General features: G+C 44.4%; 1 protein-coding gene across 1 annotated transcript; it reads right to left on the bottom strand.

The window, feature by feature from the left end:
* Positions 1-397: 397 nt before the first annotated feature.
* SOCS7 (suppressor of cytokine signaling 7) lies at positions 398-99,877 on the bottom strand. The gene is made up of 10 exons (XM_082272330.1): positions 99,197-99,877; positions 62,816-62,880; positions 62,622-62,726; positions 62,329-62,430; positions 56,735-56,865; positions 56,482-56,650; positions 55,186-55,314; positions 47,912-48,047; positions 29,672-29,825; positions 398-961 (listed from the first exon to the last, which is right to left on the bottom strand). Exons 1-9 carry the CDS (start codon positions 99,769-99,771, stop codon positions 29,705-29,707), a joined length of 1,533 nt encoding a protein of 510 aa, XP_082128456.1. The 5' UTR covers positions 99,772-99,877; the 3' UTR covers positions 398-961; positions 29,672-29,704.
* Positions 99,878-243,793: the final 143,916 nt, after the last annotated feature.

Raw genomic sequence — 243,793 nt, 5'->3', positions numbered from 1 at the left:
TTTTCTCCAAGAAATACCATTTACATTGTTGTCCCTTTAAGGGCAGCATGTTTTCCGAGAGGCCTCCCAACCCTCCACTGCAAGAAAACCCCCCCCCAAAAAAAAAAAACTGTTTCAAAGACCAATTTCCTGAATGTATAATAAGGGGTAGCTTCAGCAATTGGGGGCATACTTATCCTCATACAGAGTGTACATCCACTCCTTTGCCATATGGTTATGTCATTATAAACACTTTTATCATTAAGATTTGTCTCGCAGTGGACAGGAGGAAGTCATATTCCAGTGTTAGAAAGGTATGGTTTCAAGTTCAAGACAGCAAAATATGGGATATCACATTACATCACAGGACAGTGACCTTCCCCAAAAAAAAAAAAAAAAAAAAAAAGGATATTTACGTAGTAGTGCTGCCACACTTCAGCCAATTGGCAGACTGTAAGCAAAATAGTCAGTAGTATAGTCTGTTTGTGGAATTTGACCTAAACAAAAGTCATTGGTTCATTAGATGTATAAACCCAGTAGAACATTGACTGCAGCAGATAACAGTCATTTCTGCAGGAGGACTTGAGCCCATCCAATATAAAAAGGGACTTTCAAGTGTTTCCAATACACACATAGAAAGGCTTGAAAAAACAACAGCATGAGATGACCACCGGTTCAGTAGTTGGAACATGGATGGGTGCAGTATCCATGTCTTGTTTCTTCACAGAAAATATAAAGAAAAACACAACAGTAAGACACCATGGACGCTGGAATAAGGGATCAAGAAGCTCCTTGTAACCCTCAGTGGGATTTCTTGGGAATCATGGAAACGGATGATACTAGCTGTTACAACACATCTTGCACATTCTCCCTCTTCGGATTTAACAGAGCAGTAAGGAGGGTTTGGAAGGATATCCACTGAAACTTTTCCCTTAATTTCCTCCATTCACTGGGTTGTTCAGTGTTCTGATGTCAGCAGTTCCTTTAAAAAAAAAAAAAAAAAAAAAAGGCAAAATCAATTACAAGTCAATACTATTAAAGGAGTTGTAAAGTCAGGTATTTTTTATCCTAAAGCATTAAGATAAGAAGCCTTCTGGGTGTAGCAGCCTGCCCAACACTCCCCTAATCCTTACCTGAGCCCATTCTCTGTTCAGCGATGTCCGTGAGTCCCTTGGCCGTTCAGTACTCTCTCTCCTGATTGGATGAGACACAGCCGCGGCACCATTGGCGCCTGCGGCTGTCAAAGTCAGTTAGCCAATCAGGAGAGAGAGGAGGCGGGGCCGAACGGCAGCTCCGTGTCAGAATGGACACACAGAGCTGCAGCCTGGTTCGGATAGTCCCATAGCAAGCTGCTTGCTGTGGGAGCACACGACAGGAGAGAGGGGCTAAGAGCAGCAAAGAGGGACCTGAGAAGAGGAGGATCTGGGCTGCCCTGTGCAAAACCAACTACACAGAGGAGGTAAGTATAAATTTTTTTTTTTTTATGTGATTTTTGGCTTACCGTAAAATCAATTTCTCTGATGTTTATTGACGGACATAGCTCCTCATTTTCATGACCATTGGGTTATACTGACACCTACAGAAGTAGGACACTAAGCGGACAAAAAAAAAAAAACTTGACCACGCCTATGGGGCAGTCCCTGGGGGTATAATGCCACACTCTTTGCTATAGGTATTCAGTTTTGTAACAAGCAGTGTCAAAAGAAATAATCTCAACTCCAAAGAGGGGCGGGTGCTGTGTCAGTCAAAGAACATCAGAGAAATGGATTTTACGGTAAGTGAAAATTCCCATTCTCTCTTTCGTTCATTGATTGACACAGCTCCTCATCTTCATGACCATTGGGACGTCCTAAAGCAGTGTCAAACATGAGGGGTGGGAACAGCAGAAAAAAACTTCCCCAAGGGTAAACATAGCCAACCAGGTAACTTAGATTAGAGCTCAACTAACAACTGAAGTTCACCTGAAAAAAAAAAAAAAAAAAAAATAGAAAAACACCCTCAAAGAGGACAAGTCCTCTTAACAGCAGCCGGCAAAACCTTGCGGCCGAAAGAAGCATCCGCAGATGCCAACACATTCACTTTATAAAACTTTGTCAATGTGTGTACAGACCACCAGGTAACCACCTTGCAAACCTGCATTACTGACGCCTGATGACAGAAGGCTTAGGAGGCACTAAGCGCCTGAGTGCGCCTTAACAGGAAAAGGAGCAACTTGACCCTTAATGGAATAAGCCTGAACCAGAGTCTGTCTGATCCATCTGGAAATGGTCGCAGCAGAAGCAGCCAACCCTTTGCGAGGTCCATCCATGAGGACAAATAGGGAGTCTGACTTTCTAAAAAGACTCCGGAGCTGCCAGGTACACCCTTATTGCCTGAACCACATCCAGGGAATGCAAAGCAACTTCCTTAGGATGCTTAGGCTTGGGATACAGGGAGGGCAACACAATGTCTTCATTCAGATGAAAATCAGAGACAACCTTCGGAAGGAATGACGGACATGGACGAAGAACCACCTTATCCCTGTGAACCACCAGGTAAGGTGAATGACAAGACAGCCGCCAGTTCAGACACTGTGCACGCAGAGGTAATAGCCACCTAAAAGGCCCCCTTTTGGATCAACAGAAGCAGGGGAATCTCCCGAATATTTTCAAAGGGAGGCTTCTAAAGGACTAACACCAAATTGAGGTCCCACGGTGGCAATGGAGACCACACTGTGGGTGCGTACCTTTATACAGTGCCGAACGCCCTGTATAAAAGGTGTGCACCAAGGAGAGTGTGGCCAACGGGCATTGAAAGTAAACTGGAACCAAGACAAGACTAGCGCAAATTCCTATAAACCCAAATCCAGCTGAAATAGACTAATTCAACTCTTTAGATGGACAAATGGGGAAAATCAAAAAAATATTTTTAAAAAATATTTTAAAGTGCCAGTGCAAAATTGTAGTTCCCTCTTCTATAACTATAAGTATATTGTTTGATATAGAGAATATATTCTATAACTATAAGAAGTATATTACATAGTTACATAGTTAATGAGGTTGAAAAAAGACATAAGTCCATCCAGTTCAACCTATGATGTGTGTGTGTGTGTGTTTGCTTTTAACCGTACATTGTATACCCCTGTATGTTGTGGTCTTTAAGGTGTCCATCCAATAGTTTTTTGAAACTATCAATGCTCCCCGCTGATACGACTGCTTGTGGAAGAGAATTCCACATCCTTACCGCTCTTACAGTGAAGAACCGCTTACGCACTTTAAGGTTAAACCGCCTTTCCTCAAGTTTTAGTGAGTGGCCACGTGTCTTATTGTATCTCCTTTCTCTGAATAGTTTGTTCCTTATGCTAGGGTCGCCAGTACAGTATTTGTACATTGATATCATATCCCCCTCAATCGTCTTTTCTCCAGAGAGAAAAGGTTCAGTGCTTGTAGTCTTTCCTCATAGCTGATGTCCTCCATTCCCTAATTATTTTTGTTGCCCTTCTCTGGACTTTCTCCAGTTCCAGCACATCCTTCCTGAGGACCGGTGCCCAGAACTGGACAGCATACTCCAGATGTGGCCGGACCAGAGTCTTGTAGAGTGGAAGAATAATCTCTTTATTTCTGGAGTGAATCCCCTTTTTTATACAACCCAGTATTCTGTTGGCTTTGCTTGCGGCGGCTTGGCATTGCATGCCACTGCCAAGCCTGTTGTCTACCAGTACCCCCAGGTCCCTTTCCATCCTAGACTCACCCAGAGGTTCCCCCCCTAGTGAGTAGCTTGCTTTCTGGTTCCTGGCCCCCAAGTGCATTACTTTACATTTTTCTACATTAAACCTCATCTGCCATGTAGTTGCCCACCCCGTTATTTTGTTCAGGTCTGCTTGCAAGATTTCCACATCCTGCATAGAAGATATTGGCATGCCTAATTTAGTATCATCTGCAAATACTGAGATTGTACTAGATATCCCCTCCTCTAGATCATTTATGAACAAATTAAACAGGATTGGTCCCAGGACAGAACCCTGGGGGACCCCACTTTCCGCACCCACCCAATCCGAGTACTCCCCATTAATCACCACCCTCTGTACTCTCCCCTGGAGCCAGTTCTCTATCCAGGTACTCACCTTACGGTCCATACCTACCTTCCTTAGTTTGTACAGTAAGCGTTTGTGGGGAACGGTGTCAAAGGCCTTTGCAAAGTCCAGATACACCACATCCACCGGCTTACCTTTATCTAGGTGGCAGCTCACTTCATCGTAGAAGGTTAATAGATTGGTTTGGCACGAACGATTTTTCATGAATCCATGCTGATTACTACTTATAATACCGTTTTCATTACTAAAGTCTTGTATGTGGTCCCTTATCATCCCCTCCAAAATTTTGCAGACTACTGATGTTAGGCTGACCGGCCTATAGTTACCCGGGATATATCTCGGCCCCTTTTTAAATATTGGTACCGCGTTGGCTTTTTTCCAATCAGCTGGCACCATACCCGTCTGTAAACTATCCTTAAAGATCAAGAATAATGGTCTGGCAATCACCTGGCTGAGCTCATTAAGAACCCTTGGGTGCAAGCCATCCGGTCCCGGGGATTTATTGATGTTAAGTTTCTCTAGTTCAGCTCTAAGTCTATCCTCTGTTAGCCATGGCGGCACTTCCTGAGGTGTATTATTTAGTTCGGCCTTACAAGCGGGGTTCGTGTAGCCCCCCGATTCCTTTGTGAAGACTGAAGAAAAGAAATTATTTAACACTTCCGCCTTTTCTCTGTCCTCTGTGGCCATTTTTCCTTTATCATCTTTTATGGGGCCAATGTGCTCTGGCCTCGCTTTCTTACTGTTTATATACTTAAAGAACTTCTTGGGGTTCTTTTTACTCTCCTCCGCTATATGTCTCTCGTGTTCTATTTTAGCCGCCCTGATTTCATCTTTACATTTCTTATTACACTCTTTGTAGTGCTTAAATGCTGCCAATGACCCCTCAGTCTTGTATTTTTTGAAGGCCTTTTCTTTAGCTCTAATATACATTTTTATGTTGGAGTTTAGCCACCCAGGGTTTAGCTTTGCTCTTTTAAATTTATTTCCCTGTGGAATGCACTGGCCCACCCCCTTGTTAAGTATGCTCTTGAAGCACTCCCATTTTTCCTCCGTGTTCTTTGTTCCCAGGGTTCTATCCCATTTGATATTTTCTAGCAGCGAGCGCAGTTTAGGGAAATTGGCTCTTTTGAAATTCAGTGTCCTTATATTACCCTTGTGTTTCCTATTACTGTAATACTGAAACCAATTGACCTATGGTCACTGTTCCCTAAGTTGTCCCGTATTTCTATATCCGTGAGCAGGTCTGTATTGTTAGTAATCAGTAGGTCAAGTACCGCATTGTTTCTTGTCGGTGCATTCACCATCTGACCCATGAAATTGTCCTGCAAAACATTTAGGAACTGCCGAGCCTTGGCTGAATGCACGGTTCCTTCTGCCCAGTCTATATCAGGATAATTAAAGTCCCCCATTATAATGACATTTCCCATCCTTGCTGCCAATCCTATCTGTAACATGAGGTCCGCCTCACCCTCCTCCCTCTGGTTGGGGGGCCTATAGCATACGCCCAATATTACCTTCCCCACCGTGCCTTTCCTTTGAAGCTCTACCCATAGGGATTCTGCCTCATCCATAGCTCCATTATTATCATCCCTCATATTTACCTGTATACTGTTCTTAATATACAAACATACCCCTCCCCCTTTTTTACCCTCTCTATCTCTGCGATAAAGGGAATACCCCTGAATGGTCGCCATCCAGTCATGAGAGCTGTCAAACCAAGTCTCAGTTATCCCCACAAAATCTAAGTCCTCCTCAAACATCAGCAGCTCCAGCTCTCCCATCTTGTTGGCCAGGCTTCTGGCATTGGTATACAAGCCTCGTAATTTTGATGTTTTTAGGCTGCTCTCTTGATTTTTCCCCGTACCCACCCTGGGTATAGGAGCTCCGAACACCCTACCGCTAATGCCCCCAGTTCTGCCCTCTGAAACTTGCTTTCCACTGGCTAATTCTACATCTGTACCCTCCCCCCCCATTCCCTAGTTTAAAACCCCCTCTAACTTTTTGGCCATCCTCTCACCCAGTACGGCTGCACCCACCCCATTTAGGTGCAATCCGTCCCTACCAAAGAGCCGGTGACCGACTGAGAAGTCGGCCCAGTTCTCCAGGAACCCGAAACCCTCCTTACTACACCAGCTCCTCAGCCACTCGTTAACTTCCCTAATCTCCCGCTGCCTCTCTGGTGTGGCTCGAGGTACAGGTAGCATTTCGGAAAATACTACCTTGGAGGTCCTTTTCCTCAACTTAGCGCCTAAGTCCCTGAAATCGTTTAGGACTCTCCGTCTTCCTCTGCCTATGTCATTGGTACCCACGTGTACCATGACAGCTGGGTCTTCCCCAGCCCCACCCAGTAATCTGTCCACCCGATCCGCGATGTGCCGAACCCGAGCGCCCGGCAAACAACAGACTGTTCGGCGCACACGGTCTTTGTCACAGATTACACTATCTGTCCTTCTAATAATCGATTCCCCTACCACCAGCACCTGTCTTTCCTTTCCCTTTCTCCCGGCCTCACTGGAGGAGTTCTTCCCCTGGCAGCTAGGGGCATCCCTCTGCTCCAGCAATGCTGGTCCCTGACTGGTTTCCCCAACATCACACAACGGGGCGTATCTATTGGGGTGCTCCAGCCCAGGATCAGCCTCCTTGCCTTGACCCCTTCTACCCCTCCTAACTGTCACCCCTCTACTCCTCTCTGATGCCTGCACCTCCAATACTCCGCCCACCTCTGTGCAGACCCCTGTCTGCACCTGACTGGTACGATCCTGGCTCTCCTCCGGTATGGACATTCGTCTTGGTGTTGCCAGCTGCTTCCCTAGATTCAGGACCTGAGCTTCCAGGGAAGCAACGTGCTTACATTTAGCGCATTTGTATTCGCCCTCGATCGCATGACCGAGGAACGCATACATATCACAAGATGTACACCGAGTCGCATCTCCACACCCGCCGGGCATTGTACCTACTAATCTAATGGGGATACAGCGATTTAAGTCTATCCTATGTGGCTATTTCCTGGCTTCCTAACGCTACCTTCTCACCCTCTGGTATTCCGCTCCACTCACTTGACACCGGTCAGTCACACAACACTCACAATCTCACAGCCTGATCAGACGCACAACGCTGAGTCGCACAGCCCGGTCAGACGCACAACACTCAGTCGCACAGCCCGGTCAGACCCACAACACTCAGTCGCACAGCCCAGTCAGACCCACAACACTCAGTCGCACAGCCCAGTCAGACCCACAACACTCAGTCGCGCAGCCCGGTCAGACCCACAACACTCAGTCGCACAGCCCGGTCAGACCCACAACACTCAGTCACACCGCCCGGTCAGACCCACAACACTCAGTCGCACCGCCCGGTCAGACGCACAACACTCAGTCGCACAGCCTGGTCAGACGCACAACACTCAGTCGCACAGCCCGGTCAGACCCACAACACTCAGTCGCACAGCCTGGTCAGACGCACAACACTCAGGTAGTGATAGGTACTCCCAGACAGTACCTATCACTACCTATATATAGATAGATAGATATATCTTATATATAAGGGCTCGACAATCCCCGGGCGCCAGGTCGCATTTGCGACTAGAATTAGCGACCTGGCGCCTGGGGGTGCCCTGCAGAAGGTGTCCTGTCATTTTTGCCCGGACTTCCACGCACGGTGTGCACGGACTTCCGGGCCGTCCGAAAATTGAGGCCCCGGCTTTTCGGCCTACTTGAGATGACAGGCTTCCAATGGGGAACTGGCGCCCTCTTGTGGAGGCCGGGAGTAATGACTGTTGTAATGACTGTTTCCACTGCCTTTTTGTTCTCAATTCATTCATTACCATCTCCCTGTCCAGTTAGTTAACTTTGACAGGGAGTGTGGTTATTATTTAATTTATTTTTTAAATGTAAAAAAATAAATAAATAATATTTTTGTTCTTTTTTTTTTTAATTATTAAAAAAAAAAAAAATTATATATATTATATATATATATATATATATATATATATATATATATATATATATATATATATATATATATATATACACTTTTTTTTTTCCTCATCGCCATGCCACAGCCGAAGGCCCCTTTCACACGGGCTGTCTGATCAGGTCCGCCTGTCAGTTTTTCAGGCAGACCTGATCGGACCCTTGATTCTCCTCTATGAAGCAGTAATCTGCCGCCATCTGATCCTGTCCACCAAAAGCAGACGGATGGTGGTTCCATTTTCTATCCATCCCGTGGATCGGATCAGATGGCATCGGATGGAAAGAGACAGACAGTCTGTTTTCATCCAATTGTGCTATAGAGGAGAGTGGGGTTCTAGTCATATGTGTAAATTTAGTATCCGTTTTATTAAATAAAGCTTGGTTGTTAGTTTAAAAAAAAAAAACAAACTGGCTCCTAACTTTTTTAGCTGGCTCCTAGATTTCAGGAAAATTTGTCAAGCCCTGTTATATATTAATCATTTTTCATAGATTTTTGCACTTTAGTCACCACATTATTGGTCTTCTTTCTTCCGTTATCATACTGCCATCTTGTGGACAGTTCTCAAATAACACAATTTATATATTTATTCACTTTTTGCACATTATTCCCAGTTTGCGGTATATTTTTACATATTTTCTATATTATAATATATTTAAATTTGCACACTACACGCTAGTGGGAGTCAGCTATATATGTGTATATATATATATATATATATATATATATATTATATATGGTATAAGTCTACATTTATATATTCATATTTTTTTCACTGATTGCACTTTACCACACATTTTCCAGTGCGCAGGCTCATTCACATGTTTTGCACTTTACCAGGCTGGGTGAACTAGCTGGTAGATCTTCATTTCATATAGTTACATAGTTACATAGTACATTACATTTCAGTACATAATATATTCGCTATATCAAACAATATACTTATAATTATAGAAGAGGGAACTACAACTTTGCACTGGCACTTTAAAATATTTTTTAAAATTTTTTTTTGATTTTTCCCATTTGTCCATCTAAAGAGTTTAGTCTATTTCAGCTGGATTTGGGGATATAGGTATTTGCGCTAGTCTTGGTTCCATATATGCGTAGTATATCTACAGTCAACCAGCAGCATTTTCCGTTGACCCTTATTATACAATTTATATTTTCCTATACAAAAGATGACACCCAGGGCGCTCGATTATATATTTTCTTGTTGAATGAAACCTGCTAAGGCCGAGACCTGGCCCTTGATGGCACTCAAGGCTAGGCACTACTCAACCCCTCATTGGAGGAAAGCCAAGATCCGAGTCACTGAAAAAGAGCAGGGGGGAACCCTGAGGGATTCACACCACGCAATGTAAGTCTTCCACGTATGATGGTAAATCTTCCTAGAAGCAGATTTTCTAGCTTTTAAAAGAGTCAGATAATCCTCTATCCTTCAGCACCTGGCTTTCAACAGCCAAGCCATCAAAGCTGGCGACTGTAAAGCAGGATGGAGCACTGGCCATTGGGACAGCAGATCTTCCCTGAGAGGAAGTCTCCAAGGAGCATCGGCAACCAGCCGTACCAGATCGGTGAGGGCAGTCTGGCGTCACTAGGATGACTGGAATCCTTTCTGCCTCGATCCTGCGCAGGAGTCTCGGCAGAAGTTTGAGAGGAGAAATGCGTAAATCGGACGATACTGACTCCAAGTAGCCACTAAAGCGTCTGTGGTGTCGGCTAGAAGATCCCGAGACCGTGACAAAAACCTCTGCACTTACCTGTTGAGGCGAGAGGCCAACAGATCCACCTTGGTTTAACACCTGTTGACTGAGGAAGTCCGCCTGCCAATTTTCCTCTCCTGGAATGTGCGGCTGGAACGATTCCTTCTGCCCACCTTAGAATGTCAGCTACTTCCCAAGCCACCAGGACACTTCTTGTGCCCCCTTGGTGGTTGACACAGACCACGGCTGCGGCATTGTCTGATTGAATCTGTACCGGACACCCCTGGAGATGACTTGTCCAGAAAGTCTGATCACTCGGAGCTCCAGGACATTGATCTGTATAGCCTGGACTCTTCCAGAGACCAGACCCCCTGAGCACACTCTGCCGAGGACGCCTGCCCACCCAGATAAGCTGGCATCAGTGGTGGCGACCATACAGTACAGGGGAAGAAATTGTTTTTCCTGACGAAGTGCCGGAGAATGAAGCAACCAAACCAGGGTCCCTCCCTCTGATCCCAGAGCACAAAAAATGATCCTGACAGGAAGGGGGGCCCTGGCAGGCACCCCCATCAGGCCCATCCCCCTTCAGAGGAATGATCGTTCGGTCACCGGCGGTGTAGATGGGGTGGGGGGGGGGGCACAGGCCTGCACTAGACAACCGAGAAGGGGGGACGAGGACTGGGAGGGAGGAGAGCCATCCCAGGAGGGGCCTACGTCGATCCCCAAAACCCTCCAGGGGTAGTGGGGGGACAGATACCACACCAGGAACGGGGTGGGCACCGCTCCGGACAGGACACCGCTCCATCGCAATGTGGGTGCTGTCCGTGTTATATTCTCCGTGTTGTGAGAGACACAGGACTCTGGTCTGGAACAACGGTTGTTTATTCAGGACTCACTGTACAGCATTACAGGACAGCTCTGCATATCAATACATCTCTACATGTGTCTAAAGATGGCCACTCTGCCCCTTGTCATCACTCCTGGGTGGAGCCAGCCTTAAAGTGACAGTACATGTGAAACCCTTCAGGTATAACACCTTCCATCCATACCTAAAAAAAAAAAACAAAACAAAAAAAAAACAACAAAACGAGAACAGGCATAAAACAGTAACTCATAATTGTCCAATACAGTCCTCCAACTCAGGAGATTTACATGGTTTCTTCCATGTCCGGATGTGAGAACAACTTCCAGGGAAGCTCCGGGGAGAAAATGGCAGCGGATCACTTTCGGCGGGCCCGTCGAAAGTCTCGTAACCGGTCTTGCATTTGAAACCGGTCAGGAGGGCGACAGTGTCGTTGAGGACGGGCACCCAGCGACTCGGGGCTGGAGGAAGCAGGGCTGGCCGGAATGGACACCGGCGGGGCCAAGAGGGGATTCCCTAGCTCAGAGGGTGAGCAGACCTCTGGACCAGGGCTGGAGGGCTCTGTTGGAGCTGAGTTCAAAAGTTCAGAGTCTCCCCAAGCATCAGTCTCAATGCCTCCTGATCCGGTAGGAGCAGATCCTTGAGACACTGGAGGTGCAGCCGATGTCAGGGATTCGGGCAGCTGAGAACGAGGACGCAATTGGTCCGCATGCCTTCTGCAAATGGAACCATCTTCCAGGCAGACCCTATACATTTTGGGTCCCAAAGTCTCTGCGACGATAGCAGGAAGCCAACGAGTGTTGGAAGCGCCATAAGATCGGGCCCATACCTTTTGCTGGGCTGTAAACCGGGGAATCTCGTCGTGTTCGACCCTCTTGTCTTGGGACTGCCGTACATGTTCCTGGACCGTTTGAGGGCGGAGCATATCCAAAACAGTCCATGGCTGCCGACCCAAAAGAAGTTCAGCTGGAGTTTTCCCAGTGGTTGCATGTGGTGTGGTTCTGTAAGCAGAAAGGAAGGAGTCCAGCTGCTGGGGTGACAGGGACTGTTGTTTACTTGTAGCCACAGTAGCTTTGAAATAGCGTTTGAAGGTCTGTACAAACCTTTCTGCTTGACCATTTGTAGCCGGGTGGTAAGGTGCGGTCAACTTGTGTTTGATGTTGTGGACAGTCAGGAAACCCTGAAACTCCTGGCTTGTGAATTGTGCACCGTTGTCTGTGACAATTTCTCTGGGGTATCCAAACGTAGCAGCGAGATGTAACAGTATGGAAATCGTCGCCTTAGTCGTTGGCTGAGTAACAGGAACGACCTCAGGCCACTTTGAATGGGCATCAATAATGATCAAAAAGGTGTGTCCTCTGATCGGGCCTGCAAAGTCCAAGTGTAGGCGAAACCAGGGAACGGTGGGCCAAGTCCAGGGCTGGACGCACCCTCGAGGAGGGTCTCTCGCAGTTTGTGCACATCCAGCACACGCATTCACATATGTCGTGATATCGGAGTCGAGGTTCGGCCACCACACATAGCCTCGGGCCTTTTGTTTCATACGTGTGCCCCCGGGATGACCAGTATGTAGCAATTCCAGAATGTGTCTCCGGAGGGTCTGTGGAACGATCACTCGGTCTCCCCATAAAACACAGTTGCCAGACACAGTTAATTCCAGACGCCTACGGAAGTAAGGCTCATAATCCTGTGTGACAGTTGCAGGCCAACCGTACCGTACCCAGGAGAGTATTGTCTTAAGGAAGGTATCCTTGGCTGTATGGGCTGCTACTTCCCCGGAAGACAGAAAGGACAGGCTGGTGTAACGACAACTCTTGACAGGTGGAGAAGAGTCTGTTAATGTCCTTGTCAGACGGGACATGGCGTCTGCATTAGCGTTGGCATCATGGCTGCGATACTGGATTTTGTAGTTATATGCTCCCAAGAATAGGGCATAGCGTTGAAGACGGGCTGCAGTCGTCTGGGAGATGCCTTTGTCAGGGCTAAAGATCTGAAGGAGTGGTTTATGATCAGTCAGTATGGTGAATTCCCTACCATACAGGTAAAGATGAAACTTCTTAATTGCCCATATGAGCGCCAGAGCCTCTTTGTCAATGTGAGAGTAATTGCTTTCTGCTTTTGTCAAGGACCTGGAGGCGAATGCCACAGGTTTCTCTGACCCATCTGGTAAAACGTGAGATAGTACAGCCCCTAGACCATAGGGTGAGGCATCACAAGCCAAGGTGAGAGGCCTTTGGAGGTCATAGTGCACGAGCATGCGTGACGCCAACAGCTTTCGCTTAGAAACTTCAAAAGCACGTTGGCATGCAGCCGACCAGTTCCATCTGGAGTGTGTCTCCAAAAGCTTGTTTAATGGAAACAAAGTGTGTGCTAGATCCGGCAGGAATTTGTGGTAATAGTTCAGCAAGCCCAGGTATGATCGCAGCTGCTGGACGTTGGTCGGGGCTGGAGCTTTTACTAAAGCATCAACTTTGGCTTCCGTGGTGTGTATACCCTCTGCATCCACAAGGTGGCCACAAAACTCCAATTTAGGTACCATGAATTGGCATTTCGCCAAGTTCACTTTTAGACCCTGTTCTTGCAGTCTCGCGAACACAAGCTCCACGTTATGCTTGTGTTCCTGGTCCGTCAGGCCCGTGATGAGCATGTCATCTAACAGGCACTGTGTGAAAGGAATGTCCGCCAAAATCTCATCCATTTTGCGTTGCCAAATGGCTGGGGCGGAGGCTACCCCAAACACCATCCGATTGTATTCATACAGTCCCTTGTGAGTGTTGATTGTTAGAAACTTGCGGGACGAAGGGTGGACCTCAAACTGTAAATAAGCTTGCCTGAGATCAAGCTTGGTGAACTTTTGACCTCCTGCAAGAGAGGCAAAAATGTCATCTACTCTGGGTAGGGGATACTGGTCTATCTCCAGTTGAGAATTTAGTGCCATGCGGAAATCGCCACAAATGCGTAAGTCCCCATTCGCTTTCTTTACTGGTACAACTGGTGATGCCCACTCGCTGTGCTCTACCTTTGAGATGACACCTTGTTCCTCCAGCCGGCTTAGTTCAGCTTCCACACCTGCTCGGAGTGCGAAAGGTACCGTCCGAGCTTTGAAGAACCTAGGCTGGGCATTGGGTTTCAGCCTGAGTCTCACACAGTCATGCTTTATTTTTCCCAAATGGTTATCAAAGACTTGCGGGAATCGCTGTTTCAGGGACTTCACCCATCCCTCTTCATCCCCTGATGGGATGGTCACGCTGTTGCAGGGGTTAATGGCGATGTCTGGCATGCCAAAGTGAGCAATCCAGTCTCTCCCAAAAAGAGGGGGTCCCCCATGTTCTAGGATATATAATGGCATTCTCTTTGTCTGACCCTTGTAGGATACCTGTACTTTCACGTACCCCAGTGGGTGGAGTATCTGCTTTGAGTATGTCTGCAGTTTGATTGGTGTTGGACGGACAGTTGTTCGGATCAGAAGTTTTCTCCATTGTTTCTGGGTGATAACAAACTGCTGCTCCTGTGTCTACATCCATCTTGAGTTTCTTTCCTTCCACGGTTACCTCTACAGTCATTGCTGAGGGTGCTGAATGCATATGATGCATGTCCAATCTGTGGAGCACTTCCTCATCCTCTGATTCCGATGACGATGTATATCTTCCCACCATATATGCCTTTGTCCTGGGGTTCAGAGGTTGTTTATTTCGCACCTTCTTACTACGGCAGACTCGTTTCAGATGGCCTGCCTTTCCACAATTATGACAGAGCTGATCCTTAAACCGGCAGACTTTGTGATCATGGTCTGTATTCCCACAACGGTAGCAAGCTGACGTCCTGGTTGGTGAGGTTCTATATTTACAGTTAGCTGCAGTTTGCTTGACTGCTGTTCTGAAAACTTCCTCTTTAACCTCTCCCCTTCTGCTCTGGGGGTTCAAAGCTTCTGTATCTTTCACAGCCATTTCCATCACTGAAGCTATCTCAATTGCCTTTGTAAGGGTAAGGTCTTTCTCTGTTAACAGTCTCTTTTGGCTAGACTCACTATTCAGTCCCATGACAAACTTATCCCTCAGTGCAGTTGGTAAATACTCCCCAAAAGAACAAGTTGAGGCTAGTCTGCGAAGGGCGAGCACATAAGCCTTAATATCTTCACCCGGCTGCTGCTGCCGCTGATAGAACCGGAATCTTTCTGCAATCTCTAGTGGTTTAGGCTGGAAGTGATTCCCTAACAGTGTCAGGAGCTCTGCCAAAGTCTTAGTTGCTGGTTTTTCAGGGGAAAGGAGATCCCTAAGAGTGTCATATGTCCTAGCACCAACCAGTGTCAGAAAAACTGCTACTTGTCTGTCGCCTGGGATGGCATTTGCACAGAAATATTGTTCTAATCTTTCAATCCAAGAAATCCACGTTGTCTGTTCGCCATCAAATTCACTTAATGTCCCGATCAATGACATTTTCCTGCTGGGCTCTGTGGGTTTTGTATTCCTGACAATCCAGAGTTTTTTTTCTTCCTTTCCTTTCTCACACGGATAGTAACCTTGTAAATCCCATCCTAGTCGCCACTGTTATATTCTCAGTGTTGTGAGAGACACAGGACTCTGGTCTGGAACAACGGTTGTTTATTCAGGACTCACTGTACAGCATTACAGGACAGCTCTGCATATCAATACAGTCCGCCAGGAAGAAACGCTGTGACTCAGGCCAAAGCCAGTTCGTAAGCGCCCTCACGAGAAGTTTAACTCGCAGGCCAGGCCCGTCCAGTGAGGCTATGTCGCGGCCGACCTAGCGTGGAGCTGCAGTCTGCACGTGTTCGCTGGCTGGACTGGGGGGGGGGGGGTCCCTAAGGATCTAGATCTAAGGATCTAGATTATCCAGTTCGTCACCCAGGCTGGCACTTGAAAAAAGATCCATTTAAAAAGAAAAAATTGCCAGGACCAGAGATCCCAGCAAGGGACTAGGTCCTTCCTCCTGACTAGAAGGAAAAAAACTGAATACCTATAGCAGAGAGTGGGAGTATACCCCCAGGGACTGCCCCATAGGCATGGTCATGTTTTGCCTGCCTAATGTCTTACTCCTATAGGGGGCAGTATAACCCAATGGTCATGAAGATGAAGAGCTGTGTCTGTCAATGAACGAAAGAGAAAAGAGACTTTACAATCACTTTAATGCAATATTCTGCACTACCTTAAAAACGACAAAGCTGCTAGCGTTTTATTATTAATTGTATCAAAAGAAACGAACACTTGCAATGCCACAATTAACAGATAACCTAAAGTATATAAGTTTTAAATATTGGCTTAACCTAAATAACATAAAAAATTAAACAATAGCATAGGAAAGTAAAACCTTTGAGAAGGCTCAGTTTTAATTGGTTTTCAAGTGCCAGCCCCAATTGGATAATATCAGTGGGTTACTGGCCCATATCTAAATGCACTTTTACACTGCGTGTTTGCATAATTTTTACTGTTAATAAAGCCCATCATTTTTACTGCACAAGGATGCAAAAACAAAAAACAAGTGCAACTCTAGCACAATAAAAACTGGATTTTTCATACATTCTTAGGCTCCATGTACACGGGACGCTGGAAATGGCCGTTTAGGAGCAGTTGGGCGTTTTTTTCAGAAGCCCCTGAACCCATCTACATTTTATCTTATCTGTCCATGTACACAGGGTCGTTTACAGTCATTTGCAGGCAGTTGAGTTCAGGGACTGTTTTTAGAACGCAATTATTTGCGTTCGAACGTGTGTTTCCCGACGTTTCAAACGCACAAACGCGTCTGAACGCGTCCGAACGCGATGACCCGCGTTTAGCGTTCGCGTTTTTCCATTTTAAAGGGGAATAATTTTTTTGACCTCTAGGAACGCTTCTAAACGCAAACGCCGCTAAACGCGGGTACAAACGCGACCGAACGGACGTTTCAAACGTCCTAAAAATTCCAGCATTCAAAGGGACTTTTAACAACGTCCCGTGTACATGGAGCCTTACCTGTAAAATATATTTCTTGGAGTACATTACATCACGGGACACAGAGCAGCCATAATAACTACTATCTAGATTATACGCCACCTATAGGCGAATGGACACTGGCAAACCAAAAGACAGGAAGTCCCCCTCTGTATTACTCCTCCCATACAGAAAGTACCTCAGTTTTGTAGCAAACATTAAAAATCCCAGACAAAAGAGGATTGACCTCTGTGACCCGTGATGTACTCCAAGAAATTATTTTACAGGTAAGAATGTAGGAAAAATCCACTTTTCTTTATCAAACATCATGGGACACCGAACAGCCATAATAATTATTAATTACTATCTGGGACGTCCCAAAGCAATACCCTTGAGGGGAGGGAGACCGTAATTACGATGACAGCCATCAGACTAAAGGAACTACATCGCTGCTTGCAGCATGCTGTGATCAAACGCAGTGCTCTCTTGAGCTTTAAGATTCACCTAATAAAACTTAGTGGATGTATGCACTGAAGACCAACTAGCGGCCTTGCACATCTGAGCCATAGACGCTTGATGATGAACCGCCCATGAGGCACCTACTCCCCTGGTAGAGTGTGCCTTTACTCGAAAGGGTGGGGCTTTTCCATTCAAATCATAAGCTTGAACAATGATCTGGTGGATCCAATGGGAAATAGTTGATCTTGATGCTGCCTGCCCCTTCCTGGGCCCTTCTGGCAGTACAAAGAATTGGTTTTCCGAATCTGAGCTGACATCTTCAGCTAGACTGACAGCTCGCACTACAGCGAGAGAACGCAACAATTTTTCTTCTGCCGAACGAGGATTTGAAAAAAAAAAAAAAGGCAGAGTGATATCTTGATTCAAATAAAAACTGGACACCACCTTGGGCAACACCACACTGTCTTGGTGTAGAATCAAAAATGGTTCCTTACAGGAAAGAGCCACCAGCACCCTCCTAGCCGAGGTTACAGCAACCATAATTACAAATTTTCTTGTTAAAAGAACCAGAGGAGTACGCCGAATGGCCTCCAAAAGGTTTCTTTTGTTGGACAGCCAGAACCAGATTCAAATCCAAAAGGGCACAAGGGTGGCCTGACTGGCGGAACAATTTGAATCACTCCTTGTATAAAGGCTCGAACTAAAGAATGTGAAGCAATCGGCCTTTGAAAGAAGACCGATAAGGCCAAAATCTGCCCCTAATTGTTTCTAAAGCCAGCTTCATTTCTACCCTCATTTGTAAAAAAGGCAAGAATCCTCCCAATGACATATTTATGGGGATGCCACTTTCTGGCCTCATACTAGGAAATTAAAAGATTTCCAGACCCTGTAGTAAATGTTCATAGAGTCTGGCTTCCTGGCATTTATATTAGAATCCACTGGTCCAGAGACCCCGTCGATCCTTCAAAATCCAGGCTTCAATAGCCTAACCGTCAAATTTAGTGACTGTAAAGCAAGATGGAATACTGGACCCTGAAAGCGCAGGGCCGGACACAGTGAAAGGGACCATGGCTTTCCTACCATCAACTTTACTATTCTGCATATCAAGTCCTTCTAGGCTAAGTTGAGGCTACCAGTATTACTCGTTTTCCCTCTTACGCAGAAGCCGGGGCAGGAGTTGAACCAGAGGAAATGCATAGATCAGGGAAAACTGATCCCAAGGAGTCACCAAAGCATCTGCCCTGATTGCGAGCAGATCCCTGGTTCTGGAGACAAATCTGTCCAGCTTGTTGTTGAACCTAGATGCCCACAGATCTCTGTCCAGGTACCCCATCATTCGCAAATGAAAGAAAAAAATCCCCCCCCCCCCCCCCGGAATGAATACGGCCGAGAGGAATGGCACATATTCCTCTGCCCATGTCAGAATGTTGCCCACCTCCTTCTGGGCTGTCCTACTCCTGGTGCCCCCTTGGTGGTTAATATAGGCCACAGACATGGCACTATCAGAGTGCATCCCGACGGGGCATCCCTGTTATCTGGCAGTCAAAAAAACTAGAGCCCAGATCTCCAAGATATTGATGGGAAAGCTCTTTTCCATTCCAGACTATTCCACCTGGACAGCGGCTTCCTCCAGAACCGCTCCCCTAGCCCGATAGACTGGCATCCATGGTCACCACCTTCCAGACTACTGGCAGAAAGGAATTCCCTTTTTCCAAATTCCTGGCTACTAGCCACCAACTGATACTCACACTTGGGAACAAACATGTGACAATCCAAAACACTGAATCTATTTGTTCCAAGCAGACAGAATATTGTTCTGCAACGGTCTGGGATGGAATTGTGTGTAAGAAACTGCTTCGAAGACACCATCTTTCCCAGCAACTTCATGCAAAGGTGTATAGAGGGGCACTTCTTCCTACCCTTACAACCTGAACGAGATTCTTCACGGCATTGAACTTCACCTGAAGAAAAAACACCCTTGTCTGAGCAGTGTCCACAATTATACCCAAATACGCCAGGCTTTTTACTGGCTGTAGGGCTGACGTCTTTAAGTTAAGAACCCAACCCAGGCGTTTTAAGTACTGAACTGCCAGGGCCACATTCTGCCCTAGACCTGAAACTGATTGATTCATGAGTAAAAGATCGTCCAGGTATCCTATTACCAATATGCCCTGAGATCTTAGCTTTGCCAATACTGGAGCCAGAATGTTTGTGAATTCCCAAGGAGCCTTGGCTAACCTGAAGGGCAATGCAACTGAAAATGAAGCTCCTCCACCGCAGAATTGCTGAAACCTTTGAGGAGGTTGGAAAATCGTCACATGCAGGTGTGCGTCTTTGTTGTCTTAGGATGCAAAAAATTCCCCTCCTCGCAGAGGCAATAGAACCAATTGGCTCCATGTGAAAGGAACGAATACTTAGAAACAGATTCAGAGCTTTGAGAACCAAAATGGGTCCCATGTCTCCATTCGGTTTTGGAACTGTGACGAGATTTGAGTAGAAGCCCTTGAACTTCTCATTGGCTGGAACTTCTACAATTACTCCTAATAGATTTGCAAATGGTCTAGCGCCTGGAAGAAAGACCTTTTCTTTAACAGATCTGTGGGTACAATGGATCTTAAAAACCGAGAGGGGGGGGGGGGCACACGCAGGATTATAGTTTGTATCCCTGTGACACTGGAAATGACCCACCTGTCCTAAATCACCTCTTTCCAGGCACCTGAGAACTGTAGAAGCTATCCCCCCACCCATAGGAATAAGGACACCCCTTCATAAAGGTGGACTTGGCAGGCGCTCTGGACCCAGGACCCTTTCTGCCCTTGAGGCTTACCTCTAAATTCAAAGGGCGGAGGCCATCTAAACTGCCTGGAAGTTGAGGTACTAGGCACCGGAGCGCTAGAAATCTTAAAAGATGGTTGTTTATTTCTTCTCCTAACGGGCTAGAGCGCACTCCCTGAAATATTTTGGATATACTTATCCAGGTTGTCACCAAATAGGCGCTCCCCATGAAATAGGAAACGAGTCAGTAACTTTTTGCAAGACAACTCCGCAGACCAATTTTTTTAACCACAATAATTTGCGCACGTGAACAGATAAAAGAGCCAAACGTGAAACTTGCTGTATAGGGTTTTTAAGAGCATCCACTGCGACGCACAAGGCGCAAGATAAATCCGGCAATTCTTCAGCAGATTACCCCGGAGCAGGAATACTGGTTTGAACCAGTCCTTTAACCACTTCCCCCAAATGGACGTACCTGTATGTCCTTTGGGTTCACTGGTAATATCCAGGATGTTGATTGGCAAACTGGACTCCTCCCGAGTCCAAACACCCTGGGCCAACTTTGTGCCCAATGCACCTGCCCATCCGGACAAGCTGGTGTCTGTGGAGATCACCGTCCAGTACAGGGGAAGAAAAAAATTTCCCTGCTGAAGTGCAGGAGACCAAAGCCACCACAGCAAGGCACTCCTCGTACTCCGGTTCAAATGGATCAGATTGTCCAAGGACCGAGGATTCTTGTCCCATTTGGCCAGAATCTCCCTCTGCAGTGGTCTGGCGTAAAACTGAGCAAACTGAACCGCCTCGAAGGTGGAGACCATCAAACCCAACACTGGCATGCAAGTCCTGAGAGATGACCGGCGGTTGGACAACAGGAGCTGAATAGCATGCTGCAATTTTTGCAGTTTTGGCTCCAGAAGAGACACCCAAACCGTGGCTAAATCCAAAGTCAGACCCAGGCAATCAAATCTGTTGGATGATTTCTGAAAATTTAGCGTCCAGCCGAACTCTTGTAGAGTTTGCACAGTGATGTCCAAATCGTCTTGTAGGACAGATCGAGACTCTGCTCGCAGAAGGAGATCGTCCAGGTACCCCAGTACCGCAACCCCCCCCCACCGTCTGAACAAGGCAAGTGAAGTGGCCAACACTTTAGTGAACATCTGAGGGGCTGAAGCAAGACCAAAGAGTAACGCCACAAATTGATAGTGTGAAGCAAAGAAAACGCTGATGCCTGACAGATTGGGATATGAAGGTAAGTGTCCTTGAAAGACAGAGGCCAGAAAATCCCCTTGATGAAGGGAAGCCACTACGGTGCGAATGACAAACAGGTGGGTATTGGTGCAAGACAGATTAATAATTATCAGGCAGTCTGTGGTAAATAAATTAGAAGGGGGGAATGGAAAGGGCAAGAAAGTTTCCAATGGGGAATCTGTACACTGACGGCTGCTGGTGGTGAAGAGAGAAGCGGCTCTGTCATCAAAAAAAGAGAACCACAAGCTCCAATCTAAGTGTAGTAATAAGACACTTTTGTGCAGGATAAAAACAAAAATAAAAGCTTACTCACAAGAGTAGCGCAAATTGAGCGTGGGATAATGTTAATCAAATGGTCCTGAGCATCAGGCTTCAAGGGGTCCCTCTGGTAGCAGACACAGCTATGCTTAGGAATGGAGGTCTCCTGTGTGCTGGCAGGAGGCTTCCCTGGTCCATAGGCTGCTGAGGCTCCTTTCTTCCGAGGGACGTGACATCACTTCCTGGATGCCGAGCTGCAGACTAATGGCACAAATGGACTCCAATCTGAATTTCTGAACCTGCACAAAACGGTTCAGGGCCTTAAGATCCACAATTGGACCTTATCCTCCTTCCTGGGAACAGTAAATAGGTTTGAAAATGGAAAATGTTTGGAACTGGTACAATGACCCCCTGTGAGAGCAAGTCCTGCACCGCCCCAAGAAGGCCCTGCAGACGATCCGGGGACAGGTGCAGGTTGGAAGGAAAGTACCTTATAGGGGGCAAAGACCGAAACTCGATCTTGTAACCGTACCGGATCAACTTGTGGACCCATTTGTCTTACATGAAAGAAGTCCACGGGTCCGGAAAGAAGCAAAGATGTCCCTCCACCCCATGTACGGGTGAGGGCGCCCCTTCAGGCAGAGGAGGATTTGTCTGCGGGACCTGCTTTTGACTTACCAACCCAGTGTCTCTTGGAACCTCCCGAGAAGGCACGGGAAGGGGTTTGAACCCTTATTCTGCGCCCCCCGTGGTGTGAAAGGACCACTTGTGGGCTGAGAAGACAGGACCACGTTTGCAGCGAGGCTCTCTGCTTTTATTGACCTGCGGAAGCAGGGTGCTCTTACCTCCTGTGAGACCTTTAACGATCTCTTCCATCGAAGCTCCGGACAGACGATTCCCCCACGAAGGGAAGATCCGTCAGCACCTTTTTGGAAGCCTGGTCTGCAGACCAGCATTTCAGCCAAATCATGCGGCAAAGGGTCACCGCAGTCAGACGTCCTTCAGGCTAACGCGTCTAGAGTAGGGTGACTAGACGTCCCGGTTACAGTCCCCGGAATGAGGACATGGTCCCCGGACGGTGTCTGTCCCCACTTTTCAGACCTGGGGGGGGGGGGGGGGGCAGTTTCCTAGTGGGCGGGGGTTCCGTCAGTCTCACAGTGTAAGACACACTCCTTCTCTGCATCTGTCAGCGTGATCCCGCCCTGTGACATGTCCTTGCCCTCTCTCTCAGCATCTTGCCGCTCTCCTTATACCTACACAAACATGGCCACCGAGCTCCCATGCATTCAGCTATGGGAAAATGGCGGGGGCGCGCTGCTCACTGGACCCTAGGAACCTGTCGGGTACCTCATCCAGCAAGGGGGCCTAGCTAGGGACCCACTACCAGGGCAATATGGCACATAGTAATAGCAAATTGAGCTGCCGCAGTGCGCTCCCATCCCCTCTCCAGCCAAAGCTCCCACACACCGCACACCCATCAGTACCACCACCTCAGCCAGGGGGGCTATGGGGACTAGTGGGGGGTAGCTAGCACAGGTGACCCCACAAATGAGGGGGTGCCATTAGGGTAGGCAGGGCACAGGAGGGACTGACTGGGGAGGGGCCGACACTGCTCACCATACCTTTGGACCAGGCCAGGCGCCACTTCAGGCAGACCCCCTCCCCATCTTGGAATGGGGGTGTTGCAGGGCCAGATATTCGCTGCGACTCAGTCGTGTGCGTCCTCGCGAGGTGTTTCACTCACCGGCCAGCCCCTATCCTGTAGGGCTATGTTGTTGCCGACCTAGAGCAGAGCTGCGGTCTGCACATGCTCGCTGGCCAGACTGGGGAAACCATAAGTATCTAGGATATCCAGTGTGTCACCCAGTCCGACAGTTGATCGTAGTTCTCACTGGAACAGACTTGATTGAAGGAAAAACAAAAAACAAAAAGGAAAAAAGTTCTGCTTAAAAAAAGGAAAAAAGTTCCGCTTAAAAAAGGAAAAATGCTAGGACCAAAGATCCCAGCAAGGAGCTAGGTCCTTACTCCTGACTAGGCAGAAAAAAATGGAGATTCTATAGCAGAAAGTGGGAGTATACCCTCTGGGACTACCCCAGGGGCGTAGTCAAGCTTTTTAAACTCTTTTCCGCCTAGTGTCCTACTCCTAAGGACAGCAGCATAACCCAACGGCCAATTAAGATATGAAGCTGTGTCCGTCAATGAACGAAAGAGAAAAGGAGATTTTTACATGTAGGCGCGACGTGTCAGAATAGGCTTGAGAAGGTGGTTAAAGATTGCAAAATTCCTATAGCTGCCACAGCTGGTTGCGTTGCAGACCCGGCAATAGCAAATGAAGCCCTTTGTAAAGATTTTACCCTTTTATCCACTGGATCCTTAAAAACCTGGGCATTGTCTACAGGACAGGTTCAAATTCTATTCACTGAAGAAATAGCAGCATCAACCGTTGGTATATGCTATTTCCTTGTAAATCCACAGGTTTTAAAAGAAAACTGTTTGGGAGGAACAAAAACCCTATCAGGGTGATCCCAATCAGCAAACACTATCTGCTCCAATAGTGGGTGCAAAGGGAAGGCTTGAGCGACGGCTGCAACAAACCTAAGGAGAAGGAAGCTTCAGAAACCTCTAATGTAGGTAACAAACTCAAACCAGACCATCTCTATAAGAGACTGGATCAACAATCTCTGGGACTGAGACAGTGAAAATACCTCCTCAGACACTGACTCTTCAGAAGAGGAATCCTCAGCCTGACTTTCCCTCAGGTCATTTAAAGCCACTTCTTCCACATTCCCTGCCCATTCCTGCTCCAATACAGGGGGTTCAGGAGAGGGAGATCTTTCACGCTTTTTTTCCCCCCTTGGGAAATAGAGGCAATCATGCTGGCTATTTTACCTTCCAGACCAGCTAAAGCTGATGCCAAATCGTCCTTTGTGAGGCAGAAGCAATAGAAGTAGCTACAATGCTTGATAAACGTAATGGCTCAGATTGGCCAGTCGCCTCTGGCCTTTCAGGGGAAGGTAACAGCGGAAACACGACTAGGATCCTCCACTCCGGATAACTGAGCTCCTTCCAACTGTTCTCTTCCCCCCCCCCACTCCTTTTTCAGGAAGACATTGCCCCAGACAAAAAAAAAAAAAGTGTACAAACCTGTGCACTCAGTCCCAAATGCTAAACTGTAATCCAGCTATAGCAGCCATCACAGCTCAGCTTACAACCCAGTGCCAGTCGATGCCTGTGTCCATACACCATAGTGACTCGCATGCCCAGCAGTAGTCTGCTCTGTGTCCCATCCAGCTGCCTCACAGGAGCCCAGGTGCAGAGAACACCTCCTAAACCCCTTCCTGCCCGTCATATAGCAAAATGACGGCCGTAAAGTGGTTAAGTTATCCTGACTGGGCGTCATATGACGTCCAGCAGGAGAAGCCGCGGGGGCGTGCAGAGCGGCGATCGGGGGTGCGGTGTGTCACTGACACAATGCATCTCCGATCCCAGTAAAGAGCCTATGAAGTAGGCTCTTTACTATGTGACCAGCTGTGTCCAATCACAGCTGGTCCCATAGTAAATAGGAATTGCCGTTGATCGGCTTTCCTCAGTTTGGCGGCTCTCCTGACGGGGGGGGGGGGTTACTGTGCTGGTAATCAGAGCATTGATTACCAGTGCAGACCCTTGGGGGATTCCCGTGGCCACCAGGGATACCCACCCATCGTCACCAGGGATACCAATCAGTGCTCAGGGAGAGTGTCAGTGCCCTCCGATCAGTGCTGCCTATAATTGCCATCTATCAGTGCAGCCCACCTGTGCCCATCATCGCTGCCCACCAGTTTTGCATATCAGTGCCACCCCATCAGTGCAGGAAAAAACGTATTTATTTACAATCGTTTATAAAAATGTTTTTTTTTTTTCAAACTTTGCGTTTTTTTTTTTTTATTTGTTTAGCAAAAAAGAAAAAAACCTTGCGGTGCTCAAATACCACCAAAGAAGCTATTTGTGGGGAAAAAAATGACAAATTTGGTTTAGGTACAGTGTTGCATGACCGTGCAATTGTCCTTCAAAATGCAACTGAGCTAAAAGCTGAAAATTGGCCTGGGCAGGAAGGGGGTGAAAGTGTCCTGTATTGAAGTGGTTAAATAACATTGCTTACGTGTGCGCGCCCTGGCCGTTGCGGCCGCATATACAGAGGAGAGATGCCGCCAAAGACACAAGGCATAAGACTATGTGTGCAGGCTGGTAGCCTGAGCCCCGCCAGCCTCCGGGCTTCACAGAGCGGCCAGAAACCTCAAGTATGTGAGGAATGAGAGGATGTCAGGAATACATAACACAACCTGGACATTTGACACCACTGCCTTCTAGTGGGGAAAACAAATCAAGGCATCCTGGTTACTAGCTACTGGTTAATAGTGCACAAATGTGTTGTAAAGGTCACTGGGACCTAATAAACTTACTAATCCCACCGCAGGACTCTGCTTATAGCAAGAATCCAACCTTCATGCATCACTGCGGGTCCCGTCTCTTATGGAGCTTCAAGGACTGGGTTCCCCCTGCAAACTTGGGGTCCACTCTCTTGGACCTGCAGCACCCCTTGCCGGAATACATATGGAATCTTTCTTTACCAAGGGTCCGGTATTAAGGGTCAGGGCCCAAAGGGTCGCATTACAGGCAACACCTCACCGTTTCAATCTACCAAGGCTTCGGTACCAACCATTTTAGCCTTCCGTCATCCGGACAGATCCGATCGCATAGTCCTTTGAATCCTGGCAGGACTACTACCGGGACCATATTGTAAGCATAGATCATGAAGAACTTAACCACCATGACCATCTCCTTTAAGACACTGGCGAAAAAAAAACTAAGGCCCTTCCTGTATGGGAGGGGTTATATAGAGGGGGGACTTCCTCTCTTTTGTTTTGCCAGTGTTCATTTACCAATAGATGGTGTATAACCTAGATAGTAATAATGGCTGCTCTGAGACCCATGATGTACATTCAAATGGAAATCAGAGACTACTTTAGGAAGGAATGATGGACATGGGCGAAGAACCACCTTATCTTCGTGGACCACCAAATAAGGGGTATGACCATATAATGCCGCCAGTTCTGACACCCTGCAAGCAGAGGTGATAGCCATGAAAAAGTTCACCTTCTAGGACAGCGTAAGCAGGGGAATCTCCCGAATATTTTCAAAGGGAGGTTTCTGGAGAACTGAAAGCACCAAGTTCAGATCCAGGGTGGTAAAGGAGACTGTACCGGTGTAGTCAGATGTCAAATCACTTGAATAAAAAGGTACGCACCAGGGAATGGGTGGCCAGGGGTCGTTGAAAGTAGACTGTCAAGGCCAACACCTGGCCCTTGATGGTATTTACCGAAAGAGGGTGAACACCAATCGACTCACATCACAAAATGTACGCTTTCCACATACAATGGTAGATCTTCTTAGAGGTAGACTTCCTAGCTTTCAGCAGCATCGGAATCACCTACCCAGGCAAACCTCTATCCTTCAGCACCTGGCTTTCAACAACCAAGCCGTCAAAGCCAGTGACTGTAAAGCAGGATGGAAGATTGGCCCTTGGTACAGCAGATCCTTCCTGAGAGGCAGTCTCCAAGGGACATCGGCGACCAGCCACACCAGGTCACCATTACCAAGACTGGCGAGGCCAGTCCGGGGCCACTACAATGACAAATACCGTCTGCCTCGATTCTGCACAAGAAGGCAGAAGCTTGAGAGAAGGGCAAGCACAGATCAGACCATACTGGCCCCACGGGGCCACCAGAGCACCTATGGCGTCCGCCAGAGGATCCTGTGACCGTGCCACAAATCCCTTAACTTATCTGTTGAGCCAGGACTGCAACAGATCCACCTCAGGGGTGCGCCACTGGAGACCTATCTGATGAAACACGTCCGGGTGAAGGGACCTCTCCCCTTGGTCCAATGACTGCTGTCCGAGAATCCTCCAGACAGTTTTCCATTTACTGGAATGTATACGGCAGAGAGGGCCTGAACGAAGCGGTCTGCCCACCGTAGAATGACAGCTACCTCCAGAGCTGCCAATACACTTCCTGTTCCGCCCTGGTGATTGACAAAAGACACCCCCGTGGCACTGTCCGACTGAATCCGCACTGGAAGCCCCCAGAGACTATCCGTCCAGTGATACAGGCACAGCCTGTTTACCCGGAGCTCCAGGACATTTATCGGTAGTCTGGACTTTTCCTGTGTCCAAACACCCTGAGCAGAGCTCTGGCCCAGGACACCCCCCCCAACCAGACAGACTGGCATCCATGATGACCACTGTCCAATACAAGGGGAGAAACAATTTTCCTTGTCAAAGAGCCGGAGGGCGAAGCCACCAGACCAGAGACCCTTTGGTTTCCAGGCTTAGCCAAATCTGATGGTCCAGAGGCTTCGGACACTTGTCCCATTCGACCAAGATCTCCCTTTACAGGGATCTTGTATAGAACTGTGCAAATGGAACCGCCTCGAAGGTGCACGATTAAGGAGATATTCGCCCTGCATGCAGCCGCTGACACCAGCGGCGCATGGGCTCTGAAGGTCCGGCACCGGCTCCTTGCCGAAAAGTGAACCTCCATGCCCGGGATTGGCGTCATCGCAGCTCTGGCCACTCACAGCGCCAGAGCCATCAAACTCGGAGGAGACGCCGAGGGACGGTGTCAGCTGCCTCAGCAGTGCCTGGGCGACCGTGTCGGGGCTTCGTTCTAAGGTATTTCATAATGAGCTAGTATGCGATGCATACTAGCTCATTATGCCTTTGTCCTGCAGGGTTTGATTTTTGAGGATACAACCGCTTTAATGTTTGATACAGACAGACAGTACCTGAGGAGGGGAGTCCAGGAGGAAGAGGTCTGGCTTGTAACTGATTGTTACAGGTAAACTGTGCATGAGCAGTAACAGAATATTTATAGGATTGAGGTGGTAAGACTTGCTAGCTACTACTGGGAAGAAACAAGGGGATTTAGGAGCTCTGTCATCTCTGTGTTTGGTAGTACCTTGGTACCTATAGTTACAAACTGCAGCAAAACGCTGGATCTATAATTGGCTATAAGAGACATTGTAGGTCAGTCTGAGTACCCACCTTGTAAAGGTTATGTGACAAACACAAACAAAAGGCCCACACAGACCATGGTAGTCATGTGGCAATAACTATGTGTAAAGTGGGGCAACCTATAGCAGCCAAGTTTTAGCTTTTTTTCACTAGTGTTTCCTGAGATCTCATTAGCTGCTATGGGTCAATGATTTTAATATCTTCTTAAAGTGTACAACTATTTACATAACATTACCCAAAATGGTAGCAGGATTTAAAAATAAGCACAAAGAGCCTACGTGATCTTTTAGATTTCTTTCTTTCTGAGCATGTCTGGGACTTCAGCAATGCAAATCTGAAGCTTGAACCTGAGGTCACCCTCTGGCCTTCTTCCTCATGCACCTGGCCATTGCTCATGAAGCCACACATCCTATTTAGGGGTAAGTAGTGACGTACAGGTAGTACTTCACCATTTGTCCCTAGTGAGTGGACCAGAGCTTGACGTTCGAGATTTAGAGGTTTCACTCAGGAAGGAATCTAAACCTTTGCACAGGCACTTGCGGTGCTTCCGTTTCAGTTTAAAAACGTTCATATAAGCACAGCCAGCCCATAGGTGTCAGTCTCACTGAATTCAACAGGGAATGTACCGACAACCCACCATGCACAGAAAAAAAAAAAAAAAGATGGTCAACTGAACATCACAGGAACATCCTTCACAGCATGGTTTTATAAGTAATTTTAAACAAATAAAGTGGTTCTAAAGGCAAAGCATGTTTTTCCCTTAATCACTTGCTGCCAAATCAGGTACCTGGTATGTCATTTGACTTAAAGTGGTTGTACCGGGACAATGCAGCTGCAGGCATCACTCCAGTACTGTTTTTTTTAGCGCCGACGGTCAGTTCTCTTGTAATAAAACTGAATTTTAAAAACCGCTGCACAAATACCGTGACCTAAAAAAACTGCAAAACCAACCAATTTATTCTCTAGGACTTCTGCTTTAAAAGAAATATATGTTTGGGGGCTATAAGCAGTTTTCTAGCAAACTAAAGAAAAAAAAAAGGATTTTCACATAGAAACAAAGTGCCAGAAAATGCCTGGTCTTCAAGTGGCTAATACAATCCATTAATGCAAAAAATGCCTCTTTCACAGGCAGCAGCAGGAGTCAGGCAATTTAGGGAGTAGAAACGGGGGGTGTAGCAGAGCTATGGAGCAAGCCTACAGGTGCGCCGCCACCACCACCAGAGGAGCAGGCAAAAACAAATTAAATAAAATTTTACAACCACTAACACACCATATTAAAAATTCCATGAGATTTTTCAAACTGTGAAGGGAAAACATAGGCCTAATTGTATACAGTGTTCAACTAGACTTAACTGAGTGTACAATTACCTGCATCCAACACAAATAAACTCAAGAGCTTTGCTACGTGGAATTCTCAGTACCAGATTCCATTTTGGGAACATGTCGTGCCTCCTTTAAACAAAGGTAAATTTCCTCCTGTGGATCATAGTAATAAAACTTGCGCAGGTATGAGATGAGAGGCCTGGAAAAGTGAAAGGAGAATTATGAATCATTAGTGGAACAGTTCTATGCCACTGCAATATGTCCTAAGAGTATGCCAAATGACAAAATGGAAAAGGCAAGGACAGGCATCAGAAGTGAATATGTGTTAGGAGCACTAAAAGCACACTTTAAAGTACACATTAAGCACCCATTCTACCTATACATGTTACACAAGGGTAAGTTTGGCCCAGGCAAAATAAAAAATAACACCCCTGTACTTCATCAAGTGAAAATCCGATGCTTGTCCTTTGCTTACCATTCAGAAGTGAAGGTACAGACCTCAACCTAAAGCAAAAGTGTGCACAAACCATGGTAAGTGCTAAAAGGTAAAAAACCTCTATGTATCAGCCCCTCCAGCCAACATCCCCCCCCCCCAATACTTTGCTGGATTGAGAGGGAGCTCAGCTATGTGCTACGCTTACACTCCCTCCTCATAGGCTGAGAAAGCAGTGGGAGCCATGGGCCACAGCTGCTGTCAATCACAGCCAGTGAGCCAATAAGAAGAGAGAGGAGGCAAGGCTCTGTCTAAATCAGCGGTTCTCAAACTGGGGGTCGCCAAAGACCATTGAAAAACACATATTTCCGATGGTCTTAGGCAGGGAACGCACCGCGGCACCAGCGCCTGGAAAAAAAAAAAAGTCTGCGGCCGGCCCGACAGGTACACTGCCCATGTGCCTCCGCCACTCTGGAAAGCCCGTACACGCTTGGCTATTCTCAGGCAGACAGCGCATGAGTGGTGACGTGTTGGCGCCGGTGCTGCGGCCCCTGCACCTCTGGCACCCTGCACCTTGCCCGCCCGTGGCCCCTGCACCTCCAGCACCCTGCCCGCGGCCCCTGCATCACCCGCACCATGCCCACAGCCCCTGCATCAATTTGAAACAATGAAAATACATCCTGCATATCAGATATTTACATTACAATTTATAACAGTAGCAAAATGACAGTTATAAAGTAGCAACGAAAAAAAATTCTTGGTTGGGGGCCACCACAATATGAGGAACTGTATTAAAGGGTTGCGGCATTAGGAAGGTTGAGAACCACTGGTCTAAATGGACATGCAGAGCAGCAGATTGGGAGCATGCCTGCTTGGGTGTCCCCATGAAGAGCTGCTTACTCTGGGGGCACTCAAACGGAGGAAAGGGCCAGCAGCACCAGCAGGGGATCCAAGAAGTAGGAGGACCGGGGCTGCTCTGTGCAAGATCAGGCAAGTATGAAAATAAAAAATAAATTCTGCCTTTTAATATCCCTTTAAGATATTCTGAACAAGTAGTAAAAACACTTTAAAACTCTGTATTTGCAAGATTTGGAGAAATGAAACTTCAAATGTAACAGAGGCTTTGAAATCACAGCTCCTTTCTGTTATACTTTCTTTGGAGAACAGAATCTTGGCAGCCTTCGCAGAACGGGGATGTTCACTTGACTGGTTTGTCCTATGCATAACAAATATGTCAAAGAAGCTCATGTACCAAATTTTGGCACTGAGCCAAGCACGTTTGGTGACATTTTCTCATGACGGACAACAATGCATTGTTTTGGGAGCCATTAGGTAGAAATATGGTCAGAAACGTTCGTATTTAAAAGATGATCACGTGTGAATGCAGCCTAAAGAATAGTACACACGCAACGAATTTCCGCCGACCGGTCGTCCATCTTTTGTCCAGAGTGGTGTTTTGTTGGTTGGAATGTGCCTAGACTGCACACGAATTTTCCCGCACGACAAAATTCTACTTCAGAAGTGATGTCATGTGTTGGTTTGCTTTCTTTGTGTTCTTTCTTCTCTGAGCATGCCCAGTCTTGCTCATAAGATTTTTCCCTGTCGAAATCTGTACTGACTGCACGAAAATCGGACGTGTTTTGACGGAGGACAAAAATTTTATATCCTGCACACCAGATTTTTTTCGGCCGAAAAGTCGGAGTCGGTTGTCGGAAGCATCATACTAACAAGCCGAAAATCGGCAGATCGGTTGTCGGACGAAAATTCCCGTCCGAATTTCGACTCGTGTGTACGGGCCTTAAGGGACACTGGTTGAAGTATTCAGGTAATTTAGGTTAAATTATAGTTTTGCAGTGCCATCATAAGAGCCTTATAGGCCTCTGGGCAATGCAGTGCCCTGAGGCCCCGCCTACACAATCACCCACCAGAATAAAAATTATCGATAAGTCGATATTTATTGGTACCTCCAACAAAATCAGTGTTTAAACATTAACACAACGTTTGGACAATATAACATGAGTTTGAAACACAAAGGATGTACAAAGCAGGTATAGGATGGCACAGACAGAGGATGTGCATGGCAGGTATAGGACGGCACAGACAGAGGATGTACATGGCAAGTATAGGATGGCAGACAGAGGATGTACATGGCAAGTATAGGATGGCAGGTATAGGATGGCACACAGAGGATATACATGGCAGGTATAGGATGGGACAGACAGAGGATGTACATGGCAGGTATAGGATGGCACAGACAGAGGATGTACATGGCAGGTATAGGATGGCACAGACAGAGGATGTACATGGCAGGTATAGGATGGCACAGACAGAGGATGTACATGGCAGGTATAGGATGGCACAGACAGAGGATGTACATGGTAGGTATAGGATGGCACAGACAGAGGATGTACATGGCAGGTATAGGATGGCACAGACAGAGGATGTACATGGCAGGTATAGGATGGCACACAGAGGATGTACATGGCAGGTATAGGATGGCACACAGAGAATGGAGAGAGAGAGAGAAAAAAATCAAGCAGCCTGTAGCAGTCTAATTACCTTCCACAGTGGCCGCACAGCACATGAAGGGAGGAGGTGGGTGGAGCCAATCTAGGCGCCGAGGAGGATCCTCTTCCTGTTGTGCATGCTGGGTCCCCTCTCCTCAGGACATCACTGGTTGCTAGATGCCAGTCGGCCAGCCTTCCTAGCAACCAGTACAGCGCAGACTCAGAGCCACACCAAAGCAGCCGGCGCCCGCTCCCGGTGGACAAACTGGTCTTGGGGCGGGGGGCCTAGACCACCAGGTAAACTAATCTGGCCGGGGGGGGGGGGGGGGGGACAGATCATTGCCACCCTGTGTGTGGGGCCCCTTGGCAAGTGGGGCCCCTGGGCGTGCCCATTCGGAAAGACGGCCCTGTAGTTTTGTAGGAAGCAATAGTAGAAGTTGGTCATAAGAACAGGGGGAGGGACCAGTGTTCCTTTTTGTTCTCTGAGAAACAGATTTTTACAGTAGAAAAAAAAAAGTTATTTTTGTACTTATGGTAAAATCCATTTCTCTGAGTTTGACGGACACAGCACTCCATAACTCATAAATAGTGGGTTGAATTGCCTCCTCCAGGAGTAGGACTAGGCAGAACAAAAACACCTGGCTAAGCCCATGGGCCATCCTAAGCTGGTATATTATAACCCCTGTCTCTAACCCAGGTAATCAGTTTAGTAGCAATCAGTATTAGAAGTATCAGAACTCCATAGAGGGATGGGTGCTGTGTCCGTCAAACTCGGAGAAATGGATTTTTACAGCAATTAAGAAAATCACATTTTTCGCTCATCGACAGACACTGCGCTCCATAAATCATGACTAGTGGAACGTCCAAAAGCAGTGCCAAAAGGAAAATGAGGGGTGGGGAAAATAACCCAAGGTTAACATAAGAGCCCTTAAATAAGACACAAGAGCCTTAACTGTGTCACAGGAGCCTTGTCTGAAAAATAAAGGATTAAAGAAAAAGCACCCCTCAAGAGGGAACAGCCCCTCCTGAACAGCGGGCCTGCAAAACTTTGCGGCCAAAAAAAAGCATCTGCAGATGCTAAAATATCTACCTTATAGAATTTTGTAAAGGTATGGCATGGACGACCAAGTGGCCGCCTTGCAAACTTGCGATATTGAAGCCTGATGATGGAAGACTCAAGAAGCACTCAGCGCCCAAATAGAATACGCCGTGACAGGGAAAGGTGGAACCTGACATTTAACGGAATAGGCCAGAGTCACAGTCTGAGCCATCTGGAGATGGCAGCTAAAGAAGCTGCCAGCTCTTTTTTTGGTCCGTCCGTAACCACAAAAAGCGAGTCTGACCTCTGAAAAGACTCAATAACTGCCAGATACACCCGAATCGCATGAACCACATCTAAGGTATGCAAGTCAAATACCTTGGAATGAGCCGGCTTGTGACACAAGGAAGGCAACACATTTTCATTCAAATGGAAGTCAGAGACAACTTTGGACAGGACTAAGAGTTGGCGCTCAGTAACCAGGCTGTCAGTTGAAAGAATTCTGGATTCTGACATAGAACTGGTCCCTGAGACAGTAGGTCTGGGGAAATCAGGAGTTTCCAAGGGCAAGCTATTGACATGGCTTTCAGCATGGCAAACCAAGGTCTCTTGGGCCACCAAGGGGCAATCAGGATCAATTTCAGGTTCTGAGATTGGCTCAACTTCTGTAGGACTCTGGAGATTAGCATCAGAGGAGGGAAGGCATAGGCTAGCTCGAACTGCCACGGCTGGGCTAGAGCATCCAGGCCCGTCATCCATTTGGACCGTGAGAGGGTGAAGAAACTTCCCACCTTTTTGTTCTGAACAGTGGCAAATAGGTCTATATCTAGCTGTCCGAACCTTTCTACTAGTGAGAAGAAGATATTAGGATTTAGTTCCCATTATTCTTCTTTTACAAGGTGGCGACTGAGGAAGTCTGCCTGCAAATTGTTCTCTCCCTTGATGTGAATGGCCAAGACAATTATTCTCCCTTCGGCCCAATTTAGGATACTTTGTGTAAGGGCAAGGAGTGGGCTTGACCTGGTCCCTACTTGTCGATTCAGATAGGCCACCGTTGTGGTGTTGTCTGATAGAATCAGGACTTCTCTGTTCAGGATGAACTTTTGGAAGGCTTTTAAAGGGTTTCCCTACTGCCTCCAACTCTCTGAAGTTGGATGAGGCCTGTGCTGTTCTTTTGCTCCAGACTCCCTGAGACTGAGCTCCTAATTGGCTCCCCAACCCTTGGTGCTTGCATCTGTGGTAATCCGTATGGGATTCCATTGACCCCAAGGTCTGCCTTCTCCCAGGTTGTTTGGATTTGTCCACCATACCAAGGACGACTGTACTTGTGTGGTGAGATTGACCCTTTCTTTTAGAGATTCTGTCTTTCTGTCCCAAGAGGACAGATGGAAGAAGAGACGCTCTCTTGCGTGAAGTTGTGCCCACACAACTGCTGGGATGCTGGCTGACATAAGTCCTAGAACTCTTAAGATTTCTCTCCTGGAACAGGTTTGCGCATTCTTTAAGGCTAGCACTGCAGAAACTATCTTTTCCCTTTTTTCTTTGGGTAAAAATAGTCTGAGACACTGAATCCACCTGGAAACCCAGAAAGGTTTGCCTTTGGGTTGGGACCAGGGATGACTTCTCCAGGTTTATGAGCCACCCTAACTTCTGTAGGAACCCCATAACCTGTTGTGTCCCTGTTTACTTGAGCTGCTGATTTGCCAAAAATCAGCAGATCGTCCAAGTAAGGGATGATGTCTATCCCCTGCGTGTGTAGGTGGGCTACCACCTCTGCTAGAACTTTTGTGAAGATTCTTGGACTGGCTGCTAGTCCAAAGGGTAATGCTCTGAACTGCCAATGAGTTGTCTCTTCTTTTGTCCATATCGCAAACCTCAGGAAGGCCTGATGTTCCTTGTGAATGGGAATATGCAGGTATGCATCTCTGAGGTCTAAAGTAGTCATGAAAACGTATTTCAGTAAGTTCTTTCTCACTGAGTAGATGGTTTCCATTGTAAACCTCCTGTAACGTAGAAACTTGTTGAGGTTTTTCAAGTTTATTATAAGGCTTTATTTTCCCGAGGGTTTTGGAACCATAAAACACATGGGAGTAAAACCCCTGGAAGATTTGATCTTTTGGGACCGGAATTATCATCAACTGTTCTGCCAGTTCCTGAATCCCTAGCAGAAGGGCTTCTTTTTTCTGAATGTCCTTGGGAAGCTGTGTAAGGGTTACTGTCATAGGGGGTATCAATGCAAATTGTAGTCGGTATCCTTTTATGAGGGAATAAATATATGGGGAGACTGCAATTTCTTTCCAACTGGATAGAAATTGGTTCAGTCTGCCCCCTACTCTGACTTTGACGTCATTTATTATCCCTTGCGCCAGAAGAGGAAGAGAAAAGCAAGCTGTTTCTCTATCTTCCCTTCCGAAAATTCCAATTATTTGCAGGTTCTCTTTTGTTCCTTTGTCTTTGGTGACGGGGGCCACGAAAAAAACTTCGTTACCCTCTTTTTTGGGTTTTGCAGGAAATGTTTTCCCCTTTTCTGAGGATCGGGTCAGTACATCATCTAACCCAGAGCCAAACAAAAGGGATCCTTCAAAAGGTAACCCACAAAGATTTGTTTTAGAAGTGACATCACCTTCCCATTCCTTTAGCCAGATGGCTCTCCTGGCAGAATTTAGGAGAGCCCCTGATTTAGCCGAGGCTATAACTGATTCTACCGCAGCATCCGCTAAATAGGCCACAGCTTTTCCTATTACTGAAAGTGAATCCTGAATGTCTAAGGTTTTGGTTTGAGACAAGTTTTTACTCAGTCTTTCAACCCAACAGAAGGCATTTCTTGCCACACAAGAAGCAGCCAAGGCTGGGGCCATAGCAGATGCATTGGCAACACAGGACTTCCCTAGTAGGGACTCTGCTTTACGGTTTATGACATCCTTGATGCTACCTGCATCTACAAAAGGAGAGGTCTGTCCTTTTTGTTACCTGTGCCAAAGGGGCATCTAATTTAGGCTTTTTAAGAAATTTCCATATTTCTTCCTCCTTAAAAGGAAATCTCCTTTTCCAGGATCCGGCTTTGTTTAACCCGTTTTCAGGTAGTTGCCATTGTTGAAGGATTAAATCCTTAAGGGAATGGTGTATAGGTATAACTCTAGAAGGGCTTTTGCCAAGACCCCTGTAGAATTTATCCTGAGCTGAGGTTTCCTTAGGTAGATCAGGTATCTCCTCTGAGGTATAGATAGCTTGAAGGAGTCCCTGCATGTTTTCTAGACCCAACAAACTTCTTGATGGGTCTACCACCTCAGGAACATCTGAGTCCCAGTCCTTCACCTTCCGAGCAGGTTTGGGAATCTGAGCGGCTCTCCTGTGGTGACAACCCAGCTTCCTCCCTAACTTGTGCTGAGGAAAGACCTTGGGAGGATGGAATGCGACCTGAGGATTCTATCCTGGGTAAAGAGCTCTCTTGAGAAGAAATCCCTTCCAATTTAGAGAGTCCTTTAGGATCTGCAAAACTTGCAGAACCTACAGTTTTAACAGTAGTCAGCATTTCTTCTAATAATTCTTTGATTAACCCTGAAGTTTCTCTCCCTGCTAACTTGTAGATACATTTGTAGCAGAAAGGTTTGGTGTGGGAACTGGATAGCCTATCCCCGCAATTACCGCACTCCTTAGAAGCAACAGGGCCTACTAGTGCTGGGGTAGTAGTAGTAGAGGTTTCTTGTGAACCGCTCAGGGACTCTGGAAGACCGGATACAAAAACAAAAGTATCACTCTTCCCAAAACATTAAATGTAAAACAACCATAGAAAGGACACTACACGTCCGACTAAGGTCAGGGAAATGGGAAAATTTAGTCCAGGCATATTTAAAGTCTGTACCAGCAGACTTGAAAGCACAACCCAAATCAAGGATAAATGGATTTTTGTAAAATCTTACCGTAAAATCCTTTTCTCTTAGCTCATTGACAGACGTAGTCCTCGGTGATACAGCACCTTCGGGTTATGTTGCCTCCACAGGAGTAGGACTAGACAGGAAATGAAAAATGCTCTGGCCACACCCCAGGGGCAGTCCCCGAGGGTATATCCTCTCTCTCTCCGCCACAGCAAATCAGTTATGTCACAAAAGCAGTGCTTAGAGAATTTAACCCAACCCAACTCAAAAACAGAGGGGCGGGTACTACGTCTGTCAATGAGCTAAGAGAAAAGGATTTTACGGTAAGATTTTACAAAAATCCATTTTTCTCTATCGCTCATTGACAGACGTAGTCCTCGGTGATACAGCACCTTCGGGAAGTCCCAGAGCAGTATCACAAATGAGGGGTGGGAAAATGGAAATCAAATCCAAATCTAGAAGGCCCAACCGGTGCCAACTAGAAGTTTACAATGCTCATCCTTAATGATGAGACTCAACAAAAAAATTTTCAAACAGAAAAAAACCCTCGAGGTAGACCACCGGTCTCCTCAAATTGCGGCCTGCAAAACCTTGCGGCCAAATGAGGCATCCGCCGATGCCATCACATCAATTTTATAAAATTTTGTAAAGGTATGTACCGACGACCAGGTGGCCGCCTTACATACCTGGACCACTGACGCCTGATGGCGATAGGCCCAGGAAGTACTGAGCGCTCGAGTGAAGTGCGCCCTAACAGGGAACGGAGGATTCCGACCCTTAATAGAATAAGCCTGTACCACCGTCTGACTGATCCATGTAGATATGGTCGCGGCAGACACAGGCAACCCCCTTCAAGGGCTATCCGTGATCACAAAAAGTGAGTCCGTCTTACGAAAACCACTTTAGGAAGGAAGGATGGATTTGGAAGAAGAACCACCTTATCCCTATGAACCACCAGATCTGGGGAACGACAGGATAATGTGACCAGTTCTGACACCCTGCGTACAGAAGTAATGGCCACCAAGAAGGCCACCTTCTGGGAATGTAAGCAAGGGAATCTCCCTAATATCTTCAAAGAGAAGTTTCTGAAGAACCGACCACACTAAATGAAGATACCAGGCGGTAAGGGTGCGCACACTGGCGGAGCCAGATGTCGCACCCCCTGGATGAAATTCCGCACCAAGGAATGATTAGCCAAAGGTTTCTTGAAAGAAGATTGCTAACGCCGAAAACCTGACCCTTGATCGTGCTCAAGGATAGTTTCTGCTCAACCCCTTGTTGCAGACAGACCAAAATTCGGGTCACCGAATAGGTCTGTGGGGGAAATCCAATAGATTCACACCATGCAATAAGACTTCCATGTGCTGGAAGTCGCTTTCCTTGCTTTAACTGGAGGTAGGAATAACTGAAGCTGACACTCCCTTGTCCTTCAGTACCTGGGTCTCAATGGCCAGGCCATTAAGCCAGCGACTGTAAAGCAAGATGGAAGATCGGTCCCTGAGACCGCAAATCCTCCCTGAGAGGAAGTCTCCAAGGAGCGTCTGCGACTAGCCTCGCCAAGTCGGCGTACCAGGCTCGACGAGGTCAATCCGGAATTTCCAGAATAACTGGAATTCCCTCCACCTCTATCCTGCGAAGAAGTTCCCGCAGCAACTTGAGAGGATGGAAGGCATGCCGTAGCTGATACTGCCCCCACGGGGCGATCAGCGTTTCTGCTGCGTCCGCTAGAGGATCGTGGCGCGAGCTACAAACCTCCGCACCTTCCTGTTAGGCCAAGGTGCCAACAGATCCACATCCGGGATGTCCCAATGAAGGGACAGCTAGGGAAAAACCTCTGGATGAAGAGGCCATATACGATTGGATCCGAATCGGGCTGCTCTAGAGCTGCTCGATCCAGTAAATCAGACAAAATCTGATCGCTCTCAGTTCCGATACCCTTATTGGTAATCTGGATACTATCGGAAGAAATTACTTCCCCTGGTTGAGCATCGGAGACTTCCTGGTCCGCTCGCTCAACCGGATCCGATTGTCCAGGGAATCGGAATTCTGATTCCATTAAAAAAGAATCTCCTTCAGGAGAATTCGGGTATGAGACTGGGTATACGGTACTGCCTCTAAGAAGGCCACCATCAGTCCCAGTCAATTGACGGACAGCAACATCCGAATCGTTGACTGAACCTTCTGGAGTTTCCCAGCAAGGAGAAACTCTCTTGCCCAGGATGTATCCAACCTTAGGCCCAGATAGTTCAGTCTCCTGGTGGGAACCAGGGATGATCTTTGGGAAAGCGAAAAAACACTGATGTCCTGCGATGATGGGGATATAAAGATAGGCATCCTATATGTCTATGGACGCCAGGAAATCTCTTTGATGCAGGGAGGCCAACACTGTACGGATGGACTCTATTTCTTCCCAAGTCCAGATTTGGACGCACCTTGCCCTCTTTCCTGGGCATTGTGAATAGGTTCGAATAGAACCCCTGAAACCGTTCAATGTTAGAAGGGAAGAATCGCACCGGTGGAAGTGATCGAAACTCGATCCTGTGTCCTCCAGAAACCGGTGAAGACATCCCCCCCCCCCCACCCCAGAGATGGGTAGGGGCGCATAGGGGCGCATCAGGCTATATTCTTCAGGCTTGGCTGAGCCGGACTCTTTGTTTACCCGACCAGCGCCCTTTGAAACCCCTCTAAAGGGGCTTTGGAGGGTTTCGCCTTATCGCCCGCCCTCGCGGAACGAACAACTCTATATGAGCAGAAAAAGGAAGGTCCTCGTTAGTTACGAGGTCTTTTTATCTTAACAGTCTGTGGCAAGACAGCAGGTGGTACAGTCTATCCTATAAAGAGGAATTCCTCAAACGGATAGCACCTAGCCATGCGTTTGGAAATAACAGGGGTTCGTTTCAAAACGACCCCATTTGGGTAAAGGAAAATCCTTCGCCCTTTTGGTAGGCTAACAAGTACCAAAAAGGAATCTCAGTCTCAGCTACCTCTGCCGGTGTAACCTCAAGACTAAAGGTTTCCCGGACGGACACAACTAGTGCATCCACCACTCTTGTGCTATGGCGGAGGCAGAAACGTGCTCCTCACTGCTGAGGAGATATTACCTGAGACAACAGCCCCCTAAGAGGGACCTGCAACTGCATTGACCAGTTCCGAATCCGTATCTGAAGTATCTGATAAAACAATAGGGGTAGGCGGGGGTCGCTACTTGACCCCCGTCCCTGACAGGCCACCTCCACCCGGGATACCAAAGACTCCAAAACTGCCGATAATGCATTAAAAACAAGTGGGGTACTGGAGGGTCCTGCGGCCACCTTGAGGGGATCAGGTGGGGATACCTATGCGGCAGGGTCAATGATTATACAAGACACTTGCCAGCGACAAAAAATGACAAAGTAAAAAAAAAAAAAAAAACTTTTTTTTTTTTTTTTTTTTTTTGTGTCCCCCAGTTGCAACAGCGCCCCTCAGTGTTACCTGCCTTTTTGGACCCCACAGAGAGAGAGACAGACCCCAAGGCTCATCCCTGATGCACAGAAGTTTTCATCAGCTTGCTCAGTGCTTGTCTTGTTACAGACAGGAAGTCTTTGGCCCTATTTCCTGGGTAAAAGAGGCGGCTCCGCCCCTTAACACACCTGCCGGCTCCTCCCCCTGGCTCCATGAGGTGTTTGAGTCACCTCAAACATGGCCGCCCCCATGCTGGAGACACGAGGCTACACCAAAATGGCGGCCTCGTGCGATCTACCAGACAATGGCGGCGGCCTGCACAGAATAGCGGCATGTCTGCAGAAGGATCTCGGCCTCCCAACCCTTCACCCTCATGGTGGTCAACGTGGTCGGAGGTACCGGACCCTAGCGGGCCGTATGCGGTCCGTGGCCGTCGGGAGGCATCTGCTTAGCTGGAGGAATGATCTGGAATGCAGTATACATGTATAGACATCGCCCTGTGGCTACTGACAGGTAGGATACCTTATACTATCACAGTAAAGTTCTAGTACTGCCACTGACTACAATCATTTACACATTTTCAATTAGATTGTCAGCTCCCAAACCAAGCCTCCTGGCTTCTTGTACACAAAAATCACACTCAATTAGGGGGATCTGTGACATGTTGTAGGATAGAGGGGAACCCATCCTTACCATTACAGAGAGGGGCCCGCGTTCACCACAAGACCCGTCAGGGGGAAAGGGGGAACATACTACTCACCATACCGGAACCAGGCGGGCGCCAACTCCTGACAGTACTCCTCTCCACCGAGGTAGGAGGGCTGTCGATCAATACAGGCGCCGTGACTCATGGTCTTTGGCGTTTCAGCGAGACGTTTAACTCGCAGGGTCAGTCCCCGTCCAGTGGGACTATGTCGCGGCCGACCCAGCGCGGAGCTATGGCCTGCACGCGCTCGTAGGCTGAACTGGGGTGACCACTGGATCTCAACATCCCGCCCGTCGCCCAGTTCAGCTTTCTTGCTTGAAGATCTCACAGGAACACTGGAGAAAAAAAGCTGTCTTAAAAAATTATTTTCTAAGAAAAAAATCCTGCCAGGACCGAAGATCCCAGCAAGGTATCTAGGTCCTTACTCCTGACTAGACAGAAAAAAACTGATTTGCTGTGGCGGAGAGAGAGAGAGGATATACCCTCGGGGACTGCCCCTGGGGTGTGGCCAGAGCATTTTTCATTTCCTGTCTAGTCCTACTCCTGTGGAGGCAACATAACCCGAAGGTGCTGTATCACCGAGGACTACGTCTGTCAATGAGCGATAGAGAAAAGTCTTTTTTCACTTACCTGGTTCCAACCTGTGTTTTGCTACCGACACCTGGACCAGCCTTCTCCTCCTTCTTCCCCGGAGGATGAGTTGTGGAGGGCTTCATTTCCCCAGCAGCTGTCCGAGCTCCGATAGCCTGGGAGTCTGCATCACCGCTAAGAAGTGGTTCCGGCGTCTCCTCCACACTCTTCCGCATGACTGTGCACGTCTGACGTTGCACCGGAAGTTCCGGTCTGAAGGCGAGGCTTGAACCACCCGTCCGGCGGGAAATTCAAAAACCTTCAGTGGAGGAGAGCTGCTGGCACCGGAGACAAGACCTGGACGGACACCACAGTTGACCGGCGGCTTGTATGCCTGGGTGCGACCTGTGAGAAGTCTGAGGAGGCAGCAGGTAGAGCTCAGCCTTCACCTCCTTTGCAGGAGAGGCAGTTTGCTGAACCTGGCCCACAGGGGTACCTTTCGACTCCCAGAGTCTGCAGGTCAGTGAACATAACAAAGGTTTAGTTGTAGGAAGAAACAATCTAAACTGAGGGGCAGAGGGAAGGGTGGGGCCTTTTAACAAACGTTAATTGATTGTGTTTCCTGTGGGGAGGAGCCTATCATCTCTCACGTTGGGCCGTCCTGAAAGGCGGGGAGAGAAATAAACATTTTCCGGATCTCCTTGACGCTCACCAATGAAGTTCAAGGGCCGGAAACCAGCGAAGATGTCCCCCCACCCCAATAATGGGAGAGGGCAAACCTTCATGCTGAAGGAGGTCTGTCTGCTGGACCGGGGAAGCTAACTCTAGGCTTACTGACCAAAGTAGCTGGAACCTCCCGGGGAAGAATTAAAAGATTAATTTCCCTTATTCACCGTCCAGAAGCACAAAATAATTTATGGGCTGAGAAGGAGGGCCCCTGTCTTCGGCGAGGCTTCTTCATTTTCCCTGACAGGAAGGTACCCCCCCCCGTGATGTCCTTAATGATTTCATCCAGGGTAGCCCTAAACAAGCGATCGCCTTTAAAGGGCAGATCAATGAGAGCTTTCTTAGAGGCTTGGTCTGCAGACCAATTCTTAAGCCACAGCATGCGCCTAATAAAGACTAAGGGAAAATGGCCACCATCAGCTACAAACACAAGCATGCTGACAGGAATTCCTGAACCCTCTGCAACGCTGCACCCTCTGCAAGAGGACCCCCCCCCCAAAGATAGGACACACGTTTAGGGAAAACACTGCTGTGCACTCTGCACTGGTCTCTGCACTGTGACCCCCCCTGCACTATACCCACACTGCAAACAGCAGGGCATGCACCTAGGGGTCTCCTACACTGGGACCCCTCCAGACTACCAGGGCGGGACACACACTATCCCAGGACCCTTACAGAGTGGGGATAGCGGGGGGTGGGAGACCCCAGGGGTCTCTGCTCCATTCTCTGTCCTGGGACCCCCACCAGACTCTAGGTCCAGACAGGTGGGAATGGGAGTGGGGGAAGCCCTGCTCAGTGAGGAATTTAAGGATGGTTGGAGGGAACCTGCAGGCAGGTCCGACCGTCCCTGAAGTTTACCTACGTCCACCCCAAAGAAAATGACCAAAAGGAGAAGAGGGGAGGACTGTACTTACCCTTCCATGGGTCTGATAACGCTCCAGACAGAAACTCCCCGCCACCGAAGTAGGGGAGCGGTCGGTCAAGGGACCGCTGTGACTCAGACCCAAGCCTGGTCGTATGCGACCCTGCGAGACATTTAACTCGCGGGCCAGTCTCTGTCCATGAGGTTATGTTGTGGCCGACCTAGCGAGTAGCTGCGGTCTGTGCACGCTCGCTAGCTGGGGGACCACTGGATCTAGATTATCCAGCCCAGCAGTTGATTGTAGATCTCCCGAGAGAAAAAAAAAAAAAAGATCATGTAAAGGAAGGAGAAATTTGCAAGGACCAGAGATCCCAGCCAGGAGCCTAGGTCCTTACTCCTGAGTCCTGACTAAACAGATTAAAACTGATTACCTAGAGCAGAGAGGGGGTTATATGCCAGCTGAGGACTGCCCATGGGCTTAGCCAGGTGTTTTTTTGTTCTGCCTAGTCCTATTCCTGTAGGAGGCACTATAACCCACTAGTTATGATTTAAGGGGTGCTATTGTGTCCGTCGATGACAAAAGAGAAAAAATATTTATATATATTAAAAAGGTACACAGAATGAAGTACGTACATAAAAATGTTCAAAAGCAGAGCAACAGAGGGTTTCACAGAAAATGAAAGGCCAATAAGCCCACAAAAAAACAGGTTAAGAGAGGGAACTCAATTGAGCCTACAGTGTTGCCTTTAGAATTTTTGACTGAAGATAGCATCAGCTGAAGCTGGAAAATCTACCTGGTAAAATTTTGCAAACGTGCAAAAAAAAAAAAGACCAGGTGGCAGCCTGATTTTGCAGGTCAGGCAAATGCAACTGTTGAGGGACTGAGCCACATTTTCCCATGCTGCATTCCCCCATACTTGAACAGAATGATGAAGGTAAAGCAAATAGACATGGCTGCAATGGCAGGTGCTAAGGCAGGGACAGTGAGGAAGAATATCCACAGGGTTAAAAACTGGGATGCCCTCTAAAGGGTTTCTTCATAGTTCAATGGACAGTATGTACAGCATATGTCCAGGCACAAGCATTTGATCCTCATCCTTTACAGTGTGAAATAGGGGTAGTAGCACAGCAATCCACTTTTCCTCTACAAGGAAAAGTAAGTCAGTCTTGTTCGGACATGAAATGGCTGGTTCCACTACCTGGACAGTACACTTAAGAAAACCATCAATAAAATATTGATGTTATTTTACCCAATATGCATCTAGGAACATGGGAATAATAATAACATTAGCAGCGCTGATGTATTGTCTTTAAATACCGTCCTTATTTTTCCCACAACAAAGAAAGGCACCAATAATTGAAATCCATAGAGTCCACACAACAGTTGCTCTTCAAAGGTATTTAAGTTCTTATAAACTCAGATCATTTGCTCCTTCACCACATCGTTTGTGCTCCCCCTCTAAGGTAACGGACACTCACCAGACCATAAAATTGTATATGCCTTTAAATCATCTGCTCCACTCCGATCCACTTCCACTCCTCCAAACACCTTTCACTAGGTTGAAACCAAGTCTCTCCAAACACTTTTCGAGGTGTTCCTCCACAGCTTTAGCTCCTGGCACCTGTGGTTCCACAAGCCTGTGCTCTGCTCTTGCTGCACTGACTTAGCAGCAAGATTGCAAATATTGCTGGACAAAATGCTTAAGAGTAGTAAACAGTGTTAAAGAATTAGGCCAGTCACTATGCAAAACAAACCACAATAGTGAGTTTACAGGACAGATTTAAACAGGCTGGGGACTTTTAACAGAACCTAGACTGGGAACTTCAGGCATGTCTGATGCAGGTTGTTCCACGTCAAGGTACGTATTTACTGAGTCAATAAGGACCAAAATGGTTTTGAAGTTCTGGCAGAAGACCAAGATTCCTTGTGTACCAAGTTAAACACAGATCAGATACATTCCTTTTCATCCTCAGCTAATTGCACTTAAGCAGCTGCAGCCAGGGAAAAATAAGAGATGGAATCTGGAGGAAAAAGGCATAAATGCATGCTTTTGACCCCTGCATTCTGAGTCATCCAACATAGCTGAAAGTTTCCCCAAAAACCCAGACATAGCAGAATATTCCTCTTTGTATAAGGAGGAGAAAGCCACCCCTATATGAGTTTAGGGGGACTTGGAGGAGTCCTGAAACAACAGTCAGGGCTATATGCGTCAGGTCCCTTACACAGTACAATGCAAGCCTCCAAACTGTTAGAAGATAAGAAGCTGTCAAAGCCAACAATACCTTGTGCTTCTAAGCCACCTAAGTACATAAATGAGGGATTCCCACAAGGTGTAATCACAGAACACTGCAAGAGCAAGCCATCTGTGACCCAGTCACTGTAAGGCAGCAGAAAGATATCCTGGACCTTGCAGGGAGCCAGCTGAATCTCCGGCAGAGATGCAAAGAAAGCGTGTGGCAACGCCAAAAAGGTGCGTCACAGTCTTTAGGGACTGTGCTTAAAGTTAAAAAAGCACTGCAGTGTCTAGGAGGGTGCTTAACGCAGAGTCCTGTGCTCACGGAGCAAATTACAGATAAACCTTGCTTCTTCCTTAAATTTGGATCCAGGTAAAGACCTTCAAGGCTATGCTGAAGATAAGCCAATACAGAAAACTGCAAAACTAGTCCCAGTGGCTCTGCAGCATCTAAAGAACCTTGTCAGTAGGAAAAAAAAATCTTGATGGAAAAGCAGAGAGAAGACATCCATTCTTCTAGGACACTATCGTTAGAGAGGGAAGAGTTATACAGAGTTGAAAACTCCTTTCCAGTTAAATACAGAGAAATGGGGAGTACATAAGGAAATGAAGGAGACTGCAAAAAGGGAAGAGGACTGAGGTCAAAAGACCCAGGTGCAGAGTTTTTAGATAAACCCTGAATAACTTCATCATGGCCATCTGCAGTGCGTGCTTGCCTGCCCCCGCATCTAATTTCCCTTCTGTCTGAGATCCATCATGAGAGGGAGGGGATCCTCGGAGGGGTACTCACCACCTTAATCAGTGCAGACACTGTTGCTGTGGAGTAGGAGTACAGTGGAATTGGAAGAGAAAGAAGCTTCCCTCAGTATAGAGAAATCATCCATCACCTAAAACACTAGCAAAACATTGGGGAATGTCAAGAATGGTAGGGGTCATTTGGGCTGTCCTAACATGGTTTGCCAGTGTCCTCTCACCTGAAGGTGGCAGCATATAATCCTATGGTCAAAACTTGAAGGTGCCTGTGTCTTATACAGCACAATTAGAAAATAGCATTTTCAGAGAAAGGGTCCACAATGCCAGCCTCCAGTTCATAAAAAAAAAAAAAAACACAAGTCACACTGTATGCGTCTGCTAAGGCCAGTTACGAACCATGTATTGTGTTGTAATGAGGGATGAGCAAGCTGTGAGACAGAAGACACAGTAAAACCTCCCAGAGCAATTAAAACAGCATTTAACTGGGATTCTGCATGGCTCTGACTAATAAATTAGTGTAGATGCTGGAAATGATAATTATACAGGGGGTATAATTGTATTTACACACACGCCAATCTCCACAGTAGTAGGGAAAGGGGACGACGCTCGAATAAAAGGTCTACCACACACTGCATACAGACTTAAAAAACTGATGAGAGCAAGAACAAACAGTTTGACCTAAGTACTAGGGCTGTGTTCGCAGCTAGCACAAGAACATAAAAAATGCAACATAGGATCAATGGTTTGGGTTCCTTTACAAAACCCAACACAAAGGGATACTGCCAACAAGCACCAGGTTTTACATGGGGTTTTCCCACGGCTTATTATAAAAAAGCAGACAACCCGTGAATGGAGTCACTACCACAGCAGTGTATTTCCTTGGAAAAAAAAAAAAAAATTATATATATATATATATATATATATATATATATATATATATATATATATATATATATATATATATATATATATATATATATATATTAACATTTATATATTGGAGGTGTGGTGAACTTTTAGCACGAACAATTTCTCATGCTGGAGCAAAGACTGAATTGGAATATTACCATTTCAACATTAAAATAGCTGTAAATATTCCATGGATCATCTGTAACTACAGATTATACATATTAACTCACTTGGGCAGAGGGAGTTCTGGGATGTGGTCTATTCGAACCAGTTGCCGAATACGAAAACGGCACAAATGCTGCAGGGACTTCACATTGCTGAATCGAGACACTGGATATAACAGCTGTACTGGGGTAGGAGGGAGTCCTGAAAGAAAAAAAAATACACAGAATGGCTTTCTTGAATTAAACTGCTGCACTAGAAAAAGAGCAACATATTTTACTAGACACTGCTCCAAATGACACACCTTTCATTTAAAGGTTTCATTTTTCCTGCACCAGCAGTTTAGACAAAAGTTCAAATGCATTCCCCAATCAGTAAATGGCCCCCATAGACAAAACTACAGGTGCATCTCATAAAATTAGGATATCAAAAAGTTAATTTATTTCAGTTATTTAATTTAAAAAGTGAAACTAATTTTATATAGATGCGTTACAGAGTGATACATTTCATGCATTTCTTGCTTTTAAAATTATGGCTTACAGCTAGAAAATCCCACAACTCAGTATCTCAGAAAATTAGATTACTACACAAGACCAATTAAAAAAAAAAAAAAAACGGAATTTTTGTAAAATCTTACTGTAAAATTCCTTTCTCTGAGTCCTCTGACAGTCGCCGCCCACTCATTCAGTCTTCACCAATGGGTATTGACCTCTTATCCATAGGAGCAAGCTAGGCATAAGACTTGTTAGAAACAAAGCAATTTACATAGACACACCTATAGGGGGCTGTCCCACTGGTCCAATACCCCTCCGCTATCAGCATTCCCAACTCAGTTTGGTAGCAAGCAGTTAAAGTCCAAAAAAACCCCACTTAGAGGTGGGGGGCGGCTACTGTCAGAGGACTCAGAGAAAGGAATTTTACGGTAAGATTTTACAAAAATTCAGTTTTCTCTTACATCCTCTGACAGTTGCCGCCCACTCATTCAGTCTTCACCAATGGGATGTCCCAAAGCAGTGTAGACATGAAGGGTGGGCAGCGCAACCGTCACAAAGGCACGCAGCACCCAGGTCAAAGAAAGGAACCTTATCTGAGCAGAAAGGTAAAAACTCTGGGTAACAGAAAAGCTCAACTGGAGCAAACAACCCAGGAAAGCAAATAAACCAAAGGGAGAAAACAACTCCAACAGACGGGGACCAGCCAGCGCCAAGGCCCCCTCAAGGCACTGCCACACACAGAACTTTGCGGCCAAAGGAGGCATCAGCTAATGCCAAAACGTCAAGTTTAAAGAATTTGGAAAAGGTGTGCACGGAGGACCAAGTCGCTGCCCTGCACACTTGGGCCACCGAAGCCCGATGGCGGAAAGCCTATGACGCACTCACCGCTCTGGTAGAGTGCGCCTTGATAGGGAAGGGCGGAACCCGTTCCCTAATAGAAAAGGCCTGTACAATCGTCTGCCTGATCCATTTAGAAATGGTTGCTGCAGACGCAGCCATACCCTTCTGAGGGCCCTCGGGAAGGACATAAAGGGAATCAGACTTCCTGAAGGATTCAGTAGACGCCAGGTACACCCTGATTGCCCGGACTACATCCAAGGAATGCAAAGCAAACTCCTTAGGATGCTTGGGATTCGCACACAGCGAAGGCAGGACAATATCCTCGTTAAGGTGAAAATCCGACACCACCTTAGCTGGAAAGATTGGTTAGGTCGCAAGACCACCTTATCCCTATGAACCACCAGGTAAGGGGAGTGGCAAGACAGAGCCGCCAACTCCGACACTATGCGGGCATATGTGATCGCCACCAGAAAGGCAACATTTTGGGACAGCACAGGCAGAGGAATCTCCTAGTTGTACTCAAAGGGAGGTCGTTGCAAAACAGACAGGACCAAATTCAAGTCCCAAGGAGGTAAAGACGCTCTCCTAGGAGGAGCCAAGTGATGCACACCCTGAATAAAGGTGCGTATCAAAGAGTTCGACGCCAAGGGGCGTTTGGAAAAGGATTGCCAGCGCAGACAACTGACCCTTAATCGTGGTCAGCGCAAGACGCTGGTCCACACCAGTTTGCAGGAAGGCCAGCACCCTCGCCACCGAAAAGGAGCGAGGATGAATGCCCCTGGACTCACACCAGGCAAAATAAGCCTTCCAGGTATGGTAATAGATTTTACCGGACGAGGCCTTCCTAGCCTTAAGCAGGGTAGGAATGACCGCCGACGAGAGACCTCGATCTCTCAGGACCTGGCTTTCAACAGCCACGCCGTTAAAGCCAGGGACCGTAAAGCAGGATGGAAGATCGGCCCCTGAGACAGCAGATCGTCCTGTAACGGGAGCCGTCAAGGAGGCTTGACGACCAGTTGCATGATATCCGCGTACCAAGACCGGTAAGGCCAGACCGGTGCGGCCCGTCCGGGGCCACCAGAATTACCAACTTCGGTTCCGAGACCAACCTGCGAAGGAACCTGGACAACAACTGAATCGGGGGGGGAGGCATAAAATCAGGCGATACTGATTCCAAGGCACCACCAGCACATCCGAGGCGTCTGCCAGAGGATCGCGTGTTCTTGCCACGAACCTTCCTACCTTGTTTAGCCGGGATGCGAACAGATCCACATCTGGGGATCCCCACGAAGATCCGACTAACTAAGCGCAGGAACAAATAAAAAGCTAGTAGTGCAAGAAAACACTTTTCATAAAGTAAAAGTAATAAAACACAAAAGAAAGGCTGAGACCATAGCCCCAGCACAGGGATAGCCTATTTTACTCCTAACTAGGCAGAAGACAAACTGAGTTGGGAATGCTGATAGCAGGGGGGTATTGGACCAGTGGGGAAAGCCCCCTATTGGTGTGCCTATGTAAATTGCTTTGTTTCTAACAAGTCTTATGCCTAGCTTGCTCCTATGGATAAGAGGTCAATACCCATTGGTGAAGACTAAATGAGTGGGCGGCGACTGTCAGAGGACGTAAGAGAAATGGGATTTTAAATACAGAAATGTTGGCTTACTGAAAAGCATGTCCATGTACAGTCTAGTAGGCACTCAATGCTTGGTCGGGGCTCCTTTTGCATCAATTACTGCATCAATGCGGCATGGCATGGAGGCGATTAGCCTGTGGCACTGCTGAGGTGTTATGGAAGCCCAGGATTCTTTGATCGTGACTTTCAGCTCAACTGTATTATTGGGTCTAGGGTCTGGTGTCTGTCATCTTGTTCTTGAAAATACCCCACAAATTCTCTATTGGGTTTAGGTAAGGCGAAGTTTGCTGGCCAATTGAGCACAGTGATCCCATGATCATTAAACCAGGTATTGGTACTTATGGCAGTGTGGGCAGGTGTCAAGTCCTGATGGAAAATATATCAGAATCTCCATAAAGCTGGTTAGCAGAGGGAAGCATAAAGTGCTCCAGAATTTCCTGGTAGAGGCCTGCGCTGACTTTGGACTTGATATAACACAGTGGACAAACACCAGCAGATGACATGGCTCCCCAAATCATCGCTGACTGTGGAAACTTCAGTGGACCTCATGCAACTTGGATTCTGTGCCTCTCCACTCTTTCTCCAGACTCTGGGACCTTGATTTCCAGATGAAATGCAACATTTTCCATAGTCCGTGATGATTTGGGGAGCCATGTCATCTACTGGTGTTGGTCCACTGTGTTTTATCAAGTCCAAAGTCAGCGCGCAGCCCTCTACCAGGAAATTCTAGAGCACTTCATGCTTTGCCCTGCTGACCAGCTTTATGGAGATGCGGATTTAATGTTCCAGCAGGACTTGGCACCTGCCCACACTGCCAAAAGTACCAATAACTAGTTCAATGATCAAGGTATCACTGTGCTTAATTGGCCAGCAAACTCGCCTGACCTAAACCCCATAGAGAATTTTAAATTGGTCTTATGCAATATTCAAATTTTCGGAGATACTGACTTTTTTTTTTACTAGATGTAAGCCATAATAACCAAAATAAAAATAAAAGAAACCTTTAAAATAGATCACTCTGTGTAACGCTTCTAAATACAAATTTATGAGTTTCACTTTTTTAATTGAATTACTAAAATTAATATTTTGATATTCTAATTTTATGAGATGCACCTATATATTTAGATTTCAACTACATACTGTCTATCAAAATGCAGTTTCCCTTTATCCCTCTGTACATGTTTAAGGAGACAGGAGAGGCCAGCACTTACATTCTCAATATTAACATGCAGATTTCAACTTGGCCAAAGCTCTAAGCACATACAACAGCATAAGGTAAATATCCAGAAGTATGACTAGTGGACTGATGTAGTCCGCCTACCAATTTTCCACCCCTGAAACGTGCACAGCAGAGAGGGCTGGAACGATTTGTTCTGCCCACCTTAGAATTCCAGCTACTTCCCAAGCCACCAGGACACTTCTTGTGTCCTCTTGGTGATTGACATAGGCCATGCCCTGGCATTGTCTGATTGAATTTGTCCCGGACACCACCCGGATAAGCTGGCATTCATGGGGACGACTGTCCAGTAAAGTGAAAGAAATTATTTTCCCTGACAAAGTGCCGGGGAACTAAGCCACCAAACCAGGGACCACCTCGTACTCCAGCATAACAGTATCAGGTTGTCTAGAGACTGAGGATCCTTGTTCTATTTCACCAGAATCTCCATTTGCAGAGGTCTCGTGTAGAACTGCGAAAATGGAACCGCCTTGAAGATAGACACCATCAGGCCCAGCACCCGCATAAAAAGTCTGAAGAGATGACCGTCTGCTGGGCAGCAGAAATGAATTGCCTCCAGCCACTTCTGAAGTTTTTCCAGAGGAAGAAACACTCTGGCTGAGGCCCGAGTCCAGAGGCAGACCCAGATAGTCCAGGTTTGTAGACGGAACCAGAGTAGACTTCTGAAGATTCAGAATCCAACAGAGCAGTCGAAGACTCTGCTCGCAAAAGCAGGTCGTCCAAGTACCCCAGTACCACAATCCCCCAATGACACAGTAATGCTAGAACCAGGGCCATTACTTTTGTGAAGACCCAAGGAGTGAAAGCGAGACCAAAGGGTAACGCCACAAACTGACAATGCTCCTCGCACACGGCAAAGTGCAAAAAAGCGCTGGTGGGCGACATATACTGGGATGTGAAGGTAGGCATCCTTGATGTCGATGGAGGCGAGAAAACCCCCCGATGTAGGGAACGCCACTACAGTGCAAATGGACTCCATTAAGGGCTTCTATACCCGCACAAAGTAGTTTAGCGCCTTGAGGTCCAGAATTGGACGCACTTTGCCTTCCTTCCTGGGAACTGTAAACAGGTTTGATTAAAAACCTTGAAAACATTCTAATGCCGGAACCGGAACAATCACCCCTTGAAGTAACAAGTAAAGGTTGGAAGGGAAGAACCTTTCCGGAGGATAGGATCGAAACCCGATCTTGTAGCCAGAGGGAATGACTTTGTGTATCAGGGAGGTCCATGGATCCGGAAACCAGCAGAGATGTCCCCCCCCCCACCGCAGATATGGGTGAGGGCACCCCTTTGTGTGAAGGGCTTAGGTCCCTTGTCTTGAGACAGAGAAGAAAAGAAAGGCCCCCTATCTGCGACGGTACTCTTTAACTTGGAAACCTGAGGAAGAAGAGTACTCTTTTCCCCCTGTGAGGCCTTTGATGATGTCATCCAGGGAAGCTCCAAACAGGCGATCCCCCAAAAACGGAAGATCGGATAAGGCCTTCTTAGAAGCCTGGCCCGCAGACCAGCATTTTCAGCTATATAATACGCAGCAGGACCACCCGAGACAGTCTAGAAATCAGTGGAGCGGCATCCAAAGAGGTCTCACAGACAAACTGTACCACTCCGCAAAGGCTAGGGGGAGCGGTCTCTCCACCAGGTCCTGGCGTAGAAGTTTTTCCCACTCTGTCCTAGCTTGCGACATCAGGGCAACAGTAAATACCAGTCTAAGTGCCAAACCAGCCACAGTGAGCATATGGCGGGTCAAGGCCTCCGACCTACCAGCTGGTTCTGTGAAGACCGGGACTCTTCAACCGGGAATACAGTGGCTTTATTCAACCTGGAAACTGGGGAGTCCACTGCAGGAGGAACCGTCCATTTTTTAAGGAGGGACTCATACAGTTGACTCATTGCAAAACGCTTAGGGGTTGTAAGGGTGCATTTTCGGCACCCCCACTGTTTTGTGACAATATTGTCAAAAGGTGGTCGGATCGGATTGGGGGGGGGGGGGGGGGGCACAGACCTACGTCCAACCCAAAACCCTCCAGGGGTAGCGGGGGGGGTTGAGGAGACAGCTACTTTCCACACCAGGAACAGGACACCTGCGAAATGCTGCAACTCAGGCCGAAGCCAGTTCTTATGCGCCCTCGCAAGACGTTTACTCGCAGGCCAGCTCCCGTCCAGTGGGGCTTTGTCGTGGCCAACCTAGCACAGAGCTGGGGTCTGCACGCGCTCACTGTCACTTGATTGTAGTTCTCACAGAAACAAAATGGAGAGGAAAAAATAAAATTCCACTTAAAAAGAAAAAATTGCCAGGACCAGAGATCCCAGCAAGGAACTAGGTCCTGACTAGGCAGAAAAAAACTACTGAATACCTATAGCAGAGAGTGTGAGTATACCCCCAGTGACTGCCCCATAGGTGTGGTGAAGTTTTTTTGTCTGCCTAGTGTCCTACTCCCTCCTGTAGGGGGCAGTATAACACAATAATTATGAAGATGAGGAGCTGTGTCCATCAATGAACGAAAGAGAAAAGTAATTTTTCTTCTTCACTGATGTGATGAAGTCTGCGCTGACGGGCACTGATAGGCTGCACTGATGAGGTAGTACTAATATGCAGCACTGGTGGGCACTGACTGGCAGCACTGATCATCAGTGCCGCGATTGTCAGTGCAGATGTCCCCGCTGAGAAATACCGATTACCGACTCTCCTCTCCACATGCATTGTCAGTGTGAGGAGGAATGCTGATAATCAGCATTTCCTGTTTACTCTGATCAGCTGTGATTGGACACAGCTGATCACATGGTAAAGAGCCTATGGCATAGGCTCTTTACTGTGAATGGTGATGAGCTGTGTCCGAGGGACACAACATACCACCAATTGCCAATGGAGGACGTCACATGATGTCCTCTCAGAACAAGTGTGCTTCGGCCCGTTCACCATTTCACTATACGGCGGGCGGTGAGCAGTTAAACCACATGTGAATATAAAGAGAGAGGTCTGACAAGTCACAGTAGACCTGAACACAAGATGTCATAAAATAAAGAAAAAGACTGAGCTACTTAAAATGAAAACATTAAAACAAACAAAAGCAGATAGCTGACACGTTGCTTGCCTCTAAAGGAGTATTTAAAAAAAAAAAAAGCCTCTAAAGCACTGACCTGGCACTCGTGAGCGTAGAAAATACAGGAACTTTCCATTCTTTGAGTGCATAATTGCTCGTTTAATAAATTCAACTACAGACTGGCAGCGATCTTCAAACTTGGGATGACACCAGAGACTAAAGGTACCTGAGAAGGGAAAAGATGAGATACACATTACTTGGGAAAATGGAGAAAACTAAAAGGCCAACTTCACACTTGCGGTAACACAAATGTCACTGCAATGCATGGGACCAACCCACACACACGATCATGCAATGTGGTGCCATTCATATTGGACAGTGCTCCGATTTACAAAAGCAAAGTACCAACGTTTCAGTACACCACAATACCTATTAACACATGGATTCCCATGCAATGGTGTGTGTGACGTTGGTTGTCCATTCAAAATGAAATAAATGCAATAAGTTATAACGCATGAACTAATGCATGTTAATAAACATGCTTTAAGATACAGCACAGGTGTGAAGCAGGCCAAAGTGATTTTGTAAAACTAGAGCGTACCTCTAAAGATACTGCTAACCTTTTCAAAGTGCTAATGTAGCCCTAAGGGTAAAACATAACACTGTCCACACCACAATGTAGTCCTCAGTGCCCGAGCAACCTATGATCATGCCCAACCACCACCAGAAAATTTATCAATTACCGGCATACAGCAAGAGGCAGGGCTGAAATGTCATTTTAAGTATTACAGTAATATTTGCGTGTTTTTTATTTGCTGTGTAAATGTGAATGGCTTCCATATCATAATCTCTGAAATTCTAATTTGTTGCAGGTTTGAAAAGCAAGAGAATAAATATAATGTTAAAAAAAAAAAAAAAAAAAAAAAAAAAAAAAAGGGATCACCGATTAATATGAGAATAAATATCTAGTGTAATATTCCCTGATTAGGGAATACAGTATTATAAATGTAGAAATTTTGCATAATTTTATTAGTATCTGTAACAGTATTTTATTCAAATGAATGCTATAGGAATGCTCTGAAGGTATAAGATACATTTCACCATGTCTATTTTTCCCTTTTCTACTGGATAAAGAGATAAAAGACTCAGAGGATACCAAGCGATATTAACCTTTCTTTTTTTAAGGCTGTAGGGCTCATTTTGTAAACTTAACATAACAGACATAAAAAAAAGACAATTCTTCTTCTGGCATTAATATACTACACGTATTAGCCTTTTTTTAAATTTTTTACCTATCCTGTTATCAATTGAGCCAAATTTAATGCCATAACATTTTAACTCGTCGTTTTCCTGCTGCTTCTATGAACAGGGGTTTAAAAGTGCATATTCTCACCTCGATAGTGCTCCATGCGTGTGTGGTGAGTGATGCCCTGTGAGCGAAAGCTTAAGCTCAGGATATAGCGGGGATCAGAGCTGTCTCTTACTAGGAATGAGCCATCAGGTTTCCCCTTCAGCTTCATCTCTGCATCCTCCCAGTTCATGGGTCCCCAATACCAGCCACACTGCAGGGAGAGAGAAATTATAATCGTTATAAGTGGCATTTAATGCAAAAGGCATGTTAAAAGCTGTCTAGAAACACTCTTTACCTTCTCCAGTTCTCGTAAACTAGCAGCAAAGCTACTGGGATCCTGGCGTAAGATGGGACACTGTAAGGGTTGCACAAGAGGAACAGGGGTGCATTCAGGTGGCCGAATGGGAACCACATGTGGTAGTGGGTCTGAAATGGAGAAACAATTCAAATCAAACTTGCAACATTTTGTACCCTAATGGAGAAAGGCCATATCCTATCCACTAAGGAGGACAATTCACTGAAAACCCAATCTACCTGGTTTGCTTGTTGCCTAGATTCAGCATTGGCTACTCCCCTTTCTAATCCTCATGAAGCCCAGGCCCTACTGGCCAATCTGAAAACAGGATGAGATCAGTCAACTCCAACTCACCAATTTCTGGGCTGACTGAAGGTGGAAGCGCTAAGCCCTGAGCAATTGTGGTTTCAGAGCTGTCAAAATCAGAGTGGCAACAGCAAAATGTGGCGCAGCTCTGTATAGAAACCAGTCAGCTTCTAGCTTTTTTTTGTCATAGCTTACTTGAACAAGCTGAAATTAGAAGCTGACTGGGTACCACGCACAGCTGAACCAGATGTTGCACTCAAGTTTAAATAAGGCTCTATTCACACTTGTGCGACTTGTCATACAACTTTTGACACAAAACTACATGAAGTCACAGCCCACTGTTTTCAATGGCACGCGTTCAGATCAGTGCAACAACTTTGAAAAAGGTGCCTGCACTACTCTGATGCTATTTTTGATGCAACTCAGTGAAATATATACAATTTTTTTTTTTTTTTTTTATTGCATAGGTAATTTAACCACTTCAGCCCCGGAAGGATTTGCCCCCTTAATGACCAGGCCATTTTTTGCGATTCGGCACTTCGTTACTTTAACAGATAATTGCGCAGTCGTGCGACACTGTACCCAAATAAAATTGATGTCCTTTTTAACCCACAAATAGAGCTTTCTTTTGATGGTATTGGACCACCTCTGTGGTTTTTCGATTTTGCGCTATAAACAAAAGCAGAGCGACGATTTTGAAACAAAAAAAAAAAAATTGCCATATTTTTAACTTTCTGCTATAAAACATTCCCAATAAAAAAAAAAAAATTAAAAAGTAACATTTTTTATCAGTTTAGGCCAATTTGTATTCTGCTACATATTTTTGGTAACAAAAAGCATATTTTAGTTGGTTTGCGCAAAAGTTATAGCGCTTACAAACTACGGGATAGATTTTTGGACTTTTATTTATTTTTTATTAGTAATGGCGGCGATCTGCGATTTTTATCGGGACTGCGACATTGCGGCGGACAGATCGGACCCCTAACTGACATTTTAGATACTTTTTGGGGACCAGTGACATTACTACAGTAATCAGTGCTAAATAATATGCACTGTTACTGTATAAATTACACTGGCAGGGAAGGGGTTAACACTGGGGGTGATCAAAGGGGTTAAATGTATGACTTTGTGCTTACTGACTCTGTGTGTGTGTGTGTGTGTGTGTATATATGTGTATGCGTGTATGCGTGTATAAAAAAATATGGGAGATTTAGAAGTTTTACCTTGAATGCATGCAAAGTCTCTATTGTCAAAATACTTCTTCCCTTGGCTCCTAGCATTCTTTCATTTCTGCACATTAAGCTTATATCAAAGCACTTTCTTGGCATGCCAAGAGTAGAGCCAGGTACAGTAGGTCATCATCAATGACTGAATAGGAGCAATGCAGGACCAAGAAGAATCAGTGGGGAAGATGGCTGCAATTGGGGATGGAGCAGCTACAGAGAGCTTGGACCTTTCATCACTGGAGGCAAAACACTATCTTGTAAGCATGTAAATCTCACACATTGAAAAAGGCCACCCCTATCCAAAAAAGACTTAAAGTATAATTAAAGACAAAACTAGTGTCACACTGATAATTTTTTGATGCGCTTTTGTTTGGCTTTAGGGCCCTTTCACTATGAAACACTTTTGATGTATTCCCAATGACTTACAATGAAAGGTGATTTTGAAAAACTGCACCAAAGATGCAGCATGCAGGACTTTTCAAAGTTTCAAGAGTTCCATAGGATTTTAAGGGATACATTTTTCATGCATTTTTGTTCTTCTTTTGTAAATACGAAAGGTGCATCAAAGCTTATCATTGTGATAAGGTCTTTTGGATTGACATCAGAATACTAACAGAAGGGAAATCTTCCAATGGGGACACTAGTTCTGGTGAACCTGGTGAGTTCCCAGGATTCTGTCATTTTGGAGGGATTTCCTCTCACTTCCTGTTTTGCAGGGAAATCTCCCCAATGGGACACAACTGGCAAAAAAAAAACAAAAAAAACATTACCCTTGATACAATCTCATCTCTTATTTAAAGAGGAAATAAACCCTCATACGAAAAAAAAAAAAAAGAGAAAAAAAAAACCCTGTAAAGACGAAGGCATAATGAGCTAGTATGCATCGCATACTAGCTCATTATGAAATACCTTAAAACGAAGCCCACGCAGTGTCGCCCATTAAGCGACAGGGCGGCCGACATGTTCGGCCGCCCTGCTTCCTTGTTCACGGCCTCCGGCCATCTGATTGGCCGGAGGTGCGAGAACATCACTCCCGAGCATGCGCGCGGGAGCCGCCGTTCACGGCATAGAGCTCTGAAGGAACGGCAGGCACGGGTGGCCTTTCCTTCAGATCGCATGCGCCGATGATGTCATCGGCTGCATGCACTGTGAATATCTCCTAAACGGTGCATGTTTAGGAGATATTTATAGCATCTATAGGTAAGCCTTAATATAGAGACTTTAAAGTGGGTTTACAATCATTTTAAAAGAGAAATCAACTAGGCTTTAATGAATTTTCTCACTAACTCATATCTTACACCCTAAAACTATCAATAGGTGCTACAGGAAATAAAGTGTAAATTTCAAATATTGTAGCGCTATACTATCCACAAATAATCTCTGCTACTGTGCTATACCAATTTATTATGCACCCCATTAAAAAAGTATATCAGAAATAAACCGCGTTTATAATACCAAACATAGAAAAACAGTATTCACAAATATTGTTAATAGCCACAAAAAATATTCTGGGTGATTTAATAAAGCATTAGGGTCACTTTTCCTTTAGAACTGCGCTCAATTCAGGCAAGCAGGTGTGCAAGTTCCAATATCATCACTGCTGTCCACCGAACTCAGGTAGTTCTACTTACCGCTATTTTAATAACCTGTTGCTATTGCAGCGATAGATTCATTAAAAAAAATTACACCAGTGCAGCAAACTGGAGGTAAATGAGACCAGCTCTGAGCCGGCATACAAAATGCATGCCAGTGCTCAGAGAGGAACATTGCAGGCCCCCATTCAGCTGTAAATGTAAACAAAGGGGTTGGGGATACTGGTGATATTACCTAAATATGGCAAAACCCATATTTGGGGAATGACATGAGTCACTGTGTGGGCGAAGCACGAATGGGATCTAAAAGAATAGTTCCTCATTACGTCTGCCATACGTTTGATTGACAGCAGATGTCCATGGGCAAATTCAAAAAAGTCGCTAATGGGCTAAACAGCCGCCACGAATCCCCACACTGCCAATCAACAGCAAGGCGGATCTGATGGGGACCAATTCTTTCAATTCTCCATCTCACACTACCCACTACACTACAAAATTCCTCAGCCACATGCCTGTCAGTGTGAAGGATGCAATGCCTGTGGAGGGAGCATATTAAGAAAGGAATGTATAAGATGGATACACCAACCTCAGTACTGGCTTTCAACAAATTCATATACCTTTTCGGTGTGGCAGCCTAAAGGAATTCTAAGGCTACATGTACAGGGGACGTTGTAAAAAGTCCTTTGAGCGCTGGAATTTAAAGAACGTTTAAAATGTCCGTTGTATTGCGTTTGCAGTCGCGTTTAGCGGGCGTTTGCGCTCAGATCCGTTTCTAGAGGTCAAAAAATCATTCCCCTTTAAAATGGAAAAACCCAAGCGCTAAATGCGGGCGATCACGTTCGGTCCCGTTTTGCGTTTGAAAACGCCGGTAAACACACGTTCTGAACATCCTGAACGCAAATAATTGCTTTCCAAAAAACGACACTGAACTCAACTGCCTCTAAATGACTGTAAACGACTCAGTGTACATGGACAGATAAGATAACAGAGGAGGGTTCAGGGGCTTCTGAAAAAAACGCCCAACTGCTCCAAAACGGTCGTTTACAAGTAGCAGGGTACATGAGGCCTAAATGGTGTCTGGAACGCCCATCAAGAATCCCCCATAGTCCTATTGTCTCCACAGAGTGCTTTTAATTTACAGAATAAAAAAAATGGAGGAGCCAGGTGAAAAATTTTGAAACAGTGCCATCAAACCAGATGCACCACTATATAAATATTTTCAAATGTGCAGCTTTAAATAAAATACAGGCTGGTGATATAGTATGAAACCCTGGTTCTGGAACTTCCAGTTATAAAGGGACAACATTCTGTCCCTGTCTGCCAACTGTGCTCCTGTGTTGCCACCCTGTCACAATCTTTCAACAGAGTTGAACGGTGGTCGGTCCAATGATAGTTTTTATATTTTCTTGCAAGTCATTTTTCATATTCAACATCCAACCTCTGAGTGTAACCCCTGATTGGATGCAATATTAATTATGACATATTTTTTAGAAACCCAAATGTGCCAGCTCCTGATGAAGTGAAATTCCTTTCACGAAACGCGTAGAGCCCAAGAGGCCATTGAACGGTTTTCCAATTTCCAACATGCATCCAACCAGCATTTACAATTTTAACTTATGTCTGTTGGTTTATTCTGTATATGTCTATCATTTATTATGGTTTTACCATTGTATTTTTTTTGTACATTGTATACATCGCCTTTGAACCAATGTAGATCCATACTACTGATGTTTAAGTGCTATAGAACTTGTTAATAAACACGCGATGATTAATCATATGCCTCTTTATGCTTACCAGCAGTTGTATATGTATTAGCATTATATCATTATGTGTACACTGGCCACACCTCATACAAAGTCCCACGTTTTTAGTCTGAACACTGTGTGTTGCCCATGTTCTATGTTTATCATATTAGGGATGGAGACTCTATTGCACGGGTCTCATAAAGTCCCACTCCCCCTTCCTTTCCCCTATTGTCCAATCCCCTTCCCTTCCTATTTTTTCCATATTTCCCCTATATTCAATATAAAGGGATAACATTCTGTCCCTGTCTGCCAACTGTGCTCCTGTGTTGCCACCCTGTCACAATCTTTCAACAGAGTTGAACGGTGGTCGTTCCAATACACATGACACAGGCATAGTCTACTGTTCTCACTATTAGATAGCCTGCCTTGAGAAATACAATGCACCCATGGTTGGAGGGCATGCTTGTGGATGGAGGTGGCTGCAAAGAAGCAGGAGTAGATCAGCAGAATGGAGATGAAAAAACCAGCAGTTGCTTAAGATGCATAGCAATTTAACAAATGGAATGTCATTCAGTTGTGGCTTACATCCACGTTAACAGTAAATGATAGAAATAGCAAGTGGACTGTGTTCTAGTAAAAGTGAGAATGTACAAAATCATTAAAACCATAATGATTTGCTTCATTTTTAGACAATGTTTATTTTCAGAGCATGTTTAAATACTGACCTGGAGCGTGAGGTGGTGGTGGTGGGGGCAGTGGAAAGGACTGCAGAGACGAGGTCATGGGGCCCACTAGAACCGATGCTGGTTGTATGCCTCCAATGTCATCTGGAATTAAGACCCCATTATTTTAAATCGCAAAAACAACATGTCGCAATGTACACAACATGCAGGGTTTATCACTATAATGAACATGGAAGCATGTAGAACTAAATAACTAGGTATATCCTTATTCAGGAATTTTGTTTTCATTATCCCAGTAGATAACTTTCCCTTACAGAGGTGAGGAAATGCATTACCTAAAAGGCTGAGACTCCTGCGAGGAGGTGGAGGTGGAGTTGGCGGGTGGGTAGAGCATGATCCCCGGTGAGAAATGTCTACATCCACAAGTGACACGGTTTCACCTGTAAGAGAGGGATTGCGTGTTTTGTGTAACATTAACACTTGGTCCATGCAAAGTTGTGGCTTTAAGAATTATTAAGTTTCCACTTACCAGTGAAGAGGGGACTGAAAGAAACTGGAGAGAAGGCACTTTGAGTTCTGGTTAAACGGGGTTTCCTGAAAACAAAAGCATACTGCTAAGAAATGTAGACAAAGCCATCTTATCCCATTCAGTATAGAACACTAAACATTTTCAGAGCAGTAAAATCTGAACAACATTTAATCACCATGGCTCAGCTGCAAGGCTGAAAACCCCAAGGCATTAGTGGTATAACTTTTTCAGCAAGCAGAGGGAATGACCAAAAAGGCCTCACTGACTATGCTGATCAATATACATCTACGAAGGATAGAGGGAAAGTTTCTCCGACATCTCTTTATTTAATAACTGTGACCACATGGACATCTTACCATATTCTTAACCATTTCAATATCAGGCAGTTTCACTTCCTTCGTGCCCAGGCCAATTTTCAGCTTTCAGGACTGTCACACTTTGAATGACAATTGCATGGTCATGCAACTCTGTACCATTACGAAATTTGAATCTTTTTAAATAGAGCTTTCTTTTGATGGTATTTAATCCCCTCTTGGTTTTGGCATGTCTTTTTCTTAGTTCTGTTATAACATTTTCCAAACAAATAATCTTTCTTCATAAATTTAGGCCAAACTGCATTCTGCTACATTTCCTTGGTGAAAACAACCGTAATCAGTGTTTTTGGTTAGTCTGTAGGAAAGGTATAGAGTCCACAAACTATGAATCTATCTATCTCATTTCTTGAGGCCCAAAAAAAAGCCAGGACAGTAAAAATATCCCCCAAATGTTCTCTTTTTGATAAGTTTACAGTCCAAGGTATTTAGTAAGATGACATTTATAATTTGGAAGGGCACGGAAGACTCCCTAAAGCAATTTTTACATGATATAAATATGAACAACAATAAAATAAAATTCGCTGGTACATATGACAAACAAGAGGTTAACTTTTTAGACTTGACTATTTATTACAAACATCCTGATTTTTATACAAAAACATCTTTTTAAAAAAACAACTAACCGCAATGGGTATATTCCCACTCATAGCTGTCACCACCCCAGGTGGATCAAGAGATCCCCAAGGGGCAGCTATTGAGGATTCGGAGAAACTGCAAAGACGACGATGATTACAACTAGGGCTGAACGATAGTTGATGTGATATCGACTATCGTTCTGCAGGCACGGGCGATATTCATATCGCCGAAGCCACGATATTTCAGGCATTAGGCAGGGCGGGAGAAGTCCGGACTCGGGGGGGGGGGGGGCCCATTGTCTCTCCTGGCTGCATCGGGGGCGGGATCAGACTGTAATGTTTTTCAATGGAGAGACAATGGGCGCAGCAGGGCGGAGTAATGGTCGGCTGTTGACTAAGAGGGAGAGCTGGGAGGGCTGGAGTACGGGGCGGATTGTATGGCAGTAGGAGAGGCTACGTGCAGCAGGAGAGGGGGGAGAGACGTCCGGAGCAATGCCGGAGGAGCACCGCGGGACAAAGGCAGGCTGCTACCGACACTCTGGCTCCGACACAAGGCTCGGGCGGGAGAACTACGAGTGTGTGTGAGCTCTGCTAACTGATCCTGATCTGGAGAAATATCGCGATATATATCGTTAAAAACGAAATATCGCAATATACTTTTTTCCCCAATATCGTGCAGCCCTAATTACAACCAACAGGCAGATTTACTAATAAACAGGTTCATAGACAAGGGATAAGACCACAAACAAATGGTAACACTTCGGGACCAGATCCACAACATTGATAGAAAAGCCCTATTGGAAGATAAAAATAAAAATAATACCAATGCCTACCCCAATGTTGCCTTTTTCACACAATACAGTAGAAACTTTAGGCAATTTGAAAAAATTGTGAAACAACATTGGCACATCTTGAGGGACAATATTCTCAAAACCATCCTTCCATCAAGGCCAAAATTTGTCTACCGCAAAGTACCTAACTTAAAGGATAGATTGGTACACAATGTTCTAGACCCTCCCAAAAAGATGACTTCCTTCCTAGACTTTAAAGGTTTTTACTCATGTGGCAAATGTAAACCTTGTAAGACAGTAAAACATAGAACGAGAAAGTTGACCACATTTAAATCTAATAACACCAATAAGGAATACCTGATAAGAAAACTGATAACGTGTGCTAGCACACACGTTATTTATTATCCTGTCCGTGCGGCCTACAGTATGTAGGCTGGACTACAAGAAAACTGTCCACAAGAGTAGGGGGAACACCTAAATAATATAAGGAAAGGATATAAAAAACATAGTGTCTCTATGCACTTTAGAATACACCACAACAGAAACCCCACATTACTAACATTCAGTGGGATAGACCAAATAGGCACCCACTGGCGAGGTAGAGACATGCGGACAGCACTATCAAAAAATGAGACATATTGGATCTATGAACTAGGAACTCTGCAGCCCGGGGGTATGAACATAGACCTGGACCTTAATTGTTTCATTTCTAATTTTTAAAAGTACAAAATAGATTGGAATTGTTAATGTATATTTTTAGAATATTTATTATTAATTTTAATATAATATTGATTGGATGTTACTGGCTATTGTGAATAATATATTGTGAACGGACACATCTCACGATGATCCCATTCCACACAAACCAATGTAATATGGAATAATACTTGATTCACACCTAGGGTATGTCACAGACAGTAATACACTATATTATATATTTATATACACACACATTAGTTTTATTCCTGTATAAATCACATCACCTTATAGTTCATAAACACATAGGATAGGTTTCACAATTTAATATATTTATATTTAATTATCAATTTATTGTATTATCACCACTTAATATTTTTTTCAGATGGGTATATACACACAATATATTTGCCGTTAGAACACGCAGAGTAATCTTGCACTATGCATAAAGAACGCAATTCAAATTTCCTTGATATCCAACAAAGTTCCAAAAGAAATAATCCTGGACATTTGATACTTGTATAATAAAAACATCACCAAACAACATCAAAATAGGATAACGGACATCGTGAGATGTATCCGGTTTGGTTACAAAATTGTAAACAAGGGGGAGGATCAAACAGCGGATATGACTTCCGCATTCCCCATTTAACCCGACTTATGCAGCGCACGTACAACTTCCGAAGAAGTCATATCTCTGACGAAACGCATCAAGTTGGTACGCACGCTGCCTTGCTCTGAGCCCGCTGGTGAACCGCACGCTGAGATCCCAGTTCCGGGTACGGCGAACTCTTCACATACAGACACGGTATAGTAGCCGCAAGGCTGATAGGTGTCTAGCAAAGGGCATGAGCGGTTATTTTTACATCGTTTTAGCTTGTCCACGCATTGGAGTGATTTTTTAAACACAAGAGTGCACATTTTTCTTGGAGTGTTAATAACAATTATTTGGAGTGCTTTTAAACGTTACTGATGTTCGTGAGATGATATTTTAAAATAAAAGGAGTTTTTTTTAATACTCTGCACGATGAGGAGCTCTCTGCTTTTTATATCCTGAGCTATAAGCCATATCCAGAGGAGGAGCTCCCTGCCTTTTATACCTTGGGCTACAAGCCATATCCAGAGGATCCTTGCCATATCTACAGGAACCTGGAGTATAAAAGATCAAGCGCAGATTGATTCTTGCTGGCGTACGCCAACAGGAATCCACGGCATCTGGTAAGTGAGCTATCTTCCCATTCAGCACTCGAGGTGAACAGTGGAGGGTCACACCACTTCTACTTCAGCACGGCATTGCACTGAAAGGACTTTTTGCACTATTGCACTTTATTCTTTCCAGCACAGTATTATTATGAACTTTATATAAACCATTGAGTCAATCTCGGGTTCTTGCAACTATCTTTTTATGGACTAAGTTTTATTGGCATAAGGTTTTGTATACAGTATGAATTTTATGGTCAATATTTATATAGTAGTTTGATGGGTACTTTTTATACCAACTTTTATAGTATTTATGGTCACAGTTGATACAACGCACATACAAAATATCTGAGCACAATATGCACCTTATGGGTGCTATATAGTTAAGAATCATATTCATACGGTAAAACCTATATTGAAGCAGACCAATTTAGTAGTGGGGTTACACAACCCCCACTCATCAGAGGTTAGCGCAGTTATTCACTCTTCTCATTTAGTAAGAGGCATGGTCAAGTTGTAATTTTTTGGGAAAATTAAATTAAAAGATAGTATATAAAAATTGTGAAAAAAAAAACTGTCAACAGTGCGGTACAGCGTCATCATATAACTCATGTGACTCTGATCAGGGACACTGAATGATGACAATATGCAAAGAAAAAAAAATTACTACATTAATTATTTTACTGTTATAATCAAATATTTTTACTGAGTGAAATTGATTAATTTAGTGATTACTATTGTTAGCTGTGATTGGCCACAGCTAATCACTTGGTACAGATGGGCTGTGATTGGCCCTGTCTGTACCATGTGATCACTATGACCAATCAGAGATCAACACAATTGTACACAATGAATGGCATGAGTCAAAGTCATTCATGGTGTACAATTGTCATGTGATCCGCTGTGATTGGTCTCAGCAGTGGCGGTACACTGATCAGTCATCCACTGTGTCCGGTGGAAACAGCGGGTGACAGATCGCGCTTCAGCGTGGTCTTTGGGGCGCACGTGAGGAGTATTCCAGGAGAAAAGTCATGCGACGTTCACCCGGAAATGGTGAATTCCCCCGCCATCATTTGTCTATGGTCCCAGTTTTAAAAAACATCACTATCACTAGTGTAAAAAAAAAAAAAAGAAATACAATACAGGTAGAGAAGTAGTAGCCCCCAGCAGCGGACTAGGTTTTTGACACACTAGGAAATGATAGGATAGGAGGGGGGAGGAAGAGCGGCCACCTGAGGAGAGGACGTCAGCCCCCTCTCCTCCCATGTCACTCACAGCCGGACATCAGACTACTGCATGCCTCTGGGGAAAACACGAAGACCAAGCAGGGGAGAGAGAGAGAGAGAAGGATCAGCTGCCGGGCATTCTGAGCTGCCTGTCCGGGGCTTCAGAGTTGGAGTGGGTTAGCGGCAGCCCAGGCACCAGGTCACAGTTTATGGTCGCCATGGCGACCTGGTGTTTGTCAAGCCCTGGCCTAAGCTAATTACCAGACAAGAAAGAGTAAGTGGGCTTTATAAGGTGTCTACTAGCAGAAAAAAATATTTCCCTATCCAAAGTTAAAGAGCAGAAGATTTAATAGATGGAAAGAAACGTTTCTTCTTCAAGCAACAGTATTTTGAGGAGGGAGAGAACACAGAACACCTACTAGCTATGCTTATTAAAACCCAACAAACTACCTCCTGTATTCAAGCTATTACAGATCCCCAAGGTATATCCTATTGCATTACCCCATAAATAATTCAAGTTTTCTGTGAATTTCTCATATCTATCTATTCTTCCAAAGGTAAAGCCCACAAAGTCCGCTTTTGAGGTGTTTTTGGATAAGTATCCCAAGCCCATACTTTCGCCCTCAGAATCTGGTTAACTGAATTCACCATTATCTGAGGAAGAAATTCTAACGGCCCTGACACAAACACAATGTGGGAAGGCACCTGGTTCAGACGGCTTGCCAGCCGAGGTCTATAAAACAAAATGCTCCTCAGCTAGTGCCGACACTTTTAAAGGTGTACAATGAGGCTTTACAAAGGGGTAGACTGCCCCCCTCCATAAACAAAATGATCATTGTAGTTTTGCTGAAACCAGGGAAAAATGCCTCATCACCTGACACTTATTGACCCATCCCCCTCTTGATGTGAAACACCTGGCTTGAGTATTAGCGAATAGACTAGCTAAAATACTCCATAAATTTACAGAGATAAGTTGGGGGTCTATCCCAACAGCACAAAATATACGCAGGTGGTTTTTAAATATGCAAATAATAGCAGATAACACAGGGAATAGAGCCATATTCTTGCTAGACGCTGCAAATGCATTTAATAGCAGGTAGCTGCTATACTTATGGGAGGTACTCTCACATTTTGGTTTAGGCCCTGTCTATATTAGATGGATCAAACTTTTATATACAGCTCCATTAGCTAAACTTCAGATAAATGGGGAGCTTGTCAGAGTCCTTCCCATTGCATAGAGGCACACGGCAGGGGGGCCTGTTGTCGAGCTTGCCGTTTGCTCTAGTGTTAAAAACCACTGGCCATACATGTCCGTGCTTCCACATTAATCACCGGGTTTTTGCATCGGCCTAGGGAAGATGCTATATCTTTGTATGTGGTTGATACCCTGACACTCAGTCTTTACAGAAGGATATGTCAATCACTAATTTTGGAGCGCTATCAGGATTTTCCATAAACAGGAGCAAATCAGTTCTAATGCTCTTAAGACTCAATATTTGTCCCTTTACCTGACTGTGCATCCTCTATATACAAAGTCTCCTCATTTCGTTACCTTGGCATAGAAATCACACATTACTATGCAGTACATTGAATTAAATTTAAGGCCGTTACTACATAAATTCAGATCCAAGAGTGCAGTATGGTCCAGGCTTCCACTATCAGTGGTGAGTAGAGTAAACTTCATCAAAATGGTGTGGGCCCCTCAGCTGCTTTATATATTCCACAATTCTCCTATAAGGATACCGCATAAATGGTTTGCCCATATTGAATCCTAATTTAGGGCTTTGATATGGCGTAATAAAGCAGCCAGAATCAGCCTAACCACTCTACAACTCGGGAAAGATCAAGGTGGTCTGGCTGTCTGGCATTCAAGACCCGACTTTATAACCTCTCAAATCCAACACCTGGGAGCCTGGGGTCTTAGACCATTTAGACAAACACACCAATACCGCGGAGGTCCCCTAGTCTGGCATTGACCTTTTTAGAAGCGAGCTTTGCTCATTATCACACCTACCAAATCTTACTTAATACCCTATGGACCCATATCAGACGCACTTTGAATGTAAGGGGATATTATCCATATACACCTATATACAGCAATGCAAATTACATTAAATTATACAATTAGAAAGGATTTTGGACTTGGGAAAAGGCTGGCACAATTTACTTATCACAATTATACAATGGCTCAGTGCTCAAATCCGTTTTGAGATATCCAGGCAGAGTTTGATCTACCCAGGACTCCGTTCTATAAGTGTTTGCAATTGAGGCACGCCATTCAGGCTCAGACTGATAGAATTGCCTTGACCAATACTGAACATCCACTAATGCAAGGGATTCTACTAGAAAAGGACAAAAAAAGGGATGATATCAAGAGGATATTCTATTCTCCTTCAATCTACCCATGACGCTTCCACTTTCAGCGCGCAGGGTCCGCCAGGCTGTGTCGCTTCCGCGTTCCACCAGTCTGAACCAATCCTTGTCGGACTCCAGTCTGTGGCTGTGGCGAGGAGACAGACTGGAGTCCGACAAGGATTGGTTCAGACTGGCGGACCCTGCATGCTGAAAGTGAACTCCTACTATGTGAGTGGATATTACACCTGCTTTCATCTCACACATGATATACTACGCAATGGAGGCTATTTTCTATTACAGCAAATGAGGAGAATCGAGCCACCCATCACAAGAGTGCGGTAAGCAATTACACCCAGTGGGGATCCACGGGTTGCCATTTTCTCATTGTACAAGTATCTTACTGAGCACTTGATGCACTGGCTCACAGCAAGCACTAAAGCACTTTGTATTAACCAAGTGGTGACACTATATGGTTTCATCTAACGCACTATATGCACTTTTTAATGATGGTATGATTTTAGTGCTAAAAACGCATTGGTTTTAAGACGGATTGCTTTTAGAACGGATTGTTTTAAAAACGCACAGCACACGGTTTTAAAACACGTTTTTAAAATGCACAGCACATAATTTATCTTTACGTTTAAAAACGCACAGTACACATTTTTGTGGTAGCGCCTGGCACCAACAACTTTGCACTTTCCCATTTACATACTGCCTCAGTGGCAGGTTGGCGGCAGCTCACACCACCATTGTATAGATTATTAAATACACTGAAAACTCCTTAGCGCTGGCATTTAACCTCACCCCCCATAACAAGGATCGCAACTCGATCTTGTAACCGAACCAACTCATGGACCCATTTGTCCTGAATGAGCAAGGTCCACGGATCCGGAAAAAGACAAAGATGTCCCCCCACCCCAGATGCGGGTGGGGGCGTCCCTTCAGGCTGGTGAAGGCTTGTCTGCAGAACCAGAAGTGTCCACTTTGGACTTACCATTCCAGAGTCTCTTGGAGCCTCCAGCAAAATAACGGGTGGATCTCAAACCCTTTTCTTGCGATCCAGACGGACAAAAGGCTATCTTGTGAGCCAAGAAGAATGGACCGCATTTACGACGAGGTTCTTTGCCCTAGCAACCTGGGGAAGTAAGGTACTCTTACCTCCCATAAGACCCTGAACGCATGCTTCCATAGAGGCACCGAAACAACCAAAGGAAGATCAGTTGGTACCTTTTTAGAAACCTGGTCGGCCGACCAGTACTTCATCCATATCAAACAGCGAAGGATCACCACAGACACCCTGCCGGCCAAGGGGGGCGCATCAAAGGATGCATCACAAATATAATGTAAGCCCAGGATCAACTGATCCACCAGCTGTTGACCCCCGTCAAGATCCTGGCGTAAAATCTTTGCCCATTCCATTAAGGTCTGAAATACTAAGGTGATAGCAAACACCAGTCTCAAAATTGAACCAGCCATGGTGAAAAGGTACCGAACCAGAGCCTCAGCTCTCTTGTCCACAGAGTACTTAAAGGACAGAGAATCCTCCACCAGAAAAAGTGTGGCCCTATTTAGCCCGGAAACCTGAGAGTCCAACCGACGGTGGAACTGTTAGTTTCCTCAGAAGAGACTCCTCCAAAGGGATATCTCCTAGCGAAACGCTTCGAGAACCCCACTAACTAGTGACAATCTCGTCAAAATAAGCAGGAAAGGGAAACACCTTAGTAGATTTGCAGGTGCCAAAGTGCACCGGCGTCGCTGACTTAGCATCAGCCGAGTCCTCCAACTTTAAAGTTTCCCGCATTGACACAATTAGGGCCTCCACCAGAACTTTTTCATGCATGGCTGCAGAGAACGACTCACTATTAGAGCACTCAGCATGTGTGGACACAGACCCAGTGGGCTGACTTACGTCTGTGGCGGTCAGGTCCAACTCAGAATCTGAGGAAGCAGAGAATACAGGTGAAGGCAGGGGCCGCTTCTTGCTAGGTCTCCTTTGCAGGGCTATATCTACTTTGGATACTAATGACTGTAGGGCTGCCGTCATGGTCGCCAGGGCAGAGGGTCCCGCAGCTTTCAAGAGTGGATCAGGTGGTGATACGCACTCCAGAGGCTCCATGTCAATAAAGGGTTCATTTGACCCACGCCATGCACAAAAACAGGGGACCCCCCCCCGCGCACCGCTGGGGAACCACAAGAATCAGCGCACACGCAGCACAGAATATAGCAGAGGAAAGATCGTGTACACCCAGAGACTCACTACCCAAGCTGGAGAGCGTCAAACCATCTGCCACACTGCTATGGAAAGAGGAAGCGCCCGCAGCACATCACTGCACATAGACTACAAGAAAAAAGCAGCCGTTAATCCCTATGGGGAAACCAAAAATATGGCCGCTGGACTACACAAACATGGCCACCGAAACTGGGAATACGGAATCTACGGCAAAATGGTGGCACAACGCAGCACTGCACAGGACCCGGGACCCCAGTGAGTAAAACAGGCCCCAGGAGGGGATCCCACAGAAACCCCCTCCGCAGCACCCAGGTACGGACACCCACAAAAGGGGGACCGACAGTGGCACCCACTACTCTCCGGTCAAACACTAGAGAAGCCCCCCTACCCAAATAAACCCATGCCCCCCCCCAAGAGGGGCCAAAGGGGGGGCAGGGGACAGGTGAGGGCACCTACCCAGGGGGAACCCCGCTGTGGAGAAGGGGGAAAGGCATGAGGGGGGCCTACCATCCCCAGCAATTCCGTAAGAAAATAGGGGGGACACTACTCACCATACCACGGCACCACCGGTTTTCGCCTAGTCCTACTCCTGAAGAGATAGCAGCATAAAGTCCAATGGTCTGAAGACATGGAGCTGTGTCCGTCAGTGAACTAAAGAGAAATTGTTTTTTTTTTCCAGAATTGTCGCTGTTTTTTTGTTTATAGCGCAAAAAAAAAAAAAAAACACAGAGGTAATCAATTACCACCAAAAGAAATCTCTATTTGTAGGGAAAAAAAAGGACATCAATTTTATTTGGGTACAGCGTCACAGGACCACGCAATTGTCAGTTAACCACTAAGACTGGAAGGATTTGCCCTCTTCCTGACCAGGCCCTATTTTGCGATTCGGCACTGCGTTATTTTTAAGGACAATTGCGTGGTCGTGCGACGCTGTACCCAAATAAAGTCGATGTCCTTTTTTTCCCCACAAATAGAGCTTTCTTTTGGTGATATTTGATCACCTGTGTGATTTTTTTTTTTTGCATTTTTCACATTCTGCTATATGACATTCTCAAAAAAAAAAAAAAAAAATTAAAAATCAAAATTTAACAGTTTAGGCCAATTTGTTTTCTGCTACATATTTTTGGTAAAAAACAAAAAAACAAAAAAAAAAACGCAATAAGCGTATTTTGATTGGTTTGCGCAAAAGTTATTGCATCTATTAACTACGGGAAAGATTTAATTTTCATAGTTTTTTTTCTTTTTACTAGTAATGGCGGCGACTTGCGCCATTTTGCGGTCCTGCGACATAGCGGTGGACAGATCGGACCCCTGACGGACCTTTGACGCGTGACATTGCTACAGTAATCAGTGCTAAAAATATGCACCGTTACTGTAATAATGACACTGGCAGGAAAGGGGTTAACATTATGGGTGAACAAGGGGTTAAATGTGAGCCTAGGGGAGGGATTATACCTGTGGGGGGGGGGGGGGGGGGCTTGTGAAATGACCATAGAGACATGTTATCCTATATAGAAGGATCACATGGGCTCTATGATCATTCAGGGAGAAGAACGGTTAGCTGTTCTCTCTCAGTGGGGGAACGAATGCGGGTGTCAGGCGGCCACTGCATTGGCTTCACCGCTGCCGGCGAAACGCGCTTGCCCCCTAGACACCCGAGAGCGAGCGACGTACAACTACCGCGATTCGCCTGGGAGCGCTGCCTGCCGCCGTATAACTACAGCGGGCGGTCAGCAACAGGTTAAAGTAACGCAGTGCCGCATCACAAAAAATGGCCTGGTCATTAGGGGATAAAACCTTCAGGTCCAGGAGTGATTAAAGTGCATGCATAGCAAAACCTTCCTTTTGGTTTTGGATAGAGTAGGGAAGTGTTAAAGCGGAAGCAAACCCATCGATTTGAAAGTTTAAAAAAAAAACAGTAACATTACCAGCATGCCGGAAATGCTAGCTGTCACATTGGTTGTGCTCTCAACCAAACTGTCAAATCATCCAATGGCTGGTGTCATAACATATCACATGTGCAGCATCGTGGCAGTTGCAGATTAAACAGAGGCCAAGATGGCAGCTTCCTTGGCTGAAAACGATAGGAGGGTTTACTTCCACCTTAAATATACTTTTTGCAGTCTGCAGGGCAATTTCCCTTCATAGGGGTGATTTTCCTCCACTTCCTGTCTCAAAAAAAAGGCAACAGGAAGTTAGAGGAAATCTTCCGAAGTTAGAGGAATTTCTCTTTTAGACAGAGGTCCCCAAAACAGGGAAGATTTACTCTTACCTCTTGTTCTCTTGACTACTCAAATTTTGGCTTTCCACCCACTTTTCTTTTATGAAAACAATGGTCACCAGTATAGAAATTTAAGTTCTGGCCTATTTTGCAACTTTAGTGATTCCTGGAGTGCTCGCTATGCTGATCAACAATTGGGCATTTTCAATTTTTTTCAGGGATCCTTTACCTTATTTTCAGGGCATTTTTGATTGTACTTCCTCCTCCTTTCCCCCCCCCTCTGGGGCCACGGCCACCGACATCACTTCCGCCTTTGCATTGCATCCTGGGAGTGGTTTGTCATCACTCCCAGGAGGCTGGAATTTAGGAGAACTCCCAGAACACTCCCTGGAATCAGGAAGAAGGACACAGCAGATTACACTGGCTGCGCCCAGAGAGCGTTTTTAAAAACGTAATTTTTGTAAAATCTTACCGTAAAATTCCTTTCTCCGAGTCCTCCGACAGTCGCCGCCCACTCAGTCTTCACCAATGGGTATTAACCTCTTATCCACAGGAGCAAGCTAGGCATAAGACTTGTTAAAAACAAAGCAATTTACATAGACACACCTACAGGGGGCTGTCCCACTGGTCCAATACCCCAGGCTAGCCTCATTCCCAATTCAGTTTGGTAGCAAGCAGTAGATAGTCCATGAACCCCAAAAGAGGGGCGGGGGCGGCGACTGTCAGAGGACTCAGAGAAAGGAATTTTACGGTAAGATTTTACAAAAATTTAGTTTTCTCTTACGTCCTCCGACAGTCGCCGCCCACTCATACAGTCTTCACCAATGGGATGTCCCAAAGCAGTGTAGACATGAGGGGTGGGAAGCGCAACCGTCACAAAGGCAACGTAGCACCCAGGTCAGAGAAGGGAACCTTATCTGAACAGAAAGGTAAACCCACTGGGCAACCGAAAAGCTCAACTGGAGAAAACAACCCAAGAAAGCAAATAACCAAGGGGGAAACAACCCCAACAGCCAGGGACCTGCAAAACTAGGGCCCCCTTAAAGAGGAAGTAAACCCTCCTCAGACACTTTTACCTATAGGTAAGCCATACTGTAAATATCTCCTAAACATGTACCGTTTAGGAGATATTTACCTTACATGCAGCCAGTGACGTCACTGGCGCATGCGCTCTGAAGGAACGGCCGCTGGTGCCGTTTCTTCAGAGACCCATGCCGTGACTGTCGGCTCCCGCACGCGTGCGCAGGAGTGACGTCACCGCGGCTCCGGACAATCAGATGGCCGGATGCCGCGATCCCGGAAGACTGGCGACTGGACATGCTGACCGTCAGAGGTGAGCGGACGGCATGGCGGGGGCTCGTTCTAAGGTAAGTATTTCATAATGAGCTAGTATAAGATGCATACTAGCTCATTATGTCTCTCTCCTTCAGCTTGTAAAAAAAAAAAATTTTTTACTGAGTTTACAACCTCTTTAAGGCACTGCCGCACACAGAACCTTGGGCCAAAGGAAGCATCTGCAGATGCCAGAACCTCAAGTTTGTAAAATTTGGAAAGGGTGTGCACCGACGACCAAGTCGCAACCTTGCACACCTGGGCCACCGAAGCCTGTTGCTGGAAGCCCAGGACGCACTCACCGCTCTGGTAGAGTGCGCCTTGACAAGGAAGGGCGGTACCCGTTCCCTAAACGAATAGGCCTGTACAATCGTCTGTCTGATCCATCTAGAAATGGTTGCCGCAGACGCAGCCATACCCTTCCGAGGTCCCTCAGGAAGGACAAAAAGAGAATCCGACTTTCTGAAGGATGCCGTGGACAACAGGGAGACCCTCATCGCCTGGACTACATCCAAGGAATGCAAGGCACACTCCTTAGGATGCTTAGGGTTCGCACATGGTGAAAATCATAAACCACCTTAGGAAGGAAGGATTGGTTAGGTTGCAAGACCACCTTATCCCTATGAACCACCAGGGAAGGGGAGCAGCAAGACAACGCCGCCAACTCCGACACTCTGTGAGCAGATGTGATAGCCACCAGAAAGGTAACCTCTCTCGTGAGCAGAGGCAGAAAAAGCTTTCTGATGTTTCCAAAGGGAGGACGTTGCAAGATGGACAGGACCAAGTTTAAGTCCCAAGGAGGTAAAGGCGCTCTCCGAGGAGGATCCAAATGACGCACACCTTGATAAAAGGTGCCTATCAATGAATTATACAATGAAAAGACGCTGGTCCACACCAGATTGGAGGAAGGCTAACACCCTCGCCACCGAAAAGGAGCGAGGATGGATGCCCCTGGACTCACACCAGGCAAAATAAGCCTTCCAAGTACGGTAATAGATCTTACCGGACGAGGCCTTCCTAGCCCTGAGCAGGGCAGGAATGACCGCCGACGAGAGACCCCGATCTCTCAAGACCTGGCTTTTAACAGCCACGCCGCTAAGGTCAGCGACCGTAAAGCAGGATGGAAGATCGGCCCCTGAGACAGCAGATCGTCCCGAACGAGAGCCACCACGGAGTCTCAACAACCAGTTGGACGATGGCCACGTAACCAAGACCGGCGCGGCCAGTCAGGGACCACCAGAATCACCAACTTCGGTTCCGAGACTAACCTGCGAAGGAACCTGGCCAACAACCGAAGAGGAGAAAAGGCAGAAATCAGGCGATACCGATTCCAAGGCACCATCAGCGCATCCGAGGCGACCGCCAGAGGATCGCACGTTCGTGCCACGAACCTTCCCACCTTGTTGGTTAGCCGAGAGGGGATCCCCAGCTCGCACACCGTATCTGGAAAACCTCCGGGTGTAGGGACCATTCTCCCTGGTCCAGGGTCTGGCGGCTCAGATAATTGGCCTGCCAATGCTCCACACCCAGTATGTGAACTGCTGAAATCGCCGGGACGTGCGTCTCGGCCCAAGACTGGTCACTTCCTGGGCCGCCCAGGCACTCCTGGTGCCCCCTTGATGATTTGATGTAAGCCACCGCAGTGGTGTTTGTCCGTCTGGACCCGCATAGGACGGCCCTAAAGATGAGCCGACCAAGGGAGCAAGTATAATCTGATCGCTGGCAATTCCAAGATGTTCACCGGCAGGGAGGATTCCTCCTACGACCAAGTGCCCTGGACAGACAAAGCCCAGAACGCCACCCCAGCCTGACAGGCTGGCATCCGCGGTGATCACAGTCCACAACAACGGGCGGAAGGAGTTTTCCTCCGTCAGCGTCGGGGACAGGAGCCACCAGAGAAGATCCTCTAGGACTTGGCGGCTCAGAGATATCCTTCCTTCCTTCCCAAGGATTGAGGATGCCTGTCCCACCTGGCCAAGATCTCCGCTTGAAGAGATCGCGCGTGGAACTGTGCAAATGGTATTGCCACGAAGGCTGACACCATCAACCCCAGGGACCGCATGCAGGCCCTGAGCGATGAGGAATCCTTGTCCCGAAGGGACCTGACCTCGTCCTGTAGAGTCCGGAGCATGTCCTCCGGCAGGAAACCTTTACTTGGGCAGAGTCCAGGACCATTCCCAGATAAGGGAGACGAACAGAAGGGGACAAGGTCGACTTCTGAATGTTGATGGTCCATCCAAACTCCCGGAGCATCTGAACGGTAGTTGACAGATCGCGCAAGAGACTCGGGCTGGCACTCGATCGCAACAGGAGATCGTCCAGATATCCCAAGACCGCAATCCCCTGCGCCCGCAACAGGGCCAGAACAGGAGCCAGCAGTTTGGGAAACACCCATGGAGCCTAAGCAAGACCGAAAGGTAACGCCACAAACAGAGTGATCCTCCGTGATTGCGAATCGGGGGAACCTCTGAAGACCCGCGAATATAGGGATGTGTAAATACGCATCCTCGAGGTCGGTGGAAGACAGGAAATCTCCTGGACTTGCCACCACCGAACTGAGGGATTCCATGCAGAACTTTTGAACCCGCACAAAGCAGTTCAGAGCTTTCAAGTCCAGAAATGGACGTGCCTTGCCCTCCTTACTGGGCACAGTGAACAGATTTGAGTAAAACCCCCGAAACCTGTCCCGATGAGGCATCGGGACAATCACCCCCTGGGCGAGGGTATCCTGAACCGCCGGATCAAGATCGTGTAACCGATCTCGGGTCAAATGAAGATTTGAGGGAAAGAATCTGTCCGCTAGCCGCGAAAGGAATTCGATCTTGTATGTATCCCGATTTCCTGAACCCACCTGTCCGGAAACCCAGAGCAGCCAAAGGTCAAGGAAACAGCGCAGACGTTCCTCCCACCCCTGTAATGGGTGAGGGTGTCCCTGCAGGTGGAGGCATGGGTGGATTTTAGCTTGCCCGCCCGGGGCTTCCTCTGACCACCCTGGCCCTTAAAGGGGTTTCCCCTTGACCTGTGCCTTGAAGGCACGAAAGGACCCCTGAAAGGAAGGGCCCTGCTTACCGTGGAAAAACTTACCCCTGGGGTTCTGGGGCAGCAGAGTGCTTCTGCCCCCTTTAACCAACTCGTCCAGGGAATCCCCAAAAAGACGATTCCCCTCATAAGGGATGTCAGACACCGTCTTCCTAGAGTCTGGTCAGCCCACCAGCTCGTCAGCCACATTAAACGATGGAGCAGCACCGTGACACCAGACAGCCGAGCTGCCTCCAAGGCCGTGTCAGTCACACAGGTACAAAAAACCTGCCAGACACATCTGCTCCACCATCTCCACAGTAGTCGGAGGGGCGGAATCCGCCTCCAGGGTGCGTTTGAGCACTGAACACCGGAGAATCCTCCGAGGGCATGAGAGTGGCCTTGTTTAACGTGGACACCGTGTGATCCACTTTAAGGGACACGGTCCATCGCGAATCCGTTGGAGACGCGAAAGGGCAACGGAATTGAAACTGTTTTGGTGCCACAAGAGGGCGCATTAAATTACGCCATTGTTCGTTCACCGTCACCTGAAACTCAGCTGGACAAGGAAACTTCTGTGCCGCAGTTCGGGTTCTGCGAGTCCCAAAAGAAAGACTGCTTACCCGGTGGGTTGGGCTCATCCTCTAAATGTAGTGTCTCTTCAACAGAAGCAAAAAAGCGCAGACACAGCAGCGCGTTCTTTAGCCGCCTCAGGAGAAAGATCATTCTCCTCCTCCCCCTCCGTATGAAAGGACTGAGACCCCTCAGGGGGTAAACTGTCCAGGGCGACCATATCAGACTCAGAATCAGAGGATAATGAAATCCTAGCTATTTTTGTAGAACCCCGCTCTGACATCAATAAATCCACCTTGGACACTAAAGTCGCAAGTGCAGCAGCAAGAGAAAATTAAGATTCAGGAGTACCTGAAACATTCACTAAGGCTGGGGTGAATATGCAGTCCTGGGACTCCATGAGAAACAGACTATGGTGCTGGCCCTTTAAGACGCAATCGCGGCGACCCACCGCAATAGGGATCCCACTAAGGTACCCCCCTGAGAAGGGAAAAGCACTGAAAACAGAAGAAGAAGCCCCCAACACCAGCAAAAAGAGCCCCCAGAAGTGTTACCTTGCTGCTGGAAACGATCACTGCATACATTAAAGGAAGTGATGTCACCCACTAGAGGCTGAACAGGAACTGGTCTAAGGGAAAATGGTTGCCAATGCATCTGAATGGGAGGCTCCAGGAAAATGGCCGCCGAACTTGTGCAAAAAAAGAACACCTTGCCACACACAAGATGGCGCCCAAAGGCGCCAAAAACACTACATAGAGAGCTGCAGAAAGTGCCCACAGTGAGGCCAGAGCAGCTGCCCATACCCAAAATGGCGGACCCACTTTTTTTGCACCGCATCGGTCCGCACCGCCATGTCTGCACCCCCAAACACACTAATAAAGCGGGCAGGGATAGGGACCCTCACAAACCCCCACATGGCAACACCTGCGCCTATAAGCCCCCGCATGGACGGGAGGGATCCGAGCCCCGGACACAGACATGAGGGGAGAGCACAGACACATGCAGACTGTCATCCCCAAACAGAGGCCCCACACAGAGGTTACTTACCGCTCCATATGGTGTGGGTGCCTCGATATCGAGGGAAACCCCCAAGCCAGATGGCGGGGGGGCGTCAGCCGAAATAGGATGCGTCGCACTGTCAAAACTGCATGTTGAGGCATCCCAGCGAGGTAGCCACCTCGCAGGCTTTTGCCCCTGAGGGGCAGGTCGTTTGCTCGGCCAGGGGGCACGCATAGCCCGCTAAATGCTCGATGACGGGCTGGGATTCAATAAGATCCTCTGTCCTGGAGTACCAGGATGACCAGTCCGATTCCCAGCTCCGCAAACGCTGTAGTCTTCTGAAGAACCGACTAAGCGCAGAACAAATAAAAAGCTAGTAGTTCCATACTGAGTGTGGATCTACTGTAGTCTTCAAACGCTTCTGAGGATCGTACTGCTTTTTAATGTCCTTTGATGACGAAAGTAGATCTGATGTTTAATGTTTTTACTGTCTGGCATTGTTATATTGCTGCACTGTAATCATCTTTCTCACTAGCCTAATGTATTTTGGTTTTGTACGCTTCAACGCGGCTATGTTTGAATGTATGTATCTTACTTGTACTCTTTCTTACCTTTAATAAAAACTAATTTGAAAAAAAAAAAATAAAAAGCTAGTAGTGCAAAGAAAACACTTTTGCAGAAAATAAAAGTAATCAAACAGAAGAAAGGCTGAGACATAGCTGAGGTAGCCCCAGCACAGGGATAGCCTATCTTACTCCTATCTAGGCAGAAGACAAACTGAATTGGGAATGAGGTTAGCAGGGGGTATTGGACCAGTGGGACAGCCCCCTGTAGGTGTGTCTATATAAATTGCTTTGTTTTTAACAAGTCTTATGCCTAGCTTGCTCCTGTGGATAAGAGGTCAATATCCATTGGTGAAGACTGTATGAGTGGGCGGCGACTGTCAGAGGACGAGAAAGTAAGATTTTGACTAAAATCCAATACTGTACACCTTGTAAGTATGAGAATAGCTGTTGTGTAAAGGGCGATAGATTATTATAGGGGTATTTTTAGTTAAAAAAGGTATTTGAGGCCGGAACTCCGCTTTAACAGTTTTACCTTTCCCCATTCTATCTAAAACAGAGAAAGTTTTGCCTAGAACTGATCCAAGCGGCAAAAAACACATGTCAATTTTGGATCATTCTGCAGCGGTAAAAACCAGTAAAAAAAAAAAACAGAAATTCAGCAGTGAGAGGCACTCACCCACTTCCATTAAGCCCCACCCTTTCCCTGAGGCAGATCTTCCCTGAGAGGAAGTCTCCAAGGAGCATTGGTGAACAGTCAAACCAGATTGGCGTACCAAGACCGGCGAAGGCCAGTCTGGAGCCACTAGAAAGACCAGAATCCTTTGCTGCCTTGATCCTGCACAGAAGTCTTGGCAGAAGTTTGAGAGGGGGAAAGGCATAATTCGGACTATACTGACGCCAAGTAGCCACTAATGCATCTGCGGCTTTAGCCAGAGGATCCCGAGACCATGTCACAAACCTCTGCAACGTCCAGGGAATGTGCACAGCAGAGAGGAACGATCGTTCTGTCCACCTTAAAATGCCAGCTACTTCCCGATCCACCACGACACATCTTGTTCCCCCATGGCGATTGACATAGGCCATGGCCCCTGAAGACGAATTGTCCAATGATCTAGACAGTGTGACCTCCCCACCCGGACAGGCTGGCATCAGCAGTAACAACTGCCCAGTACAGGGGAGAAGGATTTCCATGTCGAAGTGCGGAAGAACTAAGTCACCTCTAGAGACTGGATTCTTGTCCCATGTCATCAGAATCTCCTTTTGCAGAGATATCATATGGAACTGTGAAAACCGAACCGCCTCGAAGGTAGACACCATCAGGTCCAGCACCCGCATGCAAGCCTGGAGGCATAACGGTCTGCTGGACAACCAAAGCTGAATTTCATACCTTGAGATCACCCTGACTCCATCTACCCTATCCTTAGCAAAAGATAACTACAATCCCCTGATTACAGAGCTAACCCACAGAGCTAACCCATATGTCTACTTACGAACTATCCTGGGCAGGCTGTTTGGCCACATATAAAATTATAGTTCTCCCTCAGATCTTGTATTTATTCCATACACTGCCCATTCCAATCCCCTACCAGTATCTATCTTCCCTCACGCAACTTCCTTCACAGGAAGTTGTTTGGCCACATATGGAATCAGCTATAGTGAAAGTGCCTCACACGTACAACCTCCTTTTAGCAGATTGTTGGAAGTCTTTGAAGCCCAACAAATTTCCCCTAACTGTCCAATCCTCAATTCTGGCATGGAGAGCCCTAATGAACCATCCGGGTGATCTTTCCAAATCTAACGTGTTCCCTTGCCATTAACCCCATTGGAAATTCATATCCCATGGCTGTCACAAAATGGTCCTCTCAAGGCATCCAATGGGTGGCAGACATCTTAGATAATGACACAACACTCAAACCATTTGCTGGATTAACCAGTCAATATAATATTCCTGCTACGGAACTTTACACATATATTAGGATCTCAAAGTTCATACGCTATAACCCCCCACCTCTTACACTACCCCTTCAAATATGGCAATACTTCACACTAAATCTACCTCTTGAAAAAGGGACTTACATCCTATACAATACCTTACAATGAAAAACTACATTCAACAAATCAAACCCCATACTGAAGTGGGAGGAGGGCCTCTAGAGCACATACACCGTAACACAATGGCTAAAGGCCCATAAGTACACACATTATCTCAAGATGTGTTAACCATTGGGAACTTTCACAAAAAATTATTTCCCGTTGGTACCTGACTCCATTCAGGTTGTCTCAATACTACCCCTTCAGATCACCACTGTGCTGGCGGAACTGTGGTCAAGTGGGGAAGCTTCTCCATATGCAAAAAGGAGTAGAAAAGATAAAATACTATATCCTACTCACCCAGCGCTAACATAAATATATTTTTGATTGCAAAGAAATGCACTCAAAACTCCTAAAATGCACAGCTGCCATTATTAACACAATTTACATATATAAAAAAGGTGCACTCGAGATAAAAGTTTTAAAATAGAAAACTCCGCATGAGTCCACTAGCGGCGCTCTAAGTACGTTATCCAAATACACTAATAGTATTAATTTTCAATAAAAGTCCCAATGGGTGCAATGAGCGGATCTCTGCTTCTTATGTATAATTTTCACATATAAAGAATAAAGAAGACAAAAGTTAGTCCATTGCCATGAGTGAAATCACATGGAGAGACAGCTGGGCACACACACCTCCACCACACCTCTGTGCTCGCCTAATGGTAATAAACTCACCAGAGGTGGCTTACAAATAAGCCTGTACAGTCAGACACAGAAGAAAATGGATCCTCAACATGCCCCGAGATAATACACCGTCTTCTCCAATAATATGGACAGTTCACCGCTCACCAGGATTTTACATGGAAATAAATGTTCAAAGACACTATAGTCAGCTATAAAGTAGATCTAAAAAGGTAAATCTATGACCCCCGGCAGTTTTATTTGCCAAATTTTATAAAAGAAACGAAGAAAAACAAATGTTTTTTTATTTATATAGCAAAAAAAAAATTAAAAACCCAGTGGTGATTAAATACCACCAAAAGAAAGCTTGGCTAAATAAAAAAAAAAAAAAAAAAAGATACCAATTTATTTTGGGTACAATAGTGTGGGACTGTTTAATTGGCAATTTGTAATTCAAAGTTTGACAGTGCTGAGAGCTGAAAATTGGCCTGGGCAGGAAGGGGATAAAAGTGTCCAGTATTGAAATGGTTAAAACAAGACTTCTATTTAGCAGGGACAACCAATCAATGTCCTAGCAACTGATGATCTGCTTGCCCCAATAGAGAAAGAATTTTCTCCATCCATACCTGCTCCACCTACTGGCTCCCCCCTGATGCCACACTGACTGATAGAGAACCTGATGCAAGGACCCTCTAACAGGTGGGTTAGAGGGTCCTTGCAAGAGAAAATCCCTATGGTGGACTCCAATGTAAGGGGGACTCTGTAGGGTACCCTGAGATAAGGGAGTCTCCTAAGATGGACTGATGGGGACCTCGTTTTGTTTTCCTAAAGTTCTCTTTTGTTCTGAATCACATCATGCCAATTCCAAGGCGCGTGTGCAGTGTGATCTTTGTGATAATGTACCCATTAGTTAAGTGTTTAGGCTTGGTTCACATTGGTGCGATGCAGGAAACCCTGCAAATCCACTACGGGTTCCTGTATCCCACCCGACTCGCAGACAGTTCGCCCTGCCATATGCGAACCGCAGGGAGTGTCAATACAAAGGTAATGACACCCCCAGGTTGCAGTGCGAACTGTCAATTCGAAAACCGGAATCAGATCGCGTGGGTGTGAACAGCCATGCAATCAGATTCTGGTGCAGACTAAAAAAAAAAAAAAGAGTCCTGCACGACTTTGGTCCGAATTTGTATGGCTGAATTAGCATCACACAGACTTCAAATGCGATTCGCACAGCAGTGTCTTCCATTGCACCAATGTGACACAAGCCTTACCCTTTACTTAGCAGTTCTGGTGTCATCATGTACAAAGCATTGGACAGCTGAGAAAACCTCTGACTGCCAAGGTAGCAAGAAATAAGGTAAGCTTTTCTACTTATTCCTTTTTCTGCTTAGCTAAATGAGCATTGAACACATGCAGTACTGGTGGAGAGGAGGGGACCCCAATGCATGAGTACAGGTGAATCTGAAAAAATTAGAATATCGTCAAAAAGTTAATTTATATTAGTAAATAAAATTCAAAAAGTTAAACTCATATTATATTGATTCATTACAAACAAAATGATACATTTCAAAAATGTCTTTTCAATTATGATTATGGCTTACAGCTACTGAAAACCCAAAAATTCTGCATTTCAAAAAAATATATTATATTGTATAGACTATTGTATTGAATATTTTGGACTCATGATGTCACACTCTAATCAGCTAATTAACTAAAAAAAAGGTTTCCAGTCTCTTTTCAGTAGGTTACACAATCATGGGGAAGATTGTCAACTTGACAGTTGTCCAGAAGACAGTCAATGACATCTTCCACAAGAAGGGCAAGTCACAAAAGGTAATTGTTAAAGCTAGGGATGCACCGAAATGAAAATTTTGGGCCGAAACCGAAAATGCAGGATGCCCTTGGCCGAAAACCGAAACCGAAAATGACTTTTTCCCCCAAATAATTTTAAAATAGATGGAACAGGGGTATACACCAAAAAAAGGCAACGACGTACACCTGTCGCTGCCACCCTGTCACAGTATATGTACTGTTATGGGTTGGCAATAGGTAAATTTAATTACCAATGGTATTTGTATTATGCAGCATGAGGGGGTTAATGTATTGTCACTGCTGGTCACTCGTCTATTAGTGACTGACCAGTGGCAGTTAATTAACCCCTTTGTGCTGCATTAGTGCAACCAGTATCAGTGTTAATTAACACTGATACTGGTTGCACTAATGCAGCACAAAGGGGTTAATTAACTGCCACTGGTCGGTCACTAATGTGGAAGATGTTCATTTATACTGTTAAACAGTGAAAGTAATAATATATATCTATATTAATAAATACACTCAGAATTAGGATTTATGGGCATTGTAACTAGGAGTCAGACATGAAGCTATATGAAGAGTGGAAGGGAGATATTAATCTTTTATAATAAAAGTAATACTTGAGACTTTTTTTTCATGGATATGATCATTTTAAATACAATGCACAATACTGGTAAAAGTTTACTTTAAATGTAATTGTAATGCTTTATATTACCCTCCAATCTGTCAGCCTTCACCTTTTCTGGGATCAGATGCCGATTTTTACTGCACACTGTCTTTATACAACAAACATGTTATACCGTACTTACCTGCTCTGTGTAACGAATTTGCACAGAGCAGCCCTGATTCTCCTCTTCTGGGGTCCCCTGCTGAGGGTTCTGGCTCCTCCTGCCTTCAGAGTTCCCCAACAGCAAGCAGCAAAGTATAGTATAGTATAGAGTGCCCCTACAGCAAGGTAAAAAAAACTTCTACCTTTAGAACCATTCACTTCCTGCCCAAGACTACATGTCCCATGAGGCATTGCTCCTCACACATTCACAAGTTCTCAGGCACTTACTGACATGTATGCATGTATGTATGTATGTGTGCCGCACTGTATTTCCTGATATGTAAACAAATACATTCTGCATGCAGGCCAACTAATCGGCTGACCAACTAATCTATTAGTTTTTTCGGCCTTAATGAGGTCCAGTGTGAGGTTTCCACAGTCAGTGATGATTTGGGGAGCCATGTCATCTGCTGGTGTTGGTCCACTGTATTATCAAGTCCAAAGTCAGCGCAGCCCTCTTCCAGGAAAATCGAAAGCACTTCATACTAGGGATGCACCAAAATTTCAGCCACCGAAATTATCGGCCGAAAATGAGCCTATCCCATTTCGGCCGATAATGGGTTAACAATGCCGAAATTAATGGCCGCCGTGAGGAAGGCACAGCGAAGATTTTAAAAGTCCCGCCTCTGGCCGGCAGCCCGCCTCTCAATGACGTCCCTACTACTACGATGTGTGTATGAATGAAGTGACATAGCGGGCAGGAGGGCAGGCGAGCGGCCACTGATATAACTATGTGAGCCTTCACTTCCCTGTCAGGCATATATCTCTGCTGACAAGGAGGTGAAGCACTCACATAGTTATTAGCGGCCGCTCCCCCCGCACGGTTTCAGGTCAGTTCATTCACACAGAATCCCGCTGACAGTGAAGTGAAGGCTCACATAGTTATATCTATTAGCGGCCGCTCGCCCGCCCTCCCACCCGGTGTGTCACTTCATTCATACACACATCGTAGTAGTGATATTACCGGGAGGCGGGCCGCCGGCCAGAGGCGCTTCTTTTGAATGAAGGAGGAGCACTCAGCAGAGTGACAGAAAGGAGATTGAATCGTTGGGATGGGGAGGGAAGCTGAGGCAGAGTGGGGGGGGGGGGGCGCTGAGGCGAGCTTACCATTGGTATTAGTATTAGGCAGCATGAGGGGTTAATGAATTGTCACTGCTGGTCACTGATGCATTAGTGACCGACCAGTGGCAATTAACCCATTTGTGCTGCATTAGTGCAACCAGTATCAGTGCAACCAGTCTTTATTAACACTGATACTGGTTGCACTAATGCAGCACAAAGGGGTTCATTAACTGCCACTGGTCGGTCACTAATGCATCAGTGACCAGCAGTGGCAATACATTAACCCCCTCATGCTGCATAATACAAATACCATTGGTAATTAAATGAACCTCTTGCCAACCCATCACAGTACATATACTGTGACAGGGTTGCAGCGACAGGTGTACGTCGCTGCCTGTTTTTGGTGTATGCCCCTCTTCTATCTATTTTAAAAAATTTGGGGGGAAAAAGTCATTTTCGGTTTTCGGCCAAGGGCATCCTGCATTTTCGGTTTCGGCGCATCCTTACTTCATACTTCCCTCTGCGGACCAGCTTTATGGAGATGCGGATTTCATTTTCAAGTAGGACTTGGCACCTGTCCACACTGCCAAAAGTACCAATACCTGATTTAATGATCATAGTATCATTGTGCTTGATTGGTCAGAAAACTTGCCTGACCTAAACTCCATAGAGAATCTGTGGGGTATTGTTAAGAGGAAGATGAGAGACACCAGACCCAACAATGCAGACGAGCTGAAGGCCGCTATCAAAGCAACCTGGTCTTCCATAACACCCCAGCAGTGCCACAGGCTGATTGTCTCCATGCCACACCGCATTGATGCAGTAATTCATGCAAAAGGAGCCCCAAGTATTGAGTACATACTATACTGTATATGGACACACTTTTCACTAAGCCAACAATTCTGTATTACTTTTTTTGTTATTGGTCTTATGTAAAATTAAAATTTTCTGGAGATACTGAATTTTTAGTTTTCACTAGCTGTAAGTCATAATCAAATGTTTGAAATACTGTGTAAAATGAATCTATGGAATGAGTGTCACTGTTTGAATTACTGAAATAAAACAACAAATGTTTTTAGATGCACCTGTATATTCAAAAGCTCCCTAAATTGGGCTTAAAGCCCAAGTTAAATCAAATTAACCACTTCTGGATCGGAAGGATTTGCCCCCTTAATGACCAGGCCATTTTTTGCGATTCGGCACTGCGTTACTTTAAACGGACAATTGTGCGGTCATGTGAAGCTTTACCTAAATAAAATTGATGTCCTTTTTTACCCACTAATAGAGCTTTCTTTTGGTGGTATTTGATCACCTCTGCAATTTTTAGTTTTTGCGCTATAAACAAAAAAAAAAGAGGGACAATTCTCAAAAATAAACAATATTTTTCACATTCTGCTATATAACATTCCCAAATAAATAAATAAATAAAAATGTAAAAATCAAAATGTAACATTTTAGGTCAATTTGTTTTCTGCTACATATTTTTGGTTAAAAAAAACAAAAAAGCAATAAGCATATTTTGATTGGTTTGCGAAAATGTTAACTACGGGAAAGATTTATGTAATTTTTTTTACCAATGGCGGCGATCTGTAATTTTTAGCGGGACTGCGACATTGCAGAGGACAGATCGGACCCCTAACTGACATTTTTGACACTTTTGGGGGGGACCAGATACATTACTACTGTAATCAGTGCTAAAAATCTGCACTGTTATTGTAATAATGACACTGGCAGGGAAGGGATTAACAATGGGTGATCAAGGGGTTAAATGTAAGCCTAGGGGAGTGTTTCTAACTGTATAGGGGCTGGGCTTTTGAAATGATCACAGAGACCTGTGATCCTTTATAGAAGGATCACAGGCACTCTGATCATTCCAGAGAGAAGAACGGTCAGCTGTGTTTACAACAGTTGACCGTCCTCTCTCTCAGCGGGGAACGATCGCCGGTGCCCAGCGGCAATCAGAGCTGCCGGCCCCATGCATCGGAGTCACCGCTGCCGAGTGGGGGCGGAGCTCTCTAGCCGCAGGCGTGCGACCGATGTAGGGCTACGTCAGTTCGCGCAGGAGGGGCTGCCTGCCGCAGTAAATCTGCGGCGGGCGGTCCTTAAGTGGTTAAAAAAAGAAATATTAGCAGGGACTGTACTTCAATGCAAAGTGTGCTGCTGGCTGGTTCACCTTTACAAAAAGCTGCCTATGCACCTGTAAATAAAAAATAAAAACGCTTCGGCAAAAGTTGAAGAATGCCCTTGCTATATGTGAAGGCCATCTCAAAGCCGGTCTGAAAAACTCCCACAGATGGCATTATCTCTTCTTGCCTTGTTATCGGGACACTGCTAAGACACCCCCAGTCTTTACTGATCACCCCCATCATCACAGGAGTGCATTCAAACTCCCACAATTGTGATCCACTATCTCTTCCATTGCAGCATAGCTCAACTCAAGCTACTGTGACAACAGAGAGGGAGCACATGCAAGGGGGTTTTGAGTTTTCTGGGAATGTCTTAGCAATGATGGCTTGAAAGATTGGTATAGAGCACAAGCAAATGTGACAATTCTAAGACCCGTTTCTTCACTTTTTTTTTTCTTTTACAAAGAATACTGTAGCTGTTGATTTTTAATAAAAAGGATACTTACCTGTCCAGGGGTCCAGTGCCGTACTCACCCAAACAGTTTGTTAGTCTTCGGGTCCTGGCATGTTTATTGTGGGCTGTGTGCTTTGTAAATGGTCCTGCAGCGTTCTGAGGCCTGTGACATCTCCCAGAAGGTTGCTGAGGAGGAGAAATTCTGGTGGATGGCAGCAGCACACTGACAGGAAATAGAAGCAGGTACCTGTCCAAACCAGGTACCCACCCCATCCCCTTCAAAAAGTGCCAGCAGAAGTGGGGAGGAGGAGGTTATAAAGCAGAACTCCCCCTTAGGGTGAAGTTCCGCTTTAAATGTAAATGTTTTAGGAAACGTTAATTCAATGGGTTTCACTTAGTTTTACCTTCGGTCAAAGCTGCAGTTTGTTTTTATCTACAGTTGCTCCTTACCTGCACAGGCAGCTTTTTGTTAAAGGTGAACCAGCACTTTAATTGAAACATTATTTTCTGTAAACCAAACCAAGAAACCTGTCATATGCACTGATCAAGAGTGTAGACCACGCCTGCCCTCCCCCCCCCCCTCCTCCATTCAGGGTAGGAATATTTTAGCTTCCATGAATGAAAAGCGATGACTATCTTTTCATAGATTTTTACATTGTAGTTGAATGCTTTACATGTTTATCCAAGAGAGGATTTCAAAATGATATTTTGATTTATTGTACAAAATGTACGAGGACCCGTTAACATTCTTTATACTTGTACAAGCCCCCCATATTGACTTCCCTGCAACTCAATGGCATAATGTCCTAGTAGGCACAAGAGCTGTACGATAAAAAAAGAAAAAAAAAAAATCGCTATCTTAACCACTTACCCACCAGGCCTATTTCGGACACTTTTTGTTTACAAGTTAAAATCAGTATTTTTTCCTAGAAAAACTACTTAGAACCCCCAAACATTATGTATATATATATTTTTAGCAAAGACTCTGGAGAATAAAATGGTGGTCATTGCAATATTTTTTGTCACGCGGTATTTGCGCAGCGGTCTTTAAAACTGCATTTTTTTGGAAAAATTTTGAAAAATCACATTTCACTGCATTTAAAAAATACTAAACAGTGAAGTTTGCCCATTTTTTTTGTATATTGTGAAAGATGATGTCACGCCGAGTAAATAGATACCCAACATGTTAGGGTTTAAAATTGCGCCCCCCCCCCCCCCCCGTGGGATGGCGACAAACTACGGTCAATAGAGATCTCAATAGGCGACGCTTTAAATTTATTTAACAGTTACCAGTTTAGAGTTAGAGTGTAGCTTTTTTTTTTTTAATTATTGCCCACGCTCTGACGATCGCGGCGATACCTCACATGTGTGGTTTGAACATCGATTTAATTTGAGGCTCGACTTCCGTATACGATTTTTTTGTGCGCGAGCGGTGACGGGGCGGCTAAATTTTTTTTTTCCCCCATTTAATTTTATTTATTTTTTTAACTTTATTACAGTTTTAAAAAAAAAAAAAAAATCTGATCACTTTTATTGCTGTCACAAGCAATGTAAACATCCCTTGTGACACCAATATATAGTGACAGGTACACTTTATGGAGGGATCGAGGGTCTAAAAGACCCTAGACCCCTCCACTACACTTCCCTGTATGCAAAACGCCGAAAACGGCATTTTTGCATACAGCCGTTTTTCAAATTTGCCGCCTTTTTGCAGCAAACTAACCCGGAAGTGACGTTATGGACGCCGCCTCCGGGTTACGTCATCGGAGACCCGATCGAAGCTGTTTCCGGCATTGATCGGGACTACATCCAGCCGGCGGACGCGCCGGCTGGGTGCTCGGGGCTCCCGGTGGGACGGGAGCCCCGGTAAAAGCCACGGAAGGCGGCAGGAGGGGGACGTCCCCTCCCGCCCCCCGGGTAACGATCGAGCGGCTCCCGAGCCGCATCGGTCGGTACAGACGGAAAGCCAACTGTCGGCTCTAAACCACAGTACCGGGATGATGCCTCTAGCTAGAGACATCATCCCAGTATACCCCCGCAAAGTTTACGGACGTCAAATGACGTCCACCCAGGGAGAAGTGGTTAATTCAACCCCACGATTTATGCAACATTGCATTGTCTGCTCAAAGCTGTCAAAAAAAAAAAAAAAAAGCAGCTGGCAAATTTTTATCAACGTTGCTCTGAGAGATAAACATTGCATCATTCGGTTCTTTTAGATCAAAAGGGATGAACTTCTGCAAATGCGGTCAGTTTAACCACTTAAAGACTAAGTCTTTTGCTGACACTTGTTGCTTGCAAGTTAAAATTAGTATTTAATAGAAAATAAATTAGAACCTCCAAACATTATATTTATATATATATATTTATATATTATTTTTAGCATAGACCCTAGAACAGGGGTAGGGAACCTGTGGCTCTTTTGATGGCTGCATCTGGCTCGCAGACAAATAGGGTCTCCTGCTATGAGTAGATCGTTATTAGCCCAGGGTCGAGTCCATGCCTGTGCGCTGCGGCCACACTGGTTGCTAGTATGCCGCTTGGCATCTAGCAACCAGTGATGTCACGTGACAGCGGGAGAGCGAGGGCAATAGTCAAATTCTTCCTCCACTCCTAAATTAACTCCATCCACCACCGGCCACCTCTCTCTTCTCCAGGCGGCAGCGCGGGCTCAGCGTAGAGCCGAGGGAGGTCCTAAAGTGACAGGTCAGTCAGACTCGTCAGTGTAAATATTTTGCGTTCTGTGCTTCCCGTCTCAAGTAATTGCAAATACTCTTTCAGAATTGTTTCTCTACATAAAGATGGCATAGGCTATAAGAAGATTGCCAATACCCTAAAACTGAGCTACAGCATGGTGGCCAAGACCATACAGTGGTTTAACAGGACAGGTACCGCTCAGAACAGGCCTCGCCATGGTCGACCGAGAAGTTGAGTGCACGTGATCAGCGTCATATCCAGAGGTTGTCTTCGGGAAATAGACGTATGAGTGCTGCCAGCATTGATGCAGAGGTCGAAGGGGTGGAGGGTCAGCCTGTCAGTGCTCAGACCATACGCCGCACACTGCATCAAATTGGTCTGGATGGCTGACGTCCCAGAAGGAAGCCTCTTCTAAAGAAGATGCATAAGAAAGCCCACAAAGAGTTTGCTAAAGACAAGCAGACTAAGGACATAGATCACTATACCCATGTCCTGTGGTCTGATGAGACCAAGATAAACATATTTGGTTCAGCGTGTGTGGCGGCAACCAGGTGAGGAGTACATAGACAAGTGTGTCTTTCCTGCAGTCAATCATGGTGGTGGGAGTGTCATGGTCTGGGGCTGCATGAGTGCTGCCGGCACTGGGGAAATACAGTTCATTGAGGGAACCATGAATGCCAAAATGTACTGAAGTGTAGTGAAGCAGAGCATGACTCCGTTTGGAGACTGGGCTGGAGGGCAGTATTCTACCATACCCCAAACACACCTCCAAGACGACCACTGCCTTGCTAAAGAAGCTGAAGGTAAAGATGATGGACTGGCCAAGCATGTCTCCAGACCTAAACCTTATTGAGCATCTGTAGGGTATCCTCAAATGAAATGTGGAGGAGTGCAAGGTCTCTAACATCCACCAACTCATGAGGTGCCATGTTGAACTTCCAGTTGCCAGTATAAGAGTGATAACACCAAATTTAACACACCTGCTCCCCATTCATACCCGAGACCTTGTAACACTAACGAGTCACATGACATCAGGGAGGGACATGGCTAATTGGGCCCCAATTGGACATTTTCACTTAGGGGTGTACTCACTTTTGTAAGATACTGTAATACCCTTTTCTTCATTCAAATTTAACCACTTGCCGACCGCCCACAGTATATTTACTGCGGCAGTCAGCCCCGAGGCAAAGTGACGTAGTACTACGTCGCTAGCCTGTGAGCCTCTAGGGGGCGAGCGCGTGCCGCTGGAGGCTCGCTCACGCTCGTTCCCCAACATGTCCGCGCGTGTGACCGGCGGACCCGATGTCCGCCGGCCACTCGCAATCTCCCGGTGGAGAGGGAGAAAGGCAGACGGCTGATGTAAACAAAGCCGCCTGTCATTCTCCCTGATCTAACTGCAGAGAACATACGATCCTGCTATGTAGGATCGTATGTCTCTATGGTTACATCACTAGCCACACCCCTTTACATTAAGAAGCACGCCCCTAGAGACACAATTAACCCCTTCACTGCCAGTGTCATTATTACAGTAACAGTGCGTATGTATAGCACTGATTACTGTAGTAATGTCACTGGTACCCCCAAAAGTGTCAAAAATGTCAGTCAAGGGTCCGATCTGTCCGCCGCAGTCCAGCAAAAATAAAAAATCGTAGATCGCCGCCATTACTAGTTTAAAAAAACAAAACAAAAATGACAAAAATCTTTCCCTTAGTAAACGCAATAACCTTTGCGCAAACCAATCAAGGTATGCTTATTGCGATTTTTTTTTACCAAACATATGTAGCAGAAAACAAATTGGCCTAAAATGTTAAAAAATTTTGATTTTTACATTTTTTGGGGGAATTTCATATAAAAAAAAGTGAAAATTTTTTTCAAAATTTATGCTATTTTTTGTTTATAGCACAAAAAGTAAAAATCGCACAGGTGATCAAATACCACCAAAAGAAAGCCCTGTTTCTGGTAAAAAAAAAAGGACCTCAATTACGTTTAGGCACAGCGTCGCACGACCGCGCAATTGTGCATTAAATTCACGCAAGATAAGGCCTGGTCAGGAAGTGGGTAAAATCTTCCGGGGCTTAAGTGGTTAAAGAAATGCCATGAAAAATGTAATGTGTAAAGAAATAAAATCATCATTAAGTTATATTAGGGTTTTTTTTTTTTTTTTTAATATCAGCCGATACCAATTACCGATACCTGCCGCAGCTTTTATTGTTTACGCTTCAGCTGTCAGCAATGGTATAAAGCATTGAAAAGTTATTTTACAAATTAAATACATTTTTTTTTCCATTTTGCGCTTTTTTTAATGTGAAGAGTGTAAATATATGTTAGAGGTGTAAAAATAATAATGACCAAAGCAAAAAAAAAAAAGTATTAATAGTTTTTAAAATAGAAGTAAATAAAAATAGATCAGCAGGAAAATAAAAATTAAATGGGGAAGGAAAATAAGGAGTATATAGGGCTGATTAGAGTAAATTAAGGGTTAATAGGAGGAACAATTTAACCACTACAGCTCCGGGAAAGGTTCTCCCTCCGCCCCCCCCCCCTTCCTGACCAGGCCATTTTTTGCGATACTGACACTTGGGCAGTCATGCGACACTGTACCCAAATAAAAATGGATGTTCTTTTTATTCCCACAAATAAAAACTTTTTGGTGGTACTTGTTAACCTATGCGTTTTTTTTTTTTTTTACCAAAAATAAAAAAGTCCCACTAAGCATACAGTGCCTTGCAAAAGTATTCGGCCCCCTTGAACTTTGCGACCTTTTGCCACATTTCAGGCTTCAAACATAAAGAGATAAAACTGTAATTTTTTGTGAAGAATCAACAAGTGGGACACAATCATGAAGTGGAATGAAATTTATTGGATATTTCAAACTTTGTTAAATAAACTGAAAAATTGGGCGTGCAAAATTATTCAGCCCCTTTACTTTCAGTGCAGCAAACTCTCTCCAGAAGTTCAGTGAGGATCTCTGAATGATCCAATGTTGACCTAAATGACTAATGATGATAAATAGAATCCACCTGTGTGCAATCAAGTCTCCGTATAAATGCACCTGCACTGTGATAGTCTCAGAGGTCCGTTTAAAGCGCAGAGAGCATCATGAAGAACAAGGAACACACCAGGCAGGTCCGAGATACTGTTGTGGAGAAGTTTAAAGCCGGATTTGGATACAAAAAGATTTCCCAAGCTTTAAACATCCCAAGGAGCATTGTGCAAGCGATAATATTGAAATGGAAGGGGTATCAGACCACTGCAAATCTACGAAGACCTGGCCGTCCCTCTAAACTTTCAGCTCATACAAGGAGAAGACTGATCAGAGATGCAGCCAAGAGGCCCATGATCACTCTGAATAAACTGCAGAGATCTACAGCTGAGGTGGGAGACTCTGTCCATAGGACAACAATCAGTCGTATACTGCACAAATCTGGCCTTTATGGAAGAGTGGCAAGAAGAAAGACATTTCTTAAAGATATCCATAAAAAGTGTTTGAAGTTTGCCACAAGCCACCTGGGAGACACACCAAACATGTGGAAGAAGTTGCTCTGGTCAGATGAAACCAAAATCGAACTTTTTGGCAACAATGCAAAACGTTATGTTTGGCGTAAAAGCAACACAGCTCATCAACCTGAACACACCATCCCCACTGTCAAACATGGTGGTGGAATCATCATGGTTTTGGCCTGCTTTTCTTCAGCAGGGACAGGGAAGATGGTTAAAATTGATGGGAAGATGGATGGAGCCAAATACAGGACCATTCTGGAAGAAAACCTGATGGGAGTCTGCAAAAGACCTGAGACTGGGACGGAGATTTGTCTTCCAACAAGACAATGATCCAAAAACAAAGCAAAATCTACAATGGAATGGTTCACAAATAAACATATCCAGGTCAAAGTCCAGACCTGAATCCAATCGAGAATCTGTGGAAAGAACGGAAAACTGCTGTTCACAAACGCTCTCCATCCAACCTCACTGAGCTCGAGCTGTTTTGCAAGGAGGAATGGGCAAGAATTTCAGTCTCTCGATGTGCAAAACTGATAGAGACATACCCCAAATGACTTACAGCTGTATTCGCAGCAAAAGGTGGCGCTACAAAGTATTAACTTAAGGGGACTGAAAAATTTTGCACGCCCAATTTTTCAGTTTTTTTTATTTGTTAAAGTTTGAAATATCCAATAAATTTCGTTCCACTTCATGATTGTGTCCCACTTGTTGATTCTTCACAAACAATTAGTTTTATATCTTTAGGTTTGAAGCCTGAAATGTGGCAAAAGGTCGCAAAGTTCAAGGGGGCCGAATACTTTCGCAAGGCACTGTATATTGATTGGTTTGCACAAAAGTTATAGCGTCTACAACTTATGGGATAGATTTATGGACTTTTTATTTTTTTTTTTTACTAGTCATGGCAACGATCTTTAGCAGGATTGCGGCAGAAACATCTGACAGCAGAAACACAAGACCACTGTCTTTCTTATTAGCAGAATAGCGATCTTCCTTGTTTAAATAGGTAGACCACCGTTCTGCCTCTCGGAACGATTACCAGGTTTCCAGGAGACATTGGGTCTTCGAGAACCGCTGATTGGCTTCCGCTGTGTCCAGTCACAGCAGGAGCGGCACGCGTGCCCACCCAAGAACCGAAGAAAAAAAATCACGTACAAAAAAGGTGTTTTTTAACTCTAAGCACTGAGCAATGTTGTTGATTAAAATTTTCAGCTGCTTTTTTGTTTTGACAGCTGGGAGCAGGTAACTGCTCATCACGCATTACTTGAATAGCGGAAATGCTGGATTAAGATTGTATTGGGGGGGGGGGGGGGGGAGTGTGCTGAATTGAAATCACGATTTTATTTTAACGATGAATAGTGCAGCCCTAACCTACAGGTAAGTACAAGTCACCAAGCATTGTTTACTAATGCTTCACCATACCTTGTAATTTTTTATTTTATTTTTACATTAAAACGGAGGCCCTGTTCACATCTAGCATTTGTGACGTTTTGCCACTTTTTATGAGCAGCACCATTCATTTGCCTGGGTTGCTCACTGTTCCAATGCCAAAGCAACTCTTTGAAGCCCTCTGACGCGTTCTTGTAAAGCACAGTCTTAAGCTCTTTGCACATTTGGGGTGCTTTAACAACAATGGAACCCTAATGCACATTTTGCCGTGTTTGACATGCTGAACTCACACCTGAGCTACGTTTTCTTTAGTTGCACAAGAGCAGAGGGCTGTCTATTAGCCTTAACGGGCTGCCCTATGCATGCAAAAGTAGCTCAAGTATGCTTTTTCACTCTGAGCCAAGTGTGTTTTATATTACGCGTTTTGATACTGGCTGCTACCCACGTTTGGGGTTTCATTAGGAAATAACGGCAGAGCCAAGGCAGTGTGGCCAGACTTTAGGCTGGGTTCACACCACTGCGAATTGGATGCGTTCGCATGTCAGGAGATTGTGATTGGCTCACTATGGAGCCGGTTCACATATCTCCGGAGTGGCTCTGGTGTGAATTGCACAGGAGTCCTGTGTGTTCTCTGGTCCATTTCAGGTCTTAAAGCGGAGTTCCAGCCTAACCGCACACTCACCTGTCCCACGGTCCAGCGATGCGCCGTCTTCTCCCTCTCTGCGGCGCCGGCATCACTGATGTGGGCACCCGGCTGTGACAGTTTGCGGCTTCACAGCCGGGTACGCACTGAGCATGCGCGAGTTGCGCTATGCGTCGTGATTGGCCGGCAATCTTCTGGGACCTCTGACATGTCCCAGAAGATTGCAGGGAGGGAAGAGGGAGAGAGGAGAACTTCCGCTCAAGGCGCCACTGTCAAAACTAGGTACCCGCTCCCCCACCACCCAAAAAATGACATGCCAAATGTGAGGGGGTTAGGACTATTTAAAGCGGAAGTTCCACTTTTGGGTGGAACTCCGCTTTAAGTCAGACTGAAATTGGACCTGAAGCGGTGAACCGAGACGCACCAGACCCCTGCTGTGAGCCACTCCCATGCGACAGTTTGAGCCCAGCCTTAAAGTGGATGTAAACCCCATTCATTAAATTTGACCTGAGCACATATGTAGTATTTTCTTATCTCTCTCCAAAGCCCTAAGTCCCGCGTCTTTCTGCTGCTCCGTTCCTCTGTTATCAGCATAACTTCTGACAAGTTCTTCTACACAGAAGATAAAAGCAGCTGGAAATTTGTGTCGGGGTGGGTGCATAGAGATAGATCAGCAGAGAGCTGGTCTATTCACAGCACAGCATATTTCTTTCTTCCTCTACCTATGTGGGGGGTGCCTTTCCTCCAATCAGCTGTCACACACAGTGTATGCCAAGACTCCACAAGGAGTGCTGGAACAGGAAGAAAGAAATTTGACACAATTGTTCACTTTATAAACAGTGTAGAAATCTGAAGACAGCAGATATACATGTACAACGTACATAGGGGGATTGGTCTCATCCCTGGGTATCATCTGTTCCCTTCACTGCTATATGTGAGGGTTTACATCCACTTTAATAAAGATTGCCTTCTGATGATCACACAGTATAATGACAGCCCTCACCTGCCCAGCTCCAGCTCCCTGTCCCTGGACATGTCAGTCAGGCTTCCCCCTGATCCTCCCAGCTCTCCGGCTCCTCTCCTGTCTGCAGCTCCTCCAGCCCCGGCGCAGCTCTTAGTGCGGAAGATCCTGGAGAGACGAATCCTGAACGATCCTTTCCTCCCCGTCCCTTTCCTGGCGGAGGCCCCGGCCTGTCCGCTCTCCCCGTCCTCTTCTTCCTCCAGCCTCCTGGCCTCAGGTGCCTCCAGCACCAGCAGAGCATCGCTGGTCTCCTCACACGGACACCCGGCTCCCCGCAGCCCCAGCGCTCCCAGCTGCAGCTCCAAGCCTTCCTCTCCGGGGTGCGCAGCTTTCCGGTGACGGCACAGTTCAGCCGGCTGAGGAGCCCCGTCTGCAGGCACGGCTTTCTCCCCGGCCCCCGGTTCTATTGAAGCCTCCTCCTCCTCCCCTCGGAGTGTATTCCGGAACACCATGAGCCTGGGTCGGGCGGCCTCTTCACCTGTTTCCGCTCCGCAGCCCAGCAACCGGCTTAGCACCCGGTAGGACGCGGCCTCCTCTTCTGCCGCTGCCCCTCGCATATCCCCGGTAGTCTCACAGGCCTCGGCCCCAGCCTCGGCCTCTCCCAACTTCGCTCACCGAGCTCCAGCGGCTCCCTCATCGAAGCCCGCCCCTGTTTCCGATACTAAGCAGCCTCACTTCCGGCTAGGAGACTGACAGCTCTGGGACCCAATTCCGCGCAGTAGACGTACGCCCCGCCCTCCAGTAGGTCACATGTTCCCGGAAGATAAAGCTACTGGATAAGTGTCCAGCCTAAGACTGCAGCCATATTATTGGAGGTTATCAAGGTTTACTTTTATCCTGCGTAGGGTAACTGAACAGTACAGGTCTGCTGGGTGCATATGTCAAAACACAGCTTAAAGCGGTAGTATACTTAAAAAAAACCCCTGCAAGACAAAGGCATAATGAGCTAGTATGCATCGCATACTAGCTCATTATGAAATACTCACCTTAGAACGAAGCCCCAACACGGACCCCCGGACACCACAGTGGGAGCTGACATGATCCCTCTGCGTCTCATCCGGGTTCGGCGGCTCCGGCGCTGTGAACGGCCGGAGCCGCAATGACGTCACTCCTGCGCATGCGCGCGGGAGTCATTTTCCGGCAATTCCCGGCAAGGAACTATGAAGGTCCCTCCGGACCTTCAGAGTGCATGCGCCGCTCGCGTCAGCGGCTGCATGCACTGTAAATATCTCCTAAACCGTGCAGGTTTAGGAGATATTAATTGTACCTACAGGTAAGCCTTATTATAGGCTTACCTGTAGTTAAAAGTCACAAAAAGCGGTACACTACCGCTTTAAATGCTTCAGCTTCGGAAGGGTTTACCTCCTTAAAACGGAGTTCCGCCCCCCCCCCCCCCTTAAAAAAATTAAAAGTCAACAGTCAACCCGAAGCCTATTAACGTATCGGCTCTCGAATGCCGCCCCCATCCAGTGTAAGGGAACCCGGCAGTGAAGCTTTCGGCTTCACTGCTGGTTCCCTACTGCGAATGCGCAAAGCGTGCTACACTTTGTAGTTGGCCGAACTTCCGAGGGACAGCGCTGCGGCGCTGTCTTCCAGGAAGTGGGGGAAGGGTACCTGTCGAAAAGCAGATTAGCACAGTTCCATTTTTAAGTGGAACTCTGCTTTAAATTGGTTGTAAACCCACACATAGAATTTTTGCCTATAGGTAAGTCTTTAACCAATTCTGGACCGGAAGATTTTCCCCCTTAATGACCAGGCCATATTTTGCGATTCGGCACTGCGTTGCTTTAACGGACAATTGCGTGGTCGTGCAACGCTGTACCCAAATAAAATTGATGTCCTTTTTTTCCCCACAAATAGAGCTTTCTTTTGGTGGTATTTGATCACCTGTGTGATTTTTATTTTTTGCGCTATAAACAGAAAAAGAGCAACAATTCTGAAAAAAAAAACAATATTTTTCACATTCTGCTATACAACATTCCCAAAAAAAGTTTAAAGATCAAAATTTTTTAACATTTTAGGCCAATTTGTTTTCTGCCACAAATTTTTGGTAAAAAAAAAAAAAAATCACAATAAGCGTATTTTGATTGATTTGCGCAAGTTATCGCGTCTACTAACTACGGGGAAGATTTATGTAATTTTTTATTGTTTTTTTTTTTTTTACTGGTAATGGCAGCGATCTGTGATCTTTAGCGGGACTGCGACATTGCGGCCGACAGATCGGACCCCTTACTGACATTTTTGACACTTTTGGGGGGACCAGTGACATTACTACAGTAATCAGTGCTAAAAATATGCACTGTTACTGTAATAATGACACTGACAGGGAAGGGGTTAACACTGTGGGTGATCAAAGGGTTAAATGTGTACCTAGGGGCGTGTTCTAACTGTGGGGGGGGCATGGCTTGTGAAACGATCACAGAGACCTGTGATCCTATATAGAAGGATTACAGGAGCTCTGTGATCATTACAGGGAGAAGAACGGTCAGCTGTGTTTACAACAGCTGACCGTTCTTCTCTCTCAGCTGGGAATTATCGCGGGTGTCAGGCGGCAATCAAAGCCGCCTGCCCAGTGCATCAGAGTCCCCGCTGCCGAGTGGGGGTGGGAGCGCGCCAGCGGCGGCGCGCGCTTGCCCCCTAGCTGCCCAGCGCACGACCGACATAGCCTAGTATATATGCGGTGGGTGGTCCGGAACCGGTTAATAAGGCTTACCTACAGGTACTGTAAATGTCTCTTAAACTTGCAACGTTTAGGAGATATTTACATTTCATGCAGCCGATGACGTATGCGATGCATACTAGCACATTATGCATTTACTTGGCAGGGAAGAAAAAAACTACAGAAAAAAGGAAGAGTTTACTTCCTCTTTCATGACCAGGCAATGTTTTGCAATACGGCACTGCTTTACTTTAACTGACAATAGTGTGTTTGTGGGATGCTGTACACAAATAAAAAAATTCCTTTTTTTTCCCACAAATAGAGCTTTCTTTTGGTGGTATTTGATCACCTCTGGGGTTTTTATTTTTTGCGTTATAAACAAAACAAGACCGACAATGTTGAAAAAAAAATATATTTTTTACTTTCTGCTATAAAACATATCCAATAAGAAATGTAAAAAATCAAATGTTTTCATCAATTTAGGCCAATATGTATGCTGCTACATATTTTTGGTAAAAAAAAAAATCCCAATAAGCGTATAATATGGTTGGCGCAAAAGTTATTGCATCTATAAACTATGGGATAGTTTTATGGCATTTTACTTTTTTTTTTTTTGTTACTAGTTACGATTAGCAATTTTTAGCGGGACTGCGACATTGCGCTGGTCAAATCAAACACCTGACACTTTTTTGGGAACCAGTGACATTATTACAGCTAAAAATATGCACTGTGGGGCAATCAAAGAGTTAACTAGCTGGTGCTAGCTATTGGTGTGGGGGTTGCTCTGACTGGATGAAGCGAGAGGTCGGTGTTCTTGCTTAGCAGGAACACAAGATCTCTATCTTCTCCCCTGTCAGAGTGGCGATCTGCCTATGTAAACAAGTAATGTGCCTATGTTCTGTCTCTCAGAGGAATAATCGCGGATGGCTGGCGGACATCGAGTCCCCCGGACCCACTGAGTGGCATCCCCTGTGTCCAATCTGAGTGCGATCGCGCCTTCGGTGGTTCGCACGTGCCCCTTAGTGTCTATTGCACAAAATCAGGTACAGGTATGTCGCTTCACGCAATAGAGCTGACCTGCTATAGTGAAAGTGCAGTAGGCGGTCAGCAAGAGGTTAAAGTGTTATTAAGGTGGAGCTCCACCCAAAAGGGTCCTCTTGAACAATTGGTAATTATGAGGGGGGGGGGGGAGCAAGTACACGATTTTGGCAGGTACCCACTTCCCGGCGCTCGAAAACGGAAGTTCCCCTTCCTCCCTCCCTCCCTCCCCCTTGCAGTTTACTGAGACACTGACAGGTCCCAGAAGACTGCATCCACCATTTACAATGGGCAGTGTAATTTGCGCATGCGCAGTGGGCATTTGGTTGGGAAGTTGCAAGCTGTCACAGCCGGGTGCCCATAGTAAGAATGCTGGCACCAGGGACCAAAGACAGCAGATGAGACTGACTGGGGTGAGCTCACCGCTGGATCATGGGACAGGCGAGTGGCTGTTTTTTAAAAGTCAGCAGCTACAGTTTTTGTAGCTGCTGACTTTCATTTTTTTCCATAGGTGACTGCAAACTCCGCTTTAAAGAGGAAGTAAACCCTCCTCTGACACTTTTACCTATAGGTAAGCCTATATTAAGGCTTACCTATAGGTACTGTAAATATCTCTTAAACATGCACCGTTTAGGAGATATTTACCTTACATGCAGCCAGTGACGTCACTGGCGCATGCGCTCTGAAGGACGGCTGCTGGTGCCGTTCCTTCAGAGTACCGTGTCGTGACTGTCGGCTCCGGCGCACGTGCGCGGGAGTGACGTCACCGCGGCTCCCTCCAATCAGATGGCCGGATGCCGCGATCCCGGAAGACGGGCGACTGGACATGTCGCCCGTCATACAGGTAAGCGGGCGGCACGGCGGGGGCTCGTTCTAAGGTAAGTATTTCATAATGAGCTAGTGTGCGATGCATACTAGCTCATTATGTGTTTCTCTTTCAGGTTGCGAAAAAAAAAAAAAAAATCTATGGGTTTACAACCTCTTTAAGTCCTGCTTCACACTGCATATGAACACCCATGCAATACGATTTCAGTGTGGACCAAAAAAAAGGGTCCTGTACCATTTTGGTGCGCATTCAATGCGATTTCAGCCATACAATTTGTATGGCTAAATTTGCTACGCACAGTCATTGCATGTGATCTGCAGAGCAATGCAGTGCAAATCACATGCGATGTCTGTGTTCGCACAATTGTGAACCCAGCCTAAAGTGTTTTTTTTTTTTTTTTTTTGGTTTAAAAATAACAAACAAGTCATACTTACCTGCTCTGTGCAGTGGTTTTGGACAGACCAGATCCGATCCTTTTCTTCTTGGGTCCCTCTCCGACTCTCCTGGCCCCTCCCTCCTGCTGTCATGCCAAGCTGCTGCTCTGTGTGTCCATTCAGACATGGAGCCATGGCTCGGCACTGCCCCCTCTCTCTCCTCATTGGCTCACTGACTTTGATTGACCGCTGCTGTGTCTCATTCAGGACGAAGGGTCCCATACAGCCTTTGGAACTACTTTAAACACAAAAAACTATCCTTCAGGCCTATAATGTTTATTTTAACATGCGTACAAAAACAGAAACAATAGCCATTGTAGACAGGTGGTTAAAGTGGTTTAAACCCAAAAACACAAATGCAATATATTGTAGCTTACCAATCCTTAGATGCAATGTCTACATTAGTTTTCTTTTTCAGGTTATTTTTCCCTCTGATTTCACTTGGATATCCAGGCAGTAACACGCTGCCTGTGTTAGGGTGTTTCCACTCTGGATGGCAGAGCAATGGAGACACCTTTGGACAGCAGCATTGTCAGTATGGGGAGAGGATAGTGTTAGAATAGCAAATTTAGATGGACTTGACAAACAAATTAAAGCTGAACTCCAGCTAACACTTTATAAGCAGTTACAGAAAACATTTTTTTCCTTTTGGGATAAAGGTTTTACATAAATAAACGCTGAGTTTTGTAAGCACCCCTGTCAGTGGTAAATTGTATATCTTAATCCTCAATTGCCACATTTGTTGGACAGCTTGGTCTGTTGAAGGAAGTTGAAACATAGCAGACTTACTGGCAGGATCACTAGCTAAATAAATAAAGAAAAAAATGAAAAATTAAAAAACGCAACTGCCACATCTAAGACTTTGTAGGATAGAACATATTACATTTGTGTTTTTGGGTTTGGAGCAGTATTACCGAAAGCAAGCATTTACTATAGCGCAGCTTACCAATTTTTAGATGTGATTGCTGCATGCGTTTTCTTGTTGTATATAAAATGCACTATTTATCTATCAAAAAGCATTTACAGTACTAAACATTTTTTCCAATTTCTAAATTGCTGCATTTGTAAATGTCAAAAGCCAATATAAAGGAATATTAGTGGGGGAAAAAAAAGCACTTATTGGTTTAACTTTATTTTTTTTTGTAGAATTCTCCTTTAAGGAGGTGTGGCAGTGGGGTGTGTCCTATACCTACATAATTTTGCTAATAAGTGTTTCTCGTTCCTATCTCAAAAAGTTGGGCGGTATGGGTTAACTGTCTCCACTTTACTGGGATCAAGAATTTTAAGAAGGTTGCATAGCTTCTTCTTGAAAACTCAGGTCTTGCTTATCCCAACTTAGTAATGCAATGTCTTTTTACTTACATTTACTTTGTTTGCTGGAACTGGAATATATTTATTTTAAACTGATAACTCAGTTGGCTTCAAATCTGTCTAATCTTCTCTAAGTGTTAATATGTAGTTAAAGTCCATCGATTTAACGGTTTCCCAAAAGAGTTACTTTGAAGGCATGCCTTGAATGATAACTGTCACAACTGCTTCTGTTCTCAACCGAACTGTCAAGCCTTTAGATGGCTGTTATAACTGATTATTTCTGCAGCACCATGGTAACTGCAGATCAAACAGAGGCTATCACGGCAGCTTCTCTGGCTGTAAAGGATAGGAGGGTTTAGTTCCTCTTTAAAGCGGAGTTCCACCCAAAAGTGGAACTTCCGCTTTAGGCAGTTCTAACCCCCTGACATGCCACATTTGGCATGTCATTTTTTTTTTGGGGGGGGGGGGGGAGCTGGTACCTAGTTTTGACAGGTACCCGCTCCCACTTCCGCTCGTAGCGCCGCGGCGCCCTGAGCGGAAGTTCTCCTCTCCCCCTCCCTCCCTGCAATCTTCTGGGACATGTCAGAGGTCCCAGAAGATTGCCGGCCAATCACGACGCGTAACGCAACTCGCGCATGCGCAGTGCGTACCCGGCTGTAAAGCTGAAAACTGTCACAGCCGGATGCCCATACCAGTGATGCCGGCGCCGCAGACAGAGAGGGAGAAGAGCGAGGCTTCGGGCAGGCGCATCGCTGGACCGTTGGACAGGTGAGTGTGTGTTTAGGCTGGTACTCCGCTTTAAAGTGATTGTAAAGATTGTAAAAACAAACATGTTATACTTACCTCCTCTGTGCAGTGAATTTAAACAGAGCAGTCCAGATCCTCCTCTTCTCGGGTCCCTCTTCTGCTCTCCTGGCCCCTTGCTCCCGTTGAGTGGCCCCACAGCAAGCAGCTTACTATGGGGTCACCCGAGCCGAGTCACAGCTCCCTGTGTCCATTCAGACAGGGAGCCCCGCCCCGGCCCCTTTCTTCCCTGATTGGCTGGCTGACTTTGATTGACAGCAGCAGGACCTCAGGTAAGGGGGGATTAGGGGGGCTGAGGGGGGCTGCTGCACATAGAAGGCTTTTTATCTTAATGCATAGAATGCATTAAGGTAAAAAACCTTCTGACTTCACATTTCCTTTAATGAGGAAAAAAACTCTGCCCATAAAAAGCTTTTTCTTAATAAAGGCAGTACAGTGTAGCACCCTCCTAGGTACATGCTAGAGAGTGAGTATAGTTTTGGCTCTGTCTGCCTGTCAGAGGAGCAGCAGGTAAATTCTATATTACTCTCTGCTTAACAGAGAGCAGGATCTGTGAGTTAGGTCTGCTCAAAGTGCTTGGCGTGTGATTCATGTGGTCTAGGGGAGTGTCCCCACTGGTCCAATGGGGAGGCACATTGGACAGAGGAGTAAGCCTGACCAATGAGTTCACAGGCCTTGATACAGCCCCATTGATTGGCACAGACTGGTTGTCTTAATGCATTGTGGGGTGCAGTATAAAAGCCAGGAGCACATGTGCTCGGGGTCTTTGGCTGGTGAGCAGAGTCCTGGATAGAGGGTGGCGGCTGCCTCCTCTTCTGCAGCGGTTGGTGTATGGTCACAGGCAGTTGGCCTGGTGAGCCAGAAGTGAGGAGCTGAGCCCAGAGGTCCAGAAGAGCTGACTAGGTGGAGTCAGCGCTGTATCTAGGCCTAGGCCGACAAGGCCCAGGCCTAGGGCGGCACTTTGCGGGGGGGCGGCAAAAAAGCCGCCCCCCCCTGCACGAACTCCCCCCCAACCCGTCCTCCCGGGACCCACCGCGTACCGGCAATGTTCTGCATCCTTCCCGCGGCCGCCCTCCGCCGCACACAAGCAGTGACAGACAGTCCCAGGCGGCCGGCGGCTTGAATAAGTAAACACACTTGCGGCTTGTTTCACTGCAGTCTGAAGCTGCTGAAGGGGCGGCGTCGCGGCGACGTACTTTGCCAGAGGGGAGGGACAGTGTCACGGTCCCCATAGATGCTTCTCCTAATTTAGGTGGTGGGGCGGAGCCTAATTCTCCGCCCACCCTCCTCCGCGTGGCCGCCATCCCTGCACATCCATTCCCGAGAGGACGAGGAGAGACCGAGAGAGACAGCACTACTTTGCAGGGGATAGAGTCTGAGACTGAGTGAGAGCAGTCTCAGAGCACGGAGCAGAGGAGAACCCGGGAACCCCCAGGCCAGGACAGCAGGAGCAGCGAGCAGGTACTGTGCTGCAGCCTGCAGCTGTTCACTGACTGTAGTACATTTTAATAGAATGTAAACTGTTTAATGATGTTGCATTGTGATTTCATCAAGTGTTTCATGCATGCTGAAATCAATGAAAAATCATTAAACAGTTTACATTCTGTTAAGGTTCATGTACTGTTAAGTACATTCTGTTAAGGTTCCCCTGGCTGTCGCGGCACTGAAGGTGGTGGCATGCATGGGTGGTCCTATAATTCACACCATTGATCCTGCATGATTGCACTTTGGACTCCTCATGAATGCACCTTGAAATGCTCTATGCACTTTATTAATGGACTCTTATGGATGTGATTTTATTTATTTATCTCATATTTATGCATCTTATCAGATCCAGTTATTTTGAGTAATCACATTGTATTGGCACTTGACAGTGTGTTATAGTGGGACGTCATCACGGTCACCATCCCTGCGCTACTGAAATTCCAGTTAAAGAGCCAGTTCTTTTTTGGTAAATTTTATTTTACATGCTGTGAAATTATTAGGCCCCTTTCACACTATCCATCCGTCGGACAGATTCCGTTTTTCTCAGCGGGGGATCGAGCCGCTGATCCCCTGCTGAGCAGCAGGAGGACAGCTGTGTCTCTGCGCTGTGTGCGGAGACACAGCTGTCAGTTCCCCATGCATCTCTATGGGGAAAATCAGATGGAAACGGACCGTCTGTCCGTTCTCATCCGATCCGATCCGCTGGATGGATGGAAAATAGGGTACAAATACAAAACAATAAAATATACAAGTAGGCACTTGGTACCCACTTTTAATGTACAGAGAGGAAGAGGTTGGGCCTAAACAGGAATGGGCGTGGTTTGCAGATGACAGGGCGGGTCTTAAATAGGAAGGGGTGTGGCCTTGACAGGAAGGGGTGGATCATATTTAAATTAGGGGGTGCACGAGATTAGTCAGGCCTAGGGCAGCACAAAACCTAAATACACCACTGGGTGGAGTTGAGACACTGAAGAACCTGGAAAGCACAGGGGTTGTACAGGAGTACAGGGGGTCATGTCTAAGGGCCTTACCAGGAAGGGGGCCACTCCAGAGTAGAGTAGTCAGAGGATGGGTGTCAGCTGGTGGAGTGAAAGGGGGTGCTAGGCGAGTGGATAAATAAATCCGCGCTAAGGATATCAAGGGATTGTAACAATATATGCACAAATAAGCTGCAGCCTCCCTTAAACTATAGCCAAAGGCTATAAAGAGATAAATAAAATGGAAGGTGATGGCGCTGCTTATTTAATAAAGTGCAAATAAATATAAGATGCTAAAGTATAAATATGATTGAGGAATAAGTTAATAGATAAAAGTTGCGGAGGTGAAAAACCAAGTAAAAAGATCAACCGCCCTCTGGTGGTTGTTTCTCTCATATACCTTTGGAATATTTTTATATATTTATTTTTAGATTAATTTATATCCCTTATAACACTATACGTTTGATCTTTTTACTTGGTTTTTCACCTCCGCAACTTTTATCTATTAACTTATTCCTCAATCATATTTATACTTTAGCATCTTATATTTATTTGCACTTTATTAAATAAGGTGCTAGGCGAGTACCCTGAAGATAAGTACTAAGCAAGTGTCTATTCAGGAACTTTACCTCAGATTCATCTAGTAGCAAGGTGAAACTGAGGCCTTGCCGCATCCCCAGATAGAAATCCTCAGTATTGTGAATAGTTTAAGTTCTGGAGTATCCCACTCATCAATTCTCCCATCCCCATATAAATTAAAAACAACAACCCCTAGACTGTTTGCTGACTAAGCTTGAAAGTTAATGTTAAGATTCTGCATGCAGTTGCTACTGGTAACCCAGAGGGACCTGGAAAGGTGAGAAATCCAGCAGCCCTCAAGGGGGCAGTGCTACATTTGGGGGCGTCATCCGGGATTTGCCCAGGGGTTAACGCAACGGTTGCTAATGGCAACGGCCAAGAAATCTTGCAAAATAAAGTCATGCTTTCTCCAGAAATGTGCTGGAGTGTCAGCGAAGAGAGTGATGTCTGCTCTACAGGGATTAGGGAGAGTGGGATGAAGAATCAAGTTCACAGTGATGGTTGCCAACGGCAACGGATGGACTTTTGTCAAAGAAGTAATCTGTTCTATCAAGAAATGTGCAGGAGAGTTTGAGGAGAACAGATGCATCGTACTGTATGTAGCACTACTCCCGTGGGAGCTGCTGGTTACGGGTTCCCCTGGGTTACCTATAGCAACAATTTGACGATTTAGCATATTCTAAGTGCTTGGCTCAGTCAGAAAACAGTCCAGGGGTTTTGGTTTTTGTTGTTTTATTTGAGACCTGAAAAGTGATGAGTGGGATACTCCAACTAAACAAACTATGCACAACTACTGGGACTTCTTATTATAGATAGATACGACAAGTTGCTGCTTCACCATGCCACTAAAGTGAAGTAGAATTAAGAGAACTGCACAGTACTGTGAATCACTCTTCAGTGTCCTACTTGGCACCCCCTTTTGCCCTACTCTTCAGGGTTTTACATGGCACCCCCTTTACTCTGACACACTTTGTGAGCTGACCCTTTATCCTCTGACTTCACTGGAGTGGTTCCCTTCCTGGGCAGACCCTTTGGCAAGTCCCCTGGTACTCACGGACACTGTTTTTCCCGGAAGACTCTGCCAGCAGCTCCACTGTCAGCTTTACAGGATTCTCTGCAGCTTAGCTCCACACCTGGTTCACTAGGCCGACCACCTATGACCACCTTCCTTATGCAACAGGAGGAGAGACAGCCGTTCACCTCCTCCTGGGACTCTACTTCCCCCCAAAGATGCCCTGTCACATGTCCCCTCAGCTTTTATGAGCAATCCCAGGATGCACTGAAAGAGTGCCCTCCCACTGGGACTCCCACAAAAGCCAATATGTCACTGACCAGGTTTCCTCCACTGTCCAACAGGCTCCCCTATTGGATGCAGCGGGGACACTCCCTCAGACCCAGTGAATCACACCTGGGATCATGCAACAGGCAACCTAATAGATCAGGCTCCCCTGATAAGCAGATGGAGCATAAAATGCTTTGAACCTAGCATCTAACTAGGAGGGTGCTACATGTACAAAAGGACTGTGTCTGCTTTACAGTGGTCGGTGCAAGTGTGGATGGAGAAGGTGGGGACCTGGGACATAGGGATTGGTGTGTCAGGGGTCATGTCTGGACATGCACTATAAAGAATAGTGTTGACCGTGCAATGTATGACAGCGGGACAGTTTTCCAAGACAGTATGGCGAGTGTTGTCTGTACATGTGCTATACAGAAAAATGTCGGCTGTGCAATGCTTGACAGCGGGACAATTTTCCAAAATAGCAAGGAAGATCAGTTGGCCTGGCGAGATGGAGGTGCAACTGAGGCCCAGGTACAGACAAGGACAATGGATGTGTGCGAATTGAGGAGCACGATCTGCGGCACAGTGATCGTCATGCTGGCTAAGCTGAGTTGGAGCAGCAGTGAAGAGGTTACTGAACCATGTGGCAAAGCGCACGCTGAAGAGATCTGCCTAGCAGGAGGAGCCACCCCCGGAGAATCCGTTAATTTGGAGTTCTGGGCGGAGTCGCCGCCCACGATTCCGAACAGTCAATACGGAAAGAGGTAGGGAGCCTACAAATTACTTCTGCTTTCGGGTGTAGCTGAGAGGGAGACACGTGTGGAGGAGCAAGATGCCGGGTGCCGGAGTTAACCGGAACGCTGAGGCTATCCTACGTGTTGGCGGAGATCTTGCGGAGCGGACTGGGATGCCGATGTCGACCCTGTGGGAAACTGGGGAGCGACTTGTGCCTGATGGACGACTGGCATTGTGTACCGGAGCTGACATGGAGCATCTGGGCCTGGTTTATCCTCAGTGTCTGAATGTTACTGTGCGGCTGCATGTGTGGGGCCAGTGCGGGCACTGTGGCAATCTGCTGCTGCGGGCAGAGAAGAGTGACGGTCAGCCCAGAAGAATGAATGTGTGGTGGGAGACTGGAGTCACTTGTATCCTGTCGGCTTCTGAACTTGGAATCTCTGTGGGCAGAGGAAGAGGAGTGCTTAAGATGTTGCTGGAGCTGGGGCCAGTAGCACCTGTTTGTACTACAGTGTGCCAAGTAAGGGAAACCCACATTACAGAGGCAATGTGCATGCAGGTAGTGAGGGCTGAGGAACGGCCACCTGATGCAAGGAAGACTGCAGTGGCAGATACCAGCACCATTTCAGCAATGGCAGAGGGGAGTCGATGGCCTGCGGTGAGAAAGACTTTGAGTGTGAGCAGTGAGGAAGAGGCCGGGGCCATTGATGTGGGGTCTCCTAGCTTTCAACATCGCTGTGGATCCTTGGAGGAGGGGATTGATGTTTGGAAGTCAGAAGAGGAGACAGAGTGGGACTGGGGAACTGATGAACGGAGCAGTTCAGCCAGTCCTAGCATTCCTGATTAGGAGACAAGGGATTCAGTGGTACGTGGACAGTGTGCCAAGAATCTGGGGTTCTGTGAGGCCTATGCTACGTGGGTCCCAGACCTATCCCCACCTCAAACCTACGCCCGGGCTCGGGAGCAAAATGAGGCCTATGCCTACCTCATCAAAACAGAAGAGACCATGTATTCCCCACTTGGGAGAGGCAACAGACACACCCTCCCCAGGTTCTCCAGACTTCAAAGGCTAATACAGAGAAAGGTGGCCTTGGAATACGGATATGATTATCCTTATGCTCCTAGGGAGATAATGTTGGAGGTAGAGGCCAAGAGAGAGGCTTGCTGTGACCAGGCTGTGTGGGACTTTCTCTACATCTTGAAACCCCATCGCAACCAGTCTAAGCCTGAACTGTGGTAAACCTTTCGGCCTGTAAAAGCTAATTGGAACCTGGGGAGGGCTATCTACATTGACCGTGTGGAGGACCACTGCCCAAACGGTCCTGGCCAGGCTTGGTCCATCCATGTGAAAGACTCTGAAGGGAAAGTTGTTTGAGTCTCACATCCAGACTATTATTGCTGAGTGCAGGATGTCGCCCTTTGCGGAGTTACAAAGTTTGTTTGCAGAAGAAAAGGGGCTAAAGAGCCTGAAGTTTAAAGTTGAACTACAGTTAAAGTTCCAGTATGTTGTTAGGCCCAAAGCCCTATTCCCAATACCACTTCCACTTCTATTCTTGCAGAAGGGATTGGGGAATCAGTAAAACTGCCACCGCTGGGTGGTCTCATCAAAGAGGGCCGACCCTCTAACTTTACAAAGAGACTCTTCTTCAAGAAAGACTCTAGTGATCATATGATTTTGCTTAAAGAGAGATTGTTTGGGCCATCGGGCCAGGATTATTCACAACCTTAGAGTTAAATGGACACAATGCAGAGAAATGTGGGCCATCGGGCCATAGAGGAGGATCTTTTTACAGAGATACTTTTTCTAAAAGGACACTTTGTGAAGATTCTGTCGGGCCAGCTGAAGGAACTTTGTGCAAGTTGCTACCTCGGGAGAGCAGGTAGTGGCTTGAAGTCTCTTTGGAGAAAAGAGGGTGCCAGAATGTGTGGGGCCCCTGAATAGACTGATAACCCTCACAATCAGGACAAGTTTGCTCAGGCTCCAGCAAACAAATTGTCTCAAAGAAGACATGTTGCCCCGGTGCTACAGGTGGAAGGACACTGTGAGCATCTGTCGGATGGACTCCGCATGTCTTCATGAACTTGTGGGCTTGACTGGAATAGGAGGAGTGTCAGTGCCCAGGTGCTGAAATAGGACTGTGCCTATTTCAGTCACAAAAATAAAGTGAGGTAGATAGTTAGCTTGATAGGGTTTGGTTGTCACCTGTCCCAGGAGTAACAGCCGAACGCCGAGTCAAGTGTGCCGGAAGTGACTTCTACCAGAATGTGTAGCTAGGGACTTTGCTGTGAGAAGGTCGCCTCTGAGAAGAGGGCAGTCTCACTGGTTTAGGAAGAAATGTTTTGTAACGAGTTTAACTACATTTTTTTCCCTTTGCAGGCTTGCACTGGATATCCGGGTCTGTCTAGGCCCTACATCGTTTGTAGTGTAAATATTGTATTCAGCTAGTCAGTTAGGATGACATGTGTCTCCTGCTCAAACAGATTTTTTTGTTTGGCGGGGGTTGCATTAAGATTAATGAGCCTACTGTGTATAAATGCTCTTTGTGAATACTTGTACAGTAGATACATATATATTTTTCTACGTAATTTATTATGACTATTGACTGTGTATATTTGTTATTTTCCCTTTTTCCACGTTCCAGGTTTGTGGGATACTCCTTGAAATATTTGAGAAAACAATTTTTGTAGAGGGCGGCTGCCCTGAGCCAGTGGGGACATGGCTCCTTTGGCGGGGGGTGAGTGTAGCACCCTCCTAGATAGGTGCCAAAGAGTAAGTAGTTTTGGCTCTTTTTTGCAGTTTTTTTTCTTTTTATCTATTATGATGTATTTATATGTTTTTATTGCACTTAAGCACTTTTTTTGTGATATGAATTCTAATCACATTAGATTTCACAGGCTATGTCTATTTAATTGAGGAATTTGCTCTGCTAATAGTTGTCTGAACAGAACAGTTGTCTATTTATTTTCTATTATTTACCCCCAGGGATTGCAGTAGCAGCAGTCCCAATTTTTTTATATTAAGTTTACACTATATATTAGCACAGGATAAATTGTTTTGGCGCGAGTGTTTTTTTCTCATTTGTTCAATAGTTTTGACTCTGTCTGCCTATCAGAGGAGCAGCAGGTAAATTCTATATTTCTCTCTGCGTAACAGGGAGCAGGATCTGTGAGTTAGGTCTGCTCAATGTGCTCAGTCTGTGATTCATGTGGTCTGGGAGAGTGTCCCCACTGATCCAATAGGGAGGCACATTGGACAGTGGAGGAAGCCTGACCAATGAGTACACAGGCTTTGATTCAGCCCCAGTGATTGGCACAGACTGGTTGTCTCATGCATTGTGGGGTGTAGTAAAAAAGCCAGGACCACATGTGCTCGGGGTCTTTGGCTGATGAGCAGAGTTTTGGAAGAGGGTGGCAGCTGCTTCCTCTTCTGCAGCGGTTGGTGTATGGTCACAGGCAGTCGGCCTGGTGAGCCAGAAGTGAGGAGCTGAACCCAGAGGTCCAAAAGAGCTGACTAGGGACTTTGCTGTGAGAGTGGAGTTGAGACACTGGAGAACCTGCAAAGCAGTATTGTGAGTACAGGGGGTCGTGTCTAAGGGCCTGACCAGGAAGGGGGCCACTCCAGAGTAGAGTAGTCAGAGGATGGGTGTCAGCTTGTGGAGTGAAAGGGGGTGCTAGGCGAGTACCCTGAAGATAAGTACTAAACAAGTGTCTATTCATGAACTTTACCTCAGATTCATCTAGTGGCAAGGTGAAACTGGGGCCTTGCCGCATCCTCAGATAGAAGTTCTCAGCACTGTGAATAGTTCATATTCTGGAGTATCCCACTCATCCCTTCTCCCATCCCCATATAAAATAAAAACAAAAAAACAATAATCCCTAGACTGTTCGTTGACTGAGCCGGAAAGTAAAGTGTTAAGATTCTGCATGCAGTTGCTATTGGTAACCCAGAGGGACCCGGAAATCCAACAGTCCTCAAGGGGGCAGTGCTACAACAGTTAAAGCGGAGTTCCACCCTGGTAATACTTTTTTTTAATAAAAATACCCCGGGACAGTCAGGGCTAGTACATTCCACAATGGCTAGCCTCTGATCTGTCCCGGGTTGCACTTACCTTTTAGGACAAATACTTACCTTGAAAAAGTATTGTCCAGCGCTGCCATCTCAGGTGTGGGCAGCTTGAAGCCAGCGCGATCCTCTTCTGCATCCTCTTCCGTCTTCTTCGGTCCCACGATGCACTGCACCGGCCCCACCGTCACTTCCGGTGCACGCGCGTCATCCCTCCACAGCTTCTGGGCATGCCCAGAAGCTGTTTAGAAGGGAATGACGCGCGCGCCCCGGAACTGATGTCGGGGCCGGTGCAGGCGCAATGATTCCTGGGAGCGATGACGTTCAGCTCCGAGGAATCATTGCAAAGCCAGGAAGTGACGACGGGCCATGGCCGTCGAGGGGAGGAAGAAGGAAGTAAGGTAAGTATATTTTTTTCTCTACGAGGTAAGTAAAAAAAAAAAAAAAAATGCGATTATCCATTTGTTTTTCAGGTGACCCGGAGCGAGAAGATGGAGGTAAGTATCATTTTAGGGTGGAACTCCACTTTAAGGCTGTAGAAAAGATTCTGCGTTAACTACTTCTGGACCAGGCCTTTTTCTGACACTTGTGGTTTACAAGTTAAAATAATTTTTTTTGCTAGAAAATTACTTAGAACCCCCAAACATATATTTTTTTAGTAAATACCTTAGAGAATAAAATGGAGATTGTTGCAATATTTTTTATCACACCGTATTCGCGCAGCGGCCTTACAAACGCAATTTTTTGGGAAAAAGTGCACTTTTTTAAATTAAAAAATAAGAAAACAGTAAAGTTAGCCCAATTTTTTTCTATAATGTGAAAGATAATGTTACCCTGAGTAAATAGATACCCAACATGTCTTGCTTCAAAATTGTGCCCGCTCATGGAATGGCGCCAAACATTGGTACTTAAAAATCCCCATAGGCAACATTTTAAAAAATTTCTACAGGTTACCAGTTTAGAGTTACAGAGGAGGTCTAGGGCTAAAATTATTGCTCTTGCTCTAGCGATCGTGGCGATACCTCACACGTGTGGTTTGAACACCATTTACATATGTGGGCGGGACTTGCGTATGCGTTTGCTTCTGCGCGTGAGCTAACGAGGACGGAGCGCTTTCATTTTTTTTTTCCTATTTATTTTCTCTTTTATTTTTTATTTTAACACTGTTCTTTAAAAAAAAAAAAAAGTTTTGATCACTTGTATTGCTATTACAAAGGATGTAAACATCCCTTGTAATAGAAATAAGCAGGACAGGACCTCTTTAATGTGAGATCTGGGGTCAAAAAGACCTCAGATCTCACATCTGCACTACAAATAAAAAAAGTATTTTTTTTTTTCATGTTAAAAAAAATGGGCTCCTAAAATCCGTTGCTAGGAAGCGGCGTATGACGTCGCTCTGATCCTCCAAGGCCATAGAGTCAAGTAAGGGCCATCCTGCCCTCACTCGACTTCCTGCCTGAGAGAACAGCAGACTGGATAGTTTTCCCTGTTACCGATGGGTCCGGTAAGCGGGGAAAATGACCAGGAAGCGGCGGGGGGGGGGGGGGGGGGGAGATCACCTCTCCCGCCGCCCATAAAGCTGATCCCGCGGCGCTGGGACCACCCTTATGTTAAAGCGGACCGCCTGCAGTTTAGTTTAACAATATACCGGGGCTATGGCAGCTATCTGCTGCCATAACCCCGGTATTTAAAGTCAAAGTACCAATGTAAAACTGCGGCGGGCGATCCGTAGTGGTTCATATGTCTCTTACTTGTTTTCTAGTGTTTTGTAAAATCTGCCTGTCTGTGAGAAGCCAGCGCTATGTCAGCATATGTCTTCTGAGTCCGCAGTGCACTTTACTTCTGCACTTTACTTCTGCCCTTTCTTCTTGTCCCGGCTGTAATCTCGCACATGTCCAGTAATTCTTTGGACAAGCCTCGTTTTTGTGGGGTTTACTGAGGCAACCCTGTCAGCTCTCAGCTCCTGTTTGTTTTACTGTAAGGCCGACATTTACACCCCCTGTGATGTTGTGAGTCACATGGGGTGTTTCAGGAGCTTGTGAAAGGGAAATCTCGCGGTATCTCAGTCCAGTGCTGCAGAGGGGAATTGACAGAGCCCTCGGGTTATAATGAAAGGACTGATGACACGACAAGTGTGCCGTAAACAGAGGAATATATGCGCATGCGCATGCGCTGGTGATGTCAGTTAAAGAATCAGGACAGATTATAAGAGAAAGGAGAAGATTAGAATGATTTTACACAATGTGATTAGTAAAGTGCTTATCAGAGATTTATATGGGGGAAATTAATCATGGAGAGTTTACAACCACTTTAAGTCCAACAAGGAGCATGTCACCTTTTGGACTTATCTCTTTTATTTACAACTGTTCGTTTTAGGCTACATGCACATGGGTGCACTTGCCTGTGCAGTGTAAAGACACTGTTTGTTATTGTTTTCCCAGATGTCCTAGTGCAGCATACAGCCGCCCATAGACCTAAATGGGTGAAGGTGACTGTATGCAGCTATTTGCTTAAGGACCGGAAGGTTTTACTCCTTAACGACCAGGCCATTTTTTCCAAATTGGCACTGCGTGACTTTAACTGGTAATTGTGCGGTCATATAATACTGTACCCAAACAAAATGTATGTCCTTTTTTCCCACAAATAAGCTTTCGTTTGGTAGTATTTGATCACCGCTGAGATTTTATTTTTTTTTGTTTTACACAAACTTGTCACCTTAATGATATATTGCTCACACATGCCATGGGTATATGTAGAATTACACCCCAAAATAAATTCTGCTGCTTCTCCTGAGTATGGGGATACCACATGTGTGAGACTTTTTGGCAGTCTAGAGGGTACAGAACCCTGAAAAACAATCATAGGCTTTCTAAGGGCGTAAATTGCTCATTTCACTTCCTCACTATCACAGTTTCAGAGTCCCTAAAATGCCAAGATAGCAAAAAAAAACCCCAAATGACCTCTTTTCGGAAAGTAGACACCCTAAGCTATTTGCTAAGAGGCATGGTGAGTATTTTGTAGATCTCATTTATTGCCAAAATTTTGGGGAAAATTAAGAAAGAAAAGGAAAATGTACTGTATTTTTTCCTTTCTTTTTTCCATTTTCAAAACTTTGTTACAAAAAGCTAGATCTGCAAAATACTCACCATGCCTCTCAACAAATAGCTTGGGGTATCTACTTTCCGAAAATGGGTTATTTGTAAGGGGGGGGGGGGTGGAGTAATGTTGGCATTTTTAGGGCCTCCGAAACTGTGATAGGTAGTGAGGAAGTGAAATGAGCAATTTATGCCCTTAGAAAGCCTATGATTGTTTTTCAGGGTTCTGTATGGGGGCTAAATGCAGGGGACAGAGACTGACACTGTGCTATGGGGGCTAAATGCAGGGGACAGAGAAGGACACTGCTATGGGGGCTAAATGCAGGGGACAGAGAAGGACACTGTGCTATGGGGGCTAAATGCAGGGGACAGAGACGGACACTGTGCTATGGGGGCTAAATGCAGGGGACAGAGACGGACACTGTGCTATGGGGGCTAAATGCAGGGGGCAGAGAAGGACACTGTGCTATGGGGGCTAAATGCAGGGGACAGAGACGGACACTGTGCTATGGGGGCTAAATGCAGGGGGCAGAGACGGACACTGTGCTATGGGGGCTAAAGGCAGGGGACAGAGAAGGACACTGTGCTATGGGGGCTAAATGCAGGGGACAGAGACGGACACTGTGCTATGGGGGCTAAAGGCAGGGGGACAGAGACGGACACTGTGCTATAGGGGCTAAAGGCAGGGAACAGAGAAGGACACTGTGCTATTGTAATGTTCCGGTACCTTTGGTACCCTAAATTACACTTTCCACAAGTGTATGCGCCCTACCATTTACTTTTGGAAAGGTGCGCATACACCTTTAAGACTGGAGCTGTCATCACTCAGCGCCGGACTAGATGGCTATTTAAGGCGTCGGCTCTCACTCACATGTGTTCGTTCAAACACCATTATCTGGATGCTAACCTTGCTTGAAGCTTCCATGCTTGCAAGCTTACTTCGCTGACGGAACCTCGCTGCGCTGATCCCTGTATCCCGCTACTGGATCATCCGCCTCTCCTGAACCACCCTTCGGCTGTATCGCTAATAGTGCTAAGTACCCCGCAGGGGAATTCTCTATAAACTTATACTAAGCTTACACTATCTAGCTCTGCATAGTATAGTATCACATCTGCATAAACTAGATTGCTAGCTCTTGAGACTACTGCTACTTTTCTGCACTGGGTTGATCTCTTTTGTATGTCCACCTGCTATTCTATCATCTGCTATCATACAACATTGTTAAACCTTCCTGCATCCATCTGCTACTGTCTCCCCTTCAAGTGTCTATCACCTACCACCTCCACTCAACCTATCCCTCAAACCTTCATCATTGTGTTATCACATATATAAAGTCACTCTAGGAACCAGCTTGCTAATTGTGTGTATTTACTGGCTGAAATAAGACCTTCCACACATGATGAGTCATTGAGGTTGGGAATGGTATCTCAGCATATCTCTTACATGACAACTGACGTGGAACTATTTCTGCAGCTGAAAATCCACACCATATAAGAAACGCAGGAGCGTTACAGATTGAACGAACCTAAAAAATGGATTCAGCAGAAATAGCCACTCAGGTGACACAATTAAAACAGCAAGTATCTGCGTTAATACACGCACTTGCTGAATTAAAAGAAGACAATCAGGCTCTGTCGCAGCAGGTAATTAGACTGACACAACTTACCTCTGCTCAGTCCCCTGAACCCAAGATAAATCCCCCTTTGGTATTTACAGGGGATCGCAAAAAATTTCGCGAATTTAAAAACGCATGTGAGTTACTTTTTTTGCTAAAACCTCGTACCTACCTTACTGATCACATTAAGGTTTGTACTATTATTTCTTACCTATCAAGCGATCCTCGAGCCTGGGCAGATTCTCTTTTTGAGAAAAACGACCAGCTTCTCAACTCCTATGCCTTGTTCCTGGCAGAGCTCACTAGCCTATATGATGACCCCAATAGGCAGAGTACTGCTGATCTTCAGTTAAGATCCTTGAAACAAGGAAGGAGGCCTGTGGAAGACTTTGTCGCAGAGTTCAAGAGATGGACCCTTGATTCAGAATGGAATGATGCATCTCTGAAAACCCAATTTAGGCTTGGCCTATCAGAAGCCGTTAAGGACGAGCTCGCCCGAGCGGATCTGCCAAAAACCCTGGATGCATTAATACAACTCAGTATTACCATAGATAGAAGACTACGAGAAAGAAAGGCTGAAAAGATGGGAATGCCATTATCCGTTTCCTCTCGGAGTCTGGCCGTTGACACCGTTCCTATGGAGATAGGAACCATACGCCCACCGCTATCAACTATGGAAAAAGCCAAAAGACGAAATGAAAATCTCTGCTTGTACTGTGCATCCCCGGATCACAAGATAAACGTCTGTCCCCTAGTCAACAAAAAGAAGGGTGAGTGTTCACATGTCTCTCTAGGAGGATTGACAACTTCATTCACTAACCCCTACATTTCTGTTTTTTTGACATTACAGTGGGACCAGAACAGGATTACTACTAAGGCCATGATTGACACAGGATCTTGTGGAAATTATATGGATATATGTTTTGCTGCTTTAAATAAAATTCCTATTATTTCTAAACTCAAACCTGTCTCAGTAAGTCTTATTACCGGTGTTCCGTTATCCTCTGGTCCGATCACCGATCAGACACAAGCACTTCTAGTCACTATTAACGAGTCTCATAGGGAGACTTCTACCTTCGATTTAATACCATCACCCCACTTTCCCATTGTGTTGGGACTTCCCTGGTTGCACACACACCAACCAACCATAGATTGGAAGAAACGGTCCTTGACCTTCCCTTCTTGTTATTGCGAGGAAACGTGTAACCTCCCGTTTTCCGGGAAGATTCTGTCTGTGGTGACAGATGAGATTGCACCACTATGTTATCAGGATCTTTCTGAGGTTTTTCTTGAGAAAAATGCTCAAGCATTACCTCCTCATCGAGACTATGATTGTAGCATTGATCTACTCCCAAATAGCAAATTGCCGTTCGGTCATGTTTATCCTCTTTCACAGGATGAACTTGCCCATCTCAAAACCTATTTGAATGAGAACTTGGAAAAAGGTTTTATTAGACCTTCCACTTCTTCCACAGCAGCAGGACTCTTTTTTTGTTCGCAATAAAGATTCAAGTCTCAGACCTATCATCGACTACAGGAAATTGAATGCTATCACAATAAAAGATCGCTATCCTCTACCACTTATCCCTGAGCTCATTGAGCAGGTGCGTGGAGCTACCTATTTTTCAAAATTAGACCTGAAAGGAGCATACAATCTCATTCGAATCCGTGATGGACACGAGTGGAAGACTGCGTTCAGAACTAGATACGGATTGTTCGAGTATCTTGTGATGCCATTCGGCCTATGCAATGCCCCTGCAGTTTTCCAACGATTTATAAACGATATTTTTAAAGACTTACTAGATGTCTGTGTTGTGGTATATCTGGACGATATACTTATATATTCACGGACCCTGTCTGAACACATAAGACATGTAAGACTTGTATTATCGAGATTGCTTGCACATAATCTTTATGTGAAGCTGAAGAAATGCTTGTTCCATAAAGATGAGGTACTCTTTCTAGGCTACATCATATCCAAAACAGGAATCGAGATGGACACGAGTAAAATATCCTGCATTCAGGATTGGACTACACCAACTACACGCAAGGCGCTACAGCGATTCCTGGGATTTTCAAATTTCTACAGGAAGTTCATAAAAAACCTTTCTGCTATTGTGAGACCCCTCACACAGCTCACTAGCATAAAAATACCATTTAAATGGTCAGAAGAAGCAAATAAGGCTTTCCACTTGTTAAAGACAAGGTTTACTTCCGCTCCCATATTACGCCATCCAGACCCATCCCTCCAATACATTCTGGAGGTAGATGCGTCAAACCTGGCAGTAGGAGCAATACTCTCCCAACGACCTACCCCCACTTCACCACTTCATCCAGTCGCCTTTTTTTCTAAATCCCTGAGCAGTCCCGAGATAAATTACCCCGTGGGTGAGAAGGAACTGCTTGCTATAAAATTGGCTCTGGAGAATTGGCGACATTTACTCGAAGGCACCCAATTACCAATAATTATATACACGGACCATAAAAACCTCCAATATCTTCAGACTAGCAAAACTCTCTCGCATCGACAGGTACGATGGTCACTATTCTTTCTAAGGTTTAACTTCCTAGTGACCTACACACCTGCAGATAAGAACAAAAAGGCGGATGCACTATCACGACTAACTGAAGAAAATTACCTTGAAATTCCTTCCGTTCCTATAATACCTCACAAACGCATTATTGGAGTTGTCCGTTCCTTGAAGGAAGAGGTTCTGCATGGTATAAGGTTGGATTCACCCCCCACCACAACTAAATACCGATGCAGAAGGCTTCCTCTACTACAACGACAAACTTTACATACCACCTACCCTACGCACCAAGATCTTGGAATTATCGCATGATGTGCCTATGGCAGGACATATGGTTATGACAAAGACTTTCAATTTGATTTCTCGGCAATTCTGGTGGCCTGACATGAAAACATCTATACAAAAATTTGTCTCTTCATGCAATGTCTGTGCCAGGTCCAAAATTGACACTACGAGACCATCCGGCCTACTATGCAGTCTACCAATACCCCAAACTCCATGGGAGGTTCTGTCATTGGACTTCATCGTAGAATTGCCTCCTTCCAAAGGATTTAATACCATCTTGGTGTCAGTGGACCATCTGACAAAGATGGCACATTTCATTGCTATTCGCAGACTACCTTCGTCCAAACAAACGGCAGAACTCCTGATGAAACATGTCTTCAGATTACATGGTATCCCAAAAACTCTTTTGTCTGACCGTGGATCCCAATTTATTTCTAAATTCTGGCAAGAACTATGTCACATACTACGGATTGAGCGGAAGCTCACTTCTCCTTACCATCCGCAGACCAACGGACAGACTGAAAGAGTCAACCAATGCATCGAGCAGTATTTACGTTGTTACACTTCTTACCAACAGGATGATTGGTTGGATCTTCTCCCCCTGGCAGAATTTGCCTACAACAACGCAACTCACAGTACAACCAAGCAGAGTCCGTTCTACTTGAACTATGGGTTCCATCCCTCTATTCTCCCTCCACGCATCCTTCCTTCAAATAACCCAGTAGCCTCAGACTATCTTTCCCAAATAAAGGATTCTCTGGGTTTACTAAATACTACCATTGCACACGCTCACAGTCAACAAAAGAAGTACTATGATCTTCGTAGAAGACCTTCTCCACAGTATACTATCGGGGACCTCGTTTGGCTCTCAACAAAAAACTTGAGACTGAAGATCCCTAGCAAAAAGCTTGGACCTCTGTTCTTGGGACCTTTCCCAATCAAGAAACTTATTGGAAAAGCTGCAGTGCAGCTTACATTGCCAATGGACCTAAAAATCCATCCCATTTTCCATGTGTCGCTACTAAAACCCCATGTTCCGGACCAAGGAATAAGGCCTAATATTCCACCTCCCCCTCCTGTACAAGTTGAAGGTGGAGAAGAATACGAGATAAAAGAGATTCTGGATTCTCGTATCTACAGAAGAAGACTTCAGTACTTGGTTAGATGGAAGAACTATGGGCCCCAAGACGACACCTGGCTAAACACCTCTGACATACATGCCCCTAGATTAATCCGCAATTTTCATGCGAGATACCCAGACAAACCAGCTCCAGAGGCCTTCAGGAGCAGGCCTTAAAGGGGGGGTATTGTAATGTTCCGGTACCTTTGGTACCCTAAATTACACTTTCCACAAGTGTATGCGCCCTACCATTTACTTTTGGAAAGGTGCGCATACACCTTTAAGACTGGAGCTGTCATCACTCAGCGCCGGACTAGATGGCTATTTAAGGCGTCGGCTCTCACTCACATGTGTTTGTTCAAACACCCTTATCTGGATGCTAACCTTGCTTGAAGCTTCCATGCTTGCAAGCTTACTTCGCTGACGGAACCTCGCTGCGCTGATCCCTGTATCCCGCTACTGGATCATCCGCCTCTCCTGAACCACCCTTCGGCTGTATCGCTAATAGTGCTAAGTACCCCGCAGGGGAATTCTCTATAAACTTATACTAAGCTTACACTATCTAGCTCTGCATAGTAGAGACTGTTTATCACATCTGCATAAACTAGATTGCTAGCTCTTGAGACTACTGCTACTTTTCTGCACTGGGTTGATCTCTTTTGTATGTCCACCTGCTATTCTATCATCTGCTATCATACAACATTGTTAAACCTTCCTGCATCCATCTGCTACTGTCTCACCTTCAAGTGTCTATCACCTACCACCTCCACTCAACCTATCCCTCAAACCTTCATCATTGTGTTACCACATATATAAAGTCACTCTAGGAACCAGCTTGCTAATTGTGTGTATTTACTGGCTGAAATAAGACCTTCCACACATGATGAGTCATTGAGGTTGGGAATGGTATCTCAGCATATCTCTTACATGACAACTGACGTGGAACTATTTCTGCAGCTGAAAATCCACACAATATAAGAAACGCAGGAGCGTTACAGCTATGGGGGCTAAATGCAGGGGACAGAGACGGACACTGTGCAATGGGGGATAAAGGCAGGGGACAGAGAAGGACACTGTGCTATGGGGGCTAAATGCAGGGGACAGAGACGGACACTGTGCTATGGGGGCTAAATGCAGGGGACAGAGAAGGACACTGTGCTATGGGGGCTAAATGCAGGGGACAGAGAAGGACACTGTGCTATGGGGGCTAAAGGCAGGGGACAGAGAAGGACACTGTGCTATGGGGGCTAAATGCAGGGGACAGAGACGGACACTGTGCTATGGGGGCTAAATGCAGGGGACAGAGACGGACACTGTGCTATGGGGGCTAAAGGCAGGGGACAGAGAAGGACACTGTGCTATGGGGGCTAAATGCAGGGGACAGAGAAGGACACTGTGCTATGGGGGCTAAATGCAGGGGACAGAGAAGGACACTGTGCTATGGGGGCTAAAGGCAGGGGACAGAGAAGGACACTGTGCTATGAATGTGGGCTAAATGCAGGGGGCAAAAAAGGACACTGTGCTATGGGGGCTAAATGCAGGGGACAGAGAAGGACACTGTGCTATGGGGGCTAAATGCAGGGGACAGAGAAGGACACTGTGCTATGGGGGCTAAATGCAGGGGGCAGAGAAGGACACTGTGCTATGGGGGCTAAATGCAGGGGGCAGAGAAGGACACTGTGCTATGGGGGCTAAAGGCAGGGGACAGAGAAGGACACTGTGCTATGGGGGCTAAATGCAGGGGACAGAGAAGGACACTGTGCTATGGGGGCTAAATGCAGGGGACAGAGAAGGACACTGTGCTATGGGGGCTAAATGCAGGGGACAGAGAAGGACACTGTGCTATGGGGGCTAAATGCAGGGGACAGAGAAGGACACTGTGCTATGGGGGCTAAAGGCAGGGGGCAGAGAAGGGCACTGTGCTATGGGGGCTAAAGGCAGGGGGCAGAGAATGACACTGTGCTATGGGGGCAGAGAAGGACAGTGCTGTGTGGGCAGAAATGGACAGTGCTGTGGAGGCAGAGAAGGACACTGTGCTGTGGGGGTCAAAGGCAGGGGGCAGAGGACGACAATGCTGTGGGGGGCTAAAGGCAGGGGGCAGAGAAGGACAGTGCTGTGGGGGCAGAGAAGGACAGTGCTGTGGGGGCTGAAGTGGGGGCAGAGAAGGACAGTGCTGTAGAGGGTATATGACGGTGGGCAGAGGAGGACTCTGCTGTGGCAGGGTGATGTAAAGGGTGGCAGAGGTGGACACTGATGTGGAGGGTGAAGGGGGGCAGATTAGGACACTACTGTTGGGGGGAATGGGGGTGTCTGCAGCATCTGAATACCTCCTGTACCATGTCTGCATCCTCTGACCACCTCTGGTATCATGTCCACAGCCTCTAACCACCTCCTGTATGATGTCCGCAGCCTCTGACCACCCTCAGGTAAGTGACAGCCCAGCCAGGTCAGTCTAACGGGGGGTCACTGATGTAAGGGCTGGGTGAATATAATAATGTAAGGGGGAACTAAGATAAAGGTTTCCCCCTTATAGCAGGGAATCCCTTCCCCCTTACCTTAGTGTAATTAATCTGCAGAAGGGGGTCTCTGGTCACCAGATCCCCCCCCCCCACATCAGAGTTCCTGATATTCTTTTCTACATCAGAGTCTGCAGGATTCTCCCCTTACAGTGCAAGGGGGAACTCTGTGGACTCTGATGTAAAAGGGAGCTCTGATGTAAAGGGCAATGCTGCAGACCCTGATGTAAGTGGGAACTCTGATGTAAAGTAGAGTGCAGTGGACTCTGATATAAGGTGGTTTCTGGTCAGCAGAGCACCCGATTACATCAGAGTCCCCCTTAAATCAAGATCTGCAGCATTCCTCTTTACGTCAGAGTTACACTGTAATGGGGAATCCTGCACACTCTGATATATGGGGGAACGCTGTGCTGGCTGGGTTATATTAATCTGACCTTCATGTAAATGGAGAAATATGGTTTATGACTTTTGTTTAACTTAAACACATTGCTAATAGCACTATCTACATGTTTATAGCTTAATTATTCATATTTGCACGGTTTAGCACTGAAAACGGCTATGTTATGTACATTTTTGCAGTGCCAGTAAAAAATTGGTGCCGTCCGTAAATTTTGGACGTTCTGCCAGTAAATTTCCCTCCGGGGGGTTGGCAACACTGCCCATGGCATGTGTGAGCAATATATCATTTAAGTGACAACTTTGTGTAAAAAAAAAAAAAATTGTAATTTTCCAGAAACAAAACAGAAAATATTCCATGGACTCAACATGCCTCTCAGCAAATAGTTTGGGGTGTCTACTTTCTAAAAATGGGTAATTTGGGGGGGTGTTTGAACTGTCCTGGCATTTTTTGCCCAATATTAGAAACTTATGCCACACATCACCCACTCTTCTAACCACTTGAAGACCTAGTATTTTCTGACACTTTTTGTTTACATAAAAAATATATTTATTTTTTTTACTAGAAAATTTCTTTGAACCCCAAACATTATATATATATATTTTTTTTTAAAGTAAAGCAGCGGCCATACAGAATAAAATGCTGTGTGTTGCAATTTTTTTGTCACGCAGTATTTTGTGCAGCAGTTTTTTGGGAAAAAAAAAAAAACTTTTTTGAAATTGAATGCACAAAAACACAATATATTGCCCAACTGTTTGGTAAAATATAAAAGTCCATTGATATAAAACATGACATACTTTAAAATTATGAGCCCGTGCAGCGGCGACAAACTACATTCCTTTTTAAAAAACCTTTCAAAGCCTATACAGGTTACCACTTTGGATTTACAGAGGAGGTCTACTGCTAGAATTACTGCCCTCTACCTGACGTTCACGATGATACCTGGTCAACTGCTGTTTACATACGACACGAGGCAGATGTTTGTGTTCACCTTTGCTCGCATACACGGGGGGAAGGGTGCTTTTATTTATTTATTTATTTTATTGTTTATTTTGCTTTATTTGCGTTTTTTTTTTTTACACTGTACCTTTTTAATTTTTTATTTTTTATTAGTTTAATTGTTATCACAGGGAATGTAAATATCCCCTATGATAGCAATAGTTACTGAAAGGTACTCTTTTTAAAAAAAATTGGAGTCTATTAAACTCTAGATCTCTCCTTTGCCCTTAAAGCATCTGACCACACCAAGATCGGTGTGATAAGATGCTTTCCCAATTTAAAAATGGCGCTGTTTATAATGCTTTTTTATAATGCTCGTAGCTTCTGGTATCTTAGGCCACAGAGATGATTGGAGCCATTCTGGTCTCCGATCAGCTTTATGGTCAGATAAATAATAAAAAGGGAATCAGCGCTTGTGATAAAAAAAACAGCAGCTAGCAAAAAAGTGTAAAATATACATACACAAAAATATAAGAAAAAAGAAAAAATTGCAGCGCTGAAAATAGTACACAAATTAAAGTGTAATCAAATGAAAACATTCTTCAATAAGAAAAATAGAAAACGCCTCTTGTGATAAAAGTTCATATAAATAATGTGACGATGTAATTCAGTGGGTGCAGTTCAGTATACATATGGAAACAATGATGAAAAGAAAATGATTTCTCCACCACCAAACGAGTGAAATGCAAACTCACCAGAGCCAAATGCTGTCTAGATTATAGGACAGCAATTGAGTATTGTGTGACCAGCTTCAAGATCTTTAGGACATCGGTGTAGTCAGCAACCTCCGGCCTCGTGGATAACCTCCTGTGCGTTGATTGACTCATGGTGTAGTATGAAGTAAATGAATTTAATAAAAATATATATACTGTGTATCACTAATATAAAATACAGTGTACATAAAGAATAGCATAAAAACAAATAATGGTAAAAAAGAACTCACATATATAGCCAACACTAAAATGAAAAGTGATGGCTTGGACCTTAGGTGTTTGAGATAAAAAGCTCTACGGCTCTTTCGCCTGGGTGAAGAATTTTTTTCCAGAAAATGTATGGTATGCCCACCATTAGACCTCCCAGCATCCACCCACTTTAATTATAGGCATACAAAAAAAAAGAACATAGCAGATTCCTCCATTCACATTGATCAATGTGGATGAAGAAATCTCTGCCAAGAAAAGTGTAAAAAAATATATGGCCAAGCAAAGGGGAGATCTGTCCTCTGTGTCCATTCCATCCACTATGCTTCACCATGTATGCGTTTTTTTTTTAACTGCAATGGTGAAATCACCTCCTACAGCGCTGCAATAATCGATTTATGTATATGATGAAAGCCAGCGCTGTTGCTGTCAGGATAAACAGATCAGTGCTGCAGCTGATGGGCGTATCTGCAAAGCAAACAATGATTAACAATAAAACAGTAACAATAAAACATTACAATATAATAGCATACAGTGCAGTAAAACAGGTTAACAATGAAAAACACTGTAACAATAAAACTTTACAATATAATAGTATAGATTACAGTAAAACAGTAGAATGGCGGTATCTGCAAAACAAACTATGGTTAACAATGAAAAACAGTAACAAAACATTATAGTATAGCAGACTAATATAAAGTACAGTAAAACAGTAAGCACAGAAAATTCACCTCCATAAAATGACAACTATTTTTGGCTTTTAATTTTTTTTTTATGTTTTTTTTTTTTTATGTTTTTTTCTGTTTTTACCCTTTTTTTATGTACTAGTACCGACACTCGCTGCATACGAGAACCATGCAATTGTTGCACCTCAGCAACCTTAGAATGGGGTCAGGTAGGCCTGACTCTAGCAGGGACCACTACTCCGTCGTCAGAGCTATCTGTCAGGGTCCCGCTGCTCTCTACAGGTTCAAATACTGAGCCTGATTCTGACAGTGAGGCTTCCCCATCATTTTGGACATTTTGGCCAATAAAGTTATAGGTACCTAGTGAAACTCACAGGTAAAAAAGTCGAGTTGGGGCTGCCAAACACTGATCGAAATTCAGCCAGTCTCTGCTGAATCATCAATATACAGCCAGGATTTTGATAGAAAACAACAACAACACACTCAACAGTTGCTTCAGATTTGTGCATTCTTTTTTTTTCCAGAAAAAATGTTTATTGAGAAAAGCATAAAATACCAATAATGCCAAATAGTGCGATTTACTTTTTGTACTAGAGAAAAACAGTCTACACCAGGAAGAGCAATGTCTGCAGGGTATGCACCACTGAAATTATCAACAATACAATCCCATTTCGCCTTAAGCGACAGCATCACCCGACATTAAGTCCTAATAGTCTGTCCATGACCAGGTCTGCCGGGGCTAGTCCAGGAACTGCTAACCATGGAGCCCAAAGCTTTTCATACTTGTGCAGGCAGCCTCTGTGTTGATAGATAACGCTTTCCATCTTTATTGCATTACCAACATTGGTAATCTATTCCCCAACTGTAGGGGGGCCTCAGACTTCCAAGATACCATTAATAACTTATGGGCTAAGAATAAAAATCTTAGGCTCCATGTACACGGGACGTTGTTAAAAGTCCCTTTGAATGCTGGAATTTTTAGGACGTTTGAAACGTCCGTTCGGTCGCGTTTGTACCCGCGTTTAGCGGGCGTTTAGCAGCGTTTGCGGGCGTTTGCGTTTAGAAGCGTTCCTAGAGGTCAAAAAAATTATTCCCCTTTAAAATGGAAAAACGCGAACGCTAAACGCAGGTCATCGCGTTCGGACGCGTTCGGACGCGTTCAGACGCGTTCGGACGCGTTTGTGCTTTTGAAACGCCGGGAAACACACGTTCGAACGCAAATAATTGCGTTCTAAAAACAGTCCCTGAACGCAACTGCCTGCAAATGACTGTAAACGACCTGGTGTACATGGACAGATAAGATAAAATGTAGATGGGTTCAGGGGCTTCTGAAAAAAACGCCCAACTGCTCCTAAACGGCCATTTCCAGCGTCCCGTGTACATGGAGCCTAACAATTGCCTCTCTAGTGTGGTTCTCCCAATCAAATTCGTCCCACAGACTAAGCAAGCAGGGCTTCGGGTCAAGTGGAAGAGATTCCTGGAATACCCTGTTCAAGGTATACACCTCTCCACGCCAATACGCATGTAATTTTGGGCATCTCCACAGTAAATGGATCAAGTCGCCATGGTCCCATTTACATCTGGAGCATTCAGGTGTTGGTTTCAAACCCATGACGTGCAACCTATGGGGGTATAGTACACTCTCAAAAGAATATATAACTGAGTTAGTCTCTGGGTCACATTTAATGAACAGGTCAGCACTGACTGAAAAGCTTCCTCCCACTGATCCCCTGTGAGTTGGCCCACATCCCCTTACCATTTCTCCAACACTCGTAAGGGGTGTTTAGTTAAAAAAGACTGGAGCATCATAGCATAACATTGCAATATAAATCCTTTAGAGCACATATGTCAAACACAAGGCCTGCGGGCCAAATGCGGTCCTCCAGGCCCTGTGATGTGGCCTTCACACCCAGTTTTGCAGCTGGCACATGCCCGGCACTCCATTCCTCCACCTCCCGCTCTCACCCTCTGCTCCCACTCCCCGCCTTCTGTGTTTACAAGGGACAGGTTTGCCCTCAGCAGCTCCTGGATCTAACAGATTCCTGGATGCATTCACAGAGGGGCACAGTGGGGACAGATCACCAGAATCTAAGAGAAAGAATGATCTCTCTGCAAATACACAGGTAGTAGAGCCCCCTACACAGAGAGGTACAAGAGCCAGGCCAAGTAGGTGAAAGAAATGCAAGGAAGCTTTATTGGGGGGGGGGGGGTGTTGGGGTTACAAACTCAGTGCACCCCTAAACCCTGCACTCCATACACAGCACACCCCCTGAACGCTGCACTTTGTACATAACGCACCCCTGGATCCTGCACTCTGTACGTAATGCCCTTCTGAACTCTCTACGTAGCGCATTCCTGAACCTCGTACTCTGTACATAGCATAGTCCTGAACGCTAAACGTAATGCACTCCTGAACTCTGCAGTCTGTACATAGTGTAGTCCTAAATTCTGCATGTAATGCACACCTGAACTCTGTACATAGTGTAGTCCTGAACACTGCACGTAATGCACTCCTGAACTCTGCAGTCTGTATATTGTGTAGTCCTAAACTATGCACATAATGCACTGCTGAACCTTGCACTCTGTATGTAGCGCACCCCACGTATAACCGGCCCTTTGAGGGCAAACATACTGCTGATGCGGCCTGCAATTAAATTGAGTTTGACACCCATGCTTTCAAAGATTCAGCATTTCTTAATAAGATTAAACAAGAGGGATAGGGTCCACTCAGGGGAGAGGATCTACGGTACCCTGAGCCACAACAGCATGTCTTAGCTGCATATAATAGAAATACATGGAGGGTAGGAGGTGGAATTTCTCTTGCAGAACATCAAATGATAACAATACCCCATTATGAAAAATTTGGCTAAGAAAAAGTACACCGTACTCTTTCCACTTTGCTTCATGTTGTAACTTGGCCAGTTCAAGATAAGTTTCATTCAGCCAGATAGGACTGAATTCTGTGTACCCAGTCACCTTTTGGAGGTATTTGAACTTATTCCAAATTTTCTGAATAAGGTAATAGCTTGGATAGGATTTGTGCAGTTTACAAAAGGCCTAAAGCGGAGTTCCACCCAAAAGTGGAACTTCCGCTTTAGGCAGTTCTAACCCCCTGACATGCCAGATTTGGCATGTCATTTTTTTTGGGGGGGGGGGGGGGTACCTAGTTTTGACAGGCACCCGCTCCCACTTCTGCTCGGAGCGCCGCGGCGCCCTGAGCGGAAGTTCTCCTCTCCCCCTCCCTCCCTGCAATCTTCTGGGACATGTCAGAGGTCCCAGAAGATTGCTGGCCAATCACGACGCGCAGCGCAACTCGCACATGCGCAGTGCGTACTCGGCTGTGAAGCCAACAACTGTCACAGCCGGGTGCCCACAGCAGTGATGCCGGCGCCGTGGAGAAGAGCGAGGCTTCTGGCAGCCGCATCGCTGGACCGTTGGACAGGTGAGTGTGTGAGGCTGGAACTCCGCTTAAGCTTCAAAAGCTGTCAAGATAGACTCCCTGCAAACTGTATATAGCATCACAGCTGAAGAAGAGCTACACCCAGAGTCCCCCTGCCCATCCGCCCCAGACATTTTGCCTATCAAATGTTGCAATTGAGCCGCCAAACAGTATAACCAAGGGTTAGGCAGTGCCAATCCTTCGTCATCTTTTGAGCGCTGTAAGTTTTCTGATTTTATTCTAGGAGTGCAGTGTTTCCAGATCAAAGTATGGAAAAGGGAGTTAACTATCCTAAAAATCTTCAATGGGATCATTACTGGGGTATTGTGAAGAAAATAAAGCAATTTGTGCATAAGAATCATCTTAATTAGGTTGATCTACCCAGCCACCGAGAGGCGAAGAGAATTCCATACTTTAATATGATCACAAAATCCTTGTAAGAGTGGGGAGATGTTTTGATGTTTAGCCTACAAAAATCATGGATGCATGGTGAGACTTGTACCCCCGAATATTTAGGGAGTTACAAAAAAAAAAAAAGAAGTAATTTAGGACTTTACTGGTACCAAAAAAGGAATAGCCATATGTCATTAGTATAAAACATCAATATTTATTAAAAAATATAAAAAAATACATAAAAAACAGAAAAATTGCCCTCATGATATACATAGTCTGATATGACATTTAAACCATCTCTGCTAATCATCCAAGAGATCAGCGCCTTTCACAATAGGTTGCTTCCTCAGGACCTTATACCTTGGCAGTAGGGTTGAGCGGACACCTAGATGTCCGTGTTCGACGGGTTCGGCCGAACTTTAAAAAAAAGTCCGGGTCCGTGTCCCGGACTTTTACCGAACTTTTCCCGGACACCGAACCCCATTGAAGTCAATGGGGACCCGAACTTTAAGGCACTAAAATGGCTCTAAAACACCAAAGGAAAGGGCTAGAGTGCTGCAAATGGCAGCAAAACGTAATTAAGAGCATGGCAAGTGCTCTGCAAACAAATGTGGATAGGGAAATAACTTAAAACAACAAAAAAAAACAGAAAAATAAAACAATGTTCTTCTTCATCTCTGAAGGACGAGGCCCATATGGAGTAGGAGGGAGGTTGAGGTGGTGGTGGATGTGGCGGTGACATAGGCATGCGCACAGGGTGTGCCGGGTGTGCCTGGGCACACCCTAATCACCTAGGGCACATAGCATTGCCAGTGAGGAAATGGGAAAGATCTCCCTCGGACCTGCTCTGCTCTATTTCTCTTTGCCTACAGGTACATGGCCCCGATACATTACTCTCCCTGCTGGCAAACACATGCATGTGTATTTCAACTTTGGGGTGCACACCTTAATGCAATAGGCTGCGCACACCTATGGGCGGTGTAGGTGGAAGCGGCGGTGGAGGAGGACCAGGGCCGGATTAAGAGCATCATGGGCTTGGTGCTGAGGATTTTGAAGGGCCTTAAGGGCCGTGCCTTGCCATGCACCCAGAGGAGGAAGGGTGCAGCCATGCATGCCTAATTCAACATGGGATGCTGTCTCTGAAGCCCATAAACACATCCATGCATCGGCAACTGTCCCTCCTTGTCCGGCCTTCGCGCTGTGTGGGGAGGTTCTGAGGGTGCTGCCTGGGGAAGCGAGCATAGAAGCCAGACTTCTGTGTTTACAAGTGACAGAAGAGCGGTAACAGTGAATATGGCCAACCCGGGGCCTATATAAAAGGTAGGGGCCTGGAGCTGCAGCTCCAATAGCCCCTACGTTAATCTGGCCCTGAGGAGGAGGATGAGGTAGCCAACACTGCTTCTTTTCACAAATTTTAAATGAGGGTACACCCCAAAAGAGTGAGAAAGAGCAAAAATGGAACAATGGGTGGGTAAGGTCGGTATCCATTGCTATTCTGCACAAGGTACGGAAAAGTCCCGTGGGATCCATGCCTGGTTCATTTTAATGAACGTGAGCTTGTCCACATTGTCTCTGGACAGGCGGCTGCGCTTGTCTGTTATAACGCCCCCAGCCGCCCTGGCAGCAACCACTCATTTGTCTGCTGTTCCATGCTCCTCCACAACTCCTGCGCGGTGTGTGGTTTGTCCCCCAAACAGGCAAGTTGTAAAACTGCCTGCTGTCGTTTACCCCTGGCCGTGCTGAAGTTGGTGGTGAAGGTGTTACGCTGTCCGGATGAGGAGGCGGTAGAGGATGAGGAAGCGGAGTAGGAGGAGTTAGGAACAGGAGGCAAACTGAAGCGCCCTGCAATCCTCGGTGGTAGAAGGACATGCGCCAAATTGCTATCCGCCTCAGGCCCATCCGCCACTGCATTTACCCAGTGTGCCGTTAGGGAGATATAACGCCCCTGACCGTGCTTACTGGTCCACGTATCGGTAGTTAGGTGGACCTTGGCACAGATGGCGTTGCGCAGTGCACACCTGATTTTTTCTCCCACTTGGTTGTGCAGGGAAGGGATGGCTTGCCTGGAAAAGTAGTGGCGGCTGGGAACGACGTACTGTGGGACAGCCACCGACATAAGGTTTTTAAAACTGTGCGTCTCCACCAGACGGAATGACAGCATTTCAAAGGCCAATAATTTTGAAATGCTGGCATTCAGGGCCAGGGATCGCGGGTGGGTAGGGGGGTACTTCCTCTTCCTCTCAAGTGTTTGGGAGATGGAAAGCTGAACGCTTCCACGGGACATTGTGGAGATGGTTGTTGGTGACCCAGGTGGTGGTGTTGCTGACAGATCGTCGGTTTGCGGGGTGGCAGGTGCCGGTATCACTACAGATGTGGCTGGAGCGGCCGAGACTGCAGCAGAAGAGGAAGCAGGATGAGCCAGAGACGTTTCTTGGTTTTGAAGGTGTGTACTCCACTGCAGCTCGTGCTTTGCACTTAGATGCCTGATCATGCAGGTTGTGCTCAGGTTGAGAAGGTTTATGCCTCGCTTCAAGCTCTGATTGCACAGGGTGCAAACCACTCGTGTCCTGTCATCAGCACATTTTCTAAAGAACTTCCACGCTAGAGAACTCCTTTGAGATGACTTTGGTGCGCTCGTTCCCTTGCTGCGTTGGGCAATAGCGGGCGCAGTGTCTAGGGCACGGCCGCTCCGCTTCTGCACCCTGCTCCCTCTTCTGCTGAGCTGGTGGCTCTGTGCGACCACCGCCTCTTCCTCCAAACTACTCAGGTCACCTGCATGACGTTCATTCCATGTGGGGTCGAGGACCTCATCGTCCTCCACATCATCTTCCACCCAGTCTTCACCCCTGCCCTCCTTGTCGGTCTCCACAATGCTGAACGCCGCAGCAGTTGGCACCTGCGTTTCGTCATCATCGGAGACGTGCTGCGATGATCCTTGCATGTACTCATCTTGAGAAATAAGTGGTTGGGCATCGCTGCACTCAATCTCTTCCACTTCTGGGGCAGGGCTAGGTGGATGGCCCTGGGAAACCCTGCTGACAGAGTCATCAAAAAGAAGAAGAGACTGCTGTATGGCTTGGGGCTCAGACTGCTTGCCTGATTTGCAAGGGGGTGAGGTGAAAGACGGTTGGACATCGGCTGCAGGTGCCAACTGTGACCTTTCTGCAGTAGACTGGGTGGGAGACAATGTGAAGGAACTGGAGGCACTGTCAGCAGCAAACCAATCTACTATCGCCTCCACTTGTTCTGGCCTCATCACTTCTAGGGGCGTATGATGCCCTACCAAATACTGATGCAGGTTCTGTCGCCTACTCACACTTGAGGAAGGTGTTTCACTTGTGCGTGTAGCTGGCACAGATCGACCATGTCCTCTCCTTGCAACAGGAGCTCTACCAGCAGCACCACGACCCAGGCCACGGCCCTTATTTGACGGTCTCCTCATATTTCTGTAATTTAAGATCTTGCCCTAGAAAGGTTTTTATTGAATAGCGGAATAGGAAATATGATCCAAAAAAGTGTATGTATCTCGCACGTACAAAACCACACTAGGCCCCAATTACTATTGTTTCTACCCCTAAAAGGATGGATGAGGAGTAGGAGGAGTATGGAACAGACAGCACCCTCAAATCTTCAGAAGTATGAGATGAACCTCAAAAACTTGGAAAGGTGGATCTCACACGTACCGACACAGACTATCCCGCAATTCAATTGATCCTCAAAGGTTTTTATTGAATAGCGGAATAGGAAATATGATCAAAAAAAGTGTATGTATCTCGCACGTACACCACCACACTAGGCCCCAATTACTATTGTTTGTACCCCTAAAAGGATGGTTGAGCAGTAGGAGGAGGAGTATGGAACAGGCAGCACCCTCAAATCTTCAGAAGTATGAGATGAACCCCAAAAACTTGGAAAGGTGGACCTCACACGTACCGACACAGACTATCACGCAATTTAATTGATCCCCAAAGGTTTTAATTGAATAGCGGAATAGAAAATATGATCAAAAAGAAAGTGTATGTATCTCACACGTACACCACCACACTAGGCCCCAATTACTATTGTTTGTACCCCTAAAAGGATGGTTGAGGAGTAGGAGGAGGAGTATGGAACAGGCAGCACCCTCAAATCTTCAGAAGTATGAGATGAACCCCAAAAACTTGGAAAGGTGGATCTCACACGTACCGACACAGACTATCACGCAATTTAATTGATCCCCAAAGGTTTTAATTGAATAGCGGAAAAGAAAATATGATCAAAAAGAAAGTGTATGTATCTCACACGTACACCACCACACTAGGCCCCAATTACTATTGTTTGTACCCCTAAAAGGATGGTTGAGGAGTAGGAGGAGGAGTATGGAACAGGCAGCACCCTCAAATCTTCAGAAGTATGAGATGAACCCCAAAAACTTGGAAAGGTGGATCTCACACGTACCGACACAGACTATCACGCAATTTAATTGATCCCCAAAGGTTTTAATTGAATAGCGGAATAGAAAATATGATCAAAAAGAAAGTGTATGTATCTCACACGTACACCACCACACTAGGCCCCAATTACTATTGTTTGTACCCCTAAAAGGATGGTTGAGCAGAAGAAGGAGGAGTATGGAACAGGCAGCACCCTCAAATCTTCAGAAGTATGAGATGAACCCCAAAAACTTGGAAAGGTGGATCTCACACGTACCGACACAGACTATCACGCAATTTAATTGATCCCCAAAGGTTTTAATTGAATAGCGGAATAGAAAATATGATCAAAAAGAAAGTGTATGTATCTCACACGTACAACACCACACTAGGCCCCAATTACTATTGTTTGTACCCCTAAAAGGATGGTTGAGGAGTAGGAGGAGGAGTATGGAACAGGCAGCACCCTCAAATCTTCAGAAGTATGAGATGAACCCCAAAAACTTGGAAAGGTGGATCTCACACGTACCGACACAGACTATCACGCAATTTAATTGATCCCCAAAGGTTTTAATTGAATAGCGGAATAGAAAATATGATCAAAAAGAAAGTGTATGTATCTCACACGTACACCACCACACTAGGCCCCAATTACTATTGTTTGTACCCCTAAAAGGATGGTTGAGGAGTAGGAGGAGGAGTATGGAACAGGCAGCACCCTAAAATCTTCAGAAGTATGAGATGAACCCCAAAAACTTGGAAAGGTGGAACTCACACGTACCGACACAGACTATCACGCAATTTAATTGATCCCCAAAGGTTTTAATTGAATAGCGGAATAGAAAATATGATCAAAAAAAAAGTGTATGTATCTCACACGTACACCACCACACTAGGCCCCAATTACTATTGTTTGTACCCCTAAAAGGATGGTTGAGGAGTAGGAGGAGGAGTATGGAACAGGCAGCACCCTCAAATCTTCAGAAGTATGAGATGAACCCCAAAAACTTGGAAAGGTGGATCTCACACGTACCGACACAGACTATCACGCAATTTAATTGATCCCCAAAGGTTTTAATTGAATAGCGGAATAGAAAATATGATCAAAAAGAAAGTGTATGTATCTCACACGTACACCACCACACTAGGCCCCAATTACTATTGTTTGTACCCCTAAAAGGATGGTTGAGCAGTAGGAGGAGGAGTATGGAACAAGCAGCACCCTCAAATCTTCAGAAGTATGAGATGAACCCCAAAAACTTGGAAAGGTGGATCTCACACGTACCGACACAGACTATCACGCAATTTAATTGATCCCCAAAGGTTTTAATTGAATAGCGGAATAGAAAATATGATCAAAAAGAAAGTGTATGTATCTCACACGTACACCACCACACTAGGCCCCAATTACTATTGTTTGTACCCCTAAAAGGATGGTTGAGGAGTAGGAGGAGGAGTATGGAACAGGCAGCACCCTCAAATCTTCAGAAGTATGAGATGAACCCCAAAAACTTGGAAAGGTGGATCTCACACGTACCGACACAGACTATCACGCAATTTAATTGATCCCCAAAGGTTTTAATTGAATAGCGGAATAGAAAATATGATCAAAAAGAAAGTGTATGTATCTCACACGTACACCACCACACTAGGCCCCAATAACTATTGTTTGTACCCCTAAAAGGATGGTTGAGCAGTAGGAGGAGGAGTATGGAACAGGCAGCACCCTCAAATCTTCAGAAGTATGAGATGAACCCCAAAAACTTGGAAAGGTGGATCTCACACGTACCGACACAGACTATCACGCAATTTAATTGATCCCCAAAGGTTTTAATTGAATAGCGGAATAGAAAATATGATCAAAAAGAAAGTGTATGTATCTCACACGTACACCACCACACTAGGCCCCAATTACTATTGTTTGTACCCCTAAAAGGATGGTTGAGGAGTAGGAGGAGGAGTATGGAACAGGCAGCACCCTCAAATCTTCAGAAGTATGAGATGAACCCCAAAAACTTGGAAAGGTGGAACTCACACGTACCGACACAGACTATCACGCAATTTAATTGATCCCCAAAGGTTTTAATTGAATAGCGGAATAGAAAATATGATCAAAAAGAAAGTGTATGTATCTCACACGTACACCACCACACTAGGCCCCAATTACTATTGTTTGTACCCCTAAAAGGATGGTTGAGGAGTAGGAGGAGGAGTATGGAACAGGCAGCACCCTCAAATCTTCAGAAGTATGAGATGAACCCCAAAAACTTGGAAAGGTGGATCTCACATGTACCGACACAGACTATCACGCAATTTAATTGATCCCCAAAGGTTTTAATTGAATAGCGGAATAGAAAATATGATCAAAAAGAAAGTGTATGTATCTCACACGTACACCACCACACTAGGCCCCAATTACTATTGTTTGTACCCCTAAAAGGATGGTTGAGCAGTAGGAGGAGGAGTATGGAACAGGCAGCACCCTCAAATCTTCAGAAGTATGAGATGAACCCCAAAATCTTGGAAAGGTGGATCTCACACGTACCGACACAGACTATCACGCAATTTAATTGATCCCCAAAGGTTTTAATTGAATAGCGGAATAGAAAATATGATCAAAAAGAAAGTGTATGTATCTCACACGTACACCACCACACTAGGCCCCAATTACTATTGTTTGTACCCCTAAAAGGATGGTTGAGCAGTAGGAGGAGGAGTATGGAACAGGCAGCACCCTCAAATCTTCAGAAGTATGAGATGAACCCCAAAAACTTGGAAAGGTGGATCTCACACGTACCGACACAGACTATCACGCAATTTAATTGATCCCCAAAGGTTTTAATTTAATAGCGGAATAGAAAATATGATCAAAAAGAAAGTGTATGTATCTCACACGTACACCACCACACTAGGCCCCAATTACTATTGTTTGTACCCCTAAAAGGATGGTTGAGGAGTAGGAGGAGGAGTATGGAACAGGCAGCACCCTCAAATCTTCAGAAGTATGAGATGAACCCCAAAAACTTGGAAAGGTGGATCTCACACGTACCGACACAGACTATCACGCAATTTAATTGATCCCCAAAGGTTTTAATTGAATAGTGGAATAGAAAATATGATCAAAAAGAAAGTGTATGTATCTCACACGTACACCACCACACTAGGCCCCAATTACTATTGTTTGTACCCCTAAAAGGATGGTTGAGGAGTAGGAGGAGGAGTATGGAACAGGCAGCACCCTCAAATCTTCAGAAGTATGAGATGAACCCCAAAAACTTGGAAAGGTGGATCTCACACGTACCGACACAGACTATCACGCAATTTAATTGATCCCCAAAGGTTTTAATTGAATAGCGGAATAGAAAATATGATCAAAAAGAAAGTGTATGTATCTCACACGTACACCACCACACTAGGCCCCAATTACTATTGTTTGTACCCCTAAAAGGATGGTTGAGGAGTAGGAGGAGGAGTATGGAACAGGCAGCACCCTCAAATCTTCAGAAGTATGAGATGAACCCCAAAAACTTGGAAAGGTGGATCTCACACGTAACGACACAGACTATCACGCAATTTAATTGATCCCCAAAGGTTTTAATTGAATAGCGGAATAGAAAATATGATCAAAAAGAAAGTGTATGTATCTCACACGTACACCACCACACTAGGCCCCAATTACTATTGTTTGTACCCCTAAAAGGATGGTTGAGCAGTAGGAGGAGGAGTATGGAAGAGGCAGCACCCTCAAATCTTCAGAAGTATGAGATTGTGTTCACTGTACCCCACAAAGATTGTGTTCACTGCACCCCACAAAGATTGTGTTCACTGCACCTCAAAAAGGATTTTGTTCACTGCACCCCACAAAGATTGTGTTCACTGCACCCTAAAAGGATTTTGTTCACTGCACCCCAAAAAGATTGTGTTCACTGTACCCCCCAAAGATTGTGTTCACTGCACCCCACAAAGATTCTGTTCCCTGTACCCCACAATGATTGTGTTCACTGCACCCCACAAAGGATTTTGTTCACTGCACCCCAAAAAGATTGTGTTCACTGCACCCCAAAAAGGATGTTCACTGCACCCCAAAAAGGATTTTGTTCACTGCACCCCAAAAAGATTGTGTTCACTGCACCCCACAAAGATTGTGTTCACTGCACCCCACAAAGGATTTTGTTCACTGCACCCCAAAAAGATTGTGTTCACTGTACCCCCCAAAGATTGTGTTCACTGCACCCCACAAAGATTTTGTTCACTGCACCCCAAAAAGATTGTGTTCACTGTACCCCCCAAAGATTGTGTTCACTGCACCCCACAAAGATTCTGTTCACTGCACCCCACAAAGGATTTTGTTCATTGCACCCCAAAAAGATTGTGTTCACTGCACCCCAAAAAGGATGTTGTTCACTGCACCCCAAAAAGGATTTTGTTCACTGCACCCCACAAAGATTGTGTTCACTGCACCCCACAAAGATTGTGTTCACTGCACCCCACAAAGGATTTTGTTCACTGCACCCCAAAAAGATTGTGTTCACTGTACCCCCCAAAGATTGTGTTCACTGCACCCCACAAAGGATTTTGTTCACTGCACCCCAAAAAGATTGTGTTCACTGTACCCCCCAAAGATTGTGTTCACTGCACCCCACAAAGATTCTGTTCACTGTACCCCACAAAGATTGTGTTCACTGCACCCCACAAAGGATTTTGTTCACTGCACCCCACAAAGATTGTGTTCACTGCACCCCAAAAAGGATTTTGTTCACTGCACCCCAAAAAGGATGTTGTTCACTGCACCCCAAAAAGGATTTTGTTCACTCCACCCCAAAAAGATTGTGTTCACTGCACCCCACAAAGATTGTGTTCACTGCACCCCAAAAAGGATTTTGTTCACTGCACCCCAAAAAGATTGTGTTCACTGCACCCCACAAAGATTGTTGTTCACTGCACCCCAAAAAGGATGTTGTTCACTGCACCCCAAAAAGATTGTGTTCACTGCACCCCACAAAGATTGTGTTCACTGCACCCCACAAAGGATTTTGTTCACTGCACCCCAAAAAGATTGTGTTCACTGCACCCCAAAAAGGATGTTGTTCACTGCACCCCAAAAAGGATTTTGTTCACTGCACCCCAAAAAGGACGTTGTTCACTGCACCCCAAAAAGATTGTGTTCACTGCAGCCCAAAAAGATTGTGTTCACTGCAGCTCACACACAGAAAAATGGATGTGGATCACTGACACCTGCCTATCTCCTATCCCACACCACACAGCAATATCGATTGTAGTTTGTAGAACACAGTTTCCCTAAAATTCAGCAGCAGCCTCTCCCTAACAGGATTGAGAAGAGATCGTAGATCGGGACTAAGTGCAGACCCCACACAGCAATATCGATTGTAGTTTGTAGAACACTCTGACCCTAAAATTCAGCAGCAGCCTCTCCCTAACAGGATTGAGAAGAGATCGTAGATCAGGATTGAGTGCAGACCCCACCCCCCACACAGCAATATCGATTGTAGTTTGTAGAAGACACTGACCCTATAATTCAGCAGACTCTATCCCTAAAATGCCTACAACTCGCCCTGCCTAAACACTCCGACCTGTCCCTCAATTCTATCCGGACACAAATGGTTTTTTCCTGCCTGTCTTTCCCTAATCAGCAGCCAGCACGTTGATGTGTGCTCTGTCCCTGATCTAAGCAGCAGAATGAAGACGCTGCGGCTGCCTGGAACTTATAAAGACTTGGTCACATGCTTCAGACGGCCAATCACAGCTACTGAGACATTTGCAGGCATGGCTGGGATGGCTTAAGGCACACCAGTTAAACGATTGTTGATTGGCTGTTGAAAGCCCGCCATGAAAAGAGCGCCAAAGCATGCAAAACCCGGAAATAAAACGACCGAACACAGATTTTTACCCGAACATACAGTAAAGTGTCCGTGTCCGTGTTCGGGTACAAAAAATCCAATTATTCGGTACGAACACGAATAATACAGTCCGTGTTCGCTCAACACTACTTGGCAGCAAAGAGATGTATCCTATTCAGGAAAAAAAATAAAAATAAGAATGCAATGTACAATGCCTTTATACATTTCAAAACACAGTATGCTGTGTCCACAGCGTGACTTGCATATCAACCCGAGAGCTGAAATAGAATTGGCAGAATGATACACAACGAATAAAAAGTGCGAGGTTCAGGGCCCTCTATAGAACCAGAAAAAAATCATGATTACAAAATCCTAAATTGAATACCATATAGTAGGTTCCCCACATATTACCAATACTTACTTAACCATAGAGTGGCATAGAAGGATAGTGAAGCAATTATGCCCGGGCCATGTTATCAAATAAATCCACAGGCAGAAATTATGCCAACCTAAACGATCATTTAAAATAGTAAACACCATTGGATAGACCTTTAGTATAGTAATAGTACCAAGAGTAAACATATTTAACCATAATCATGCATTAGCAGCTAGCAGTATCCCAAAGGACACAGCAGAGTAGGTAACTTAAAAAGCACAACCATTGCACTCATATGCCAAAATTGATACACTTGAAAAACATAAGAAAACAGGTGTTACAATGGACAAAATAAAGAAAATAAATAAAGTATGGCCAGGTCAGCAACAAAGATCTCAACTGTTACCATCCACCAAACATCCTCCACCATCGGCAGACATACTAGTAAAGGCTGCCCTGTTATATATCTGTACATGGCGCCAAAATTAATGACGTCATCATTCCACGCCGGATCAACAGGCCCGTATAACTAAATGAATGAAAAGGAACCGCCCATGGCACAATACCGCAACAATTTCTTCCAGCCCACATCCGACCCCCCGGGTGCACGGGGACAAAAAGTGCCCCCCGTGGATGGGCACGACCGTCACCACCCATCCAGCCAATCAGCGCTTTCCACCAATCCCCGGCCACCATGTGCACCTGCGCAATGCAAACACGTACGCACAGATACAACAGCCAGCATGCCCACATGAGACGAACAGGATATAACAACAAATCTCACAGAGAAACAGGCAATGAATAGAACCAGCAAGCAAAACAGCTCTGCTCCCCCATAAAAACCACTGTATCTAGCAACATTACTTAATACACAGGATAATTACCCTAAACCACACCATGGTATCAGAAAAATTTGATAGTATAGGTATTAATCCCCATGATAATCCACCACTGCAACTCCACCACCTTGGGAGTAATGATGAGCAATCAATGTATCATCCGTTCCCAGATATTAGCTAAACATGGGGTCACATACACATAAGTTAATAAAGTCGCACTGTCAATCAGCCATCAACACTGGCATAGCCTCGAGCAGCATCTAGCCACACACACGGACACAGCATAAACAGGTTACTGGCATTTTTACTGAACCCTCAGAAAATGTAGCATTGCTATCAAAACCACCATAAAATACATAATTATATACATAATAAGAGAAAATAGGCCAGTATTTATATTATACAATCTTAATATTCAAATATAGCCAAGTAACCGTATCATTCTAGACTTTACAGGATGTTGGACATTACAAGAAGGGCTTAAAACTCAAAGCATCATTTAAGCCAGGTGCTGTGGTGGCATGGAGACTATATATCCTCTTTGCCTCCATTGTGACAATTTTCTATCAAAATTACCTCCCCCTAGGATCCCTGAAAACTTACTCCAGGACGGAATATCTTACCATCGACGTATCATGGTTATGTTTCAGGGCCACATGCCTTCCAATGTTGATATAGAGGAAGTTTTTCCTAATGTAGTGAACTTGATCATATATTCTTTTCCAGAAAATCCTTATTGTTTTGCCGACATAGAATGGCCCGCACCTGCAGAACATAATGTAGACTACACCAGAGGTTTGGCAGTCCACATAATGCCCCTGTAACGCTGAGCGCTCCGATCCCTGCTCCTGGACCGGAGCGCTCGCAGCGTTCGTCCCAGATCCACTCACCTGTGCCCGCTCCGGCTCTCTCCTCCGCTCCCCGCTCACGTGGTTCCCGGCGTGCGCGTCCCTGCACCATAGGGCGCGCGTGCGCCGGCTGTTTGAAATATAAAGGGCCAGTGCACCAGTAATTGGTGCCTGGTCCAAACCTCCCTTCCTGTTTCCTGTTTCCTGTTCTCTGTTTCCTGTTCTCTGTTTCCTGTTTCATATATAAGTGACCTGCCCCTTCTTGCCCTTGCCGGATCTTTGTTGCCTTAGTGAAAGCGTTACCTGTGTTATCCTTTGCCTGTTGCCGAACCCTTTGCTAACGACTACCGCCTCTGAACCTGTGCTGCCTGCCCTGACCTTTGCTACGTCTGACTACGCCTTTGCCTGTCCCTCTTGTACTACGCCTATATCAGCAGTCGGTGAGGTTGAGCCGCTACCAGAGGACACGACCTGGTAATTACCGCCGCAGCAAGCCCATCCCGCCTTGCGGCGGGCTCTGGTGAAAACCAGTAACTACTTAGAACCGATCCTCTGGTATGGTCCACGCCAATCCCTCACTGACACAGCGGATCCACTCCCTGCACCGCTCCTGCTACCAGTCCGGACCCTGACAGCCCCACAGTGTGCACCACATCTATGCATTCCATGCCAAGTGTCCTTCATTAAAGAGCTCTCCTGAAAATTACTGTGGACTAGCCTGTCTCTCAGAGATCTACCCTTCCTGTAAGTCAACTGTGAGTATTCTCAAATATACTGTATTTGCACAATATGGGGTCAACTGTTAGGAGGTGCCAATGCTTTGGTATATTACCCTCAACCAGCTTGTGATGACTAGGGAAAGTGGTGATGATCCAAACCGTTTCCTGCTGTTTGGATTTTTTATTCCCAAACAGCATACCATGTCTGTCTTTTTGTTTGGCCTTGTTATAGGCTTTTTTCAGAGTAGTTTTGGTATACCCTCTTAATAACAGTCTAGACCTCAGCAATTCTACCTCCAATTCAAACTGTTCTTCAGAGGAGCTATTTTGCTTAATCCACAAACACTGCCAATAACATATGCTCCTAATCAGGACTTTCGAATGAGCGCTTGCCGCATGAAGTATTGTATTCCCGGCAGGGGGTTTTTCTATATAAGGAAGTTCCCAATGTGCCATCCTGTTGTCTAAATATGTTAATATCAAGAAAAGGCAATGTGAATGGGTCATACTGCATAGTGAATCTGAGATTAAACCTATTTTTTGGCCAAACGCTCCATAAACCCCTGCAGGGTAGCTTTGTCAGAGTTCCACACCATGAAAACATTGTCTATATATCTATACCAACATACAATGTTGGAGAGATACCCAGACAATGACTCAGCAAACAGCTCCTGTTCCCACCCCCAAGGTACAGGTTGGCACACGATGGGGCACAACACATCCCCATCACCACCCCCTGCACCTAGAGGTAGGGGGAATCGCCAAAAGAGAAAACATTCTTAGTAAGGATGTGGTATAACAATCGCAAGATAAAATCAATATGGGTCACTGCTGGTAGTCCTCTTTCGTTGAGGAATTTTCTCACTGTAGCAACCCTAAAATCATGGGGGATGCTACAGTAGAGAGCCTCCACATCAATAGACACCAAAAGGCTATCCAATGGTATCGTCACATATGTAATTTCCTTAACAGATCCATGGTTTTCCTAATTTAGGAGGGAAGACTAATTACATGGAGGCGCAGGAAGGCATCCACCAAATGACTCCCCTTTTCCGTTTTTGCCCCAATACCTGAGATGATAGGTTGACCAGTCAGTTTTACCAAATCCTTATGCGTCTTAGGCCATTCCTGTAAGCATTGTTAATTAAGTTATCAAAATAATTATTAAAGTCGACTTTTTTTCTGAAATTTTAACATTCCATTCCTTATTAGAAATTATATCAAGGTATACATTTATACCTTTGTGTGTCCATCACCATCACATTTCCCCCTTTATCGGCCATCTTGATAGTTAGAGCAGTGTTTCTCAACTCCGGTCCTCAGGGCACACTAACAGGCCAGGTTTGCAAGATAACTGAAATACATCACAGGTGATATAATTTTCTACTCAGTGATTGCAGTATTCAAGTCTGCATCTCCCCAAGGTAATATTTAAAATCCGGCCTGTTAGTGTGCCCTGAGGACCGGAGTTGAGAAACACTGAGTTAGAGTCTCATCCTGCTGTAATGTATTAATTGCTTTCCATTGTGCAGGTGATATATTTTCATTTAGGTAGTTGCTGAGGTCTAGCTGTTTTATCTCCGAAGTGACTCGAGCCAAAAATGTCCAAATATTTGGGTTTGTTTGTAAAGGGGAAAGTTTTGTAGACTTTACTTCAGTAAGCTATGAGGCTGTGTCTAAGAGGGGGACCCCGGAGCGCCATAAAGTCTCTGACAGTGAATCCTTTCCATTGTTCTTTTTAAATTTTTCCCTGTTTTTCTTTTTCCTTTGCTCATCATATAAATACTTATACTGCCAGTGATGTTGGCATACCCTAAGTCTGATTTCATGGAACCTACAGCAGAGGCAAGATTGAAATGATTGGTCTTCTATAGGAACTACCCTTTCATGTGTATGGCTGAAACACCATCTGGGCTGATCGGTGCCACAGCGGTTGGGGGAGTCTGACCCTGTTTATTAGCTACATACCTCTGACCCCTGTAGGGGTACCTCCATCTGGTGAGTGCGGACCAATTGGCGGAACACTATTGCACCTATCTGTGATTTTCAGTACTACAAACTTTTTTTGCAAATTTGTTGCACTTTTCACTACTGGGACTATTGGATTACATAATTTATTTTTGGATGATGATATTGATTTATGATTGGTTCCATGATTTTTAGCACTGTTTTTATATATTCATTATTATGATATATTGATTAACACTTTATTTATTTATTGTATGATATTTTTGTATAGGAACATTTGGACACTATTGATACTTTTTGTACACATTAGGTCATTATATACAGTTTAGCACTGTTTTTATATATTTATTATTATGATATATTGATTAACACCTTATTTATTTATTGATTTATTTATTTATTGTAGGATTTTTGCATAGGAACATTTTTAGCACTACTGACACTTACTTACAAATGTGTTTCTTTTGCATATATGGCACTTTTTCTCTAGGCACTGCCACTATACCCTCCCCTTCTTTTCATATAAATACTTATATTTGGGTCTTCGTGCAAATAGATTGAGGTCTTTCACAACCTCAAAACCATCTGTTTTAATAGCAGGACAGAAGCTTAATCCTAATCTCAAAACATCAATTTCTATTTGTGAAAGTTCCTGAGAGGATATATTATTGACTTGCAATTTATTTCCTCTTATTTTCTTACCACATAACGGTCTAAATTGTGGGGGGCTGTCTTTTTGTTGGTGTTGTCTTTTTTTGTAGGGTGTAATAAAATATCCTTGTCTTTTGTACCCTTGGGAATTGCTCCCAGACCTCGAGGTGTGTCCGGGTGTATCTGTGCTTTGTGCTGAAGAGTGTGGAAACATTAATACTGACCCCCGGCGTGGTAGAGGACGTAGCCCCTAACTCACGCAACGGATCCTCACCCAGTGCACCATCACCTACTAAATATTCACCACCCATGTCGGAGTCAGAATTGGCTACATGTGTGTGCCCATTCATTTTTTTCTTACCTCTACCATTGTTAGTGCCATCCGAAGTGTGACGCTTCCTAGATCCTCGGTGCCTACCTCTTCCTCTTTCCGAAACCTGTGAAAAATTAGAGACATCTGAAATCTGTGAAGTATCCGAATCCGTGCCATCCCTTGTATCATGGTCATATACATGTACAGTGTTACAACCTCCTTTTCCTCTATTGTATTGTCTTCCCCCTCGTTGAGGCCGTTTGTAGGCATATCTGCCATTAAAGGCCATTTTATCTCTGATAAACTTTACTTCTTTTTTATAGATGAGATCCTTAATACATCAACTGTTCTTTTAGTTCTTTGTCCTTTTTAGGAACGCTCCCTGTGCACACTGAAGTGCTGTCATGCATCTGCCACCTAAGGGTTAACCTAGTGCAGACTAATTGCAGTAATTGGCAACAGGCTGCCTTATTTAAACACCTCAGCAGCACTGTGTCTTTGCTGTGTTGTCTGCAGCTTTACATGTACTTCTGATCCTGAGCTGCTGTTTCCTGTTGACTTCCTGATCGACCTCCCGGCTTGTCCACTACTTCGTCTGCTTGCTGCCCGTCCTGACCTTGGCTCGTTACTGTGACCACTCTCCTGCCTTATCCTTGTCGGCTTATCTGCTTCCGGTTCTGGACTTGTTCACCTCCTGGTGGGGCAACCCTGAGGACCGCGACCTGGTGTTCAGCACGCAGCTAAATCCATCCTCACCATCAGAGGCTCTGGTGAAGACCTGCTGTCACTTAGAGTCCGCACCTTGGGCTAGCCCGTGTCTACCACCAGTGTGACCCGTCCGTGTTCCTGTTTTACCGGATCATAGTTACATAGTTACATAGTTAGTGAGGTTGAAAAAAGACATAAGTCCATCCAGTTCAACCTATGATGTGTGTGTGTGTTTGCTTTTAACCGTACATTGTATACCCCTGTATGTTGTGGTCTCGTGGATCCCATGAGGCTACCTCTGCACGTCAGGCTTAGCCACCAGCACCATTACAGTCCTTTTCCAAAAACCTAGGATGTGCACATACATTCTGTTTCTGTACTTCAATTATCTCGTTATTGAGATCTTTGATTTCTTTATAATAATGTTCAATCAAACGAGTCATCATCTTTTTAGTGCATTCCTGGAGATTTATTTCCCATTGTCTTTTGAAATCACTTTTAATTTCCCAAAGATTCGGGAATACCTGAATCCTCCTTTTCTCTCCAGAAAATTTACCTGTCAGAATAAGTTTGACTTCCTTTCAAGGGCTTTTTTCATTTTCTGAACAAGGACCTCTATTTCTAATTCAATTCCATGGATGTCCCCACAATCTTTATGAATCTTAGACATACAGTAAAACCATCCCACTCTGTTCCAGTATAGTCTGTCATTTGTGAAAAAATTAGGCTAACCAGATTAAAATTGTATAGGATACTATAAGAATTACTTCGGCCTTCCTCAGATCCACCCATCTTGCAATAGAAAAATGAGGGTGGATGTAGCCATTGATGGAGTCTTCCGCCTAGTTACAGCGAATTCAACAAAAGAGAAAAACAAAATGGTACCTCATCCTTATAAGACACTACAAAAAAAAAGAAAATGGGATTTAGGACTTTACTGGTACAAAAAAAAGGAATGGCCATATGTCATTAGTATAAATCACCAATATTTATTACAAAATCTAAAAAAATACATAAAAACAAGAAAAATTGCCCTCATAATATACATAGTCTGATATGACATTTAAACCATCTCTGCTAATCATCCAAGGGGTCAACGCGTTTCACATTAAGTCACTTCCTCTGAAGCTTATACCTTGGCAGCAAAGAGATGTAGCCTATTCAGGAAAACAAAAAAATAAGAATGCAATATACAATGCCTTTATACATTTCAAAAAACACAGTATGCTATGTCCACAGTGGGGCTTATATATCAACTCGAGAGCCCCAATAGTGATGGCAGAACGACTTGCGATACACAAAAAATAAAAAGTGCGATTATAATATAGTTTGGCGTAGACGAGACGGCCCTCTATAGAACCAGAAAAAAATCATGATTGCAAAATACTAAATTGAATACCATATGGTAGGTTTACCACACAATATTGATACTTACTTAACCATAGAGTGGCATAGAAGGGATAGTGAAGCAATTATACCCAGGCCATGTTATCAAATAAATCCACAGGCAGAAATTATGCCAAACTAAAAGATCATTTAGAATAGTAAGCACCATTGGATAGACCTTTAGAAGGATAATAGTGCCAAGAGCAAACATATTTAAACATAATACAAATAAATACAAAATAACACATAAATACAAAACAAAATAACATTAGCAGCTATCAGTATCCAAAAGGAGACAGCAGAGGTAACTTAAAAAGCAAAACCATTTCTCCCATATGCCAAAATTGATACACCTGAAGAGCATAAGAAAACAGGTGTTACAATGGACAAAATAAAGAAGATGAATAAAGTATGGCCAGGTCAGCAACAAAGATCTCACCTGTCACCATCCACCGAACATCCTCCACCATCGGCAGACATACCAGTGAAGGCTGCTCTGATATATATCCGTACATGGCGCCAAAATTGATGACGGCATCATTCTGTGCTCGGGCAACAGGCCCATATAACTAAATGAATGAAAAGGAACCAGCCATGGCACAATACCACCCACATCTGACCCCCGGGAGCACGGGGACACACAGCGCCCCCGCCGATGAACACAACGGCCACCGCTCATCCGGCCAATCACGCTCCTATGCTCTGCACCAATCCCTGGGCGCCTGCGCAATGCAAACATGCACGCACGTGCGCAGATACAACAGCCAGCAGGCCAACCCGAGACAAACAGTAAAAAACAACAAATCTCACAGAGAAACAGGCAACATATATAACCAACAAGCAAAACAGCTCAACTCCCCCATAATAACCACTGTATCTAGCAACATTACTTAACCACTTGCCGACCAGCCCATAGCCGAATGACGGCTACAGTGGGCTTATTCTGGGGGGCGTACTATGACGTCCTCCCAGAATCGTGCTTCCTGCGCGCCCCCTGGGGCGCATACACAGAAGTGTCCCTGCTCGCCGGGTCCCTGGGGGCCAATGACAGCGGCCCTTTACCACGTGATCGCTTCGTCCAGTGATGGAGCGATCATTCGTCAACAAACCAGTGCATGTCCGGTTCATTTCTCTGCTCTCCTCGCATGCGGTACAGCATGCGAGCAGAGGAGAGGAACCAAAGCTGCACTCATCCTCTGCCTCCTCCATACCTGAATTATGCCACATCCATGCCACATCTGTGTCTCATCCGTGCCTCATTCGTTCCACATCCATGCCTCATCTGTGCCTACCCATGCTACCTCAGTACTCATCCATGGCTCATCCATGCCACATCCGTGCTCATCTATGCCACATCAGTGCTAATCCGTTCTACATCCATGCCACGTCAGTGCTTATCAATGCCACGTCAGTGCTCATCCGTGCCACATCCATGCCACATCAGTGCTCATCCATGCCATGTCAGTGCTCATCCGTGCCACATCCATGCCATGTCAGTGCTTATCCGTACCACATCCATGCCACATCAGTGGTCATCCGTGCCTCATCCATGCCACGTCAGTACTCATCCGTGCCACATCCATGCTACGTCAGTGCCTATCCATACCACATCCATGCCATGTCAGTGGTCATCCATGCCTCATCCATGCCATGTCAGTGCTCATCCGTGCCACATCCATGCCATGTCAGTGCTCATCCATGCCAAATCAGTGCTCATCCATGCCACATCCATGCCAGACAGTCTGTCTGTCTGTCTGTAAATAAATATATGTAAATCCAGGAAGGGAACAGGCAGCAGCTTCAGCTGCCCACAGTTAAAATGGCTGCAGACAAGGAGGAGCTTGTACGTCTTCTCCTAAAACCCAGTGAATGATCAAACCAAAAGAACAAAAATTAAAATACGTTTTAGAAGACATGAGGTCTCATGCTGAAACAAAGTGTACAACTTGTAGCACCCCCACCCCCCAACCTTCATAGGCCTGGTGGTGACCCCCAGAGAAAGGGAGGGCCAACATTCTTCCTCAGGGTGCAGGTTACCAGGCATTGTGGGTGGTGTACAAGGTAGAAAGATGGGTGCCAGTCACTTTTATGCCTGAACAAAGAGAAGTTTATTTCTCACAACAGGAAAAATGTGGGAGAGATGGGTAGGGCACAGGACTCCCTTGGTCAGAAACAGCAGCTGACTTGCAGATCAGCAGACTCCTTAGACAAAAATGTAGAAAAGGCTGAGACCCGCAATCTGTACTTTGTAGCATAAGCTGTCTCCTATAGTAACAATATTCAACCACAGAAGGTGCAAGAACTCTCTGGATGATTCCATCTTGATGCTTTCCCAGGCTCTCCATGGTTCCCCGGTTCATGGCAGAGTACCCTCTGGAACATCATCTCAGATCTCCATCCTTTCCTTCATGCTTCCTGGTAGTAAGCAGGCTCTCCCTTACAGAGTCCTGAGCACATGGCTAGGCCTCAGGCTTTAGGCCTACCCAGTAGCAGCTGTTCCTTACTGTAACGCTCCTGCGTTTTATGTATGATGTGGATTTACAGCTGCAGAAATATTCCACTTCAGTAGTCATGTAGAGAAACGCTGAGACACCAATCCCAACTCCCAAAGACTCATGTGTGGATGATCTCAATTCAGCAAGTAAATACACACACTCAATAAGATGTTCCTAGAGTGACTTATGTATATAGTAACACAGTGATGATAGGCTGAAGAGACAGGTTGGGTAGAGATGGTAGATAACAGACACTTGAAAGGAAATGTTCTTGAAAGTAAGATAGTAGCAGATGGGATGCAGATAGGTTAGCAATCATGTATGGTAGCAGATGATAGAGTAGCAGGTGAACATACAGGAGAGACTAACCCAGTGCAAGAGCAGATGGTAGTAGGCTCAAGAGCTAGCAATCTTAGATAATGCAGATGCAACAATAGTCCTTAGTATGCAGAGCTAGATAGTGTAAGCTTTAGTATAAAGGTTATAGAGGTTTCCCCTGTGGGGTACTTATCACTAGTAGCAATGTAGCAGAGGAGAGGTTCGGCAAGAGCGGATGATCCGGTAGCGGGATACAGGGATCAGCGCAGCATGGTTCCGACAGCGAGGTATGCTTGCAAGCATGAGAGCTTCAAGACAGGTTAGCATCAAGGCACAAAGCAGGTTGAACGAACACATGTGAGTGAGAGCTGGTGATTTAAATAGCTGTTCAGTCCGGCGCTCAGTGATGATGTCAGCACTCTTAAAGGGAAACACACCTATATGTGCTTCATCTATCTAGGTAGATGAAAAGCACCCGGAAATGATGTGATAGGAGGCACTGAGAGTGCCAGAACCTTACAGTACCACCCCCCCCCCCGTAAGGCCGGCTCCGGAAGGCCTCTAAGGCTGGTTGTCGATATAAGAATCGGAAAATACTGGTTGCCGATACGAGAATCGGATAAGACTGGTTGCCGATACGAGAATCGGATAAGACTGGTTGCCGATACGAGAATCGGATAAGACTGGTTGCCGATATGAGAATCGGATAAGACTGGTTGCCGATACGAGAATCGGATAAGACTGGATGCCGATACGAGAATCGGATAAGGCTGGTTGCCGATACGAGAATCTGATAAGACTGGTTGCCGATACGAGAATCGGATAAGACTGGTTGCCGATACGAAAATCGGATAAGACTGGTTGCCGATACGAGAATCGGATCAGGTTGGTAACCGATCTGAGAATCGGATCACTTGTTGCCGATATGAAAATCGGATCAGGTTGGTAACCGATGCGAGAATCGGATCACTTGTTGCCGATACGAGAATCGGATCAAGTTGGTAACCGATGTGAGAATCGGATCACTTGTTGCCGATACGAGAATCGGATCAGGTTGGTAACCGATGTGAGAATCGGATCACTTGTTGCCGATATGAAAATCGGATCAGGTTGGTAACCGATCTGAGAATCGGATCACTTGTTGTTAGGCTGTCTGCTACATGAACCCCTCACTAGAATCGGACGCATAACCATCCGAAGTAGTCCTAGCAACCAATGCTTCTTCAAACATCCTCAGATCCTTCCTACATACCACCGTGCCATTAGAAGCGCGTACGCAGTCAGGTGCAAGAATCTCAATGTTTTCATTGGAAGCTAAAAACGTGCTTGCAAAAATAGGAGTATCTATACCAACATCTGCCAATTTCTGGGTGTCCTTTTCTGATATAGAACGGGGACAGGGCTGGCAACAGCCTTGGTAATTTCCAGGCTGTTTTTCAGGGAAGACCGTTCGGATTCACCTGGCCTCCATTGGGAGAGCCTTAGGCCTATGGGGTCGGATTGGGCAGGATGTAATGAAATGTCCCCCTTCTCCACAATAAAAACAAAGGCCACAGATTCTCCTGTGATCTTTTTTTTTTTGTAAGGACAACTTAGGATGTACGGCACCAATCTCCATAGGCTCCTCATCCATCTCTGTAGGATCAGGGTTCAAATGAGATGTGTCAGAGTGACAAGGCTGACTGTTTAAGGCAGGCTTGGACCATGACCAGGCAGGATCACCATATTCATTTGGTTTCCTTTTTTCCCTAGGTAGCCGGGGTCTGCGGTTACCTGGAGCAGGTTTAGGAGTAGATTTTTGGGAGGGGAGACACTGGGAGTGCATCGCAATTGCAAATGATTCCCAATTGTCTAGGATCGGACTTTTTTCTTGCAGTTTCTGGTATGCCCACGTTTTCATTTTGCCAGAAAGCAAATTAATGGCAGCATGCACTTTAATAAAGTCATTATGATAGGTCCTAGGCTTAAGGATAAATAGGAGCTCACAATCCATACGAAAAAAAAGAAAAGAGGAACGGGAACCATCAAACCTGTCTGGTAGAAGGACAAGAGGTTCTGGGGGTTGAGCAGCAGTAGGCTGTGTCAGTCTGGCCACCTGCTGCGTCAGAGCCTGATTGTCTTCTTTTAATTCCGTAAGTGCGTGTATTAACGCAGTTACTTGTTGTGTTAACTGTGTCACCTGAGTGGTCATTTCTGCTGAATCCATTTTATCTGGTTCGTTCAATCTGTAACGCTCCTGCGTTTTATGTATGATGTGGATTTACAGCTGCAGGAAAAATGTGGGAGAGATGGGTAGGGCACAGGACTCCCTTGGTCAGAAACAGCAGCTGACTTGCAGATCAGCAGACTCCTTAGACAAAAATGTAGAAAAGGCTGAGACCCGCAATCTGTACTTTGTAGCATAAGCTGTCTCCTATAGTAACAATATTCAACCACAGAAGGTGCAAGAACTCTCTGGATGATTCCATCTTGATGCTTTCCCAGGCTCTCCATGGTTCCCCGGTTCATGGCAGAGTACCCTCTGGAACATCATCTCAGATCTCCATCCTTTCCTTCATGCTTCCTGGTAGTAAGCAGGCTCTCCCTTACAGAGTCCTGAGCACATGGCTAGGCCTCAGGCTTTAGGCCTACCCAGTAGCAGCTGTTCCTTACTGTAACGCTCCTGCGTTTTATGTATGATGTGGATTTACAGCTGCAGAAATATTCCACTTCAGTAGTCATGTAGAGAAACGCTGAGACACCAATCCCAACTCCCAAAGACTCATGTGTGGATGATCTCAATTCAGCAAGTAAATACACACACTCAATAAGATGTTCCTAGAGTGACTTATGTATATAGTAACACAGTGATGATAGGCTGAAGAGACAGGTTGGGTAGAGATGGTAGATAACAGACACTTGAAAGGAAATGTTCTTGAAAGTAAGATAGTAGCAGATGGGATGCAGATAGGTTAGCAATCATGTATGGTAGCAGATGATAGAGTAGCAGGTGAACATACAGGAGAGACCAACCCAGTGCAAGAGCAGATGGTAGTAGGCTCAAGAGCTAGCAATCTTAGATAATGCAGATGCAACAATAGTCCTTAGTATGCAGAGCTAGATAGTGTAAGCTTTAGTATAAAGGTTATAGAGGTTTCCCCTGTGGGGTACTTATCACTAGTAGCAATGTAGCAGAGGAGAGGTTCGGCAAGAGCGGATGATCCGGTAGCGGGATACAGGGATCAGCGCAGCATGGTTCCGACAGCGAGGTATGCTTGCAAGCATGAGAGCTTCAAGACAGGTTAGCATCAAGGCACAAAGCAGGTTGAACGAACACATGTGAGTGAGAGCTGGTGATTTAAATAGCTGTTCAGTCCGGCGCTCAGTGATGATGTCAGCACTCTTAAAGGGAAACACACCTATATGTGCTTCATCTATCTAGGTAGATGAAAAGCACCCGGAAATGATGTGATAGGAGGCACTGAGAGTGCCAGAACCTTACAGTACCCCCCCCCCCCCCGTAAGGCCAGCTCCGGAAGGCCTCTAAGGCTGGTTGTCGATATAAGAATCGGAAAATACTGGTTGCCGATACGAGAATCGGATAAGACTGGTTGCCGATACGAGAATCGGATAAGACTGGTTGCCGATACGAGAATCGGATAAGACTGGTTGCCGATATGAGAATCGGATAAGACTGGTTGCCGATACGAGAATCGGATAAGACTGGATGCCGATACGAGAATCGGATAAGGCTGGTTGCCGATACGAGAATCGGATAAGACTGGTTGCCGATACGAGAATCGGATAAGGCTGGTTGCCGATAGGAGAATCTGATAAGACTGGTTGCCGATACGAGAATCGGATAAGACTGGTTGCCGATACGAAAATCGGATAAGACTGGTTGCCGATACGAGAATCGGATCAGGTTGGTAACCGATCTGAGAATCGGATCACTTGTTGCCGATATGAAAATCGGATCAGGTTGGTAACCGATGCGAGAATCGGATCACTTGTTGCCGATACGAGAATCGGATCAAGTTGGTAACCGATGTGAGAATCGGATCACTTGTTGCCGATACGAGAATCGGATCAGGTTGGTAACCGATGTGAGAATCGGATCACTTGTTGCCGATATGAAAATCGGATCAGGTTGGTAACCGATCTGAGAATCGGATCACTTGTTGTTAGGCTGTCTGCTACATGAACCCCTCACTAGAATCGGACGCATAACCATCCGAAGTAGTCCTAGCAACCAATGCTTCTTCAAACATCCTCAGATCCTTCCTACATACCACCGTGCCATTAGAAGCGCGTACGCAGTCAGGTGCAAGAATCTCAATGTTTTCATTGGAAGCTAAAAACGTGCTTGCAAAAATAGGAGTATCTATACCAACATCTGCCAATTTCTGGGTGTCCTTTTCTGATATAGAACGGGGACAGGGCTGGCAACAGCCTTGGTAATTTCCAGGCTGTTTTTCAGGGAAGACCGTTCGGATTCACCTGGCCTCCATTGGGAGAGCCTTAGGCCTATGGGGTCGGATTGGGCAGGATGTAATGAAATGTCCCCCTTCTCCACAATAAAAACAAAGGCCACAGATTCTCCTGTGATCTTTTTTTTTTTGTAAGGACAACTTAGGATGTACGGCACCAATCTCCATAGGCTCCTCATCCATCTCTGTAGGATCAGGGTTCAAATGAGATGTGTCAGAGTGACAAGGCTGACTGTTTAAGGCAGGCTTGGACCATGACCAGGCAGGATCACCATATTCATTTGGTTTCCTTTTTTCCCTAGGTAGCCGGGGTCTGCGGTTACCTGGAGCAGGTTTAGGAGTAGATTTTTGGGAGGGGAGACACTGGGAGTGCATCGCAATTGCAAATGATTCCCAATTGTCTAGGATCGGACTTTTTTCTTGCAGTTTCTGGTATGCCCACGTTTTCATTTTGCCAGAAAGCAAATTAATGGCAGCATGCACTTTAATAAAGTCATTATGATAGGTCCTAGGCTTAAGGATAAATAGGAGCTCACAATCCATACGAAAAAAAAGAAAAGAGGAACGGGAACCATCAAACCTGTCTGGTAGAAGGACAAGAGGTTCTGGGGGTTGAGCAGCAGTAGGCTGTGTCAGTCTGGCCACCTGCTGCGTCAGAGCCTGATTGTCTTCTTTTAATTCCGTAAGTGCGTGTATTAACGCAGTTACTTGTTGTGTTAACTGTGTCACCTGAGTGGTCATTTCTGCTGAATCCATTTTATCTGGTTCGTTCAATCTGTAACGCTCCTGCGTTTTATGTATGATGTGGATTTACAGCTGCAGAAATATTCCACTTCAGTAGTCATGTAGAGAAACGCTGAGACACCAATCCCAACTCCCAAAGACTCATCATGTGTGGATGATCTCAATTCAGCAAGTAAATACACACACTCAATAAGATGTTCCTAGAGTGACTTATGTATATAGTAACACAGTGATGATAGGCTGAAGAGACAGGTTGGGTAGAGATGGTAGATGACAGACACTTGAAAGGAAATGTTCTTGAAAGTAAGATAGTAGCAGATGGGATGCAGATAGGTTAGCAATCATGTATGGTAGCAGATGATAGAGTAGCAGGTGAACATACAGGAGAGACCAACCCAGTGCAAGTGCAGATGGTAGTAGGCTCAAGAGCTAGCAATCTTAGATAATGCAGATGCAACAATAGTCCTTAGTATGCAGAGCTAGATAGTGTAAGCTTTAGTATAAAGGTTATAGAGGTTTCCCCTGTGGGGTACTTATCACTAGTAGCAATGTAGCAGAGGAGAGGTTCGGCAAGAGCGGATGATCCGGTAGCGGGATACAGGGATCAGCGCAGCGTGGTTCCGACAGCGAGGTATGCTTGCAAGCATGAGAGCTTCAAGACAGGTTAGCATCAAGGCACAAAGCAGGTTGAACGAACACATGTGAGTGAGAGCTGGTGATTTAAATAGCTGTTCAGTCCGGCGCTCAGTGATGATGTCAGCACTCTTAAAGGGAAACACACCTATATGTGCTTCATCTATCTAGGTAGATGGAAAGCACCCGGAAATGATGTGATAGGAGGCACTGAGAGTGCCAGAACCTTAAACTTACACACCCACCCAGACTGTAGCCTGGGTGGAAAAAAAGGACATGCATCATCTGACTTCCTCCAAATAAATACCTTCTCCCAGCATGCTCAGCGACCAGTATGATTGACGGAGAAAAGTATAGATATTCATAACCTAGACTTACTGTAATTCATCACACACTAATGCCAAAGGTAACAGTGCCACCTATTGACAAAAAGGAGAAACCACAGCTAAATCAGGCTTAGGAGGAAATCCAATGATCACAAAGACTACAAATTAGCCAGGCTAGCTGCCACCAAGCACAACTAAATGTATTAGCAGCCCTGTTTAGGACAAGGGTGTTACAATTACTACGCAATCATAGACCTGATTTATAATGTCTTGCATAGCTAACGAAATCTTCAAATGTATCGTGATTCACTGATGCCAAAACTGCTCTGAAAATTCTTGCAAGCACTTTCCATTTTTGCAAAGAGCCATATATGCACGCATAAATAAAAACAGAAACAGAGAGAACTGGATAAGGCAAATAAAACCACTCTATTGAAGGTAAAAAAAATGAAATTGCAGTTACAATTAGGTAACTTGATCAGGACATAACACCAGTATCTATCATCCACAAGAAGGCCAGATCGCACAAACGGTCGCTGAAACTCAATATTAGCCAGCAATAGGAGAGGAAACGAGTCAAGATGGATTGTCTGAATGGGGCAATGGGAGAGCCAAAAAGGAGAAAGAGACAAAGACATCCCATGATGATACAAAGGGGGGACTGAAGTTGAAGTTAGTCAGTGTTAACTCAATTCTTGTCAGGAGGCAATCACGATGATATTACAGCCCTTCAGTTGCTAACCCCCCTTTCTAGATAGTGAATTCACCCCCGTCCAGCCGGGAGTTATGACAACACATAGCACTCAAACGTAGTGCAGTCACAACTAATTTTATTGCACGTGAAGCTCATATTTAAGGCATGTTTTGAGCGGGAAAGACTGCTCCAAACCGGTTTATAATTCATCAGTCAATAGCACATATCAGACAGAATAGTACATAAAAGGGCCTTTGCTTTCGCCATGCATTTGTGTCAATATGAGGTGTTTTGTTGTAGTATAGGTCCGTCTTGTGTTCAGCTTGTCTGTGTTAATGTAAGCAATTGTCAATTGTTTATGGTGGTGTCAGTCTCTATGCAAAATGTCTTGTAATCTAAATGCTAAGCCTTAACTCGTTAAGTGTCTGAATGAATGAATGGAAAAGTGTTGAACATGTCAATGTCTTTTCATCTATATGCAAAATACAGCTGTCTGCTGTCCAAGGCTGTTATGAATGGTTGTCTGTCTAGCTCGTTACGATGTAAATGCAAGGGCCCACATTTCATCACAGGATGGGCATAAACTGAAATATATATCTGAAATATCATAAGGCATGTTAATACAATCTTTCAACCCAACATTTGATCCCAGCTTATTCATAACGGTGGGATCACTTAGAGTCTCTGAATAGCAAAATCAAATCAAAACAGACATGTTCAATGGGGAGGGCCATAGCTTGCAAGAATCCATGGCCTGAAAAATCCAACTCCATTATTATTACAATAAAGTCACTACAAAATAGACCATGGCAGCACATACCACCTGTTGACTATGGCATGTGATTTTTTTTTTTGCAACATGTCCTAAGGCCTTTTCCAGGAAAGGGCAAAAATTCAAGTTAGACTTACCGGTAACTTGTTTTCCAATAGTCTTTCAGGACAGCACCTTAGAGAGATGGCTCCTCCCTCTCCTCATCAGGAAACACCCCATCCACCAGATTTTAAAAGGAGGCTTCTCCCACCATTCATCAGTTTGTAGAAGAGTACCTCCGGCCCATGCTGGAACACATAAACAGATATGGTTAATCACAGCAATACATTTTATACAATAGGGCGGGATCCTCCTGCTGTCCTGAAAGACTATTGGAAAACAAGTTACCGGTAAGTCTAACTTGAATTTTCCCTAAAACGTCTTTCAGGACAGCACCTTAGAGAGGATTATCGAGACTTACTCAATTTAGGGAGGGACCACAGCTTGCAGGACCTTTCTGCCAAAAGCCTGATCTTCAGCTGCCAAAAGGTCCAACCTATAGTGTCTTGCAAATGTAAAGTAGCTTGACCACGTAGCCGCTTTGCAGATTTGATCTGGAGTGGCACCAGCTTTCTCTGCCCATGTAGTGGCTAACGCTCTAGTAGAGTGAGCTCTGATCCCCTGCGGGGGAGACAATTTCATTTGGGAGTAAGCCTCTGAAATAGCGGATCTGAGCCATCTGGCTATTGATCCTTTTGATGCCTGGCGACCTTTTTTGTTGCCAGAGAAAAGAACAAAAAGAGAGTTTGATGATCTAAACTCTTTAGTAACCTCCAAGTAGTGTATAAGAACCCTTCTTACATCTAGGTAGTGAAAGCTTTCTTCCTTATCTCCTGATGGATTAGGGCAGAAGGTAGGTAACACAATTTCTTGTGAGCGGTTTCTCGTTGAAGCTACTTTTGGGAGAAACCCTGGATCCGTCTTGAGAATTATCCTGTCTGGATATATGGCCAAGAAAGGTTCGATAGCTGATAAAGCATGTAATTCACTGATTCTTCTTGCTGATGTTATTGCCACCAAGAAGACCGTCTTGAGGGTAAGGTTTTTTAGTGTAACCGTTTCTAGTGGTTCAAAAGGTTCCTTTGTGAAGGCCTGAAGGACCACCGACAAGTCCCATTTGGGGAAGCTTCTGACAGGCACTGGTCTGGAGCGGGTAAGGGCCCTGAAGAATCTGATGATTAAAGATTCTGAAGAAATGGGCCTTTCCAAGAATACCCCCAGGGCTGTAACTTGTACCTTGAGGGTACTTACTGCCAAACCTTTTCCTGCGCCCTCCTGTAGGAACTCCAAAATTGAAGTAATACTGTTCAATTTTTGATCTTTCGATTCACACCAGGTATTATATGTCTTCCAAACTTTTGCATATATATTCCTTGTGACTTTTTTCCTACTGGAAAGTAGAGTAGCAATTAATGCGTCTGAAAATCCTTTCCTTTTCAGCAGTTGCTCCTCAGATACCAGGCGGTGAGCTTTAGCTTTTCCACTTCTGGATGATAGACTGGACCTTGAAGCAGTAGGTCTTGACGAAGAGGGAGCTGAAAAGCAGGTTTGACTGATAGTTGAAGGACAGTCGAAAACCAAACCCTTTTGGGCCAATAAGGTGTGATCAGGATCACTGAGGCTCTTTCCATTTGGATTTTTCTCAATACCAACGGAATGAGCTGGAAGGGGGGGAAGGCATACCCCAACCTGAACCTCCAGGGATGTGCCAGGGAATCTACTCCCAGAGAGTTGTCGTTTCTGTGGAGTGAGAAGTAAAGTGGAAGTTTTGCGTTTTCTTTCGTTGCAAACAGATCCACCTCTGGCTTTCCCCAAGTCTTGGTTATCAACATAAAGACTTCTGGGTTCAAGCTCCATTCTGCTTCTCGGATCTTCTGCCTGCTTAAATAATCCGCCACACTGTTTAGTGTACCTTTTAGGTGGATTGCTGACAAGGAAAGTAACTGCCTTTCCGCCCATTGCAGAATTTCCGTTGCCAAAAGCTGTAGGGTTTTGCTTCTTGTGCCCCCTTGCTTGTTTAGATATGCCACTGTAGTGGCGTTGTCTGAAAGGACTTGAACATGAGTCCCCTGAAGATTTTGAGAGAAGGCAGTTAGGGCTAGGCCGACTGCCTTTAATTCCTTCCAATTTGAGGATTTTCTTGTCTCGGTCTGAGACCAAACCCCCTGTGCCAGGTTTTGGTTCCAGTGGGCTCCCCACCCCCAACTGCTGGCATCCGTTAACCTCTGGTCTGCCGGGAAGGACCAGGCCAAACCCTGAGACAAGGTTATCCGATTTCTCCACCACCAAAGGGACCTCTTGACCTTGGTGGGGATTTTTACCTTTAAGTCCAAAGTCTCTGGATTGTGATCCCAGATTCTGAGGAGGAAGTATTGGAGTGGTCGAAAATGCAGCCTTGCCCATTGGACAGCTGGAATTGATGCAGTCAGGTTTCCAAGGACTGACATGATCTCTCTGATCGACCACCACTGATTTGTTTGTAGCCTTGCTACCAAATTCTGTATTTTGACCTGTTTGTCTTCTGGTAGGAAGATTCTTTGTTCCACAGAGCATAACTGAAACCCTAGGAACTGAACCCGCTGAGCCGGTGTGAGATTCGATTTCTTGATGTTCACTATCCATCCCAGAGCTTCTAGATGACCTCTTGCCTTGTGCAGGTCCTCTTGAAGTTTTTCCTTTGACGGGGCAAAGAAAAGCAGGTCGTCCAGGTAAGGCACCACAGAGATTCCCTGAAGGCGGAGGGGAGCTAGACACTCTGCCATTACCTTCGTAAAAATACGAGGGGAGGATGATAGCCCGAAAGGGAGTGCTTTGAATTGGATATGGAGCATTTCCTTTCCCAGATTTACTGCCAACCTTAGGAATCTCTGTGAGCGAGGGGCAATAGGGATATGTAGGTAAGCATCCCTTAAGTCGATTGATGCCATGAAGCATCCTTTTGTTAACAGGGTTCTGACTGTAAGAATTGAATCCATTCGAAACTTTTTGTACAGAACTGACCTGTTTAATGGTTTCAGATTCAGTATAAGACGAAAATCCCCCGATGGTTTCTTTATCAAAAATATGTGGGAATAAAATCCCTGATGTTGTTCCTCCACTGGAACTGGACAGACAACTCCCTGTCGCCTCAGGTCCTTTAACAGGTCCATCATAGCCAGGGCTTTTTCTGCATCTCTTGGGAGGTTTGTGACAAAGAACCTTTCGGGTGGCGTCTCTGAAAACTCTATGTTGTAGCCTTGGGACAGCATATCCAGAATGTATTGATTTTCTGTTATGGCTGCCCAATAGGGGAGGAATTCCCTCAATCTTCCTCCCACCAGCAATGTCTTGTCATTGTGTTTTGTTGGTTGACACAGGAGGATGGAAGAGAACACCTCCTTTCCCTTTGGGTTTTTGTGTCGACCAGTTTCTTCTCTTCTCCTGGGGTCTGCTATTTTGCTGAGCTTTTTGAGGTCGAAAAAGCTTCTTTGCTGCCTGTTTCTTCTTCACAGGAAAAGACTTCTTTTTGTCTGCTGTTCTATCTAGAACAGAGTCTAGCCCAGGCCCGAATAGTAGATCCCCTTGAAAAGGAAGTCCACACAGCTTATTTTTAGAAGCTGTATCTCCAGGCCATGTCTTTAACCAAAGAGCCCTTCTGGCTGAGTTGGATAAAGCTGCAGATCTTGCTGTCATCTTCACTGACTCTGCTGAAGCGTCAGCAATGAAGGCTATGGCCGTGGAGAGCGTGGAAAAGGAATCCAAAATTTCCTGTTTAGGTGAGTCTGCTGTGATGTGTGCTTTTAGCTGGCTAAGCCAGTATTCCAGATTCCTGGACACACAGGTTACTGCCATGGCAGGTTTCAGACTCCCCATGATGGATTGCCAGGATCTCTTAAGTTGCTGGTCCATCTTCTTATCCATGGGATCCCTCAGGATTCCCATGTCTTCAAATGCTAGGTCTGTTGACCTAGAAACCTGGGAGAAGGCTGCATCAATCTTTGGCATCTTATTCCAGGGAGCTCCTGGGTCTTCATCAAAAGGAAATCGCCTTTTAAAGGCTTTAGGGAAGAAGGTTTTCTTTTCCGGATCAGACCACTCATGTTTTATTGCATCTGAGATGGTCTGATGCACTGGGAAGATACGGCCCTTAGGCTCTTCCAAGCCTGCATACATTTTGTCATGTAGGGACAGTTCCTTCTTTTCCTCCTCTAGACCCAGGGTGATGTAAACTGCCCTCAGGAGACCATCCACTTGCTCTAAGGATAGTTTGTATTTAGTGGGCCTGCTTTGTGCCCCTCCCTCCTCTTCTTCCTCTGAATCCTCCTTGGAATGTGAGGGGGAATTATCTCCTTGGGTGGAAGGAACCCCTTCTGTCCCCACCGAAGGAACCAATTGTGAACCCTGAGAGGACAGTGAGGCTGATGGCTGACTCAGGGCAGGGTCCTGTAGGGATGACCGAAAAGATTGGATGGTAGCATCCAATTCCTTCCTCACAGATGCGACTAAATCGCCACAAACTGTAGATGCTTCTTCCTTTACTAGTGCATCAATACATCCCTGGCAAAGTGTCTTTTTCCAACTTTCCGACAACTTTGCTTTGCATGAAGGACACTTTCTCTTGAAAACAGTTTCAGAGCTTTTAGCCTGGAAGACATGAATGGGAAAACATACACATGCTTCTTAAAAGTCAGCCTGATTCTCAGGGCCACCAAAGGTGCACAGAAAGACATTTAAAGGAAGTCCCATGTGCCCTGACAGGCCCCCAGCCACCGGGGGGAAAGTAAAAGGGATGGAGAGAGACCCCACAGTAAGATAGGCCATATAAAGACACCCCTTACCTGGGCCTTACTGGTGCCTGTGCCTGTCCCACTCGCTGAAGAAGCTTCCATCGCTTGGCAGCGGTATCACCCGTGGCTTCGGTACCGGTTCCGGAGACCAAAGCGCACCTGCACTGGACCGGATCCGGAATAAGGCACCAGCTTGCTCCTCCCTTCTTCCTCTGCGTCCGGCGGAAATGACGCCATACGCCCCCTGCAGAACGCTGCCCTTTCCGGAACCTCACTTCCGGTCCGGACGAGCGTCACTCGATCCGGAGAAATGGCGGCAAATTTGAAAAAAAAGGCGGCGGAAACCTAAGAAAAAACATTCCGCTCCTCCAAGATGCCTTCCCAGGGCTGTGCTCTGCGGGGTCCTGACTCAGCCTAGAGCACTGAAGAGGAAGAAGGAGCCCATGCACTGCAGTCGGTCGCGTGAATGGGAGAAGCAACCGTCTCCAAAAAAGGGTAGGTGGACGTAGGAAGCCCGGTCTCTCAGGATAGCACCTTAAGAGCCCAGCTCCCCACAGAGGTGTTCCTCGGCCGGAGGAAACACAAAAACTGATGAATGGTGGGAGAAGCCTCCTTTTAAAATCTGGTGGATGGGGTGTTTCCTGATGAGGAGAGGGAGGAGCCATCTCTCTAAGGTGCTGTCCTGAAAGACGTTTTAGGGAAAAATAAACCTCCCGTTTAATGAGAGGAAAAAAATTCCCTTTCAACCCTCGTTTCAGAGCGGTCAGACCAAGTCCCTGGCGGCTATAACGAAAAAAACAATGTCCTTTGTGTCCAATCGGCTTGACTTCGACTGTAAAGTGGAGACATGAATGTCTTGTGTCTCCCTCTTTTCCTGGGGTGAGCAAGGGCAAAATGAGGAGAGGTTCTCGGGTGGTAAGCACATGTTGCAAGTAACCTGACAGTGGCTACTAGTGCTCAGCTTGCTACAAAGCGTACCACTGTCGCACGAATGCGAAGTCTTCCAGGAGTAGGGGTGTCCGCTGGCATTGTACCAATGCGTCTGTCTGGATCCAACTGGAATTCCTCTGGTGCTTGTCACAATCTCCAATAATTCGGCTGGTGTTCGTCACAATCTCCGGTAAGTTGTCGTGGGGTCCAGGGGTGGGGCTTCCTTCAGTCGCGATGCATGGATCCAAACCGGGGAGTCGTCTGTCAATACCGCTGTTCTGGTCACTGCTTGAACTATTGCAGGGGGTCCGTAGGGTCGGTCTAGCGACGTCAGCTTATGGAGGGGCCTTCACCAGGACTCTGTCTCCAGGCTTGAATGGGTGGGTTGGTGCACCTGTTGGCAAAGGAAACGAGAGCGAGATATCACCATAATCACTGTTTAATTTTTCAATTACCACATATTCCTCTTGCAAAATCTCTAGATACTTTAGCAAGAATAGCAGGTAAGTACTGAGACAAAAATACAAGTTTTACAAGAATGGCAGGAGTATTTTGCGCCACTGGGCTTCTGGCCTACAGGCCGGCAGCAAAAAATAAATGCTAGTGAAGCTACTCGCAGCACTGGGGTTTAGGGCCTACAGGAAGGCAGGTAACAGGAAGGATAGTTAATGGCACTGTTTTGGGAGAACACAGCATGTCTACACATGCAACAATGGTGAGGGCCCTTGGAGGGGTTGAACTGCCTTGTATTCCTCCAAAGGTGGAGATGGGTTAAATTGCAGTCCTCTGACTCACCCAAGCAGGCAGCTACCTAGAACTGAGTATCCCTTGCATGGCTAAGATGCTGTGATCACTGAACAACAGGGAGTGAAATTCAAGCTGTCTTGTGTACATGGACACATAGAGACACACAAAACAGCTAGAAGTCAGTACTCATGCAAACATGCAAACATAAATTTATAAGAGATTGCACAGTTTGCTTGGTGACACCTGAACAGGAAATTGAAACCAAATAGCCTTGGAGACACAGGATCTGACTTCAAGGACCATTCATATGCAAAACCTGGGCAATGAGTCACTTTTAGGATGAAAAGAGATCAACTAATTGAATTCACCGCAGGAGGTTACCTTTAAAATTTTATCAAAGTAGTAACGCTGGCATAAATTCATTTTAATTCTTAGCATACTATCAACAAGCCAACCACTTCCATCCTATTTTTTTTTTTTTTTTAAATGACAGCTTTCTATTTTATTATTTAACAATACAGATTTCACATACTGCACATCTGATAACGTGCTGTGAAATATAAATGACAATCAGCTCACTAGTTTCCAGAGTTACATATGGTATATGCACACAAATCTGTAAAATTTCATTTGTATCCAAGATTATAATATAAGAATAGTACTACATTATCTGCCTGAGCACATTATCCCATACCAATAATCTTGTCAAGAGAAAAGGTAGTAAAAGCATAAGTGCATAAATCAGATAATGGATGCAAAAATTAGTGTTTAGCACCAGAATACAAAAGTATGTACCAATATACCAAAAAAAAACTCTAAAAAAAAGACCAGAGATGCTTAATTATCTAAAGCATAGCACCTCATTTATGCCAGAGCTCATATATGTCAAATTAGAACACATCAAATATCTGACACCCAATAAATAAAAACTTTCTAACACCCATAAAAACAGTCTAATCAATCAGAAAAAAACAATTTGGAAACAATACTCCCATAAGGTTGGTTGAAGGCTGTGCTTGTTCGTTCTGAAAATCTCAAATTAAAGTTATCTGAGGAATAAGCATCAAGAAAAGTTTAGTAACAAAACATTTTACTTTTCCTCCTAAAAATAAACCAACGGTTAGAGGAATTTAACATACAGTAAGCATATCAAACATTTCCCTTCCTAACAGTGCACTTCTCTAATACCAAAAATTGTTGACGTCAAAGTAATTATTACCACGTGGATTTCTATATTTTTTTATATTATTATGGTATACCATAAACTTAAAGAAAAAAATTATTATTGTTCACCATGGTTGAAAAAAAATGAGCAGCTCAAAACATTAGTAATTTCTCATTTGAATACAAGAACCCATACGTCACCCATTCTTCAGCAATTTGGAACATTCCTCAAAACTTGTTTTCTCTACAAAGCAAAACTGATAGTTAAATTTGTATGACAATACAACTATTTACAGTCCCTTTGCAGTTACCTGTGTCACAGACAGGAGAGGGGGGAGGGGGGGGGTTTGTTTGCTAAAAAGGCACTAGAAAATATATTTTTTTAAAAAGTCAGTGAAAAAGAAAGAAAAGTGGGTGACACAAAACCTTAATGATGAAAGTTCAAAATTGCTTACGATTTTTTTAAGGATAGAGATACAATTTTAGTCCTTAAGGTCACACTTTACACACCAAATATATATTTCCTTTCTTCTAAAAGCTGCCATGACAAGTATAGTACGGCAAAATCACATCACTTTAAAACATAAGTAATAAACACAAAACAAATTATAATGCTTTGCTGATACAGCACCTTTAGGAACAGTGTAAAGACGAACACAACATAACGATTCATGGATCTAAGGTTGCCCATACACGATACAATTTTCATACAATCTTCCTAAACGTAAATTTCATCATTTTCTCGGAATTCTCCTTACCTTGAAAATTTCCCATTATCTTAAGCTCAGAATACAAAGTGAAATCAGCTGAGTTTGAAGGTTTATATATATCTATGGGTGGTAAGGTCAGTGTTTAGACTTTATTGGGAAACCTCGTTTCCCAACTTATGTGGTTTCCTGCGTCTTAATAATCAGATTTATACACATCCGACTCATCTATGTTAACTATCCTTGGTGGCCAAGTGTATACCTTCAGGCTCAGCTTAATATCACATACAATCTCCACATACATCTACACAATGGCATGCAATCTTATATAACGACTAAATACACTTAAGTGTCTATACAAATATATACACGTTTTGGAGGGAGAATTCACTATCACACACAGTACTGCTTTGTAACCGGGTCCCAGACCCCATATTATCTTTGGCGCTTCAGGCGCTGGAGTATCAGACCCCATCTTTGGGAATTTCAGATTCCCGGGAGGTGCTAAAATTAGCGGTTAACTGGGTACCTTTATCTGCTCTGACAGTATAGGGTAGTAATAATAATAATAAAAATATAATTACTTACCCCATACTGTGTTTTTGGCAGATCCCACTTCTGACACCAAAACTGTTAACTCAATTCTTGTCAGGAGGCAATCACGATGATATTACAGCCCTTCAGTTGCTAACCCCCCTTTCTAGATAGTGAATTCACCCCCGTCCGGCCGGGAGTTATGACAACACATAGCACTCAAACCTAGTGCAGTCACAACTAATTTTATTGCACGTGAAGCTCATATTTAAGGCATGTTTTGAGCGGGAAAGACTGCTCCAAACCGGTTTATAATTCATCAGTCAATAGCACATATCAGACAGAATAGTACATAAAAGGGCCTTTGCTTTCGCCATGCATTTGTGTCAATATGAGGTGTTTTGTTGTAGTATCGGTCCGTCTTGTGTTCAGCTTGTCTGTGTTAATGTAAGCAATTGTCAATTGTTTATGGTGGTGTCAGTCTCTATGCAAAATGTCTTGTAATCTAAATGCTAAGCCTTAACTCGTTAAGTGTCTGAATGAATGAATGGAAAAGTGTTGAACATGTCAATGTCTTTTCATCTATATGCAAAATACAGCTGTCTGCTGTCCAAGGCTGTTATGAATGGCTGTCCGTCTAGCTCGTTACGATGTAAATGCAAGGGCCCACATTTCATCACAGGATGGGCATAAACTGAAATATATATCTGAAATATCATAAGGCGTGTTAATACAATCTTTCAGTCAGTGAAATGAGTAACTCCACCTAAAACTGACATGTTTCAGGGTTCCTCAGGGCTGGAGAGGGGGGTACTGGTCCTCTACTGCCTATTTAAAGAAATAGGCAGTAGAGGACTACAATAATAATGCCCAAATTGAGTCCATGATTCAGAGGATGGTAGCAAGGTGAGCCTTAGAATGTGGCAGGTATACAGAAAGGATTGGCTTTGAACATCAGAACTGTTATTGTAAATAAAGTTTTTCAAAGCACGGCGACACTGAAAAAGGGTGGGAGTGATTTTGGTCCTATTGCCAACATCACTTAAAGAGACATAAAAGAGAGTCATTATAGGTTTCAGCACTTTTAGGCCTAATGTACTTTTGAAAACCTCTTCTGAACGCTGGAACTTGACAGCTAGTAACCGACGGTTAAAAACGTCTGTTTTGCTACTTTTACATGCTGCGTTTAGTAGCGTTTGTGAGCGTTTGCGTTTAGAAGCTTTTTTTACAGATAACCTCAGTAGACCCTCCCAAATGCCCACAATGCAGGTAAAATAAATCTCTCTCTCTCTCACCCTCTTTCTCTCTCTCCTGAAAACTCTGTTTTTTCCGATTGTAAATGGTCAGAAATGTTTCCCCATTCAAAACGCCTATAAACGAAAATGCTTATAAACGCGAGTTAGATGTATTTACACGCTGTTACAAGCATTTGGAGTTTCAAATGCCACTAAACTACCATCCTGAATGCGATTTTTTGCTTTCAGAAAAATGTTTCTAACCTTAACTGCTTTTAAACTACTATAAATGCCTGAGTGTACATGTACCCATAAGATAACATCTGGGAGGGGTTCAAATGAATGACAGGCTGAAAAGAGCCAGGGCTGTCCGCACGTATCAGTATGTATCTGCACATCTAATGCTTACGTACGGATAGGTATAGATGTCTGCCCCTGGATGCAATCCATCTGCATCTATGATCAGACACTAGTCCTTAACCGCAGGTAACCACTAGTTGTTTGGCTTACAGCAACCTGAAAGAAAAGAGCAAGGGTGCATGGATGCATTAGTATTTTGCACTCTTTAATCAGTAAAAAATATCTACTCTCAGTTGAAATTGCAGAGATCAGCATAAGGAAGTTCTGGAGACCACACTAAGATACAGATAAGGCAAGACTCAGTAAAGGAGAAGAGCAGGGCCTGAAGCCACCAGCTTAACACACACACACACACACACACACATCGCTTCAGCTCCTGTTCTTCTCTTCTACCGAATGTTGCCTGGCCTTTATCTGAGTGTGGCTTCCAGAACTTCTGAATGCCCATCTCTGCTATTTTAACTATAAGGGGATATGCATCCATGCTCCCTTGCTGTTTTCTTTTTGTTCTTTTATGTTGCCTAATGCTGATGGAATTTCCCTGATTGTGAAGTTCATTACCTGTTGACTTCTTTTGGAGTGAGCTTTTATTCATTGACTTTTTTTTTTGACTTTTTAATACACATGGGACATCCACAATATATTTCCTCTTATGTTGTGAACCCTTTGTTGTTTTTTTTTTTTTGCAGGCTTATGTTGTGAACCCTTTGTTGTTTTTTTTTTTTTTTTGCAGGCTTTCAGTAACAGAGAGCCCTGGCTCTTTTTAGCCTGTCATTCAATTGTACAGACTGAGCAGCTGCCAATGATCGTAACCTGAGATCCGGGCTGCAGGTATTCATTGTATACTTGCCATAACATGGCCATTTAGGAAATATAAAGCCTAATGCCTCGTACACAGGATCAGATAATCGGACGACTTATCGTTCACATTTTGTTGCATGATACTAATATCGAATTCAACAATGCATACTAAACGTATGATTTTTTTTGTACGATTCTGGAAAAGCTTCCTGGTTGCGTAGCTACGTATCGGATAGTGCAAAACAAAAACAATGGCAGCCAGGCCTTTTCAGGGTTATTTTCGTGTTTCTGATCATGCATAGTCTTTGTCTATCGATTTTTAGCGGACGCATACTGTACTGATTAAACAATTGTTGTTCGCTAGGCTATCGTACGACAAAAGTTTTCGTGTTTGTCACTTCGGACTTTGTTGGACGAAATGTCGTGATCGGTTGTCTAAAGCTGTGTACTAAAGATCAGTTTATCGTGCGATCAATTTGAAAGCGATTTTTTTTGTACGATTATCTGATTGTCTGTACGAGGCATAAGACTGTATAAAAGCCAACCTTATGCATTCAGAGGCGGCTAAATGCACCGTGGGAGCATATAAACTAGCTGACTACCTTGGGGCAGTTTGTGTGCAGCCAAAATTCAGCAGAAGTGCTGAACTTGGAAGCACACTGATTGCATCAAGGGTCAGTATTCCCATGTGACTACCTTAACCGGTTGCCGACCACCGCAAGTACATATACTGCGGCGGTCAGTCCCGGCCAGGCAAAGTGACGTATGGGTACGTCACTTGCCTGTCACTTTCTTGTGAGCCAATAGCGGGCAAGTGCGCGCCCACGGAGGCGTGCGCCCGCCCCGGCTCGTTCCCTAGAAAGTCTGTGCGATCGTCGGTGGAGAGGGAGAAAGGCAGGCGGCTAATGTAAACAAGCCGCCTGTCATTCTCCCCTGTGTAGGAATAGTGATCATACGGTTCTACTATGTAGGACCGTTGATCACTGTTCCTACACCAGTAGCCATGTCCAATCACAGTTAGAAGCATGCCCATAGGGACACACATAACCCCTCCTTCCCCAATAAAGTTAACCCCTTCCCTGCCAGTGTCATTTTGCAGTAACAGTGCATATATATAGCACTGATTACTGCAGTAATGTCACTGGTAACCCCAAATGTGTCAAAAATGTCAGTCAAGGGTCCGATCTGTCCGCCGCAATGTCGCAGTACCGCAAAAAAAATCGCAGATCGCTGCCATTACGCGTTAAATAAAACCCACCAAAAATGACAAAAATCTTTCCCTTAGTTTTTTTTTTCGATTTTTTTTTACCAAACATATGTAGCATAAAACAAATTGGCCTAAAATGTTAAAACACTTTGATTTTTACATTTTTCTTTTGGGAATTTCATATAAAAAAATGTGAAAAATATTGTTATTTTTGCAAAATTGACGCTCTTTTTTTGTTTATAGCGCAAAAAGTAAAAATCGCACAGGTGATAAAATACCACCAAAAGAAAGCTCTGTTTGTGGGAAAAAAAGAACTTCATAATTAGTTTAGGTACAGCGTCGCACGACCGCGCAATTGTCCATTAAAGTCACGCAGTGCCGAATCGCAAAAAACACCCTGGTCGGAATGGGGGTAAAATCTTCCGGGGCTTAAGTGGTTAATGACCAGTTACATGCAGAGTTGTATAAAGTACTCGAAACCCATACTTGAGTAAAAGTACAAGTTCTCGATCAAAAAGTGACTTGAGTAGAAGTGGAAGTGCTCGATCAAAAAGTGACTTGAGTAGAAGTACTAAAGTATTCAACATTTTTTGTACTTAAGTATTGCAAGTAGTTTTTTTTTTTTTAATTTTGCTACTCAAGTACTGAAAGTAAATGTACAAGTAGTTTTTTTTTAAAAAAATGCTACTCAAGTACTGAAAGTAAAAGTACAAGTACTGTGTTATGTAGAAGAAAGAAAGAAGTCAAAAGTTTATTAAAGTTAAAGTTATTATAGAAAGAAGTTAAAAGAAGTCAAAAGTCAAAAGTACCCATGACATTATACACATTTTTTTGAGCTTCATGAAACCTGCCATCTACTGTTCTGGCAGTTGACAATTTTTATAATTGTAACGAGTAACTATGCAGCACAAATAAAAATATTGGAGTAGAAGTATTGAAATCATCGAAAAAATGTAGTGAAGTAAAAGTGGAAGTAGGAGAAAAAAATTCTACTCTAGGAAAGTACAGATACCGCCTTTCGGTACTTAAGTACAGTAGTGAAGTAGTTCTACTTAGTTACTATACATCTCTGGTTACATGCAGAGATGTATAGTAACTAAGTAGAACTACTTCACTACTGTACTTAAGTACCGAAAGGCGGTATCTGTACTTTCCTAGAGTAGAATTTTTTTCTCCTACTTCCACTTTTACTTCACTACATTTTTTCGATGATTTCAATACTTCTACTTCGATATTTTTTTTTTGTGCTGCATAGTTACTCGTTACTATTATAAAAATTACCACTGCCAGAACAGTAGATGGCATGTTTCATGAAGCTCAAAACATGTGTATTATCAGCGCATACGAAAATAAATGCTACTGTATGTATAAATAAAAGCTGCATTTGAAATAATAAAAAAACAATATGATGTTCAAACTTTTGACTTCTTTCTTTAATAACTACATAACACAGTACTTGTACTTTTACTTTCAGTACTTGAGTAGCAATTTTTTTTTCAAAACTACTGGTACTTTTACTTTCAGTACTTGAGTAGCAACATTTTTTAAAAAACTACTTGCAATACTTAAGTACAAAAAATGTTGAATACTTTAGTACTTCTACTCAAGTCACTTTTTGATTGAGCACTTCCACTTCTACTCAAGTCACTTTTTGATCGAGCATTTGTAATTTTACTCAAGTATGGGTTTCGAGTACTTTATACAATTCTGGTTACATGTGAACAGCAGTGGCACCTGGCATTGAATTGTACACATTACCCAGACATTGCAATTCTAGTGTCATTCCCAGTGTAAACTAACGTGTCTGAACTAAATTATATTATACATATGGAGGAATTGATAGCAAGCCTACAGGAGAAATACCCAAAATTCATAGCTAAATGGGGGGCTTGGAAAGACTTCAGCACCTCCAATATCTTGTCTTGACTTTACCTGTGACCTAGTTTCTCACCACATATGAATATAGGGAACCATGAAGGAAGCCCACAGGGAAGGGGTCCCTCCTTCTTTTTTTATTCTTCTTTCTTTTTTTTCTATTTTTCTATCTTCTTTCTATTTTTTCTTTTTTGAGTTTTGGTCATTAATTTTTATTTATTTTGCTTATGTAGCCAAATGAGAATTTGTGATCTTAGATTTTTATTTGTGACTAAGTGTATCCTAAAAAAAATGGTTCAATAAAGCTTTGAAAACCAAAAAAAAGAAGATTTTAAATTTAATAGCTGCTGCGGAAAGGTTTCTTTACAGTAAGAGCTGTGCAACAGTGTTAATTTTGGCAGCAAATTTCAATTTAGTTTTAGTCTTAGTCTTAGGACTAAAATGGCATTTTAGTTTTAGTCCCATTTTAGTCTTCTGCAAGTGCTTTAGTTTTAGTCGTATCTAGTCGACTAAAACTCCAGTACATTTTAATTGACTAAAACGTCTTACATTTTAAGATGTTTTAGTCGACTAAAACGTCTTACATTTTAGTCGACTAAAATTCATTTTAGTCATCTATAATTGAATGGGTGTAGTTCAATTGTAATTTGTAATGCATTATTTAAGCATTTCTCTACAATTTCCAAACTCATTATATACTACTGCTGGTCCTGGAGTGAAAAATCTAATATGTTATTATTTATGGTATTAAGCTTTGAGCATGCACCAGTGTTAATTTTGGCAGCAAATTTAGATTTAGTTTTAGTTATAGTCTTTTAACTAAAATGCCATTTTAGTTTTAGTCGTATTTTGTTCTTAAGACTAAAATTCCATTTTAGTTTTAGTCGTGTTTTAGTCATCTGAATTGTTTTAGTTTTAGTCATATTTTAGTCGACTAAAACTGTGTTAATTTAGTCGACGAAAACGTTTTAGTCGGTTTTAGTCGACAAAATTAACACTGCTGTGCAAATGAGGAAAATACTCCCTCAAGAGCTGGCTCTGGCTAGCTCAGTATATTGACTTAAAAAAAGGCCTGGACTCTTTCCTAAATGTATATAAAATAACTAGGTACTAACTATTATAGGTAAAGTTGATCCGGGGAATATCTGATTGCCTCTCGGGGGATCAGGAAGGATTTTTTTCCCCTGCTGTAGCAAATTGGATCATGCTTTGCTGGGGTTTTTTTTACCTTCCTCTGGATCAACTGTTAGTATAGGATTGTGTATATGGGATTGTATGATTTATTTTTTTTATTTTTTATTGGTTTAACTAGATGGACTTGTCTTTTTATCAACCTGACTAACTATGTAACTATGCTGCTGACATCTCCTGCTGGTGTGTGCAAGCAGTGCTTACAACAACTGGCATGAATCTATTGAATTTTGCTGGTGGCCGCAAACATTTGACTGTCTGAATGTACCATTGTGCAACTTCAGCAGGTGCAGGGGGAACCATATTGGCAGGCACACACAGCTTTATTTACCACTTACAAGCATTTAATAAATTACTTATGAAACACAATTTTTAAAAGTTTAAAAAAAAAAAGCTGTGGATGCACTGTTTGCTCTTTGCACCTGCTCAGTTTATTCAGCAAGGCTGGCCCTGCTGCTGCCTATGTGAATTAGGGGATTCTGGGCAGACATGTGGGAGCAGTGACAAAGAGAGGAAAGTCTTAGGCCACTTTCACACTAGCGGATCGTTCAGATCCACCTGTCAGTTTTTTATGCACCATGCATCTCTATGGGGCATCAGATGTCAGCGGAAACATGTCCGCTGATATCCGATCTGATCCGGTCCGTCAAATCTGGACGGATGGAAACCCTATTTTCCATCCGTCCAGGGGATAGGATCGGATGGGATCGGATGAGAACGGACAGGCTGTCCGTTCCCATCCGATTCCCCCATAGAGAACAGCGGGGACCTGACAGCTCTGTCTCCGCACACAGCGCGGAGACAGAGCTGCCATTCGCCTGCTTTCCCCCGCTGAGATAAATGGAGTCCGCCGACGGACTCGCTTGTGTGAAAGGGGACTTACTGATCTGTAAAGTGGACAATTTCTGCATCAGAATAATTAATACTTAGCATCAGGTGCTTGCCTGTATGTGTCCAGACTCCCAGCCATGTTTGTAGAGCAAGGCTCTAAACAAGTGCATTTGCAGTGGGTAGGACTGATCACACTGGGATGAACACACAGCTGTAGATCACGCTGCCTGTCTGCCTGACAGACTGCCAATGCATTTATTTAATGTTGCAGCTGCATTGTTACTGTTGTTTTGCAGTAGACCCTGTGGCTGGGGTTCTCTGGGTGAGGGGTTTCAGACTCCCCACACCCCTGCACTGACAACTAGATGTTGCTACATCCCAATCCTGGATAATGATAAAGAAGATAACAAATGACAACACGGAAATGGGAGAAGAAACAAATCACTTGCATTTTCACCCATGAACATACAAACACACTTGTTGTACACACATACATACACACCCCACCACAAAAAAGTGTGAATCTCAAGTACCTTATTGAAGCCATGGGGCAATAAACTGTCCGTATTAAAAATCCAAGCTTCCCAGGCACCTAGATTTCAAAGTTTTAGCCCTCTGGGAGACTAGTATTTATAGTTTAACCACTGTCCGCCCGCCCACCGTCAAATGACGGCGGAGCGGTGTGGCTCTTATTCTGGGATGACATCATATGATGGTGGCCCAGAGAGCCATGTGGCGATTGCAGCTGCACCATGTTCCTAGGACACAGCGCTAGACCGATTTCGGTAAGGAGCTGATGAAGCGGCAAGGCGATCTCCTTGAAGGGGAGATTAGTACAGATAATTAGGGCACTGATCATCAGTGCCCTGATTACAGTAAAGCCCCAGCAGTGCCCATCAGTAACACCAATCAGCGCCCATCAGTGACCTCAATCAGTGCCTATTAGTGATGCCAGTCAGGGCCCATCAGTGCCTGCTCATCAGTGCTGCCATTAGTGCCCATCAGTGCTACCCATCAGTGCCCACCAGTACCGCCTATTATTGCCCACCAGTGCCAGCTATCAGTGCCACATATCAGTGCTTATCAGTGCCACATATCAGTGCTGCCTATCAGTGCTCATCAGTGCCGCCTATCAGTGCCCATCAGTGTGGCATATTAATGCTTCCTCATCAGTGCCACCTAATCAGGGCCCTTCAGTGCCGCCTCATCAGTGCCCATAAGTGTCACCTCATCAGTGCCCATCAGTGCAGCCTATCAGTGCCCATCAGTGCCACCTCATCAGCGCACATCAGTGAAGGAGAAAAATTAAAAATGATTGAGGTATATTCCAGGTCTCGAAAGATACTGTAAATTGGGGATTTGGGTGTGCCTAGATAAACAAAAAACAAATAGCTAAAAAAGCCATACATTTTATTAGGTAACAAAATTAAAATAACAGACCAATGTTATACATTAAAATTCCTGCGTGTATTAAATGTAATCATGCGATACAATCAAAAATTGGCCTGGGCAGGAAGGGGGGGGGGGGGGGGGGAGTGCTCAATTGGCAAGTGGTTTGATCTGGATCCCACATTTTATATTCCAAAAATTGTGTGGGGCACTGTGGTCCACCTTTTTTATTAATTATATTTCTTTTGTGCCTATACAATTGAGACCACAAGAACACATAATGCAACAAACCTCATTAACAATAGCAGTTTAACCTTAAAATTTTGTCCACTTATTTGTGTTTCCTTTGCATCATAATTCAATTGCTGGAAAATTACATTTCACTGCCAGTTTCATCAAAAAAACAGCACACAGACCCCTTTTTAAGAAATCGGCAATTAAATGACACACTTTTTACCTTTGTATATGTCAATGCTAATGCAGTACTTTCTGAACATGATAGAGATGGTCCTCTTTACAGGCAGGATTAGGGAACCCCCAGGCATGTTATTTAAGGGAATTGGGCATTTTAAATTATTCAGAATAAATTTAATTTAAAAATATCTCTGCTCCTAGCAGGAAGGAATTTTAAAAAAAAATGTTCCCTAGGGAGGTGCCTTCGCCCATGCTTTTTTTTTTAACATCCCCTTGCCTATTGGCCCAGATACTGCACATTTTTAATTTGACAGATTTGACTCATATTAATTTCAATAGGAATTTGGAATTGAAACCTCTTTGAAGTTCACCGTACAACACTCAAACTAAATGCTGGACACTTCAGCTCAAAATTACTGCTAAGGAGTTGGTTTTGCCTGCATCCCCTGGCATTCTTAACAGCCGTTGACAGTGGGAAGTTGTCATGTACAATAGAGGAAATAATACAGCTGTTATATATTATACTCCAAAGACATGCTGGTAGGTTTATCGGGACCTGTATAAAAAAATGGCCTTACTATGTATGTATGAATGTGAGTTAGGGACCTTAGATTGTAAGCTCCTTGGGGGCAGGGACTGATGTGAAAGTGTAATGTATATGTAAAGCGCTGCGTAAATTGACAGCGCTATATAAGTACCTGAAATAATAATAATATTCAAAGTGGTAAGTGGTTGAACCAAACCTTCAGCTCATCCCCATTCTGGGGTCTAGGGTAAATTCAGCTGCGAGCATGCATCTTTATGGTGCATATGAAACAAATATTCACACATATTAGGAGGCGTGAATTTCATATTGGGCATCTCATTAACAACTCACAAATTGAGGTTGAAGGATTGTAAGAGGTGCATGAAAGTCAGCCAGCCCCCAGTCTGATGTACTCACCTTCCAGTCTGTCACCAACCAAATAAGACCTGTCTCTTGGTACAAAGAACAGGGGTTTAGTTGACACACATTTGCAAACGCATGTGAAAGCTGCAGAGCCACGTCACGGCACCCTGTTTAAATCTGCAGTCCTACACTCTTAATTTAGTGTCCTCACACTGGAGGCACATGGCCGCTAATGGGTGGATGGGGAACAGGTGAGAGGGAGACAGCCCAACCTCCCCCAACCCATCCCCATGCACGACTGGCTATTGTCTCAAAAAGCTCAAATAATTAGGTTAAAATATAACCATGGTGCAAACTGGAGAAGACCAGCTGAAAAGCATTACACCTCCATCCCCTTGGTGGATGCAGTATATGGATAGGAAGGGATTTTATATATGGGGCATGGCCTGTAAAGCACACTGCCTTTGAAATCCCTTATTTCCTCTCATTAACAACTTGCCCTCTGGAATATTTACCCCCATTCATGACCAGGCCATTTTTTTTGCGATACGGCACTGCGTTATGTTAACTGACAATTGCGCAATCACTGTACCCAAATAACATTTATGTCTTTTTTTTCTTCCCCAGAAAATAGAGCTTTCTTTTGGTAGTAAACCTCAGCAGTTTTTATCTTTTGCACTATAAACAAAAAAAGACTTGCAATTGTGAAAAAACAAACAAAAATAAACCAATATTTTTTACTTTCTGCTAGAAAACACATCCAATAAAAAAATTTTAAAAATCCAATTTCTTCATCAATTTAGGCCAATATGTATTCTGCTACATATTTTTGGTAAAAAAAATCCCAAGAAGCGTATTTTGATTGATTTGTGCAAAAAAGTTATATCATCTAAAAACTATGGGATGTTTTTATTTTATTTATTTTTTACTAGTAATGGTGCTGATTAGCGGCTTATAGCTGGACTGTGATATAAAGGCAGATAAATCAAACACTAACTGACACTTTTGACACTTTATGGGGACCAATGACACTAATACAGTAATCAGTGCTAAAACATTTGCACTGTCACTGTACTAATGACACTGCTGGGAAGGGTTGAACATCAGGGGCGATCAAAGGGTTACCTGTGGGCCTAGCTGGTGTTTTCTTACTGTGGGAGAGGTGCTTGTACTAGGTGAAGGCATGGATTAATGCCTGTGCTTTGCAGAGACACAGAATTCATGCCTTGTTTACATAGGCAGGTGGCTGTTCTCCCTTTGTACGGAAGCATCTGCGGGTGTCCGCAGACACTGAGTCTGCCGTACTCACATCGCTGCTACTGCTGTGTAAAATCACAGCAGTAGCGAGTCGGTGGTGGCACCCACGCGCGCCCCATACCAGGAAGTGTCAGATTACCTACTAGGTACGTGATCTGACGCAGAGCGGCCTTACGTGTTCTTTTACTTTCAGTTACAAAGGTCACACAATTCATACCCTCAGGAACAAATTTAGTGACCATAAAAGAAAAATAATAGAGTCCCACACTTGTTTCGAGATTATTACAAGAGACATTTAAGTCAAATCACAGTCTGGGATGGAAATTTTAAATACTAGCCTCATGGAGGGTGAACACTTTTTTGCATTTTCTATATGAATAGTTCATCCCCCCATGGTCAGTAGAAAGAACTTGGAAATCACACAACTGGCTTCCGTTGAACAAGCATGCTGGAAAACCAGCAGCCCATCGGTACTTGCAGCCCCCTGTTAGAACACAAGAGCACAGCGGAGATTGCGGCACTAACATCGGATGTGTTAGTACCTCAGCCTCTCAGTTTTTTTTTGTTTAGCAGGCTGGGTTGAATGAAAAAACTTCCAATGTGTACCTAGCATAAGGCTTTACATTGTTTTTATTCAGGTTATCAAAGGGTAAAAACATTATTCAATATTTTTTAGCATTTTATTGTTGCTTTTTCTTATGTAATTTTAGTTTTACATTGTATCGTTGCCCAGTAATTGGGTACTATAGTGACATCTAATGGTCAGTGGAATTATTTCATACAAATGCTGACCTTCTATGGTGTTGGGAACGGAAGGGATTTCAGGTAGCAGTCGCTGAGCTTTTGACAGTTTCTTGTTTACATTTGGCTCTGTGACAGTGCTGATTCAGCTGATTCTGTGTAACCACCTTATTTTGAGGCTCACGTGCTCTGGTCCTCTGACACATGGAGCTTTTTTTATTGCCATGTTTGCAGTTTTCTGCTGCCTATTTAACCACTTCTGGACCAGAAGGTTTTACCCCCTCACTGACCAGACCATTTTTTGCGATGCGGCACTGCGTTACTTTCACTGACAGTTGCACGGTCGTGCCACACTGTATCCAAATAAAATTGACGTCCTTTTTTTCCCACAAAGAGAGCTTTCTTTTGGTGGTATTTGATTAGCTATGCTTCTTTTATTTTTTTGGGCTATAAACAAAAAAGAGCGACAATTCTCCAAAAAACAAACAAACAAACAATATTATGTTCTTTCTCCTATAAAACACAGCCAATAAAAAAAAAAAATCAAAAAATCTAATGTCATCATTTTAGATCAATATGTATTCTTCCACATATTTTCTGGTAAAAAATCCAAATAACTGTATATTGATTGGTTTGCGCAAAAGTTATCGCATCTACAAATTAGGGGATAGATTTATGTAATTTTTATTTCTTTCATTTGTTTTACTAGTAATGGCGGCACTCAGATCAGACAGATAACTGACACTTTTGACACTTTTGAGGGAACCAGTGACATTACTACAGTAATCAGTGCTAAAAATATGCATTGTTACTGTACTAATGACATCGGCAGAGAAGGGGTTAAATCCAGGTGCGATGAAACGGTTAAGTATGTCCCTAGGGGAGGCTTTTGAACTGTGTGGGGGATGGACCCACTAGATGAACATAGAGATCTGTGTTCCTAAATAGCAGGAACATAGGCTCCCTGTGTTCATTTGTGACAGAACGGCGGCCTGCCTTGTTTACATAGGCAGACCACTGTTCTGTCTCTATGGGAAGCGATTGCGGGTAGTCAGCGGACATCGCATCTGCCGGACCCACTGATTGGCTCCCCCTCTGGGCAAACAGCACACGCGCGCCCCCTCTGGCTGTTACATGAAACGATGTACAGGCACGTCATTTCGCGTAATTGAGCTGACCAGCTGCAGTAAAAGTGCGGCGGCTGGTCGGCAAATAGTTAAAGTGAAATTAAAGGCTGTTTTTTTGTTGTTAAAATAAAAAATATGTTATACTTTCCTGCTCTGTGTAACAATATATAAGTGTATTCTTCGAGACCAGTAAATGAGAGGAACATTGGAGCGGTGTGTGGGCTGGGCGCACTCCTCGGGTTGCCAGAAGGACGCTGTATCTCCCACTTTCAAGGGGAGGTTTGGCGCTCCCTAACTTCCAGCTCTATTTTTGGGCCGCTGTGTTGGTGACGGTCCGGTGGTGGTTCTCCCAACCCAAGTTTAACTCTGCAGTGACTCTGGAAGCAGCCTTACTGGGATCCTACGCGGCTCTGAGCAACCTCGTTTTTCGGGGTGAACAGGCTCACCCCCAGACCACCGGCCCGATGAGGACGGTACTACGGGTATGGGCTCGGGCCCGAGCGGTGTATAAGAAGCCCTTGCATATATTCCCACATACCCCACTGTGGGGTAATCCTAATTTATTACATCTGCAACAACTTCCTGATCCCCAGATATGGGCTGCTAAAGGGATTGTGACTATGAAACATATTATCGAAGATGGAAGATTCCCAGTGTTTGAGGTCTTCCAACAATTACACTCATTGTCTAGAACGATGGAGTTTCGCTATTGCCAACTCCGTCATGCTATGCTGGCCCAGTTCCAGGGCCCGGTTGTTTTGGAATCGGATCCTTTGGAATGAATGTTGACCTTTAAGGTCATAGGTAAGCCCCTTTCCTCTATATATCTGCGGCTATCGATGGATCATAGTCAGTCTCTTGAGAAAATTTATAATAAATGGAAAGGGGATATCCCGGACTTGACCGTTGAGGACTGGGAAGATTAAAATCAAAGAAGGGTAGCGTACAATATACTCACAAACGTAGCATATGAACAAGCATATAGGAAATGGGCACCGCTCGCTTCCAGGACACTTCTCTACTGCTGGATAGCGTCCTCAAAACCTGATGTGGCTTACGCGTTTCGAGGGAGGACCCTCTTCCTCAGAGCCAAAATCGCCACCAGGCATAATGCACAAGGTCGGTGCGCCCTTCTCTTGTTGTTTTCTTGTAGTGTCTTTTGGATACCCTTGGTCCTGAGGGGGGCAGCAAGACCACTTCATTTGTGTCATAAAACCGCCTAGAAGATTCACCTTCCCGCATACCACTCGAGCGCAGGAGAGATATTGTTGTTTTGTGGTAAGTGGAGTCCCTCAAGGCTCAGTCCTGGGACCAATTTTGTTCAATTTATTCATCAATAACATAGAGGATGGAATTAATAGCTCGATCTCAGTTTTTGCGGATGACACAAAAATATGCAGGGCAATAACTTCTCATCAGGATATAGAAATCTTACAGAATGACCTGAACACAATAACAGAGTGGGCAACTTTGTGGCAAATGAGATTTCATGTAGAGAAATGTAAGGTATTGCACTTGGGGGCAAAAAACATAAACGCAAATTATGCTCTATAGGAGGAACCTCTTGGGGAATCCAGGATGGAGAAGGTTTTGGGGGTTCTAGTGAAGATAGACTAAGCAATAGCATGCAATGTCACGCTGCAGCTATCAAAGCCGGCAGAATATTAGCATGCATAAGGAAGGGGATATATTTCAGAGATAAAGCTATAATCCTACCACTTTATAAAACCCTGGTCCGGCCACCTGGAGTATTCTGTCCAGTTTTGGTCGCCAGTCCTCAGAAGGGATGTGCTGGAACTGGAGAGAGTCCAAAGTAGGGCAACTAAACTAATTAGGGGATTCAAGGACCTTAATTACGAGGAGCGATTACAAGCACTTAATTTATTCTCCTTGGAGAGGAGACGCCTGAGAGGGGACATGATAGCAATTTACGAATACCTCAATGGTGATCCCAGCATAGGAAAAAATTATTTAGTATCAAGGAGTGCAAGAGGACATGTGGCCACACAATGAGATTTGAGGAGAGGTGGTTTAACCTTAAGCTGCATAAGGGGTTCTTCACTGTAAGGGTGGTGAGAATGTGGAACTCTCTTCCAACATTGGTGGTAGCTGCGGGAAGTATGACTACTTTTCAAAGACTCTTGGACATGCATTTCACATATCACAACATTCAGGGTGATGGGAAATGATCAAGCCACTGACAAAAACACACCGTACAGGTTGAACTGGATGGACTGTTGTATTTATTCAACCTCAACTACTACGTAACTATGTAGCATTGTCTGGCTCACTTGCAATAACAACTTGTTTCAACACTTTTAACTTTGCCTTTGCAGGTAGACCCTTACGGTAGAGTATGTGCCTATTTCCACCTTCTTGCAGGTAGCATCTGCTTCCATGTTTGCCTTTTTTGCAGGAAGCATTTACAAACTATAGTGCAGCAAAACCATTGTGTAAAAATAAAATTTAATTAAAAAAGAATAAAATTAAAACAGATAAATAGTTAATTGTGACAGTCCCAAGGTAATCAAAATAATATTTCCAACAATGTTACATAGTTAGGTTTAAAAAAGACACAAGTTCATCTAGTTCCCACATGTGATTATGCACTCAAGGGAGCAAAGCACCACAAGGGATTCATAACCAGACAGTGTTGAAGTTTTGGTCTACATTGGACTTGAAAAAGTTGAGAACTTTTGAAAAGACATTTAGGCTGCTTTCAAAGGAGTTTTTGAAGCCTTTCGTGTAAAAAAAAAAAAAAAGCACCAAAAAAGCTCCCTTTAAATTCTATGTATTTGTTCACACGGGGGCCTTGCGCTTACATTGCGGTGTAAAAATCCTTCTTGCTGGCTTTTTGGAGAATGTTTGGCCAGTTTACAAAAACGTACCTCCCCATTAAAATCACAAATAGCTTAAAAAAAGCTTCAATAATACCCCAAAAAACACACTCGCGATGCATTTTTTGTGCAGTATTTGATTTTGATGTCCTTTAAAAAAAATGCACTGCAAACGTGTCAAAAGTGTGGTAAAAATGCATATGCATTTTTGTGGTGTATCAGTGTGAAAGTAGCATTATATGGACTTGGTTATTGAAGATTTTTTATTAGCGCTGATTTCATGTTTTTTTCCCCACTGGGACTGTGGGGCTCACTCAGCTGCTAATTAAGGAATATACTAGGATAGTCCTTAGTGAGTGAAATTGGTTATAAGGGATTCTCCACACAAGATGACAACGTTGTGATCCACCCCTATGTGCCAAATGAATGCGCCTACCAGAGCCAATAGACTCTTAGGCCCCTTTCACACATACGGTCCGTTCAGTTCATCAGTTGAGTCACGTCAAAATGTATCAGTTTTTCATCCGTTTTTCATCCATTTTTCATCCGTTTTTCATCAGTTGTCATCCGTTTTTCGTCAGTTGTTATCCGTTTTTCATCCGTTTTTCGTCAGTTGTTATCCGTTTTTCATCCATTTTTCGTCAGTTGTTATCCGTTTTTTATCCGTTTTTCATCAGTTATCTGTTTTTCATCCGTTGTCATCCATTTTTCATCCGTTGTCATCCGTTTTTCATCCTTTGTCATTCGTTTTTCGTCCGATCTGTTTTTTTGACGGATGAAAAATAGGGCATTCATACGTTCAAAAAAACGGACATGGACGGAAGCAGATGAAAACGGATGTTAACTGATGATCATCCGTTGTCATCCGTTTTTACATAGAGATACATTGATGTCCATTTTTCATCCGTCAACGGATGGATGAAAAACGGACAAACGGACAGCATGTGTGAAAGGGGCCTAACACTTATGAAAGAGTCTTAATGCCCTTTACTGTCTCCAATAAATACTCATTCCAAACCATCTACACTTCCTCCTCAAGAGCAGATATCATATGCATAGCCTCAGACCACCATCACTCGACAAGCATAAAAAAGAGGCACCATAGTGTAAAACTGCAAAATACCTGATTTATTAAAAAGTAAAACACTTACAAGGTTAAAATGCATATACGCCAATTTTCCTCCATGACTACTTTCTATTTGGCAAAGATCGCCTGCCCTACCTCTCTACAAGCCTTCATGAGATGTTCGCTAAGTGAAAAACAATTGAGACGGGTGATCATGAAAATCTATTAGAGTGTCTGGTAGATGTTGTGCGATAAGATGTGGTCTCATACTATTGTGAAATCCTGTGATCTGCCCATTACTTAGTCTTCAAGAATGTAATGTATCTTTCTTTGTTAAAAGCAGTAGTAAAGCTATTTAACTCTTGCACAGACTTCTCTGTAATAACACTGGATAGAAGAAAAGAGTATTATTCAGACTTTTACAGCTTTCATAAGCTCTTTCTAGTTTTGCAAGTGCACAGTTTAGTTGCTCTACATCAGGCATGTCCAACCTGCGGCCCGGGGGCCACATGCGGCCCAGAACCCCAGGCAATGCGGCCCAGTGCCCCCTGACAATTTTTTTTTTTGCTGGGGAGGAAGGAAGTCGGGTCGGGGGCACGGCCACAGCGGCTTCCAACTAACGGTAGGCAGAGGCTGCCTCGGAGGAGAGGGGGGGGGGGGGGGAGGCGAGCATGTGCAATGTTTCTGACTCCTACCACCATGACCACTTCTTCAAATCACTGAAGTGGTCATGGTGGTTAGAGTGTTCCTTTAATATCTCTCAGAAGAAGTAAACCTCTGTATACTGATTCCATTTCATTTGATCATCCTCTAGTGTTAAATTAGTGCGGGAAGGGTGTGGCGGCATTTTATTACTTATATACCTTAACTATAGTATATATTTTATATGTGGCCCGAGAAAATTTCTCTACACTTAATGTGGCCCAGAGAAGCCAAAAGGTTGGACACCCATGCTCTACATCATTAGGTATTTCATCAATGACAGTTGTGCACAGTCCTATTCCATATGCAGGAAAAGTTGACACACATTTCTGCTCTATAGGACTCAAATTTCTCCTTAAAGTGGTTGTTAACCCACTGTGACATCTTTATATAATCATCTGTGTCTCGTTGTGCTATGTGCCTCAGTCTCTGTGTTTAATAAAAAAAAATGCTGTCTATACCTGATTTCAGAGCGCCGCTTTGCGCTCACGTGACCGGTCGCTTCTCTCCCCTATTGAAATGACAGCTAGAGCAGGAGGGGCTGAGATTCCCCCACTGGCGTCCGTCGGAAGGAGAGGGCCAGCTGGTTATGTGAGCGCCGAACGGCGCAATGAAATCAGGCATAGACAGCATTTTTCTTATAAAACACAGAGACTGGGGCACATAGCATAATGAAACACAGAGGATTATATGAAACAATAAATGTAATTTTAGCAGCAGGAGGAGAGGGGGGCGGGCGCTGACACAAAGCAGACAGGCGGGGGGGGGGGGGGAGAGGACAGAGGAGAGACAAGAGAGCTGTGGATGACTGAGGTGCGGAAACTGAACATGGTGTCAGGGCTCAGCAGCCATGATAAACCGTGGTCAGTTTACAGAGAAAGGGTAGAAACTGGCAGGATCAGCCAGGTATTTCAGGTGATAGAAGGGGCCATATTACACAGCACAAGCACAGTGCGGTATAACATGCTTTAAACACTTAGGGACTGCCCCCCATACATTTACTGCGGCAGGGCGGCCCTGATTCTTATCGGGATTGGCTCACACTGTGTCCAATCAGCAGGTCCGTGATGGCCGCCAGGACCCGCCAATTGTTTGTAGGAGAGACAGATTGGTGACCTGCCTATGTAAAACCCCTTTTTTATGGATAGTGTAGGACCCTCCGATAATGGGGTACTTTGACGCAGTGGTGGGCTTGAGCACGATATGGCCATATGGTGGAACTAAATCCCCATTTTCATTTATGGATTGTCTCCATATTTGATAGTCATTTCTTTTGCATGGTTGCGCTATTCTTTTTTAATATACATGTTGCTTGGTCCATAGCTGCACCGGCTTTAGATATACATGTTCAGGGTTTGCTCCCCCAATTTTTTGCTTGTTTATTATGTATTCGGTCTGACCAGACTTATGAGGTTGAGCATCCCATCCCCCACACACACCTGTACTCTATTGGTGTCCACTATCAAGTAGATATAGGAGGAGTCCCCTGCAGTGCATTAGCACACCTTCCCAGCAAGGAGTGTTGTCTCCAAGGGTAAGAGAGGCTGGATTCACCCCTTTTTTATGGATAGTGTAGGACCCACCGATAATGGGGTACTTTGACGCAGTGGTGGGCTTGAGCACAATATGGCCATATGGTGGAACTAAATCCCCATTTTTATTTATGGATTGTCTCCATATTTGATAGTCATTTCTTTTGCATGGTTGCGCTATTCTTTTTTAATATATATGTAAACAAGGCAGCCTGCTGTTCTGTTACAGAGGGAGAGAGAGAGATCTTGTGTTCCTGCTGTTTAGGAACACAGATTTCTCTCTTCCTCCAGTCAGTCCATCCCCCACACAGTAAGAAAACACACCCAGGGAACACAGTTAACCCTTTGATTGCCCCTGGTGTTAACCCCTTCCCTGCCAGTGTCATTTATACATTAGCAGTGCATTTTTTTTTTTTTTAGCACTGATCACTGTATTGGTGTCACTGGTCACTCTGTGTCAGATTTGCCTGCCGCAGTCCCACTAAAAAAATCGCTGATCACCACCATTACTAGTAAAAACAAAAATAATTTTCATAAATGGATCCCATAGTTTGTAGACGCTACAACTTTTGCGCAAACCAATCAATATATGCTTTTTGGGATTTTTTTTACCAAAAATATGTAGAAAAATACAAGTTGCCCATGTTTTTATTGGATGTGTTTTATAGCAGAAAGTAAAAAAAAATGTTTTTTTTTTTTTCAAAAATGTCGGTATTTTTTTGTTTATAGCGCAAAAAATTAAAATGGCAGAGGTGGTCAAATACTACCAAAAGAAAGCTCTATTTGTGTTTAAAAAAGGAACATCAATTTTATTTGGGTACAATGTTACACGACCACGCAATCGCCAGTTTAAGCAACGCAGTACCTTATCGCAAAAAATGGCCTGGTCATAAAGGGGGTAAAACCATTTGAGGCTGAATTGGTTAAGCCCCCGTTCACACTGGGGCGACCTGTGAGGCGACCTGGTCGCCTCACAGGTCGCCGCAGGTCGCCTCCCATAGGGAAGCTGCGGACCCGCTCTGATAGGAGCGACACAAGTCGCTCCGACTCAGAAAAAGGGTCCGGAGCTTCTTTGGGGCGACCATGAGGCGACCGCCATAGACTTCAATGTTATGAAGTCCGTGGCGGCCGCTCCGAGGTCGCGGCGCGCTGCTCGCACCGCGACCTCGGAGGTCGCGGTCCGAAGTAGCGTCGCCCCAGTGTGAACGGGGGCTAGAGGAACAGGATCCTTTTTTATTTGTTGTTGTTTTTTTTTTTTAGGGTAACAAATTCTTTAAAGCTTAACTCCAACTTTCTTTTCTCTAGACCTGAATTAAATGTACCATGTCGCTTTGTTGTCTGCAGATCTCTTGCTATTCTGAGTTTAAGGCTGGCCATACATTATACAATTTTCTGTAAAATTTTCTTGAAATTTACCTTCAATTATGTGGTACAAAGGTCTGCATAATTGGATACAAGTGAAAGTGTTTTTAGCTTTGACCTCATTATGTGGTTTGTGGTAAATCTAACAAATTGTACAAGAAAGTTGAATATGTATGGCCAGCCTTAGTTGTGGCTTTGTACCATGTGACACAGTGTAGTCTAATGTAGACAGAATGCCTTCCATAGCCACTTCCTGCTCAATCTCTAGCCTAGAACACACCCTTCTGTAGTCTTAAGGGCCATACACACTATAAGATTTTCTGAAGACTTTTTCCTTCAGATTTACCTTTTCTATGTAGTGCAAGGGCCTGCCAGATTGCATACAAATTGAAAGTGTTTAGGTTTGACCTCCATATTATGTGGTTTTGGTAAGTCTAAAGGAAAAAGTCTTCAGAAAATCTTATAGTGTGTTTGGCCCATAAGACTTTGCAAATGATGTATCTTCCTTCATTGCTCTGATGGTGGGTGGGAAGGAATGCATACTAATTAGCATTCAGTCCCACCCAGTCACACCTACAGGAAGAGTCCAAACCTCCCAAGTCCCTCCTCACAGATAACAGCTTTAGTAAAAATCAAATAGGAAACACTTTCATACACAGCTAGACTAACCATGTATGTATATATGTAACAGCCTACTCTGATGGCTAGCTATGCTGCTGCTGGGAGGGATGAATAGACAGCCCTGGTACACACATGGCCACATGAAAGTCATGTGACTTCCAGCACCACAGTCACAGACTATCACACAGAAAATGTGTGCTTTTTCTTGCAGATTTCCCTGTGTTCGGAAATGCGCACATATGAACGAACAGTAACCCAAGCACGACATGTGTTTTTGAAAAGCAAAGCACTCATTTTCTGTGCAGGTTGCCAGTTGTTTGGAAATGCGCAGGTATGAACAAATGGTAATGCAAGCACACTGGCGCACGTTTTTTAAACACACAGAAAAGCATACGTTGTCTTGTGGGTTGCTATGCATTTAGAAATGCACAGATGCGAACTGTAATGCGAGCACAAGGCGCGTTGCCACGTGTTTTTGAAAAGAATGGCATGGTGTGCATTTTCTTGTGGGTTGCTCTACATTCAGAAATGCACAGATGCAAATTAATGGTAACAAAAGCGCACCGTGCATTTTCTTGCAGATTGCTGTGCATTTGGAAATGCCACGCGTATTTAAAATGCTTACCTAAGCGTGTGTTTTCTTGTGAGTTGCAGTGCATTTGGAAACACACAGATGTAAACGAATGGTAACAAGTGTGATGCGCGTTGCCCTGCGTTTTTTAAAATGCACTGCAAAGTGTACATTTTTGTTGCCACACATATGTTGCTATGTGTATTTTGAAATGCACAAGAAAGTGCGTATTTTCTGTGTTGCTTGCATTCGAAACATGACATACATTGCTGCCCATTTTCGAAACACCGCAAAGCAAACGTTTTTTTATTTCAGGTTGCCGTGTGTTTGGAAACAGGCAGATGTGAGTGAATGTGATTGTGTTTTCGAAACACACGGCAAAGCAGATGAGAATGCAGCCTAAAGGGTAATGAAAGTGCGACGTGCATTGTCACGCATTTCAGAAAAGCACAGAAAAGCATGTGTTTTCTGTTCAGGTTGCCATAAATTCAGAAACACGCAGATGCAAACACAGCCTAAATGACACCATGAGAGCGACGCATGTTTGGTGGGCATAGCCATGCGTTTCCTGTGTGGGTTGCGTGCATGATTGCCCTCTTAGCAAGCGGCAATGGGGGAAGAAGAAGATCAGGGCTGCTCTCTGCAAAACCATTACACAAAGCAGGGAAGTACGACAAACAATTACACAAAGCAGGGAAGTACGACATACCATTACACAAAGCAGGGAAGTACGACATACCATTACACAAAGCAGGGAAGTACGACATACCATTACACAAAGCAGGGAAGTACGACAAACAATTACACAAAGCAGGGAAGTACGACAAACCATTACACAAAGCAGGGAAGTACGACAAACCATTACACAGAGCAGGGAAGTACGACATACCATTACACAAAGCAGGGAAGTATGACAAACCATTACTCAGAGCAGGGAAGTACGACAAACCATTACACAGAGCAGGGAAGTATGACAAACCATTACACAGAGCAGGGAAGTACGACAAACCATTACACAGAGCAGGGAAGTACGACAAACCATTACACAGAGCAGGGAGGTATGACATGTTTGTTTTTTAAAAAAATAAAAATAAATAAAAAAATGCCTTTAGAATCACTTTAATTTTCTGACAAATGTTCCACTTTCTGCTTCTTCCCTCTTCACTGCAGAGAGAGATGGAGTGTGGCTTGGGATCACACAATTCCAATCTTCCCCTAATCACCACCCACATGAAGGCCCAGAAACACCCTCAGTAATAACCCTTAGACCCACCCCGCAGCTGCTACGAGTGACTCCCAAAGCCTGTGTTCCGTGAAAAAACCATACCCGTGAGAAAACCATACCCTCGTCACTTCCAGTTCCGCTACGGAGGGTATGGATTTCTCACGGTAGTTAAACTTTCGGCGGGTACATTAAAACACTTCGGGTGCAACATAAATCATGTCCTCTCCTATCGCTGTAACATCCCTCATCTCCGGTAATAAATATAAAAGCGGATCACGGAGCCGCGATCGCCGTCACATTTACATCTCATACACCCGCCGCCGCTTTTATATTTATTACCGGAGATGAGGGAAGTTACAGCGATAGGAGAGGACATGATTTATGTTGCACCCGAAGTGTTTTAATGTACCCGCCGCAAGTATAACATTAGAAACAGTGCCGTGATAATTTCATGCCCACCGAGCATGCGCACTTCTCAAATTCTTTCTTCTTCAATCACGTATCCGGGGCTCTGAGCATGCGCACTACTGCGCTGCTCAGCTGTTTCAGACCGGAAGTGACGAGGGTATGGTTTCTCCACGGGGTATGGTTTTTTAACGTTACAGGCACTGAAACTACAGAGGCTCAAAGGATCATGGGACATGTAGTATCAGTACTGGCAAAGAAAGGAAACAGGAAGTCAGAGAACTTAGAAATTCAGCGAGGAGGAGGAGGAGTGACATCACAGACACAGAAACCTGCTGTATACAGCTAAATTAACCACTTTACCACTGTAGGATTTTGCTGTCTTATGTCTGGGCCACTTTTTGCGATTCGGCACTGTGCGACTTTAACTGACAATTGCGCGGTCATGCAACGCCATACCCAAACGAAATTTACGTCCTTTTTTTCCCCACAAACAGAGCTTTCTTTTGGTGGTATTTGATCATCTCTGCGATTTTTTTATTTTTTGCGATATTAATAAAAAAATGCGACAATTTTGAAAAAATAGCAATATTTTTCTACTTTGACAGTTAAAAAATATCCAATATATGCAATTTTTGTCATATATTTAGGCCAAAATGTATTTAGCTACATGTCTTTGACAAAAAGTTCTCAATGAGCGTATTTTTTTAACCCCTTTAAAACCGGAAGATTTTACCCCCTTCCTGACCAGGCCATATTTTGCGATTCGGCACTGCATTAGTTTAATGGACAATTGCGCAGTCGTGCGACGCTGTACCCAAATTAAATTGACATCCTTTTTTTCCCCACAAATAGAGCTTTCTTTTGGTGGTATTTGATCACCTGTGCGATTTTTACTTTTTGAGATATAAACAAAAAAAGAGCGACAATTTTGAAAAAATAACAATATTTTTCACATTTTTTTATATGAAATTCCCCCCCCCCCCAAAAAAATTTTGAAAATGATTTTTGAAAAAAAACATTTTAGGCCAATTTGTTTTCTGCTACATATTTTTGGTAAAAAAAAATCGCAATAAGCGTATTTTGATTGGTTTGCGCAAAAGTTATTGCGTTTACTAAGAGAAAGATTTCTGTCATTTTGTGTTTTTTTTTTTAACGAGTAATGGCGGCGATCTGCGATTTTCTTTGCGGGACTGCAACATTGCGGCGGACAGATCGGACCCTTGACTGACATTTTTGACACTTTTGGGGGTACCAGTGACATTACTACAGTAATCAGTGCTATACATATGCACTGTTACTGTAAAAATAACACTGGCAGGGAAGGGGTTAATTTTTATTGGAGATGGAGGGGTTAATGTATGCCTGGTGCTTACTGACGTGTGTGGGGGGAGATGACTGTGTGACACAGGGACAGATCGCAGGTTCAGCTATGCTGAACCCTGCAATCTGACCCTGTCTGTCACTTAGGAGATCCGCCCGCTTTGTTTACACAAGCGGGCGGATTTCCACACTCGATCTCCGACGATCGGGGAAGAGCGGCGGTGATCACCGCCGCTCCTCCCCTGGCCCGACTCCCGCTGTAACTGAATACAGCGGGAGCGAGAGAGGGGAATGTCTGGTGACGTAGGTCTACGTCGCCAGACGATAAGGAGCCACTGTGCCACAGTAGCAGCACAGTGAGCAGAGGTAAAGTGGTTAAAGCGGAGTTCCGACCTCAAATACCTTTTTTAACTAAAAATACCCCTATAATACTAATCCATCGCCCTTTACAGAACTGTTATTCTCATACTTGCAAGGTGTACAGTATTGGATTTTAGTCAAAATCGTACTTTTAAAAACGCTGTCTGGGCGCGGCCATCTTAGACGTGGGCATCTAAAGCCGCAGTGTAATCTGCTGTGTCCTTCTTCCTGATTCCAGGAAGTGTTCTGGGAGTTCTTCCTGATTCCAGCCTCCTGGGAGTGATGACAAACAGCTCCCAGTATGCAATGCAAAGGCGGAAGGGATGTCGGAAGGGATGCCGTGGCCACAGAGGGGGGAGAAGGAGGAAGTACAATCAAAAATGCCCTGAAAATAAGGTAAGGGACCCCCGGAAAAAATTGAAAATGCCCAATTGTTGATCAGCATAGCGAGCACTCCAGGAATCACTAAAGTTGCAAAATAGGCCGGAACTCCGCTTTAAGGTAAGATACAGAGAAACTGACGGTGGAGTTGTGATTCACTTACATGCACAATGCATCTGTTGTTTTGGGGATGAAAAGCTGGAGTTCTGCTTTAAGAAGAGGCTTAACTGTGTGTTTTGAGTCTTGCTTATGTGTCTTTATACAGAAGAGAGAGTTGTTCACTGTCTAACTGCAAAGAGTTAAGGTGTCCTTTTATGAAATGGAGATGAGCAGTGATCCTGCTGATCACAGCTCATTTCCGATCATTCTCAGTTTATGAAACAGAAATGATCGGGGGAGAACATGTTCTCCGCTGATCATCTCTTCACACGGGAATCTGTCATTGACTGACACAGAAACAGCCAGACTATGAAGCTGCGATCCCCGCACTTCACTGGCGATCTGGGTCAGAATTCACACTCCCGGGTTCACCAGCTTGGAGCTTGTGAAGCGGGGAGTGAAGACAGAATCGGGGGAGAACTGAGGGGGAAAAAGGAAGATTATGGACTTCCTTCTTCCTCGTTCAGACCCCCCAACACAGTAATCATGTCCCCCTGCCATATTTATGTATATATATACATGTATATATATACACACATACACGTAGATATCTATTTAATGTGTATATATATATATATATACAATGTATGTGTGTGTGTATTCAGTGTATATATATATATATATATATATATATATATGTAAGGGGACTATTATTTATTAACCTGGTGTACTCAGCAGTGATAATTTATCTCTGCTTGTTAAAGCGCGCCAGGGATTTTCATACCACGGTAATCTCGCTTTGTCTCACGAGATTACAGACGCCCCATTGACTTCTACACAGATCTCCGAGAAAACCGTTCTCCTCTGATCACCCTGGGCGAACTGAAGTTCTCCCATTCATAAAAGGGGTGCCAGATGTGATCATTTTCCCTGGAGAACTGTAGAGAAGCCAACGGAGAAAAAAATTCACCTGTTCATAAAAGGACACCTAAATGTGAACTCCGGGCAAAAGCTTTTTTCCATGGTGATCTCCTACCTTCACCAAATATGCTATCCTTCTTCCTAGCTCAGTAGTTGCTCTGTAATAGCCTGATAATTTTCAAATAAAACCGTTACTGCCCAGTGATTTCCTGTTTGTAAGACCAGTGGCTGCTATTCCTCCTCTTTCCCCAGCCACCAGTCTTGGCACAGCCCATTTGTAGTTTACTTCTTCAGCAAGCAAGGATGTACTTCTGTCCCTGCTTGCTGTAGTGGGCGGATGGGACTCACAGACCCCTCGTCTGGACCACGTCCATTGGAGGTGGTGTCCTCTTCCTCCTCCCTCTTCCTCTGCTCCCTGCCAGCATGCCATATCACTGCCCCCAACCCCCCTGACACCGGCCACCCACCCGCCAGTCATTTGTCATTGCTGCAGGGGGGTCACAGTAAGAATCGTGAGGATTTCTGGCACACAGAGCAGGGATCTCCTGGTATATGAAATAGTGCCTGCTGTCAAACAAAGTCCTGCTTCCTGGACCGAGTTCTATGTTAGACAGCACACTGGTCCAATGCCAGTCCAGGAGGCCGGACATTGTTTGACAGAAGCTGGCACTTTATATACCAGCTGTGTCACAGCAGGAAATCCCCGCTCTGTGTGATCCGGCCGGCAATCCTCATGATTCTTATTGTGATCTGTTCTGCACTGATGGGCACTGATAACATGCACCGATGGGCGCTGATATGCTGCACCGATGGGCACTAATGAGGCACTGATATGGCTGCACTGATGGTGCACTGATGAGGCTGCACTAATGAGGCTGCACCGATGGGCACCGATAAACTAAATGACCTGGTTTCTGGCAGTAACAACACGCGACTGGCTTGCTCTGTTTCACCTGCCTTATCTTGTCATACTTGCTAGAAGAAGAAGTTAGCCTGACACAATTCCTTTTTAGATCTTTGTCTAGGTGTTAGATTGTTCTGCTTCAATTATCTCCTGATTTTATCTTTAAATCCAGGTGCATAATCCAACATCCCTTCTCTAAAGCGATAGCAGGTGACACAGAATCAAGGTAACTGACTTTCTTAACAAAAGCTTTCACCTTTGCTGTATTTTCTTCCCCAAAAAAATCTCCCAAAATTGTTTTACATGCCATTGAAAATGTAATTTTAACGTCAAATGGATCCTCCCTGACGGTGGTTTGTTATGATTTTAGAAGAGCTATAGTCCAAAGTTAAATACCCAACAAAAATTAGGAGGAGCCTGTTTATCCAGCATAAAAGTTTTTTTGTATATGTAGTTTCCTCATCAAGCAGTAGACTGCAAATTCTCACATAGGAATATATTGTAGAAAACAAAGCAAAAGTCTCCATGGACAGGTAATTATAGAATTTCTATAGTAGGAATTTCAACTTCTGTTGTGCATAGCATTCATTGACTCAATGAGGTTGATTTACTAAAACTGGAGAATGCTAAATATGCTGCAGCTGTACATCATAGCCTTCTAACTTCAGCTTGTTCAATTAACCACTTCCCGCTCGTAATATAACAAAATGACGGCCGCAAATTGGTTGCTCTATCCTGGCTGGGCGTCATACGACACACTGCATCTCCGATCCCGGTAAAGAGCCTATGACGTAAGATCTTTACCATGTGACCAGCTGTGTCCAATCACAGCTGGTCACATAGTAAATAGGAAGTGCCGTTGATCGGCTTTCCACGCGACAGGGGGGGGGGGGGGTCTGTGCTGGTAATCAGAGCATTAAATACCATTGCAGACCCTTGGGGGATGCCACTAGAGCCACCAGGGGATGTCCACCCATGGCCACCAGGGATGTCCACCAATGCCACCAGGGATACCAATCAGTGCTTAGGGAGCCTGTCAGTGCCCTCCTCATCAGTGCCACCCACCAGTGCCCATTATTGTCATCTATCAGTACCGCCCACCAGTGCCCATCATTCCTGCCTATCAGTGCCCATCGGTGCCGCCTATCAGTGCCCACCAACGCTGCATATCAGTGCTACCTATCAGTGCCACATATCAGTGGCCATCGGTGCCGCCTATCAGTGCTGCATATTAGGGCCTCATCATCAGTGCCACCTCATCAGTGCCTGTCAGTGTGACCTCATCAGTGCTCATCAGTGCAGGGAAAAAAAAATATTTATTTACAAAATTTTGGAACATAAACAAAAAAACTTTTTTTTTTTCAAACTTTTCAGTTCTTTTTTTATTTGTTTAGCAAAAAAGAATAAACCTTGCGGTGATCACATACCACCAAAAGAAAGCTCTACTTGTGGGAAAAAAAATGACCTAAATTTGGTTTAGGTACAGTGTTGCATGACTGCTCAATTGTCATTCAAAATGCTACAGCTCTAAAGCTGAAAATTGGCCTGGGCAGTAAGGGGATGAAAGTGCCCGGTATGGAAGTGGTTAAAAAAATGGAAGCTGATTGGTTTCTCTGCAGAGCTGCACCAGATTTTACACTCTCTAGTTTTAGTAAATTAACCCTAATCTGCCTGATGCATTACGATGAACTTCCACACCTTCTTCATTAAAGCCCCGTACACACGTACCGATCGTCGGCCGACAGAACGTCCTACAAATGTTCGCGGCTGGTGTGTTTGTTGTTTGTCTGTTGAAAAGTGCTCAAAACTTGCCCAGGACATTTGTCTGCCGACAGAAAATGACGTCACTACGTTCCACGCACGTTCGCCGCTACAAAAGAGGAAGTGAGTGTTTGGCCGTGACCCTTCTGGGCATCTCGCGCTGATTTCGGTAGCATTTGTTTGGTTGACGACATTTCGCTATTTTCCGAGACATCGTTCGAGAATTTATTATGGCGACCGTGAATTCGTCCGTTGCTGTCGTTAGTGTTGGAGTTTTGGCTCTGAGACGACGTACGAGCAATAGGAAGAAGAAGCGGACCTCCTGGACGAAAAATTGGTTGCTTAACCGTGATCAATTTTCTCATATGTCCTTGCTGAGGGAGCTCCAGGAAAATAATCCTGATGACTTCAGGAATTATTTGAGGATGACGGATCCCATCTTTTACCGTCTTCTTGCCCTGGTGTCCCCCTATATTCTGAAGCAGGATACTTGTATGCGGCTTGCAATTACTCCTGAGCAAAGGTTAATTGCGACGTTGAGGTATCTTGCAACAGGGAGAAGCCTGCAGGATCTGAAGTTCACCACAGGCATCTCCCCCCAAGCTCTTGGTATCATCATCCCTGAGACCTGCTCTGCCATCATCAAGGTCTTGCAGAAGGACTATATCAAGGTATGTTTGATTTTTTACATTACATTACATGTATTAGTAGTTTCACCCGAATTATGATGTTTTTGGATGTACAGCAATTGACACAGGCCATTATTTGTAAACTACCCTCTGTCCGCATGCACATAGTAGTAAAGATGTAGATTATCTTTAACCATTTGTAAAATTACCCACTAACCACCCCACCATTCTCTCCTATGTGTCCCTAAACGCATTGCCTGTTAACAGTATGTCGAATTTATCTAATTTTATTGCTTTCCCTCAAACAATTATTCCTTGGCCAATGTTTTAGTACCTAGTTAATGATTTATCTAAAATACATCAGTCCATCCATTCCCACCTATGATTCTGTATGTTTATGTAATGATGTTAAAACCTTCACTGACCACAAGCCCTTATTGATGTATAAATGCCCAGTTTTACTTACCCATCCCCCACCCACATGCTAAATCTCAAAGTCAGCATATACCAAAGCTCAAGTTCAGAGGTCTTCAAACTATGGCCCACCAGTTGTTCACGAACTTCAATTTCCATCATGCCTAGTCATGTCTGTGAATGTCAGAGAATTACAAGGCCTCATGGGATGTGTAGTTCTGCAACAGCTAAATGGCCGTAGTTTGTAAATCTCAGCTCTAGCTGGTGAGTATAATGGGCCATACACACTAGAAGATTGTCAGAACAATTTATCCTTCCGATTTACCAAAACCAAATAATATGAGGTCCAACAAACACTTTCAAATCCTATGCAATCTGGTAGGCCCTTGCACTACATAGAAAAGGTAAATCTGCACGAAAAAGTCTTCAGAGAATCTTCTAGTGTGTATGGCCCTTTACAATATAAGAACAATAGGAGGTTGAAAATAAATGTATGTAGATGTTACATCCCCATATCCAAACTTTTGCCTTCCTGTTGTATATTTTTTTAGCAAGTTGCATAAGCATTTAACAGACAACTGTGTGTGTAATTAATAATGTGATGTGCTCAAGCACTAATTTAATTTTTTTTATTTTTTCCCCACAGTTTCCTTCAAACGCAGAGCAATGGCTGGAGATTTCTGATCAATTTCTGGAGAAGTGGAATTTTCCCAATTGTGGGGGTGCTATTGATGGGAAGCACGTCCGCATTGTCCCCCCTCCGAATTCCGGCACATTTTTTTATAATTATAAAGGTTTTTTTAGTATAGTCATGCTAGCCATAGTTAATGCAAACTATGAGTTTATTTTTTTGGATATTGGCAAAAATGGCCGCAATTCGGATGGGGGAGTTATTGATCAGACGGAGTTCGCTCGTCGTCTAAAGAACGGCACTCTGAACCTGCCATCCAGGGAGCAAACTGTTGAGGGTATGAGCTTTGTGTTTATCGCAGATGAGGCTTTTGCGCTTGGGGAGCATCTCATGAAGCCCTACCCTCAGAGGAACCTCACCCCAGACCAAAGGATTTACAACTACCGGTTGTCCAGAGCTCGCAGAGTTGTGGAGAATGCCTTCGGGATAATGGCCAACCGGTTCCGGATATTCCTGACGTCCATAAACCTGGCACTGTACAAAGTGGATAATGTGGTCTTGTGTTGCTGCATTTTGCACAACTTCCTACGCAGGAATGCACAAAATTATGTATTGCAGCAACTGGATACTGACCCTGCTATGCCAGGTACAAGTGGAGAGGCCCAACCTTCTAACCAAGTGGAGTCCATGACGTCAATGGAAGTTGGACGGTCAGCATTGGCATCACACAGGGCCCGTCAGATCCGCCAGGAATATCTGGACTATTTCGTGGGGAGAGGAGCTGTGTCCTGGCAGCAATCACTGTCACACACCCATTAATCTTGTTAAAGATTGGACACACAAGATAAATGTCAGAGATATATTATTTTTCAACACATTAAACAAAAATTGCAATGATTCTGTATTGTGGATTATAATCATTTGGGCACATATGCCAAACACAATTATTTGGGTTAATCATGTGTTATATATGTGTGACTTTGGAAGGGTTAATACATTCATCAGTGTGTTTCTTGACTGTAGTCTCTCACCAGCTGATCCAAAGTGATGATGGCCATGTGTTATTTTTTAGCCAGTGGTGTAAATACAAGGGCCTTCTGCACCCCACAAAATGTACACAAGCCCTGTCACATTGAGAACTAGGTCACACCCAAGGTTCATCTAATGTCACCTTACATTGGTGTTCATTGTCCAGAAGTTGCCCATACTATATATTTCATATAATACATTAGGGTATTAACAAAGTACCTACACCTGTTATGTTGTGTTCATTTATGACATCCTTCTCACTGCCCACCAATGTTAGGATATGTCAGTGTTATGTGAAACTTGATCATTGTTCATCTCAAAGTGTTATATATATATAGGTAATGGAAAGTGAACTAGAGCAACGAACAAGCAATACACTATAGATTACACTGATCTCCCTACACTGATTGCTACTGGCAATATCAATGCCATATTGAATCCTAGGACTGCTAGTACCTTGAGTGTTGAGTCACACTTATGCGATGCGGGAAGTCTGCGACTTTGCAGCCTTCCAGCATTGCATAAGGGTGACCCGCCACTTACTTTTTGCACAGGATTGTATTCCACAAGTGTTAAGCACTGTGCGATCCAATCCAGATACATCAGAAATAAAGGGTCATGTGCGACTTGTATGCGTGTTCAGTGCGAATGTAGCCATACAAAGTGTATGTCTCAATTCACACTGCACATCTGATGGCATGTAATATCGTAGCGCACTGCTCCTTTATTACATGCGATCAGATGTTCATGCGAAAATCAGCTATACAGTTTGTATGGCTCAATTCGCACTGCACTCGCACAAAAGTCGCACATGATGCATTTATTCAGCCGCATCAGGATAGGATCGCACAGTCGTTCAAACTTGTGTGATCCGATCCTGTGTGAAATGTCAGATCGCACTGTGATATGCGTTAAAACTGGGGGTATCTTTAACATTTCATTGACACCTCCAGCAACTCGCATATGGCAGTGTCCAAAATGCTTTCATTAACATGTAAATATGTGAATAGGACAACCATCATACATTTAGTGCTTCTTTACACAGCTTTAGACCTCAACCCCCCAACGAAAGTCTAATAAAGAATTGAACACACATTGTTGAATGTAAAAATGTTTTAGTATCAAACATTCACAGGGTTAGGGTTAGGGTTAGGGTTAGGGTTAGGGTGTTGTAAAGTGCTTTTCCCAAACTTGGGTACACTCTTTAACATCTGAGTGTAATTAAAATGCCATAAAACATTATAAAAAATTTGTAACATCAGGAACATCCCAATACAAACATTAAAAACGTAGGAAAATTGTGGCTTAAAATTTGCCAATCATGTCCACAAAATTGCGCATTTTGATTTGTAATGCCGTTGCAGTCTCCTTTATTTGTTCCAGGTCTGCGCAGCATTGGAGAGCCTCACGGGTCAATTTGGCTAATGTGCAACTATGTAAAACATGGTCTGTAAAAAAAAAAAAAAAATGAGTCAATGTGAATCACCTACATGAGGTCATAATAATAGAGAAACATTTGGTGTCCAGGTAATCTTAAATTCCTCTCGAGTTAATACCTACCCTGTTCTTATGCTCTTTTGCCCTAGGCTCTTCTTCTTCCTCCTGTCCTCCTCCGATGCTGTTGCTGATGATTCTGCCGGTCTCCTGAGCTTACTATAGATTTATTAGGGGTGTGAACGCATGATGACATCATTGTGAGGGCATGGTCGTAATGTATATATATTAAGATGCAGAGACCAGAGACGGGCAGAATGCACGGCAACAGCATCGGAGGAGGACAGGAGGAAGAAGAAGAGCCTAGGGCAAAAGAGCAGACAACATAAGAGCAGAAGATTGGACAGCAGAAGAGTGGAGAGGAGAAGATCCAAAGAGCAGAGTGGAGAAGACCGGATGAAGATATTTAAGAACATTTCATAAACGTCTCCTGTCGTTATTCACATACACTTCCATTTATGTGGTTAATGTGTAGGGGTACTATGTACCCCATACCCATTCACATAGGGATTGGGGTCTGGGATCTGGGGGCCACCCTTTGTTAAAGGTTGCTTCCAAAGTCCTAGGAACCCCCTGGCCGCATGACCCCCCAAAACCACCAGACAGGGTTGTGGGGATGAGGCCCTTGTCCTCCTCTACATGGGAGCAAGGTGCTTTTGTGTGTGCGGTGCAGAGGCCCCCTGGCCCAAAGCAACAAAACCCCCCCATGTTGAGGGCATGTGTCCTGCTGTGGTCCAGGGGGTGTTTGGTCCGCTTGCTCGTTCTCTTTCCTGGCCTGACAAGCTGCATGCTTGGATAAGGGTCTGGTAGGGGTTTTGGGGGTAACCCACGCTGTCTTTTTGTTGTGGGCATACCCTCAAACTCAATACCACACACAAAAGGCCTGGTTGTAAACTTGGGGTGGACACCCACGGTGGGTTCTTCAATTTGTCTGTGTACTTCCCCCTCAAAAATCTTCACAGCGCAAGTGGCCCCGCAAGTCAGAGCATCCTGATCCGACTTATGGTGCGACTTCCATTCAAATAAAGAGGCTCCCATAGGGAACTAGTGTTGTAAATTGGAGGCTAAAAATAACACTGATAAAAATCATTCTGAAAAAACCTACGTGGGCACACAATTGGCTCTTGGACACTTGGTCCTGGATCCTCCACATTTTCGGAAGTGGCTTCCATGCTGCTTGCCAAGTTGCCAGGAGATCGGGGTTCTGACATGGCTGGGGATGCCACATCCTGGCATGACGCAACATCTGCAATGTAAATTTGTAAGGGAATACAAGAATATAAGGTTAAACAATCATTGCAAATACACATATTTCTATGATCCCACTACACAAAAATCTGTGACTACCAACCTTCTTGTTGCTCTGGTGTCTGGTCACTTGTTGGCTCCACAAGGATAATTTCCGGCATAATGTCTTCATCTACATAATACAAAACATTGGCCATATCATAAAAGTCACAAGAGGTACATTTGTTAGGACATGGTGCCCTGCTTGATAGCTCTTTTAGTAACAAATATGAAGACATGTACATGGTTATCTACGAAAAATATGGTACATTAATGTTTGACAGTGCATAGGAACCAATTACCTTTAGTGGAATCTGTGCCACCATCTGGGCCCATGTCCTCCTCTTCTTCCACAACTGCCGATGGAGCTGCCAAACCTCTCCTCCTCCTTTCCCATTGTTTGGCACGGAGTTTACGTTTTTCTCCTATTTAAAGGTTTGAATAATAATCTGTGATTAATAGGAATGTTTGCTGAGAAGATTCGTGCAGGAAAGAACGTTCGTTGCAACACAATACATATATTTTTAACTATGGCTTCCTGACTTTTAATGTCATATACTAAAACATCAACAATAGATCGATCAAATCACGACATGACAACTAAAATGAGTAATCTAACTTTTTACATAGACATTATAATCTAGACATGTTAATACAACATACACAAAATTATAAAAAACATATTGCATGATTAAACAAAAAATTAATAAATAAAACTTACTTTTTTTCAAAATCCTATGGATTTGGGAAAGCTGATCCTGCTCACGGTGTTTCAGGTCAGACCACCGTTTCCTAATCTGATCTTTCGATCGCTCCACACCGAATTTTTTTACCAAACAGGCCACCACCTTATCCATGATGCCATCTTTCCTGGCATTGGGCCGATCGTAATTTGCCAACTTGCCATCGTAATCCATTTTTTCTAAAATGGAGACCATCTCCACCATTTCTGGCTTTGACATGGGTGTAGCCCTTGATTTTCGGGTGGCCCAATCACTTCGGCCCACACTAATTGAGCTCCCAGATTGTTGAGACATTATTCTTGATTACAAGATTTTTCCACTGCTTCAGGTGTGAGTGTCGCATGTAGGCCTGATCTTCGGCACGTACACACCCCCTGCACAAGCCCGCCACTGGAGGAGGAGTTGACGCCTGCGCTGTATTTAAAGGACGCCAGATCGTTCGGCCGACGATTCGCTAGCGGACATATCGAGAGTTGGAGCACGATCGAGCGGCGAATCACGACTTTTCCCCACAAACAAAGGTACGACTCTTTTAATAGAAAGTGTGTGTTTTGGGCCCTATACAGCTTTTATTAGGAATCTCTTTATTATGTGCCAAAATACATGCTATTTTAATATGTTTTGTGTTGTTTTGTGTCTTGCAGGCATATACTGTCCTGCAATATGGTGGACAATTACACCACCCACAACTTTCTCATCAGTTTCATTGATGAGTTCAGGCAACTGCCGTGTTTGTGGCAAGTGAAGTCCGCAGATTATAAAAATAGAAAACTCAGAAAACAGGCCATGGAACATTTGGTGGCCTTCTACAAGCCCGTCTGTCCTGGGGCAAATTTTGAGTATATACGCAAAAAAATAAACAGTATTCGCACTGCCTACAGGCGGGAGTTAAAAAAAATTGAAGATTCCACCCAGTCTGGAGCAGGGGCACGGAATGTATATGTACCACGGCTGTGGTACTATGATAACATGCGATTCCTGGCAGACACCATGGAATCCAGGCCGTCAATTTCAACACTGCCTTCTACTTCGGCAGAGGGCTCAGTGTCGGTTGATCCAAGCCAGGATGAGGATTTCCTGGAGGAGAGTTTTACTCAGGTATGGCATTTCACAATATATTGTCTGCTAAAATGTAATCATGTAACAAAATTATAAGCTAAACCATAATTGACCCTTTATGTAAACGGGCATAGCAAGGGGTTGGCATGACAGGCAACCGCCAGGGGCGCAGGCCAAGGGGGGTGGGTCACAAAAACATTGGCATTGTTTTATTGTTTATTTTAACAATCCACTCAGCCTGCACACCCCAGAACCCCCAGTTTGCAGGCGGATTCATGCAGGTGTAAAACATTGAGAGCTGCTTCATGCAGGTGTAAAACATTGAGAGCAGCTGAGCCAAAAGACCAGGAGACTGAGACTGCCTCTCACTGCATCCCCAGCACACCTCCGGTCTTACAAACACTGCTGCATCCCCAGCACACCTCTGGTCCTAACAAACACTGCTGTAGCCTCAGCATTCCTCTGGCTCAACCTTTTTTAATACAAAACTAACAGCTCCTGCAAATGATCCATCCATCCTTGCTTACATGTCTCTGGTCTCTCACTCTGGGTCAGCAAGGCAGGTGGCTTCCTTATTCCTGTTTCCCTGCACTGCTTCACCCTCAATGCCCTACATCAAGCCCTCTGCAAGTTCAGGCCCCTCTCTCTCTCTGCAACCCCCCTCCTCTCTCTCTCACACCCCCTCTTTCTCTCCCTCTCTCTATCTCTCAACCCTCTCTTTCTTTTTCACACCTGAGACAATGATTGCCCACTAGAGAGCTCTACACTGGGCAAACAAGGGGCAAATTAGAAACTTTTAATGCCCTTTAATTTTTTTTTGGGGGGGTGGGTTACAGTTTTACATTGATCTTGGGGGGGGGGGGGTTGTTGCCAAATACAGCTCCTCAACAAGGGCACTGGAGACCCTAGATACGCCACTGTATGTAAAGTCTGCTATTTGTTCACAATAATATAACAAACATGCATTTTTATATACACTATAACATTCTAATCAATTGTTCATTTCATCAACAGGGAAGTGTCACTGAGGAGGAGCCAGGTTGCAGCCAGGAGCCTGGGGAGCCTGTGGAGCCTGAGGAGCCTGAGGAGCCTGCGGAACTATTTCCACCACCACCTCCTCCTGCCAAACGGAGGCAAAAGAGGAAACACATCGACGACATCACAGATGAATTCATACAGGAGGCCACCATAGCCCTCCGTAGGAAACCGGAGGCAAATGAGTCCTTCGGGAATATGACTGCCAAAATTTTGGATAAGGTGGACCTCAGGCAGTGTCAGTATGCCAGAAAAATTATTCTTGATGTGCTGCAAAAGGCTGAAAACGGCATACTTACTGAGCACAGCCATGCATGCCAGGAGCACCCGTGCCCTCCACCTCCACCTCCACCTCCACCTCCACCTCCACAACACCCACCACCTCGCCAAATGCCACATGGCCAGTGGCAATATGGCCAGCAGGATCCAAACCTGCCCTCATGGCAACCTGATTACAGTTACCAGCAACTTTAATTTTTGTAACCCCCCTATTATTTATTTTACCCCTGTTTGCCAGTTTCTAGTTTAATTTTGTCCAAATGGACCTTTTTTATGTTTAGTTTATTATACGGAAAGTATTGATGTTTGCTTTGGTTTTTTTTGCTGAGATCCAAAAAATAAAGAAAATGAAAATAAAAAATGAAAATAAAAAAATGAAAATAAATCTGAATTTGTTAACATGTTTAATATTGTGCATAACCTGAAAAATATGTTTTAGACATTAATTCATACAAGAATAAAGGGTCATATCAATAGTTAGATCTTTGGTGTGAAAATACAAAAATAATGGTGAAGAGTTCAAATTATTTAATTATAAAATTTGATAGAACAGATAGAATAGACAAACATTATCTTCATCATAACAGAACACATGCCTTTTTATTAGAAAAGTATGGCATTATGAGCAGCATCTTCCTTCTTCTCACATTTATCAAGATGAGCATGTGCTCCGCATTTCACCTATTTCTTGGACTTCCGCGAGCCGAAAGTTCTTTCTGAATAAAATGTTGAGTTTACTAGAGAAAATTCTTCCGGGAACTCATTTGGTTTGATCATGCGTGTTGGGATTTGTAGCTGTGTGTCGGCAGAATTGTGTACTGACAGGCGAACAATCGTCCGTTCTGGTGTCGGCATACAAAAATTTTCATGTTTGCAAGAAAGACTTTTGTCCGCGGATTGTGCGCAGACATCTGTCGGAGGCACCATACTAACACGCGTACAATCGGCAGATCCTTCGTCCACCGACGTTTGTATGCCGACGATCGGTACGTGTGTACGGGCCTTAACATACAGAGATCTAGGTGCCCTATATACATACGTAGTAGGCAGGTAGCCACAAATTAAAATGCTATCGAGCTGTTCATCTGTTAGATTCAATCTGTATTATTTTTAAAAAATCTGCATTTTGAAATGTGTCCACCTTTGGATCATATGCTGGGACATCTTTTAAAATTTGAATTAACTGATAATGAATTTACTATTATAATTTTGAAGCTTGGTTTAGTCTCAGGAATAGAAAAAATTTGTGGCACATCTGAAACTGGATTTTGATTTTCCTCACCTTTCTTTGAGAGCCACCTATCTATTATCATTTTGAATTTTTTAATGCAATTACAAAGAATGTCACATATTGGACAATTAGGATTCATCTAAATAAATATAAATTATTAAATACAGCTTACTTAATAAAAAACAAAAAACTTTAGTGTCATTAAATAAGGAAGCATTTATAACCTGGAATATTGGTCTCCTTTATTTGCACTGATTATAAAAGTGGTTGATCTAGTCATGTCCCTGTTACCTGTAATGACAACCTGCAACATATTTGTGTTTCTTGTGGACTTTTCACATCTGTTTGGCTTCATTCACATGTCAGCGTATCGATCACGGGAAGAATCACCGCGATTCTGCCCACGATCCGGAAATCATTGCAAATCGCGGGATGCCTGTGCGTTGCCCGTAATTTGCAATAGCGCCCCAAACGCTGTGCGATGTTGCCGTGATTTGCGCCTGCCGAATCGCGGTAACATCGTGCAATAAAAATTGCGGGACGTATGACGCCCCAAAGAAGCTCTTCTACCTTTTTTGGGCGCCATGCGTCCCGCAATTTTTTTTGCGTGATGTTACCGCGATTCGGCAGGCGCAAATCGCTGCAACATCGCACAGCGTTTGGGGTGCTATTGCAAATCACAGGCAACGCACAGGCGTCCCGCAATTTGCAATGATTTCCGGATCGCAGGCAGAATCGCAGTGATTCTGCCCGCAATCGATACGCTGACATGTGAATAAAGCCTTTATGTCATCAGATGGGTGTGACCCGCCATTATAAATTATAAGGTCCTACGGCAACGGGAACACTCATCTAGACTGGTTATAATAAAAGTCAGTTATTGTGCGGATTACAGAAGAAAACAAAGGAACAGTCTGAACTAAAAGAAAACATCTAGGTAACTAGCAAGGAAACAATCTATATCAATTCCACACAGGGGCGTACCAAGGGGTTGGCCAGAATGGCGCCCGCCAGGGACGCAGGCCGAGGGGGGGCGCAAAAACATTGGCAGTGTAGCAATGAATTACCGATCCCCCGTTCAGTCTGCGCCCCCCGGCGGTCGGCGCCCCCCCTCCAATCCCGGAGCTCTCTGTGTGTCCAGACAGTGAGTGTCCGAGCTCCGTGTGATAGGCGGCTCCCCTCCTCACAGGGCTCCGCCTCCGCCCACATGACATCATCAGTCGGCTCCAGGCAGTTCAGCTGTGGATGGATGTACTGCAGAGACGGAAGGCCTGGCTGGCCTCTCAGGTACTCACTTACTGTCATCCCCCCTCACTCCATGTCACCCCTCCTCACTCCCTGCCCCTCACTCCATGTTACCCTTCCTTACTCCATGTCACCCCTCCTCACTCCCTGTCACCCCTCCTCACTCCCTGCCATCCCCCCTCACTCCATGTCACCCCTCCTCACTCCATGTCACCCCCTCCTCACTCCCTGTCACCCCTCCTCACTCCCTGTTATCCCACCTCACTCCATGTCACCCCTCCTCACTCCCTGTCATCCCCCCTCACTCCCTGTCACCTCTCCTCACTCCCTGTCACCTCTCCTCACTCCCTGTCACCCCTCCTCACTCCATGTCACCCCTCCTCACTCCCTGTCACCCCTCCTCACTCCCTGTCACCCCTCCTCAGTCCCTGTCACCCCTCCTCACTCCATGTCACCCCTCCTCACTCCATGTCACACCTCCTCACTCCATGTCATCCCCCTCTCACTCCATGTCACCCCCCCTCACTCCATGTCACCCCCCCTCACTCCATGTCACCCCCCCCTCACTCCATGTCATCCCCCCCTCATTCCATATCACCCCTCCTCACTCTATGTCACCCCTCCTCACTCCATGTCACCCTCCTCACTCCCTGTCATCCCCCCTCACTCCCTGTCACCTCTCCTCACTCCCTGTCACCCCTCCTCACTCCATGTCACCCCTCCTCACTCCATGTCACCCCTTCTCACTCCCTGTCACCCCTCCTCACTCCCTGTCACCCCTCCTCACTCCCTGTCACCCCTCCTCACTCCATGTCACCCCTCCTCACTCCATGTCACCCCTCCTCACTCCATGTCACCCTTCCTCACTCCCTGTCACCCCTCCTCACTCCCTGTCATCTCCCCTCACTCCATGTCACCCCTCCTCACTCCATGTCACCCCTCCTCACTCCCTGTCACCCTCTCCTCACTCCATGTCACCCTTCCTCAGTCCATGTCACCCTCTCCTCACTCCATGTCACCCTTCCTCAGTCCATGTCACCCTTCCTCACTCCATGTCACCCTTCCTCACTCCATGTCACCCTTCCTCACTCTATGTTACCCTTCCTCACTCTATGTTACCCTTCCTCACTCCATGTCGCCCTTCCTCACTCCCTGTTATCCCCCCTCACTCCATGTCACCCTCCTCACTCCCTGTCACCCCTTCTCACTCCCTGTCATCCCCCTAACTTTATGTCACCCCTCCTCACTCCATGTCACCCCTCCTCACTCCCTGTCCCTGTCACCCCTCCTCACTCCCTGTCACCCCTCCTCACTCCATGTCATCCCCCTCACTCCATGTCATCCCCCTCACTCCATGTCATCCCCCTCACTCCATGTCACCCCTCCTCACTCCATGTCACCCCTCCTCACTCCATGTCACCCCTCCCCACTCCCTGTCACCCCTCCTCACTCCATGTCACCCCTCCTTACTCCCTGCCCCTCACTCCATGTCACCCTTCCTCACTCCATGTCACCCTTCCTCACTCAATGTCACCCCTCCTCACTCCCTGTCATCCCCCCTCACTCCATGTCACCCCCTCTCACTCCCTGTCACCCCCCTCACTCCCTGTCACCCCCCTCACTCCCTGTCACCACCCTCACTCCCTGTCACCCCCCTCCCTGTCACGCGCCCTCTCTCTCTCTCTTTCACCCGCCCTCTCTCTCTCTGTCACCCGCCCTCTCTCTGTCTGTCACCCGCCCTCTCTCTCTCTCTGTCACCCGCCCAATGTGTAAACCCCCCCATGTCTCTCTCTGTCAAACTCTCTCTCCCTGGGGGGGGGGGGGGCGCCGATACAGTTCCTCGCCAAGGGCGCTTGAGACCCAAGGTATGCCTCTGATTCCACACAAATAACAGAATATGTATTATGTATATGTAATGTTTAAAAAATCATGTGTCATACATAATCTAAGGAAAGTCAAATAAATCATCCACCAAATTGTAAAGAATGAAAATCAATATGACATCCAAATCCTGGATCTGCACATAGTGGAAAGGAGGCACCCATCATCCATAGGTATTACGCTTACCAGAGCTTAAACCTCCCAAACAGAGGCAGACAAAGCATGTATTACAAATTACAATCCCTGGGATGGGTGGATCGCTCTGTGCTTTGAGAACACTGCAGCCTGATCCACAAACACTTCCCACATAGCATCCCTTCTGTTGTTTCCTTGCCTAGCTGGTTAAATGCCACTTGGTATCATCACAAGCAAGCAGGCCAAGATGAAAAGGGGACTCTTTTAGAGCTGAATTAGAAGATTTCATCATGAAATCAATCAATTACAGTGCAACATATTATGCACAAGTATGAAAAGTGATAAGCAGTTTGATATCCAAATCCTGGATCTGCAAAAAGTGGACATGAGGCACACATCACCTAGGTAAGTATTAAGCTTACCAGAACTTTGACACGGCACAGTATTTCTGTTTAATGTCATCCCCCCAATTCCCTGTGTGCAAGCTTCTTTTCCCAAAGTGTGGTCAATCAATAGTTTTAAAGGATAAGTTCACCTTTTAAAAAAAAAAAAAAAGAAAGCATATCTTTTTCCAGGAAAAAAAATGTGCATTTATTATTTTTTTTTATTAGGCGCCTGTAAAGCATTGCATCAGCGATCAGCAGATCCTGAGTGCAATCTCAGGCTCCTACTGTCCAATGTAGCTGTCTGACAGTGCAGGGGGAAGATCCTCAGCCTGCTGTCAAAATGAGTAGGGGGGCTGCTCAGTTAGTAATGTGTTACACCCTAAATATGTGTATTATGTAACATGTTACTAAAGGGGAACTTATCCTTTAACCACTTAGGCCCCTTTCACACAAGGGAGTCCATCGGCGGACTCCGTTTTTCTCAGCAGGGGATCGATCCGCCGATCCCCCGCTGAGCAGGTGGACAGCAGCTCTGTCTCTGCGCTGTGTGCAGAGACAGAGCTGTCAGGTCCCCGCTGTTCTCTATGGGGGAATCGGATGAGATTGGACCGCCTGTCCGTTCTCATCCGATCCGATCCGCTGGACGGATGGAAAATAGGGTTTCCATCAATGCAGATTTGACGGACCGGATCGCATCGGATGTCTCCCTTGACACCCGATGCCCCATAGAGATGCATGGGGCATCCGTTCAGATCCGCCTGAAAAACTGACAGGCGGATCTGAATGGTCCACAAGTGTGAAAGGGGCCTTAAGGACCAGGCCTATTTCTGACACTTGTTGTTTACAAGCTAAAATCATTTTTTTTGCTAGAAAACTACTTAGAACCCCCAAACATTATATATTATTTTAGCAGAGACCCTAGAGAATAAAATGGAGATTGTTGCAATATTTTTTATCACACCGTATTTGCGCAGCGGTCTTCCAAATGCATCTTTTTTGGAAAAAGCTCACTTTTTTAAATTAAAAAAATAAGAAAACAGTAAAAGAATATAGGGAAAACCTTGCGCTTATGAATAAAGTGGTGATGTGTGTAAAATAATTAATCACATGTAATAACCAATGGTGTAAAAGCTGCTGCTGACAAAAGGTGAAGGTGCCTTTGAAAATGTAAATACGTGAATGTCAGCGCTGATGAATAGACTACCCACTTAAATTAATCAATGGCAATATACAGTACAAACAATATTAATAAATACACAAATAAAGTGCCCAGTGCAAACCGTGCAAAACTCAGTGCAATATGTGCATGTAATATAGTCCTTCAAAAATCAGTTTATAAATAGCAAAATGAAAGAAAGTGCTGTGGTGCTTCAATTAATCCGTGCTCCATGAGATAGTGCTCAGCTTCTGCGTCCCTACTCACCGGACGTCTCTAGGCAAGGGCCTCTATGACATAGATAATCTCTCAATGCAGGTCTGAGCAGAAACAAAAATGCTGTGCGGGGCTGCTATGCCTTATTGCTGGCCGAGTTCTTCTCCTCAGTGACATGAAAATAAAGGAGTCGCCATAGTAAAGTAACGTTGGTAACACTTTATTGTAAAAAATATCCGCTTACATTTAAAACACAGAGCAGTCCTCAGAAATACCACTGTGTGCGGCTCGGTGGTTATTGCCGGTTTGCAGCGTGTGTTCCACCAGCCGGATGTGACATCACACGCTCGTACCTTGCTAAACGCGTTTCGCCCTCTCACAAGGTGTTGTCAATAGCACCACAGCACTTTCTTTCATTTTACTATTTATGAAACTGATTTTTGAAGGACTATAATTCATGCACATAGTGCACTGAGTTTTGCACGGTTTGCACTGGGCACTTTATTTGTGTATTTATTAATATTGTTTGTACTGTACATTGCTATTGATTAATTTAATTAATTTAAGTGGGTAGTTTATTTAGCAGCGCTGACACTCACGTGTTTACAAGAAAACAGTAAAGTTAGCCCAATTTTTTTCTATAATGTGAAAGATAATGTTACGTTGAGTAAATAGATACCCAACATGTCATGCTTCAAAATTGCGCTCGCCTGTGGAATAGCAACAAACATTGATACTTAAAAATCCCCATAGGCGACATTTTAAAAATTTCTACAGGTTACCAGCTTAGAGTTACAGAGGAGGTCTAGAGCTCAAATTATTGCTCTTGCTCTAACGATCGTGGCAATACCTCACAATGTGTGGTTTGAACACCATTTACATATGTGGGTGGGATCTGCGTATGTGTTTGCGTCTGCACGTCAGCTAACGGGGACAGGGCGCTTTAATTTTTTTTCCTATTTATTTTAATTATTATTTTTTATTTTTACAGTTTAAAAAAAAAAAAACTTTCTATTTTTATTCCTATTACAAGTAATGTAAACATCCCTTGTAATAGAAATAAGCATGACAGGACCTCTTTATTGTGAGATCTGGGGTCAAAAAGACCTCAGACCTCACAACTACACTAAAAAAAAAAAAAAATGAGTCGACTGAGGAGCACGGACCGGATCGTTTTCGGGTCAGGTAAGCTGGAAAAACGTCTGGGTAGCGGCGGGAGGGGGCACCTCTTCTCCTGTGTACTGGGAAAACTGAACTCCTGCATTTGCGCAGGTAGGCTGTTTACTGTATATGCACAGCTTAGTTTACATGCCGACACAGATCTTGTGTACTGGGAAAACTGAACTCCTGTATATGCGGAGGAACAATGTAATCCCATGCCAGTCAATAACGACAGCTGCATGATCATACCTCGAAGAAGCCAGCGAGGAACCTTGAAGCTTTGAAGGTGAGGTAAGTACTCCAGACTTTAGTTCCACTTTAAGTTGCCAATACACAGTGGACTGAAAAAAACAAAAAAGAAAACTAACACAGCTAACCCCATTGAAATCTATGGGAGCCGAAAAGGAAAAATCAAAAGTGTCCATTTTGAAGGCTTATTTGCAAGTAATTGGCCATAAAAGGGGTATATGGGTCTGGGTACTGCCCCGGAGGACATATGTCAATAAAAAAAAAAATACTTTTTTTCAGGAGTGGTGATTTTAAACATGCTCCAAGAAGATGTACAGCCAAAGCTTGTTTGGCTTTACATCTCTTATGGATAATTTTTCACTTCTGTGACCCATTTTCAGCAGAGATCAGGCTGAAGTCCGCTCTCTGCTTACGTCACAGAAGTCAGTCCAAGCACCACGTCATCATGACAATAGAAGTCGGGATCCACCAGGCGTCTGGACCAACACCCAGCTCAGCCTCTCATTGAGTTTGAGGCGGCCACTCCACCCCCTCCATAGCCCAAGACTCCAATGAGCGAAGAGGGGGCAGAGCAGAGAGCTGCTGACTGACAGTCAGCAGCTCTCTGCTTGGGGAGCTGTCAGAACCAAACGATCGTTGCTGTTCGATCACTCGGTTCTCATTGTAGAGACACCAGACAGATGCAGCATCGGACCGATACTTACCTAGGTAAGTATAAATGGAGAAAAAAAAATTCAGCCCATACATCTCCTATAACCGCTTCAGCCCCGGGAAGTTTTACCCCTTAATGACCAGGCCATTTTTGTGATGCGGCACTGCGTTGCTTTAACTGACAAATGCACGGTCATGCAACGCTGTACCTAAATAAAACTGATGTCTTTTTTTCCCCATAATTAGAGCTTTATTTTGATGGTATTTGATCACCTCTGCGGTTTTTAATTTTTGCGCTATAAACAGAAAAAGACTAACAATTTTGAAAAAAAAAAAATATTTTTTACTTTCTGCTATAAAAGAGATCCAATAAAAAAAATTTAAAAAAATCTAATTTCTTTATCAGTTTAGGCAAATGTGTATTCTGCTACATATTTTTTGGTAACAAAAAAATACCAAAAAGCGTATATTGATTGGTTTGCGCAAAAGTTATAGCGTTTACAAACTATGGGATGTATTTATTTACTTATTCTTTTTTTTAATTGTTTTTTATTAGTGATGGCGGCGATCAGCGATTTCTAGAGGGACTGTAACATTGCGGCGGACAAATCTGACACAGGGGGCCTAATTCACTAAGAGTTTGGACTAGAGCTGCTCATTTCTCCAAAACTAACTCCAAGCTAAACTCATTAGCATCTTAATTAGGTGAAGTTAAAACTTCAACTAGGTGCTTTAGTGAATTCGGGTTTTGAGTTAACCAAATTCAGTTTGTGTTTTTCATAAAAGGAAATTTGTCTATTCTGAATCACTATTACACAGCAATGTCATCTATTATGTTTTTTTTCTTTTTTTAGGTATAGTTATGTATCTTATGTGTTTTAACCTTTAGATTTACTAATAGCAGACTACACAGCTGTCTAATTATCAATCTTCATTCTTTATTCAGCTGAAACTTTCAGGCATGTCTGATTGTATTCAGCACTTTGGTGTAGTGGTCTATGCTAAGATTGCTAGGTCATGAGTTCAAGCCCCAACCATGCTAACACCCTGTGTGTTCACAGTTGTGTGCGATTATTTTTTGCCACATAGTAATACATTGGCTACTTCACCTAAAATTGCATGTCAATGGCCATGTATATTCAAGAAACAGACATGCATATGTGTCAGGTGCAATTATGCATTTTCCAAGGTTCAGTATTTATTAACAGCTGTCTAAAATTTAAGGAGGTGATAGCATACTTGGGATTTGAACTCATGCTCTCCTTACAGGGCAGTTACACCCCCTTCCTGCCCAGGCCAATTTTCAGCTTTTTATGCTGTTGCATTTTGAATGACAATTGCGCGGTCATGCAACCCTGTACCTAACCCAAATGTATGACATTTTCACACAAATAGTGCTTTCTTTTGGTTGTATTTGATCACTGCAAGGTTTTATTTATTTATTTTTTTGCTAAAAAAAGACCTAAATATTTGACTCCTAAAAAAATTGTTTTTGTTTATGTAATAAAATGTTGTAAATCAATATGTTTTTTGTTGCACTGACGAGCATTGATGAGGCTGCACTGGCAGGCACTGATGAGACACTAATATGTAGCATTGATGGGCATTGGTAGGTGGCACTGATGGGCACTGGTGGGCAGCACTGATAGATGGTAATGATGGGCAGCACTGATGTGGAGGGCACTAACAGGCTCCCTGAGCACTGATTGGCATCAAAGGTGGCATGGGTGGGCATCCCTGGTGGCCATGGGTCAGCAATCCCTGGTGGCTCTAGTGGCATCCCCCAAGGGTCTGCACTGATAATCAATGCTCTGATTACAAGCACAGACCCCCCCCCCCACACTTACTTTGCATATGAATGCCATTTATTCACAGCTGAAAGTGGCCCTCACCATGATTAGCCAGTTGATTGTAACCACTTCCTGGAATGTGTGCAACCCAATTTGGTCTCATTTCTGGTCCAAGGCGAACACCTATGTGCCATTTGCGATTTATTTTAAAGGGAATTTGCTTTATTTTAAAAATGGTGCACACAGACAACTAAAATGTATTGGAAATGTTTTACCTAGGCCAGTGATGGTAATCCTTAACCCCCCCTAGATGTTTTTGCCCTACATTTCCCATAATGCTCATGTACTCTGCAGTGCAGGTGAGCATCATAAGAAATGTTGTTACAAAACACCTGTGTTGCCAAGGTTCACTATCACTGACCTAGGCCAACTAAAAAGGTGAGTCAGTCATGCATGAATACAGCGCTGTAGCAATCTTTTATTTAGTAATCATTTTTTGGGATTTTTATTTTTTATTTTTTTGTTACATCCATCCACAGAGGCTGAACAGAAATTTTGTATTATTCCTTTATTTATATAGATTTTTAGCTAAATCTATACATACACACTTTTTTTAAAATATTTCTTACAATTTGGCCATACACACCCTCCTATACCACACACACACACACCTCCCATACACACACACCCCCCATAAACCCTTCACTGGAGCACAGGGAGGGAGCCATACACACGCCATACACACACACACACCCGCCATACAAATACACTTCACTGGAGTATAGGGAGGGAGCCATACACACGCCATACACACACACACTTCACTGGAGTATAGGGAGGGAGCCATACACACTTCGCTGGAGTATAGGGAGGGAGCCATACACATGTTCATACTGTACTGGCATTGCACACATGCCAAAAATACAAGAAATGGATTACATTCAAAAGACACAAAACATATCTGAATTACATCCAGACAAATATGAAGAAAAGAAAAAACCAGGAGCTTTGTAGAAATGAATACGCTTTATTGAACATGTATAAAACATCAGTAATTACTCAAGCAGGCAGGTGAAATGCCCCCCCCCCAACCCCCAAATCAAGTATTCTTTATTCAAATTACAGTGCAAAGATACAACATATGATGGATAGATATAGAGCTTACAATATCCAACAGTCAAGCAAAATAAGTTGTAGACACCTTAGTATTAAGCATAAAACATACTCAACATACTTTTATGGTTAGTGTTTGCATTAACCTACCTTTCCATTTAAACTACCATCAAATCACTAGAAGATACAGCTACACAGAGGCATGAAAAGAAAAAAACACATGTATAGAGTGCAGAAAAACACACTTTGCAAAAACTATACAAAACCTTTAGAGCATGAAAAGTATTCATCCAGCAAAATACACTTACTGCAATATGGGTCCTTGGGCATGCCAGCAAACCCCCCACCCCCAAAGCCAAAAGCCAATAGCCAATTTGGATAGAAAGACATGTGGCCCTTTCAGAGGGCAAATGATCTGCTCTAGACCATGCCTTTATATAACATTGGTTAAACTACACCCACCCAGTAAAGGAAATGCCCAGCAAAGTAATTAATTGTGTCTGTTGGCTCCTAATGCAAAAGCACCAGTTCACTAATGAATGAAAGTGTTTGTCAAAATGAAAAAGCCACTTTGTGCTCATGAGATGATTGAAAGCATTTCTTATGTGGGTAGAGTTGATGTAGTATTTTTGGAACAGAAAACTGTGCAAAATAGCAAATGGTTTGAGCATGAGAAGCTGAACCCAGAACTCTTAAAAAAAACTCTCTTAAAAACTCTTAAATATATATATATGTGCATATGTATATTTTTTTATTTTTTTTGGGGGTTGTTGAATTCTGAGTTCTGGGGTTCCACTGCATATGCTCAATCAATTTCCAAATTCTCTGATTCTGCAGCTCAAACACTTTGCTATTTTTCAGAGTTTAACGTGGTTCTATATAGGAAGCAAAACTAATATGTATCCCCACTCAACCAACACATATATTATTTTCACACATATACAATTTGCTATTTTTGGGGGGGAGCCATATTATTGTTGCTTGTCATATAGAACAACAGAGACAGTTGTAGGTAGTTCAGGGATTGGAACACCCAAATACACTGTTGCACGGCAGATTTGCTAACCACTTTTTTTTAAAGCATCTGTGATTTGGGTAGACTTCTTTCTTAAAAAAAAAATATATATATATATATATATATATTGTGACAGGAAGTCAGGTAAATCTGTGGGTGTTGTCACAGACAGGAGATACATTTCTGCCTTGTTTAGACAATTCACCAATTACTATCAGTTGTTGGCTGCAGAGATAGCCAGAAAGGTTTAAGGACGTTGGAAAGCTTCAGCTATTCAGCATGAGGCAATTAAGGCCTCTATAAGTTATCCAGAGGATGATTACTGATTGCTGCATCCTGACGCTTTGTGCGTTAAGGAGAGCAGTGAGCTGAGAGACTTCTGAAGGTGAGGTGGTTTTGACTTTTTCTGTGTGAAAAGAAAACAAATCGACTATTGGTCTTCTGCTGTATGACCAGCAGTGTCTGCCCAGCAGTAGGTTTGGACAGACACCATAGGTAGATTCCTGTGTTGTGAAGGTAGACGCCCCAAGTGGCCAGGGTTTATTTTATGTTTGATTTATGCTGTTTGGATGCTTGCACTTGTTTCCAGCAAATTGGAAGAATAAACCATAGACCGTTGTTTTCAACCACTCCTCGGCTGTCTCTCTGTGTAACGAACCCACCCAAGGGGTCACCCACACCCGCTACCGAGCTAACCCCTTACAATATATATATATATATATATATATATATATATATATACAAACCAGATTCCAAAAAAGTTGGGACACTGCACAAATTGTGAATAAAAACAGAATGCAATGATGTGGAAGTTTCACATTTCAATATTTTATTCAGAATACAACATAGATGACATCAAATGTTTAAACTGAGAAAATGTATCAATTTAAGGGAAAAATAAGTTGATTTTAAATTTCATGGCATCAACACATCTCAAAGTTGGGACAAGGCCATGTTTACCACTGTGTGGCATGCCCTCTTCTTTTTATAACAGTCTGCAAACATCTGGGGACTGAGGAGACAAGTTGCTCAAGTTTAGGAATAGGAATGTTGTCCCATTCTTGTCAGACAGGCTTCCAGTTGCTCAACTGTCTTAGGTCTTCTTTGTTGCATCTTCCTCTTTATGATGCGCCAAATGTTTTCTATGGGTGAAAGATCTGGACTGCAGCCTGGCCATTTCAGTACCCAGATCCTTCTTCTAAGTAGCCATGATGTTGTAATTGATGCAGTGTGTGGTCTGGCATTGTCATGTTGGAAAACGCAAGGTCTTCCCTTAAAGAGACAACGTCTGGATGGGAGCATATGTTGTTCTAGAACTTGGATATACCTTTCAGCATTGATAGTGCCTTTCCAGATGTGTAAGCTGCCCATGCCACACACACTCATGCAACCCCATACCATCAGAGCAGGCTTCTGAACTGAGCACTGATAACAACTTGTCCTTGTCCTCTTTAGTCCGGATGACATGACGTCCCAGTTTTCTAAAAAGAACTTCAAATTTAGATTTGTCTGACCACAGAACAGTTTTCCACTTTGCCACAGACCATTTTAAATGAGCCTTGGTGCTTCTGGATCATGTTTAGATATGGCTTTTTTTTTTGGCATATCGAGTTTTAGATGGCAACGGCGAATGGCACGGTGGACTGTGTTCACCGACAATGTTTTCTGGAAGTATTCCTGAGCCCATGTTGTGATTTCCATTACAGTAGCATTCCTGTATGTGATGCAGTGCCGTCTAAGGGCCCGAAGATCACGGGCATCCAGTATGGTTTTCTGACCTTGACCCTTACGCACAGATTTTGTTCCAGATTTTCTGAATCTTTGGATGATATTATGTACAGTAGATGATGATAACTCCAAACTCTTTCAAATTTTTCTCTGTGAAACTCCTTTCTGATATTGCCCCACTATTTTTCGCCGCAGCATTTGGGGAATTGGTGATCCTCTGCCCATCTTGACTTCTGAGAGACACTGCCACTCTGAGAGTCTCTTTTTTTTACACAGTCATGTTGCCAATTGACCTAATAAGTTGCAAATTGGTCCTCCAGCTGTTCCTTATGTGTACATTTAACTTTTCCGGCCTCTTATTGCTACCTGTCCAAACTTTTTTGGAATGTGTAGCTCTCATGAAATCCAAAATGAGCCAATATTTGGCATGACATTTCAAAATGTCTCACATTTGATATGTTATCTATATTATATTGTGAATAAAATATGTTTATGAGATTTGTAAATTAGTCCATTTCTTTTTTTACTCATATTTTGTACAGTGTCCCAACTTTTTTGGGTTTGTATGTATGTGTGTATATATGTGTGTGTATCTATCTATCTATCTATCTATCTATCTATCTATCTATCTATCTATCTATCTATCTATCTATCTATCTGTATCGAAAGTTTTGGCACCACAGGTAAAAATTTGTATTAATGTGCATAAAGAAGAAGGAAAGATGGAAAATCTCCAAAAGGCATCAAATTACAGCTTAGACATTCTTATAATATGCCAACAAAAGTTAGATTTTATTTCCATCATTTACACTTTCAAAATAACAGAAAACAAAAAAATGGCATCTGCAAAAGTTTGGGCACCCTGCAGAGTTAATATCTTGTACTGCCCCCTTTGGCAAGTATCACAGCTTGTAAATACTTTTTGTAGCCAGCCAAGAGTCTTTCAATTCTTGTTTGAGGTATCTTTGCCCATTCTTCCTTACAAAAGTCTTCCAGTTCTGTGAGATTTCTGGGCTGTCTGTCACGCACTGCTCTTTTAAGGTCTATCCATAGATTTTCAATTATGTTGAGGTCAGGAGATTGTGAAGGCCATGGCAAAACCTTCAGTTTACGCCTCTTGATGTAATCCCCCGTGGATTTCGAGGTGTGTGTATGATCATTATCCATTTGTAGAAGCCATCCTCTCTTTTACTTCAGCTTTTTCACAGATGGCTTTAAGTTACCATCCAAAATTTGCTGAAATTTTATTCAATCAATTTTTTCTTGTGAGATGTTCCCTGTGCCACTGGCTACAATACAACCCCAAAGCATGATTGATCCACCCCCACGCTTAACAGTTGGACAGAGGTTCTTTTCATTAAATTCTGTGCCCCTTCTCCAAACGTACCTTTGCTCATTCCGGCCAAAAAGTTCAATTTTAACCTCATTGGTCAACAGAACTTGTCTATATGTTCATTTGCAAAGTTCAAACACTGATTTTTGTAGTGAGGACGTAGAAGAGGTTTTCTTCTGATGACTCTTCCATGAAGACCATATTTGTACAAGTATCTCTTTATAGTGGAATAGAGTACCACAACTGCAATGTCTGCCAGATCTTTCTGCAGGGATCGTGCAGTTAAACGTGGGTTTTGAATTGTTTTTCTCACAATCCTGCGAGCTGTTCTGTCTGATATTTTTCTTGGTCTTCCAGATCTTGCTTTAACTTCCACTGTTCCTGATGACTGCAATTTTTTAATTACATTCCGAACAGAGGATATTGACATCTGAAAACGCTTTGCTATCTTCTTATAGCCTTCTCCAGCTTTGTGAGCGTCAACTATTTTCAGTTTCAGTTTTCTAGACAACTGCTTAGAAGATCCCATGGTGCTGATTGTTGGGGCAAGGTCAGATGAGTCTGGGCATTTAAAACCTTTGAGATTGACATCACCTGGTCTTACCAGACAATGACTGAGAACAATCCATGACACTGGCAGGTCTCAGCCTTGCAAAGGGGGCAGTGCATGCTATAAATTCTGCAGGGTGCCCAAACTTTTGCAGACGCCATTTTTTTGTTTTCTGTAATTTTGAAAGTGTCAATGATGGAAATAAAATCTAACTTTTGTTGACATATTATAAGAATGTCTAATCTGTAATTTGATGCCTTTTGGAGATTTTTCCATCTTTCCTTGGCTTCTTTATGCACATTAATACACATTTTTACATGGGGTGCCCAAACTTTAGATCCCCACTGTATATGTCTAATATATATATATATATATATATATATATATATATATATATATATATATATATATATATACAGTGGGTACGGAAAGTATTCAGACCCCCTTAAATTTTTCACTCTTTGTTATATTGCAGCCATTTGCTAAAATAATTTAGGTTCATTCTTCTTCCTCATGAATGTACACATAGTACCCCATACTGACAGAAAACCACAGAATTGTTGACATTGTTGCAGATTTATTAAAAAAGAAAAACTGAAATATCACATGGTCCTAAGTATTCAGACCCTTTGCTCAGTATTTAGTAGAAGCCCCCTTTTGATCTAATACAGCCAGGAGTCTTTTTGGGAAAGATGCAACAAGTCTTTCACACCTGGATTTGGGGATCCTCTGCCATTCCTCCTTGCAGATCCTGTCCAGTTCTGTCAGGTTGGATGGTAAACGTTGGTGGACAGCCATTTTTAGGTCTCTCCAGAGATGCTCAATTGGGTTTAAGTCAGGGCTCTGGCTGGGCCATTCAAGAACAGTCACGGAGTTGTTGTGAAGCCACTCCTTCGTTATTTTAGCTGTGTGCTTAGGGTCATTGTCTTGTTGGAAAGTAAACCTTCGGCCCAGTCTGAGGTCCAGAGCACTCTTGAGAAGGTCTTTGTCCAGGATATCCCTGTACTTGGCCGCATTCATCTTTCCCTCGATTGCAACCAGTTGTCCTGTCCCTGCAGCTGAAAAACACCCCCACAGCATGATGCTGCCACCACCATGCTTCACTGTTGGGACTGTATTGGACAGGTGATGAGCAGTGCCTGGTTTTCTCCACACATACCGCTTAGAATTAAGGCCAAAAAGTTCTATTTTGGTCTCATCAGACCAGAGAATCTTATTTCTCACCATCTTGGAGTCCTTCAGGTGTTTTTTAGCAAACTCCATGTGGGCTTTCATGTGTCTTACACTGAGGAGAGGCTTCCGTCCGGCCACTCTGCCATAAAGCCCCGACTGGTGGAGGGCTGCAGTGATGGTTGACTTTCTACAACTTTCTCCCATCTCCTGACTGCATCTCTGGAGCTCAGCCATAGTGATCTTTGGGTTCTTCTTTACCTCTCTCACCAAGGCTCTTCTCCCCCGATAGCTCAGTTTGGCCGGACGGCCAGCTCTAGGAAGGGTTCTGGTCGTCCCAAACATCTTCCATTTGAGGATTATGGAGGCCACTGTGCTCTTAGGAACCTTAATTGCAGCAGAAATCTTTTTGTAACCTTGGCCAGATCTGTGCCTTGCCACAATTCTGTCTCTGAGCTCTTCAGGCAGTTCCTTTGACTTCATGATTCTCATTTGCTCTGACATGCATTGTGATCTGGAAGGTCTTATATAGACAGGTGTGTGGCTTTCCTAATCAAGTCCAATCAGTATAATCAAACACAGCTGGACTCAAATGAAGGTGTAGAACCATCTCAAGGATGATCAGAAGAAATGGAAAGCACCTGAGTTAAATATATGAGTGTCACAGCAAAGGGTCTGAATACTTAGGACCATGTGATATTTCAGTTTTTCTTTTTTAATAAATCTGCAACAATGTCAACAATTCTGTGTTTTTCTGTCAGTATGGGGTGCTATGTGTACATTCATGAGGAAGAAGAATGAACCTAAATGATTTTAGCAAATGGCTGCAATATAACAAAGAGTGAAAAATTTAAGGGGGTCTGAATACTTTCCGTACCCACTGTACATACATAGATATGTGCATTTCTCTCATTATCACCTGATTAACGCTGTTTTACCACACTATTAGGAATTCGCGCGAGCGCTATTCACTATACCGCCCGCTAACGTTTTCAAAAACGTTATTTTTTGCCTATATTTTGGTATGGAGCATGCGCACATGAGCTATCTGGCAAAAATAGACTCCGGGAGATTTTTTTTTGAGCTTTACACTTTTCTTGAAATCTTTTTTTATACTTAACTTTTTCACACAGTTTAAAAGCAGTTTATCTCAATATCATATAACACATCTTTCCCAATCATTTTTTATTTTTTTCCTGCCATATATTGTGATTTTGAACAAAACAGTCCTGCTTTTAGCTGGACTGTTTTTAACTCTCGCCCTGAAGTTATTTCATCTTAGTGAATTTTACATTGCTCATAACGTTTCTGATGGAGGTATAGTGAATTGCATTGGCGCCTTCGCTTTTTTGCCATGGAGTTGAAATAGAACAAAATCAATGCCGGAGGTACAGTGAATTACCTCCTAAGTGACACTTTTTGGGGACCAGTGACACCAATACAGTAATCAGTACTACAAAATGATGCACTGTTTGTGTATAAATGACACTGGCAGGGAAGGGGTTAATATCAGGGGCAATCAAGGGGTTAAGTGTGCTCCTAAGTGGATGCTTTCTAAATGTGGGGGGAATGGACTGACTGCAGGAAGAGAGAGATCTGTGTTCCTGATTAGTAGGAATACACAATCTCTCCCTTTCTGTTTGACAGAACAGCCATCTACCTTGTTTACATAGGCAGATGGCTATTCTGTCATTTTCCTTTACAATCGCAAGTGGCCGGCTGCCATCGAGGCTGCCGGTCTCGCGGGCTGGCTCCCGCTGTGTCTAATCACAGTCTTCAGCGGCGTGCGCATGCCCCCTCGAGCCCTAAAACAAAATCACGTAAAAGTACGTGATTTTGTGCTTAAGGGCCACCCTGCCGCAGTATATGTACGTGGGGCGGTCCTTAAGTGGTTAAAGGGCAACAATAAAAATGAAAAATTCCTTTAAGTATAGTGCCGGGGGGGGGGGGGGGTTAATGTGCCCGTAAAGTGGCACATCTACAGCAAAAATTTCGAAAGAAAAAAAAAAACGATGTGAAATCTCATTTAAAATGACTCACGGTTATCGGCACCTGGCTATTTCCAAAATGTAAAAAAAAAAAAACGGCGTGGGGCCCCCCAAAATCTATACCAGACCCTTATCTGGGCATGCATCCTGCCAGGTCAGGAAAGGGGGGCCCTCCTCCCCTCCTGAACCATACCAGGCCACATGCCCTCAACATGGGGGGGGGGGTGCTTTGTTGGTGTACTTCACATGTGCACTTGTTAGACCCCCAGATACGAAATCCAAAGTAAAAATCAAACAATCTCTTTTTTTTTTTCAATAATTGGCTTTTTTTATCAAAAATGACAGTTTTTAAGAACTTTTTTTGTGTGATTTTGTGTCTGGGGGGTCTAAAAGGTGTACCTGTGAAGTTTCAGCTCTGTAGCATGTCCAGAACCGTAAAAAAAAAGATTGTTTGTATTAGAAAACTTTCAGCACAGGAGTATGGCTTCTCTGCTGTAACACCTTGCCGGTTTAATAGCAGGCATTTTTTTGGGTTCTTTGCAGTCAGGAAAAACATCTGAACTTGTGTATAGTGGTAATGTGCACAAGTTCAGATGTTTTGCCTGCCTCCAAAAACCCCCAAAAAATGCCAGCAAAAACACACCTGGGCATTTTTTTTTTTTGAATATGAAAGAGGAAGGAAGTGATTGGCGCTGCTTGGTGGGGTGTTTTGGGAATATAATTTGTGGTTACTATCCTAATAGGATTTTATATGGAAATCTGTTTTGGAATCTGTGTGTGATCTACTAAAATCTGATATCAAATGACACACCTGTATCAAGTCAGAACAGGTCTACGTGCAAATTTCTAAACATAATATAAAACCCTATATAAATTACATCAGCAAATACATCTCATAAGTGCAAATTGTGCAAAAAAGTGCAAAAGTGAATACAAAAAGTGAAGTGCTAAAAAATGATTAAATATTGTCCAAAGATAAATTGGTAACCATAAAATGACAATTAGTAAGTATGCTCTTAAAAATATCAATAAATATAGGTGGAGAAATTAATAATACATGTATGACCATAAAATGACAATTGGTAAGTATACTCTTAAAATACCAATAAATATAAGTGAAAAAATTAATAATATATGTATGACTGCCAATAAATAAGTGCAAAAGTGCAAGAGTGAACGAATTCCTGGATATAATATTTGTGCAAAAAATGGCAGTAAAAAAAGTGAACAATAAAAATATATAGAAAAAGTGTCCGTTTAAATAATCAAACAAATGAATCCAAGCACATGTGCAGTCTCGGTGACTGAAAATCCAGAAAGAGTCCTAAATAAGTGAAATCCGTATATAGTGGTTGAAGTGCTCTTTTCTCTATGCCCAAAGTGTGGTGGGTGGGCAGAAGGAAAAAGTGTTCCCCTAAGCCTGGGGTCCTGCGCTTACCAGATTCCCTTACCCCTACAGGGGTAAACAGCGGGTCAATTTTTAGGGGATCGCTCCCACACACTGGCAATCAGGATCTCCACCGACCTCGGTTTCACTCCTTAGTAGTTGTACAGATGTCAGCTCAATAGGTATATTAGAAATCCAGTACAGTGCCCGGGTATGTAGAAGAAAAGGGAAGGAGCCTCCAATAGTGTAAAATTGTTTTTTTTAAAACAGCTTTATTATAATAAGAGACATGTACTCACAATATGTAAAACTCAAATGTATGCCCGTCTGGCATAGGAGCCGTAACCTCCTCTCTTGCGGTGCACGCTTAGAGATAGCGTGTGTTCCAACCGCCGGATGTGCGTTCCAAGCCTCGGGTTCGGTAGACGGAAATGACGTGGTCACGCTCTCGACCGGTTTCGTCTCACTGACGTCATCTGGAGAAGCCTTACACTTAACACTACAGTACCCTACAGAAACTAAATTTTTGAAGCTAACTAAAGTGTAAAAGGAGCACTCTAACTACACTAGATATCCCTTTCCTCACACTAATAAATGCTAAATGACACTTTGTAACACATTAGAACAGAACAGCATTCCACTCTCTTTCATGTCCCGTACAAGAATGCTAGGAATTTGGCGGGGGCGATCTTATATACTGGGGGGCGTATTCACTAATGATTGGTCTAGGGACCCCCTAGTCACTCCAATCACATTCCTAGCATTCTCCTGCCCCTCAATAGGCTTTTACTGATGGTTCTGGTCCAATCACAGGCTTTTAAAGCCCATTTCCTGTCCCATTGCATTTTGGTCGGTTCTGGTTGCCGAATTCCGAACTTTTTGGGCAAAAAGTTCTAAATTCGGCCGAACATCGAACACCCAATGTTCGGGCCGAACCGGTGGTGGACCCGAACCGTTCGATCATCCCTACACCCTAACAGATTTGCCAAGTTGGGTGAAGATGTGGGGGTGGCAAGCTCAGAGGTCACAGCCCTAGATGTCACTGCTACACCTAACAGCCGCGAAAGCAGCCTATCTAATAGAGGGGGTAAGGCTTGTGCAGGCAGGCCAGTTAATGGTAATAGGGGATTTTATAATCGGACTGATAGAATAATTTGTCGCCATTTTTGCTTCAACTAAATGGTTTGCTGTCTCCCTGGTGGAAGGGTTCGGCATGTGGTGGATTGGGTTGATAAATTACTGGGAGAGGCTGGGCATGACCCAGCTGTCTTGGTCCATGTTGGAACCAATGACAGAATTTATGGAAGGTGGAGGCTCCTTAAGAACCAATTTAAAAAACTAAGCTACAAGCTGAAGGGAAAGAACTTCAAGGTGATGTTCTCTGAAATATTGCCTGTGCCATGCGCAACACAGGAAAGACAGAGGGAGATAGAGTAAAGACCTGGTGTAAGAAGGAGGGATTTGGGTTTTTAGAACCCTGGGGTACAACCTATATGCTAAAGAGGGTTTGCACCTAAATGGAAGGTAGTCTGCTGTGCTGGGGGAGAGGTTTAAGGGAAGACTGGAGGCGTATTTAAACTAGGATTGAGGGGGGAGGGTCAGTTTTATTATATTGGGACAGACAGGTCTGACAGGGGTCAGCTCCTATTGGTGGGTGGAATGGGGAACAATGGGGGAGAGGGCTATGGCAGATGATATAAAGGTTCCCATGTTACAATCAACCACTGGAAATAACACTATTTGTACAAAAAAAATATATGTAACATAAGTGTGCAAAAGGTGACAATGAATTAAAATGTTTATTCACCAATGCCAGAAGTCTGCCAAGCAAAAAAGGTGAGCTGGAAGCTCTGGTGCACGAGGAGAACTATGATTTAATTAGTATTGTTGTATATTACAAAATGTGGTATCTATCCCAAAAATAGGACATGGAAAAATCAATCCCAAATGGGATTGGCAATCGGGGAAAGGGACATTGCGATACCAAGGAAATATAATGGGAAATGTAGATGCAAAAATATATAAAAATTATCTTTTTATTATATCAGAGTAAAAATCAATATGCTATAATGGCATCACAGAATCATTAATACAAAAAGATTATTGTTTTGACAAACATTAAAAGTGCACGGAGTTACAGACAGTTCAGAAAATCACTCATGTACAGTATGACATATGGACTCCAAACCTCCGACGTGTTTCGACCAAAGGTCTTCTTCTGGGGGTATATTTGTCCAGAGTATAAACCATATCTGTGTATATAATAAAACAGGTAGGTAATATACATGGAATAACAAGAATTATTAAACAAAAAAGAAAGACACGAAGGTCCACACAAAAGACATTTATGTTTATTATATTTTATATAGCTAAAACTTACATCAGAATGAAGTACAAAGAGAAGAAAATCTTTTTTAAATCTAATGTGGCTGTGACTAGATGACGCAGAGGCCCAAATTAGAGCACACAAGGTACTGATGGCATAGATGAACAATGCAGTCCTAATAAGGATACATTAAGCATAGCATAACGTCAAAGATGTATATATAAATATTCCATAGACTGTCAGAAACAGAGAGTCTATATCTATTGAGTCGGTCCACCGAGAAAGAAACAAACCAAAAGAAAAAATTACCTTAGTATTTGCCCAGCAAAAATTATTTGATGGATTAGTGCCCGATATAAGGAAGAGAGCTTCTGACTCAGAGTCCCAGAGACAAATATAAACCTATGCCAAAAGATAGGGGCAACTCTATTCCTGCAATCTAGCCAACAAAAAACAAAGAAAGGAAACGTGTTAAAATCAATAAAAACGCTAGATTCAAGGAATTGTTATTATTAGGGTCATTCAAAGCAGGGCAAGATCTCATATTACCTGTAATTCACAGAGCCAAGTATGTTCCCTTCTTGACAGGAAAGAAATGAAAGTGCCTGTGTACAAAATAAATATATAAGGGAAAAGATCCACCCACCATAAGTCTGAACAGCCAATCAAAACATTAGAACGTAATGGATAACATCTGTAGCCTGATTCGGAGGGAAAAACTCAGATTGTCCCCCGCACTGTTACTTTGACAACCCCTGACGCTAGTGTCACGTCCGGGGCGGGCGGTAAATGCAGCATAGTAATGGGCGGAAGTACTGAAGGAAACAGACATCTGCCCAAGCCACAACATAACCAGCTGGAAGGAGCAACGGAAGCCGCTCAGCACACGCCCAAAGGGCAGGTGTGGGTAACAGGGGTAAAGATAAAAAGACAAGGTGCCTCTGAGTTCAGTAGGCTCTGAGTATTTATTAGGTTAAAAGTATAAAAACACTCACATTTGGTAAATATGACATGGGCATAGCAAAGATCTGTCTGGAGTCTTCCTATCCGCTGTGCTGAGTGGTTGCAATGGGGACATCCGTTGATCCGCTTCCTGTAGATGCGTCCTTTCGTCTGTTTCTCAGCCTGGTCGGCATGAGATTTCCTGAAGGCAGGGTGTGGACGCAACGGCTGGTGTCCAATAGAGCGGGTGGTGGGCGGTTACATGTTACACGTAACAGGGGTGGCCATGGTGAAAAGGGGCAAATGTAAGGGATAGTGCGCTGACACAGAAGCCCAGCAAATGCGAACATCAGCTGGGTAACAAAGGAGATGCCAAATGGAACAAACTGCATCACCCTCAAGCCCCAACATGAAGGAAGGGGGGCTACATGTTCCGGGTGAGATCTAATATTGCCCTGGCATAGGAAATGAGACCACAACAGACCAGAGAGAGAACACAGCCAGATAGATATCTAAATATGAAGAATCCTAAGATCTGCAGAAAAGGAAATATCACAAAACAGTCAGAAAAAACCCCCCCAAAAAAAAAATCAACATCAATAATTCAACTGAGCGAACCGCTCTAAATGTATAGTTGGGCTGCCCTTTCTGGAAGCCTACATGCGATAGAGGACATTGGCTGCTGCCTTGCTATTAGATTTGGAACCACGCAGGTCGGCGTGAGATCTGCATATTTTACCCCTTCTAAATGTGAGTGCTATATATCTGTGCTTTGTTTCAAATAAAGTTATAGAAAATACTGCACTATGATGGGTTTTACTTCCTTTTTTTGAGTGGCTCCCTTAAGGCATACTGTCAAGGTATCATTTCTGGGATTCATCTGTGTGAAGAGGTCCGGTCCAGTTCATCACCAAGGGTGTTGCAGTGTTTATGATATTTCAAGGCCCAATATATATAACTATCTGGTAAGCGTGTTTTGAACATTCCTTCGGTGGTGGTTTCTCTTCACTCTACTGCGATTTGGTGCCGTGCAATATCACTGGTGGAAATGGACTTTATTTATGGACTTATCTCATTAAGTTTTAGCGCTACATATTTTATCTTCTTGTAATTTACATATGCTCAGTGTATGATTTGAGTGTAGCTGCTTTTAATATTGTTTTATTTTGTGGTTGATTGCCCATTTTATTAGTGTTTTTAGCGCAACTATACCCATAATTTTATTACTAAATGTATAGTTGTAAAGGACAAGAAGATTTCTTAATGCCTTTTTCATAAGGTGCTCAGAGCGACCAGATACAAATCCCTCCAAAAAAGGTCTATAGCTCAAAATTTAATTCAGACCTGGAGGGCGGGTAACTTCTAAGTTGTATATCCATTGGGCCTCTCTCTGTAGGAGGGCTTTATTCCAGTTCCCACCTCTCCCATCAAAATGAGTGGTTTCCGGTTGGGGCTTGAGGGTGATGCCGTTTGTACCATCTGGCATCTCCTTTGTTACCCAGCTGATGTTCACATTTCCTGGCCTTCTATGTCGGCGCACTATCTCTTACATTTGCCCTTTTTTATCTTTTTTTTATCATGGCCACCCGTTGCCCACACCCTCCCTTTGGGCGTGTGCTGAGCGGCTTCAGTTGCTCCTTCCGGCTAGTTTTGTTGTGGCTTGGGCGGATGTCTAAATAAAGGTGCTGCGCTTTTCTAAATGAATAAATAAATATATAAATATGTCAAAGTGCAATAACATCCAGTGGATGAATAAATGTAAATAACAAGGTAGAAGAAAAGTCTTTCCAGTGGTGTATAGAAAAAGGTGTATCAGTAGCGCTATACTGAAATACTACATAAATATGTAAATAAATCTTTCAGAGTGGCAAAGTGCTGTAGCATCTAGTGAATAAATAGTCTTTCAGTAGTGCATACAATTAAAATATCAATTTAAAATTGATAAACACCAGTGTATTGATTAAACATAAATAAATATAACCAATAAATGATGAATATTATCTCACAACCTGATCTGTGCAAAATGTGTACATTAAATAGTGTGGTGCAGAACCCAGTGCTTGAGAAATTGAGTAGCAGCAGAATACAGAAACTATATACTAAATCACCAAAAAATGTCAATATGGGTAAAAAAGTCTCTCTCTGGTGGGGAGCCTTCTCAGGGCTCAGCTCAATTCAGATGTAAACAAATAAAAACATGTATAGTCTCTGTCAAACAGAAGAGCCTTACACAGGCAGGTGATGGAAGAAAAACAATAAAAATGGGTGACTGGTAAACTATATGTAGCAGGATTTCCAGGCATTGGGCATGATATGGGTCTGCCATTGTTACCGGTAACACTTCCAACACATTTAAGTTGAAAATCCAAGTGTGAGAGCTGGGACCATGACCATTCCGGCATCTTTGGTTTGTTTTGTTTATTTTGTAATGGGGATGTGAGAAGGGAATGAGTGGGATACTCTGGCTCAACTAGATTTAACTGGGACACTTTGTAGAAAAATGCCTGGTAGCCCTGTCCTGATGCCAGCTAAATGCCGACCATTGCTTCCTGGCACTTGAAAATAGTGCTTTGCTGAACTGTGCTGCAACTTCAACTTTAACTGCTTGGTTAACTCAGAAGATCCAGGACTGTAGTAACTCTTGACTCTTGGCACTCTGTCTAGCTCAAAAGTCCTGCGAATGGCTTCCTCCAGCCCTTCACTGACTGAGGTAGCTCCTTGTAACTGCTTGTGCTGCTACAACCCTTAACACTGTACATTGCACACTGCACACTGTACACTTAACTCTTCAGGGCCCAACCGCTGGCGCCCCCTCTACACTTCAGGGTCCTCTCACTAGGCACCCCCTCTGACACTTCAAGGTCCTCTCACTAGGCACTCCCTTTGACACTAGCTGGCTCCTGGATCCCTGGGACCTTCACCAGAGTGGTCCCCTCTACAATAGGCAGACCCTCAGGGGCAATTCCCAGTACTCACGAACTTGGAATGCTTTCCTGGAACTGAACCCCTCTATCTCCACTTGTCCTTGGCACACCGGATCCTCTCTGTAGCTCAACTCAGCTCTCTCTGTACTCTCAGGCAGCCACCCGAGACGCCCGATCCTACTGACAGGAGGAGAGACAGCCGTACCCTCCCTTCTGGGACTCTGCTTCCCGCCAAAGACACTGCGTCATGCGTTCCCTCAGACTTATACCCACTCCCAGAATCCTGTGCAGCAGAATCTGCCTTTTTGGGGTAGATACAGGCCTGAATGTGCCACAGATTGGGTTTCCTCCACTGCCCAATGAGATCCAGTGGGGAGACTCCCCAGTCTCAATAGCAACACCTGGGAGACATGACAGCCCAGCTGAAAATCATGGCCCTGCTGTTAGGCAGCCAAAGTCTACTATACTTTGCCTAGCACCTACCTTGTAGGGTGCTACATATAAATGGATGATCCTTGGTGATTCTGGCTGCACTAAATCCTTACCTCACAGCTGTAAGGCAACAGCATAGCAAGCCAGAAAGATGACAACTCTTCAGTGTCTTGATCCTGTCGTTCATGCCAAGATGCTTCCCAGGGATCCCAGTAGCAATCAGGGAATGCCAATATCTTCTCCGCTCCTGGCGTGTGTAAGTGGCATTATGTAGGTAGCTCACAGGGGGGTGGACAGGAGAGACGGTGGCTCCGATAGTGTAGTAATTTAAAATATTTATTGGAGAAAACAATAGCACACTCACAATTAAAAGTCCAGTGATCGGTATATACAGCCGGCTTGTCCTCCAGTTTCCGGTTATAGGATTTCCGAGGTGTGTAAATGTATTTTACATGACATAGTGAGCGGGGGTGCAGAGGCTGCAGACATGGTGCAGAAGATGCAGAGGCTGCAGACATGGTGCAGGAGATGCAAAGGCTGCAGACATGGTGCAGGAGATGCAAAGGCTGCAGGCATGGTACAGGAGATGCAAAGGCTGTGGGCATGGTACAGGAGATGCAGAAGCTGTGTGGACATGGTGCAGGAGATGCAGAGGCTGTGCGGACATGGTGCAGGAGACTCAGGGCTGTGGAGGAGTCTTATTTACCCAATGGTGAGGTGCCTATCATTTAAAAATGGCACCGTCCAGCGCCATCACATCACTGCGCATGTGCCGTCTGCCCCAGAATGGCTGAGCATGTACAGGACAACCGCCTGATGACGCAAACACAAGCGAAATGCATTGTGGTCTCTGCTAATACCCGGAAGTAGGAAGTAAGGGCATTTGATACGCAGGCTGGAACGCAAGCCGACCGCCGCATGCTAGCAGGGAAATAGGAGATACAAAAGGGATACTGCAGATCCTTGGAGGATTTTTTCCTGATACCCGCAAGCAATCAATACAAATTGCCCAGTGCCAGGAGGACACAACAAAATGCAAGAAGCCAACTATTGTTATTTGTGTATTTCCATTAAAAATCAACAGTATTACACTATTGTTCGGCTATCTTATGTCTTTATACATGCGGACCGTATCTTCATATGTACGAGAAACGCACGAATAGGAGTAAGGAGCAGGATACTCTGGAGAAAGGAGTCGATTAAAGGTTTGATCCACCTAAATAAAGGGATCACAGGCGTTGGGGGTCCTTGCGACCTGCCCTTATCTGGTAAGAGGCAACGAGTGACACTCCCCATCACCTGGAGCACCAAAGATTCAAGCGATTGAATTGATAATTTTTTTGCATGAATTGACTTGGACTATAATTTAATTATTTATAAGCGCTTTATACCACCTTAAACACTATAATTGTGAGCACAATATTTATTGATTTAATATTTATTGATTTAATATATGCACCAGTTTTGATGTGTTATTTATCCTTTGTGGATGCACAAGTAAGCACTGTTTCAAAAAAATTCCCTTTGCGAATATTTTGCACGACTGCTGGATAACACTTGCACTTTATTAATTATTTAAGATATATTGCACTATTGAAGTTTTTATCCTTTGTGAAATATACACTTTAAGTTATTTTATAAGTATCTATATACAGCACTTTAAAGATTACCAGCTCCTTTTTACCATATATCTATTTAATAATCTAAATAGAAATGAGAAGAATATTGTTTTCTCTTGGGAAATTGATGAGAAAAAAATCAACTTCTTGGATTTGGAAATATGGTATGAACAAGGGCGACTAAAAACAGACACACTTTAAACCAGTAGATAGAAACAGCTATCTTCCTTTAAGTAGCTGTCATCATAAATCATGGCTTATTAATATCCCCAAAGGACAATTTATGAGACTTAGGAGAAATTGTACTGATAAGAGCCAATATGAACAACAAGTTCATATATTAAAGACCAGATTCTTGGAGAAAGGATATAAAAGTACCTTCATAAAACAAAAGATTGATGAAGTGGGGAACCTGGAAAGAGAAGTGTTAATGGAGAAAGAGAGAAGAAAGAAAATAATCAGTGTCAGGAATCCAATTTTATCTTTGACTACAGTGTTCAACATAAAAAACAACATAGAAAACCTTATAAAAAAACATTGAAGGGTCTTACTTGCAGATAGAACTTTAACACAAAGACTACCTCAAATTCCAAGATTTACCTATAGGAGGGCACCTACACTAAGAGGGCGTATAGCTAAAAATATTTTAGACCAACCCCCCCGAAACAAGACAAAAGGGGGTTGTTGGGACTTTAAATGAGGCGCTTGATATAAAACCGAGCACCTCCATCCCTAATTTGAATACAAAAAAGGGGGAAGTTTGAGACTTTAAATGAGACATGAGACACGGCCAATTTAAATAAAATCATGGTTCTTGCAATGACAATAACAACGCATACGACAGAACTAAAAATAATTGTAGATATGAGCTGAATGCATATAACAAAATCGCACAATTGCACAAACAGCTGTGTAGTATGGCTATCAATACATAATGCTGAATGGCATCAGAGTAGGCCCGACGTGTTTCTGTGGACTATATTCCACTTTATCAGGAGCAGGTATATAATATGTATCTGCAAATGATATATGAATGTATAACAAGGGATACAGAAAATTATATAGTATTAAAAAGGAGGAGAAAACCCAAACCTCATCAACTTACAATGCAGCTCAGATCTACTATTGCATGCTGATATGAAACACTGGGCATGGCTGGAAGTTCGACTCTCCCAGGAGCTGAGTGGGCACAACATATGCGGACAAGGCACGAAATGGCAAAAGACTGGGGAAAAAAAAGGGTGAAAATGAATTGAAATAAAAATAAGTGGCGAAGGACTTACAGCCGCCAGGTGGTCTATTAAGGAAGTACAAAAGTGTTTACACGTGTAGCAGTGCATAGTGCTATTATTGCGTGGCATGATATCTAGATCAAGGCACAGTCCCAAAGATCGTGCAGGAAGTGTAGAAGTAGAAACAACGCTGAGAAGTAGCAAATTAAGTGAAACCCAAAAATAAAATTTAGAGTACAAAATGGAGAGGGGAATAAGGAAAAAGGCCCAAGAAGAAGAAGAAGATAAAAAAGTGAAAAAGGGAGTGTGAAGAAACTGAAGCAGAGTAACTTACCCCCCCCCCCCAAAAATAATAAAAAAAAAAAACGTTCAGCTTCTTTGAAGGAAAAGGTTTTTTTCTCTGTAAGAAGTGTCATGCATGTAAACACACCAAATTTACCAAAAGAAAGAAGGAAGAACTTAAATCTACATCTACACGGAAAAAGTATAGCATTAGGGACTTTGTATCATGCAAACAGAGGGAGCCGTCTATATATTGGAATGCCTGTGTCGCCTCAAATATATAGGTAGGACAAATCGACCACTGTGGAAGAGATTAAGAGAACATATTCAGAATACACGTAAAGGATATCAAAACGATCCCTCCTCTCTAATCTTTTGTGGTATAGAAAAATACAAATCCCACTGGAGGGGAAGCAACAAAATTATTACTTTTAAGTCGAGCTGAATCTCGCTGGATTTTTAAGATGCAGACTCTTTCACCATTGGGGTTAAACATTTAGTTTGACCTAAACTGTTTTATATCTGATTATTTGTTACTTTTATACTTTGTCTCTGTCCTCAGTCTTTTTTTGGTTATTCTCTACCATCTATCTAGTAATCTCTATCTATTACATTTTTAGTTTTATTTTATTATTCACCCATGGATGGGTTATGTCTGATCAGGATTTATTTTAGGGATAATCTTCATCTCCTTCATCTATTTTATTTCCCATCCTTCCGATCTTTTCCCATCTTTCGATGGTTTTAAATTATATTATTTAAATGATCATTTATTTTTTTAGGTTAGTTGTTATTACCACTAATATAAAGTTTTTTAGTGACACATCTCTTGTTTGGACATATCATTCTTTTACACCTTTATGAGAGAAAGTCACTTTAGAATATTTATTGCTCACATTTAAAATTACACTCATTTTGGATTTCTTGTCACTTAGTTCATTTTCATTGTTTCCTTCTGTCAGGTCATCATTTATCCCTTTATCCAATCAGGTTATTTTATTATCCTTATAGGTATTAGCTTGACACCATGTATGTTGAACCCATTATATTTATATGGGCTTTATTACACCTATGTGGGAGTCACAGTGTTATTTGTCACCTATTTATTTTTTCCTTCATGTTATTTATTTATTTTTTTACTATGTCATTCAATCATCCTTTTAGACATATGTTTTTAATCTAGAGTTACTATGTACTCTTTGCCTGATATTATGCACTTTTAACTTATTATATGCCCATGGGATTTGCGCCCCATTCCTTTGAGGGTTAATCTTAATACAGCTTAGTAATCAGAGCGGTTTCTATAGCAACCGCCACACTATTTAATACCGATGACCGTCACCTAGCTTCCATTACCCTTGATGAAGTCACGTCTTGTAGTGACGCAACGCGTTGGAAGGAGCCGGGTGACGTCACTTCCGGTCTACGGCCGTGGCCAGAAGTTTGGAAAAAACACACCGCTTAGTGCGGGGACCAAGCAGTCCATTTCCCTGTGCATCTCTGCTATTTTAACTGAAAGTTACTTATTGTTTTTCTATAATAAATGCCATTTTAATTACTACACTATGGATCCCCTATCTTATTTTACATGAGCAAACCTAAGGGGATGTGCGCATCCAATGCTAGCTGAGCCATTGTCATCATTGGAGCTTTACAGAGGATTACTATACCTATCATAAAACGCTTTATTTTATCTATATTGAAGTGCGCAGCCACTGCACTCAATGTTGGAGTCTGTGTTTGGATTGTTCACATCGGTGACACTGTGTGATTGATTTGCATCACCTTTTGGATTACCACCGACTTATTATTATTCCCTGCACATTCACATGGACTTCCTGCATTGAACTTTATCTATTTTAATGGTCACTTTATTTTGTTTTATGTATTTAATTGAATTATATCACTGTTTTTTATCTGTTTACCTCATTGTCAATGGATTCTCTCACAGGTTTGTTTGAATTAGCACTCATTTATCTACGCCTTTGGATTATTATCAATTTTTTGGACACCAGTCACTTTATATTTATTATAGTGTTTTTTTTTTTTTATTGAAAAATTCTTGGGATTTAACACATTTTACGTGCATTTATGGACACTATATAACTTAAATGTATTTATTTATTAATATCTATTGATCCCATGCACATGCACAATTACTTTATTATCTGATTCACGTCTATCTGTGTATTTTTAGCGCTGATTTTACATATATATTTATTATATATATATTTTAGATTTTATTATTGCAAGTGGTGACACTGCAAAAATTGGCTGCTATTAAGTTCTGTTACACAGTCTCTTTCACCTGTTATCCACTCGCCTATTGGTTAGCGCATTGGTTTATTATTCCCACAGGATATAAATCAACTCTTTGGCTCAAGATGAAATTCCAGTATCTGTCATGATCCTCTACACCGAGGTGGATAACAGGGCAACAGGTACTCTCCATAAAGGGTAAAAGCATGTAAAAAAAAAATGAAGCTGGATATCAAACTATGTTTTATGTTGTGTGCAGACTGTGTCAATGTACAGAGGATAGGTCTTCTATCTGCTCACACACACTAGCTCCGCAGCTCCTCTGCTCTTACAAGAAACTTCCTGTCACTCTGGGAAGAGTGGAAAACACAGCGAAGGAGTTACAGGAAGTTTTTTGTAAGAGCAGAGGAGCCGCAGAACTTGGTACACAGTCATTCTGCATTCAAGAGTTTTTGAATTAGGAGATTCCATCTTACAAAGAACATTTATTATACACTTGATACCGGAATGAATAACATCTAATGAAGTACTAAGGAGTTCTTGAACAATTTTTACACAGAAGTACCTTCCCTCCTTTTCCTTTTTTCCTCCATTTTCTAAACCCTCTCTTGCAGCTCGAGCACCCAGGGGCTTGCACATGGGGGAAAGCCCACACCGCATGCACGGTGATTTATACGGCCAAAGCCGTGGGTATTCCTCCCTGGGCAAGTAGCACTTGGTTACCGGCCGGTTCGTTACCTTTTTAATGTTGTTTGTCTTGTCTTCTGTTTTATGTATTGCTGCTGCAGCTTTTTCACCAGCTTGCTGTTTAATATGGGAACTCCCTTTGCTAAATAAATTTGATTACTATTTATCACATAAACAGTTGTGAGATTATATACGGTTTTCCCTCTGCCGTATATTTTGAGCTAACTTTATAACCTTTATTTCCTGTGGTCTATACGGGATACTTTTTTGCGTTTATGTTTAAGCGATGTTGGCTCACACGGACAGTGTCAGCTTCGTAGGGTGATTAATTGATTGAATGGTTAACCCCTTTTTCATTCTACTTTTTATTAGTAACACTTTAAGCTTTAACCGAACCAGTTCCTCTTCTACCTCTGTCTCCAGAAATCCTGAAATGAACGGTCATAACTAGAACCAATATGAGTCTCCGACTTGTTATTGTTAGTACAATTTATTCATAGGTTTTGTGAGACAATGTTGTTTCAAAGGTGTATAAATGTACTCAACCCTTAAAAAAATGATGATGATGTATCTATATAAATGTATTAATAAAGGGATGTGCTACTATTATTGAGACCTGACCCAGCTCTTGCAATACTTCACTTAGGCATTGACAACCTCCCTGTTAACCTACGTGTCATAACTCTACACATTCTCATAGCAGCTAAAACAGTTCTAGCAAGACACTGCACAAACACTTTTTTTCTTCTTTTTTCCCCCGCACACTTTCTCTTCCAATCCTTTAAGCAGGTTCTTTATTGCTCCTTTTTTCTCCCTCTTCACTTAATTGCCTTATGGCTTACACGGCACTCTAGTGTTTCTTTTGGGATCCTATGGTATTTATTCCTTTCTTCTTGAATCTTCTCACACCCAATATCTCAATTTGGACCTAGTCCCTTTACAGTATATTTTTTATACGTTATTTTTACTAATTAATGTTGTTTTTCAACAGATCATTGGGTCACTTATGTGTGAGATTATTGGCAAACCCTATTTTCTTTATGGGGTCCATCTGGTTCCTCCCCCCTGTTCCACCTTGGACCTTTTGTGGCGTGCACCCGCCTCAGCCCTGGATCAGACGTATATCCATTCTGGTGCATCCAGCAATGAGAAATGTTTTTTCCTTTATATCCTTCAAAATCCCAGAATATCCTTGGAGATTCTCTGGTTGATTAATTGATACAATCGTGTTTTTGTAAGTATTCAAACTTTTCATGATTTTGGCTGTTCTCAAGTTTGATTTTTCCGGTATACTTATTTTTATTAATATTATATCTGTGCCAATTAATTTTTATTTTTTAGGTATTTTATAAAGCTCCTGAAGAGTGGATGTAAATTCCACGAAACGCGTAGAGCTACAAAATGACAGATCACGACATGGATTCATGGAATATATATGGAAAATTTCAAATGTTTGTTTATGTGGATTGCTTGCTCTTTTGTCCTCGGATTCAGAGCATTCATGCAACGTGTATCTTGTATGTACATGGGTTCTTAATACAGTATTATATAGTATATACTCCTCATTGATGTTATATGCATTATACGTGCATATGTACTGTTTCTCTCCATGGTATCCATTCGTGTTGTTTTTCCCAAATTAATTTATTGACCGACATGTTTTGATTATTACAATTGCTGCTTGATTTTTCCGTCATGTAGCCATTGACCAATAAATCATTATTTGGCACCCGTTGTTCTTTTTGTTTATTGACAGCTAATGTTTCACCTCACTCAAAGTCCCACTGGCCCCCCTATTTATTTTCACAATTTCAGGGATGGAGGTTTTAGCTGTGGTGCCGCAGATCAAAATTTTTTAAATTACCTAAATTGGGTGGAAGACACCCGCGTGCCCCTTTTTG

The sequence above is a fragment of the Pelophylax lessonae genome (assembly GCF_965119305.1).
Source record: "Pelophylax lessonae genome assembly, chromosome: 11".
NCBI lineage: Eukaryota > Metazoa > Chordata > Amphibia > Anura > Ranidae > Pelophylax > Pelophylax lessonae.
This window is presented reverse-complemented; position numbering and strand designations above follow the sequence as displayed.

Coding starts and splice junctions, on each gene's coding strand:
- SOCS7 (XM_082272330.1), bottom strand. CDS start 99,771: ATGCGAGGGGCAGCGGCAGAAGAGGAGGCCGCGTCCTACCGGGTGCTA. Junction 62,881..99,196: donor AGGGAGCTGGAGCTGGGCAG/GTGAGGGCTGTC, acceptor TTTTGTTTTCAG/GAAACCCCGTTTAACCAGAA. Junction 56,866..62,328: donor ACCACCACCTCACGCTCCAG/GTCAGTATTTAA, acceptor TCTCCATTTCAG/ACCCACTACCACATGTGGTT.